Below are 288,358 nucleotides of genomic sequence, written 5' to 3' on the forward strand. Positions count from 1 at the left end.
CCCTTCTCATGCCTGTAGTAATACTGCCTCTGCATTTCCGTCCAATGTTAGCATGTCAGTTATTAGGCCCTCCATGAAAGAAACGTTAATTCTGCACTGAGGCCTATGTTGCCAATGCATTTACATGGTACACGTTTAAATATCGAGATGAAGTCGTTTTCATGGCTCAGCAGAGCCAGGACCCGAATTTAGGCTCCAAGCCTCTTGATACTCTGAAAGCTGCAGTTTAGTTATGTACCCCTGACCTCTCACATACTCCCTGCTCAGCCGAGAGGTGCCCAGCCAGCATGGCCTGCCAAGACAGTATTTTGCCTACAGTTATCTGTTCAGCTCCACAGAAACACATTCCTGTCTAACGTAAGGGGTAAACATATTCCGCCTGCAGAAGATAGAGCCCAGCCTTTCTGTCTCCATCCAAGTGATTTACTGAACCCGTTTCCATAGAGGGCCCATGGCCCCCACGCAAATGCACGAAGAAATATATGCACACACTAGCATTCAGTGATTAGCAGCCTTTGCTCGAGCGACCTTTACTTCAGACAAGACATCCTCCAAACACAAGATACCAGATAATGCCAGGGGTGCAGGTCGTTCTGACATCCCAGACTCTACTACTAGCACAAAAGTCAGCTCCCCCCAGCTCTCCTCAGTTACACGTCAATTCCACTTCATGACCAGTTTTGCGCGCACAAGTAGGGTAAAGGTTCCTGCTGACCATGCAGACCCCCTCTATGCATCCACCCACCTATGACACACCTATGACTCATCAAGTGAACACCCATGTGTACACCTCCTTTCACGCCTCTTTCACGCCCATGTGCTCTTATCTCTCTCTTTCACGTGCTCCATCTGGAGTGCTCCGCCTTCTTTATTGAATTCAATGTATGTTTTAACTATATATATTGTACTCTGTGAATAAAGATTTAGATGACGATCCTTCCTGATCCCTAGTGGAGATGGAACCCGATTCTCCTATAGCTCGAGCTATTGAATAAAGCCCTTCTGAATCGGACACCACAGACTCTGCCTCTCATTCTATGCATGATCCTTGTTAATGTATGGAAACTCCGATAGGGTAATTTATTATTTACCACAACCTGGAGCTCAGTTGTGCTGAATTTTAGCTTTCTTTTTCTGTCACCTCCATCCTTCTGGCCTTGCTGGGACTCCATGGTGATGCTCTGCTGGGCTCAGTGCAGCCTGCTCCTCTGTCTCCCCTCCAGCTCTCCAAACAGTTCTGTGGCTCTGCACCTGCATGGGTGTGGCCAACTCCAGGTACTGGGATGTGGTACTTGCATCTGATTGGTTGATTTCTCAGTTGCTTTGTTGTGGGGTGTGGTGGGTGTCCCTGATTAGTTGACTGGCTCACATGTCTTCTATTCGAATTTTCGAGATCGGATTTTACCGATTGGGTAAATACCGATTCGTAATCTCGGATTCTGTATCTCCCATTCATTCCTATGGGCCTGGAGGCCCATAGGGTTGAATGGGTGATAGCGATTCGGTGATTACCGAATCGGTATTTACCGAGTCAGGATTCCGACTGTTACCGATTCGGTATTTTTTAACGATTTTTTAGCTACATACAGTTTTCCGATTCATAAATACCGATTCGGTATGAATCGGTATTTAAGAACCTGTAAAATGAAATTACCTACATCGGGCCCTTGGTATATAGCACCTCTCATATCAGTGTATGGTGTCCCTGCATTTTATATAACATACACATACATCAATGAATCATAAGTGTGTAAATCAGTGATAGAAAATGTTGCATAAGAAAAATTTGATTACAAGGTGTGGGATATAAATGAAATCTATACTGGTAGGCATTTTTAAGAGTGCTGGGTCTGAAGAATCATAAACTCAAGATTTAGAACAAGACACAGTGGTTAGGGTTGGCTTTACTAATAATAATTAATTTCTACTTAAACAAACCTTTTTTAGCAACATTAGGATAATAAAAAAACTAGGAAAAACATAACTTTCCAACCTGTTTTATCTAGTTTGCATGCAAATCTTTGATGGCATTTCATAGCTCACTTTGTTTTATTACAATTGTAACTTGTCAACTGTAAGTAATAAATGGATTTCTATAACAAAAGCAGTTACCCACTGAGCTATCTACTGAAAATACAGTTCTGTGATCTCCGTGGTACATGTTCTTTTCAGGTGGCATGTTATCCCTCTGAGCGGCTTTAGATGAGTCAAAACTCTGGCTACATAAAACTATGATTCCTCTCTAGCAGAAGCATTAATCACCCGTGTTATCTTGACATTTTTATTGTTGCCTGAAAACTGCTGACTATAAAAGGAACACAGCAAAGAATGCTTTTAAAACAATAACAATTTGCAAAACGTAGTCCCCCCCAGCTCAGTGATAAAATGGCCTCTGGTAACAAAACCAGCCCCAGGAACAAACACCCACCCTTCTAGCCTCCTGGGAAACACCCTATGCCTGATCTGGCCAGTCTGGCCTTGACCCCAGGAGTGTAGGTCGAGAGATGTTATTAATGCCTTTGTGAAGTGGGGCACCCATTTGAGTAAGTTGTTTTTGAAACCAATCAGGACTCCTGACTCAGATTTTCCTGGATGGTTTAACACAGCTTACACCAAGCAATTCAAGAATTCAGCTGGCCTTGAATTATTGACTCAGAGACAAGGTTGAAATTGTTAACCCCAGAGTGGCTTACAAACTTGTTTTGTACAAGAGGTAAAAAAGCTTCTGAGAAGAAACTTGGGTGAACCTATAGTTGGTGCGTGTAAGAATAAGAGAAAGAGGAGAGGATGTAGCCTTAGGGCTAGAGCAGTCGCTCTCAAAGCTGGGGAACCGGGTTCGAGTCAACATCCTGTGATTCTGGGCAAATCATTTAATCTCTCTGTGCATAACAAAAGAAAATTATGAACGTAAAGCACTCCGATACCCGATTTCTTGGGTCTAGTTTGTGCTATATAAAACACAAAAAAAGAAAATAAGAATACTAGAGCATTCAGGAAAATTGCCAATTCAAATCTGTTTTCCTAAACTAAAATGGCAGCACTGTAGTCACACATTAGGGCTGACCAATGGGTGGCTCACTTTAAAAAGATCCAATCTCGGGGGAAGTAACCTCTAATTCAGAGATATGAACATATCCATTATCTATTCAACTTCATCTCGACAAAGTGAAAACAGCCATACTTAAAAGACATATGGTAAAGCTCCTATTCCAGATGGGTTGCCGATGGATTTATATAAAGCTAATATTGAACTCTGTGCCTCACTGATTATGAAAATTTTATATTCTGCTAGAAAAAGCGACTTTCCCCAGTACTGGCATCCTGCCATAATTATGTTGGTTGATAAAAAGGGCAGTTTCCAGGATCCAAGTTGCTACTGGCATGTATTTTTACTGGAATTTATAGTAAAGATTGTTGGTAGAATAGTTCTGGATCTAAATATTACATGGACAGCCAACACAAGGATATCATCTAAATTCCAATATGGGTTTAAGGATGGCTTGGGTACTAAAAAGAATTTCTACATTTACACCAGATTATAAGTGAGTTCTCCATTGCAAAAAGTAGCACAATAGAATTGGCATTTATGGATCTTAGTAGCACCTTTGCTTGTGTGGACAAGTCCAAATTGTCAATAACCATGTTTTGCATAGTGATTTAACTGCTTCAGCGAGGTTTGGGAAGCAACAGGGGTTCACTAACCCTTTTCAACTAGCTTGTGGTGTCCACTAGAGCTGTGCTTTAGCCCTCATTCTATTTTTGTTGTCTTTTAACAAACTTAAAGCTTTATTAAATTGAGAATGGACAGTAGAGAACAACAAAGCCATGGCCTGCCTTGTCGTATGCAGATGTTGTGGTACTATTCTCCCATACCCCGGATGTCTGAAACAATTAACTGATGCTTTTGTTCTCTTTATGAAGAACTTGACAAAAAAGCAGAAGTCATAATTTTTCTCAGTAAAGGATAAAACCATCTCCTCTAGCCTAGCTGCTGGGCTCACTGTCTTACATCCAGGAAGAAACTATTTTCCCAATCAGTCAATCAATTTATGAAGCAAGTCATATACTGCTGGTAATCACCAGTGAGGGTATCCAGGTGCTGAGGATCCTTCTGCAGAGGTGGGGATCAGTGGAACAGCCAGTTCTAGACTTCTTCCCTGAATTCCAATAGAGAGGCTGAAGTGTGGAGTAAATGAGAGGTTGTTCCAGAACCTGGCTGCAACGTAGGAGAAGGAACCACCTTCATAGTAGTTATACAGTATGCAAGGGATGTGATCGAGGTGAAGTCTTTTCATGTGTGGATCAGCATTTTGAAGTGACATTTCTTTTGAATAGGGAGCCAGTGGAGTTGCCTGAGGTGGGGTTGATTTGGGTCCACTCAGGGAGTTTAAGGATGTGTCTGGCCACAGAATTTGTATGATCTGCAGTCTCTTGAGGAGGTGCAAGGTTATTCCTGCCTAAAGTGCGTTGCCGTAGCCCAGCCAGCTGATGACAAGGTGATGGTTTGTCTGGTGTTGATGAGGAGCCATTGGAAGATGTATGCAAAGAATGAAGAAATAGGCGGAGGAAACTGCGTTGATTTGGTTTTTCATGGTGAGCTTGCTGTCCAGGATGAGGCAGAGGTTGCGGGCATGGTCAGTTAGCGTGGGTGAGGGTTCTTGTTCAGAAGGTCATTAGGAGTATTCCCACAAGGAGTTGTTGTTCCTGAAAATCAGTACTTCTGTTTGTCTGTGGGTGAGTTTAATGTTCATCTTGCCATCCACTATTGGAAATTAGCCCGTCACCTCAATTAGAAATCTTAGAAATTATAATGCCCTCTAATTGTAACATATGGTGGTGGTATTTGGGGGTATAGTAATGTAGGTAGCCTCCAAGCGGAGTAAAATCACTTTTGCAGATGCCTTCTTGCCCTTTTACTGAGCACCCACACTGTTTTGTATATTAAGAACTGGGGTTAGGTTTTGTGAGAACCAGATAAAATATGCTCCACTGTTACTAGGGTTTTCAGTTTGGAGTAATGATTATGTCTCACCAAATAGATCAAAAATAGAGGACGGTTTATGTTGTGATCAAGGTATCAATATTCTATGGATGTACTACATTAGCGGAGCTTGGTATTTTGTCCCAATTCACTTCACCCTCTAAAATAGCAGCTATGTCTTGCGTTAAGCTGTCAGTCTTTGAAGTCCAGCAGGCAAACAGGGAAGGAGTGGAAAGGCAAAGATTACAAGTAAGAGCCTATAGAGAAATTCTATAGTGGCCGGAGCATGCATAGAAATTGTAATAAACACTGTAATACACCCTTGTGAGAAATCGCGCCTCACTAGATACAGAATAGGTATTATACAATTTCAACTTTGTTTTCCTCTAGGCCGTTATGACTCTGCTTTGATTTGCTGCTGTCCTTGCAATCAATTTTCTCCTCAGACTTTGTTGCATCTTTTTCCTTTACTAATTTTTAGCAACTTTTTTTATACAGCTTTCATTTTCCTTTCTAAAGAGATACAGTTTTGATAGATGCCGACCAGTACATTGTTTTTAGCAAATGTTTTCCACTGCTGAAGTTCGAGTAACAGTTGGTTACTTTTTAAAATCTGCGATTCGTCATCACATTGCTCTGCATTTTTGACTGAATATTTTGCATTACCATGAATTGTAACAACGCTAAAGGCAGGTGCAAATGTGTGTCTTATGTACAGCAATGTCATAAGATTGATTTTCTTTTAAAGGTAGCTCTTAATCTAATTAAGTGACTTTGCTAATAAAATGTTATGTATATTTAACTGATTGCGTTTGTATGTGTACTTGTTAATAAGGTTGGTGTTACATATTTTTTCCTTATATTGCCCATGTACTTTTATGATTATTTATGAGTAATTGAATAAAGTTGAAGATCATGGATGATATTTTAAAATTGACTGGAATTCTTAGCCTCTGCCTATTTTTTCTGTAAGGAGATCTCCACACACTAAGGTTTAAAAATTTGTAGGAAATGTTGGAAGGACATGGGGGGGGGGGTGGTTGGAAAATAGTGAACACTTACTCTTAATTAGGTGGGTTGAGGGAAATTAAAGGAGGCGCTTAAGGTGGAAATTGCTAATTCAAAACATGCACTCACATAAGAGTAGGACCGTTGTAATTTGCAAAATACACACTAAACTCTATTCACATTATTTTAACTTTATTATTGCATATTTTTAAAATCTTTTATTGCTCCGCACAATATTTAATGAAACATATTATAAATAATAACTGAATGTTAATCATAACTAAAGTAATACATGACTTGCATCTAAGATTTTGACAATTCCATTATAAATTATATTATATGGATTGGCAAAATTAACATTTAATTTGAAGTAACATAATTTAATTTTAAAACAATTTAAATAAAAGTAATAACACTTTAGTCAGGGGTGCTCTCCCTTGTTAATGTTGTAGTCGTAGGTGAAACGGAGGTAAGGAAATGTGATTTAATGTGACAGAGATCTCCACTAACATCTGGAAAATTACTGATTTTGTTGTCATATTTCCGTCCACACATTTTATGGAATGGGGACTCGTACATCTATATCCTCGTTGTAATCTTAACAACGATACAGTAAATTTCAACCAGTAGGGGTTTACACCTAACTGTAGGAGTAGATCAACATGTATGGAGATCTACTCATGCTAACTTACCTTTGTTAACTTGACACAAAGTTTAACATTATTTTTCTATTTTTGTATTTAAACATAACATGAATACAAATTAATTTTAATGATCAATACGTGCAAACAATATATACAGTGTACCTCTTCTTAACTGCTATAATAGTTAAATATTTTTATAATTTAATGCGTAGTGTAAATAAACACTTATAAATAATTGCAAATGGTATAAAAGTAGTTTAGTGCTGCTCTTTATAAAAAATAAAGTAATGAAAGATTTATGATTTAATTCTGAAATGTAAGAAATGTTATATTTTTAACAGGCCCTCATGATTTTCAAATATATTATGTTTAATTTATGTTTGCAAAATTGCAATCAATTTAGAATTATAATAAAGGGAGCTTTAAATTATTTAAAAAAATGCAGTAATAGTATTAATATATTTTTATAAGCTAATCCAACTGTATGGCTCAAAACATAAAATATGAATAAATAAATAAATGCATATCTTGTAATATTGTAAGTTAAGTCCAACAAAGATTGTGAAAAGTGCATTTATTATACATTCACATTGAGGATCCTAGAGTGGGGCACATAGCAGAGGTCATGGTGTTCAGGTGGAAGATATACTGATGGCCTCATTTTTGCATTGTCAAACAGTGTTCTGGTGATGGTGAAGGCTGGACTATTACATCATCAATGTATAGCATCTTGATGCAATACTATTACACTACTGTAGAGTCACAATAAAGAATGACAGGCTCAATGTATTATTACACTTAGACTTTTTACATAGGTAAATAATTTGCATAGTTTACACAAGTATGCAAAGATACTCATTATAACACTTATAAGTAACTAACCATAATAAAAAATCAACTAAATTTAAAATGTAATCTTCTTGCCTATACTAATGAAAGTCTTTACATGCATAGCAAGAGCTGTATACAAGGGCCACAGACCTCTGTATTTGGAATGGGGACCTCCGTAACTGTGGTGCAGATCAATATTCTATGGGCACTATAAAAAAGGAGTTACACATAGAAACAAGGAGCTGGCCATTTTCTGAACTATTCTAGTTCACTTTTTCATCCGAACAACATGCTCGGCCATCCTGCTGTTAATGGGCAAGATATAAAGACCACTAGGTTTTCTGAGCAGATCCTGCAACATTATCCTCATCTCTGTGGATTCCAGACACCCAGGCGAGCAATGCATCATGAATCCAGAATTGTAGTGACCCTTTATTCTCTAGCCGAGAGGAAGGAGGTGAGAAGGGAAAGCGCAGTGCCTCCAATTCCTACAGCCTCCAGCCGTCGCGTAAGTACAGTATGATCAACAGTATCGAACTCGGCTGATATGTCAAGTAGGATCAGGATGGCCCTGCCACCCTTGTCAACTTACCATCTTATTTCCTCCATGACCAATGTTAGTGCTGATTCTGTTGAGTGGCCCGAACGGAAGCCATGTTGTGTAGAGTCTAATAGATTGTTGCAGTTTAGATAGTCTGTGAGCTTTACATTGATGGCCTTTTCCAGGACTTTCGCTGGTAGGCAGGACATTGGGCGGTAATTTATGACCTCAAGAGGGACAAGGGAGGGTTTCTTTAGGATGAGTCAGATACAAGCTTTCTTCCAGGAGGACGGGAAAACCAAGGTGCTTAACAACATTGTTTAAAAGAGGGTCAAGTATTGTGCTTCTTATTTTAGAGACACCATGGATGATGTCAGGCGAACATGGGTTGGTTGGAGATCCAGACTTGATAGCCAATAGTAAGTCATTTTATCCAATGGTTGTCAAATAATCCTTTATCACTAACTCATCTTAACAAAGGTGCAAGTGGTAAGTGATCAACAATGTATCCCAGACTCAGCTCTTCATGTATTACATTTGAGGGTACTGACTGAGGGACAGCGAACAGTTGTCTATAAAAAATATTTTCTACGATCTGTAATTGCCACATACCCATGTAGCCCCAAATATCACTATCATAGCTTGGCGTTTAAATGCCCTTCGCCTGATAGACCTTGATCAATGCCTGAACTAATTTCACCCCCAATCTTTTTGCAAAATCAAAGTTCGAGGCTGCAACTCTCTAAAATACTTTCTTCATTTGTGGGTCCAATGAGTTTCAATCATCAAAAAGGACCCACAAGTATGTGAATGTAGGTACCCTGGAGAATTCTGTGTTACCTTCAAAACGTTTTTTCTGAAATTTTCTTGAACCCACAACCATGGTATGGGATTTTGGGAAGTTGGTACTCAAGTCCATTGAACTCTTGAAGGCTGCAATGGAATTTACCAGCTGTTAAATCCCTACTGCAGTCCTAGATATTAGGACCGCGTCATCCGCATATGGGAACGTAGGTTGCTCTGTGGATGTCTTTACAAGTGGCGCACAATGTTGGGCCCAAATTATTTATATATAGGCTAAATAAAAATGGTACTAGGATGCAACCTTTTCTCACTCCCTTACACAGGGTTATGTCATCACACTCTTTCCCATCCTGTTTATACCTTACCGAAGCTACAAGGTCCAAATGAACTTCATGTAGGAAGTTTACTATGTTACGGTCCACCTCCAGGTCAATCAGCAAACTCCACAATTTAGATCTATTTACTCGATCAAATGAGGAGATTGGATCCAGTAATGGCATAAGCAACATGCCTTTCATGGCTATTGTGTAGTTTTCAATTACCAATTGTAGGTTCACACATTGGTCTAAAGTAGCTTTGCCCAGTCTAACCCCCATATTGTAACCTGGAAATTACATTGTTCTGCTCTGACCACTCCATTAGCCTTGAAAAGATCATGCTCCCTAATATCTTAATGGTCAAATCTATTCGGGAGATTGGTCAATAGTAAGTATGGGCGGAAAATCCGTTCCGCTCGCGGATTTTGCGGATTTTCGGTAAATTCGCAATCCGCGAGATTCGCGAATTTCCCGCAAAATCCGCAAATCCGCGAGCAGCGGATTTTATGGCTTGCTGGCACTGTTCGCGTGAGTTCGCGGCTTCCCAGTTCAACTTCGCGCCCCGCGAATAAGAGCTAAATTGCAGAAATACGATCTTAGCAAAACTGAAACTACTTACCAGGTTCAAAAGTTCAAGCTCATCATTAGTAGCCATTTCCTGTAGTGCTTCCTGAGGGGCCCCTCCAGAGTTCAGTTGCCTACTTGCAACTATTATGTGACCCTGCTCTGACCCTCAGAATAGTTACACATATGCCACAAAGGTCCTGAATTACAGCTAAGGGAGACAAGCAGGAGCCAGGCTGGAAGTTCAAATCCAGTGACACATTAATCAGCCCCTTATTCATTATTGTCAGTTGGGGCAGTGCAGGTGTTGTAACTAATTTTGCAACAATGAAAGCACTTAGCAAGTGCAAAAGATCACTTATCAGGAAGCACTAAGGAAGCAGGTGCCAGCTAAAAAAATATTCTGTGACACATTAATCAGCCCCAAATTAATTCAGGTCACTTGAGGCAGGGAAGGTGTGCTTTGCTTTGCCACAATAATGTACACTGGACAACCAGAGGGTGCTGTGATGAAACAGAGGGTGGCATGGGTGAGCCATAGGGTGGCATGGGTGAACCAGAGAGTGGCAGTGGTGACAGAGGGTGGCAGTGATGAAGAAGAGTGTCCCAAACAGGCTGGACACGTAGAAACAACAAGTTCGCAAAACTTGCGACCCGACAGGTAAGTTCGCGTTTGCGAAATTGTACAAAAACCCTCGCGAACTGGCAGAAACCCGCAAATTCGCGAGAATTTGCGGATTTTGCGGATTGCGAGTTCGCAAATCCGCAAAATTCGCGAACGCGAGATTCGCAAAATTCGCCCATGCTTAGTCAATAGCATGTTTGATCTGAGCTCAAGCCCTTCTTAAAGAGGGGGGCGATTATAGCCCTAGACCAGGTGATCAGAATACCTTTCCTACATTCAGTGTTACACACTTGTGTTCAGATTTGTGGCCAAAAACACAAATCTGCCTTATATGCTCCAGAGGCACCACATCAGGGCCAGGACCTTCACCCTTGCACATAAATGTAATAGCATCTAAAATGTCCTCCTCCATTCAATTCAAAGTACAATCATCACTCACTGCGACCTGATCTGAGTTCTGTCACTCAACTTTTACGTTATCATAGATACCTTGGAAGTGTGAAACCCAGATGTCTGAGGTGATGGTACAGTCAATCCGACTGTTACCAGTGTCCTCAAAAAACGACCAATTAATCACCTTCCAAAATTTTGCACTATTATTCAATACCGTTTCCTGCAGGAGCTCATTCCAAGCCCTCTCCTCAATTTCTTTCTTACGATCAGCCAGAGCCTGCTTATATGCTCTCCTACTTATAGCAATCGTGTTTCTGATTTAGCTCCTTCATCAGATTCTATGAGCCTTTCAGTAGTTATGAACAAACCATCTTACCCCATTTAATTTCCGTTTACTCAGGGGCCTTCTAAAATGTTTAGCAACCTGCCCACATATCCTACTAAAAACACTCAAACCCTTCTCATCACACAGCTCATATCCAAAGCAAATTCTTAAATTCTCATCACATTCACTCTAGAGATTACTGACAAAAGTCTCCAGTATAAACTTACTCGATTTAAATCAGCAATCCTAATCCTTCATGATAACTTTCATGTTCCCTAACCCCATATCTGGTCTACCAATATCCCCTATGATCAAATCTAATTTAAATAGTAAAGGATTGTGGTTGCTAAATTGACTTAATTTCATCTCAAAATATTTAACATTGAATCAGAACAGTTGATATTAGGACATGATCAATTATTGAATTACATTCTCTCCAGCTAACCCCCTGCAAATTACCATCGGCAAGGATATTCTCAAGCAACTACCTTTGTAGGATATGCTCACGATGAGTGACATCTAAACTCTCCAATAGAGGATCATCACATATTGAACAGCACAGTCGACTTAAGTACACATTCAAATCAAAAAATATATTGAATTCTGAATTTCAGCATAAAAAACAAGAAAATGGTGTAAACTTTGCAAAGGCTCATTAGCATTAGCCCACAAAAAAGAATTATAAAAGTTTAAAACAAATAAACTTGGGGCATTCTTAAAATCTGATTGAGTCACTAAAAAATCATCAGAGCTTCTCTCAATAACAAGTGAGGTGAACAGCATTTCCAGCAACACTGAAGAGAGCAAATCCCCTGTTAGCTCTGCCATGCCGCGAGTGTGTAGCAGCCTTAAAAAAGGATGAAAACATCCCAAGTTTCCTGTAGCCATATTATGTGGTTTCTTATCAATTTCAAATAGCTGTATATTTTGTTTATATTTTGACGTTATGATGTGCAATATAAGTTATGAATTAAGCAGATCTTAAAAGTTGTACTATTTATTTTATTGCCCTTTTGACATAGCCTGATATGCAAGATGGTAATTATAAATTATATATCTTTAAATGGCCACTCATATTATCATATACAGTATAAATTATGTACCTTTAAGCTACTAATTATGTTATCTTGTCACATACCATCAATAAACATAATTTCAACAACTCTTATGTACATCTTTTTGCCATCCTTAGATTATGTATGGCAGATGAATGAGGACTGATCAACATTTGAATAGCACTTAGACCTGTGGTACTTATAGTATGTCCCACGGGACGCCAGCGGCCCGGCAGGCCTTCATTGGCGGCCTGCGGTCCTTGTTGTGTCTATGTTTCCAGTGAGGCCAGCAGTAAACACAGAAGATAACCACAGGAGCATACATAGTGATTACATATTAAAAGGTTATTGACTACATATGCTCCTGCAGCCATCTTCTGTGTTTATTGCCGGCCTCTGGGACCTTACGGCACCGCTGGAAAGCTTCCCAAAAGGCCCTTCAAAAGTCAGCTGTAAACGCTTTCACAGCTGACTTTTAAACGGCCTTTTGGGGCTTCCTGTGTGGACAGAGACAGAGGCAGAGACAGACAGAGGCAGGGACAGATAGAGGCAGCGACAGATAGAGGCAGGGACAGACAGAGATGCAGCTAGGGACAGAGACAGAAATAGATAGAGATATTGACTAACAGAGAGAGAAAGGGATAGAGCCTGACAGAGAGAGACAGACAAACAGACAGACAGACAGAGGCAGACAAAGACAGATGGAGACAGAGACAAACAGAGACAGACAAAGACAGACAGAGACAGAAAGAGACAAATAGAGACAGAGAGAGATAGATATAGATAGAGACTGATAGAGACAGAGACAGATAGAGACATATACAGATAGAGATAGATAGAAACCGATAGAGAGAGAGACAGAGACAGATAGAGACAAATACAGATAGCGAGAGACAGATAGGGATAGAGACAGATAGAGACAGAGGCAGATAGAGACAGAAACAAACAGAGGGAGAGAAAGAGAGAGAGAGACAGAGATAGATAGAGCCAGGTAGAGACAGAGACAGACAGATAGAGAGACAGACAGAGACAGATAGAGACAGAGACAGATGGAGACAGAGACAGACAGAGAGAGAGAGAGACCGAGAGAGAGACAGAGACAGATAGAGCCAGAAATAGAGACAGGTAGAGACAGAGAGAGACAGATAGAGACAGAGACAGATTAAGGCAGAGACAGATAGAGACAGACAGAGAGAGAGAGAGTCAGAGACAGACAGAGACAGATAGAGACAGAGATAAAGACAGGTAGAGACAGAGAGAGACGTTTAGAGACAGAGAGAGATAGAGATGGAAACAGATTGAGAAAGATAAAGACAGAGACAGACAGAGAGAGAGAGAGAGAGAGAGAGAGAACGAAAGACAGATAGATAGATTGTTAGATAGATAGATAGATAGATAGATAGATAGATAGATAGATAGATAGATAGATAGATAGATAGATAGATAGATGGATGGATGGATGGATGGATGGATGGATGGATGGATGGATGGATGGATGGATAGATAGATAGATAGATAGATAGATAGATAGATAGATAGATAGATAGATAGATAGATAGATAGATAGATAGATAGATAGATAGATAGATAGATAGATAGATAGCGAGAGAAAGAGAGAGAGCTAGAGAAAGAGAGAGAGAGAGAGAGAGAGAGAGAGAGATAGAGACAGATAGAGATAGAGAGATAGATAAATGTGTGTATTCCGGGTCTGGTGGCTCAGTGGATGAATGTGTCTGCTGCAGGGGTCTGTGTTCAACCTCAGGGTCACTGTTTATCACATTTTATGCTCTTGCCCCGCCCTCCCCCACTGACCCCGCCCCAACCGGTGCGGCCCTCGGCCAAAAACCGCACTGTAAATGTGTCCCAGAGAGAAAGTTTGTGAGTACCCATGACTTAGAAACCAGTCACTGAAGGGGGCTGAGCCTTTGTCGCCTATTTCTCTCTCTTTCCATCTAATTTATTAGCTCTGTCAGACAACAAATCAATTTTTAGCTATACCTATAAAGAATAAAAAACGCCCTTCTCCCTGGTTTATACTGGTCTTCAGAATACCCGCTATATGTTTTTGGTTTGACATGTTGGAAGCTGAGAACTACTATGCCTCCATTGTTAATATCGTTTTTAAAATCATGTTGTTTTCTTTACAATATAACACTCTGTAAATCGGTCTTTAAAAACTAGGAAGACAACCATTGAAAGGGCAACAGGCTTTGGGAGCTCCACTTAGAGAGTGTCTGCAAAATACAGCTAAAGCATCTTGACAGAGCCACGATGCTGTTCAGTGAAAGTACAATTTTGCATTCCAGGCATTGAGTTATTGCTTACTAACTAGATTTCTCCATGTCCGCTGACAGCAAGAGAGCAAACAAATGGACTATTTTACTGTTGAATTATTTCACTCGATTTTCTTTCTAGCCGTTATAAATTTACAAACTCTGAGGAATACATCACATAATAATCTGCATCTAGCCAGAAAATATATTTCGGTGATCTGAATACAAAACATTTTGCAATAACAGTTTACTAGTGTGATTCGTTATGCAAAAAATGTTCATGCTATAACGAATGATAAGAAGCTTTGCTGTCGGGTAGGTAGGAGTCCTTTTTAGAGATTCAGATTGGGTCATGTTTGTTTCACGGTCTATTATCTTGTGTTTACCTAGTACATGTTAGTCTCCCCTAGCATACTGTACAGGACCTTAGATGTTAAGCTGCCATCAAGAGAAAACGTTTTCACAGAGGGATTGCAAGTAGGATCATAGGCTTACAAAGAGACTCATGTACAATTTTATGTTCGTTACATTGTAGTATTTACATAAATATTTAAAAGAAGAAACCAGTCAAAGGGACCTCATTTCACAACATCTCTTTTTGCAGGCGGTGACAGATCTTTAGTTCCCAACGGGCAGTTCTGTAACAAACAACAACACTATATTTACAGCATCCCTCCTAGGAAGGGCCAACACCATCTTCAGAAATTGAGGCCAGGGAGGCGGAGCCTATAAGCAGGCACACAGACCAGGCAAGGGGTTGGCTGCATTCTATGCTCCAACGATGTGCTTTCATTCATGAGTGTGAAACAGAAGCACAGCAAGCAGCAGATGCAAATTAAAATGTCAAAGCGGTGCCGGCGGACCAAACCCCTGCCTTTTGATGACCAAGATGTCAGGTAGAAGAAACAAGTGGCACAATGTAAAGCTGGACTCCCTTCAGCTCTGAGCCTGTGAAACATTTTTTTGCCCTTAGTGAGCATAAACGGAGCAGAGACAGGCAGATCACAAAGTGGTGTGAGGCAAACATGGCTGAAGGATTGGTCCCAATGTGGAAGATACCACTGAGACCTATAGGGCTGAGGAAAGACCGGTGCCACCGGGTGGTAGCGGTACAAACTGTGAAAGAAGTATAGTCGGAAAATCCCAGAAGAGAGGTGTAGGTGGAGAGAGATCCCAGGAAAAGAAACTATGCAGGACGTTTCAGTGATAGATTTGGCTAGGGATAGAAAGTAATGCTGGGTGGCATGGAAACCAGATTTTACAATTTAGACAATGTGGAAAAATGTGTTGCCGCAATAGAGAGTGACTTCAGAAAATAGAACTGAGTTTGGTGGGTGTAGAAGCAGCTGTCCATTTGGTGTAAAAGAAGGTGTGTTATTTTGACAAACCGACTGATGCACTTGAGTCTCTAACATGGGACCAATGTGATATTAAAGCAATGATGATGTATGTTTTCATCTTATTTGATATTAAAATTGAAAAGTTAGGGGGGCGTGGCTTGGACGGCAGTGGAAATGGCTGCCTGAATCCGTCACTCAGCACACATGAGAGTGAATTAACCTATTTCCAGGAGGTAAATCTACACCTTTCAACCCAGGAACAAGGGCTGCAAAACCGCATGTCCTCTAGCACACCCCGATGCCTGAATGAATTCTGTGCCTCAGTTGACTTAAACAGCTGATTTCAGCACGGAAAAGCGGATCGCTGCAGACCCTACTGAAGAGCCCCAAAATGGCGCCGACTCCCGGCACTGATTAGCCCTCGCTCTCCACACGTTGGACCCCGCTTTCAGGCCGGACGGTCCATCTGTCTCATGCAAGCAAGCAAACATCTCACTCTTAAGGTGAGCTCCTCTCGCATACAGAATTCGGAGTCAAAAGGTCACCTGGCTCGCCTTGCTCCCTCGCGCTCGGATTGCCTGACCCTGTAATGGCGGGGGAGCAGTTGTGGCGGCGCTGCGGGCTCCCTTGTGTACTATGCCTGCGGGAGTGAGCTCTCTTCAAGAATCCCTGGCAGCTACCTATGCGGAGTGTTTCTCCCCTCTCGCCTGCATCCCAGCGTTATGACATGCCCCAACAAACACCTACTCGGTAATGGCCAGCCTGATTCCACAATGGCGGCGGCGTCAGAAGTAAACCAGCGCGATGAGCAAGGCGGAAGACATGAGAGGCGGGAGGTATGAGAGGCTCTGAGTGCTCCGTTGCGGGTCGCAAGTGAGTACTAATAACACGATATACAGTGACCTACATCGATCTACATTGTGAGAACTACACCTGCCTTAGCCAGGAGATTATAACACTGATTGCCAACTGATTGGTGAGCGTTTGCCAAGTGGATACAACCAGAGCGCTGGGGTGAGTCGTGTTTCTCAAAACCCTCGTTCTACCTGGCGACAGAGTCTTTTTCCATTGCTACCATCCACTACCAGCCACTACCAGCCACAAGAACCCATTCATCATAAACTGGGTTGGTCAACCTCACAAGGGTTTCTATAGAGTTGGGATCTGATCCTGCTTCCTATATACCTTCTGCATAGGCTTAATGGGGGCACGCTGAAACCTCTTTCACCTCTCTCACCGCTATACCGCCTGCAAGTAGCAGCCAGCTTCACAAGTCATACAAGTGAAGAGCCAGTATCTCTAATCTTCCATCAGATCACAATCTACCCAGCAGCACCAACAGCACCCTTACAGCTCAATCCATACGAGCGACGCTCACTTATCTACCACTTACCTACCAGCTGCAGTGTGCTCACCTTTATCAACACCCTAACTCGCAGATCGAACTCTCGCCTCGCGTCCTGGTACACAAAACCTTCTACCAACCAGCTAAGAAGGTCCCAATCAATTAAATCACAAGCAGAATAGAGAGAAACAAGCATAAAAACGTGTACACAGGTACTCACTATCAAGTCCTTTCGGAGTAAATTCGCACTACCTAGTCTTTCTCTCATCTTCTCTGAGTCTGCCGGACCCGCTGAAGATGGCGGGTCACCTGGGAAGGTCATCGAATAATCTTTACTCAAGACTACTCCAAAGAGGCTGTCGAAGCGAGGAAAGGATTCCTGTCTCTAAGAGATAAACTGAAGGCGAAAGACATTCAATTCTCCTTTGCTGGCCCGTCAAAGTTTAAGATCATCGAGCATGGCAGATCACGTATCTTCTCAAGCCCTCAAGATCTCGCACACCACCTAGAGGATTAGCCTCCACAGACCATGGACTCATCTAGAGGCTCATCAAATAAACAGAAAACAGACACCCACAATGCTACTGCCCGCTGATCTGCTGAACTGATTCTTTGGGCTCCACTGGTATCTCTGTTTTCTTACTCTTTTTTCGTGTCAGAGGGCTCACCATGCTGCTCTTTAGTTACAAGTAGTTGCCAAATAATAACTTAGCTTCAGGCTGTAAAGTTGGTTTCATGACATGCCGTGATAGACCCCCTATTGGGACAGTTAACTGGAACAGTCAGAGCTATGTAGTCCTAATGAGTTAAAATAGACCATTATATTGATTCACTCAACAAAAGTTATTACATTCCTAGTTCTCGAATGTGATCACTTTGTTTCAAAGGTGTTAAAAGGTGTTCAAATGTGTTAAAATATGCTTGAGTTATGCTTGAGTTTCATCTCTGTACTAAGAATCACATGTGCTGCAGTATATATTACGGCACAGTTGAATTGGGGTTAATCATTACGTACGTTTCTCCTGTTGAGACACTACCCTACTATATATTTCTGTGTTGCCTTTAGACGGTACTGCCGTCGCAGCTCCTGAGTTCGAGTTACCTGAGGGGAGGGGGGAGGGATGGGAGGGGCGGGAGGGGTGGGGGGAGCAAGGGTACTGTGGGAAGGGAGGGAGGGGCAGTATGGATTCTTGGGGTAAATGTAATTTTGGTTGTTTCCTTATTATTTTAATTGCTTCTTTTGTTAGTCGCTGCCCAGAATTCAAAAGTAGTATCGGATGTGCCATATTCAATAAGCAGTCCCAATAATGGTCACCACAGGTTCTCTATCCTGAGACAGACCCTCCATTTAATCGGACTCCTGTCATGTAGCACATGCCTCTTCTGCGACTTACATTAGTCCCATCGCTTACACAGCCGCACCTATCACAGAGTTGGGTACTTCCCTAGCGACCCCTACCATTTAGATGACTCAGACTAAGAACCTGGCAGAAATCCCTAATATAGTTTCCCTAAACGTCAAGGGACTTAATCACCCAGTAAAACGTAAAAAAGTCTTTGATTACTTAGCAAAATCCAAAGGAGATATAATCCTACTCCAAGAGACAAAACTGTCAGAAGAAGGCACTGAATTCATTAAGCATCATTGGATCTCGTACACCCTATGCACCCCAGCCATCCATAAAAAGAGGGGGGTGATCACCCTAGTCTAAAAAAAAAACTACCATTTCCATCATCTCACACACTCAAGACAAATATGGGAGATTGTTAGTTGCACACCTATTGAGAGACGAGGATCCCATACACGTGGTAAACATCTACGGGCCGAATACTGACGATCCTGAGTTCTGGGAATCTGTTTCATCATCCATTGAGGGCATTCCCGAAGATGAGCTCTTGATAGTAGGCAGGAACTTCAACCTCCCTCTAGACCCTCTTCTGGATCGCCAATCCAAATGCACATATCATTCTTCACGATCCCATGATATACTCAATCGTCTCTGCTCCAAGTTTAACTTAAGCGACTCCTGGCATCTACAACACCCTGATGGGAAAGATTATACATTCTATTCGGCTCCCCACAATTCTTACTCAAGAATTGACTACATCTTAATCTCCAGCCCTTTCACACACCTTTTAGAAGGAACGGACATAGCACCCAAACTAGTTTCGGACCATTCCTGTATCAACACTAAATTTGCAGGTTCACGCTCTATCCTACCCCTGAAACGCTGGTGCTTTAATGATGACATCCTCTCAGACCCAGAGAAAAAACAATGAATAGAGAACGCCATCCGTGAATACATTACATTGAAAAATCTACCAGGCTGGGACATCTCTGTTGTTTGGGATGCACTTAAAGCCACAATTAGGGGCGTCATTATAGGCATCCGGGCACAGACCAATAGAAAATTGAACTCAGAACTAGAAACACTTGTGAGAGTCATCAAGATACTGGAAATCTCCCATTCGACCGACTTAGACAATAATTCCACTCTAGACCTACTTACTAAAAAGAAATACGAGTGTAACGCAATTATGAGCAAATGCGCTAAAGTATGGATAAATAAATTAAAGGCACTGAAATTTTGCAAGGGTAATAAAGCAGGAAAATTACTTGTGTCTTACCTCAAACATAAACAAAAACAATTCAGTATATTATCAATTAAGGACCCCGCCAGCAACATCCATACCAAACAAAATAAAATTCAAGACAACTTCCAGTCTTTCTACGAAGACCTTTACAAAAACAAGATGACGATTAACCCAAAGGCATGCACCAATTAGCTAAGCTCATTAAACCTCCCTAGACTCTCTCAGGATGGCAGCTCCAAGTTAGGTTCCCCCTTCACAGACAGGGAACTCTCTTCCTCCATTAAATCCCTTTCAAAGCAATAAAGCTCCGGGCCCTGATGGCTTTTCGGCAAGCTTCTATAAGGCGTTTGAAAAAACTTTCAGCCCGTCCCTACTAAAACTATTCCAGTCCTTTGCCGTAAAAGGTGCTGTCTCTAAATCGATGGGTGAGGCCACCATAATTGTCATCCCGAGAGATGGTAAAGACCCCCTTTTAACAAAAAATTACAGCCCAATCTCGCTCATAAATCTAGATTGTAAGATATATGCAAAAACCCTAGCGAACAGACTCAATGCATTCCTCCCTAAACTGGTTAGCAACTCTCAAGTGGGGTTTCTTAAATACCGCATTTCCAACGATAACACGAGATTACTCTGTCATGTTTTAGAAAAAGCCAAGATAACAGCCTCTCCCTCTGTTGCCGTCACCCTGGACGCAGAAAAAGCATCCGCCATGGTGATGTGGCCCTTTTTAAAACAATGCATGCAATCTTTCAACCTGGGGAAGTACTATATACACATGGTAATGGCCCTTTACTACTCCCGGACCGCCCAGATAGCCATAAATGGCTCCCTGTCAGATCCATTTCGCTTAGACCAAGGAACAGGCAGGGCTGCCCTCTCTCACCAGCTTTATTTCTCCTGAACCTCAAACCCCTCATCGCGGATATAAAACGGAATGATGATGTCATGGGAGTGGAATTCGGTGAGACACGAAAAAACTGGCCGCATATGCGGATGACATCCTTGTGGTTACAGAACATCCAGACTCCTCCATCGAGGCTCTCATGACCACCAAAGAAAATTATTCTCTCCACTCGGGCTACAAATTGAACCGAGACAAGTCAGAGGTTAAACCCTTGAACATATACGGCACCAGGGACATGCTGGGAAATTCCTGCCTGTCCTGGCAGACTGGCTTCATCAAATACCTCGAGATTGAATTTGGTAGTACCCTTCTTGAAACCCTCCAGCGCAACGAAAAAAACACCTTAGAAAAAATTAAATGGCAACTAGATGGATGGTCCCCTCGCTTCATAACTTGGTGGGGGAGAGTTGAGACCATTAAGATGATGATCTCTCCTCTAATGAACTACCTCATCACGATGCTGCCCCTTACTTTATCCCCGGATTTTCACAACAAATTAGATGCCCTACTCACCAAATTTCTCTGGAAAGGAAAGAGAGCAAGGATTGGCATAAAGAAACTCAGCTTAGACAAGTCTCTTGAAAGGGTCAACTTAGCGGACTTCAAACTGTACCAAACTGCTTTCCTCGCCAAACAAGGCTCTTACTGGCCTCCTGCGGATTACACCTCCGTTTGCCTGGAGATAGAAAAAGCCCTTTTTAGAAATATTGCCCCAGCAGCTGTTTTTTTTGTATTCAGATCATTTTTATTGAGAACGAAATTGCAAAGGAAAAGTGCATACATAAAATAAAGCAAGATAATAAAAGAAAAGAAATGAAAATAACAATAACAATAGGTCTGAATCAAACAATACACACATGTTAATCATTGCATACATGCTGAAGTGCTCAAGTGCCTATCAATTGCAGCCAATGTCTACATGAAGATCACAGGATATGAAAACAGCAGTGAACATATATATATACCATGGGGGTCCACATAAATAAGCAGTATGGTATCATACAAAAGATTAGATAATCTTTACAGCCTACACCTTTATAGCCATGGCAATATATTGTAGTTACAAATATTACCACAATAGGTTGAAATCAAGGAGGGTCAAATGAGAATGATGAGGCGTCTAGGGATTTCCAGAGTTTCCGGTGAGTCTTACGCCATGGAGAAGTGTGAAGTGCCGGAGTGTCCGCGCATCTTAGGAAGGACAGCCATTCCTGCCAAACTCTAAAGGATACATCTTTGGCATTTTTCCATTTGCATAATATAACTTTATAGGCTAAGGTGAGCAAGAGATCCATCAAGTGTTGATCGTTAAAATTGACCAATGCCGGATCCAGGAGGCCTAATAAAATATATAAAAATTCCCTGGAAGGATTGATGTTGAAAATGTGGCCTATACATTTGTAAACTTTATCCCAATATAGCTGTAAGATGGGGCAGGTGAAGAGCATGTGGGCGAGGTTTCCAACTGCAGAGTTCCAGTTCCAGCATGTTGGGCTTTCGTTTAGGTGGAGTTTAAAAAGTTTTTCCGAGGTCCAGTATGACCTATTGAGTAACATATACTTAGTCTGTGATAAAATAGGGGATATTTTATTCGAGAAGGCTGTGCTACATATTTTATCCCATTCAAATGAGATATTAGTGGAGTTGGGTTCAGATTCCCATTTGGCCCCGCTTTGTTTATGCATCTTCCGTGGGTTAGGTAATAGAAGTTTGCATATTCTGGAGACAGTGTATTCTGCTTTCAGTATTAGTGATATTTGAGGAACTAAGGATGGTTCATAGGGTTTAATAGAGCGTGTTGAGAGGATAGCTTTCAGTTTTAGGAAGCCATAAAAATCCATGGAGGGTAAATTGTGTTGGCTCTGAAGGGCCGAGAAACGTAACGGAAGGGGTCCTGCAAAGAGGTCTTTTACTAGGTGTATTACTTTTTTAGACCAGTGTTCCCTGTAGAGCATACTACCATCAATCCTTAGAGAAGGATTTCGCCATAAAGAGGTCATGTTAGACTTACCTACCTGAGGCGGAAGCCGGGAGAGAGCTTGACTGGATTTTTTAATAAAATTGACCGTGAGACTGTGTTTTTATTTACCTCTCCTCTCCCTGGGCACCTATTATTTACTTATCACACCCTTGGCCTCCCCGCGCAGCGGATTTTAGCGCTGCTGCAGGTCACATCAACAATCTTCTTTGCCGCCATCACAGAGAGCCCTACGGCCACGCCCACTACAGCTAGGCCACGCCCCCCCATTTCTATAAACCATGGGCCACATTTATGACCCCTTGCGTCACTTTTACGCCGCCGGTGCGTCACTTTTTGTGACGCACCAGTGGCGTAAAAAATGCGCCTTGTTGCGTCATATTTACAAAGTGACGCATCTAGGTAGATGCGTCACTTTGTAAACCCCTGCGCCACATTATACCTGTGCCAGGTATAATGTATGCAAGGGGGGCGTGTTGACGTAAGGAAGGGTCGTAGAAGTGACGCAGTGAAATCTATGAGATTTCACTGCGTCACTTTTAGGACACCGTTGCGTCAAAATCCTGCGCCAGCCTCACAGCAGATGTAAGACTGACGCAGGCCCTTTCACATTGGGCTTGCCCCATGTGAAAGGAAGCATTGCTGGAGTTGCGTCACTTTTGTGACATACTCCAGCAATGCGTCACTTTTGCGCTTACAGATACGTCAGAAATACTGACGTATCTGTAACTCCTTGCAACATGATGCGTCATAAATTAAATATGACGCATCAGGAATGTCGCAAGGAGTGCGCACTGAGAAGTGACGCATCGCTGCTTTCACGCAGCGATGCGTCATTTCTCATAAATGAGGCCCCATGTGCTTTCCCTGGACGAGCAGCGGACGAGCGCAGCGGGCGCGCCGTTTGTGCGCCGAAGGTGCACCAAGGGCAAGCCTGTCTGCCCCCGACATCGCCAAGACATCGCCTCTCGCTTGTCCCCCTGGTCAAGTTTTATGGGAAATTCACCATTACGATAGGGAGCTTCTACTTGCCCTGAACCCTGGCCAGACCTGTGATGAGCTATCAGGCCACCTTGGACAGACATACTTACAATGTAAGTCTTGTGAATTCACAACACCTAGTCCCTGCCTATCTGGGCACAGGTCAGACTCGTTCAAACAAACACCTATTACCGTCTTCCAACTGAATATTAGGTCTCTCGCAAAACACCACTTAGAGGTAAACACACTCCTCCTTGATGAGAACCCTGACATTCTTTTTCTATGTGAAGCATGGCTTCGTGATGACATGACCAGTCTACCGAACCTCACGTTGCCAGACGGCTATTTGATCAAGACCTTAAATAGAGACGCTAGGGGCGGCGGCATAGCAGTCATCTATAAAAATCAATATAGCTGCTCTTTTATCAAGGAAGATATCTATGGCTGTGAAAGCGCTCGATTTAAGATCATTATGGGCCCACATTTTTCTCAGTCAGGGCTTTATATCTATTAACCCCCTGGACCTGCTTCTAAATTCATTGAAGCTCTCCATGAGGTGGCCAACTCCTTGGTTGTGGGTTCGGCTGACTTCACAATATTAGGAGATCTAAACCTCCATTTTGATTTGACTCATGACCCTACCATCAAAAATCTCCTGGCGGACCTTGCGGCCTTACAACTAGACTCTTTAATTCAGACAGCTACACACTTTGGATGGGCATGTATTAGACTGTCTTTACTAATATCCCGGAGGTTAGGACAGATGTGCCCAAACCTATGGGATGGACAGATCACTATTTAATCAAATTTACTATGCTGGTCAGGGGCCCTGGCATAAACTCACAACCAATGACCTCCACTCTACTCTAGGAGCATTCCATTATGAGACTAATATGGATGTCAATATGGCGTACGCCGCCTTCCATGACTGGATTACCAGAGGATTAGATGCCCTCATTCCAGCTAAATGGACTAAGGGGCGCAGATCCCCCTCCAACCCATGGTATAACGATACTTTGAGATCCATGCGCAAAGATTGTAAAAAAGCCGAGCGAATCTGGAGAAGGGAATACAAAGATAGGGATAAAGCATTTTATCTGGCCAAACAAAAACTTTATCACAAAGCTATCTGCTCCGCGCGAGCTTCTTTCTACGCAGAAAAAATCAACTCTAGCCCGAATCCCACCAAATGTATCTTTAAATTGGTGCAAGAACTTCAGAGTCGCAGAACCCCTGTCTCCAGTATCACCTCTGCGCAGCAGTGCAAGGACCGTGCCATTTTCTTTGTAGAAAAAGTGCAAAAAATATATAGGTCATTCCCGCAGCATTCTTTGGACCCACTTAACTCCACTAATTCCAATATTAATGGCACCACATTGACGCTTATACCAGAAATCTTGCACGAAGATTTAACTAAACTCTGCAGGAAAGTCAAGTCTGGCTATCCTACAGATCCCATGAGGCCGCTCAATTCATTGAGTCTTTAGAACACTTTCTACCATCCTTGGCCTCTATACTTAATCTTTACTTCTCTTCGGCCAATGTCCTGACTGTCTGGAAACAAGCATGGGTTTCCCCCATTATCAAGAAGCCTACTCTGGACCCTTCCAAACTAGAAAACTTCAGGCCCATTTTGTTGCTCCCATGGGTGTCTAAACTTGCGGAGGCTCATGTTAGCAACGTATTGTCCCAATATATGCATCAAAATAACATCCTAGACCCATCACAAAACGGGTTCAGGCCGGCCCACAGTCCTGAGTCTGCCCTCCTGTCCACGACTGAACACCTCCGGACAATCCTTGATGCTGGTCAGAGTGCTGTGCTGATCCTGTTAGATCTCAGCGCAGCCTTTGAAATGGTTTCACATAACATTCTGTTACATCGTCTGGCGACAGTAGGGATTACCGGTCTTGCCCTGGAATGGTTCCGCTCATTCTTGAAGGACAGATCCTTCCGGGTGTCGGCTCCCCCGTTTCTCTCCCAGTCCCATTCCATCGGCCAGGGAGTCCCTCAGGGCTCTGGACTTAGCCCATCCCTTTTTAATCTCTACGTGCAGCCACTTGCGGTAGTGGCTAAGGAGTGGGACCTCACACTGGTGTCATATGCAGATGACACGCAGCTGGTCATCACCCTCACCGAAGGACCATCTACTTCGGCCTCGAGATTCAGGAGTGGGCTGGCTGCAGTAGCCTAGTGGATGACGGACGATTGCCTGCAGCTCAATGCAGGTAAGACGGAGGTGCTGCTTGTTGGGAGGAATACCAGCTATTGGAACGAGCACTGATGGCACTCTTCTTTGGGCACCATTCCACCCCCTAAATCCTTAGTCAAAAACCTGGGAGTCTGGATAGACTCCTCGCTTAGCTTCCAGACCCACTCAAAAAAGTGGCAGCTACTTGTGTGGGCCTGCTGAGGAGTCTTAACCCGATACTCAAATTCTTTGACTCTAAAGTCCGGCAACTCATTGTACAATCCACAATCCTCTCTCGTTTGGACTATGCCAGTGTTTTATTTTCGGGCGCAAACAAAGCAGAGATAGCGCGATTGCAATGAGTTCAGGACTCGGTGGCAAGATCCTTGGTGGGTCTTCCCCGCAGATGCTCTGTCAGAGCTACCATTCGAAAGCTGCATTGGCTTCCCATTGAATCTCGTATTCAATTTAAAACCCTCACCCTGGCATTCAAGATCCTCAAATCCAGATGCCCAGAACTCATGCGCCCGCTTCTAACACCTTATGTACCACAGCGCAGTCTGCGCTCACTAGGCCAATACCTAGTGATAGTACCCTGCACAAAGCGGTGCCGTATTGGCGGTCGCTCCTTTAGGGTTCTGGGAGCTAAACTCTGGAACACCTTGCCACTGAATATTCGCTCCTTGGAAAACCTGTCCGCCTTCTGGAAAGCCGTTAAGACCCATATGTTCCCCTCTCCTTAGGACTTCCTGTCTCAGCTCTCTCTCCGCTATTGGTATGGTACTTGTGGATCCTCAGCGCCGGGACGCCTCTTTGCTGGGGCAGCTGTTGCGCTTAATCAAAATGTTAACATAATATAACATCACATTTACTTTTAGTTTATAGAGGTGGTCTACTCGTAGGAGGGCTCTGTTGGTATTAAGGAGAACATATTGTGAGTGAGGAAGGTGGGAAAGGTCCATGGTGAGGAGGGCAGATAAAGGCATTTTATCGATGAGCGACTTTTATATATCAAGCCAGACTGGAGTATAGTCCGGATATACGGTCAACCAGTTGGCTCCTTGCTTGCAGAGAAATGCTGTTTGATAATTCCTAAAGTTAGGGAGACCCAGACCGCCTTTTTCTTTTGATAGCTGTAGCTTATTCAGTGAAATTCTGGGTTTCTTACCCTGCCAGAGAAACGTGTTAAAGGGCTAATAGACCTTGTTCAGAAAATCAGATGAGAAAGTCATTGGTAGCATGCTAGCTAAATAATTACCCAAAGGAGTCACCATCATTTTCAAAGTCTCGGCCCTACCCCACCATGATAGATATTTAGGGGACCACCCTTCCAGTAATGTGGATATATTTTTATAGAGTAAAGTTTCATTAGTGTGAAGGGTAGAGATCAGGTCCTTATCAAAGTCTAGACCCAGATATTTAAAATATTTAGGCTGCCATGAAAGGCCGGAGTTTCCCATAATCTCTTTGCCACCATGGTTATTTAGGAGTTTTACTTCAGTCTTATCTTTGTTTAGCTTATATCCGGACACCCTAGAAAAGCTTTCTATTGAGGACATGAGAGCAGGGATAGCCTTATCATTTTCTTCAGAGACCACCAAAACGTCATCAGCATAAGCAGAAATTTTGACTGTATAATCTTTAAAGTGGACCCCTGAGAAACAGTCATTGTTCCTAATGTGATATAAAAAGGGTTCAATGGCAAGTAAAAATAGAGAGGGAGATAGGGGGCAGCCCTGTCTAGTTCCCTGTTCTAACTGGAATGAGGGTGAGATCGAGCCTCCTGCTCGGACTCTAGCCGAGGGGCTGAAATATAGAGACATTACCATCCGCGTAAAATTTTCTCCTAGCCTAAATGTATTCAGTGCCACTTCTAGATATGTCCAATCAACTTTGTCTAATGCTTTTTCGGCATCGAGCGTGATGGCCATTGTAGGCGAGCTAGTGAGTTTAGTGTAATAGAAAGAAAGAACTACCCTGCCAGGGTTTAATTACGTGGTCCCATCAAGGAGATCCAAAGGATAAGGGGGGGGGTGACACAAGTCAACGCTTCAGGGCCAACAAAACATAAAACAAATTCAGAACATTTTGTTGAAAAAATAGAAAAGTTTTTTTATTTTTTAAAATAACAATTCATGAGTGGGGTCCATAAGAGAACTCTAAAGCATATATACAAACACAGGAAAAATTGTTTTTCTCTAGGGCTTAATAAGTGTCATCATTAAAAATTCATACAGAAAAAAGTCTTTATTAACGTCCCACGCACTCCCACAGTCATTCGCTAAACATACATACACATCTCAGTCTCACTCACTATAGAAATAATGCAGTCATACACAAACTGTCATAGAAAGACCTAGGGGCCTGCAACACCACATTCAATAGTTGCTAGGGCTAGAAAAACAACATGGAGGCAGACAAAGATGGGGTAAAAAAAGTTGTTACACTCTACACTAAAGGCCATCCATGTAGATCACGCCAACGCACGTTTCAATGCAAGGCCAGTTTGGGCTGCATCTTCATCAGGGCATTGAAGACCAGGGAGGGGGACATACACACACTTTTCTCACTGAGAAGCCTTGACATCATATATTCTTCATTTAATCAGGCAGGGTTCCTGCAGGTAGGAGGTTCTCACAGGTCTATATGCTTATGAGCCGATATAGCTTCAGGTTTGAACAGGTCCTTATGTAGTGGTAAACAGTGAGCACATCTCTTTCTAATTTCCTTAGCGAACGACGCATCCAAATGGAAGAGACTCTGAGGGGAGAAACATAGGCTGGTTTCAAAAGCGGTCGAAGGATCTTTCCTTTCGGGGCAATCTTGGACTGTCAGAAATTATTCCCCGTCTTAGTTGGGCCAGATGGAGGGTATAGGGCAGTCAGAGGACCCCTGCCGGGATAGAATATTGCAGTCAGTTTATGGCGGCGTCTGGAAAGGGGCGACCATTCGGTCCCCCCGAACGTATGGCGGAGTACCACGATCCCCCCGGGAAGCCATCTTGGGCGGGAGGCGAGTCTCGGCTGGTATGCCCGAAGCGGCGTAGCCGGGGCGCGCTTTTTCCCGCCCTGGAATGGGCTGGCCTAGACACTGACGCGGCCGGCCACGCCCTTTGGGGCAGGCAGGGGCGGGTTTACGCCCGCCCTGAAGACGGATAAAAGGAGCAACAAGCCAAGAAAGCATCCTCTTGTTCCTGTGCTCTGAAGCTGCACCTCCTCGCTGCACGTGAGCTCGAGACGGAACGAAGAGCCAATTTTGAGCGTGGTAATCTTTCTTTTTTGTCTTACAGATACTCTGTCTGAGAATGCCTAAGAAAGTCGGAAAGCGAGTTACTACCGATCAGATGCTCCGTGTGCTCATGAAAGAAGTAACCGATCTGAAGAAGCAGATGGCGGCTAAAGACGGGGAAGGGGGACCGAAACGACCTTTGGCGGGAGCAGCTCCTGGAGGAAAAGGCAAGAGGCCCAGAAGGGGCGCATCTGGGGGGGACATCCCGGTTCCCGATACCCCACTCGAGGAGCCAACTCCGGTGCCGAGGGAGGGGAATCCGATTCCCGTGGTGGTCACTCCCGTGTCCGGAGAGGACATGCCGCCTGAGTTGGCAGCACAATTGGCAGCGTGGTTGGGGAAAGATAGCGAGGGCGCCACGGCTGACGACGCACGGGTGTTGATGAAGCAACTGCGTGAAACTAGGGAGGCGGCGAAGGCACCATCGCCAGTTACCCCGCTGTCTCCGGCGGTGGATAAAGCAGCAGGAGCAGGTCCAGCGGCGGATGCAGCTTCTGGTTCAGGTAAGCGGCCATTGCCGATTGCGAGGGAGGAGTCTGCACCTTCACGAAGGGAAAAGTTGGGTCAGCATGTCCCTCTGGCAATTAAGGAAAAGATGTGGGCGGACGAGTATGTAAAAAATTTTTCGTTGCTTACCGACCATTATGAGATGGAGCATGTTAAGAGCCAAAAGGAGCTCATGCATCCGAGTGTTTGGCGCGCAAAGATGGCCGCCTTTAAGGTTGACGAAAACATTGGCACTTGGGGCAGGGCATGGGGAATCTTTACCTCCATCATGGGCGAACGTAGGCCCGAGTTGCTGACCGAATTGCCTATTTATCAGTCACGGATCATGGAATATTATGGATCATATGGGGGCAATCAGTGGTTCTGTTACGATAATATTTTTAGAAAAGCGAAAGAACACGACAAAAACTTGACTTGGGATTGTTACGACTCTGTTTCATGGTCAAAAATGGAGAGTACTGGTATGTTGAAGTTACCATTGGTAGGGAGTAGCGGGGGTGAATCCTCCCGCCAATATGCTGGGACACCCTTTCGATCAAGTACAGGTAATGACTACCACTCGAAGCCGAACGGCAACGCAGGTAAAAGCGGGATTTGTTGGAACTTTAACAGGGGTAAATGTACGAGGCCCCAGGGGTCATGCAAGTTTAGACATGAATGTGGAGGGTGTGGGCAGCCATCCCATCCTGAGTCCATGTGCAGAGCCAAAACGGGTGATAACGGCGGTAGGGGAGGCGCCAAACAGGTCTGAAATAGTCTGAGGGGCGCCTTTACCTACTCCGATTGATACCATGGCAATGATTCCTTGGCTCAGCGAATACCCGGATCATGTTTCCGCTGGGGTGTTGCGGAACGGGTTTTCATATGGTTTCCGCATCCCAGTGGGGGATTTTCAGGGTGTAGCAAAATGTAAAAACCAACTGTCGGTCTTGCAACATACGACCGTGGTACAGGAGAAGATTGGGAAGGAGGTTACTCGAGGTCGAGTCGCCGGTCCATTTGATGAGCCACCATGTGCTAACTTTGTTTGTTCCCCTTTGGGGGTGGTCCATAAGAAAGACCCGGGTGAGTTCCGACTGATACATAATTTATCAGCCCCACGTGGTCTTTCCGTGAATGATGCGATAGACCCGGAAGTGTGTTCGGTGCGGTACGCATCTTTCGATGAGGCCGTCGCCATGTTGAATCGCCTAGGGCCCGGTGCGCTGATGGCAAAATCAGATATTGAGTCAGCGTTCCGGTTGCTCCCGGTACACCCAGACGATCAGCGTCTCCTTGGTTTCATGTTTCAGGGTCACTATTACATGGATAGATGTATGCCGATGGGATGCTCTATATCTTGTGCCTATTTTGAAAAGTTCAGTTGTTTTCTGCAATGGGTCTTCACAAAGAGGACGGGTTTTCAACATGTCATGCATTATCTCGATGACTTTTTGTTTCTGGGGGCGGCCGGGGATCCGGAATGTGGACAGGCTTTGAATGAATTTTGTGTCTTAATGAAGCATTTTGGTGTGCCACTGGCACCAGGTAAGACTATGGGTCCCTCGACTTGCCTCGAGTTCCTGGGGATCGAGCTCGATTCAGAGGAAGGTTGTTTTTGATTACCAAGAGAAAAGGTGTTAAGATTCAGGGCTTCCCTGGAAACGTGTATCAGTGAGTCTAAAGCCAGACTGCATCAATTACAACAATTGGTGGGCCAGCTGAATTTTGCCCTGAGAGTAATGCCGATGGCCCGCCCCTTTTCCCGCTCGATCGCTCAAGCTATGGTCGGACTGAAGGAGGGTCATCATCGCACGAGGCTATCGGCAGAGGTTCGCCAGGACATGCGCATTTGGTTGGCATTTCTGGCGGAGTTCAATGGTCGAATTGTCTGGAATAAACCGGCGGTGTCCTCCGAAGAGCTGGGGCTGTGGACAGATTCGGCTGGGAGCATTGGTTTTGGTGCCATATTTGGCACACAATGGTCGGCTCAAAAATGGCCGTTATGGTGGCATGAGTGTGGGCTGACAAGTAACATTGCCTTTCTTGAACTTTTTCCCATTTTGGTGGCCCTGAAAACTTGGCCTGAGGGATTCAGAGATCACTCTGTGGTGTTTTGGTCTGATAACATGACCGTGGTTGAGTGTATCAATAGCCAGGCAGCACGATGCAAATGAATTCTGAGATTGCTCAAAGAAATTGTGTTATTGTGTATGCAATTGAACGTGCTATTTAGGGCAAGACATGTGCCGGGGGTAATGAATCAAGCGGCTGATGCGCTTTCTCGTTTTCGTATGCAGGCCTTCTGGGGTTTTCTGCCCACAGCGGACCCGGTGGCGGCACCCTTTCCCGAAGCTCTCTGGTCTCTCGGTGCCCCGAACTACAGAACCTCGTGGGAGAGAGTTTAGCACCCAGGACAAGGAAGGCATATGAAGGGGCGTTCCGATCCTATTGGGCCTTTTTGGGGACTGCTAGGGGAGAGCTTTGGGGCCAGGAAGAGCTAGTAGTAAAATTTCTGCTGTCTTTACATCAGGCAGGCAAATCAGTGGCCACGGCCCAGAGGCATCGGGCCGCCATTTCCTTTATGGCAAGGGCTCATGGGATCCAGGACCCGACTGCGTCTTTTGTTGTGCAAAAAGCGCTACGTGGGTGGCAACGCCTTGAGGGTCGCAGAGTGGATGAGAGGCGCCCGATAGGTTTAGATAGGTTGGCTCTTTTGTTATCTGTACTTCCTGCAACATGTTCATCCCAGTACGAAACGGGGTTATTCCGAGCCGCTTTTGTGCTAGCATTCCATGGGGCTATGCGGGTAAGCGAACTAGTGGCAAAGAACAAGCAGGATACCATGGGGGGACTGTGCCGAGAGCACGTTCAGGTCAGGGGGGAGACAATGACTGTCTCGTTTGTCAGGTCCAAGACCGATCAGGGTGCGATTGGGGACTGCATAATCATACAAAGGATTCCCGGGTCTCCCATGTGCCCTGTGGTATGCGTGGAGGAATATTTAGCGCAAAGGGTGGCATCATGGGGGGGGACCTTGTTGAGACACGCTGACGCCACCCCACTGACAAGGTTTCAGTTTCAGCGGGTGCTTGCGATGTCGATTTCGGCCGCGGGCTTGAACCCCGGCGAGTTTGGGACCCATTCCTTTCGGATAGGGGCTGCTACAGAGGCTACAGCCAGGGGTCTGAATGTCGAACAAGTAAAACGTGTGGGGCGTTGGTCCTCGAACTGTTATAAGAGGTATGTGCAATTGCACATGTTGTGAAGCTTTAATGATGTGCTCACGCTTCTTGTTTTTGTTTGGTTTTCAGTTGCGCAAGCCTACGAGGCGGGGCGGACTGTGCAGTCGACCCGACACCGGGGGGCCAGCGGTCAGACATCACCGGCTGTGAAAAAGGAGGTGTGGGTCGTGGGCCACTCATACGTGAGGCGTGACGCGGACGTATTCAAAGCAGGTGACATGATTCACGTGGCTGGGGAATACGGGTACAGTGTGTCCTTCTACGGAAAGGGCGGGCTCTGTATTGACCAGTTTCGATCATTTTTTGAGGGTTTGTTAGGGCGGACGAGGTCACCGCCGTCTGTAGTCATAGTACATCTTGGGGGCAATGATTTGGTGACCACTGGTAGACGACTTCTTCTTGAGGCAATGCTTTCTACAGTAAGTTGGTTGGCAAGAAGAGTTCCAGGGTGCACAATTGCATGGTCCCATATGATCCCACGGAAAGTGTGGCGGGGGGCTATTTCGGTTTCTGCTCTGAATCATTCAGTAAGGAAAATTAATAATAAAGTGAGTAGTTTGTTCCGTTCAAGTACACTGCATTCTATTTCGCATGGTTGTATTAAAGGGGACAGTATGTATTTGGGGGATGGTGTTCATTTGTCCCGGATGGGGAACGAATTACTCATAGGAGACCTGATAGCTTGGCTAAAGACTTTATGACATGACCTTTAGGCAGGAGTGTTGTGGGGGGTCCGGATAGCCGGTCAACTATCCGGCCTGTGGCGGTAAGGTCATGATCGGTGAGCAGTAATTGGAAGATCCCTATGGGTGGGCGTCACCCATTACGGATGGGAGCGCTCGAGGGAGGTGGCCATTGGCCCCTCAACGGGGAGGCGGTCCCTTCTAAGGATGGGCCGCCGAAAGGAAAGGAAAGGCGGTCAAGGCCCCTTCCTGGGTAGGAGGGGCTACAGCCCCCTCCTGGGGAATTTCCCCGGGGCCTGGACATCTGCGACGGCAGATGTGGTAAGTTGTGTGGGGTTTGGGAGGGGGTCTACGCTACCTTCTAGATACCTCACACGAGTCCTCGGACGACCTTTAAATGGCGTCGAGTTTATTGGGGCCCCCGTCAAGTCAAGGGAAATTGGTAAATGCACTTGAGGTACACCTCTGTGCGGTCGCCCCTCTCAAGTGAGGGGGATATGTCTGGTTTAGGGATCTTGACACCGGTTACGACCTTGCCGTTGGCCCTTAAACGTTAGGATGTACAATTTCAAGTTAAACGTTTTGTAGGATGTTAGTTCGGCTAGGAGAACCTTTGTATTAGAGAATATGTTAAGGTTAGCCAAACATCGCAATGTGGAAATGAAATTGTACATTAATATGAAACTGTTATTTTAATGTTTTATTTTTGTTTCATATTTTAATAAATACGGCCGGGAGGGTCACTCCCTCCCGTCTTCCAAAAGTTCAGAACCGTTTCCGGTTTCCCATTCTTGGGGATTGTGTTGAGAGGGGGTGGCGGGTATCTCAGCCATATGGAAAGGGGCGACCATTCGGTCCCCCCGAACGTATGGCGGAGTACCACGATCCCCCCGGGAAGCCATCTTGGGCGGGAGGCGAGTCTCGGCTGGTATGCCCGAAGCGGCGTAGCCGGGGCGCGCTTTTTCCCGCCCTGGAGTGGGCTGGCCTAGACACTGACGCGGCCGGCCACGCCCTTTGGGGCAGGCAGGGGCGGGTTTACGCCCGCCCTGAAGACGGATAAAAGGAGCAACAAGCCAAGAAAGCATCCTCTTGTTCCTGTGCTCTGAAGCTGCACCTCCTCGCTGCACGTGAGCTCGAGACGGAACGAAGAGCCAATTTTGACCCACCCACCAGCCCCTGAGGACAGCATGTGGTTTTGAATAAAGTTTGATGTGGTAACACTAATTTTTGCAGGTTGTGATGACTATCGTGATAACTTTGAATATGCAATAAAGAATGGTCAAATTGTAATATGTTATGCAAATAAAGTAATTATGCACTAGTGTTGATCAGTAATCATGCCTTTTAATAAGTTGTAATTGTTACTGTCTTTTAGTAATTTAGTCATTTAGTAATTTAGTTAGAATTGTCGTATTTATTTTGGTCGGGCGGTAAGGTCATGATCGGTGAGCAGTAATTGGAAGATCCCTATGGGTGGGCGTCACCCATTACGGATGGGAGCGCTCGAGGGAGGTGGCCATTGGCCCCTCAACGGGGAGGCGGTCCCTTCTAAGGATGGGCCGCCGAAAGGAAAGGAAAGGCGGTCAAGGCCCCTTCCTGGGTAGGAGGGGCTACAGCCCCCTCCTGGGGAATTTCCCGGGGCCTGGACATCTGCGACGGCAGATGTGGTAAGTTGTGTGGGGTTTGGGAGGGGGTCTACGCTACCTTCTAGATACCTCACACGAGTCCTCGGACGACCTTTAAATGGCGTCGAGTTTATTGGGGCCCCCGTCAAGTCAAGGGAAATTGGTAAATGCACTTGAGGTACACCTCTGCGCGGTCGCCCCTCTCAAGTGAGGGGGATATGTCTGGTTTAGGGATCTTGACACCGGTTACGACCTTGCCGTTGGCCCTTAAACGTTAGGATGTACAATTTCAAGTTAAACATTTTGTAGGATGTTAGTTCGGCTAGGAGAACCTTTGTATTAGAGAATATGTTAAGGTTAGCCAAACATCGCAATGTGGAAATGAAATTGTACATTAATATGAAACTGTTATTTTAATGTTTTATTTTTGTTTCATATTTTAATAAATACGGCCGGGAGGGTCACTCCCTCCCGTCTTCCAAAAGTTCAGAACCGTTTCCGGTTTCCCATTCTTGGGGATTGTGTTGAGGGGGGGTGGCGGGTATCTCAGCCATAATACTCCCGGGGCATAAGCAATAGAGGGGGAGTTTATAAATTCAAAGCGATCTTACCCTACAGCAGCCAGGGTCGGCGTACCGCACCGCAACCGGGCTAAGTAGCGAGGCCCTTCAGTCTCCACATAGGGATCTCGGGTGGCTGGACATGGGAATCTAAATGAGAAAAGCTGATGCGGACCGCAGAGTCGGCGTCCTCTCTCACCGGAGAGCTAGTGAGTTTAGCCTTTTCCAATACATGGGCTAAGATCCTGGTATTATCGCTGTATATTTAATTCTTTAAAAAGCCAACCTGTGAGGGGTGAATAAGTTTAGGCAAGAATTTTGTAGATGATTGGCCAGAATCATTGCAAAAAGCTTACAATCTAAGTTTATGAGGGATATCGGTATGTAGTTTTTGGGGAGTGTCGGATCTTTCCCGGGTTTTGGTAAAACTGCTATGATGGCTTCAGCAAGTGTTCCGGTAACTTTGCCTGCTTTGCTAAATTCGTGGAACAGGTGTAAGAGTGGGGGAACTAAAACTGAGGGGAAACACTTATAAAATTGGCCTTTACACATTTAAGCGATTTAATTGATTTCTCAATTTCTGGTGCGGTACTTGGGTTGCTGAGTTCTAACTGTTCTGGATCTGAAAGGGCTGGGAGGTCACATTCATTTAGGTATTCCTGAATTTTAGTGTTGTCTACATCTTTGTTCTTAGAGTATAAACTACTATAAAAATCTTTGAAAATTCCAGCAATTTTGTCTGGGTCAGAATGGACTGAGCCTTTATGATCTTTTATGCTATTAATTGTGTTCTTCTGTATTTTAAACTTTAAGTACGCAACTAAGCTTTTACCTGTCTTATTTGATTCACAGAGCCTGAATTTCTTTTGCCTGTTAATCCATATTCCAGCTCTGTTACTTATTATTTTATTATATTCATATTTTTTGTTCACTAATTCATTCATTGGTTGTCGCATCTCTAGATGCTATGTGCTTACTTTCTAGGGTAGAGATCTCCTTTTCTAAATTTTGAAGGGCCTTGTTGTGATCCCTATTCATTGCTGCTCTGATTTTAATAATCTCACCCCTAATGGTGCTTTTCAGAGCCTCCCAACGAGTTAGATCCGACGTGTCATTTCTTTTATTGTTCAGAAGGTAACTCCGGATCACATTTTCTATGATTTTCCTGTGTTGTTCTTTTTCTAACACTTCGTCATTCAGTCTTCAAAGGGACTGTCGAGTGGTCAGTTTTACGTTTGATATAGAGAGGGAGATACATGAGTGGTCTAATACCACCTTGGGTTCTATTGACATCTCTATGATTCTAGCAGTGGCATTAGTAATAAAAAGGAAATCGATACGTGTGTAGGAATTGTGAGGTGGTGAGTAAAATGAATATTCCCTGCTTGCGTTTTTTTGTAATCTCCAAGAATCCAGTAAATTGAAACGGGAACAGAAGTTAGTAAAGGCTTTATGGGAGTTGTTACTGCGATAAGCACACAGTGAGTCCCTGTCTAGAGCTGGGTCCAAAGGCAGATTAAATTCTCCCGCCTGTATATGCATAGCCGAATCTGGGATAGTTTTGATCTGTTTAGATAGGTCATTCCAGAAGTCTAAATCAATAGTATTAGGTGTGTAGACATTGGTAATAAAGAACTCTGTGTTGTCCTTTATCAATTTAGTCGTGACTCACCTCCCTTTAGTATCGGCAGTGTATGCTCCTATTTCAATGTTTGATTTTTTCGCTATTAGGGTCAGAACATCGTTTTTCTTACCCAACACCTCAGAACCAACAACTTCATTGTAAAATCTATTTTTAAGTGTCTTGAATTGTTTGGCATCAATCTTTGTTTCTTGTAATAAGACAACATCCCCTTTCTGTCTCTGGAGATAGTCCAGAATCTTCCTCCGCTTAACCAGATGGTTAAGACCTTTAATGTTAAGCAAAAGTATTTTCAGGTTATTCAACATGGATATTCCTGAGAGGATTTTGGGAGTGGTATGTGACATCATAAGTATGCCGTAAGTTTGATCCATCTAAACTCAATACTACTGCTGTTCTTATGGCCTCGAAACCTTTGTCCCTTGTGTTTTGACAGTGTGTATGGGTTGTATGGACAGAAGGGTACAAATAAGTTGGGTTGAGAAATTTTACGAATAAAGATCCTAAAGGAAACTCTACTAAGTTGTTTCAAGCAATTGTGATACTGCTGCAACTGACCCGAATTATGAACATATTACAGAGTAGTGGACCCACAACCATGTAGTAAAGTAAATTAGAGAGATACTCAGGTGCCTGCATTGGATGGTGCAGGTGTTGTCGTGTCCATTGAAAGTTCATCTGGACCATCGAGGAATCTTTTGAGTCTTTGGGGATCCGTGAAAACCTGGAGAACCCCTTGGATGACCACACGGAACCTTTCTGGGCCTGCAAAATCAAGTTGGTAGTTTAAGGAGCATAATCTTTGTCGAAGAGCAAGAAAACCTTTTCTAATGTCCACCGTCTCTTTACTGTAGTCTTGGGAGATAAAGATTTTGTTGAATTTCCATAGGATATGGTTGTTTTTACGCATGAAAGCCAAGACCTGTTCAACATGTTGGTAGGGCAGAGGCTTGCATACGTTTGGTCTTGGACCTTTTGGTTCGGAGTAATTCTGGAGATAACCCTATGAGCCCGGTCAAATTCAAGCGGATTGTGGAAGAAAAGGTTAGTTGCTTGTGAGAACCAGGATTCCAGGAAGGAGATGCAAGAACTAGAAGCATACTTTGATCCCTCCGGTATTCCGAAAATATGCAGGTTCCCTCTTCAAGCTAAGATAATCTCCTAGTCAGGGAGTCTGTCGTGGTTGATTGGTTTTTTGAGGGATTTGCAGACATTTGTCTCTATATCTTCCAGGTGGCTTATTCTGTTCTCTGTTTCGGACAGTCTGGCATTGGTATCTCTAATGTCTTGTCTGATTGCAGAGATTTCTTCTTTTGTTGATTTTGCCAGATCATGAACCTCTGCAAGTTTGTTTAGTATAGTGTCCATAGTTGCGTTAATGTCTCTTTTACCTTTAGTGGGTTCGGTGGATCGGCCGTAAGCCTTTTGAGGTTTTTACCTTCTTTTTCACCCATGCTGAACAGATTGTAGGCGACGATTTATGGTCGCAAGTAGTGTGTTTTCGGGAGATTTGTTTCCACTAGGAACCAAAGGTGAGATGCACAGGTAGAATGGTGTGCTGCAAGACATTGGTGCTAATTTGCTGGCAGAATGATTTAAGTGGTGAGTACGGTCGGTAGCTGTACTGGGGCCTGAAGGAACTGGCACACAGGGAGGAAATTTTGTTGTTAGACCCAGTGTTATGTTTGTTTAGCTTTCTGGCAAAGATGATGATATGTTAAATTGCTGGCATAGAGTTGATAGGTGGCGGATTCTGGTTGTTAAGAATTCTCTATCTAGGCATCCATCTGAGATTCAGGCAAAGCAAGGCCAGCCATAGGCATTCCTAGGTGGCAGCCATTTTAAAGTCAGGCAGCAAAAGTAAAGGTGGTAAAACACTGCACTGCCTTAGCATCGATGACTGCTCACATTAGTAGTTTGGCCTTAGTGCAGCCGATCCACATATGTCACCTGTGTTGTAATTGAAGACACCAAAGGTTTACTCAGGCTGGTTGTGCAGTCGTCACCCAGTGGGTCCCAGAGCCTCTAAATTGCTGCTATTTATGTTAAGATCAGTGTGTGCCATATGAAGGTTGAGCTGCTGCGCAGTACAGCAGAGCCCCAGATGCCCCTGGATGTGAGTGCTGAGCTGGTAAAGTCATCGATGCACAGAAATGGAATACAGAGAGGGACAGCTTGGCAGGAATCTCTATGTAGCACCGGGAGTGCCCGTCATTTTGTGCGCGATCGCGCGTTACATACCAGGAGCCAAAATGACAGTGTAGAGTGACTCCGTTCAGCAAACCCTCAAATCTGGCCATGATAGAACCAGTTCACATACTCCGCATTGGTCCACGACGGTCCGTTAGACCGGCGTACCTGTGATCACTAAGCCGCTGCGATCCTCGGTCTTCATCCGCCTCACCGCAACAGCGTGTGGCAGCGAAGGACTCACTGTTAAATCAACTCTCCGGTGGTCCGACGGTCTGAAGATCTTCTGGCCCCTTAATCATGAGCCCCGATCACTGTTCCTGTCCGCCTCGTCGCAGCAACGTGTGATTGTAGCGGACTCTCCAGGTAAAGTCGGCGAACACTAGAACAAAATTCTCTGCAGGCCCTCCCTCTCTCCCAACCTACTTCTCCAGACTAAACAGAGTAAGCCACCAGGTGTCCTGGATCTATAAGCTCCCTCGCCCGCAACACTCCAATCTTAATAAACAACTCTGGGAATCACAGTCCTCTCTCCCTATATCTGACGTAGATTGGGCCAAAACCTGGGAGTCAACCATGAGACGCAAAATCAGCCCTACACTCTCCCAGACAACATTTTGGCTGCTCCATAAAGCTTTCTGGACACCAGCACGTCATTTCACTCATAACAGCAGAGACAGACAATGCAACCTGTTGGAACTGTAAGGTTGTTGACAGTGATCTTGAACATCTCATACTTCAATGCGAGGGCGTGGTTCCCTTTTAGGATAAAGTCTTCAAATTTCTCAATAAGGTCTTCTCATTCTACCCCCCCCCCCCCCAGAGAAATGTCCTACCTAGTCTTTGGTTGCCCCGTAATGACAATGATAGGGTCTTATTAGACTTAATCCTCATGGCTGCAGTTAAAGTTGTTCTCAATAACTGGAAAGATACCCAAAAATCCTTCTTTGCCTGCTGGTTAAATTGGGTAATTAACATAAGAGGTGCTGACAATATATGACTACACCACTCAACATGGCGATCCCCTCAGAGATGACTTTGGGCCACTCTTGACAACTATTTCAGCGCCCACAAACCACCATGATCCACTTACATGCACCCTCGGACATATTAGAACATTTCTCAACTTTTTAATGCTACTATAACAAGGGAAAATAATAATAAAACAAAAGACTGCATGAACAGATATTATCAATACATCAAAATATAATTCAAAGAGAATATGATAAGAATCCTTTAATCTTTTCAAGATGAAACACACAAATAATATATATAAATAAATATTGGCATGTGCAACAGATCTAGCAAGGTTGCAGTGTTTATAGAAACATGACAATTCAACTCAGTCCATAAGACCCTTTGGATGGATGGTAATTAACATTTTCATCCAGCTTATTTCATTTTGTAGAAGAGTTTTGCAAATGCCTATCTCTGGAGAATGATAGATTATTTCAAGTATCTGGAATTTCAGCAGGTTTTGAAGGTTATACAAAGGAGCACATATATAGATGACAACAGATTATAATCACAATATAAATCATTTGCTGCTGTTACCATTCATTTTAGTTTTAAGAATTATGGTATATTCCAAGGGGTATTTTACCCTGCGTAACATGCTGTTGCTCTGCTTAGATTTGATGAACCATGTTTGAGAGAAAATAGTTTTCTTACATGATTTTCTCATTGGGGTTATGGAAAGTGATCCAAAAGCTAGAATGAGAGCATATTTACTGTAAATTCACTCTATCTCCCTCAGCCATATGAAAATACCTTCTGGCATACAGAGTCAAATATACTTTCGACAGAAGCCTGTGTGTTGATTCCTTGGTGCTCTATTGCGGCATCCCACAGTGTGCTAATCCAAATCTAGAGTAATAACATACATATTTATTACAACAGTGAGGCACACATGAAGCCATTTTGATTTAATCAATGCTATAAAACCTTTACTTTAGAAAATAAAATTGTCATGGAAATTATGGATAGTTCTGTAGAAAGCAAGATTAGGTCATATTTTCGATGCGTTCTCAAAATTGTCCATATCCATTTCAGTAAAGTATCCTGACATGCTGATTGAAACATACTTTCAACATCAACAGCAGCATGCAAGTTAATCTACTGATGATCAACTGCAATTTTACCACCATGTTATAAGGAGCAATTAGTGTGCTAAACTTCTGTGTTTATGAAATATGTGTGACACTCCTGAAAGCCATGTTGATGGAATTTAACTTTTAAAACTGAAAGTGTTCCCTACAGTGGATACAGCAATAAATTAAAAAATGAGGGAGCATGGTAACAAAATCATCTCCTATGATGACCACCCAAGATAAAAAAGAGTCCAAACATATCTCAAATATCACCTTAATGTAGTCCAAATATAAACCAATGATAGAAGTGTGCAACAAGATTAAATAACTCATGCAACAAATAATCAGGTGATCAATTGAGTAAAAAACATAAAAATAGCAACTGGTTCAGAAGCCCTTTGTAGCTTTTTGAGAACTCAGAAAATGTTGTAGAGTACTAACCATACCTCCCTTATTTTGTTAATTTCTAAAGGAAATGCTTTTAGGTTTTCCAGTTTTGATTCAATCAAGATGACCTCAGGTGTGCAAAAGGTTTCTTTTCCATGATCTTCAATGAAAGCACATCATTGGAGCATAGAATGGAGAGCAGAGGGAGGGGGAAGGTTTGTGCACACCGACAACAAAGGGCACAGGGAAGGGAGGCAAGGAAGGCAAGCTGACCACGCAGGTAGGCACGAAGGGCAGCACAATGGATCATTGTGGGCAGGAGGAAGGGGGCAGGAGAATGCTACCGTACAATAGAGGACAGGACGGAGGGTATAGGGGCACAGACTAGAATAACTGAAGGCAGAGGTGGGGGAATGGGCAGTGGCAGGGTATAAAGAAATGCGTCTTTTTGCATGATGACCCCCCCTAACTTTTGGACTGATGCTGATGGTTTTTCAAAGTTTTCCAATTTATACAATGCCAACAACAGTATATCCTGTAAATGAAGATTTAGCACCAGGGGCTGGGGAGGCCTGTCTGAGTGCTGCCTATGCAGTTTGAAGGACGTTTAGTTTTAATTTCATGCTGGAGGGACAGATACTTCTTTGGCAGAAGTTTGGGCTAGGGGGGTTGGGTGGTACAAGAGGTGCATGTGTTTGGCTCTGTTAGCCTTGGTTGTTCTTGATGTGTAAGTCTTATTTACAGTGCATGTTTTCATTGTCCTATACAGCAGCTTCACGCTAATGAGGGAGGTGAGGTCAAACTCGACTGCAGGCCATGCCTTTGGAATGGTAGTTCTTCAGTTATCATTTACTTTTAACATGCCACACCATGCATGACTTCAAGGTTATGACCTTGAACATCAATGGGCTGAACATTCACATTAAAAAGGGCCAGCCCTTGGGTTTGCATGCACTAGCATCCTGATGTTACAGAAAACCCACTTACTGGGTGTCCATTCCTGGCAAGATACAGCTACAACAGAGTCCACCACGTGGGTCACTCAAAAGGCACAAGAGGAGTGGGAATCATTCTTGACAGAACAATCCCTGTGTAGTAACAGCTTCTCAGGAGTGATATGTGGCACTGAAGGGAGTGCCGGAGGGACAAGCATATAAACTGGTTTGCGTATATGTCTCCACACAACTACCCAGAGCCATACTAGAGATTGTCCAATCCTGTATCCTCGAACTCCCACATAGGGCCACGATCATTGAATGGACCTGTCAGGAACAGGGACAGCAAATGGGGATAAGGAAACAGGATTATTATTATCTAAATAGACAACAAGCTTGGGCCTCTGTAATGCTGGGCATATCAGGAACCCACTGGTCTGGAATACACACACACACACACACACATACATCTCAGCAGCTCAATAATGCTGATTGAGAATTGACCTTTTCTTTCTACCTGCCCCATACTTGCTAACTACCCCCCGGAGAATTACAGCAAACTTTCAGGTGATGAAGCACATAGGGTCCAAAGGGGGGAGCTTCCCAATCCGCCAGCTTAATACTTGGTCAATAGGGAATTCACACCCTACCTGGCACCGGAGTTATAGGCATACCTGGACCTTAACTCAGGCTCAGTAGACTCACCAGGTACTTTGTTGGCTACTGGGAAGGCATGTAGGTTTCACCCTTAGGTCTCGGGTGTGAGAAACCTCAGACAATAAGCAAGCCTGATTCCCAAATCCTGGAACTTGAGCAGGAGGGAGCGGTAGGAGCAGATGGTCGGGAGGGTCGGTAACTAGGCATACACAGAGCATCTCTTACACAAATCTACCTCAATGAAGCAAGACAATTTTAATGGCCTTTACCAGAAGGGAACATGAATGGGCATATAAATCCAGCAATTGCTATATTGGCGGCTACTCACAGAGAAGTGTGGCTCACTGGTTAGAGGAGGCAGACCTGGAAGCAGAGGTCAGCCCGGGACCAGGGTTCAATTCCCGGCTCGGTGGGGTCTTGAGTCCTAAAATGTCCATGGACTGGACAATTCTCGCTCCAGTGCCTACTCGATTCACGGGTTCACACTCTACGACTCTGGGCAACAGCTTGCTTAATCTCCACAATGGCCCCTCGCGGCGGGATGCCTGGCTTTCACCTTGCGGATACCCTGCGGGGGTTATCTCACAGGGGAATACCAGGACGGGTTTCCTAAGCAAGCGCTTAGAAACCGGTTGGTGATTTGCGCTATATAAATTCCTGTACATTTACATTTACATTCACAGCAAACAGTGTCCGGGTGGTCACTGAATGATGTAATATGTGAGGTCATAAGCAGTGCATTGCGGCGGTGTAAGTTATAGTTAGCTGAGGTAACTCTAACAGCTGAATTTGTATGGTTTTGTATGAGTGAAATATGAGCCTAACTATAACGTTCATGTAGCCTTTCATTTTTTCCTCAGTGAATATATATGTATATACATATGCACCATTTTTCTTAATTGATTATAACTTTGGTAACTTTTGGTACAACCAACTATCTTTTAAACCCCAGGCTGTAGCAGTAGCAGGCATGTCCTTTCAGATTATAAAAGCACTAAGGAAGTTTTTCGATCTACTTCCACTATCGGCGAGGAAAACAGTCGCAGTGGCCTTAATAAGTTCTAGGCTGGACTATTGTAATGGATTATACGTTGGAGCTAATAAAACTGTTCTCCACAAATTACAAATGGTCCAAAATGCGGCAGCCCGCCTTGTACTGCGTCTGCCCCGTAAGTCATCAGCCTCAGCAGCACTAAACACTCTCCATTGGCTGCCAATAGGTAAAAGAATCTTGTTTAAACTTCTCTTAATCACTTTTAGGGCATTTCACCAACGAGGCCCAACCTATTTACGCAACGGGTTTAAAAGGTACCATCCAACGCGTTGTCTGAGATCTGCAAGCCAGAACCTACTTACCCTCCCTCATTTCAAGCTGGCCACAAAAGGTGGCAAATCCCTTTTTGTACTGGGCACTAAGGCCTGGAACAAACTTCCTCTTTTTTTTGCGGTCATTTTCTCAAGAAGCTCCCTTCAGGAAGGCATTAAAAACTTGGATTTTCTCTTTGCCTGACGCTACATGTAGGACTTTGGTGTAATGTTTGTGTAGAATATAGGACACCCCTTTTCCTTCCAACTCTTCCACCTGAGTTGTGTGAGCGCCAAGATACTCCTTGGAGTGAAAGCTGCGCGGTAGAAATGTCCCTTACATTACATTACATTACATTACTATTTGATGAATCTTCACGTATCTCATCAATTGGAAGTCCAGAAAAAGGGGGGGGCAATAAAGTGCATTTCCCATGCAATTTCAGATTGGGATTTTGAACACAACTACAGCTCAAACTGCTAGACAGAATTACACCAAATTGTCAGAGAGGTTGCCGTTAGTCCAGAAAGAGCCCTTGTTGTAATTTGGTGCAAATCTATTCAGTAGTTGTAGAATTAATAAAGAAAAAAGAAATATAGATATCTAGGGACGCAGACCCTTTGAGGAACACCCGCGGCGGATACCCTAAGTCACACGCCACCAACAACGCCTTGATTAGTTGACCACAACCTGACAGAGAGGTTGTAGCCATTATTTTAAGCATCAGGGAATAAATCTAGGGCCTCTCAATTTTTGTACAAAGTGCTTGAAGGGGTCAGGGTAGAGGTACTCTGACCCCATCGGTGTGTTAGAGGAATACCAGAGGGACCTATGTTGAGTACAAAATTGAGTTATATCGGGGTTTTCCCACTGATCTGCTGTGAGTCTCAGCGTGGCCCCCCATGGACTCCTGCGAAAGATCAGCAAATCATGGCACACTCTGAAAAAAAAACTTTTAGACCCACACAGGTACTCTCATTTACAGACCCACTCACAGACCCACTCAGACACCGACTCACAGACCCACTCAGACACCCACTACCATGCATATGTAGGCAGACACACACACACACTGACAGACCCACACAGGCACTGACATACCCACTTATAGCCCCACATAGGCATTCATAAACCCGCTCAGAGACCCACACAAACAGTCATGCATCCACTCACAGACCTTCACAATAACATTTTTAATGTGCTGGTTTGTATTGAATGTGTGCTTTTGGTTTGTGGAAATGCAACAGATCCACGGAGCTGAGTAAAAGTTTCAGAAGAAGGTTTTAAAAAGAAAATGAGCCAGTTTGTGGGAAAGAGTGGCTCTAAAAAGACCTTTGCGTTTATGGTGTGAAAATGATAACTACATATAAAACATGGTGCAGTCCTTCAAATTGTTAAGGAGCACCCTGTTGCCTTTCTCTGTGAAAAGAACTCCATCATTTCTATATATACTTTCCATATCAAGCGTAAATTGTTATGGTATATGGAGCCCATGTTGTGGTCTCTGAGGAATGCAGAAATAGTTTTATTGACATGTCTCCTTGATTTGTCTATCTGTGTGCAGAATTCATTTGACCACTTCCATGTCTGCCTTTGGCAATTGTTTGAGAACATCAAGGCAGTGTGTGGGAAAAGTGCCATTAATTTACCAGAAGTATCCTTCATTAGGATTTCCAGTCCAATACCAGTAAGTGTGCCTAGGTCATTGCCAGCGCAGTGCACAATCATGAGGTCTGGATGTTGGCAATCCACAATACTTTCAACCAAACGCAGCAATTAATGTCACTTTAATCCTCTCTGACCAAACCAAGTAATGTCTACTTTTAGGTAAACCCATGTTCCTGGCAATGACACTCTTTCTAGCACTATGGTCCACAATCCACACTCTAACCATTTTGCAAGCAAACTGAATTAGCACATAGGAGAAGGCTGTAGGAGAATAAGACAGTTTTCAAAATGAAAGGCAGTTAAAATGGCGAACAGCACATACATTAAAAAATAACATTTTGATTGGGTGCTCTTAATATACAGGCAGCTTAAAGTAGGTAGTGATTTTGAGGAAACAAATGTATTACTTCTGTGATTGGCTCTAAAAAAATAAGAGCAACTTTATGCTGTTTGCAATACTTTTAGAATTCTAAACTGTCAACCACCACTGCTACAGTTCAATTTGAAGGTAGTATGCTGCTCAAAGAAAGGGTTATGAATGTTTGACCTAGTACTAGCAGTCAGTGTTCTTAACATGGTTACCATGGAAAGGGAGCCAAAAGTGTTGTGGGAAGGGAAGAAAAAAGAGTAGATTGTACATCTGACAAACAGTGGTATGGGAATATTGCTCATTGAGGAGTGTTTGGGTTGTAATTTACTATTTTTTACATGGCAATGTATATATGTTGTGCTGTAACAGATGCTTGATAAGAGGGTTCATGGGCTCTCATGAGGAATCCTGGATTCCCCGCAGTCTTACTGTCATGTTATGAGCTCCACAACGGATTTGCAAATCCACTCAAAGCCACTATCAAATTGTTCTTCTCAATGGGATTCTTAAAACAGGTTAAAAAAGTGACCATTCAGAAGTGTTATAGCAAAAGTAAAATATGAAAGGAGGGTTGTGATTTGCTAACAACATCAGTATCAGTGAAAGCAGAGTTTGCTGGGGTGTCATTAATGGTAAGTATGTACTGAGAGGGGTATACTATTCCTGTACAATTGACTTAAGATTATCACTGAAAAGAGATTCTAAATGATACTGAGAAAAATATAGGAGAACAACAAAGACATTTCACAGGTATGTCAATTGGGGTGTGCTTTTAAAAATAATATGTATATAAAATGTTACAGGTGTAGATAAGGTGCAATACCATATATAGGCTATACACAACAGTAAAAGGGAGAATAAAAGAGAGGATAGATAATGATATTAAGGAAACTCATATTAGAGGAGTAAGAATGCCTGAATAGAAATTATAGTTATTTTATTAAGCTCTAATGAATGAATGTGTTTGAAAGTAGAAGTGGATGCTTGTTCCCGATCCAGGGAAGACATGGCTTGGCAGATCGGGCTGGACTGTTCCCAAGAGGCACAGGATCTGACTGATTTGCATATGGCCATGTCTGAATTGGGGTGGCGGAGTGAGCTACAGAATGATGATGGATTAAACACAGATCAGTTGACTGGGGGTGAGTGCTTGCAAAGCTCAACACTCCGACCATCATCCCCTTTGGTTTTGATTTTTATGCAGCCTGTTTATGTGCTTGTAAGAGTATATTATGCCACTTAGTTATAGAGTTGTACCTCTCCTACTATCTTGACCTTAAGAGGAGATGCTGCCATGGCCTGTATAGTCTACAACAACCTACATGTTACTTACATACTAACTTAAATAGTTGACTTCACTTCATATTTGTCTTACCTGAAAATAGATGAAGCAGTAACTGGGAAGGCATCACAACTTCATAAGCAAGGTCCAACTTCCACCCAGGTGAGCTCTAACTGTTGAAATAATCAGAAGGATTATGCAGTTCTGGCAACTAAATGGACATATAAACACTGAGTAAGTGGGTTATTACATCAAAGCTGTACAAAGAATTGAGACCAGAGTACTAAATGACGACTCAACACAGATTCTTGATAATGACAAAATAACAAAGGATAGAAAATAGTAGTAACTTAAGCAATGGGGAGCTACTAGTAACTTACGAAATTCTCAAGTCATACAAAATGGACTAAAATTCTGGAGAGGACAAGCTTAGGTTAGGCATTTATGGTTATGCAACACAAGGCATAAATGATGATGCTGACAACTGATGTTCCTTGTTCTACATCTAAAATATGGGTCACTTTTGTTCACTGGTGGGTAAATGGGGCTATTGCCTAGAAGATCCTGCAGTGAGTTTGTATTGCTTTCACCACATCTGCCCCACCAAGAGTGTGATCCAGTGATGATATAAATTAAGCAACATTAACAAGAAAGGGAGAGAGAGTTCACAGATGGATTCGTACCCCCTGGTCAGTATTTAATAAACAAAAGGAATCCGCTCAAGGAAGGGTTTCCCTACTTTGGTTGGGAACACCCTGTGTTGTAAAATACCCCTCACACACCAAAAGGACCCTTGGTGTCATGCTTCATCATCGGGGTCTTCGCACCCCTCTATGGGAGGCGGCGTGCTGCGACCAGCGACTACGCGGGAACACTAATAAGGACTATGCGTGGTGTATGTGAAAGTATATTATGTGAGTGGTGAGGTTTAGACGGTGAGTGAAGTTTAAAAAGGGCCTGGCTCATGGGGTAAAAAAATGTAATCGCCCCCCGGGCAGGCACTATTAAAAACATGCAGTAAACGGAGGTATGATGTGCAGGACTATGTGCACTACCTCCCTTGTGTATGTGTCGACATGTTTCGGAGACTGAGCTCCTTCTTCAGGACAGGGTACACAAATCCCCACCTTACTCACGTATTTTTACTTAAAACATGAAGTTATTTACAAAAGTGAAAAATAAGTGCAGGACATGATATGTACCTACAAGCTGATATGGAGTTTCTGATTTCGACTGTTATGAATCACTTCCAATGCCTCATGAGCCTCTGGAACGTAGGGGAATGTGTGCAGATTCGCTACGAAAGTCTAGGAGACACTGCTGCCTGACTGCCTGACTGCCCCATACGCGGCTCCGCGGAGCCCCGTATGGGGCAGTCAGGCAGCAGTGTCTACTAGACTTTCGTAGCGAATCTACACGCATTCCCCTACGTTCCAGAGGCTCATGAGGCATTGGAAGTGATTCATAACAGTCGAAATCAGCGACTCCATAAAAGCTTGTAGGTACATATCATGTCCTGCACTTATTTTTCACTTTTGTAAATAACTCATGTTTTAAGTAAAAATATGTGAGTATGGTGGGGATTTGTGTACCCTGTCCTGAAGAAGGAGCTCAGTCTCCGAAACATGTCGACACACACACAAGGGAGGTAGTGCACATAGTCCTGCACATCATACCTCCGCTTACTGCACGTTTTTAATAGTGCCAGCCCGGGGGCAGATTAAATTTTTTTTACCCCATGAGCCAGGCCCTTTTTAAACTTCACTCGCCGTCTAAACATCACCACTCACATAATATACCTTCACATACACCACGCACAGTCCTTATTAGTGCTCCTGCGTAGTCGCTGGGTGCAGCACGCCGCATCCTGTAGAGGGGTGCGAAGACCCCGATGATGAAGCATGACACCAAGGGTCCTTTTGGTGTGTGAGGGTTATTTTACAACAAAGGGTGTTCCCAACCAAAGTAGGGAAACCCTTCCTTGAGTGGATATAAATTAAGCCACACCTCAATAAATCACACAGCTCTGTTGAAGAGGTTTCGGGGTTTAATGAATGAATGGGAAGGAGGATTTGGGGAAAGGTTTGGCACAGACAACCATTAGTTGTATTATATTTTATTGTTCAATTAATTAAAATCATTACAATATACTATTGTTACAGTATGCTATAAAAGAGAAAAGTAGAGAGAAATGTAAAAAGACTCACTGAGATTGCTTAAAACTTAAAAATCTTAAATCTTAAAAACAATTGTCCAGGCTGGAACTAAAGTGCTGGTGCATAGGGGTTGCTTCTGCAATTGGGGGCCCAGTTTGCACATCTTTGTAAGTGGGCCCTGTGCCCCATAAAATAATGTTTAATTTGATGACTGGCCATTTAAATCAACTGAATTTTCCTGGTTTCGGTGCCGGGTACCTGGGTTAACTTACTTAGTCCACTGGTCTTGACATTTTTTGTTCCCTTGTGAACCTGAGCTTTGTAATGACTGTAAACTGAAGCAGGACTTTGGGTTTATTGTAGACACAGGACTGATGTTATGTTTTAAAAATGATTTAATTCTAGTCACTCTAGCTTGGTGCCGACCAGTTTCGTCTTGTATCTTGAAAGTGCGGCCCAAATTGCATCTGTGAATTTCCCTAATTGGACCACTGTTTTAGTTGTATTAGCAGAGAAGCACAAGTCTGAAACTTCTCCGCATCGTGCGGAGCCGTGAGACCTGCAAAACGGAAGTACCATGCAGTGCCGTTCTCTAACTAATTTTGGGCAGCAACACAACAGATGAAGCCAAGATTCACGGTGGTAACTGCAAAGTCGACAGGCAATTGAATTGTCTTGCTGGGCCCAGGATGGATTGAAGTCCGCAATGAGCAGACTAGAAGTCTCTTGTAGGTGATTCTTTTCCGGGCAGGACTGTCAGGGGTTGCTCAAAATAAAGCTTAGGCTTTCCCAGGATATAAGAGGCATCCAGTGTGGAGAGATTGGATTGATGGTGTAGGCTTTCCTGGTCCTTTTCAATGGATATTCTCTTAACCTGTGTGTTCACTGTCTTTTTCCAGACTGTTGCCAGGATATCTAGATTGTGAAGTCGCTGGTTTAGGCATCGCAAACTGTGAATAATGCCAGCACCCTTTCTTCTTAGATGGGTCAGATGGGCTGTTGGCTTTGCCCCTTCCGATAGCCTGACGCCCAGGTAGTTATAACTTGTGCATGTTTTGATTTGGAGATCACCTAGGCCCCATCATGCTGTTTGCTTTCAATGATACTGCCCAAAAATAAGTATCCTGGTCTTCTCCTGATTAGCCAAAAGGTTATCTTTTGATTGTACCTATGAAGGGCATTTAGGGCTTTCTGTAGGCCAGACCTTGTGTGATCCAATATTGCGATGTCATCAGCATACTGAAGGATTTGGAGTTGCACTTTCCCCAGCTCTGTTGTTAGTAAACTTGCTCCTTCCAGGGCTTTTTCCAAGTCTGCTGTATAAAGATTAAAGAGAAGAGGGGTGAAGGGCGAGGACACATCCTTGTTTCAGGCCGTTATTGGTCGGCACCTTGGCTGTTACCGTGGTTTGGCTGGTCTTGATACAGACCCAAGTCCCCTGATGTAGTGCAGTTATTGCCTTTACTAACTGTTGAGGGATTCCCCAGGAGTCAAATATTTCCCCCAGCTTCCTTCGATCAACCCGGTCAAATGCTGCACTGTAGTCCACAAAACAGCAAAAGAGGGGTAATTGTGCTGTTGGGTCGCTCGATGGGACAGATGACCCAGTACTAGGATGTTATCCAAGGTGGAACTTTCGGGCCTAAAACCAGATTGAAAATGGGGAAGGATGTTGTTGTGTTTTGATCAGGCTTCTAGTTCTTTCAATAGTATTCTTGAATACGCTTTCGCTTCAATATCGAATAGAGCAATAAGATGGTAATTTTCTGGTTTTGTAATGTCCCCTTTTTTATTAATGGGGGAAAGAATGGAGCTTTTCCATGATGATCGGACAGTTGAAGTAGCGTAAGCGTACTTGAAGAGAGGTGTGAGCTGTTTTGCCCAGAATAAATGTGATGCTTTAAACACTGATGCGGGGATCCCATTGGGTCCTGGGGAATTGTTTGTCCTCAGTTTTTGTGATTAAGATGATTACCCTGGCCTCTGTGATGTTAAGTGTTTTATCGACCTTGTATGTTACCAAGAAAAGTTGTTGTGGTTTGAGTATAGTTGTCTGCTTTGGTGTTTGACCCATTCCGAAGATGCCACTCAATTACCTTTTGTCTGACTGGTATTACTATGTTGATTAATGTGTTTCCAAAGTTAGATATACCCCCTTTCTTTGAGGAGGGTGAATATTTTCAATCATTCTGCCTCGTTTTTCTTAGCTCGTATCTCTTAGACTTTCTTTCTATGTTCAGATCGAAGAACTGTTATTGCCTGTGTTTGCAGATTTTTGGTTTCTTTTCTTCTTGCCTTTAAGGCCTTTAGGAGGCTCTGTTTAGTTGGGTGAAGTCCCCTTGGGTGAATTTGTGAGGGGAGTCAGTGAGTGTGGGTGGCCTGCATTTGGGTGTTTCCCGATCCCCCCCCCCCCTTAGGGCAAGTTTTAATTCCTCTAGGATTGCTTTCCAGTGCTCTGGGAGGGTAACAGTGTATATGACAGTGGAGTTCGACTCTCTGTGTGTAAGCCAGTCCAAAACTTTTGGGACAAGATTTGCAGTCCATTTTAGTCTACTAAGAACTTCATGGTGCTCTTCTCCAGTGGAGCCCCCTAGTGTTTGCAGTTGTACTGCGGTTTTCCCATTTAACTGAAGGGTTACCATCAGCAGCCTGTGGTCACACTTCAAAATTGTTAACATATGACGTCTGGTGATCTGAGATAAAGATATAGTCGATTGTAGATTTGTCCCTGAAGGTGGGGAAAGGGAACCAGAAAGGGTCCCCCGCAATTTTGATAGCGGGTACAGAGACCACGTTTTGATCGTGAAAAAGCCGCTGCAGAGGATCAGCGCCGGTATGAGGTGGGAGATAGATTTTCACGTTCCCTAACTCCTGGGTGTTCAGGTCCCTGACAATAACTGGGTAGTGTGAGGCATATTTGTTTAAGAAATGATTCATTTTTGTTGCCGGTGTTTTTAGTGCTTGTTTTTTTGCTGGGAGGCGGGGTTGACATAGCAGCTGATTAACAGAAGGCGAATTGGGTATTGCTACTTTTTAGCCCGCTGATGAGTGTCACTTGCAGATCTAAGGTGTTAGTTGCCATTGAGGTTGTATCTATTCTGCAAGCTTGATTGATAAAGATTGAGAGACCCCCAGATGCTCTCCCGAACATATTGTGTTTTGTGGCTGCAGAATGAACTTCATAGAAACCTGGGAGAATTAAGAGTTTGTTTGCCCAAGTCTCTTGTAGGCACAGGATGTCATTTTCTTGGAAGTATTTAATGACCGAATTGAACCCAGGAAGTCTTTTTAAAGCCAGCTACATTCCAGGATATAATGGATAGCTGAGTATTTTTTCCTGGTGTTCTGGTGCTACTCAGGTGGCAAGCAGTTTTTATGGTGTTAGCGATGCCGTCGTGGGGGCTGGCCTTCTAGACAAGTCCAAGTTACTTGACCAGGGGTTTGTGTTGGCCCACGGGTATAAACTGTCCTGTTATCAAAGGTGCTTGTTATCCTGTGAGCGTTATAAGATTTTGACATAACAGCTAGGATGTTCGCTTGATGGTTGATCGCTGTCCCCCTTACGACTGAGTAAACTTCATTCATTGGCGGGGTTCTGCTAGAATGTGTGGATATTTCTCTGGTACAGGAAATGCAATTTCAATGCCCCATTCTGCCAATAAATATGATTCTTCAGGTGTAAGACCCACTCAGGTGTTACGACTCAGCCCTATCGATGTTGATTCCCCATGGGAATCACTGGAAAGGCTCAAGAACTTGACCCAGGCTAGTTTGTCCGATTGTGTTTCAGCCAGAGTAGGGATGTGCTTAAATAGGCAAATTATATTGCCCCTGTTTAGGATGTCATGATGGCCCTTGTTGTGATATCTGGGCGCGAGGATTTTCACATGGGTAGTTTTGCTGACTTGGTTCTCTTTTGGCGAGGCTCTTGATCCTGCCTGAGCGGTGCTTAGGTTGGCACTTGGGCCGACGTCTCGTTGACAGGACTCAATTCTGAAAGTGGGGCTTTGAGATGGAATGATTGTTGCTTCCCAGGTCCAAGGAGGGACCAAGGAGGATGGACCCTGGGTGATGAGTGCCCTGATGCTCGGTCCTTGTTCCTTGAACGCGCATGGTTGGCTGTTGTGCACTGACTTCATGGTGTTTAATGAAGACACTAGATGTATTTCAGTTGCCAGGCCTGGTAGGCTGTAATGATCCCCTGTACGGGGAGTTGGATCTAGTACTCTGCAACAGTTGGAATTGATGCTGTTAGTGTTGAATTACTTTATACTGGCTTTTTGGCGAAGATTGGATAGATCCCAGTTTTGACTTTATTAGCTTGTAATATTTGATTGTGGGTATTTAGCGAAAGGGCAACTCTTTTGGAGGCTTTGGCCTTTTTCCCCTGTTTTTTTTAATGTTTTTTCTTAGCCCTCTTTGAGAGAGGTTCATCTTTTCTTTTCTGTGTGAGGGCTTTCCCCTCGGGTTCCTTGCCTGAGTGTGCTGATGGAATAGTTGATAGCTGTAATTGGGTGTTGGTTATCGAGATTCATTGGGGGATTGCCCGATTTAATTATGGTCGGTTAACTTGATGGTTAAGACACTATGTTATAGATGTAATACCACTGTTGTTCAGCGGGCAGGTGGTGCTTCCTTTTTGTACCTTTAGTGAGGCTACCAATTCTATTAACATTTTCTGAAGTGTTGCCCTTTTGTTGAAAAGTGCTGCACATCAGCAGCTGCAGGGCAGATTATCCTTATTATCACTGTGCTTGTTCTCTATGTAGTCCACCTTGTTGCTCAGTTCCACTAGGTGTTGTGCAATGGTTGATAGGAGATCGATTTGCAGCTCTATCTTGTTTGATTGCCCTTGTCGTGGATTGGTTTGTTTTGCTAAGTAGGGTTGGTCCTGAGTTGTTAATGAAACTGCTATTTTGTGAACTTTGAGTGGGTGGGAGGGGGAAGCTGGTTTTCCCTGGCTGTTCTAAAGAGCTTTGGGTGAGCTTACAATGTTCTTTCTATCATGGTTTCCAGATTTTGTAAGAATATCGGCTATAGGTACCCAAAGTTTTGTTGACACTCAGACACTTCTGTCTTTATTTGTCCAGATCCTAAAGACTCCGAGGGCTTGGCTGGATGGGGGTCTGCATGGTAGGATGTTGTTGTTGGTGTGTTTGGGCTGTAGTGACCTGCTCGCAATTTCCTGGTATCAGAGCAGTAATGTCAAAAAACGCAGTCCCTCGTGAGATTGTTTTTTTTTCCTGGGGAACTGCACTGCCTGGGACAGGATTGAGACCGGCGTCCCCAGCTGTGTGTACGTTGCTCTTGTGCTGTGAGTGTTTGACTGTTAGGGAGACTCCTTAGTAGGTGCTACTTTCCGTTGCTGGCCTCAGCTCTTGCTAGTGGGACAATCATGATAGGAGAATTCCCGTCCTTAGGAGGGCGGTCCTGTAGAAATTGAGTTATGAGGTCTGCTTTTGGGATATTTAAGAAGGACTTTGAGGTGGGGGCTGCGTTTTTTGTGCTCCTTGGTTTTCTGGAGGATACTTGAGTTGAAAGAGTTGTCTTTGCCAGAGCATTTTCTTGGTGCTGAGGAGGATTTTTTGGGTCATCCTGCAATTGGGAGGGCCCGATTTATGGTGGCTGTAAGAAACCACGGCAGACGAGTCCCTCCTCCTTAGGACCTGCACTGTCCAGTTCACAAAGCCCTGGATTCTAATGGGGTGGATGGCTGATCTTTAGGGCAGTTGGCTTCTCTTTGTTACTGCCTCAGCTGACCATCACCACCACTATTAACCCCGAAGCGGTCTGTTGATTCAAATTCAAAGCCAAGTGCCAAGGAATGGGGCTTGCACCCACAGCAGGTAGGCAGCCTCACCCCCTCAGCTTTCTGCAGCCTCGGACCACTACAACATGGCAGCTGTAACTGTGGCTGCTCACCCATAATGCCACAGCAGGTATCCTGATGTCCCGCTGGTCTGCGAGTCAGCAGTGGGGAATGAACTGAGCTGGGAGCTGTCACGCCACTGCCTGGGTGTTTAGATCCAGGAGAGACCAGGGTCAGTGTCAAAAGAGAAGGCTCTGACTCGGGCCCGCGAAGCAAAGTTGGTCTCTTCCTCAGCCACTCTTCCCCCCAGAGTCCGCCACTCGTTACCTCAGACTCGCCCCTCAGCTGCCTCCAGCTGTCTCTACTGGGCGCTGGAATCCAAAATCAGGGCATTGTCTTTCCCCGCATCTTCAGGTCCTCCGCTCCCAGCCACAGCCACCAGCAGCCCCTCCGCTGGTACAAGCACCAGGGCGAGCTCCCCTATGACAAAGGGTCATGACCGGGGGCCAGGGGCTTAGGCAAACAAGTTCGGGCACCGGAGGCTTAGGTGAGCGAGTTCAGTGCGGACCTCGGCCGAACGGTGGCGGCGGCATCAACTGCGGCAACAACGAAGACACGAAGTTCTAAACCAGTTCTAAAGCAGACAACCACTACACAAGTAAAACATTCATCTGGGCAATGAGCAGCACATCATTTGTCATCAATCTGTTGTGGAGGAAAATGAAGGAATGAGTATGACACAATACAGTTAAATGCATTGCAAACAGTCCTTTTGCCACAGAGACCCAAGTTATTAGATGTCTAAATGTTCTGTCGTTTAGGTTGGGAGTGAACCCCCTAACCCAGTTCTCCAAATATGATTGTTAAAAGAAAAATGATGCAGTATTGCAAAAGTAGGTAGTGCATATGCATTGTCCTCGGGAATGTCCATCACTTTTTTTTATGCCTGTCTATACTGGTCCGGTCGGTAAGCAGGAGTGTTAAGGTCAGCTTTTGCCTTTTATTCATGCAGGAGACTAGAAGGACTGCAGACTGTAAAACAAGAACTGTATTTTAGAGTCAAGGAGAAGGGCAGAAGTAAGGTAAGCTTCATGAGGAGAAGACTCCGAGGCAGAGCAAAAAATAAACAAGAGGGGGCCTCAGACTTTCATTTTTGCCACCAGTGCAACACACACATAGTAGCATTTCACAAATCTACATACCTATCTCCATTCCTCATAGCTTAGTCTAAGTACATGGTTTCCCCTTTGACGTCAAAAACGTATTCCTTCTAGCTGCCGATGAGGTAGTCCCATGGTTTCTACCATCCTCTTCCTGACTCCGAGTAACTTTGTCCCAGACAAGTCATGACCCAAGCAAGATAGACGTGTAGTACACTGCTTTTGAATAACAAGTAGAGAAACAGAATTGCAGTATTTTGCTTAGGTTTTAACTGTTCTGGTCTCTGAAGAACCAGAAAAAATGAGAGGGCCCTGCAAGTAAATCAAGCTAAGTGTGAAAGGGCCAATCACCCCCAGGGAAAACATGATCAACCATCATTAAGGCCACAGACATTACAAATCATTTCAAACAAGTTCCCAAATTACAGTTCAACACCCTCCCTCACTGTCTGCCACCACATACATTATCAATCACCTCTCACAATCTCTCAATAATCATATCACTGATTGATTCAAAGTACCTGTTCCAATCCAAGCACAGTGGTAGCTACACTATCTCCCCTTTGATACAGGCAACAAATTGGAATTTAGCAGTCTTATGAATCAAATTATTGTCTAGGGAAGCCCTCATAGGTGATGAAAAAACAGAAGGATCATAAGAGTGAACCCTACAGGTCAATTATTTTTCGCTAAGTAAGTTTGTAAAGGCCAATCACCTCTAGGAAAATAAAATGATCGCCCATCATTCATGCCCCAAACATTTCAAATAATCTCAAGCAAGTTCCCAAGTCAAAGTTCAACACCCTCCCTCACTGTCTCCCACCACATGAATCATCAATCATCACTCACACAATCACTTACAAAACATTATAATAGTTGTAGTTACCTCTTCTAATTCAAGCACAGGAAGGTTAGATACTAGGGACACAATTCATCGTTGTTGCAGAAAAAACATTGGACTCTTTTATTGGCACTCTTGTAAATCAACAATCTTCTGGGGCAGCCCTGCTAGTGTTGAGGTATGCAAAAAGGGATACGCATGAGAGGGTCTCCAATGTCATGAAGGAATTGTGTCAATATATGTGACTAAAAAATGATGAGGCATCATAAATCTGAAACAAAAATAGAAATGTTCCACTGGCTGATTTTTTTTTGTTGCAAAGATAGAATTTCAATGAGAAATTATTAAAAAGTTCTACGGGGGACTGCCATACTCAGTCTGGGATGTGGAGTTCCACCTCAAACTCAGATATGTTGTATTGCGCTTTAGGTGTCTGTATATAGGTTTCCTCTGAAACATGTCCTTACATAGGCACAATTCGTATTGCCCTAATATAGTTATAAGATCCCAGTCCTTATTTAGGCATAAGCCATGCTATCCAAATACAGGTTCACAGGTTCACATACATCCGTCCACCCCAATGTCACAACGAGTCTTAGAAACCATACCCTTAAGCTCTTGGGAGTTCCCCAGCACAAGATTATTGATTTCTCCAAAAACTCATTTATTATGCATGAACCGCTATTCCTTATGGGTTCATTCCTGACGTCTTCCTCTGCCCGACTTTATGTCAATGCTAACATTCTGAGGCACCTACCAGCTATAAATATACCTTCCCTTGCCCAAGCAAGTAGGAGGAGACCTCGACTTTAGAGGAGCCAGTGTCCCGGCCTGACGCACTGACAAGAGACACTGTCATCCCTGCTCGCAGAGAATCCAGCATCCAGTGTTCTGACTCCTTTCGCGGGGTGTTAGAGTTTGAGGCCTAGAAAGAGATTCCCATCTCTCTCAGTCTCAAGGTATGGAGCTGACTTGAACCTAGCAGGACTCTTGGCATACCAGACTTGGCATACCAGACTATAGCATACTGTACTATAGCTTTTCAGCACATCAGGATGCTTGTGGCCCCACCTTTACCCTGAGCAGGTTGGGGACAAAGTTTCAACCCAACTACAGGGCGTCAGCAGAGCGTTTATAGGTAAATGCGGGCACTGGGAATTTACACAAGAGACCTTCTGACAGTAAGTGCAGTTTCTAGTCCACAAGGACCTGAAGCCAAACTGTATAGTACAATGGAGTTGGTTAAGTTCATTGTGTTCTCCTACTTAAATATTCATCTCTTTGTACAGGATTTTGCTATGGTAAGACATTTTGGAGATTGGCTGCATGTATGTTAGGATTTGTGGGGTTGAATTTTTTTCTAGAAGGGAGTAAATATTTCATGTTTTGTTTGATTTGAAACAGTACTCTTGGTGGCTGATGTGTTTGCCATAGTTATAATGTCATAAGTTAGCATAGCAAAGGAAAAAATTGCTTTAAGGTGTAAGCAGGATATGGCTGTCCTTCCAAAATAGAAGTTGTGTTTTATACACAATAATTAAAAGATGGCCTAATCCCACTGGATTAAAGAGAGAAAGGGAAGCCTGATTTGGAATTGGGTGGGCCCGATTTATATGGTAACTCAAATGGGGTTGATACAAGTCCAGATATTGAAAAATTTGGACAGGAAGAACATTTGAATGTCATTGCAGTGATGTCTTGAAAAACAGTATGCAGTCACTTAGGTTTCTGAGCCTAATTTTTCCATAAAAAAATTAAATATATATTTGTTTTATTTAGTTTGGCACCATGTTGATGAATTTAAGTATCAAATTTCTTTTGCATATTTTATAGGCTCATGGTAGAATTGTGTATCTCGTTTTCAGTATATTTGATATCCTAGTTACTTACTTCATTAATGTGCCCAGTTTTGGTGTTCTCATTTCAATTTGGTCAGGGTCCTGGTGAACTACTTGGAGGATTTCAGCAAAGTATTACGTGTTCTTACCTTGAGGGAGGCCATCTTGTCAATGATGTTACCAAATGCATTGTAAAAAAACCTATGAGCAGAACCTCTGAGTTGGATGTGTTTTGTGGGTAACTTCTGACTACAGTTTATGTATAGAATTGGATTCTTTCTAATCATTTCCGTTTGGATCTGCACAAGTTGATCTTATGATTGGTTCTACTTTGTGGCATATATTGTTGAGCACGGGAAAAGAGACTGAGAGAGAGAGAGAGATTAAAAGGTTATACTTATATACCAAGTGCACAGTGTGTCCTTCAGAATCCCTAGGTTCACTTAATATTTGACTTAATCCAAAGTTTTCACATTTTTTGGGTGAGTTGTGATGCTGATCTGAAGACGTATTCTTTAATATGTTGCCAGAGACTCAAATGATGATGGTATTATACTATAGGTAAATTCTCTGGAAACATGAGTATTACTGCTCCTGGTTTTGAACCTCTTTTTTGTGTTGAAGTTCAAAACCAAGAGGCATCAGTTCCTACAAGCTCATCATTGTTCTATTTCTTATTGCCAATGATCCAGATCTTTACAGTGCTGTTAGTAGAGATGCTAATTGTTTACTTTTTGGACTTGATTAATTTACCAGATGAGTGACATGAATGTCCTTCTAGGCCCCTTTCAATTATGCTACTTTTAATGATTTTGGAGTGCAGGAAAAGGGCTCTTTTTGGAGGATCACTCAATGAACGGAAGGTGCTGATGTTTTGACTCTGTGCAGAGGAACTCTGCTAACCAAGCCCCTGTGCATGTGCTCTGGAACCTAAAACATGTCAAAATTGGCCATACTCCTAATTGGCATATTTAACTTACCTAGTATGTGATACCAAGTGTACCCAGGGCCTATAAGTTAAATGCCATACGTGGACTACAGCACATATTATGCCACCACTGGAGTGACAGAGCAAAACAGGACTCCAGGTCTACCACAGTCACCCGTCTGTGCAGTTTTAAAACTGCAATGTTGCCATTTCAAAATAACCCCTTTGACACATTTCAAACCTCCTTCTAAATATTAATAAGTCTTCCCAAAGTAAGCCTTAATGCCCAGTAAAGTTGGCTTCATGTTATTAAAGAGTAGGACATGTAAATGTTTAATGTAAATCATGTCCTTACACTTACAAGGTTCCAACAGCTATTTTGACTATAGTAGGTTCAGCTGTTCCATAGGAAAGCATTGGAATATAAAATAAAATCATATTGTCTTCACTTTGGAAACAGCTGCAGAGTTCATTTTTGTACTTTTAACATATTAATTACAAGCCCAATTCACTGGTAAAGTTGGATTTGCACTATATATTTTACAAACGTTCCTTTTGAAAACTCAACTTTTACCTTTCTAAAGTCTCTAGAGGCCCTTTTTGATAAGCTTTCAACTATCACTCAGGAGCTGAATAGCCTTTTAATGATGTGTGAGCTTGCTTCCTGAAATAAGACAAAGACCTTAAGTCTGGGGGAGGTGTTTTGGTCCCCTGACTGGATGGTCATCTGTGCAGTGCTCAGGAACCAAATTAACTTAAAAGGGGCCTCCGATATCACAGGCAAATGAAGCTAACACTAGGACCTGCCTCCTCCTTTGTCCATCTTTTCAGCCAGGCACTAATCCCAGTAGTAGAGAAGATGTTCTTAGAAATGTTTTTGAGTGACTATAGATGAGGGGTTGCTCATGTCTATGGCCACGCTTCTGCGGTTGTCACAGGAGCTTTGCCATTAGGAAGAACAGTTCTGCCATGCTGGATTTAGATTGAGGATAACTGGGGGATTGTTTCCAGTAAAGCACGCAGGAACTGCGATAAAGTGTGTAGGGTTACCCCTCAGAACTTTTGTACTATTGTTAGGGAGATTGTTAGGGAGAGGCCAGAAGCCATCCCCACCTATGGGCTTGTGTCAGGTATAAATGCGGCACTCCTGGGAATCATCTGCAGAACAAAAGAAAGGCTGCACCTGCTTTTGCAACCTGTGAAGAGACCTTAGAGGCTAGACCGATTCCTATTTATATGTCTTCCCATGGACCTTGTCTGATAGCTATCCAGCTTCTTGGAGCACTTCTTGGCCACAGCCTGTTGCATTGCCCAACTGAGGAATCTAGACTTCCATTTCAGAGATAAAGTCAGACGGTGAAATTGCAGATGGGCATGAACCAGGTTTCTGCATCCAACCAGCGCATCATCTCAATTGGCCTTAAATTGGGCCTAAGTACTGGTCAAGCACAACCAGATGACCACATATGTGACCCTTAATGCTTTTTGGCACTATTTTATTTGAAAACTTAAAAAAATCATATTCCTTTTTTGCCTATTGGATTTTTGTCCTATTTGTGTCCTTATGTTCATTAGCTTATTCTCATGTTGTTTTATAAGTTTAAATGTGATTTTTATTGTTTTGTGTTTTTGACTTTTTAACTGTTTTAGAACTTCTAAATGCTTTACAAATTTTATTAAGTTAAGCCTGTATGCTCTGTGCCATAGCTATCAGGGTTTGAGCTCAGGTTTAGACGAACTAAAACTGTACTGGACCTAACACAATACTGACATTAATACCTGTGGTATTTCTTACCATGCCTTCAAATGTTTCATATAGATCAATTGATCTGTTAGATTGTGCATGTTGTTGTGCATGTGCAAACATCTACAATAGGAACTGATGTCTTTCTATTTTTAGTAGACATATTGAATTCTTTATTTCTTGATATTGATTCAGAGTGCAAAGTAGAGGATCTAACTGGGCTAGCTTTTTTAACCATTCATGAGGTTCCACCTTTGCACATTTTATAGTAGTCTTTGTAGGAAACCATGCTGTGAATCCTGGAAAGGGTAAGGTTTCTGAATTCCTTTGGAGTCTGCTTATCCCTTGTAGGTTGAGTGTATTGCATGATGGTGGGAACCCATAAAATGCTGGCCAAATTCGATATGAATCTAATTAGAACCCTCGCTGAACAAAAATGAAAAGTAAAGCTTTTGTAACACCTAATGTAGGCTTAGTAATGGAAAAACATGCTTCTGGCAAGCATGATTGTTGTGGTCAATGCATACTATAATTGCTGAAAAACTAACATAATGTAGAAAGGGTAAAGTGATCTATCAGCAAAATTAAATCATGAGCTTACATATATTCACAAATCAATTATTTATTTTTCTTTCTTTCTTTCTTTCTTTCTTTCTTTCTTTCTTTCTTTCTTTCTTTCTTTCTTTCTTTCTTTCTTTCTTTCTTTCTTTCTTTCTTTCTTTCTTTCTTTCCTAAGTATCTATCACATTAACACTCCTTTGGACTACTTTAGACTGTAATGAGATTTGCTAGAGTTTAAGTGGAATTGTTTCTGGTGGGCATTAGACTATGACTTAATACAGGTGGAAACGTCATGATCATCTTGGTTCTTTCTCTCCGCCTTGGCAAATAGGATGTGCATCAATTCCATTGTTCTTAAATATCAGCTTTTCCACTTGGACACACCTAATTTTGTGAAGATCAAATCATCCAGTCTATAGGCCCAACATTTGGCTTTTGAAATATAATAGTGATTTTACTGTTCTCAGAATATTTCCTCCGCATACAGCGAACAATTTTAATTCAATTAAATTTATATTCAGAAGATATTGACCTCTGTTTGAAGAGTCCAACTGTAATAATATCTTGATATTAAAATAGATTCTTAAAAAAACTCAAATCTTAAATGTCCTCCTTCTCATTGAATTCCTGCAACTTCACACCACCAATGTCCCATTAAAAATCAACACATAGCAGAAAGAATTACCAACTCAGGGGTTTACTCTACCTCTATCCTTCAGGCAAAATTGATGGCATTCCCCATCAAATCTGCACTGTCACTACTAACACACATAGGCAGGGCCTACAAAACTGCGTCTCCTAATGATGTTAATGACATGACATGCCTTAAAAACGATCAAACCCATCATACCATGAAAGTATTTCAGTGGTGCAAGTACTGGTGGTAAGGACAAACCATTTGGCATCTTAAGGTGTTTTAGCCCGCATGATAAATATATAAACAATGAATAGTTTGAGTTAAGTTCTCTCTGGGTGCTATGGATATTTATATCAATGAGGTGCTTATACAACACATAATTCATTATAATTGAGTACTTCCTCTTGGGATGCCTTCATCAGAATCAAACAGATTTTCTAGCAAAACAATAGTTTCACTCCGGTGGAGGTTTAAATGAAGACACAGGTGACTAGGTAGTTTTCTGATAATTGAATATCTACGGAGCTTGTCTTTTATTTTGCTATAAGCCACATATTTACTTTAAAACTAATTACAATTTTCACCCATCTATTTACTTCTCCCTGCCTGAGGGACAAAACTTCCAAATCTGAAGTTTTTATTGTATTCCATATGGGCTACCTTTAAAAGTTAAACAGTTTATAAATAGTACATAGACTTGGATGCGATGCGCACTGTTCACAATCAAAATGAATCAAACTGTTGTGTTTATAATATAACACTCTGCTTTTTACTTCATTAGAATACTTATTTTTATTCAATCAGTATTCATTGGTATTTCTGATAACATGTAAATATGTACCACATGTTTACGTTACACACAATACCTTCATATGACGAGTTCCTTCAATACACAATTTAACATAAATTAAACATCATAACATAATGCACATTGTTATGATCATGTTCAATTCCATGCCTGATGTATTTTGGGACATCAGTGTCCCTTCCTCAGGGGAATATCTGAAAACCCAAAAGAAATTTGAAATATTAAACAGTTAAACAATTAAATAGTAATAAAACATGGAAATGCTCAATTACCCAAACTACCATGCTTGTATTAAAGGTCCACATGCCCCACATTATTTAATGTGTATGTGGCCCCCCTTGCTGAGATTGTGAGGAAGTATGGATTCACACCAGTGTCTTACGCCGACGACACGCAACTCCTCTACCCTCTCCATGCCCTTAACTCTAAAGTTAGGGAAAATTTTGCTGAAGGCATGAGGGCTGTTTCAAATTGGATGGCTTCCAACTGCCTCCAATGTAATGTTGGGAAGACAGAGGTGATGCTCTTTGGGAAAGCTACCATACTTTGGTCTCCCGACTGGTGGCCTCTGGACTTAGGACCAGTACCCTCCCCAAAACTGACTGTTAAAAATCTGGGTGTGAAACTGGACCAAAATCTAACCCTAAAGGAATACGCAAACGTGATTGCAGGAGCTTGTTTCCGCACCATTGGCCTGCTCAGACGAGTTTTCCCTCTCTTATCAGACACCTACAGAAAGACCCTTGTACAGGCCCTGGTAATAAGTCGATTAGATTATTGTAACGGGCTCCTGATACTAGCTAACGAGGATGCCATCAATCGACTACAGGTGGTTCAGAACACGGTGGCAAGACTGATTCTGAACGCTCCCACAAGAACACCCTCTAGACCCCTGCTGAGAGAGCTTCACTGGCTCCCAATACGCCAACGTGTCAAATTTAAAATCTGTTGTACTGTCCATAAATGCCTGTTTGGAAACAGCCCCAATTACTTCACCCAAAAACTACAGCTTTACAAACCGGACCGCGATCTACGGTCAAGCAATCAACTTCTGTTAAAACCCCCTCTTATCAAAAAAAACAGACAAGACGGCCGAGCCCTCTCCCTGGTGGGGCCGACCTTGTGGAACAATCTGCCCCTTAGCCTCAGACAGATTACAAATCATTTATCCTTTAGAAAAAGGCTAAAAACCAACTTGTTCGTAGAGGAATAACCAACTGTAGTTCCACCATTGTAACCTCGGCTCATCTGCAATGCCCTTGTTTCTTACCATCTTAGCGAGCAAAGCGCGGAGATACCCCGATCGGGGTCGATTCCTGCGCTATACAAGAAATTAAATTAAATAAATAAATAAACATGGACCCCTGTATTTTCAAGCCATTCCATTATTCCTGCTTCTGTAGCTCAATATAAACCTGTGAGAGAGTAATGTTGATGTTATTCAAGGTATGCATGCTGTGTGCTGAGCATGCATTGATGATTAGTATGCGGCTAGCACTATTTTAATCCAACCAGTGTTTACAAAGTGTAGTAAGTTGCTTGTCAAATGCCCCTGCTACCTCTGGAGATCCCACTCAACGTAGGAACCATATGAAGACAGTTCTGTAACCTGCCCAAAAATTTCAGCATATGTGTAAATGCTTCACCATCACACTGCCATGCTAGTGTAATCAAATGTGTGCACTCGTGCTTACCTCTGAAAGAAGACTCCAGTAGTAGAAGAATTTCAATGATTAATAATCTCGGTCCCTTTGAAAACAAAACCTATTGTCAAAAGTACGGTCACGTGTGAAAGGCACATGGCCATATTAACTGCCAAATAAAATCTCAAACCATTATGAATGAAAATGCCCATCGATGACCATGTCCACTATTTTTTTAACCTTACTGATACATCTCTATGCTAAGGAGCACTACAACATACTGAAATACCAAATGCACTCAGCTGTTAACCATAATCATAGATAAATAATCTCACCACAGCATAAATAAAATGGCAATAATAAAACATGACCACGAACAAAACAATCAAGTACCAAGGTATACTGCCGTATTCCGAAATGCACAAAACTCTCAACAGTAAATTATGAAACCCATGTCCACCTCGCTTACCGGCAAAACAGGGCTGGTCTCATCCCGGCACGAGCCTTGTGAGGGGAGTTCGGTTAAGAGTAAACAGCTGCGATGTAAACAAGGTAGCTGGACTCCCGTTATCTACACTACCTAAATTAAATACCGAAATGGCCGCCATGTTGGAACGTGGTTCCCGTGTTACATGCACATACTATTTCATGCTTGCTGTGTGAAAGTATTGCTGATGGTCCATCTTGGAACGAAAGAAATAATGATCATCACCTAAAGTCGGAATAAACAACTATCAAAGTTAGAATCAGCCAAAAAGAAACAGAAAAGGTGGTGGGGGAAAGGGGTAGAATACCTAATACGTATGGGCAATGTCCAAGATGTTCCAAGACTGAGGTACTAGTCCTCTGATGTAATACAGACATTCGGCTGGCCACCCAATGTGTGGGTGCTAGCCTGAACGTAGAATGAAAACTAGCTGCAAAAGAGGTGCCCGGTTGTGGATAGCTGTTAAGCGGTGCTATGAATAAGATTAACCAGACAGAAAACCAAAAATATCACCAAAAACTGTGCTCCAAATTCAAAACCTTTCCTGGTCTTAGCTGAGAGAACAAAATACTGTGAGTGAGATATAAAAAGCTGTCCTCTGTACGGAGAGATACCAAATGCGCATAATGACCAGTTCAACTGGTGACCAGACGACAACAACATTGTCTGGTGGAAAAACAACAACCCCAGTCCTAGGCAGTCTGCGCGTGAATAGAGTTGTGAGGGCAAAACTTTAATAGTATACTATTTGTGTCAGTGATTCCCTTCACCAGAGACTGTCATGCCGTCTTGTAGATGTAAGATGTATGGTAGTGTGATGGTGCGTGATCTCCTTTAGCTTGTAGGCAAATATTGGAAAATGTCTTATATAGTGTAGTGATCTTGGTCCTGTTACAGCAGTTAGATGGACCCAGTGGTTCTTTATATGAAGCAGCTCATGTCAATTCTATTGTTGAGACATCTTGGTAAGTGTATCTAGTCTTTTGATCTAATAGATCTTCTGTTGTAACAATTGTTTAAATTATTTGGTATCTGATTTGTGATATAGAATGGTTAGCTTTTTGCCAGTGGACAGATAAACTAGATATTTTATTTTTGGTCCTAATCGTGCTCTTATGTTCAGTCAGTCTTACTTTTATTTTCCGTGTGGTTTTCCCCACATACTCCTTGCCACACGGGCATTTGATGCAGTAAATAACGTTGCATGAGTTGGAATCAGCTGTATGTCTGAGTTGTATACTCCTTTCTGAGATGGGATGTGACAAAATGTTGCCTGTAATAACATTATTACAATATATGTAGTTAATAAAATTCCAGGGACATAACAGAGGGGCAAGCACAGTAGTAAAGAGTCCCCTATTCATTTTAAAATAGACTCTGTCTTTGAAAAATATACCCTTAATATAGAAAGATTAGACTTTTAAGAAATAGGGTTCTTAATATGGCGGCAATTACTTTAGACATCTAGAACTAGCCCACGAAGTATAAACATTGTGGGAATTCCAATATGGCCGCTAAAATTGACAGCAATTTCCCAGACGTATGATAGAATATTTTTTTACCGGTGGAATACCCGGATCCGGATATGATCATGAGACCAAGAGGAAACAGGCTAAAAGGAAGTTCCAGCAGGAACGAGCTATCGTCGGAGGACCCGAGAGGGGTAGATAAGACAAACACTGGGAAGGAGGGGGGTGCTGTGTTGCATCTCTTAGCAGTGGGGGTAATACGGGAGATATGATTGAACATGTAATCTCCCTTTGGTGCAAATAACAATACAATACCTTTGTGCAGTAAATAACAGGGGGTTCGGGACCTCCCAAATTCAAAATTTACAGTGAAGTAAGCGAGCACAAAAATAAAGATTAAGGGGATTAGAAAATAAATGTCATGTGCTATTTAAAGTAGAGACAAATAGACCTACTCTAGTGAGAGACACAGATCTGAATCCAGAAGGGTTCCTTAATCATATTTGTATCTAAAATATGAGTTTGACTTGTGCTTCTTTATATAGAACGTGACAATAAGACGGTGTTCCCACGATGGTCCCAGGTTCAGAGAATTACTCATAAACTCGGATAAGATTATTTTTTTCCTTTTTCCATTTAAAATAATGGGATCAAGAGGATAAAAAATCCTTTTTAACAGGGATTTGTATTACAGTGTCCACAAAACTTCACAGGTGTCCTAGTACATGTATTAGCATGACTACTCTTCTGTTTTTATGAGTGAGATACGGGGCACAACACAGATGTGCATTTGAGATGAGGAAATTGAAACTATATGATGATGTTTTTTGGAAGAGAGCAAACAGGACTCTTTACAGAAAATGAAAATAATATGGATACATTATAAGGCCCATCTCATTATTATATATATTTTTTTTGCTTTTTCACATAGACCAAAGTTTGGGTCAGGACCATACTATCGAAGGGATCTACATCCTGAAGAAGGCCTTTTTGACCCATGGGGACTAGAGTGGAAGGCCAAACATGGTACTTGCAGTTGGGATTTAGGGGCAGTTACCCCTCCTTTAGATCCTCAGATCGCATTATTTATAACCCTGTCAAGCGGAACCAAGAATAAAGGTATTGCAAAGGTATCTCCTTAGACAGTTTTATACCCTTGCTTTCCTGCACTAGAGATCCCTTATTTAGAGAACATTCTTCCCGTTCACAAACTTTCTTTTCTTTTCTTTTTCTACCTCACCCTAAAAAAACAGCGTTCCATCCAGTGCGTTGGTCTGCGCTTGGACGTCTGCAGTGGCCCTATGATGAAGCATGCCACAGCATAATGGGTGAGGGCAGTATTATAAAATCTTTTGATTTTCCCTATTTTTCTGTTTCTCTAATTAACTATTCGCACGTAGTGGAGGGGACAGGAACAAAATAACTTTTTAATCTAAATTGGGTTAACATCCCTAGCCCTGTTTTTATTATTCCTTCTCTTTTTTGTGAGTTTAGATATTTGAAGGAGAGTCAGAGAAAGCTCATTCCCTACTCTCTTTCTTGTGATTTTTTATTAAAACAGCATAGGCAATAATAAATTAACAGAAATCTCTTTTGGTCAGTTTACAGTCTCTTAAAGCTACACAGTGTGTTGTATATCATCAGTTATAGTAATAATCATCGTGTTCATATTGAGACCAAGCCACAGTAACTTAAAATGTCTTTCTGTGATTACTCTTTGATTGGTCCACCTCCATAGAACCTAAATAAAAGAACTTGAGATTTATTCTTGATAACATTTACTAGTAATATGTGGTATCAAAGTCTCCAGAAGCAAGAAGTTGATAAAACTCCTCCCCCTTTTTGGAGAAATGTCTGATTAGGGCTCTGGTAAAAGCACCATTGGTCTATTGCAAGCCCTTCTAAGTTCACATACAGGATTTGGATTCACCACTTTGCAGGACATGACCACAAGGATCTGATTACCAGCTGAGTTCTGTAGCTGTGGGCATGTTTTCGCAGCCCCAAAGATGCAAGTGATTTAAGACCACTTTTGTATGTTTTTGTCAAGGGCAAGGGCAATCATGAGCTATACCATCCTTACATGCAGTACTATATATCAAGTCATCAAGTGGGTAGTATTTGAAGGTTTCTCATACCGTTTCCTTTTAACTCAAAAGACGTGAAAATTATCTTCCATCAGGGCAGGCACATCACTTGGAGGAGAAAGAGAACTTCCTCCCTCTTAACATTAGTAAGGAGGAGAACTTAATTGCTTTCAAGACTGGCCTAAAAGCATTTCTTTTAAACCCTTCCCACATACAGGAACTCAAATAACTAGTGCCTAGAATATGTGCATTTCTTTTAAACCCTTCCCACATACAGGAACTCACATAACTAGTGCCTCGAATATTTGCATGTCCTGTAAATGGTGTAGCCCTTCACCCCTCTAAAATATTCATACCAGCACCAGAAATGTCATCAAACAATATTTAAAGTTAGATTTTCGATCATTTTGCAAGCTGTTGTCAGCTTGAGGGAAAGGAGGGAGGTGAGCAGTACCTGACAGCACACACAGCTGTAGTCCCGGGTGCTTCACGCACCCGACATTGACTGGTTAGCAGCGGTACTCGACCCGCCTGCTTCCCTAAAATCTGACTCCCTCGTAAACAGCGATCAACAACACTGTCAGATCCTTCTCCTCTCCCCTCTCTATCTCCAAGCCTAAAGATATACTTATTTCAAGCCTCCAGATCCTGGGACCTCGTTACCTCCTCCAAACACGGATTCCCTGTTGGAGCGAATTTTTTTCATCCAGAAGCAGCGGTCCTTCTGTGAACCCTTCTTTTGCCTATGCCATTCGGCCACCGGCTTTTTTTCATCTGGATTGATTTCCCCCTACCACTTCAGCACTTTTTCAAAATCAGTGACCATTATCCTGATGATGACCTGGAATTGGACAGGTTGACACACCGTCAACTATTCAGCGCAAACTGAGGGGCTAATGTGGGCTAATGTGGTCAACCAACTTAGTCCAAAATGCAATACCTAACTTGTACATATTTACCTTGTATCATTGACCATTTCATTATTTGTACCAGTTTTTTTTCGCCGTTCACGCTGTTTTTCACCCTTGTGTCACTGCGACATTCACCGTCACTCATACGTTCAGTGCACAATTGTGTGTTATAGTTACCTTAAAATTGTATTGTAGTGCTGTTACAACTACTTACAAATAATACTCTACACTTCATGACGTTTTCTCATGGTCTCCCTTTTTTCCTCTCCTCTCTGTGATTTATACAAACCCTATAATTGCCCTCGCTAATGATTAACAGTTGAGACATTGTTGTTTTGTGGCATACTCTGCCGGGTCTCAACTGGGTTAACGGGTTTACTCCTGTGTTAAGTATTCTTGAAATGTGTTGATCACATCTTAAATAAACTCAAACGACTATTTCTATTTCACTGCCATGCTACTGGTTAACATTGATTTTAACCTCACAGTGAGTCCTATACCAATGCAGGAGCTATCAGGAACAAACTGCTGAATAAAATAACATCTTGAAAAGAAAGATTTTCTCATTAAAAGAAACATACTTTGAGCGTAAACAAATGATTAACTAACAAGTAGTCTAGATTTGTTTGTAAATGCACTATAATATTTGTCAGGTGCTATTTAAAAACGTGTTTTGGGATGAAAAAAATATATGATATTATTCAAAAATAAGACATGAGAATTATTAGTATGTGTTTATATATATAAGATGATACTTCAAGTGAGATGCTTTTTAATAGAGCTTGTGTTGTTTGTAATGAGGACAGATACCTATAAAATATCCTTTATTCCTTCATGTGTTTAAGATCTTCCATCATGAACAATAAACATGGAAGAACCTTTGGACAGCTCTCTTCAGCCATTACATTGTGTGAGTCAGTCTTTTCCAGTAATCACACTGGAAGCACAAACTAAATACCACGAGCAAGTTGAGCATTGTGATGGTGTAGAATACAAAACTGTCTCCCTATTCACCACACAAGCCTCCATCTATAATTATCAGCCTAATCCTCATGGAAGAGACTGTTGCCTTTCGATGAACAACTAATTTGTCACCCTCATTAGACGTACGTCAAGATCACCGTGTGTAGGGCGTCTTCTCAATTGCATATATCATGGTAGCAATATTCAGGACACCTTCTGTGAGTTCGCTTTTTTACCCAAGAGTTCTAATTAAACAAATGTAGGCCCTAACTAGACACGGCTACACAACTCACGTTCACAATATGTTGGGCTGCTGAAAACAGATATTGTCTGTGATGCTCAAGCATCACACTCCCCCTATCTTTTGAATATTTTACCAAGCCAATAGAGTAGACTTTAATAAGCTAACTCATGCTAACAACATGTGTGCATCTCTGTTGTCATGTGTGTGTTGAGACATTAGTTATGTCAATGTTAAGTGAATTGTGAACATGCCCAGAGTGACACCTATGATATTTTAAGGAAATATGCAACATGTTCTAGCTACCCATCCTCAAGGGAAGTGCTACCACTTCCCCCTTAAAGCTCTCCCAAAGCCTGAGGCCTCCATCACTAACCACAATCCCTCCCTCACCAAGATTATAATATCATTGTGTACATTGGCAGACTGACAACATGAAAGTGGTGGTAGGTGTGCTGTAAGTCATTTTCTTCCAGCATGTGTGGGGGCATGATCTACGAAAAAGGAGATCTAGTTTCCTCTCTTCTGCAAGAGACACCAGAGGAAAAGTAAGTATTACTTCTTTCTCCTGGAGTGCTCCAATGTGAATTACTGCTGAAGGTTCATGCGCTGGACAGTGCTCTCATTAGGAATCCCCTCTAGACCACCATGGTTTGTTTAGAGCATACAGGAAGACTCTCCCTGAAACATGGTCTCTCAACTGGAGCATAATGAAATTTCCTTGGCTTTCACCCCAGTGGAAGACCAGCCATCTTTCCTGGGTGAGCTGCCCCTAGGAGGGTGAAAAGCCCACTAGACCAACAGGATCATTTGTGGTGCAGTACGCCAGCAGCCCCCTGGTAGATGGCCACCTGCCTGAACCTTTAGGGTTAATAAGTGTTTGGGCCATGGTTTACAACCCCAGCAGCAGAGGCATATCTGACATTTTTGTGGCAGATCTGTCTCAAGTCTAGCAGATTTCCGTTTGATGCACAGATGGAGCAGCCCCCAGGCAAATGGTCACTCACCCTGCACCATTGGTATTTAAAATATACTAGGCCATGGTTTCACCCTCCCTGGGGTCATACTGGACAGAAAACACTTCTGATCCTTTCCCAGAAGATGTAATACAATTAGATCAGTAGATACATGTTAGTACAATTGGGGAGTACTCCCTGGTAGATGGCCACCCACCCCTGCACTTTTCTGTCCCAGGGGCAGATCAGATGTTTTTGTGGCCTATCTGTCTTCAAAGGAGGGGGGGGAACCACTATACCACGGTGCTCTTTGTTGTAATCTTGGCAGATGGTCACTCCTCTGCACCTTTTTTTATTGGAAATATACTTGTGTATATCTTTTGCCCCACCCTGAGGCTGATTATCCTAAAACAAATGGTCATTCTGCCTCCAAAGGCAGGAAACACCAGAAACACGGCTAGCTCACCAAGGTAAGTTTTAAAGTAGTGGGGGAGCATGACCCATGCTAGATATTCAAACCTCTATTCACTTTTGAAATTAATATTGTCTGGGCAATGGTTTCTGTTTCCAGGGGCATATCAGCTGATCAGCAATTTTGTGGCTTGCCCCAAAATTCAGAACTTTCCCTCACAAAAATATGAAACCATAATTTTGACATTTTGGCTAAGAAAATACAATGGGATCCACACAAGTCACACCATCCTGGACTCCCCTTGGTGTTTACTTTTCAGGAATGACGCAGTTGTTATAATTTCCTGGGTGCCAGCCGAGCCTTGGCTCAAACACCACAGCTACTTACATTGTGCCAATGAGTGAAATTGAAAGGCAAAATCTTGATGTTTCAATGCTATGTTTTGGTGCCTTTTCTGTAGCGGATGATAGTTCCACCCAATTGTGTGGGTTACCTTTTTTTATCAGAAAATGGTGGGTCCACAGAAAAGTCCAACATGTATTAATATCATATGAATTTCCTTCAATTTTCAGGTTCCAAATGTAATCCAATATGAAAAAAACACATTTTGCAAAATGCCTTCTGAGTTCCATGATACTATGGATAACCCCAAATTCAGAGTTGACCAATCAGACTACTGATCCTAAACTCAGTATGTTGGGCATATTTAAAAAAATACATACGTTTTTTCATACCCATTTTTTTCATTAGATTTTACCGTATAAATTGATACATAATTGATACACAGTGAAAAATCATTGTATCTGGGTATTACTTGTTTTTGGAAACCAAACAACTGTTATATATTCCTTTGACCAGACTAGTCTGATGAGAATAACAGTATATTATTTTTGTGACTCAGCCATTGAGGCAAGAATTTTTGATGTCATCTATTTCTGTTTATTTCCTGCTTATTTTCACTAGCTTTTAGATAGAAACCACAATAATAGGAAACATTTACTGTTGCTTAGAAAATTGTGCAAACTGTGGTAAATAGAATCATTTTCACAGCCCTTTGTATTCCTAATAATCGGGACAAGGGTGCTCTTAGCACAGCAAATCTTTCAATGATATTTTTTTTTGTTTAACTCATACTCATCCACAGCAATTTTTTGCAATATGTAAAATGTTACTACATTTTGGCTATTTCTTGGTTTTTCCAAAAGAATTTCTAAACCCTCGGTCCCCCACATGTTGGAGAATAGGACACAAATGTTGCCTTTCCTTTTGTGGTAAAATTCTTAAGAAGGCTTAAGAGTGAATTCCTTCATACATCATAAAAGGCTCTACACTAAGGCTAAAGGCTTAACAGCCAAGTTGTTAAACCGTTGACCGCGGCGTAAATTCCACCGCGGTGCGGGTGATTTATGAGTGGGTGTGGTTAGGACGGCCCCTGGCCGTCCTCCACACACGCCCACCGTGACTTTGGAAGGCTGGGGGCGGTCCGACGCATGCAAAGGGTTAAAGCCACACTTTTAGTTTTGCTCAGGCGCGTTCCCGGGACACTGCCATCAATCCACCTCCTGTCTTTAATGTTCACCATGCTGTAGCACAGTAAAGAGTTAATGTTTACACCAATCCCTAACCTGATTTTCCACATCCCTCACTTCTAGTCTCAAAAATTTGAAAACCTAGCCACATAACTCTTTTTCTGCATTACTAAGAGGGCCACTCTACTCTATTAATTTTGCAGTCAAGTGAACCATTGGGCATACCTAGAAGGTTCCCAAGCCGCCTTGACCAGTAGATAAAAAGCAGGGCCCTTACAATGCATAGATGTGACATCACCAAAAAATTTGTAAATCCAGAAAGTCCCTTTGCAATTCAGCTGCATAAGCTACAGTTTTTGACAAAGAAAATTTGGCAGTTTTTATGGCTGATTGTCGTGCAGACTTTCATGTGGTTCCTAACTTCCTTGTCAGGCTATCATTTATCTATGTGTCCCTTCCTTCAAGTCATATTTTTTTTTCAAACACATTTTAGAATAAAGTCATATTACATTATACTTCATGGAGATGCCTTGCCATTTATTGTCTGCATTCTGGAACACTTTCTCATCACATTAAGACTGAAGCGTTTGCAATAAGCTCAAAGGATTTAAAAATGTGTAATTAAACAAATGAACATGATTTGTGGTATCTGCTCCAGGAGTGTTCATATTGTTTGCCTAGTTCGCCACTGAGATTGTAAGATCCGTGAACATTTGAAGCCACGGTGTATTCAACGTCATGGTTGTGTTAGCATTACTCACCGAGTGAAATTAAAAACTGCACTTCTGTTGCCATGGCAACCAGCTGTCTCCTACATACCGCATCAGTTTGAATCTGAGCAGACAATTTCTAACAATGATTTAAGACATCAAATTCATTCCTATCCCGGGGTTATGCGTTGCTCATAGGAAAATAAATACAATTATGAAATGAAAAAAATGTACGCTCCTTCGCAATGTATTTTCATAAGGCTCCATAAATAGTTCGTTTGCCATATCCTAGCAGCACTGTATGCAATATTTGAGAGTTTAACCAAGATTTCTACATTCAAATCACTACGGAGCAGCTCTCCAGACTTAAAATAGCAACGCTAAATGTAGGATCCTCATTTGCGTCTGTTCACCCATTATGCTTGACTTTGCTCTCTTGCTTGACCTCCTGAGAGAACTGAGGGCTGCATTTTTGCCTTTTGCCTGTGTACTTCTCTGCCACGGATTTGTCTTCACCGTGAGTGACGCGACACCGGTCAAAAGAGCGAGGCCTTTCGTATTTAGAATTTTCTGGAGTATCCGGGCGTTACATGTGCATTAACAGTCCACGCTTGAGATGACTGCTTAAAGATTCTTGTCCGTGAACCCTGCCTTCAGTGTGTATATTTTGCTGGAGCACAAATGCACAAATCTTTGAACTTCTTCCGTGATGGGGCGCTAAGTAAAATGAGATATGTGGGCATTGCGTATTTAACCTGTTTAAATGGATTAAGCATTGTTTGCACAATAATTAGGGAAAGCTCTGATTTGCCTATTTTTTCGCGTTTACAAAAAATAGATCTATCCATTAATGATTTGTCATTCTTGATAGCTTGTTCCTAAATTACTTTTTAAAATTCGTTTTTATTGAGTAACTCGAAAATAAGTCATAGCATTGCATTATGTCAAATGATATCAAGCACTGATACATTGCACCTGTAGTTAAAACAGCACATCAGAAGGAATTTGACAACCTGGTTCTACAGTCCCAGGGTGACTTCTCAGGTGAACATTCAGACCAGCGAAAGGAAACAGTTCCAGATGAGCCCCAGAGTTCTCTAGGGCGAGTCATGGGATGCATTTCTGCTGCATACTGTTCTACCATGTAACAGCAAAAGATCATATCTATAAGCCACTTCCCTGTTGGGTGATCTCCTCTGCATCCAGACCATTGCCACTCATCGCTTGGCAAGGACCAGACTTCAAATAGTATTAGGAAGAGCTGAGGTAACTCCAAGAAATGCATTCTGAAGAGAGGGGGCAAGATGTACTTCCAGCATATCACTCAAAAGTTCAAACAGGCTGTACCAGAACATTATCACATTTCAACATTTCCAAGCCGTGTAGGAATTCTGCATCGGGCGAACCCAATCATTAACACACAGCTGACCGCCAGCACCACATTTAGCTGTTCATTCAGAAGTATAGTGATATTGGTATACATTTTTATTATGTATCAATTTATGCTTATAGTTGAACTGCATTTCCTTAGCTTGAGGGCTACAATGTGCTCATGCTTTATCAAAGAGTTTGTGCTCAAAGAAGTCCTCACATCCATGTTAATCTCCTGGTAGAGAGTCAACAGTACATGGCATGAAAGCAGACTACAGAAAGGGAATAGAGTGGTCCATGTTGGCCTTAAGAACGTTAGCAGTAGCGAGGGACATTTTGGGTTGCAAGTTGAGAAATGTAGCAAACCCTGCCCTACACAGTCAACATATTTCATGATAGTGCAATGTTGCCAGTGGCGTGTTGCCAACCTGATTATGGAACTAATGTAATGACAGGAAGGAACCCTCTGTGGTATTCGTGTACGTATTGTGTGTGTGTGGCACGTGTGTGTGTGGCGCGTGTATGGTATGCTAGTGTAGAGCGTGCATGGAGTGTGAGTGTGGAGTGCGTGGTAGAGCATTTGTAGAATGCAGGTGGGAGGCAGTTGCTGGAGGGAGAGGCGGAGGAGGTCCGGTGTTCATGTTGCTGTATTACCTGATACTATCTAATAAAGAAGAAGACTGAACAAGCAACCCTGTCTGCGTGTACCTGCTTACAATATATGGCGACGAGCGGGATTCAGCGACAGCAACATCGAGCACGAATTTTTTTTTTACAATTTTAACTTTATTGTTAGTCATTTAACTGTTGCTCAACTACTTTCAAAACGATACGATTCAACTAAGCCAAGCAGCGATCTCCTCGACGAATTGGTATGTTTTTCTTTTAAAAAAGAAATTATTTTTACCTTCAAATACACTATTTCCTATAGTGCATCTTTCAAGTTGCTTTCTGAACCGGCAGCAGCTCGCGCGGGTTGTTTCCAGGCAAGCAACGCCACAACGTCATTACTACGTTGAGTGTCACCACGTGATTCCGTAGTATCGTCAACACGCTCACGCTGATTTCTACGCACAGCGGCCATTTCTGTTGTCTTCGTTGCATAGCAACGCGTTTACGGAGCAACACACCAAGTACTAGACGCGCTAAGGAAATAACGCGCTTTGGAAAGAAGTAAATTAACATTAATTGTGAGTGTTAATTTCAACGCCGGTTGTTTTTTTTTCTGCAAATTACCAGTTTTAACATCGTGTAACCGGCGAACTGTTGAGCAACACAACCATAGAGGTTAAGTACCATTCTAAATTTTGAACTTTGGTGAACTATTTGCGCAAGCATTAGCAGTTGAGTGAGCAACATAATTAGAAGAAGTCAAGTATTAACATACCATTTTGAACTTTGGTGAACTTTTTGCGCAAGTACTTACAAAGGAATTTTTTTTTTTTTTTCTCTCTTTGTATGGTTATAACGTGTACTTCATTTAAATGTCTTCAATCCATCCACCACCATTTTTTTCTAGCAGAATCTGGTGAACCTCCTATTGCATGGGACTTATGGTTAGACATGTTTGAAGCCTATGTAGAAGTTTTAGCTGAAGAGGAGTCTTCACAAGAAAGGAAAGTGTCATTACTTAAACATAGATTAGGTGCTGTAGGATTAAGAGAATTTAAAAATCTTCCTAAAATTGAGAATGCTGGTGATATGGGGGTTTACCAATGTGCTGTCAAACAAATGCAAGAGAGATTTGGGAGGAAAATTAACGTAGTGATGGAAAGGTTCAAGTTTTATTCAAGGGCTCAGAAAAGTGACGAATCTATTGACCAATATGTATCAGCTCTAAGAGGGTTGGCTGTCACATGTGAATTTGAGAGCATGACATATGACCAAGTGTTGCGTGATCAGATTCTCATGAAGACAAAATCAAAGAAAATTCAAGAGAAACTATGGTCATCTGGAAGCACTTCTTTAAAGAATGCTATTGAAGTAGCTAGGGGTGTAGAAATTTCTGATCAATGCATTCGTGAGGTCAGGAATGAAAAGAATGAGTCTGATTCTAATTCCATTAACGCTGTAAATAAGGGTGACATGTCTAAATTCAAGAGTGATAATAAGGTAACAAATTTCTCTTCTTATCCCAGTAAGAAAGGAAATGAAAAAAGTTTTGAAAGAAATAATGACCCGAAAAAATTTGCATGCTTTAGATGTGGGTCTTCTACTCATTTGGCCAATTACAAATGGTGTCCTGCCCTTGACAAAATCTGTACCAACTGTAAAAAGAAAGGACATTTTACCAGAGTATGTCGGAATTTCAAGGCTAAAGTTAATTACTTACAAGATATCGAACAGGATGACATTAATTGTGTCCAAGATGGGAATCAAGATGATGTTTTCCATGTTGTGGGTGACATATGCAGCATTCACGATGAAATTGCTAAAGGGGCATGCAGAGTTAAAAAGTTACCATCTTGTTCTGTTAATATTGATGGGCTAGAAGTAAAGGTCATGGTGGATTCTTGTGCCTGGTATACTATTATGGGTATGGATTCATTTAAATCCTTATGGCCCGGCAGGCCATTATTAGGTCCTGATATACATCCTGGAAGTTACACTGGACACAGAATACCGTTAAAAGGGTTTATAATAGCCAAAATAAGTTTTGGATGTAATTCTTGTCAGGGAAAAATTTACGTGGCCAATAAGGGTGCAACAATTTTGGGATGGCCACACATTTACGATTTAGGCATGAAAATTGACCCTAGACGAGAATTCCCAGTTTATTCTATTCAAGATGAGTGTATTGAAAAAGATGCTTACTCGAGCCTTCCAGAAAAATTTTCTGATGTATTCTCAAGTGGAATTGGTAAAATGGTGGGATTTAAGCACAGAATAATTCTAAGGGATGGCGTATGTCCTGTTCGGCAAAAACTTAGAAATGTTCCGATCAGTTACAGAGAAAAATTGGGCGAGATACTTAAAAAACTGTGTAGTGATGGTATTATTGAACCGGTTGAAAGTTCTGATTGGGTTTCACCAGTAGTTATTTCGCTTAAATCCAATGGCGATTTGCGCCTGTGTGTAGACCTAAGATGTTTAAACGAGGCTATTTGGGTTGACACATTTCCTCTTCCAAACTTGCAAGAATTGACATCATCTGTGGGTGGTTCTTCTTGGTTTTCCAAGATAGACCTAACTAGTGCATACCATCAAATCGTGTTAGAGGATGATTCTAAACATTGCACCGCCTTTATTACCACAGAAGGGATGTTTAGGTATAAGCGCATGCCTTTTGGGCTCGCTAGTGCATCTGCAGTGTTCCAAAGGGAAATGTGTAGAGTTTTACAGGGGATCGAAAATGCAAAAGTGTTTCAGGATGATATCTTAATATTTGGGAAAAACAAAGAATGTCATGATAAAGGCTTGTTTGCAGTTTTGGAAGCATTAAGAAGGAGTGGACTGACTATCAAGAATGAGAAATGTGTGTTTGGGAAATCTGAAGTGGAATACTTAGGTCATGTCATATCTAAGGATGGCATTCGACCCAAAATTAGCCATGTTGATGCCATTTTAGCCGTCCCAGAACCTACAAGCAAAGAACAATTAATGTCATTCCTGGGACTGACAGAATTTTATTCACGATTTATTGAGAACTATGCTTCAAAAGTTGAATCGCTAAGATCCTTACTAAAGAGAGGTGTTACATTTTCATGGGGTGATCAACAGAGAATGTGTTTTGAGAAAGTGAAGAAGGAAATAGTTTCCACGCCTTGTTTGAAACCCTTTTTACCAATGGCAGAATGTGTTCTATCTGTGGATGCGTCTGGATATGGCATTGGTGCTGTGTTTTCCCAACGGTCTAAGTCTGAAAAATGGGTAGTAGCGTATGCTTCACGTACCCTAACCCAAGCAGAACGGAACTACTCCGTTATAGAAAAGGAATTGTTAGCTGCTTCATGGGCAGCTGAAAGGTTTCGAATGTATATATGGGGAAGGAAGTTCAAAATCTGTACTGACCACAAACCATTAGTGAACATTTTGAGGCCTGAGGGCGGGAAGAACTTAACACCAAGATTGGCTCGGTTGGCTTCAAAGCTGCAAATGTTTAGTTTTGACATTGAATATATTCCTGGCAAGGACAATGTTGTTGCTGATGGTTTGTCTAGATTACCCAATGCAGGTATGTCGGATTTCAAGACCAACACTGATTGTGAAGTGGCGTTTACCGCTAAGGATGTTTTCCTTATTGACGCTGAGAATACTGTTAGCGGTATTTCTGAAGCATCTTGGGTGAGTGAGATGGAGAAGGATGTGGTCCTGAAAGAAGTTAAACAGTTCATAGTTAAAGGATGGCCTAGAGAGTCACAATTACGCGGTGAATCTATTGCCTTTTCCAAGATTAAGGATGAGTTGTGCATTGTTAATGATCTCATCTTAAGGGGTGACAGAATTGTGCCTCCAGTTGGATTAAGGAAGGACATTGCTGAGAGAAGCCATTCGGGACATGGGGGCATGTCTAGTTCAAAGAGAAGAGTTAAGTAGTGGTTTTGGTGGCCAGGTGTGGACTCTATGGTGGACAAACTAGTTAGGGATTGCAAAATTTGTAATAACAGTGATAAAGTAGCTAAACCTTTGAGTGTACCATTGACCATGGTGGAGCTTCCCGAGTATCCATGGCAGAAGGTAGCTATCGACTTTATGGGACCATTTTCAGCCTTGTCCTCTGCAGACTGTTATGCCATCGTGTTGGTGGATTATTATTCGAAATGGCCCGAGGTAAGAATGGTGAACGGGATGACAACGGATGTTGTCATTGAGTTTTTAGAGGATGTATTCTCGAGAGAGGGTGTACCTGAAATGTTGGTCTCGGATAATGGGCCCCAATTTGTTTCACAAAAAATGGATGAGTTTTTATTGGCTATGGGCATTAAGCATATTAAGTCATCCCTGTACCACCCAGAGGGTAATGGCCAAGTTGAGCGCTTCAACAGGGTGGTCAAGGAAGTGATTGAATTGGCATTAAGTGCAGGGTTACCCTGGAGGAAAGCCTTGCAAGAGAGGTTGACTGCCTATCGTGTAACTCCCCACTCAGCTACTGGGAAGACACCTTTTGAAATTTTAAGAGGCAGGAAGCCATTTGCGGGATTAGTCCCCTGGTGGTTGAGAAAGAGGAATAATAAGATGCAATGTGACTCTAAGAATGTTGATGAAGAAGTCAGATCTGAAGTTGAAAAGTATCAAAACCGTAATCAGCTGTATCATGGGAACAGATGTAACTGGCCTCTAGTTAAGGTAGGTCAGATGGTTAGGGTAAAGAACCCTAGGAAGGTATTGAAGGGTGAAAGTGTGTGGTCCAAACCTTTAAAGGTGGTTAAGGTTTTTAGTGGTGCTGTTGAGTTGGAGGATGGCAAAAGGTGGAATTTTCGTCAATTGAGTTTTTGTAATGAGAGGAGGGGTGTGGTTGGTGTACATTCCGATGATGGGTCTTGTAGTGGTTATTTGTTAGGTGATGATTTCGGTTTGGCTAAGGATTTGAGGCTGACCGGTAATGCAGGTTCGTGTGAACTTGGGGGTGTTGTTGACGCTCGTGATGTTGGTTCTTCTAGTGCTAGGAATGTTATAGATGCTGAGGGTGTTGTACCATTTCGCTCTGATGTCGACATTACTGGTGAATGTCTCCGCCGGGGCGATAGGGTAAGGAAGATGCCAGCTAGGTTTTTGGATTTCAAGCTAGGGTGAACTTAAAGGTGGTTCCTTAGTTTTTCAAGGAGGAGGGTGTGTGGTATTCGTGTACGTATTGTGTGTGTGTGGCACGTGTGTGTGTGGCGCGTGTATGGTATGCTAGTGTAGAGCGTGCATGGAGTGTGAGTGTGGAGTGCGTGGTAGAGCATTTGTAGAATGCAGGTGGGAGGCAGTTGCTGGAGGGAGAGGCGGAGGAGGTCCGGTGTTCATGTTGCTGTATTACCTGATACTATCTAATAAAGAAGAAGACTGAACAAGCAACCCTGTCTGCGTGTACCTGCTTACAATACCCTCCAAGAAGAGATCTTCCACCATTGCCATCCCTAGTGTAGGTAAGAGCTTCTGCACTGCCTTTTCTTTGGTGGGCAGGAGTAAAGGATTACCTATGTGGGGAAATACAAGAGAGTATGGCACATCAAGTGGCAGTAGCTTTGCTAAGTCCCATCAAGTGTGACCACGTCAACATAGTTCCTCTTGGGGTACGGTTGGGCTGTTTAAGGATCATGTCTTCCTGGGTAGAGACCCCTTTTTAATTTTAGTTTGAAGACGTGTTATTAAACATGTAACAAGTGATATTTCACGTTTCTAGCTTGTGCATTTATTTTGTATATTTATAATAATTATGTCTGATAAGCAAGGTCAATCAAAACACTTTCTGATAATTTAGTGACTTTTTAGTTTAGAAAGTATTCCATAAATATTGTGTCTGTTTCCCTCCATAATTCTATTATTTTAAGCACTTGTTTTTTTTAGGCTTCTTTCATTTAGTTTTAGGTTCTGAACACATTCAGGATAGGTTCCATATAAGCTGAAGTCTCCATTTTAAGTAGCCTGTCCAGCTTCTTTACCTTTGTCCCTAGATTCACCCTAAGTGATGGAGGTTGCCATCTTAGACCATAGAGGCTGCCATCTTTGACAATGGAGGCTGCCATTTTTTGTTAAATTATCACCTTGACTACCTTTAATGCAGATGTCGTCTTTTCATATCTTGCCAAGAACGGTGAAAGTGTCAAGTCATTCAGATATAGCCATCAACAAAACCCTCAGTGGGACATCAGTCTCGGATAGGTGCCTTTTTCAAGATCAAATAATAACCATAACCTAAATAATGTAGACTATATTGACGTATTTTTACCATATTAGTATATCTACTGATGTATATGATTATGTCAGCACATTCCCAAGGTGACATTACACATTCCATCTTAGAAAAGATAACATATATAAGGTACCACTTAGTTAGGAGAGAAACTTCATCCAGGTCGCAGATTCGCAGATTCAAACTCAAGCGAAGAAGCCTACAGCAAGACTCCCACGAGGCTCTGTGAAGCACTCCATCCTGCCTTCGCGAACGGATGCCAGGGTTGAGTTCTCTTGTAGATGCAATCTCCCAGCTCTTGGCCTTGTGCTCGAAATAGCTGACAATCTATTCCAAACTGATAACAAACCCTATTGTCCAGGTACGTGCACCACCTCCAAAACTCAGGCTTATTATTTATTCATCTGCTAGGAGTAGTATAGCACTTAAAGATAGCACTGTGAGGGGTTAGAGGCCATACAGTGTGATGTTACGATTTTTCTCTGTTTTAACAGTAATTGAAAAACTTAGCAGCTTTTTATCTTCTATGATGTTACCAATTTTATGTGCAGTAGATAACTACTTTAACATAAATATGTCTACATACATATTATGTTTCTAGTGATTATGAGTGCATAACTCATTAATGAACAATTGTTTGGATTACCACTGCTCCATTATTGTAATCCAAAAGCATTGACACCATCTCATTTATACAGTGGGTGTGGTTCTGTGAGACTACAATAACCTGTCTGTCATATTCTGCACTGGTGCATTGGACAAAGTACATTCATGTCACCTGTGGGTGTGAAAATAAACCTTGTAGAGCTGAGCCAAAGACTCAGTTAACGCAACAGGACACTTATTGTTCCCAGTATCAACATAGAGGGAACAGCTCTTTCAGCTTTGATGTGTACTGCTGTCACGTAAGATGTGGTCCAAAAGTTCAGATGCTGTGCTTGTGCCACTAGCTAATATATATTGAAATCTACAACAGTAAGGTATCCCTCCTTCAAGGGTAGTGTGAGCGCCTCCCAACACACTCTTGGTTGTCCCACATCCCATATGAGTTCTAGAAGTACCCATTGCAGCTGCTTAAAAGGCTTAAGGTAGGTGAACCAGGATGTTAGAGAATAAATAAAGAAACTTCGGCAACACTATCATCTTAATGAGGGAGATCCATCACATCATAGAAAGTGGCAGTCAAATCCATCACGCAAGGCACTTTTTCAACTGCTTAAGGTTTGTTGCAAAATTGTCCCTGATGACTTGCTCATTCCCAAAAGCGCAAATATTTTAAACCATGCAGACTGTTCCAAAATTAATTTTGAAAGGATAACGATAGGCGTGCATTGCAACTGCAACATCCCCCCAACAAACATCCTGAGCCTACCAAGCTGCTTATCTTATGCTCTCAATCCATTAACGTTCTATTCCAATGTGCAGGAAGTCCTAAGATTGGGTTTCAGTGGTCAAGAATGGGCTGTACAAGACAGCTTAACAGCAGCTACTGTGTTTCAACCTGCCACACAGTGCCCATAGCAGTACTGACTGAGTAAAAGATAAACACATGCTGCTCAGTAGTGCATTTCCTACAGCTTACAGCCTCTTTAATCTTGAATAGACATCCTGGCTGCAAGCAATAAAGACCAGGTGAAGCTAAACTTTGCCTTGGAAGAGTATGTAAACTTTACATATTTTGATACAGGAAGTTGTTCTCTGACTTCGCCTGACTTTTCAGGCAAAGTTTATATTTCACATTGGTAAAAAAAAATAATTATTAATTATCAGTCACTACCAATGTGCTTCCCATTCTGAGGACATGGGTTTATAAAGATGTTTTAGAGATCCCAGGAACAGGGCCTGTATTGGTGCTAATAGTAGCAAACAGTGTGAGCTGTTGTCAGTTGAGGTCAAGAAGCATACCTCTACCAGCAGCCAGTGTGAGGTCCTGTCCCTCTTCTCTTGCTCCCAGGTGAACCTGACCATTGATCTACATGACCAGAACAGAGGGGTTAGTCACAGGATGTTAAGACAGGTTCCATTGTAGACATCAACAAATCTGCTTTGTAAAGAAGTGTATTTCTATACCAGTTTTGCTAACAATTTGGTAATACTATAATGATTCATATGGAATTTCAGACTTGCCCTGGGTAAAAATCTGAATTATGGTAGCATATTTGACCAACGTTTTGGTATTTCAAGCTATGATTGTTGAATGAAATTCCCAAAGTATGCTATTATGCTACATCGCATAAATATTAGGGGTGGGCGGAGCTCGTAGAGTTGCATTATGCAGAATTCCATGGAGTTGCATAAAAACTCTGCGGAATTCTGTGGAGTTCCGCGAGTGGGCAGAGTTACTCCACTTTACCACCCCTGAACTCATGGAGCCCTGATTCACTGCCAGCAGAGTGGAGTTTAATAATTATGTACGATTTGTAGTCGATTTTTGGCCAATAAGCAGCTGTTACTCAGGCACTTATGTTTTTTGCACCATTTTTGACGCTAAATGACAAATTGGAATATATTGTAATTTTCCCCAAATTTTGTGCAAATAAAGCAAATTAGGTGAATTTCGCACACCAATAGTGCAATCATCTTAGAGGAAGCATAGGATTGATGACTGACAGGTGAAGCAATTTAAAAAATGAGCTTAGGAAAATCTCCTAAAAATTGCCTAATATTTGAAGAAAAATGCTGTAGTAGTGGTGTTAGAGAATGATTTAGGATCAATTCTGTTTTATTGATTTGTGGCAAAGAAAAGAGAGAACTATAGCTGAACAGGCACACAGCTCCATCACCTACAACCCAGAGGCCAGCAGCATGTGGGATGCAAAGATAAACTTATCCCGGGAACGACCTCAGTGCTCTCCCTCTCAACGCTCCTTCACTTGTACTCAATGGTAGAAGTAATGGACAATAGCACAGTGTATCCAGCTGACAAAGTTCTCTCTACACTCTCCGATTCCCCATCAAGTTTTGCTAATTGGAGTTGATAAGCACTATGCACGTTGGGGGGCTCATGTGTAGTAGCTTAAGATATTTAGAACAAGTGTACTATGAAGGGGCCGGGGACTCTTAATTTGTGTTTAATTTGTGCTCTATAGATAAAGTCTCTCTGCAAGTGCCAAATTCGGCGTAGCTGTGTAGTGTGGTCACAGACTCTATCCGAGCCCCAAAGGGATAGGACTGCTAGCTGTGACGTCTCTAGGGCCTTGATCATTTGCCGACCTTTAGGGAACTTCAGAGGATAGGTTCGCAAATCTAGTAGGCCCAGCAGGGTATAAACTGCGAGCTGCAGCACATATGTGTCAAAGAATGTATCTATGTCACCAGGACGATGGCCCAGTATTGGGTCAGATTTGAGCAATTCTATAGTAGATGCAGGAAAGTTCATGTGCCTCCGCAGCCCCTCGAACATTCTTTGCTAAGTTCAAGGCACCAGTCTTTACTCTGATGTGAGTCCAGTGCCAGTATGTGGCCACCTGAACTATGTCTCTGTGCTTGATGCATTGTGTGCTGTGTGCCATGTTCTGTAAAACATGTCTTCCCATCCTTTGTGTGTAAATTCCCTACTCAGCACCGCTCCCAATGTTTTTGCCCTAGTTGTTTCTCCATCAGGATGGCTACATTAGCACAGAGTGGAGTTCTGTGATCTATTGGCTGTCTTTGTCCTTTATGAGAATCCAGTATTTAAATGGTCTAAGTGGTCTGTGAGCGTGTGGTTCAACTGAGGGGTGTTTACCTAGTGCCAAAGGGCGTATTTGCAAAGTTGTCACCTTGCTGCACAGCACTGCATGACAGGGAAATGGCAGAAATGCTCTGTATTTAAGAAAATATGGCACATTCCTTCCATTTCCCTGCGCTGGCACCCCTTTGGCAGCCTAGTACCAATGCAGGCACCCTTGTACCATGGGGTAGGGGGGCCTGCTTTGCATGCAGGGTTGTTTTGGTGCAGAAGGAACACTGAGTAAGGAGGAATAAATATATTTCGACTTTTTAAGCCTTCCTGGGAAGGTGTATCTGTGAGAAGTTGGCCTGGTATATAATGCTCACTAATTCTAGTGATCACTTTGTACCATGCCAAGCAACCCTTATGATGATTGGTTGTAATTCAACCTTGAAGACCAGTTATCCTAGTGGTAACGTGGACAAAGCAGTCTTAGGCTAAACTCTGAAAGGCATGTGAAGCCAGCTGTAATGCCATACACAACCCCCTTGAATACCAAATGAAAGGGACACCACACAGATATATATTAAAAATATATATTGATTTATTAACTATAAAATCCCCTGGACTCTTTATGAGCACAGAAGCACAAGCGTTAAATCACAAGACAGTTTAAAATACACAAAAGTTGCACAATATGGATGAGCCCTGGGGCCACCTAAACCATATACTAAGAAAGTGGTATAAGAAACACCAATAGGAAAGGGAACAGGCCTAGGGCCTTGGGAATTGCTGGAGCTATTCGAGACTAGCAGTGACTAAGTCGGGAAAGGCCCGCGGGACTCGGGTGCAGTGTTCAAAGTGCACGCACTTTCCAATGTAAAGTCTATGGTGCGTAAAAAGTACAAAGTTAAAGAGTTAGGAACCTTCTGAGTGACCTATAAAGCAGAAACTTAAGACACAGGCCCTTGAGATGTGTACCAGTGTAAGAACACTGGCGGAGCTGAGTTACCTCACCCACAGGAAGCGGGTGCACAGGGTCGGTGTAGTGTCGGGTTTCGTCACGCTGGTCGATGGTGCTTGGAGCTGAAGATGCTGCAGGCGGCTCGATGTGAAGAGTTACGGTGGATCCAAGGGTGGATCTGAAGTTGTGAAGACCTGAAAGCAGAGGGGACAATGTTCAAAGTCACTAGCCAGTGACTACCGTGGAACCAGATTGGAACCAGGCGATGTCGGGTGCAAACAGGCGTTGTCGGGTAGCTTCTTTCTGCAGCCACGTAGATACCAGGGTCGAGGACGTCCAGGAGTCGGTCACGAGCTGTCCCACGCAGGCTTCTCACTGTTGGCGGTGTCGGCAACCTGATTGGAGCAAACAGGCCTTGGCTAATGCAAGCCACGCAGGAATCAAAAGATGCTTAACACTCGAACCAGCAAGGTCAGAGCGGGTGCTCCTTTTCACAGGAGCTTGGGTAGGTCTGGAGCAACCAGACCTGCTGTGTAAATCGTCGGTTTTGTTGCCAAGATGGCTGCTGACCACGTGGCTAGTGGCCGGGATGGTGCGTCAAGTGGCACAATGCAAAAGGGCCCCACGCAGATCGTGGAGATGCTGGAGGGCTGATCTTCGGTGCAAGGGCTGTTCGATGGTGGGGGTTCTCAGTCCCCAAAGCACAACGTCGAGGATACCTCAGAATCTGCGCAGTCAGCTTTTCGAGTGTCTTCCAAGAGGTCCGGTCCCACGTCACTCGGTGCCTCCACGGGTCCCTTCTTTGCAGGGACTGTGGATCGGGCTCTGAGAGGTCTGGGAGTCTGGTTCTTGTTGGGCTCTGGGCTCGGGCTCAGGCGGGAGGCGGCGGCAAAGCAGACGTCGAGTTGCTGGTTGGTGCCTGTGTTCACAGGGTGGCCACTCCTAGGCCACAAGGGAGATTCTCTTCAGTCTTCTGAGCAGCAGAATGTCGAAGTCCAGTCTTCTTCTGTATTTCAAGTTGATTCAGGATGATCTGCTGTGCTAGGGCACTGCTCCCACTCTTATTCCCAATCTGAGGGGTGGATCACCTACTAAGTCCCTCCTCTGGGAGGAACCAGGAAGGGGGGCGGTTACACCCCCTTTCCTTTGTCCAGCTCCTCGCCAGCCCTGGGTCTGAAAAGTCCCAGGACCGGTTTGGACTGGCCTATGCACGGGGACACCTTGTGTGCCCCGGGCATGTCTGATTCTATTCAGCCCTGTCCTACCCAATACACAAAACCCTGTCTGGGGTGGTGCTCGCACCTCCCAAGGCAGAAAACCCTTTGTCCAGGCCACCATCTGCCGAGTTTCGGTCAGCAGCAGGAGGCCAGACTTGTGTCTGTGGTGGCAGCATCCATTTTGTGATGCTGAGGCTCTGGTTAACTTTAACCGGGGTTAAGGCTACACACATGTCGTGTCCCTCTAGAAGGGTGGAATGCTATCCCTGTCAACAGAACTGTCGAGGGGATAGTAATCCAATTCGTATGACACCTTACTCGACATGTTTTGATAAAGCCAAACCAAAGATAGCATTTAACCGCGAGGATTATAATGCACTTAAGAGTATATGGTATGGCAATATCCCGGAACAGCTTAGGGAGTGGTTCCCGACAGCTGCAGACAGGCTCAGCTCATGCCAGAGCACCATCTCACATATTTCCAAGCACTCTGCCTCCAGGATTGATGAGGCCTTCCATAGGAGTGGCTGATAGGAACATATGTTTCCAGTTTAGGGTTAGGCACAGGCATACTGTACCTAAGCAAGAGGTGATTACACCAACTTACCCCAGCTGAGTGATCAGCCAGTTGTGTCAAATATGGAGGCCAGGCCAGGGGTGGCACAATACATGCTGCAGCCCCTGGTAGGCCTTGGAAACACCTATGCCCTGGGTACCTAGGGTACACTACTACAGGGGCTAATAAGGTGAACCAGTCCCAATTCGTAATGCACCTAAAGTGCATTGGCAGTAATTTAGAGAGAGAACAGCAGGCTGTGGGTCTGATTATCAGGCCCACAGCCACATTAAGTCATAAACCAGTGAAGCAAAAAGCAAAAATTTGGGGTGACCATAGGATAGCAGACCCTACTCTCCTACAGTATCCTTTTGGTGCATTCTCGGATCTACCAGTTCTGATACATCTGGGAATGCATCAAAAACCATGGGAATTGCATGAGAACACTCATAAAATGCTCAGGGAATGCCTACTTTGTGCAGAGTAAGGCAACCCAGCACTTTGCAATGCATTGCTTTAGTCCAGATTTATTAAGCCACTTAGGGCCACATAAAGTGGCTTTGCATGGCTTTATAAATATCATTTAGAACTTGCACTACTCTTGCACTACTTTTCGTGGTGCAATAGTGACGCACCGCACTTATAAATAGGCCCTCAAATCTCTAGGTATTGGATAGGTTCTGATTCTGCTAGCCCATAGTCTCTTTGTGAAGTGTCATAATGAATGAAACCAATTGCCTCAAATAAATGACCTACCTGTTTGTACCCTGAGGCGTGCTACTGCTGGAACTTCTCAACCTTTTGGCCAGGAGTGAAGTCAGGACAATGGAAATGAGGGTAATCAGGATGGAAAGTTTGTGAGTCTTGTTTGCTACACCATCGTGTCCCAGGCCGCCACAGTTGCATTCGTTATTGGGAGAAATATAGGCCCGAAAGTCTCTGCTTAGTAGGAAACCTGGGCACTTTTCAGATATGAGTACAGGCTGCCACCTGGTCCATAAAACACCAATGTTTCTTGGAAGCTACCCGACTCCAGGCCAGCAGTGATGCCTAGTAGTGCTGAGAAATGTCGGGCCCCCCTTAATCCCCTCCTTCGTAGTTCTGTAATTCAAGAGTCGATTTATGCGAATACTTCCTCTTTTCCACAAATACCGATTAATTTCTGATTGCGGTGTTTTTATAGTATTGTGCGGTGGTCAGTGGAAATGACTGGAAGATGAGTAACACCCTTGGCAGTTTTGTCATCTTTAAGGATGCTATTTTTCCCAGCTATGAGAGCTGGCATCTATACCACATAGGTAGATCTGCTTTGGTTTATTACAGGAGTCCGTGGTAGTTGATCTCAACTATGCTGATCTCCATGTGATTGACCTGAACCCCTAAATAAAGAAGAGATTTCTCTGCCCATGACACTAGATATTTAAGCCTGCCCGGTGAACTCCACTCCGTTCATGGAGTTTGCAGAGTTTTTCACACTTTTTGCTCTGCGGTGCTCATGGAGTTCCGAAAAAGTCTTGGAGTGGAGATTTTTCCTCACTCGCCAATGGAAAGTTGGGGAGCGAGGAATATCCACACTAGACCACTTCTCACGAGATTTCTCTATGCTGGCAGTCGCGGATGGTCTCTACTCATGTTGAGGAATCTTCCTTTTGAGTTGAGGAAGCTGCCGCTTGAGTAGAACTTCTGCTCGAGCAGAAGAAAGACTTGAAAAACAACACACCTGCCTATGCTGAGCAGTTTTTTGGAAACAATTCTTTGATAATTGTACATGAACAATAAACATGAACAATGGCTTTTGAAATTGCAACGTTTCTTTTAATTTTTTGCAGACTATTTTACTTTTTAGTCTTTTGCTTGTTTTTTGGCATGAGAATACAAAAAAATGTGTAAGAAAATACTATACATTTACATATACACAAGAAAAAACAGCCTTTGGTATGTACAAAATTCACTCAAACTGGCATTCAACACATTCTTGGCCATCCAGACATACAAAAAACATTCATACAGGTCCCATCATCATAATACAGTTTGTAATAATGCAAGAATAGTAACAGTTGTAAATTTCAAACAAAAGTGAAACTTTTTTCAGTTTTTTAGAAGGAACAATAATCCATCACTTGAATGACACAACCATAACAACAATGATGATATGGGACTGGGTCAGGTCGACGCGTTTCGAACCTTATCCTTAACAGGTTCTCATCAGGACCACAGTGTTACTAAACGGGGAAGAGCAAAGCAACAGTCACTATACTGAACCTTGGAGGTCACCATCTCAACCAATGTACCCCTGCACTCAGCCTACCTTAATACGTGGGTCAAAGCTCCTCAAATAATGTAGAAAGCCGATGTATTCCCATCAAAGGGGAGCGAAGAGGTGCTGTGAGAAAAGGATAAATGCATTCAGTCATGCCGGCTCACAACGTACTGCCTGTGTCTACACTAGAGCGGGGCTTAGAGGGACAGAGGGAGGTAGCGTATGCTCACCTTGCAGCGCGTGTGCGCTCACCAATGCTTGTTGGATGGCGCTCGGTCCGCAATTTCTGGATCCGGCGCCTCTGGGGATAAAAATGTGACGATAAACGTTTGGAATCGGGCAGGCGGGAGAGAGCGACGAGAGCCAATTGACGATCGCGCTGAAGCGTGCCAGTGTCCGCTTACCTGAAAACCAATTTGAACTCTCAAAAACAGTGTTTCGAACGTCCTCGCTCCTCATACAGTCACTGCTTGCAGGTTACTGAAGCCGTGTAGTCAATTGACTAAAGGTGGAGGATGCCTCCCAAAGCATGAAGGGAGTTGTAGTTTGGATGAAGGGAGTTGTAGTTCGGTATCAATAAGGAGAATTCTGGGAGATGAAGTCCTGTGGGCTAAATCATGGAACAGTTTTGTAGATTTCCGAAATTTCGTTTAGTCCACTGACTGCTGTATCATACTTCATGATCAAAAGTGCCTCTCTTTGGTTTAATCTTAATTCTAAGTTCCCCCCCTCTGGGATCTTTTTCGATTTTGGACAGGACGGTCCATTTGAGGTCCTCTTTATCATGCTTGTTCATCAACCAGTGGTGTACCAATGGCGCATTCTCCACTTCTCTACGAATTCTCGATTTATGCTGCGTCATACGTTGTCTGACCTCCTGGGATGTTTTCCCGATGTATAGTTTGGGGCAGGGGCAGACAATCGCGTAAACTACATTCCTGGTTTTGCAGTTGGTAAATGATTCATGCTTCCAGTGGATGTTGTTAAAGGAGAATACTGTTTCTTCCATGGTGTCATGACAACAAGTGCAAGTGCCACATTTGTGGTGTCCTTTTGTCTGGGGGAAGCCAAAAAGGCTTGTTAGAGTTGGTGTTTGTTTACTAGGTAAGGCTGCCCTTACAATGTGGTTCGCCACGCTCTTCTCCTTCTTGAATGCAAATAATGGTGAATTTCTCATGTCCTCATGTCTGCCCCTGCCCCAAACTATACATCGGGAAAACATCCCAGGAGGTCAGACAACGTATGACGCAGCATAAATCGAGAATTCGTAGAGAAGTGGAGAATGCGCCATTGGTACACCACTGGTTGATGAACAAGCATGATAAAGAGGACCTCAAATGGACCGTCCTGTCCAAAATCGAAAAAGATCCCAGAGGGGGGAACTTAGAATTAAGATTAAACCAAAGAGAGGCACTTTTGATCATGAAGTATGATACAGCAGTCAGTGGACTAAACGAAATTTCGGAAATCTACAAAACTGTTCCATGATTTAGCCCACAGGACTTTATCTCCCAGAATTCTCCTTATTGATACCGAACTACAACTCCCTTCATCCAAACTACAACTCCCTTCATGCTTTGGGAGGCATCCTCCACCTTTAGTCAATTGACTACACGGCTTCAGTAACCTGCAAGCAGTGACTGTATGAGGAGCGAGGACGTTCGAAACACTGTTTTTGAGAGTTCAAATTGGTTTTCAGGTAAGCGGACACTGGCACGCTTCAGCGCGATCGTCAATCGGCTCTCGTCGCTCTCTCCCGCCTGCCCGATTCCAAACGTTTATCGTCACATTTTTATCCCCAGAGGCGCCGGATCCAGAAATTGCGGACCGAGCGCCATCCAACAAGCATTGGTGAGCGCACACGCGCTGCAAGGTGAGCATACGCTACCTCCCTCTGTCCCTCTAAGCCCCGCTCTAGTGTAGACACAGGCAGTACGTTGTGAGCCGGCATGACTGAATGCATTTATCCTTTTCTCACAGCACCTCTTCGCTCCCCTTTGATGGGAATACATCGGCTTTCTACATTATTTGAGGAGCTTTGACCCACGTATTAAGGTAGGCTGAGTGCAGGGGTACATTGGTTGAGATGGTGACCTCCAAGGTTCAGTATAGTGACTGTTGCTTTGCTCTTCCCCGTTTAGTAACACTGTGGTCCTGATGAGAACCTGTTAAGGATAAGGTTCGAAACGCGTCGACCTGACCCAGTCCCATATCATCATTGTTGTTATGGTTGTGTCATTCAAGTGATGGATTATTGTTCCTTCTAAAAAACTGAAAAAAGTTTCACTTTTGTTTGAAATTTACAACTGTTACTATTCTTGCATTATTACAAACTGTATTATGATGATGGGACCTGTATGAATGTTTTTTGTATGTCTGGATGGCCAAGAATGTGTTGAATGCCAGTTTGAGTGAATTTTGTACATACCAAAGGCTGTTTTTTCTTGTGTATATGTAAATGTATAGTATTTTCTTACACATTTTTTTGTATTCTCATGCCAAAAAACAAGCAAAAGACTAAAAAGTAAAATAGTCTGCAAAAAATTAAAAGAAACGTTGCAATTTCAAAAGCCATTGTTCATGTTTATTGTTCATGTACAATTATCAAAGAATTGTTTCCAAAAAACTGCTCAGCATAGGCAGGTGTGTTGTTTTTCAAGTTATTATTGGCTCAGCCTTGCTGAGTTTTTGAGTCAAACCCTTACTGTTTTTCGAGCAGAAGAAAGAAGCATCACCCTCTTGCACCGTGCGAGATGCTAAACATGGGCGAAATCTGCGAATTCATGTTCCACGAATTTGCGGATTTTCCAGCGAAATGGCAAAAAAAATCAGCGAATTCGCAAATTTTTCCGCGAAATTGTTTGCGATTTGCCCTGGAGTACTTTCTACTGGCTAATCCACTAAGTGCTCCCTCATTGGGTAAATGTATAGTGCTTTTACCACACTGCAGCTGCGTAAAGGGCCAGAAGACGTCTCTCCAGTGACCATGTGTGCCTCTAACACAGGCACAGGCACACATGGTCACTGGAGACACATCTTCTGGCCCTTTACGCAGCGACAGTGTAGTAAAAGCTCTATGGGGCAGATTTACAAGCCGCTTGCACCTCTTTTGCGCCTCAGTTGCGTCACTTTTGTGACGCAGAGGCAGCACAAATGATGCGCCATGGTGCTGGGTATTAACAACGTGACAAATCTGAGAGATGCATCACGTTTTAAAGCCCTGCGCCATCAGGAGGCGCTCCGGCGCAGGGGAGGGCGTTCCTGCACAGGAACACCTCCTAAAAGTGGCTGAGTGAAATCTACAAGATTTCACTCATTCACTTCTAGGCCAATGCTGCGTCAAAACCCTGCACCTGCTTGAAGCAGGCGCAAGGCCTGACGCAGCATTGGGGAGATAGGGCCCCCCAGAGCATTGCTGGAGCTGCGACCAGCAATGCTGAGAGATGCATCACGTTGTAAAGCCCTGCGCCATCAGGAGGCGTTCCGGCTCAGGGGAGGGCGTTCCTGCGCAGGAGCGCCTCCTAAAAGTGGCTGAGTGAAATGTACACGATTTCACTCAGTCACTTTTAGGGCAATGCTGCGTCAAAACCCTGGGCCTGCTTGAAGCTAGAAAGGATTGACGCAGCATTGGGGAGATAGGGCCCCCCAGAGCAGTGTTGGAGCTGCGTCGCGCTTGTGACGCAGCTCCAGCAATGTGCTGCTTTACGGCACAGATGCGTGACGCATCTGTGCCGTTTTTGCCACATGGTGCGCCGCATTGTAAATGCGGGGGACCATGAGCTACGGCGCACAATAACTGGCGCATCCCTGGGGATGCGCCAGTTATTGTAAATCTGCCCCTATACATTTAGCCAACGAGGGACCACTTACTGATTAGACAGTAGAAAGTACTCCAGTTGAGTCAAGGTATTGCACAAAACAGTGGCATCTTCGTGGACAAACACGCAGGGCGGGATTCATTCTGCCCGCTGTTAGACTCGTTTTTTGTGCCCTTCTGCCCTCTGTTAGACTTGTTTTCCCTTGTTTTTCTGCCCTTCTGCCCTCTGTTATACTCGTTTTTCCCTTGTTTTTCTGCCCTTCTGCCCCCTGTTAGACTCATTTTTTTTGCCCTTCTGCCCTCTGTTAGACACATTTTTCCCATGTTTTTCTGCCCTTCTGCCCTCTGTTAGACTTGTTTTTTGTGCCCTTCTGCCCTCTGTTATTCCCTTGTTTTTCTTCCCTTCTGCCCTCTGTTAGACTCGTTTTGTGTGCCCTTCTGTCCTCTGTTAGACTCATTTTTGTGCCTTTCTGCCCCCTGTTAGATTCATTTCTTGTGCCCTTCTTCCCTCTGTTAGACTCGTTTTTCTCTTCTTTTTCTGCCCTTCTGTCCTCTGTTAGACTGGTTTTTTGTGCCCTTCTGCCCTCTGTTAGACTCGTTTTTACCTTGTTTTTCTGCCCTTCTGCCCTTTGTTAGACTGCTTTTTGTGCCTGTCTGCCCTCTGCATCACCACATCATCACTCAGCGCTACCCCAGCATCACTCAGCACCACCACATTATCCCTCAGCGCCACCACATTATCTCTCTGCACCACCACAGCACCACTCAGCATCACCACAGCATCACTCAGCACCACCACAACATCACTCAGCACCACCACAGCACCACTCAGCACCACCACAGCACCACTCAGCGCCACCACAGCATCACTCAGCACCACCACAGCACCACTCAGCACCCTCACAGCATCACTCAGCACCACCACAGCATCACTCAGCACCACCACAGCACCACTCAGGATCACCACAGCACCACTCAGCACCACTACAGCACCACTCAGCGCCACCCCAGCATCAATCTGCGCAACCATTCAACAACAACTGGTTCAAATATGCTCTCTCAACGTTTCAAGCTTTATTACAAATGTCACAAAAAGATGTTAATATTTCACTTCTGTTCTTGGATTTTCGTCACAATAAAATACACTGAACCGCTCACTGCGTGTGGGATTTTGCTTACTGGACTCCTGCTGATCGAGACCAAGGGACGACGTGGGATTTCCTCGAGGCTGTTGGTGCAGACTGCCTCGTGTGTTCATTGAGAGGGGGAGAACTCCTTGAGTACTTTTGACGCCGAGGGACTGCGAGGTCCAGCAGCTCTCTGTCACCCAGCTGCTGCCTCTTCCCTCGGTGTTCCCGCCTCCTCGCCTGTAGTAATTTAATCTCGCTCCTAATCCCGCGAAGCGGGACGCGCGCGGGACCTAGCCCGGGGCCAAGCCCGGGCAAAGGGCGGGCCCTCCGAGGCCAGAACAGGCCGGGCCAGGCCTCCTCTTTTTGCTGTTTGCTCCTGCAGGCTTTCTCAGCAAGACACGCTTCACTCTGGTGACACTTTGTTCTCCGTATATTCACTTATCATTTTACCTTTACCCTCACATTGTTGTATATAGGGTTAATAGCAGCCCTCATTGTCAGCATTTCCTTGCTTTATTTTTGTGTTGTACAGAAGGATGTCTTCACCCATTCCTACTTTACCTGTCGAGGGGGGTGGTAAACGGGGGAAGTTGGATAATTTCGGCATTAGGACGGCCTCTACGGCCGATAGGGACCTAGCCCTAGCTGAGCGACGCGCTAGTAGGCGCCGCTCGATTGAGCATATTAAGAGCAAAAGGTCCTCTTTGGGCCCCACTTTTCCAGGCTTGCCACTGCTAACTGACAGTGTAGAGGGTTCTAAGAGTCCAGAGCTCCCATTAGATTCTAGTATTCCTCTACTACTCCAGGACAGGGCTACCCCCCCAGATCCTTTGGCTGCTTCCAATTCTGTCATCAACCTTTCCGCCTCGCTGGTTAGCATCTTAGACGAGGTGGAACTTATGTCAGATACTCTGCTAGTAGCGACTGAGTCATCTTCCAAGCCTAACAAACAGGCAGTGGAAGCGGATGTAGACGCGGGTGTACACCGCTGTCACGGTCCCCCGCCAAAGAAAAGGAGAAGGAAGGGGCATGGCACAGCCAGAAACAAAGCCATGTCCTCCCCCTGTCCCAAGAACATTGATCACCTACCTTTAGGTTTAACCCCTTCGCCTGTTATTGTCACCCATTCTTCAGACCAGCAGGGATCAGACTTACTGGGGAGTATTGAAAAAATGATTAGATCATTTACTTTGCCTTTGGTGGAGAGGCTTAAAAGGATAACTGTTCAGCTGGGAGTTTTAGAGAAGGCCTTTAAGGCGTCCCACCTGTGCAATAAGGGCCCAGATGGGGCACACTCTGTTCCTACTTCTAGCATTGTCCCCCTGGTCCCCGCACCCCGGATCCAGGCCAAATCCACCAAACAACCCAAAAGTACCACGTCACAGGCCACTGCAGTTCTTAGGCGTGCTACAAATAGGCAGGATAAGGACGCCACGGGGTGTGTGACACCTATTTGTCCAATACCCAAACCTACAGTTGCAGATGTCACTGTTAAACCCCACATTCCCAAAAGCCATATAGTTAATTTGCCCCCTGAAGTGGCCCCTTTTGTGATAATTCTAACTGGTGTCCCAGTTTTAGAAGTGGGGAAGAGGGAAGATCAAGCTCAACTTAAAAATAAGGCCATTTACTGGCTAGGGCAGAACCGGCCTCTACCCCCTTACTTAAATGGTGAAATACTTATGGTACGCTGACTTGCATGGCTGGGCCCCACCCCAAAAAGCATCATGGGGGACATTGTTATAATTATCTTTAAAGACAAAAGGGCGGTCAGCCACATTTCCCCCAAAAGCAGTAGCTTGATTATACCACGAGAACTGCCTTATTTCTATCCTCGAAACTTGTTAAGTCCAGTGGTTAACCCAGGAGCGAGGGCATCCAATGTGGAAAGTTTAATCAGGCCACTGAGGCATCAGCAGGTCAACTGTATGAGGAGACAACGCTATCACCCTGAGGGTAATTATCATGTTTTTAGACCTCCATTTGCCTCGCAGTTAGCAAATCCTGCACAACCTGTCCATCTGGTCCATTTTGATTCCTGGAACCAGTATTTAAACGACCCTTGTGCTCCACCTGATCCTTGGTCATTTAACCAGTTCCGAATTCCCCCCCACAATCGCTACGAAAGTTTACGAGACTTGGAGGGCGTGGACTGACTGAGTTGCAAATTTTTTGCACCAGTTCGTTCGATACTCTCTACACCCCCAGTATTCAATAATAGTAACCCAGCTATCGATTTCAGGCTGTGCCATCTCACTGGCCCAGTTATTGCTCCTGGGCTATGTGATGTTATTGGCCCAGTTACTATTTGTAATCCAGGCCCTGTTAATCTTGAAGCCCCTGAAGCCAGCACTGCAGTTACTATCTGCAACCTAGGCCCTGCCATTCCTGAAGTCCCTGAAGCTAGTACTGCTAGGCATACTTGTGAACATCCTGATGTTTGTAGTAATAAGGTACTAGCTGCTAAACATTGCCCACAAGGGAATATTGAGTTTTTATTTTGGAACATCGCAGGGATTAGGGATAGGGTTCTGGACTCTTCTTGGGTTGAGTTTGTTAGTCCCTTTGGATTCCTGTGTTTCCAAGAAACCTGGACTACTGAGCCTGTTCACCTAAATGGGTACAGAACCTTTCATGCTGCAGCCTTACCTTCAAAGCGTGGGAGGAATATGGGGGGTCTCTGTATTTATATTTCGAATCTGCTGGGCGTTGAGAGCATCAAGGTAGTCAAACTAGGAACCTGTCACCAGATCCTATCAATTCGGATGGTCTCCAAGGTCGATATTAACTTGATTAATATTTATAATAATTTACATAAACGCCTAGTCGCAGATCTGGTCTGTTCCTTGACTGAAGACCTATATGGGATTATCACCCGGAATGGGAGGGATTGCATTATTGTTTGTGGGGGGGATTTTAATCATAATCTGTGTGACCAAGAGCGGGGGGGTTGTGGATTTACAGGGACAGGTGAGGAAGCTATATCCCCACACTTTTCCCACATGGACGGGGGTGAATCACTGAATGATATGTTTGCAACTTTTAACTTAGATTTTGTTAAAAGGCTGTGCTCCCCTTGTGTCGATTTCAGCGCAACGTTTGTGGGGAGAGGGCTTGGCACCACTATAGATTTTATTGTTGCTTCTGAAAGTTACGCCACTTGGTTTGCAGACTACTCCACGCATTTTGTAGGGTTTAATGATCATCTTCCCCTTTATTTTGCCATTAAAATACCACAGGTTAAGCATAACTCATTGATAGATAGATTGTCCTGGTTAAAAATTTTTGAAATGCCTAGACAAAATGGTTATGTTATTAAATGGAGCCAGATTGATCCGGAGGCCATGCAGGCCAAGATAGTCAGGGGATCCCTTGCCTCTATTGAAAGGTGTTTAGACGTCGAGGCCTCTCATGAGGAGACCCTGGCAGCCTTTGAGGCCATCACACGGACCATCCGAGATAGCTTGTCCCGACAGGGGAGAGGTCCTACTTCTAGGCCGACGACCAATTCTTGGTTAGCGCTACCTGTTCTAGGGCGCATTCCCACCTTATGGCAGCATTACACAAAAAGAATAGGGACCCGGCTGAGGTGGCCTCCTGCAGAAAAGTTTATCGCTTATCCCGGAAGAACTGTAAGAATAATATCAAACAGGAGGCTTGGAACAACCTGGTTATTGCTGCACAATCCAAGGACAGCGCCCAATTCTGGCGTGCAGTCAATGCACCATTTTTAACGCATCAAACAACGCTAGGGTAGAGGTTGCTATTTATGAAAATTCCTGGATCAACTTCTTTTCGGAAGTTTATAACCCGGAGGGGACTCCAAAGCTAGTTGACATGGAGGGCATCGATAAGGAGGCATCCCTGACCTTTCAACAAGTTAACTTGGGCATCTCAATTGGTGGAATGTCCGTTGCCATTGAGTAGAGTAGAGGAGGCAAAGCCCCAGGAATAGATGGGGTTCCTATCAATTTATTTAAATACTCAGTCGATCTATGGTCCCCCATATTGAAGAGAGTCCTGGACGCAAGTTGTGAGCTGGGTTTTCCCAGGACCTGGTCTGATTCTATCATCATTCCCATTTTTAAAAAGGGAGATAGAGAGAGTCCCTCTTGTTATCGCCCCATCTTCCTTCTTGACTCCTTCATGGAGATCACGGGAAGGGCTGTTCTGAATCGGTTATTATCCAGGCTGGAAGAAGCTGGAGTTCTATCCCCGGTTCAGTACGGTTTTCGAGAAGGGATGGGCACTGTGGAACAGGTCTTGAATTTTACACTCCTTCAAGGGAAATATGTTCAAGCCAAGGCGGGCAAGCTCTATGCAGCATTCGTTGATTTGAGCGCCGCATTTGACTGCGTTAAGCATGATCGACTGTGGAAGGTACTGGAAGATCTCAAAGTAGAAGAGCCCATTATATATTTTTTAAAGCAACTTTATGCTGGGGCAAGGGCAAGGGTGAGATTCGGAACCAGTGGAGAATGCACCAAGCCCTTTCATGTGAAGCGCGGAGTGAGGGAAGGGTGCGTCCTCGCGCCTCTTCTTTTTAACCTATATACTAATGACCTAGAGAATGTCTTGGTGTCCAAAGTTATTGTTTTGCCCAGAATCAATTGCAAACAAGTGGTGTCCCTATTATATGCGGACAATGCCGTCATTATCGCCTGGACAGAGAGAGGTCTGCCGTCAGCCTTAGATGCATATATTAATTTTATGGACTCTAGGGGCCTGACTTTAAATGTGATAAAAACCTTCGCAATGACGTGCGCCAGGGGCAAGTTCAAAACCTGCAAACTGTTCACACGCAAGGAAAAAGTGCAGACTACCAAATCCTTCTCATATCTAGGAGTAGTCCTAAAGGGTGGGGGACATTGGGGTCCAGCCATTAGGAGTAGGACCCTGTTGTTTAAAAAAACGACTGCAGCACTCATGGCCTTCTCGCAAAAGATGGGCAAAAGACCCCCTGACATCCTACTCAAAATTTATACGGCCAAATGTGTCAGCACAGCCATTTATGGGGCTGGCGGCTGGGGCATCCAAGACACTAGGGAACTACAAATAGTAGAAAATGCTTTTTTAAGGTTTATTTTAGCTGTACCTTTTAGTTTATCTGTGTTTAACTGTCACGCTGAGTTGGGGGTCCGTCATATTAGTGATCTGATTGCGATGCAACCACTATTACTCTGGCACAGGATTTGGACCGCAGCTGATCTGGAACTTAACAGAGAGACCATTCGTGACGTTATGGTTCTTGACAAATCTTACAATATAGCGTGGTTATCTTATATCCAAAAGTTTTGCCAAGACATGGGGAAACCCGAGTTCTTTACTGCCCCGGAGGGGCTCTGCAGGATCTCAAGGAAAGACCTAAAGAAAGACTGTTGGTACCATCTGGAATCCCTGCGGCTGGGGGTAGAGTTGAACAAAGGATCGGTTGTGCGGCACCAAATGTTGCTTATATCGGGCAACATGCAACCCTATTTGAACTGGTGCATTAAGGGTTTCAACAGGTTTTTACTCACTTGGTTCAGATTTGACATCTTTTTTCGCCTAGTCTCATTTCCACATATTAACGACTGGTCAGAAATGCTCATTAAATGTCCATGTGATGGGAAGGCTGATCAATCAACCCTCCATGTGATTTGTTTCTGTGGTTTTTACCATAAAGAGAGAGCCCAATGGATTAAACCACTTCTTAAAAAGCATGGTCCCTGGCACCAGTGCCACCCAGCTTTATTGTATCTCCAGCTGTTACATGATGAACTATGTGTGGCAACCATGGTCGGTTTCTTAAAGAGTGTTTTTAGAAAAAGGAAAAGTTTAATGTGTCCATAAATCCATTGTATTCACAGTCATTTTTCTTTTTTCTCAAATGTAATGTTATATTTTGTGTACATTATGTATCGATTTCTGATGATGTTGCTTTTATGATTTTTTAATTTTACAAAAATCGAATAAAGCTTTCTACTACTACTACTACACTGAACATAATCTTCACAAAAGTTATTTACAAAAGTTTAAGCTATTGCCATTATTAAAAGTCACTTTTATTTAAGTATTAATTATTTAAAAAAATTAAAAGCCATTGTAAATTGTAATATCAATACATCTAAGTCACGTAAATACAAAACATGTTGCATTACAAATGCTATAGGTGTCACATTTGCGAAAGTTATAACTATTGGCATTGTAAATGACAAAGCTGTTAATTTAGCTATTTTCAAGACTAACACATAATTTAAAAAAATTGTCATTTACAAGACCTATAGCTGAAACTTTCCTAATGTGTGACCTATTGCAGTGCAAATGCTTGTTTTTATATCTGTCAGTGCTTCCTGTTGAGGTTTAATTTTCGTGACAGGCGCCTCATTGCCTACTTGTAACTATTCTCTGACCCTGCTTCAAGGGTCAGAGCAGGGTCAGAGAATAGTTGCAAGTAGGCAACGAGGCGCCAGGAAGCACTTACAGGCTTACAGGCTTACTGCAGCAGGTGCCCAAGTTGAAGTTAATTTCTTTGTGACCCTTTTGTAAAAGGTTACAAAAAATTAGCTTCAACTTTTGCACCTGCTGCTGTAACCCTGTAAGTCCTTGGCTGAAAATTTGTCCCCGCAGGTCAGGAAACACTATCCCTCACACCCCAGTCACCGGCAAGTTGGACTAAGGGAACATTCTCTACACTGTGAACATCAATAAACTCACTTTAAGAATACAGACCATCCTGAACTTTGTAGTCAGACTCATCCTCAAACTCCCACAAAGAAGTCACAATACACCACATCTCAGAGAAATACATACACATTCAAGGTGCTCCACAACTCAGGCTCCACCTATCTGAAGAGTAGTATATCCTTTCACCAACCATCCAGACACTTCAACTTCAATTAGCCAGCATCCCACAGGTACACAGAATCAGATCAGAAGGATGAGTATTCTCTTATATCACTTCTAAAGTGTGGAACAACCTCCCACCCCACAAGAGAGCCTCCTCTCCTCTTCTTGAATTCCACAAGAATTTGAAGACCTGGCTTTTCAATTAACCAACCCACAACAGGTAGGGCTAGACACTCACACTTTCTGAGTGCCAGGATACCTATACAGTTGATAATGTGCTTTGCAAATATACATAATATAAGCTAAGATAACTTAACATAACATAACATTGTTTCCTTTTCTCTGGTTTGGGGAAGGCCATGATGGAGGCCTCTAGAATGAAGTTGGTCAGAGACCTAGTATACATAAACAAATTAAAGACTCTTACAGGTTGTCGGGAAATCGTCAGGTAGGATGTTTTGTAGAAAAGTGACGTGAAGCTATCAGGTCCCTGGGATTTAATGGGCTTCAGGCTGGCAATGGCTGGGATCACCTATCCATTTTGATGGTTTGAAGGTTTTTCATTCGGAGTGGCATAAGCTTAGTCACCTCCGCACCTGTCAAATAAGATGTGCTAATGTGATCATATAGGTCTTGAGATGTGTAGAGGGTGAGGTAGAAATTCCCCAAAACAGATTCTATCTGTGTGTCTTTCATTACCTACTCCCCTGCTCAGTTAAGCTGGAATTAACCTTATCATTATTAAGCTTAGAGTGCGGCATTTAAGCCAATAATTTGCTGCACTTGGTTTTCCATGTGTAATATTTATGTTTAAGCCTAAGTAGGGTGTACTCTGCCCTATTGAGATGCCCTATTGAGATCAAATCTTTTGAGTTGGGTCATGAAGAGTACAGTCTACGCCTCACTCTAGATGCTCCAGTGTGCTTGTGTGTGGCTTTTGGTTTCCTCAATTCCTCCTCCAATTTCTGTTGTTTCTCCTGCCTAATGCTGTTATCCTCCGCTGATAGGGCTATGAGCTCTCCCCAGATTAATGCTTTTAGTGCCTCCCATAGTGTGTTCACTGGCATTTCTCCTGTGTCCATGGTCTGTAAGTAGTTAGCAAGAGCTGTGCTAATTGGCTTAATTCCCTCCCTATATTGTATGATACTTTCCCAGAGTCCAATGTTTCTGGGTGTCCTCCACCCCATTGGTACTCTGAGCACCATGGAGATCAGGGCATGATCACACAGGAACATGGGCTTTACATGCTCACTCTGTAAGAGTGTCTGTACCAATGGCATTCCTAGGAAATGATCAGCTGTCACTTAAGAGTTGTGGGAAGCACAGAAAATGATGTAATACCTGAGTTGGAGGTGTTGAAGGCACCATAGTTTGCTGAGGCAACATTCTTGCAGGGAGCCAAGGCCATTCGGGTAGGCAGCTCCTGTTTTGTCAAAGTGAGGCCCTGGACCTGTTCAAGTCATTATCAATTTCCACATTAAATTCTTTGACCTCTAAAACTACTGCGTAAGGGAACTGGAGGCCCCACTGCAATGTTCCCATAGAAAGTGTTCCTGATGGGCATTGGGAGCAAACACCATAGCTATCATAAAGTATGTGCGCCAAGTTTCACGCTGTAGGCCAACAGCCTTCCCTTGATTTCGTTTTTTTGCCTAGAACTTCCCTGCAGAGGTTTTGGGAGAACAGTATGGCCTCCCCTCTCTTTTTGCTGCTGCACCAAACTAAAAGTATTTTTGGGAAACTATTGTGATTTCAATCTGTGTTTATTTTTAAGCAACAGGTGTGTTTCCTGAAGAAGACATACATCTATCCCCTCTTCTGCTCCAGAAGGGAAAATACTGCAGATCTTTCCGTGGGGTGAATTAAGTCCCACTTTGAGGCTAATTACTTTGCCGTAAATATTTCTGGGTTAGGCAATACTGCTGCCCCTATCTGGGATCTGTGAGTAATTTGGAGAATATGTGTTTTGCCCTGTGCATAAACATAGTGATGTATTATGAGAAGTGGTAAATATGTGCATGAAAGTGCAGTCTGATTAGTGTATCGCTTGTCAGCTACTAGAAAAAACAAAATTAGCCAAGAAACCTGTAGCAAGTCTATCAATGATGAATAAGGGTGCTACTTGTATGGTACAGAATACCTAAAAAAGGATGTAGTCCATGTCTATGGAAGAGATCCACATGGAATTAAGCATGAGCGAATTTTGCGGATCTCGCGTTCGCGAATTTTGCGGATTTGCAGATTCGCAATCCGCAAAATCCGCGAATTCTCGCGAATTTGCGGATTTTTTTTTTTTGTGTTTGCGCGGGTTTCTGCCAGTTCGCCAGGGTTTTGTACAATGTCGCAAATTGCGAACTTACCTGTCGGGTCGCAAGTTTCGCGAACTTGTTGTTTCTACGTGTCCAGCCTGTTTGGGACACTCTTCTTCATCACTGCCACTCTCTGTCACCACTGCCACTCTCTGACTACTCATGCCACCCTCTGGCCCACCCATGCCACCCTCTGTTTCATCACCACACCCTCTGGTTGTCCAGTGTACATTATTTTCGGCAAAGCAAAGCACACCTTCCCTGCCTCAAGTGACCTGAATTAATTTGGGGCTGATTAATGTGTCACAGAATATTTTTTTAGCTGGCACCTGCTTCCTTAGTGCGCCCTGATTAGTGATCTTTTGCACTTGCTAAGTGCTTTCATTGTTGCAAAATTAGTTACAACACCTGCCCTGCCCCAACTGACAATAATGAATTAGGGGCTGATTAATGGATTTTAACTTCCAGCCTGGCTCCTGCTTGTCTCCCTTAGCTGTAATTCAGGACCTTTGTGGCATATGTGTAACTATTCTGAGGTTCAGAGCAGGGTCACATAATAGTTGCAACTGGCAACTGAACTCTGGAGGGGCCCCTCAGGAAGCACTACAGGAAATGGCTACTAATGATGAGCCTGAACTTTTGAACCTGGTAAGTAGTTACTTTCAGTTTTGCTAAGATCGTATTTCTGCAATTTTGCACTTATTCGCGGGGCGCGAACTCACGCGAAATCACGCGAACAGTGCGAGCAGTGCGAGCAAAATCCGCTGCTCGCGGATTTGCGGATTTTGCGGGAGATTCGCGAATCTCGCGGATTGCGGATTTCCCGAAAATCCGCAAAATCCGCGAGCGGAACGGATTTTCCGCCCATGCCTACATGGAATACATGAAGCCATTAGCCCCTTCCGACCCGACCTCAACTTACTGGGAACAGGAGAGTTATCTGATCTTCTGTTAGTGGGATGTGATGCAGTCACCCATTAGGATCAGCCTCATAAAGGCCAGTCTTGGCTGGCATCTCATTCCGGACTGCTCATCTCTGCTTCTTGATCCCAATGAGGTCCAGTCACAGCCCCCTTTTTTTTTGTTGTCATCCGCTGACACTGATGAGTGCTTCTATTTTAAGTAGGGTTTCTGTAGATGTCCATGTAGGCCCTCCTCCTGGAGGCAAAGGACTCGAGCAGTCTTGGAAAGTAATTTAATTTGATTAGACTGGCCCTCCCAGGTGCAATATGATCTGAAATGGGTGGCTGCATCTGTAGGGTATCACATTGCTCCATAAAAAAGCAGATATTGCTCTGAGGTTCCTGCTATGCAGTAGGGTGATAAGAGGGAGACCCTGTGAAAGAGTTGCCTTGTGACCTCAGAAGGTCATTAGATGAGTACTTATGGCTTTTTTTCATTATCTCTTCCATCAGCTAGAAGTAATGAACACAGTCCAAAACATATAGTTCCTCCTGGGGTGGCCCACCCCAAGGGTCCCTGTCCAGCTGAATGTTTTTTACCGGGCTTACACATACCCCGCAACATTGGACCCTTCCTTGCACATTGGAATCCCAGTAATTGTGATATTTTTTCAACATGAGCGGGTCTCCACGTCTTCTCCTAGGCATACACTAGTAGGTCTGTTTGTCACTCAGTAGGAATGAGAAATTCATGTTGGACTTGTTCCAGTTCCTTGCTCTATGCTGTTTTGTTATCTTTCAGGGGTGGACAGTTGTGGCCTAAAACACCCATGTCCCGTTGAACCATGCTGAATTCCTGTGTGAGGTCTTTCTTTACATATTGTAAATCCACAAAGAGGGAATCAAAGAGGAATTCCATGAACACTTTTGTGAGCAGTGTCACACCTTTCATCTAGCAATAACAAAAAAGGTCAACCCAATCTACCCTTGTGAGCTTGGATACTCAAATCTTAACAGGAAACTGTGCCCACAGGGTATTTTGTTATGAAATACGTTGGTTGTGATTTTCTCACATTTAATGATGGCTTTCAAGTGCATCTGAATCTAATTTTATGTTAATTAAATAAACTAAACCTATTGTAAATCAAAAACACCAATTGTTAACACAGGTGTATCCAATGAGAAAATTGTATTAAGCATAGAATACCAAAATAACATTTGATTCAACATACATGAACAATTCTAAAACAGTTTCAAATACACCAATACTGTAAAGTCTGTTACATAAATTAGGTTGATGTTCTTGAACAGATGTCTATATACTGAACACCCACTTTCTCTATATATCTTGAGGCTGCACGACCGAAGGACATTACAAACCAATTCTAATAAATGTGATCCAAAGAAAGATGGGAAATGCATTGACATTTCGGTCACAAAATATTTTCATCCCTGAGACCATCCTCAGGACTCTGTTGTTTATATGAAAACAAAAAGCCTCTCAAAGGATTTACAAGTACATTGTCTGGCATGTAACAGTCTTCCAGTTAAGCATTGCTTTACATCAGTGTGTAGTGGGCTTGGACATGAATCCAGACTCCTTGCCAAGATGAAACCTGCTGGATCACGGCAAGTCAGCAAAAACGTCAAGTGTTCAATCACTAGCACTGTACTGGATGTGCTGCTTGTGCCTGGAGGACAAACATACCCACTCAAATAGACCCAGCATCTCTGCATGGGTCCTCATCTCCACTTTAGACCAAGCATAGGTTTTAAAATATTTCCCAGTGGACAATCCAATGTGATGGCAGAGGATGCAGCTTTCTGCTACAGGCCACTAATCCCTGCCCATTCAAAGTGACCATAGCCAGGCAATGACATTTCACCTCATTGTCAACATTGGCTACCTTGTGCAAGACATCTGAGATGATCTGATTTGGGAAAATCAGCTTGTTCACCAGAGCCTCTACTCTAGCACTATTGATGTTTGGCCATTGCCTGTTCTTCACCATGCTGGGAGCTAAGGCAGCCAGACTCCCAACAACCACCCACACACAGACACTAAGGTGTCTTCATTATATCCCTTGGCTTCTCCCTTGCAGACTCTCACCCTAATCCCTACACTACCAAACCCTAGGAACTGTCCACTCGTGGGGAGCTTCTTGTTACAAACAAAGTCCGACTTCTTGTTCCCTGCCTGCTAGCGGTCATATTACACCCACCCTTAAGGGAGTCAAAACACTTTCCGTGGTACCCTCATCCTATGGACTTTGATAGTTCACCAGGCTCTCCCTCATGGGTGGGTTTTGGGGAATTTTAGAGAATTTCATCTTTTTGCTGTTGTTGCTGCCCTCTTTCCTCTAAGGAGACCAACACTGTTTTCTTAGAGCACCCCGAGGAACCTCTTGGACATAGGGTGAGTGTCCATTCATCAGATATCTTACCCTGGGGCAAGACAGCTTACAATATCCTATTTGCTGGCGTAGCTTCTCTGAAGAACAATTATTCAAAGTCTGCTTATTGACAATTACATTAAACAACACATCCAAAATGTTAAATCCATTTTCCTGAAGACATCTACACAAACCATCCAAGATTGCTGTGCATTGTTGTGGGTGTCCCAGAATGTCTTTCCATGGTCTTCTGCAGCAAGACCAAAGTCTTCTACTCGGGCATCCTATGTGTGCTGGTAGAACTCCACTACCCCCTCCTCTAGAGACATGGGCTGCTCAAGTCTTTTACATCCCTGGGAATAATGTTTAATACAAGCCCTGGTGTCCTACACCAGGGGTTAGTGTGCAGTAGATTGCAAGGTCACATACTGTCTAATGTGCACGAAATTCACATTTTACAACTAAGCACACCTTGGAAACATTAGTCATTATATAAGAATATGGATGTTGCAGTTACGGAAATTCAAATTTTTAAATATGTTGTTCATTGTTCAGTGGATTGCTGATGCTCTGCTGATTGAAAGTACTATTAAATAGGGGTGGGTGTAACTCATGTCATTTACTTATGTGTTAATATGCAAAATTACACAAAAATCATGCAAGATTGCACAGGATTACCCAGCTGCAGCCAGCACAGGTAAATGCGGTGGGACGAGGTGGGGTAGGATCAGAGGGAAGTAGACAGATGACAGAATAGGTATAATTAAATAAATAAATAACACCTATTCCATCGATTGTCAGCTTTCCCCCGCCCCTGCCACGCCCTGCCCCAATGCATCACCTGTACCAGCCACCACTGGGATTACCCAAGAAGCATAACCCAGTATTTAGCGTTATTTTCTTAACACGAAATGGATCCTCTCATCCAAAATGGCCCCAAAGATGCATTTTTGCTCTAAGAAAATAATTCCAAATGCATCAGAACAAAAACAGCAGTAGCCACTGACTCTCGCCAAGTTTGTTGTTCCTGTGATCCTGCGGTAGGATTTTCATGCCAAATTACTCTTTCCAAATTACTCAGTGTTACGTGAACGGGCATAATTGTGTAATTTTTGTTAATTTTGTGTCAAAAGAGTAGTGCAAAATTATTACAATTACGCCAGCATAATCAGCCCCGGTCAACTATTAGCATATCCTATGATGTTTATGTGCTTCAGAAAACCTTAGTGTAATGGAATCTATTCGTCTAGCTATCTCTTTTTGTTCGTACACTAGCATACTTTGAATGCTTGAATCGTTTGAACATTATTTCTAAAATAATGAATACATTTTCGATGATTCTTGACTATGTACTTACAAAGTATAGAATTATATCCAATTGATGTAATCTCGTATTCAATGTTCATATACGCTTTCTCTGTGTTGCTAATATTAAAACATCTTAAACGATACTATGACAAAAATTGTCTCTTTCCTTAGTGTCCTAAAGCGTGAAATAGTTTTTTCAAAATAGATGAGGGATTTTGTCCTTTTTTCGTTCCAAGTCACATTTTTCAATCTTCAGTCAGACGGCGGTTGTCAGCTTCATTTAGTATTTATGTGTTGGCAAGAGGAACTGCCAGCTCCCTGTTGTGAGTATACGGTGTATTCCTGTAGGATTGCATTGTGATGGACTGCTTGTTCCTACAGGTGACCAGCCATCCAACATTATTATCTTAATTTCAGTGGGGTGGTTTATTGGAATGCTCTTCTAAGAAGGTAAAGCTAGCTACTGATGGAGCAGAGTGAAGAGCAAAATTTTGTTCTAACCTGTGAAGTTAATCTCCCATAATATATAACTTGAATAATAAGCATGGGGTGAAAAGTATTAATCAACTTAGTTTAAAATTGCAAACATTACACGCGGGATTAACTAATGTGCTTTATGTTGCATACGCGAGGAAGAAAATAATAAACTAACTTTGTCTATTGTCTTTGTCAGTATTACAGGCGGCTGTTTAACTAATGGCATGTGCTTATTATATGTGCTTATGTTATGTCTTTTGTGATAAAAGCCTTTGGAGTTCGTGCAGATCCTGAAGAAAAGTAGATATATTGCTGCATACATGTGCTTGGGTAGGTAACATAATTAGCCTGGTTAATTATTAGAAGGGGGGCAGGTAACAGAATGGGTCTCAATTCTTTCATTAATTGATGTCTTGTGATTGTTTAATAATAGTTTCCAAAGTGAGGCCTAAAAATTGGCTCGGAAAAATATGGCTGACAGAGATGCAGACGTGAAAGAAACCTTGTCCAGAGTGGAGCCTTGCATTTACGTAATGGAGATTTTTGCTGCATAGAACATTATTAATAAAAGGAAAAAGACTTTTGCTTGAATAAAATATTCTCTCGGAAAAAAGGCCAAAGGACAGGATCTGTGATTGTCTACCAAGGTTAGGAAGTAAAAAGTACAGTGCTCGAAGAGAAAAGATACACTTTTGAGGAAGCCAAATGTCGTGGAAGAAAAAGACAATGGGCTTATGTTAAGCCCGGACTTGGTAAAATTCAATGATGACCTAATGGTGGATTGACATGGCTTAACCAGTGAAAGAACAGGATTTTGTTGAAAGAATGTAGAATGTAGAGAGTTTTAGATCGGGAAAAGGTATAAAACCTGACATCATGAGCAGGGCAAAGGCACTTGCTTCCCGATTCCTGAATGACGTGCTGATGGACTTTTGGCGCACGTAAGGACAGCAGACTATAATTAATATTTTTCTTTTCAAGTGAAGCGAGAAATAGACAGGGAAATATAATTAGGGTATGGAAACTGTTATTTGCTAATACTTCATGTTTCTGATTTTGCTTTAATAAATGTCAGTTTAATAATTAATTACCTAATAAAATGCTTCTTTCTTATTTGCTTTAAAAATAAAGTTATTAAAATGATAATGCTCTTTCTTTATGAAGAATAAAGATAATAAAAATTAGATTTAAGAAAGACAAGCTGGTCTTGTTTATTCATGGTCTAGTTACTATCAGTTGATCCAATCGCCATAAATGGTTTGGTTTAATAAATGACAAGTGCTTTAATCCATGGTAAAAGATGAAAAACTGCAGTTGTGAATAATAATGTAGATATATTGTGAATAGTTTATAAATCAAACCACTAGATTCAGTTGCTCAAAAATTATCTCATTGGTGTTATGGGCCTGTTTGAGTGTTTCATAATTAATGGTGAGTATTGAGGTAATAAATAGCGTTTTGTGAGACAGTTTTTCTATATGAGCGCTGGATCACTACCTAGGGGAAAATTTTGGACGGCCTCACTAAAACATTGTTTATTTATATGGTTATTTTACTAGTGTTTTTTTTGGGGGGGGGATGTCACAATGCCGTTCAAACAGTTTATAGCAGCATCTTTGAAACGTAGAAAGGCACTACATCACCACGTAACAGAAATGCAAACAAAGTAGCATTGCTTAAATAATATATAAAAAAGAAAATTAAAAAACACACTTTCAAGAAGCTTTGTTAATGAATAAAAAGAAACCAGTTTAGATGACCGTTAACAATGTGCAGAATATGTACACAGTCACTCAAAGTGAAGAGAGGCAGTGGTTAAAGTGGACTGACCGATTGCCCAAGTTGTATGCTGTGGTGTACGGAAGCAAACGGTTAAGGACAATTTAAAAGACGAATTAATGAAGCCTGTTTAGCAAAAAAACGCGATGGTATATATTTTATGAATGATTTATCTGGAAACTATTAGTCTGGTGAGACAACTAATGCCGAACCTAAAACCGTTTGCCTTCTGTATAAAATGCATTTAGGATATCAAGAATTTAATGTTAGTTGATTCAGTGTACTTTAGAGATATGAAAGATTACCTCATGTTTTCTAATGCAAACCAGTCAAAATGAGGTGGAATGATAGACTAAAAAGCCAATAGTATGAAGTTGAGTAAGGTGGAACCACAGTCTACTCTGTGTACATGAAAAAGGCTCAGTAACAATAGGTATTACACACAGCTGCTCTGTCAAGCCAGACCAAATGAATGTTGAATTCTGTTTGACATATACACAAATATACCTAAAATGTTTCAAATATTGATTTTCATGCACTATGATTACTTTGTGACTTTGCAAGTGCAATTCAATAATTTCCATTTCTAATCCTTAAATATGTTTATGTTTAAGGCACTACAACTACTAAAATTAAGTTATTTTAAACAAGGTTCAAAATACACAGTGTAGATCAGTGAAATACACACTTATAAGCTATTGCATATCAATGTCATATATATATATATATATATATATATATATTCACTAAAAAAACCATAGGTTTCACAATCGTTATAGTTAGGAATTAGCATTTAAAAAACCTTTGAAATTCACCGAAAAAACCATAGGTTTCACACCAGTTATAGTTAGCTGAACATTTCACTCATACAAAACCGTTGAAATTCCCACGTTATAGTTAGTTGGACTCACTATAACTCGCGCGCCCGCAATCCACTGCTGATGATGTCACATATATTACATCATTCATGACATGGTCAGTGACATCACTGATGACATCACTGATGACAACACAAATGAAAATACGATGCACCTCCTCACACTCTAATCTAACCTTTGGTACACCCAGTGTTAAATACAGACTGCCATTCTTGAAACCATTGACACACCAATATCAGTTACTACATACGAACTCACTGATTCCTAAGACAACACACACATCCACTCATTCACCCATAGAATCACTCATACATACAGTCACTCATCAATATAACACTATCATATGCACTCATACACCTATACAGACACTCACACACTGCCACTCATCCACAGAGTTACTCACACACCTAGTCAGTTATGCAAAGAATCAAACAAACTCTGAATTCCTCATCTACACAGTTATACACACTAAACTTTACTTATTCAAACATAAACAAACACATACTTACTCTCTTTTACAATCACTGATAGAAGTACACATTGATCCATACAGCCACTTACGCAATCACAGCCTCCCATGTGTAGTCATTTACATATGCCAACTCGCCCAAGCACTATGTTTAACATATGTACTTACTTGGACATAACGCACTGAGATATCCATTCATCATCAACACATCCATGCACACAGTCAACCGCCCATACAGCTGTTTCCACATGCACTCTTGTATTCATACACCTAGTGAATCAACTGCTCACACATCTATGCACAGAGTCACACACCTCCCAGGCACCCACACACACTCAGTCTCCCATACAAATACTCAGGCAACCAATCAATAACACATATAGCCACTCATATAGCTACTGATCAACACATGCAGTAGCTTACACAACAACAAACATACTGATGCACACATTCAGACAGTTTAGTCACTAACCCATGCATTCAGTAAGACACATTTAATCACTCACTCATACATTCAGTCATGTACCTACTAAATCTTTCATCAAGACACTTATACATCCACTCATTCTTCAATATGTAAAACATATTTAAACTTTACAGAAACACACAGTCACTGGATGATGCCATCAGTGATGTCATTTGAGATGTCATCAGTGATGTCATCAGTGATGTCACTGACCATGTCATGAATGATGTAATATGTGATATCATCAGCAGTGGATTGCGGGCGCGCGAGTTATAGTGAGTCCAACTAACTATAACGTGGGAATTTCAATGGTTTTGTACGAGTGAAATGTTCAGCTAACTATAACTGGTGTGAAACCTATGGTTTTTTCTGTGAATTTCAAAGGTTTTTTAAATGCTAATTCCTAACTATAACGATTGTGAAACCTCTGGTTTTTCCAGTGAATTTCAAAGGTTTTTTAAAAGCTAATTCCTTTGTATATCGAGTTTGTAACTTACAATTTTTTTTCATTAGCTGTTTTGTATAACTATTATTTATTATTAATTTATTGTTAAGAAATATTTTTGCAATGTTTATTTTTTATCATTTTTTCCTGGGGCGCTCAGGGTGCGCGCACCTTTGAGCTTACCCGTATCATTTTGCCTTGGAGCGCTCCGGGTGCGCGCACCGGTTAGCCCACCAGAGAGCGCAGCGAGAGCGCCATTTCTGCATTCGTAAAAAAAAATATGTATGAAAACTAAATAATAATGCAAGACATTCAGTACTAGACTTATAAAAGTAGTATTTTTGATTTTCAGAATAGATATGATTTTGCATTTCCGTAAAGCTAGCAAAACGTCACTTAGACGCGCCGCGTAAGCACCCACGGAAGCGCCCACGTTTGTGCCACATAAGCGCCCCCAGAAGCGCCTACATTCGTGCCGCGTAAGTACCCCCTGTAGCGCTTCGGTGCGCGCAGCATAAGCGCGTCAAGTCATGTGACCTTAAATTAGCACTTTTCATTGGTTGCTAACAGTTTTTTTTACAAAGAATGAAAACCTCACCCATTTCCTTCACTTCTGCTTTCACTTTTGTGAATGCAAGACATGTTTGTTTCTGCTCAACCTTTTTGGGATTATAATGGCTGTCAGATCCACCAGTAGCAGTGAGGACTCAAATGGGTTTATAGATGAAGAGGTTCCTCAGCCCAGGGTAAAGGAGCACTTCATTTGGAAGTTTTTCAAAATACCAGCAGATAAAAAAAAGTGAATGCTCCGAAGGTAGAGTGCAAAATTTGCAATACTGTCCTTTCACGGGGTGACCCTTCAAGGAAATACAGTTTCGGAAATTCGACCATGATTCGGCACGTTCAGAGGAGGCACCCCCAGAATTATGCTCGGGAGAATGTCAGAGCTCTAGCCCAAGATGCTCCAAGGGATGGTGCTTCAACTTCGACTGGAGGACCAACTACATCATCGGCGAGGGGGCGACCTGAACAGCTGATTCCTAATATTCAGCCTGTTTTTAATGGAATCACCATCAAATGTAAAGACTGTGATGAACTACTTTGTTACGGTGAACAAAGTATTATGAACATTGTCCGAACAAGAGAAAACCACCGGTGCCGTCCCCAGCCCTAATTTTGACTTTTTTTTTTTTTGCTCCTGTTGAGCAGTTTGACATTCCCTGTTTTTGTTTTTGTTGTTAAAAACCGAAAAAAGAAGAAAAAAAAGTTATTTTTAGAACTACCTCCAATTCTCAAAAAAGAGCTGTATTCTTAAAAAAAGTAACTGAAGTGGAGTGCAGTGAGAGAGGAAAGGAAAATGAGTGAGAAAGAAAAGAAAGGGACGAGAGGGGAAGGGAAGTGAAGTAGGGGGACTGAAAGAAGGTGAGTGTGGGAGGTGAGTGAGGAGAAGGAGAGTGAACATGAGGAATTAGTGAAGTGGAGTAAGGAGAGGAAGGGAAGGGAAAACAGTGAAGGAGCGAAGGAAGGGAAGAGAGACGAAAGGAAGTAAAGGAGAAGGTTTGAAAGAAGGTGACTGTGGGAGTATGGCTGAGTTCTAGGGAGTGAGCGTGACAGTAGAGGAGTGAGAGACTAAAGGGACGGAGAGAATGAGGCAAACAGAGAGAGAATGAGGGAAGGGGAGTGTAGAAGTAAGAGGACAGAGGGAGTAACAGAAGGAATTAGTGAAGTGGAGTAAGGAGAGTAAGGGAAAGGAAAACAGTGAAGGAGCGAAGGAAGGGAAGAGAGAAGAAGGGAAGTAAAGGAAAAGGTTTGAAAGAAGGTGACTGTGGGAGTATGGCTGAGTTATAGGGAGTGAGCGTGACAGAAGAGGAGTGAGAGACTATAGGGACGGAGAGAATGAGGCAAACAGAGAGAGAAAGAGGGAAGGGGAGTGTAAAAGTAAGAGGACAGAGGGAGTAAGAGAAGAATTAGTGAAGTGGAGTAAGGAGAGTAAGGGTAGGGAAAACAGTGAAGGAGCGAAGGAAGGGAAGATAGAGGAAAGAAACTAAAGGAGATGGACTGAAAGAAGGTGAGCGTGGGAGTATGGTTCAGTTATAGGGAGTGAGCATGACAGAAGAGGAGTGAGAGACTAAGGGGACAGAGAAAATGAGTGTAATAGAAAGAGAGTGAGAGAAGGTGAGTGTAGAAGTTACAGGACAGAGTGATTGAGAGAAGGAGTTACTGAAGTGGAGTAAGGGGAGTACGGGCAGGAAAAATAATGAAGGAGCAAAAGATGGGAAGAGAGACGAAGGAAAGTAAAGGAGAAAGTCTGAAAGAAGGTGAGTGTGGAAGTATGGCTCAGTTATAGGGAGTGAGTGTGATAGAAGAGGAGTGAGAGACTAAAAGGACGGAGAGAATGGGGGTAACAGAGAGATAGTGAGAGAAGGGGCGTGAGTAAGTTAGAGGACAGAGGGATTAAGAGAAGGAGTTACTGAAGTGGAGTAAGGGGAGTAAGGGAAGGGAAAACAGTGAAGGAGCGAAGGAAGGGAAGAGAGAGGAAAGAAACTAAAGGAGAAGGACTGAAAGATGGTGAGTGTGGGAGTATGGCTCAGTTATAGGGAGTGAGCTTGACAGAAGAGGAGTGAGAGACTAAGGGGACAGAGAAAATGAGGGTAACAGAGAGAGACTCAGAGAAGGTGAGTGTAGAAGTTACAGGACAGAGTGATTGAGAGAAGGAGTTACTGAAGTGGAGTAAGGGGAGTACGGGCAGGAAAAATAATGAAGGAGCAAAAGATGGGAAGAGAGACGAAGGAAAGTAAAGGAAAAAGGTCTGAAAGAAGGTGAGTGTGGAAGTATGGCTCAGTTATAGGGAGTGAGTGTGATAGAAGAGGAGTGAGAGACTAAAAGGACAGCGAGAATGGGGGTAACAGAGAGAGAGTGAGAGACGGGGAGTGAGTACGTTAGAGGGCAGAGGGATTGAGAGAAGGAGTAACTGAAGTGGAGTAAGGGAAGGAAAAAGAGTAAAGGAGCAAAGGAAGAAAAGAGAGAGGAAGGAAAGTAAAGAATAAAGTCAGAAAGAAGGTGAGTGTGGGAGTATATCTGAGTTATAGGCAGTGAGTGTGACAGAAGAGGAGTGAGAGACTAAGGGGACAGAGAGAATGAGGCTAACAGAAAAAGATTGAGGGAAGGGGAGTGTAGAACTAAGAGAACAAAGGAAGAAAGAGAAGGAGTTAGTGAAGTGCAGTAATGAGAAGGGAAAAGAGTAAAACAATGAAATAAGAGAAAAGAGAGGTAAAAAAGTAAAGGAGAAGGTCTGAAAGAACGTGATTGTAAGAGAAGAGTGTGAAAAAGGGGAGTAAACGTGGGGATTCAGAATAAGTGAGGCAAGCGCAATGAGGGAACAGAGGTGTGGGAGCATCAAAGAAGAGTTGTGAGGTTAAGGAAAAGAGTATAGGGAAAGTAAATTTTCTACATCAAACTTACCTTATAAGTAATGTAAATTTAATTTCATATTTCCATTAAAATGTATATCTGTCAAAGACAAAAAAAGTTCGAATATTTATAATATATATTTTACAATACAAGAGACAAAGTAGGACATTAAAAGTCATAAAAGGTTAGTAACAGATGAAGTAGAAGTGAAGGACTCAGAAAGAAAAACAAAGGAATGGTGAAGGTCAGAGAGAGTTGAAAAGAAATAGAAACAGAGCAAATTGCTAAAAGGATATGACATAGATACATTTACTGACAGTGAACAAGAGCAACAGAAAGAAATATACTGAAGGTGAGTAAGATCCTAAAGGAATATGCATTACGAAAACTAAAGGCAGAAAGGGGAGTAAACAAAGGGGAGTGAGTGACAGAGAAGCAGGAGTGAATAACAGTGGATTAATGACAATGAAGCATGGAATTTGAGTGAGGGTGAATGTTGGCTTGTAAGACAGTGAGGAGACAATGGGAGTGAAGGTAACAGAGAGGGAGTGAGGGAAGACAAGTGAGAATATGAGAGAATAGAGGGAGTAAGAGAAACAGTGAGTAAAGGGCAGTAAGGTGATTAAGGGAAGGAGAATGTTTGAGAGAGCAAAGGAAGGGAAGAAAGGGAAGAAAAGTGAAGGAAAGGTACTGGGAAAAGGTGAGTATGTGAGGAAAGAAAGAAGAAGGGTAGTTAAAGATGATGATTGAGGATAACTGAAGGAACTGAAGTAAGGGAACAAGGGTGAGGGAGGGTGAGTGAAGGAGAGTGAGGTTGATGAAAAAGGGAAAATAAAAAGAGAATGAAAGCAAATGAGTTTGAAACAAAGGAAGTGTAAGAGTGGGAACATGGAGGTAGTGAAGGAAAGACTGGCAGAAAGAAACTGAGTAAGAGAGCAAAGAAAGATAAGTAAGGGAGTGTGGGTGAGTTTTAGGGAGTAACCATGACGGAAGAGGAGTGAGAGAGTGAGAGGATCGAGAGACTGAAGGTAAGAGACAGGGAGTGAGGGAAAGGGAGTGAGGATGTAAGAGGACAGAAGAAGTGAGAGAAGGAGTGAGTGAAGTGTGATAAGGTGAGTGAGAGAAGGAAAACAAGGGGAAGGGGAGTGAAGTAGAATGACTGACAACTGGAGAGTAGTGGATGGGAGAGAGGGAAAGGGCAATGAAGGAGTGGTTAATGACAATAAGTGATGAAAGTGGATTAAGGGAAGGGAGGTGAGGGAGAGTGAAAAAAGGTCAGTGAGGGTGAGTTAAGAGGAGTGATAGAGGGGGGAAATAGTTAACTGAGCATAAGAGAATGGGTAAATAATATATATTTAATAATAGAAAATACAAAATAATTTCAGCAACATGTTATATGGTTTATTTTTGCTGTTCTCAGAATATATTGAATTTCACTTAAAACAGTGACTTCAATAGTACTCATCATATAAAAGTGGGCAAAATAAACCACAATCAAAATGATTGTGTTTAAAAAACCCATAAAATCTTTTCTTAAATAATGTAACATTTTGAAAAAACATATCTAAACTCAATTTTGATCCATCCACTTTTCCACAAGGCCAAATAGTATATGGAAAGTCCTTTTCCTTGGAAATTAGTCCACAGTATTCTTAATTTCTCATTTACCCGACTTTCTGAAAGAAAAGCTGCAACATCTTTTACATTATGAAACAAGAGTTTTATTTCCACCTCTAGCTTACTTTTTATTAATATTTTGTATAATACTCACAGCAGACACCATATGATATATATATATACTATCTCTATGACAACTACATGTTTTTTATTATCTTCATCACTCTCATTTAGAAAAAAATTTTGAGCAGCAAACTAAGTTATATTATCTGCTGCAATCTTCATAGGCCAATTACCTTCTCTAAAATTTCGGTTGTAAGAACACTAGGTAAGAATTTAGTAAGTCAGAAGGCAAACGTTGTTTGAAAGTCACTTGAGTATCATTGCAGTGTTTCCAGCCTTTTTGACATTTTAAATAAGCTGTGTAATGTCCTGATTTTGTTGAAGGACCATCATGGTAAATAATTGCTGCAGTTGTAAAGGTTCTTCCTGAAATTGATAATTTAGAAGCCACATAATTTTTAATTAAGGTTGTCAATTTAGTTCCATCAGGTCTACATCGTTGGAACATTAAAATAACATACTGTCCATATCTTCATAAAAATAAAGTTGATAGCATTGCAGATTTCCAATTAGTACAGACCATGTTTTGATCTGCTCCTCTAACTAGATTATTAAAAGACACTGATTTGCAGTCTGGTAAAGTCAAATGTATAAATCTTTCAGTGTCTATTGTAGTACTACTTGAAAAGGAGCAATTCTCGCAGTCATGTTGCCATTTATAAGAAAGGCCAAAAAGATTTTCTACATCTACACCTTCATCTTGCAATACAACAAGCATATACATTAGAAATTCCTGACAATCTTGCTGAATATTCTGTGAAAATTGATTTAGACCAGAACATATGTTTAAAACCTTTCGAATTTCAGAAACACTTTGTATTTTTGTTCTATCACTGCTACATTTCTCTAATACAGAATTTAATATACAGCAAAATGTTTGATCACGATTTTCAGCAATCTGTTCTTGTACAGTTTGGAGAAAGAAAACAACATTAACCACTACATTAGCATAGCAGTTGACACCAGAGCTATTTTCAAACTGAAATCCAACAACATCTTTAACTGAATCCATTTCGTTTTTGCTTACAATTACTGGTTCATCTGCCTTTTTTCTTTTTGCTTCACCTTCACTAAATTTTTTGACATTTCTTCTTTTTTGGCCTACCACACGCTTTTCAAATAGAGGATATTGAGGTACATTTGAAGCATACTCTCTTCTTAACCTATTATATTCTTTTACACAATTTAGATCTGCATTATTCTTTGTCTCATCAAATTCAATCAAGTACAATCCAGATAAGGTTCTGACTCGAGATAAAGCAACAAATGCCATACCCTCCTTGAACACAGAACTTCCAATATTCACCAAAGCAGTATCCACACTTAAACCTTGACATTTATGAATAGTCACCGCATATGCTAAAGAAACAGGAAACTGTTTTCGGAGGACATATAAATCTTTCACAAGCAAAAATTGAGCAGAACAACGACTGATTTGTTGTACTTCTTCAATACTATCAAATTTAATTTTTATAAATTCTATTCCATCTCTATTTCGTTAATTCACAAAATCAACAACATGATCCATTGCTCCATTTACTAAACCTCTTTCCACATGTAAATTACGTCATATAATTATACGACAATTTAATGATGCATACAGAGTCTTTTCTAACCCAGCAGTTTTAGATATTGTGTTCTCTAAAGAATCCAATTTTGATTTCAACTTTTCTGACAAAATAATAGTTGTTCCTTCATGTTCTATTTTATAAATAGCTTCCAGTTTCACAATCTCTTGATTTTCCAACTTTAACATTTTGTTGTTGAAGAAAGAACATTCTTTCAGAGTTGGCATCAAGCATATGACAGATTTGTTTTCAGGAATTTTCTTAAAAATATTCTCTGGGAGAATATTTTCATTTGGAAACAAATTTGAAATTAATCGTCCATGTAAAGCTTCTTTGCCATGCTCAGTTAGTTTTCCAATTCTTACATCTTGTAGAATATTTTTATAATCTTCATCCTTTGCCTGTCACATATTTTGAAGCAGTTCTGCATATTTGAAATTTAACCATATATTAACATTTCCAATGCTTCCTAAGCACTTCCTGGTATCTTCATGCGTAAGCATTTTAAACACTGGCTGTCCTTTCACTGGAGTTAGTTGCAGTAAATCTCCAAAAACGATGATGTGTTTGCCTCCAAATAACACATCATACTCTGTTTTAAGAATTTCTTGCAATCTTAAATGCACAAAGGCAAGCATTACATTTAATACCATGCTTACTTCATCAATGATAAGACGTTTCATTTTCTTTAGGACTCTTGAAACTTCACAACAAGCTTCTCCAGATAGCTTGTGGTATTGTAATTTGTTATCATGCTCCACTGGCATCAATAAGCGATATAAAGTAATCCCTTTAATGTTGTGTGCTGCCAACCCAGTTGGAGCAGTAACAACACAAGAGAGCGATGACTCCGTTGTTTTCTGCAAATATGTTGCAATCGCTTTAATCAGGAAACTTTTCGCTGTTCCTGCTTCTCCACTCACATATAGTCGGACAGGTACAAATGATGTACATGAGCACTCTTTTTTGTCATGAGATAAACCATGCTCAATGTGTTCTGTGACTTCGTCATATATTTGTCTCTGCTCAACGTTTAGTTCTTTTTCCAAATCTTCTAAGTCAACTCCATCCTCCTGAGCTTGTTCCATGGCTCTTTCAACTTCATCCATGGCAGTAGCAGCTTCATTTTGTATAATTGGTCCTCCTAGTGGATCCGGACTCAATGAAGCAGAACTCTGACTATCTTGAGAACTGTCTCTAGCAATCTCTGCTGCAATTGGAGCTTCTTGCTGTATTTCCTCGTTCAACATTTGCAGATAATTTGAAAAAACAGGACATTCTATCGTATCCTTGGTTGCATTAAACGAATCTTCATAAGTAAGAAAATCTCCAAGTAGTTCCTCTTCTGTACGCCGGGGCTTAGAGAGTTGCAAAAGAGCTAAGTAATAAAATTCCCCTTTGTCTGGAGAATCACAACTCAATTTTCGATGATTAATCAAATGGCCTTTTCTTTGTTTCACTAGACAGCCTTCACAACAAATTACAGCATATACACCTTTATTGATGTCTTCTGTGGCGTTCTTTTTAAAAATATAGGTTTGCAGAACTTCATTGAGACAAAGATTCTCAAGGTGAGAACTTTTATTTGGATAGTATGTATCCAACATGTTTGTCTTCAAAATATCTGTACTGTCTGGTTCTTTCTCCGCCAAATACTCAATTTCTTGTACAGATTTCAAAACTCGGTTTCTTGTTGCAGAAAGACCTAGACTCACCCAAATGATGGTTCTAAATTTGGCATATAGACTTGCTGATGACAACCGATCAGAACATTCATATGCTCCAATTCCACGATGCGACAACATCTTCAGACTGTAACTGTATAATTTCTTGCTTAGACTCTTTTCATGTGAAATTTCCTCCCACATTTCCTTCAATTCCGTTTTTTCTGATTTTGTGATGTAAGAAGTCACATATCGAGCCACAGCAATAGAGTTGTCAGCCACATATTGAATATCCATGTTAGCATTCCACATGGACAAAATGACTGGGTTGTAGTCATTTATGAATTGGGATTCCTCATTTCTTCTTAGGTTTTATGTATTTTTGGGTGATTTAATTGTCACAGTATGTTGCAGAGAAGACATAAAATTGTTGACTCTTCCTTTCGATGTTACTGGACGTGGAAATGCAAAACGACATTTAGTGTAGAACTTGTCCTTGGATTTGTATTTTCGACGACAGTATTTCCCACAACAATGGCTTTGAAAGCATAAAACTTGATGTCTTAAATTGCTTTCTTCTGTACTTTTCGCAACAGCACATGTAGAATACTGCTCAATGAAACTCATCACTTTCTCATCTGAATCTGTTCCAAATGTTGGTGCATCTTTAATCCATAGCAGCATATGTATGTGAGGAGCACCTCTTGCTTGATATTCCTTTCTCCAAAAGAAATCCAACACCTCTCCAAGCCGAGGATTTTTTTTGTTTGTAATAAAAGACATCATAGCTTCAAACCTATGATTGAAATATCTGCATACATTAACTGGATCTAAAGAGCACAGTTCTCCAGGTGTCTTGTATTCAATATTTTCAATGTTTTTATTTGCCTCTCGTAGACATTCAAGTAAGTCTTCCAAAGCATACTCAGCACAGCTAAGAGTGAGGAACCATGTAGGAGTTCCTTCGTTTCTTAGCATACATTTCAATTCCCCATGACGACGGTACCAATACTCGTTAGTACCACGCTGACATGCCATGAGATTAATTAGCTGACATTCCAAAACACTGTCTTGCAGTTTCACTTTTTCCATAAAATCCCTTGCCGAAACATTTTGTAGATGTGTTCCACTTTTCAGTATATGATTTACTGCATAGGAAAGTCCAGACAAGTCACTCTCAAACAGAAGATGGAACAAATATGGAATGCATTGACGAAACCTTGGATCTTCGGCATATAATCGTGAAGTCCGGTATTCAGATGCAGGAATTTGAACAGGTCGTTATCATATCGTCCACCTTCACCTGTTGGAAATAACTGTGGAAAACAACGAGCTTCCAAACTTTCTTCCCATACACTAATGGGACTTCCTTTGGCTTTTTTCATCTGAAACAAGTCAATAGCATTCCCCATTACTTCTTTGGAATGCAAACACTATAATGTTCATAATATTTCTTCACTTCTAGAGACATCAACTTTTTCTATTTGCCCAGCAGAGACATCAGTGTCGTCTTGTACAGTTGTTTCCTCTTCTTCCACATACACATTTTTATAATACTGATTATTTTTTACCAGATACAGCGTTGCCTTCTTGACTTTCCTAACATCCACTAATTCTTGCCAGATTTTCTTACTTTTTGTCGGAACACCATTAACTAGAATTACCAGAGGTTCCTCGTCTACTTTTTCGACACCAATTGTATCAATATTTTTCTTAAAATCTAGAGGCAAATAAACAACTCTTCCCTTTAATCCTCTCTTTAAATCTGAAGCAGGCAATTTCCCTGTCTTAGGCTCCATGCGAACAATAGCCTGAAAAGGATGCACACATTGAATCAGAATAGACTCATAGGTATTTAAATCCATCAATTCAGAAGGAATGTCTACCAACTCCAGATTATTATGAACAGCTCTAGCAGGCATTTTGTTTTGATTTAATTTATTATAGCAATATTTACAAATACATTGATCAGAGCCCAAATCAAAACAATTTTCAATCAACAAATAAGTTGCAAAATCCTTCCACTCCTTATTATTTATCTTTTCGCTTTTTACATATAAATCAACGAATCTAGTCTGATGCTTATAATCAGTTCGATCGACAACACACACAAGAAAAATTAGGCCTTTCACTTGAATTGACCTTAAATTTTGTAATTTCATTTTCAAATGTTTCTGTACTTAAAATCTCTACATTCTCTTCTACATTACCTTCTATTACTGTATCAATTTGTGCACTGACCTCTTTTTCACCAAAGTAACAAAACTCAATTTCATCACAAATGTTTTTGACATCTAATTCAGTTCCATGCAAAAGAGCACTGTTTAACTGTTTTAGTTTAAGTGCTGGACTTTTTGCATAATACAACCTTCTCACTAATTTTCTCACTTTATTATGATGCACTGCTAACATCCTAAAATGGTTATAAACACTCTGACATACTTTTCTTGAAAGACAAGCCAGTGAATGCCCTTGCAAACCTGTTTTTTCTCTCACTCTACAAGGATCTAACTCTTGTAAAATTTTAATTTTTTGTTTCACACTTTTCTTAGTATATGTCCGTAAGAAAGTGTGAAACAAATCAATTGAATCCTGTCGCACACTGCAAATACTACTACAATTCCATGTATACACTGGAGCCTTAGGACATCTCCCTAAAACTTCATCAGCTAACACCTCTTCTGTATTTCTAGGCACAATCTCTTCTTTTTCAACCGGACAACCGTCCTTCACCTCATATGCTCGACCACTGGTGTCAACTGCATGCACCAAGTCATTATCCTGAAAGTAACTTTCTTCATTAAAAAATGGCTCACAACTTGAACTATGCTTCCATTTTCCAGAAAAAACATCACAGAAATGAGTCCGATTAATTACTCTCCTCCACTTACATTTTGATTTGAACACATTGATTACCTTATCAAGTGTACGAATTCTATTCATTACTAAAGTAAACAATTTATTTTTAACTTTAAATGCTTCATCCACAATCTGAACTATGTTTTTTTTTCTTGTAAAAAGCGGTCTTTCTTTGATACTTCTTTACATTTTTTAATACATTAGATATAATTCTGTTATAAAACATTCGTCTACGAATTTCGAAAAATTGGTTGCTCCTTCTTTTGTTATGGAAAATATCATCTCCTTGTACAGGTCTAACATTTTTAGAAGGACATCCTGTATTCTTTCTAATTACAGGTGTTTCATTCTTGTTTGCAAAAAACGTTTTTTTTCTTGACATTTCAATAAGTTCCTGAGAAAAGTTTTAGTTTGCTTACCAGGAGCATTTTGTTTCTCAGAAGATTTTAATTTGATTGGTTCTAGATTTTCTTTTTCCTTAGGCCTTAATTTTCTTTTATAAACTTTTTCACGTCTTTCTTTCGAAGGAATTTTTTTCTTTGTTTGTATAGATGATTATAATCTGTGGTAAACATAAAATAACATATTATAGACCACTACAAACATATTACATAGCAATTACAATAAGTAAACAATATAAACACTACTATACAACAAAAGGCTGATTTACATTACATGTGCTTTGCTTTGTGTCAAAAACGATTTACTAATTAATGTTATGTCTTGCTTATATATAGGTGGCCTGTTTTTGGCCTGTAGATACAGTGAAATAAGCAGAGACACACATACTGCTTGCAGAGACAGAGATGGTATATTACTAGTAATATTGTGTACATATGCCTAAAATCACACTGATGGATGAATTAAGCTTCACTCACAGTGTGATCTTAGGCAGGTTTGCAGGATGTTACATGTAATCAGATATTAATGTTATGTGTTGCTTATATATAGGTGGCCTTTTATTTGGTCTGTAGAGACAGTGAAATAATATGAGCAGAGACACACATACTGTTGGCAGAGACAGACATGGTATATTATATCTAACATTCTGATCATGTGCCTAAGATCACACTGTGACTGAAGCTTGATTCACCCATCACTGTAATCTTAGGCAGAGTCACACATACTGTTGGTAGAGACAGACACAGTACATTATATCTAACATTCTGATCATGTGCCTAAGATCACAATGTTACTGAAGCTTGATTCACCCATCAGTGTAATCTTAGGCAAAATCACACATACTGTTAGCAGAGACAGGCACGGTACATTATATCTAACATTCTGATCATGTGCCTAAGATCACACTGTGTCTGAAGCTTGATTCACCCATCACTGTGACCTTAGGCAGAGTCAAACATACTGTTGGCAGAGACAGACATGGAACATTATATCTAACATTCTGATCATGTGCCTAAGATCAGACTGTGACTGAAGCTTGATTCACCCATCAGTGTGATCTTAGGCAGAGTCACACATACTGTTGGCAGAGACAGACATTGTACATTATATGTAACATTCTGATCATGTGCCTATAATCACACTGTGACTGAAGCTTGATTCACCCATCACAGTGTTCTTAGACTGAGACACACATATTGTTGGCAGGGACAGACATGGTACATTATATCTAACATTCTGGTCATGTGCCTACGATCACACTGTGACTGAAGCTTGATTCACCCTTCAGTGTGATCTTAGGCAGAGCCACACATACTGTTGGCAGGGACAGACATGGTACATTATAGGTTATATTTTGATCATGTGCCTAAGATCACACTGTGACTGAAGCTTGATTCACCCATCACTGTGATCTTAGGCAGAGTCACACATACTGTTGGCAGAAACAGACATGGTACATTATATGTAACATTCGGATCATATGCCTAAAATAAGACTGTGACTAAAGCTTTATTCACCCATCACAGTATTCTTAGAATGAGACACACATACTGTTGGCAGGGACAGACATGGTACATTATATCTAACATTCTGATCATGTACCTAAGATCACACTGTGACTGAAGCTTGATTCACCCATCAGTGTGATCTTAGGCAGAGTCACACATACTGTTGGCAGGGACAGACATGGTACATTATATGTTACATTCTGATCATGTGCCTAAGATCAAACTGTGACTGAAGCTTGATTCGCCCATCACTGTGATCTTAGGCAGAGTCTCACATACTCTTGGCAGAGACAGACATGGTACATTATATCTAACATTCTGATCATGTGCCTACGATCACACTGTGACTGAAGCTTGATTCACCCATCAGTGTGATCTTAGGCAGAGTCACACATACTGTTGGCAGGGACAGACATGGTACATTATATGTTACATTCTGATCATGTGCCTAAGATCAAACTGTGACTGAATCTTGATTCACCCATCACTGTGATCTTAGGCAGAGTCACACATACTGTTGGCAGAGACAAACACGGAACATTATATGTAACATGCTGGTCATGTGCCTAAAATCATACTGTGACTGAAGCTTGATTCACCCATCACAGTAATCTTAGACTGAGACACACATACTGTTGGCAGGGACAGACACGGTAGATTATATCTAACATGCTGATCATGTGCCTAAGATCACACTGTGACTGAAGCTTGATTCACCCATCACTGTGATCTCAGGCAGAGTCACACATACTGTTGGCAGAGACAGACATGGTACATTATATGTACCATTCTGATCATGTGCCTAAAATCACACTGTGACTGAAGCTTGAATCAACCATCACAGTGTTCTTAGACTGAGACCCACATACTGTTGGCAGAGACAGACATGGTACATTATATGTAACATTCTGATCATGTGCCTAAGATCACACTGTGAGTGAAGCTTGACATCAACTAAGCATACCTTTTACCAGAAAACATTTTCTATAGTAAATTGTTTTCCACACAAAGCACTGCCCTTTTAAATGACCACTACAAAGCAAAGCAGAAACCTAACTCATTTGCAAAATACATTTCCAATATGCAATATACAATTTTTAAACAGCATTACAAAAAAACATAACACACAATGCAAGAATACAGAAGCACAATATGCTTCTTAATCTACCCTATACTGCATACAGCATTGTATCTTCATAAAATGAATCATATATCAGATAACACACAGGCACAAAGTAAAGTTAGACACAAGCAAAGAATACTCTTTAACCAGATTGACGCAAACTGTTACAAGGCATAGCTGACATAATGGAAAAATGTGAAAATATTTTTGCTTATTTCATTCAGAAATGCAGTGTGATACTTCACCAAATTTTAAAAAGCAGACTTTTTTCCAGAAAATATGTTCCATACTAAATCGTTTTTGACACAAAACACAGCTCATTTAAATGATCACTACAAAAACAAAGCAGAAAGTTAACTCCTTTACAAAATACATTTCCAATATGCACCATTCTATTTTTAAACCACATTACAAAAAAACATGACACAAAATGCAAGAATAAAGAAGTACAATATGCTTCTTAATCTTCCCCATAGTGCATACAGCTCTCTATCATTTTTAAAAGAATCATTACTCACATTTAAAAATGCTTTGAAAGATATAGAACAGTGTCAGTCACACTCACCAGAAATTCTTAACCAGAATCTCTGAATAATGTTTCTTTCACTTGAGCCTCAGAATAATGGCACAGATTCTTTCTCTTTTCAGACCCATATTCTTTTTACCTAACCAATTAAAATTGTTCCCACACAAATTCAAAACCAAACTGCACATTTTAATTGGTTGTACATTTCAAGACTTTAAAACTCACATAATATTCACCCATCCCTCCAGTGCTCATTCACCCTGTAACCACGGTAACTCCCTCCTAACCCAGCACACAGTTAACAAGTTCATCATACTATGTTGCAAAATAATCCATCAAGGGTGTTTGACCTCTAAATGTACTAGCTAATCAAGTGCAATGTTTGTTTAAATTACATTTTCTCAACCATTGAAATGACTTTTTACACATAAAAAAACATGCACCCTAACTTTCAGTGGAGATTTTTAAGAAAGCACCAATCATTTCTGGTTTTTCAAGTGCACTTATTCTCAACCACTTTTTTCATAATCAAACTGCCATTTCATTTCCACAACTCATCTGACTAGAAGCAAGTCTACCTTCAAAATGCAAAAAGTCTGGTTTGTGGGTCATAGCTATTTCCACTGGAGTCAGAAATACACAGCTAACAGAGGTATTTACAACCTTGATTTACCAAATGTGGACATTGTATGGATTGGACAGAGAGGATTGAGAAGTCACAAATTGATACCATTGGTAAAATCCTTTATGCATTTACCACACCCTGACCTTATAAATGTGCACTGTGGTTGAAATGACCTGGGCACTTTGACTGGGGTAAGTCTGGAAATGATTTTAAAGCACATCTTTGGGCAATTGATGTCACTTTTTCCAAAACCTGCCTTGGTATTTTCTAATATATGCCAAAGGCAAAAATGGAACTGGTCCAACCAATTTTGTCCACAAATTGAGAAAGCAAGGAAACGTGAAAAATCTGTTTCTGCTTTCCTCAGAGACTATGGTATGGGTTCCATTTACCACGACAACTTGCGTTACAACATGCAAGGCATCTATAGGAGAGATGGTGTGCATTTTACAGATGAGGGGAATAGAGTTTTCCTCTTGAATATAAGACTCTGCATTGGTACCTACTTGTAGGTACCAAAAACACCCACTTAACACAACAGCTCTTTTCAGAGCTAACTTACCTGTAAGCACTCTAAATTATTTTTTTACTCTTTTTTTTTCACTGTTTTCCCCCGTGGTGAGCTCAAAGTGCGCGTACCGGAGAGCGCACCTGGGAACGCACCCAGCGCTTACCCTGCGAAAATTGCAAGAAAAAAAAAATGTTTTACCCTTCAGGGTCCTTGTAGCCCAACAACAAAAACCTAGGGGGTCGGAGGGTGTGTACCCTGCCCCCTTTTACGCATTTCCCCCTTTTTTGTATCACCTCAGGTGTCTTGATTTTCCCGAGACACAAGATGGCGGACTCTCCGGACTGTTAAAAATGTTGACAGACACACGACAGCCAATCAGCTTACAGCTCGCGCACTCCCGTAGCGCACCGGGTGTGCTCTCCGGTATGCGTACCGGTGAACGCTCAGAGCACACCCATAGATATATATGTGTTTTAGAAGTTGCTTTTCATAAAAACCACTTGAGCAATTTTTTAAAAATAAGGAAAAGGCCCTACTACATACCAGTGCCTATCATTTTGGCAACTTTGGTGTAATTCCTTTCAACCGTTCAGGCTGTAGTGGTATCTAAAAGTCCTATGGAAAACTGCACGGGGAAAACACATTTGAAACTATTGAAAATTAGAACCAATCAAAATGTAACTTACGTTTTGAATTTGTATGTGATGAAGTATGATTGGGTATGTATATATCTTAAATGAGAGGAAAACACGGCCATTTTGTGATACTCCTGTCAGAGGTACTTTTGAGAGGAATTTTGGGTGCACAGTTTCTGGATTTTTCAAAAACACAGTACTTACTCTTCTACTTTCAAAAAGGTGAGTTGTAAATTTGTAAGGGGAACTATATTGTACACTTTAAGATAATTTGGAAAATGCATTCTGTTAGTTATTTACAGTCCTTATATTATAATTATGCATTAAGATAGGCTACATCTCATACAGAGCTTTATATTTCTAGTTCATGCCTGATACTATACACTGCCCAATTAATTTGAAATAAATAAATACTTGATTAAGCAACTTTTATGTTATGTATTACCGAAAACGATAAATGAAAGTGATTACTGGGGTGCCGCTCGTAGTCGTGAACTCTGCCAGAAGCCTGAAGCGTGGAGTCGTGCCCTTCCCACTGCTGACCATATCCCCACTGGGATTCTTGTTCTCTGAGCCCGTGTGCTCCAACGCTTGTGCACTGACTGTGCCTGGGGTCTCTCTGAGCCCGTGTGCTCCAACGCTTGTGCACTGATTGTGCTTGGGGACTCTCGAAGACTGTCTGAGCCTGCGTGCTCCATCCGAAGTCGGAGAAGAATTTGGCGCGTTACTTCAGAGACGCCGACTGGGGGCATCGAATGGGACCCTTATAGGTAATTACCTCAATGTGACTGCTTCACCAGAGCTGACTAGGGGTCTACGAACCTAAATTAGCGACAGCGAGTAAAACGCATACTATTTATACTCCAAGGTCAACAGCTCATCACCACTGTGGATGAATAAACAGTAGGAAGGCCTTTACACAGGAGCGTTTCTCTTTGAAGACATAAGGTGACTACCTCTGTCATATTTTGTTAACCTGCGACATAACTCAGTCACTGGTATCCGGATATAGGACCTAGATATTCACATCAGCTCGTGATCCCGGCTCAGAAAATATCTCTTCATTCGTCAACTACCATCACGCCCTGAAGAAGTTCCGCCTGACGGAACGAAACGCGTTGGCTGGCTTTCAAATTGGAATATTAAAGGAATCCTGAACACTTGTTTGCATTTACGGACTCAGCGTTCTCTTATTTGGAACATTTCTTTTGAATTTAGACTCCTTCACCGACATATGGTGCAAATTTGTTTGTTGAAGCGGTGCATTTCAAAACGTGGTGCAACGTGCTTGCGCAAGGTAATCGCGCGCACCTGGTGCCTCTTCCCGCCCCCCTCCTCCTCCTACTTAGCCCAGCTTCCGGACGCGTACGCGGGACGCGCGCGAAGACCGTGCAAAAAGCGGGCCGTTGTGTGGCCGTTAGGTGGCTGGAGAGGCTGGGCTAGGCCCCGTCTCTTTCATCTTCAGGTGTGTTACCTAGACCTGAGCTCTCTACGTATAAAACTGTTTGTACATTCTTTCTATGTGTTGTACCGCGTTCCTGACCTTACTATCCTGAGATAGTCTAGTTCCACTATTATTGCTTGGCTAGGAAATTTTCAGAACGGATACTCCTGTATAAGTACCACTGTTGCATATTCCCTTGCCATCATGGACACGGCCTCACCTGGGACAGTGGGGGTAAATTCTAATAAGGGCACATTAGACAATTACTTTAAGAAATCTATTTCAGAAATTGAAAGGGAAGAAGCCCTAGCGGAGAGAAGGGTGGAGCGTCGTCGCTCCATCAAGGGTTATAAGGCCAGACCCTCTATGGCAACATCCCCGCATAGTATACTACCTAGCTCAGGGGTGACCCCTATCACTGAGGATCCCTTTACATCCCAGGGAATTCCAGAACTTCTAAGGGATATTACTCCTACACCACCTTCTTTTGGGGACCTACTTAGCCCACCTACTGTCGCTCCCCCGCCACCATGTAATTCTGATGTAGGCCAGGAAGTTACGCCAGCTCCCCTCCATATTGGTAAAACCACCGCCAAAAATCAACCGAGGAAGATAGAGGCCCAGATAATTCATGGTCCTCCACCCAAAAAGAGAATGAGGAAAGGGGGTTCTATTCAAAAGGGCAAAATAAGCCACTCTGAATTTGGTAAGGGGAAAGGGGGGGAGTAGTATCTGTTTCTAAACCAATCGTGGACACATGACCCGTCATCACTATAGTGGCTACACAAGAAACACCACCACCTACACTTGTCACTACCCCCCCTAGTGCAATTTCCGAGGAGACTCTCCCGCTCGCCCCCACTGAGGTTCCGTGACAATTGTAAGTGGTGTTTTCGACTCGTACGAATATGGTCGAGTCTGGTATCTATGAACCGCAAATGACGAGTTTAGTAAGCGTGCGCAGTTTCGCTGTGCTAACTTAAACCGTTCGTTTGTTATGTGGGTTTTTCATCTGTACCCACGGGTTCCATCTTAGATACGGCATCCATTTTATCTCTTGCCCTCAAGTAGCCAGCGAACGGACGTTGTCCGCTTCGCGACCCTGGGACTCCCAAGATATTTGCGGAAGACACATGTTCTTTGTAAGTGTCTTTATGACGAGGGGGATGCTACTGTAAAGCAGATGGCGCCGCTCGAGGCTCATTTTGCCGCACGGACTTATTGTCTCAGCCGTGCATCTCATTAGGCACGTCCCTTTGATGCCTGTATCTCGTGTTTCCCGATACCTCCCCTTTTACACCCTTTCCGATCTCCCCACTGTCTCCGTCTTCCTCTACACCTGTCCTTGTTCCTATTTTCGATCTGTTTTACTGCTGATTGGAATTCGCTAATGGTGGGAAGATGGGTTTTTACAGTTGGGAACCGCCAAATGTTTCCGCACTTATGTTCCGGACCTCATGTGTATCAAAGTGACCAAAGCGACCCCTCTGGGGGATAATGGTGGGAACCGGGTTGTAAACTTTTGTGTACCATGTTGTCCTATGGGTAAAAACTGTATAAAAGGAGCGATCCACAGAACCAATTGGAAGCAGTCTCCCCAAGTTGCACGTGGTGTACTTGTCGTGACTTCTGTGTTCCCTGCAGCAAATAAACCTTGAATCTTTGACGCCGAAGGAAGTGTCCCGTGTCTCTGTGATTCGTACGCCGGAGCAGGTTACCCACGAAGGTTTCAGGTGTTGTGCCCTGGCACCGCTGGGTCTTAAAGAACCCAGTCCTTCAGTTGGCGCCCAATGTGGGGCTGCATCAGTGGTACCGGTCCAAGCCCGACGATCGTGAGGAACTTCGTGTGAAATCTCCGAGGGAAGGTGCACTCCGCTTCATCGATCCTGTTGTCGAAACAAGTGGCCCGAAGACTTTTCCCGCGAAGATTCCCGCCTCCTGACGGCTGCGACGGACTGCTGCCCTGACTGTAGACCTGTTTTGGCGCCTGGAGTAGACCTTGGTAGAGCGAGACGACTGACGGGCCTTCCTGGTGACGCCATCGATTTTTGAGTTAAGTATTTGTGGGTCGCTCCCAGAGTTCTTGGTTGTTGACACTTTAGCGAGTGTTTTTGTTGTTAACGCTGTGTGAGTGTTTTTGTCGGTGACACTTTGCTAGCGTACTTTGTTGTGTTGTTTGACGACTGCAGCCGCCAAAAACCGAGGGTTTTGTTCTTTGCTGGGACTTGGTAAATCCCGTAACCTTTGAAGTTTGTGAAACTCGGCTAGTGTGCAAGATGCCTGGTCGCAGTACTTTGTTTGGTTGTTTCAGACCTTGTGGTACGGATTCCCGACTGGAGGACTCGTGTCCGATACCTCCGGTTGGAACTCCCACTTATGAGCTATATAGTAAGCATGGGCTAGGCCCAATTACTTTTAACGATTACTGGATTAAATACACGAAGAAGGACGGCGACCTTCGCTGGCCACCTCATGGTAGCTTCGAGGCCCCGATCCTAGATAATCTAGAGATTAAATTGTTCGAAAGAAAGTCAAGGCCGGCCATGTTTGATGCCTTTCGGTTGTGGCGCAAAGAAGCCCGACAGAAAGAAATCAGACAGACTAAACGTACTCAGCGAGATAATGTCGCTACCATAGTGAAGAAAGCAGAGCAATTTCAGCGAGATAAGGAGGTTAAGGATAAGGAAGTGTTTGATAGACTACAGCGTATGACTGTAGATAAATGTTATCCTGCTTTGCCTACGGAGTCGGAAAAGAAGGAAGAGCCAGTTGAGGATCCTTTAATGTCTTATCTCATGAAGTCGCCACCTCCGTACGTACAGGGTACCGCAGTTCCTGTGGTCCCTGCCGTACCTATTCTTCCGCCTATTCTTCCTCCGCCTGTTCCTCAACCTGCACCTGCCCTTCCGACTGTTCCTGCTCTTTTGCCTGTTGCTATCCCTACTGCTCCTCCGCTTCCACATACTCCTGCTCCCGCTACTGCTCCTGCTACTGCTCCCGTTTTGTTAACTCCTGCTGTTGCTACTGTTTCTACTCCTTCTCTTGTTAGTCCTGTATCGTATGCTTCTCCCTCTACTCGTTCTCGTACTACTCCTCTTGCGGCTAGCTTCTTTCATTCGCTCGGACCTGTTCATGGGTCCGCTGGTTCCGATGGTCCTCAGAGACGTAGTCAGCTTCCTGGAAACAGAGAACGCGTTGCACTATATAATATGGCAATGGGTTGGATGGTAAATCCTCTTAGATGTCCACCCCGTGTTGTCCTCGAAACATTTTGTCAATTCAATATACCAACCCAGAGATATGTGTTCAACGAAATGTGTAAGTTCCTTCATGATCAGATAGCGGCCGATGCGCATGACGAGGTGCTCGCCGCTCTGTCTGATCTTCAGCTTCAGTTCGCAAATGGGCTGATAGTGGATACCAACGTTCGACGTGCTGTTGAGCGATTGCTATCTTTTCGTCCCGCTCCAATTCCTCATGCATTTTTCGTTGAGGATATTGAAAAACAGCCAGATGAGTCTGGCCAATATCCCATGCGTGAAGTTCCACCCGTGTTGATGCCAGGTGATGCTGCTCACGTTCCACCTATCCTGCCGTATTTTCAGAGAGTATGGATACATCTCCCATGGAAACGTTCGGAAGTGCTACAGGTGAAGCAATCTTTTCCTGACCCTCGCAAAAATCCTACAGGGTATTACAAAGAATTATCGCAGCTCGTAGATGCTACGGTAATGAATCTTGCCGATATCGATATGTTGTTTGGCAATGTCGTACCGCAACCGGTATGGGCTAAGATTCGTCAGGAAAATCACGCAAACGAACTAGGTGGTGATTGGGCGGCCATTGTAGCGGCGGATGGGTTGCAAGTTGGTGGTGCTAAGCCTGAACAGTTGATTGCTGCTCTCCCTCAAAGAATAATAACATTAATGAAAACTCTTATGCCAGCTATGAGGGTAAACTGGGACAAATTGTCAGCTTGCAAACAGAAGAAAGATGAGAGTGTTTCCGACTTCTTTACGAGGTTCGAGGAGGCATTCATCGACCATAGTGGACAGGATATGGGTACTGAGGGTGGTCAAAGATTGTTTGTGGATAAATTTGTTTCGAATTTATTGCCCGATTTGAGCAATAAGTTAAAGAACTCGGAAAGTGCATGGGCCGTTTCTACTTCGGCTCAGATATTGGCTACGGCGCAATATTATGAGAATAGGGAGAAAGAGGAGAACGACCGTGCTGACAAAAAGACGAAGGAACTGAAAACTAAAGTGTTGCTTCAGCAAGCGTATCCTCCACGTTCGAATCAGAATAATTCACAACAGAATAGATCACAGCCGCAATCGAACAGATCCCAAACTCGTAATGACTCCTCCTCCCAAAGATCCTCGTTAGGGTACAATCAATGTGCTTATTGTAGACAGGAGGGACACATTAAATTCAATTGCCCTGTTTTGAATGAACGTAACAATGGTAACTCATCTAGAGGAGGTCGTGGTGGTTCGCAGCAGGCGTCACGTGGTAGAGGTCGTGGTGCTCAGAATGACCGCTCAGATAACTCATCTAATTCTAATAATTGTTTTGATCAACGTGGATCGTCGCAAGGACGATCTGCGCAGTACAATGTAGATGATTATTACGTCGATCAGGGAACTGACGACAGTAATTACTAGGACAGCCATAGACAAGGAGAGGGAGTGGTATCAGTTCCGGTTCATCAGAGAGGGCCTTACGTCGCAGTTGCTACATCGGGCGTCGTTGAGCCTTTTCTGTTGGACACTGGTGCAGCGAAAAGTTCTATCATGCATTCGAAACTCCCTGGCGCACCTTTGTCTGGCTTAACAAATGTTTCCGTTGGATTCTCTGGCGCCCCTGTTAGCAATCCAGTTTCGCGCCCTTTGCCCCTTAAAATTGGGCCACGTGAGCTAGAAGCTCCGTTGATTTTGACTACGGGTTGTGGTGAAAATCTTTTGGGCCTGGATTTGCTTAAACGTTTGTACGCGACTTTGTATTGTTCTCCTGCGGGTGTAAAGCTTACGTTAGGAGAGAGGGTTGTCTCTCCTATGTATTTGTCCCTCGATAAGCTCCCACCGGAATTGAGTTCTCTTCCTGCGTCTTTGTGGGCAACGGGTCCAAATGACGTGGGCCTACTTGATATCTCTCCTTATGTTGTACAGTTGAAATCTAATGTGCGACTGCCACGTATTCCCCAATATCGTATCTCCCTTGATGGTGAACGAGCACTGTTAGCGATCATCTATGATTTGATCGAGAAAGATGTTATTGAAGAGACTCGGGGAAACGTGTGCAACAGCCCTGTGCTGCCCATTCTTAAACGTACTGATCCTTCAAAACCGCCTGTTTATCGCTTTGTTATCGATTTACGGGAGGTGAATAAAATTGTGGTTCCTCAATTTCCCGTTGTGCCTGACATCACGGCGCTACTGACTCTGATTCCAGCTTCTGCATCATGGTTTTCGGTGATTGACTTGAAAAATGCGTTTTTCAGCATCCCGATTGCCGAGGAGAGCAGGGACCTTTTCGGTTTCTCTCTTGGTGGACGCAGCTTCCGGTTCAAACGCGCTCCTCAGGGCTACTGTGAAAGTCCATCTATTTACAGCCAAGCCTTGAAGGGTCAACTGGATGCGTTTAGGTTGCCGGTCGGTGCGGCCTTGATCCAATACGTCGACGACTTATTGGTGGCTGCTGATACTCAGGACATTTGCAAAATTACTACAGTGTCGTTGCTGCAACATCTCTGTGAGTTGAATCATAAGGTGTCCCCTTCTAAACTCCAATATTGTTGTCAAGAAGTAACCTATCTAGGTCACTTATTGTCAAAGGAGGGAAGGAGGTTGACCCCAGAGAGAATTGCAGCAATTGCGCGAATGGCTGTGCCAAAAACCCAAAGAGATGTGCGTGCCTTTCTAGGTATCACGTCGTACTGCAGGCAATGGATTCCTAATTTTTCATTGCTAGCTAAACCATTGGTGGCTCTTACGTGCAAGGATGTTTCAACTCCTTTACCATGGACGGAAGAATGTCAGAAAAGTTTTTCTGAACTGCGTGATTCATTGTGTTCGGCTCCTGTGTTAGGTACCCCTGACTACAGTAAGCCGTTTACGTTATATGTTCACGAGAGGGAAGGTTGTGCTTTGAGTGTCTTAACGCAACCTTTTGGTGGTAAGCAACGTCCATGTGCATATTTTTCCTCGACCTTGGACCCAGTAGCTAGAGCATTGCCGAGTTGTTTACGAGCAACAGCGGCAGCTGCGGTCTCCATCCGACAATCAGCAGGATTGGTCATGGATAATATGCTTACGGTGATGGTTCCGCATGCAGTCGATACTCTTTTGAATCGAACGAAAACTCAGCACTTGACGAGTGCGAGGTTGTCTGGGTACGAGTTGACGCTGTTGGCAAGCCACATTCAAATAAAACGTTGTAATGTTCTGAACCCGGCAACTTTGTTACCAATTAGCACAGAGTCAGATGAAGTAGCAGAACATGATTGCAACTTGAGGACAGAGGAGGAAACAAAAGGTCGAGTGGACCTTAAAAACACCCCATTGGAAGATCCGGATGGTACATTGTATGTGGATGGGTCTTGTTTTAAGTTGCCGAATGGTGATGTGACTACTGCTTATGCTGTCGTAACGTTGAATACTGTTGTTGAGACTGCGAGGTTGAATCAGAATTCTGCCCAAGCTGCAGAGCTGATCGCTCTTACTAGAGCGTGTGTGTTAGCGAAAGGGAAACGTGTGAATGTGTTTACCGACAGCCAATACGCATTTGGCGTCGCTCACAGTTTTGGACGATTGTGGAGAGAGAGAGGTTTCTTGACGTCGCACCGTACGAAGATTCAGCATGGCCAGCTTGTGAATGATCTCTTGGATGCATTGACGTTGCCTAAACAAGTAGCGATTGTTAAATGTAGTGCGCATCGTAAGGTGACGGATGATGTTGGTCGTGGTAATGCGTTTGCGGATGAGATTGCTAAGGAGACTGCCCGGAACCTTAGCACTCGAATGTATGTGACGAGTTCGGTTAGGTGGCCTACAGAATCGAGTATGTGTGAGGACACTATCGAAAGTGTGAAAGAAATTCAGAATGAGGCCACCGAGACTGAAAAGGCGAAGTGGAAAGAAAGTACGGGAAAGTTGGATGCGAATGGCTGTTGGATTGATTTGTCGGATCAGAAAAGATGGATGTTACCGGACGCGTATGTGCTGGCCGTTGTGACAATGGCGCATGGGTTAGCACATATTAGCGTGAAAGGTATTTGTAAATTGTTGTCTCCGGTGTGGAAGAATGATGGCATTACGAAATGTGCTGAACGTCTGGTGAAGAATTGTATGGTGTGCATGATGTACAATCCTGGCAAAGGAACCCCAACTCCTCCTGGCAGTTTTGCTCCCCCTTCATGTCCCTTTGAGGTGATTCAATTGGACTTCATCCATATGGAGCGATGCAATAACCTGAAATACGTTTTAGTTGTGGTTTGCGCATTCTCCCGATGGATCGAGGCCTATCCTCTCAAAGACAATACTGCTTTGTCTACTGCGAAAATCCTACTGAAGGAATATTTCCCTCGGTATGGAATGCCTAGAGTCGTGTGGTCAGATAACGGAAGTGAGTTTGTGGGTAGTGTGATGAAGAGTGTGTGTAAGGGCCTTGGAATTAATCAGAAATTCCACAGCGCCAATCATCCCCAGTCAGCTGTATTGGTTGAAGGGTACAACGGCACCCTCAAACTAAAGTTAGCGAAGATTCAGGCTACGACTGGTCTTTCGTGGCCTGACGCTTTACCTTTGGCATTACTGTCAACTAGGGTGACTGTACACTCCCGAGTAGGGCTTAGTCCCTATGAAATAGTGTTCGGCCGTCCTGCGAATGTGTGGGGGGTTCCTAGGCCAGGAATGTTCTGTGATCTTGAGTACCCAATGTTGATCGATTATCTACATGACTTGACTGCTAAACTGAGGTTAATTCACCAACAGGTTTACGACGCATTGCCGACGCAGACGGAGGGTCCAGGCCACCAGCTCCAGCCCGGAGACTGGGTGGTGACGAGAAATTTTTCACGCAAGAATAACCTGGACCCGAGGTTTACCGGACCCTATCAAGTGCTCCTGGCCACGAGGACTGCCATTCGTCTCGAGGGACGTAAGAATTGGGTGCATGCCACCCACACCAAAAGAGTCCCCATTCCTTTGCCGGCAGACCCGTGGGTAAGGAGAGGCATTGCATCAACTGAAACAGAAACATTGCCGGCGTTTGTACCTTTCAGCGACGCACAGCCTGTTGGAGAATCCTCAGTGCAGCAGAGAGACACTGTTGAACAATTAGCATCGAAAGACTCAAGACCAGAACACTCAACTGATCAGCAGGACGCTGTCTCTTCAACGGATCCTTTGTTTGACGAGCAGACACGTCCTGGGAAAACCCGATACTTTCTACGATCTCGCACTAAAGACAAATAAAAAGATCCTGTTTTTCTGTATTGACAACTGCATTATCCCGTTTTCCGTGATCAGTTTTGAATATTCATATTACTGTAATTATTTTGTACATATATTGAGCTTCATTCCTTATACTTTTGCTTTTACAGCTGAGAGACTTTGTTTTTGCATACATACATATTGTGCATTAAAGGCCGTAGGGCCGCGCGCGTACTTCCTTCTGGATAGTAGGTCTTGACGCTAGGTTAAAGGCCGTCGGTTCCTGGGAACTCCTAGGGATTGACTATTGCTACACAGAACGAAGTGCGTCAAGAAACGTTGCGGACGGTCATAGGGAATGGCATTCTCGAAGCTGAATGATTTGGAGGGAGCTCAGGTTCATAGATTCAAGCTGCAGCAACTCAGTCGTACCAAATGTTTTATATTCCAACTGTTTGTATTGTTCTTGACTGCTTCTGCATTATTGGCGGGTGGGGTGTATTATACGATGTCTTACTTCTTGCCTTCTGCTACACCTACTCCTACTCCTGACCCTAAACTTACCTCTACTGTTTCTCCCCATTCTTTTCATATGTTACCGGAACACGAGCAGGCTAGACGTGTAGAATTCCGCAACAATTCCTTTATTCAGCTCCTTCATCAGCATCAGTTAGTGGTTAACACTACTAATTGTTGGGTGTGTGGGTTGATGCCACATACTACGGATAAGGGAATTCCATATCTGGTGTTACCGTATAGTTCCCAAGGGTCAGCTCGAGCATTTCAAACAATGTTTCGAAGCGCACTGGGTTTCCACCCCATTCGAGAACCACGTTCCCCCTACTCTGGTCCTACCTCATATCAAAAACCTTTGTCGATAGCAATAGAGGATTTAGATAGTGATATCTATGATCCCTCGCTTATTCCCGAAGAAGAGGTACAGGCCTATAGGGTCCTAAGTAGAGGTGAATATAGTGCGTTTACTAGCGAAAAGCAGCTTAAAAGCTCGCCTCCGATATGGGTCGTACCCCACACTGGTAATTTTTGTCTCATGGGTCGTGGCCGAAGATCACAAGCCCGACTTGGAGCAAGTGCTTGCACTGAAAATTACATTCTGCCGATGTTCTCGTCCCCTGTGTTTCTGGCTGCCAAGGGTACATACTTTATCTGCTATGATCGTGCATATGCATGGTTGCCCGCTGACTTCATGGGCTCATGCTTCATTGCAAATTTGTTGCCTCCGACGTTCACTGTAGATGCCGATTATCATAAGACTAGAGTTGTGCGAGGCGTAATTAGCAAAGAGGATACTGCCGGTCAAGAGGCAGGAGACTTTTTCAAGGGTTTCCTCCCGTTTTGGGGACCTATGGTCAATAGCAGGAACCTGAGACAGTTGACTCGAGTGGTAGAATCGACAGCTAATATTACTGCCAGTGCCCTTGGTAATATCACCACAGAACTTCAGGCGGATAGACTTATGATGTTACAAAACCGTATGGTTTTAGATGTCATCTTAGCAGATCGAGGTGGGGTATGTAAGGTGATCCATTCGAGCTGCTGCATTTTCATTCCAGATAACGCTCCTACTGTCTATCAAGCCATCTCGAGGTTGCATAAGATCTCCGAATCCATACACGTGGATGTAGGGGATTGGACGCTACTTGGGTGGTTTTGGGGCCTGATGTCGACTTGGGGTTGGAAGATTCTGATGATCATCTGAGTCGTTGTAGTGTTCCGGTTCACGTGCTGCCTTTGTGTGCAGTGTGGTCCTGCCTTATGTGGCCTCTGTGCTACAACGTGTATAAGACAACCACCTGTTACCAAGGGGACTCGGTTGGACAGAGCTATGCTACAGCAACATCTCGATGGTTTGATGAATATCGAATATGATTCCGACTAGTGCTTGCCTACATGAGGGCAAAAGGAGCGTCTGAGGTTCCGTGACAATTGTAAGTGGTGTTTTCGACTCGTACGAATATGGTCGAGTCTGGTATCTATGAACCGCAAATGACGAGTTTAGTAAGCGTGCGCAGTTTCGCTGTGCTAACTTAAACCGTTCGTTTGTTATGTGGGTTTTTCATCTGTACCCACGGGTTCCATCTTAGATACGGCATCCATTTTATCTCTTGCCCTCAAGTAGCCAGCGAACGGACGTTGTCCGCTTCGCGACCCTGGGACTCCCAAGATATTTGCGGAAGACACATGTTCTTTGTAAGTGTCTTTATGACGAGGGGGATGCTACTGTAAAGCAGATGGCGCCGCTCGAGGCTCATTTTGCCGCAGGGACTTATTGTCTCAGCCGTGCATCTCATTAGGCACGTCCCTTTGATGCCTGTATCTCGTGTTTCCCGATACCTCCCCTTTTACACCCTTTCTGATCTCCCCACTGTCTCCGTCTTCCTCTACACCTGTCCTTGTTCCTATTTTCGATCTGTTTTACTGCTGATTGGAATTCGCTAATGGTGGGAAGATGGGTTTTTACAGTTGGGAACCGCCAAATGTTTCCGCACTTATGTTCCGGACCTCATGTGTATCAAAGTGACCAAAGCGACCCCTCTGGGGGATAATGGTGGGAACCGGGTTGTAAACTTTTGTGTACCATGTTGTCCTATGGGTAAAAACTGTATAAAAGGAGCGATCCACAGAACCAATTGGAAGCAGTCTCCCCAAGTTGCACGTGGTGTACTTGTCGTGACTTCTGTGTTCCCTGCAGCAAATAAACCTTGAATCTTTGACGCCGAAGGAAGTGTCCCGTGTCTCTGTGATTCGTACGCCGGAGCAGGTTACCCACGAAGGTTTCAGGTGTTGTGCCCTGGCACCGCTGGGTCTTAAAGAACCCAGTCCTTCAGTTGGCGCCCAACGTGGGGCTGCATCAGTGGTACCGGTCCAAGCCCGACGATCGTGAGGAACTTCGTGTGAAATCTCCGAGGGAAGGTGCACTCCGCTTCATCGATCCTGTTGTCGAAACAAGTGGCCCGAAGACTTTTCCCGCGAAGATTCCCGCCTCCTGACGGCTGCGACGGACTGCTGCCCTGACTGTAGACCTGTTTTGGCGCCTGGCGTAGACCTTGGTAGAGCGAGACGACTGACGGGCCTTCCTGGTGACGCCATCGATTTTTGAGTTAAGTATTTGTGGGTCGCTCCCAGAGTTCTTGGTTGTTGACACTTTAGCGAGTGTTTTTGTTGTTAACGCTGTGTGAGTGTTTTTGTCGGTGACACTTTGCTAGCGTACTTTGTTGTGTTGTTTGACGACTGCAGCCGCCAAAAACCGAGGGTTTTGTTCTTTGCTGGGACTTGGTAAATCCCGTAACCTTTGAAGTTTGTGAAACTCGGCTAGTGTGCAAGATGCCTGGTCGCAGTACTTTGTTTGGTTGTTTCAGACCTTGTGGTACGGATTCCCGACTGGAGGACTCGTGTCCGATACCTCCGGTTGGAACTCCCACTTATGAGCTATATAGTAAGCATGGGCTAGGCCCAATTACTTTTAACGATTACTGGATTAAATACACGAAGAAGGACGGCGACCTTCGCTGGCCACCTCATGGTAGCTTCGAGGCCCCGATCCTAGATAATCTAGAGATTAAATTGTTCGAAAGAAAGTCAAGGCCGGCCATGTTTGATGCCTTTCGGTTGTGGCGCAAAGAAGCCCGACAGAAAGAAATCAGACAGACTAAACGTACTCAGCGAGATAATGTCGCTACCATAGTGAAGAAAGCAGAGCAATTTCAGCGAGATAAGGAGGTTAAGGATAAGGAAGTGTTTGATAGACTACAGCGTATGACTGTAGATAAATGTTATCCTGCTTTGCCTACGGAGTCGGAAAAGAAGGAAGAGCCAGTTGAGGATCCTTTAATGTCTTATCTCATGAAGTCGCCACCTCCGTACGTACAGGGTACCGCAGTTCCTGTGGTCCCTGCCGTACCTATTCTTCCGCCTATTCTTCCTCCGCCTGTTCCTCAACCTGCACCTGCCCTTCCGACTGTTCCTGCTCTTTTGCCTGTTGCTATCCCTACTGCTCCTCCGCTTCCACATACTCCTGCTCCCGCTACTGCTCCTGCTACTGCTCCCGTTTTGTTAACTCCTGCTGTTGCTACTGTTTCTACTCCTTCTCTTGTTAGTCCTGTATCGTATGCTTCTCCCTCTACTCGTTCTCGTACTACTCCTCTTGCGGCTAGCTTCTTTCATTCGCTCGGACCTGTTCATGGGTCCGCTGGTTCCGATGGTCCTCAGAGACGTAGTCAGCTTCCTGGAAACAGAGAACGCGTTGCACTATATAATATGGCGATGGGTTGGATGGTAAATCCTCTTAGATGTCCACCCCGTGTTGTCCTCGAAACATTTTGTCAATTCAATATACCAACCCAGAGATATGTGTTCAACGAAATGTGTAAGTTCCTTCATGATCAGATAGCGGCCGATGCGCATGACGAGGTGCTCGCCGCTCTGTCTGATCTTCAGCTTCAGTTCGCAAATGGGCTGATAGTGGATACCAACGTTCGACGTGCTGTTGAGCGATTGCTATCTTTTCGTCCCGCTCCAATTCCTCATGCATTTTTCGTTGAGGATATTGAAAAACAGCCAGATGAGTCTGGCCAATATCCCATGCGTGAAGTTCCACCCGTGTTGATGCCAGGTGATGCTGCTCACGTTCCACCTATCCTGCCGTATTTTCAGAGAGTATGGATACATCTCCCATGGAAACGTTCGGAAGTGCTACAGGTGAAGCAATCTTTTCCTGACCCTCGCAAAAATCCTACAGGGTATTACAAAGAATTATCGCAGCTCGTAGATGCTACGGTAATGAATCTTGCCGATATCGATATGTTGTTTGGCAATGTCGTACCGCAACCGGTATGGGCTAAGATTCGTCAGGAAAATCACGCAAACGAACTAGGTGGTGATTGGGCGGCCATTGTAGCGGCGGATGGGTTGCAAGTTGGTGGTGCTAAGCCTGAACAGTTGATTGCTGCTCTCCCTCAAAGAATAATAACATTAATGAAAACTCTTATGCCAGCTATGAGGGTAAACTGGGACAAATTGTCAGCTTGCAAACAGAAGAAAGATGAGAGTGTTTCCGACTTCTTTACGAGGTTCGAGGAGGCATTCATCGACCATAGTGGACAGGATATGGGTACTGAGGGTGGTCAAAGATTGTTTGTGGATAAATTTGTTTCGAATTTATTGCCCGATTTGAGCAATAAGTTAAAGAACTTGGAAAGTGCATGGGCCGTTTCTACTTCGGCTCAGATATTGGCTACGGCGCAATATTATGAGAATAGGGAGAAAGAGGAGAACGACCGTGCTGACAAAAAGACGAAGGAACTGAAAACTAAAGTGTTGCTTCAGCAAGCGTATCCTCCACGTTCGAATCAGAATAATTCACAACAGAATAGATCACAGCCGCAATCGAACAGATCCCAAACTCGTAATGACTCCTCCTCCCAAAGATCCTCGTTAGGGTACAATCAATGTGCTTATTGTAGACAGGAGGGACACATTAAATTCAATTGCCCTGTTTTGAATGAACGTAACAATGGTAACTCATCTAGAGGAGGTCGTGGTGGTTCGCAGCAGGCGTCACGTGGTAGAGGTCGTGGTGCTCAGAATGACCGCTCAGATAACTCATCTAATTCTAATAATTGTTTTGATCAACGTGGATCGTCGCAAGGACGATCTGCGCAGTACAATGTAGATGATTATTACGTCGATCAGGGAACTGACGACAGTAATTACTAGGACAGCCATAGACAAGGAGAGGGAGTGGTATCAGTTCCGGTTCATCAGAGAGGGCCTTACGTCGCAGTTGCTACATCGGGCGTCGTTGAGCCTTTTCTGTTGGACACTGGTGCAGCGAAAAGTTCTATCATGCATTCGAAACTCCCTGGCGCACCTTTGTCTGGCTTAACAAATGTTTCCATTGGATTCTCTGGCGCCCCTGTTAGCAATCCAGTTTCGCGCCCTTTGCCCCTTAAAATTGGGCCACGTGAGCTAGAAGCTCCGTTGATTTTGACTACGGGTTGTGGTGAAAATCTTTTGGGCCTGGATTTGCTTAAACGTTTGTACGCGACTTTGTATTGTTCTCCTGCGGGTGTAAAGCTTACGTTAGGAGAGAGGGTTGTCTCTCCTATGTATTTGTCCCTCGATAAGCTCCCACCGGAATTGAGTTCTCTTCCTGCGTCTTTGTGGGCAACGGGTCCAAATGACGTGGGCCTACTTGATATCTCTCCTTATGTTGTACAGTTGAAATCTAATGTGCGACTGCCACGTATTCCCCAATATCGTATCTCCCTTGATGGTGAACGAGCACTGTTAGCGATCATCTATGATTTGATCGAGAAAGATGTTATTGAAGAGACTCGGGGAAACGTGTGCAACAGCCCTGTGCTGCCCATTCTTAAACGTACTGATCCTTCAAAACCGCCTGTTTATCGCTTTGTTATCGATTTACGGGAGGTGAATAAAATTGTGGTTCCTCAATTTCCCGTTGTGCCTGACATCACGGCGCTACTGACTCTGATTCCAGCTTCTGCATCATGGTTTTCGGTGATTGACTTGAAAAATGCGTTTTTCAGCATCCCGATTGCCGAGGAGAGCAGGGACCTTTTCGGTTTCTCTCTTGGTGGACGCAGCTTCCGGTTCAAACGCGCTCCTCAGGGCTACTGTGAAAGTCCATCTATTTACAGCCAAGCCTTGAAGGGTCAACTGGATGCGTTTAGGTTGCCGGTCGGTGCAGCCTTGATCCAATACGTCGACGACTTATTGGTGGCTGCTGATACTCAGGACATTTGCAAAATTACTACAGTGTCGTTGCTGCAACATCTCTGTGAGTTGAATCATAAGGTGTCCCCTTCTAAACTCCAATATTGTTGTCAAGAAGTAACCTATCTAGGTCACTTATTGTCAAAGGAGGGAAGGAGGTTGACCCCAGAGAGAATTGCAGCAATTGCGCGAATGGCTGTGCCAAAAACCCAAAGAGATGTGCGTGCCTTTCTAGGTATCACGTCGTACTGCAGGCAATGGATTCCTAATTTTTCATTGCTAGCTAAACCATTGGTGGCTCTTACGTGCAAGGATGTTTCAACTCCTTTACCATGGACGGAAGAATGTCAGAAAAGTTTTTCTGAACTGCGTGATTCATTGTGTTCGGCTCCTGTGTTAGGTACCCCTGACTACAGTAAGCCGTTTACGTTATATGTTCACGAGAGGGAAGGTTGTGCTTTGAGTGTCTTAACGCAACCTTTTGGTGGTAAGCAACGTCCATGTGCATATTTTTCCTCGACCTTGGACCCAGTAGCTAGAGCATTGCCGAGTTGTTTACGAGCAACAGCGGCAGCTGCGGTCTCCATCCGACAATCAGCAGGATTGGTCATGGATAATATGCTTACGGTGATGGTTCCGCATGCAGTCGATACTCTTTTGAATCGAACGAAAACTCAGCACTTGACGAGTGCGAGGTTGTCTGGGTACGAGTTGACGCTGTTGGCAAGCCACATTCAAATAAAACGTTGTAATGTTCTGAACCCGGCAACTTTGTTACCAATTAGCACAGAGTCAGATGAAGTAGCAGAACATGATTGCAACTTGAGGACAGAGGAGGAAACAAAAGGTCGAGTGGACCTTAAAAACACCCCATTGGAAGATCCGGATGGTACATTGTATGTGGATGGGTCTTGTTTTAAGTTGCCGAATGGTGATGTGACTACTGCTTATGCTGTCGTAACGTTGAATACTGTTGTTGAGACTGCGAGGTTGAATCAGAATTCTGCCCAAGCTGCAGAGCTGATCGCTCTTACTAGAGCGTGTGTGTTAGCGAAAGGGAAACGTGTGAATGTGTTTACCGACAGCCAATACGCATTTGGCGTCGCTCACAGTTTTGGACGATTGTGGAGAGAGAGAGGTTTCTTGACGTCGCACCGTACGAAGATTCAGCATGGCCAGCTTGTGAATGATCTCTTGGATGCATTGACGTTGCCTAAACAAGTAGCGATTGTTAAATGTAGTGCGCATCGTAAGGTGACGGATGATGTTGGTCGTGGTAATGCGTTTGCGGATGAGATTGCTAAGGAGACTGCCCGGAACCTTAGCACTCGAATGTATGTGACGAGTTCGGTTAGGTGGCCTACAGAATCGAGTATGTGTGAGGACACTATCGAAAGTGTGAAAGAAATTCAGAATGAGGCCACCGAGACTGAAAAGGCGAAGTGGAAAGAAAGTACGGGAAAGTTGGATGCGAATGGCTGTTGGATTGATTTGTCGGATCAGAAAAGATGGATGTTACCGGACGCGTATGTGCTGGCCGTTGTGACAATGGCGCATGGGTTAGCACATATTAGCGTGAAAGGTATTTGTAAATTGTTGTCTCCGGTGTGGAAGAATGATGGCATTACGAAATGTGCTGAACGTCTGGTGAAGAATTGTATGGTGTGCATGATGTACAATCCTGGCAAAGGAACCCCAACTCCTCCTGGCAGTTTTGCTCCCCCTTCATGTCCCTTTGAGGTGATTCAATTGGACTTCATCCATATGGAGCGATGCAATAACCTGAAATACGTTTTAGTTGTGGTTTGCGCATTCTCCCGATGGATCGAGGCCTATCCTCTCAAAGACAATACTGCTTTGTCTACTGCGAAAATCCTACTGAAGGAATATTTCCCTCGGTATGGAATGCCTAGAGTCGTGTGGTCAGATAACGGAAGTGAGTTTGTGGGTAGTGTGATGAAGAGTGTGTGTAAGGGCCTTGGAATTAATCAGAAATTCCACAGCGCCAATCATCCCCAGTCAGCTGTATTGGTTGAAGGGTACAACGGCACCCTCAAACTAAAGTTAGCGAAGATTCAGGCTACGACTGGTCTTTCGTGGCCTGACGCTTTACCTTTGGCATTACTGTCAACTAGGGTGACTGTACACTCCCGAGTAGGGCTTAGTCCCTATGAAATAGTGTTCGGCCGTCCTGCGAATGTGTGGGGGGTTCCTAGGCCAGGAATGTTCTGTGATCTTGAGTACCCAATGTTGATCGATTATCTACATGACTTGACTGCTAAACTGAGTTAATTCACCAACAGGTTTACGACGCATTGCCGACGCAGACGGAGGGTCCAGGCCACCAGCTCCAGCCCGGAGACTGGGTGGTGACGAGAAATTTTTCACGCAAGAATAACCTGGACCCGAGGTTTACCGGACCCTATCAAGTGCTCCTGGCCACGAGGACTGCCATTCGTCTCGAGGGACGTAAGAATTGGGTGCATGCCACCCACACCAAAAGAGTCCCCATTCCTTTGCCGGCAGACCCGTGGGTAAGGAGAGGCATTGCATCAACTGAAACAGAAACATTGCCGGCGTTTGTACCTTTCAGCGACGCACAGCCTGTTGGAGAATCCTCAGTGCAGCAGAGAGACACTGTTGAACAATTAGCATCGAAAGACTCAAGACCAGAACACTCAACTGATCAGCAGGACGCTGTCTCTTCAACGGATCCTTTGTTTGACGAGCAGACACGTCCTGGGAAAACCCGATACTTTCTACGATCTCGCACTAAAGACTAATAAAAAGATCCTGTTTTTCTGTATTGACAACTGCATTATCCCGTTTTCCGTGATCAGTTTTGAATATTCATATTACTGTAATTATTTTGTACATATATTGAGCTTCATTCCTTATACTTTTGCTTTTACAGCTGAGAGACTTTGTTTTTGCATACATACATATTGTGCATTAAAGGCCGTAGGGCCGCGCGCGTACTTCCTTCTGGATAGTAGGTCTTGACGCTAGGTTAAAGGCCGTCGGTTCCTGGGAACTCCTAGGGATTGACTATTGCTACACAGAACGAAGTGCGTCAAGAAACGTTGCGGACGGTCATAGGGAATGGCATTCTCGAAGCTGAATGATTTGGAGGGAGCTCAGGTTCATAGATTCAAGCTGCAGCAACTCAGTCGTACCAAATGTTTTATATTCCAACTGTTTGTATTGTTCTTGACTGCTTCTGCATTATTGGCGGGTGGGGTGTATTATACGATGTCTTACTTCTTGCCTTCTGCTACACCTACTCCTACTCCTGACCCTAAACTTACCTCTACTGTTTCTCCCCATTCTTTTCATATGTTACCGGAACACGAGCAGGCTAGACGTGTAGAATTCCGCAACAATTCCTTTATTCAGCTCCTTCATCAGCATCAGTTAGTGGTTAACACTACTAATTGTTGGGTGTGTGGGTTGATGCCACATACTACGGATAAGGGAATTCCATATCTGGTGTTACCGTATAGTTCCCAAGGGTCAGCTCGAGCATTTCAAACAATGTTTCGAAGCGCACTGGGTTTCCACCCCATTCGAGAACCACGTTCCCCCTACTCTGGTCCTACCTCGTATCAAAAACCTTTGTCGATAGCAATAGAGGATTTAGATAGTGATATCTATGATCCCTCGCTTATTCCCGAAGAAGAGGTACAGGCCTATAGGGTCCTAAGTAGAGGTGAATATAGTGCGTTTACTAGCGAAAAGCAGCTTAAAAGCTCGCCTCCGATATGGGTCGTACCCCACACTGGTAATTTTTGTCTCATGGGTCGTGGCCGAAGATCACAAGCCCGACTTGGAGCAAGTGCTTGCACTGAAAATTACATTCTGCCGATGTTCTCGTCCCCTGTGTTTCTGGCTGCCAAGGGTACATACTTTATCTGCTATGATCGTGCATATGCATGGTTGCCCGCTGACTTCATGGGCTCATGCTTCATTGCAAATTTGTTGCCTCCGACGTTCACTGTAGATGCCGATTATCATAAGACTAGAGTTGTGCGAGGCGTAATTAGCGAAGAGGATACTGCCGGTCAAGAGGCAGGAGACTTTTTCAAGGGTTTCCTCCCGTTTTGGGGACCTATGGTCAATAGCAGGAACCTGAGACAGTTGACTCGAGTGGTAGAATTGACAGCTAATATTACTGCCAGTGCCCTTGGTAATATCACCACAGAACTTCAGGCGGATAGACTTATGATGTTACAAAACCGTATGGTTTTAGATGTCATCTTAGCAGATCGAGGTGGGGTATGTAAGGTTATCCATTCGAGCTGCTGCATTTTCATTCCAGATAACGCTCCTACTGTCTATCAAGCCATCTCGAGGTTGCATAAGATCTCCGAATCCATACACGTGGATGTAGGGGATTGGACGCTACTTGGGTGGTTTTGGGGCCTGATGTCGACTTGGGGTTGGAAGATTCTGATGATCATCTGAGTCGTTGTAGTGTTCCGGTTCACGTGCTGCCTTTGTGTGCAGTGTGGTCCTGCCTTATGTGGCCTCTGTGCTACAACGTGTATAAGACAACCACCTGTTACCAAGGGGACTCGGTTGGACAGAGCTATGCTACAGCAACATCTCGATGGTTTGATGAATATCGAATATGATTCCGACTAGTGCTTGCCTACATGAGGGCAAAAGGAGCGTCTGAGGTTCCGTGACAATTGTAAGTGGTGTTTTCGACTCGTACGAATATGGTCGAGTCTGGTATCTATGAACCGCAAATGACGAGTTTAGTAAGCGTGCGCAGTTTCGCTGTGCTAACTTAAACCGTTCGTTTGTTATGTGGGTTTTTCATCTGTACCCACAGGTTCCATCTTAGATACGGCATCCATTTTATCTCTTGCCCTCAAGTAGCCAGCGAACCGACGTTGTCCGCTTCGCGACCCTGGGACTCCCAAGATATTTGCGTAAGACACATGTTCTTTGTAAGTGTCTTTATGACGAGGGGGATGCTACTGTAAAGCAGATGGCGCCGCTCGAGGCTCATTTTGCCGCAGGGACTTATTGTCTCAGCCGTGCATCTCATTAGGCACGTCCCTTTGATGCCTGTATCTCGTGTTTCCCGATACCTCCCCTTTTACACCCTTTCTGATCTCCCCACTGTCTCCGTCTTCCTCTACACCTGTCCTTGTTCCTATTTTCGATCTGTTTTACTGCTGATTGGAATTCGCTAATGGTGGGAAGATGGGTTTTTACAGTTGGGAACCGCCAAATGTTTCCGCACTTATGTTCCGGACCTCATGTGTATCAAAGTGACCAAAGCGACCCCTCTGGGGGATAATGGTGGGAACCGGGTTGTAAACTTTTGTGTACCATGTTGTCCTATGGGTAAAAACTGTATAAAAGGAGCGATCCACAGAACCAATTGGAAGCAGTCTCCCCAAGTTGCACGTGGTGTACTTGTCGTGACTTCTGTGTTCCCTGCAGCAAATAAACCTTGAATCTTTGACGCCGAAGGAAGTGTCCCGTGTCTCTGTGATTCGTACGCCGGAGCAGGTTACCCACGAAGGTTTCAGGTGTTGTGCCCTGGCACCGCTGGGTCTTAAAGAACCCAGTCCTTCACCACCCTGGAGTTTCTTGGGCAAATGCTCGGGACGCTCATTTCCCCTATTGTAGACAGACTTTTGGCCATTGAACAACGGCTAGGGAACTTGGAACAGGCTATTCTTAATAAATCGGATATCCAGAAGATCCCCTCTATTTCCAGTACAGCACTGGCTGCAGTCAGTTCACTTAATATCTCAAAACCTTCTTCATCTAAGATGGTTCATTCAACATCTACTAATCTAACCAAGGCGGCCCATACAACTTCCATCACCACCACAACGGCCTCTTTTTCTATGCCCAATGTCCCTACTAAAACAGTGTCCCATAATCCCTTAGGAACCACAACCTCTGCCATTCCTTCCGGACCGGCCATGGACATGGATGGTGCCATCCTGAAGGGTGGAAACAGTATGGCTACAAGACCAATGCAGCCGGCTGGAGAGAGGGAACCCCCTAGCAAAGTAGCAAAACGTAGGATCCCCCAGGTTGAACTTCCTCCGGAATAACTACCCTATGTAGTGGTGCTTACGGGAGTCCCCACCCTTGATCCTGACAAGCGAGAAGGTCCACAGCAACTCAAAAATAAAACCATGTACTGGCTGTCTAAAAATAGGCCACTCCCGGAGAATGTTAATGGGGATATAGTGCACGTGCGTCGTCTCTCCTGGTTGGGGGGCGGGAGAAAGACATAGAGGGTGACTTGATTGTGATAAACTTTAGGGACCCAGAAGCTGTTAGGCACATTCTGAGCTGGATGCCAGGGAACTTAGGCAAATCAATTATGCTGTGTGATCTTACTTACTTCTACCCTAGAGCCCTAGTAGCTCCCCTGTCATGTCCATGGCCTCCCATGGCCCTGACAGGTATTAATGGTCCTAAACAAAACAACCATTACCTCCCCTTGCAGCCTGGCCCCATGATTCCAAAGAATGCTTATGGGTGGGAACTTGTCCCGCAAAGGGGCTATGGTACTAATTATAGGAGATCAGACTATTCTTCTCAAACAGGGGGGATGGACCATTTGCTTCCTTTCACACCCTTGGAAGTTGGCAATAGATTTGAAGCTTTTTCCGGTTTGGATTCCTGTGATTGACGCCTGGGATCCTCCCCCGGTCATCCTGCTGTAGAAAGGGGCTTAAGTGTACAGGGTGTCAATTTTTATGTTTCTGGTGCTAACTCCCCTCCTCAGTTGCCAGGTGATTCATATGGCACGATCCAAACCTTTCTAGTCACATCCAACCACAGTCCACCTCCCCCTCCAGGGACTCCTATTTCACATGTATGCAGTGGTAGTGATACCTCAGGGGGGCAGGGACCTACATTGCACACTCCTTCCAGAGCCCTGAGGGTATTGTCATGGAATGTCGCAGGCATTTTTAATAACATACACACTGAAGAATGGGACTCCCTAATAAAAAATAATGACATCTGCCTCTTCCAAGAGACATGGGCTAGGGAACCCGTTCTTAAAACGGGTTACGCAATATTTGAAATCCAGGCTTCCTGGAATTGCAAGGGGAGGCCCTCGGGTGGTTTGGCGGTTTGGATAGCGTCTCATATTGGTTGCACAGCGGAAACTATAGCCACGTCCTCTCAAGACATCCAGTGTGTTCTATTGAACTGGTTGGGCGCCCCCAAGTTGCCAATAATAAATGTTTATTCCCGCCCAGTAGCCCCAACGGCGGAGTCCACCACACTTGAAGACCTTGCGTCTTTCTTGGGTCAGTTGCCGACCGACTACAAGGTGGTAATGGGCGGTGATTTCAACTGTCATTTCGAGCCCTTAGAGGGCTTGAGGGAAGGGGCCCTTACGGCAGAAGATGACTTCTGGGGTATTCCAGTGTGTCAATCGCTCCATCCCAGATCCTGGTCTCCACTTGCGGTCCAAATCATTTCATTAACTCTTAATTTTGCACTAAGGGCCTGCAACGGACGTACACCCTCAGACACCCCTTCAAAATGTACATTTAACAGAAATAATCATGAGTCACGACTGGACTACATTTTTGTTGATACCAGTCTTTGGCCAAAGGTAGAGGATTTTAACATAATCCCCCGCACTGATAGTGATCACAATGCTCTCCTACTCTCCCTGGCCTATCTTCCAGAATATACCGGATCATCACCACTTGAGGAAAGAGATGAACGGGGAAACCTGGTACTAACCTCAAACAGGCGTAGGGTGAGATGGCAGAAATTTTCCAAATCAGAAGAAAATATTGGGAAAATATACAATCTGGTGCTGCCTAAATTTGAGGGTTTGGAGGAACTAATTAGTCAATCTAGTACCCAGGATTTACATAATACCCTACCCTCTATACACGAAGACTTAGCATTGGGAGAGCTTCTCTACCCAGAGGTGCCAAAGCCCAAGCCCAAGACTAGAACCTCCACCTGGTACAATTCTGATTGCAGAAAGGCCAAATCTGACCTTATCACCGCAGTCAAAGAGGGCGTTCCCCGTACCAGGGTGACCGTTCTGCGACGTCAGTATAAGGACACAATGGCCCGTGCGAGGTCAGACTGGGACTAGGATAGATGGCAGGATCTTTCAGCAGCCCTAATAACTAAGGACTTAAGAAGATTTTGGTCCTTAGTCACTACTGGCTCAGGGGAACCCAAAGCTGCAATTGAACCCAATATAGCAGCACATATATGGGAAGAACATTTCAGTAAACTCTATGTAGATACCCTAGAGAATACTGATGCCGTTGTTGCAACACTCCTTTCCCTTCCTGGAGACACCTTGGAGTTTACGCTAGGGGAAGTGGTCACCGCAATAGATGGTCTAGCGTTGGGTAAGGCCCCCGGCCTTGATAAATTACCTGGTGACCTTTTTAGGTCCCATCCAGAGATCTGGGCGCCTTATCTTCACATTCTTTTCAATTCACTTGCAAGTGGAATGGCGATCCCCTGTACTTGGCTGGGAGCAGAGATAGTCCCAATCTTCAAGAAGGGCTGTCCTCTGCTCCCATCCAACTACAGGCCGATCAGCCTGATAGATGTCCCCCAAAAGATTTATTCCTGACTCTTATTGGACCAAACTCTTGGACTGGATGGAGGAAAATGAAATCTTAAGTCCCCTCCAGGCTGGCTTCAGGAAAAATACGTCCACCATGGATCAAATCTTCCGCCTCGGCCTCCTTTTCTGGAAATCGGTGACCATTAAGGGCGGGAGATTGTACATGGTGTTCGTAGACCTGAAGTCAGCTTTTGATTTGGTACCACGGAAAAAACTCTGGGAGGTCCTGAAGGAGATGGGAGTGCCCACCAATCTACTCCAGGCCATAATAAGACTCCATCAGGGCAACTTTGCCCAGGTACGATGTGGGTGGGGTGGAGTTTTGTCCAACAGGTTTCCTGTTTCCCGGGCGGTTAGGCAGGGATGCGTCCTTGCCCCTACTCTTTTCTGTCTTTACGTGAACAGTGTCATTGCGCACTTAGCTAACGTTAGGGACAATGACGCCCCGGTCTTGGCAGGCAGGAGGGTGCCGGCAATTATGTTTGCTGATGACACCCTCCTGCTTTCCAAATCACCCATGGGAATTCAGAGAATCCTTGATGGTTTCGGTCTTTTCTGCAGGCAGTACAGCCTTGAGATCAACGCAGGGAAAACTAAGTATATGATCTTTAACCCCTCCTCCACAACTAGACCTAACCCATCCTTAAATTCCACGGTTCTAGAGAGGGTCAAGACATTTCAGTACCTAGGTGTAACCCTCCAAGAGAACCTTTCCTGGGGACCACAGATTTCAAGTTCACGAATAAGGCTTTCTCAACTTTCTGGGGCTATTTTAAAGGTTACAAACACCTCATCATACAAACCTATAGCTCCTGCAGTTGAGATGTATAAAACACAAGCGAAATCTGCTGCACTTTACGGCAGTGAACTATGGGGAACCTAGCTGCAAATGAGTTGGTACGTGTTGAAAATAACCTCATGAGGCGTCTACTAGCCCTCCCAACTGCAACTCCTCTGTTTCCCTTATGTCTAGATTTGGGTTTACCGTCCATTAGGGAGGACCTTAAATCCAAACCTATAAGATTCTGGCATAGACTCTGGTCAACTAAGGAGCTTAGTCACTTCAGGCAAGATCTGGTGCATGTCATGAACTTAAACCACAATGATAAGATCCCTTGGCTTGCCTTTGTCAAAAAAGAATTGTTCCGGCTTGGTTTTAACGAGCTATGGGTGGCCCCAGAAATAGGCTGTAACAAGGTCCCTCGGAAAAGACTTGTGGAAGCATACAAGGAACAAAATCTTGCCTCCCACACGACTGCACCCAGCATCGGCACTTTAACTCACTGTTTTATTGAATCCAAAAATTCTTACAAGTTTGAAACTTTTATGGATTTTATCTACCCGATTATGGCAAGGAAGCTTTTCATACAGTGGCGGTTTGGCACCCTACCTATCAAATCCTTCACCAGCAAATGGACAAATGGAGGGGACAAACTATGCCCTGGCTGTAATTCGTGCGATGAGGAGGAAATCCATGTTCTGTTTTTTTGCCCCACCTACAAGTCACCAAGGAAATATTGGTTGGTGCCCCTATGTAGGAACATGGCAATCAGGAACTGTTTAACATCTTACAGAATACTGACATCTGATCCCTCCCCCCACATCGTTTTCGCAGTCTCAAAATATCTCTTCGCCATGTGGCGCATTAGGTCCAAGTTGATTAAGGCCAAACCATTATAGGATAAATGCCTTTGCCACTGTCTCATTGCAACCTTCGGCTTCCGTTGATAATGCCTTCCATCATACTGTCTATTTTATTCGCAATGACATGTATTCTTGTTGCTCCTCCTTCTATGCACTTTACATACCTGATTTTAAATGTCAAGAAATGTTGTTACTTGTTCTTGTATGCATACCAATGCTGATTTTAATATTGTTGTATGTTGTTTTTTATGCATCTTTTATGGCCTAAATGGCCGAAATAAAGATTTTTTGGATTGGATTGGATTGGATTACTTTTTTCTGCAATTTACAGCAAGAAATTTGAAATTAAAATGGAGGAGAGCAAAGAAATTTGATTTGAAATTACTTCAACATATATTGATAATGAAAATGTAATGGAGACTGAAATTAACGTTTCATCACATGGAGAAGAAGACTTAAAAGGCTTTTTGGATCAATCTCTAGATGAAGAATTAATAGAATGTTTGGATGAAATAGAATGCCAACAAACAGCAATGAACAATTTTCATGAAGAGATTAAATATATGAATGAAGATGATATACCAGATGAGGACATGCTACAAGTTCTAATAAATTATGAGAAATCTGAACAATAAATTATTAATTACAAATTAAAAATGAGTTGACATATTATTCATTTGTATTTCTAATTTATGAGGTAAAAGCGAATTGAATGTAGTATAATGTAATACTTAAAATTTAGAGTGCAACATTTTATGTTACATATTTACTGCCCTTCTCCCACTGTATTTTTACCAATATATATTTGACATCTCTTCTTCATCTTCTGCCTCCTTTCTCTCACTGTCTGTCTCTGATGCACCCTATCACCGCCATTTTGTGTAGTTTCAGAAGAGAGTGAAATGTAATACTTCAAAACTTGAAAAGAGAGCAAGGTAGAGTGCCCCTCACCCCCTAGACCTTCTCAGGAGGTCCCAAAAGGATCTGTTTCTGCTTTCCTGAGAAACTATGGTATGAGTTGAATATACCACAATAACTTGCATTACAACATGCAAAGATATATACAGAGGAGACGATGTACATTTCTCAGATGAGGAGAACAGAGTTTTGCTCTTGAATTTAAGACTCTGCATCAGTACCTACTTGTAGGTACTTAAATAACCCACATAACACAACAGCTCTTTTTAGAGCTACCCTACCTCTAAGAAATCCAAATTCTTATTTAAAACTATTTTCTTTCACTGTTTTACCCTGTAGTGCGCTCAGGGTGCGCTTACCGGAGGGCGTACATGGGAACGCACCCAGCGCCTACTCCACGAAAATTTTAAAAAATAAATAAATACATTTTTGGCCCTTCAGGGTTCTTCTAGGCCCCCCTCAGAAAACCTAGGGGTCAGGGGGTGTCTACCCAGCCCCATTTTAATCATTTCCCCCTTTTTATTTTCTCCTCAGGTGTCTCGATTTTACCGAGACACAAGATGGCGGACTCTCCGGACTGTTTAGAATGTTGACAGACATCCGACAGCCAATCACCTTTCCGCTCACGCACTACCGTAGCGCGCCGGGTGCGCTCCCCGGTACGCGTACTGGAGAGCGCTCGGAGCGCACCTATAGATATATATGTGTTTTTGAAGTTAATTGTTATAAAAACAACTGAAGCAATTTTCACCAAACATAGCAAAGGCACATCTGCGTACCAGTCCCTACAATTTTGCAAAGTTTGGTGTAATTCCGTTCAGCGGTTCGGGCTGTAGACTTGTCCGACCGTCCTATGGAAATTAACATGCGGAAAACACGTTTTGGGACCCCCCTTTTTTCTCAGCCCCCACTTCACGAATCCACCTGAAACTTTCAGGGAAAAAGCGGAGCGGAGCTGGCCAAAATGTTGGAAAATTACACGCAATTTCCTCAACCTGCGCCAAAGATATTCCCAATGGAATGTTGCGGATTTCCTATGGTAGCTAGGTCCTAACTATAACTACCTACTGGCGACTGCCAGTAGGTAATATATATATATAAATATATTTATATATATATATATATATATATATATATATATGCTGCAAAAGCTCGTCCTCCACAACTTTTCTTCCACGAAACTTGCAAAAAAGACGAGGTAGACCCAATTAAGTGCATCTTTTTATTTTCTTTCAAAGTGCGACCACATCATCACGACGCGTTTCGGCAGCTCCCTGCCTTGATCACATGACAACAGTGTTGTGTGATGCACCTCCTTTTAAAGTGCTAGTTCGTGAATAGACATAGAAAACATATTTAACAGTCATACATGCTTGTTTTTGATGTGTGATAGGTAAAATACAGGTTGGGGTTGATTCTATATGTAAAATACATAGTTAAAAATTGTACGTTGTTGGGAAACCAGAGTAATTTTATGTATAATACATTGCTTCTTATATGCTTAAAATGCAGCAAAGAACCATGGGGTTTGTTCTATTTGTAAAATACATAGAGTAAAAACTCGTATGTAAACTATCAATTGTTGCTATCCCAACATTATTTACATTTTTCCAAACCCTGAATTTATATCACCTCTGACTGATGTTTTCTTAAACTTCCATTCACTAAATACTATAGTGCATCTCCGTGAACCTTCATAAAACTAAAAAATGATATTGTGCCAAATCATAACACCCTGAGTGATTAAACAACTTTTCTTCAATTTGTACATGATGCGTATTCCCCAGCCAGTAGACAATTTAAACTTTATGAAGGGTTAGATATAAAGACGGAATTTTCATGGGTTTAACTGATCACCCAACGCGTTTCGAAGCTAACAGCTTCTTGATCAAGAAGCTGTTAGCTTCGAAACACGTTGGGTGATTTTCCATGTAATAAATCTCACTTCTGAAGCGAAAATGGGCCAAAGCGTGTTGTCTTTTTGATGTTTAAGACAACGGTAACGTGATATTAATTGGGGCTGGCGACCCCGCTGCGGCCCGCCAGGATGAGCGGCATTGGTGTTTTTGCTGTATCTTGGAAGGATATATATATATATATATGTCCCAAATTCCGCAACTGAGCAGTAGCAAATCCTCCTCACCACAACCAAAGCAAGTATGGACACGGACCAGCAGGTAGGTGCAGACTTTTTTTATTTACTGTATGTCAACATAACGTTTCGGCTCGTCCGACATGGCTGCGCTGTAGTGCAGCTCTGCCGGCACGCCCAATATAATCCTGCACTATACTGCTTTACCACTGCCATCCTCTACACAGATTGGGTGGTACTCCGTGCTCTAGCTGTGGGGCACATGGTTTTGGAGGTGAGAAGCGCCCCTGGGCACCTCTTACGCTGCTGATGACGTGGCGAGCCGAATGAATATGGTGGCCTTGAAAGGGTCTCATCGCTGCTGAAACAGGACGATTCACCACGGGGGTGCCTCTGCCCTGCTAGCTACAGTTGCTGGTGCAGCCAGAGACTGCAGGGGCCACAGCCCTGTGTTGGGGACCTTGCACCACATTCAGAGCAGATTTTACAAATGCCCGACATCCGAAACCTGAACCTGAGACGGCCCGGAGGCTGCGGAACCCGCGTCTCTGACCTGCGGGGGTACTGTGGCTGAGAGTGTTCCCCCGTGCCCCTCCCACAGGGACCAATTGGCGCTTCTGGAGCCCATGCTGAGTGGGCAGCACGAAGAATGGTGACAGCCCACTTATGATCGGCAAGACATGGGACACCAGAGGCAGGCTGTACCTGGAGTGACTGCCGGCTGGTGGTTGCGAGACCCTCCTGCGACCCCCACTATCTCCCGGACCTGCTACTGCCTGCTCCAGCACTGGGCTGAGGTAGACATCGGGTGATTGGGGTAAGATCGGCACCCGGCAGCTGCACAAGGCCTGACCATGCTGCTGAGGTTTCCGTGAACTGTGTAGTGGGCCTGCAGATGAATCTGATTCCTCCAGCGGGGTTGTGAAGAGCACTGCATCGCTGCTTAGGGGGTACCTGTGCCGGGGTTTGCGGGTGTGTAGAGCAGCATGGAGGGGGCAACAGTTGCAGCCTACGGGGCCCACGCAGGCCTACGCATGTACTAACATTTCCATTTTGCGTCCACGTAGCTGGGCCTGGGCACTGCTGACTTCTCCTTTGTGTTCGACTTCCTCCCCCTTCCCTCCTCATTTCTTTTTGGGGGTCTTATGAGGCTACCTTGAGAATCTTCACCTTGAATACTGTTCCCCCTCAGCCTGGTCACACTATTACTGCACGCTGGGCCCGTGCTTTGCACTGTCGAAATCTATCCAAGAAAATTGTTAACACAATACTACTGTGAGCCTTGCATATTTTGATCTTCTGCCTACTGGCCCACCATCAACTTCGGCAATGGGGAAAACTGACAGAACCCAACCATGCCTTACGTTTGAACAACAGAATCCCGGTAATCCAACGTGCGGTGCCACACCAGACTCAGAGCTGGATGTTCCAGCTGAGCCCCCCACTGCACTAGAAAAAACACTGGTGGTGAACCAGGCCAGTCTCCAATCTATAGATGGCAAAATAGAAGCCCTGAGTGTTTGCATGGACCACATGTCCGCCAAGCTGGACAAGCAGGCCCAAAGAATAGGAGACGCTGAGCAACGCATTTCGGACACAGAGGATGGCCTTCAGCAGGTAACCTTAAAAAAAGTACTGGTCATCCAGGCAAAAAATTTAAATTTCAAATCGAGATCGCGCCGCAATAATCTGCACATCACAGGCCTTCCAGAGTTGATCAACGTGGGTAGGCTGGAGACATATATTGAAAATATGCTTCGGGACATCTATGGGCCAGAGAATCTGTCCCAGCTTCTTATAGTGGAACAGGCTCATTGATCCCTGGCAGCTCATCCGCGCCGGGAACTCCACCTAGGCCAATAATTGCGAAGCTGCTACATTTCAGGGATCACAACTCTGTTCTACATGTAACTCGTCAGTAGGGCATAAATACCTATCAAGGAAACACGCTGTCCTTCTATCCGGACTTCACAGCTGCTGTCCAAGCAGCTAGAAAAGAATATCAGGCAGTTAAAAATATTTTAATTGCTGGACAAGTGCCTTATGCCATGTTGTACCCAGTGTGGCTGCGCATTGGATCAGATGACAAAGCAAACATTTTTACTAATCCAAAGCAGGCACTTGACTTTGCATAAGCCCTAAGCCGAAAGAAAAAGACTGCACCTGCTGAGTCGGAGGAAGACAGCTAAGGTGTAAGGTTGGTGACTATATTTATCTCTATAATGTTGATATGGTGGTAATTACAGGTCTCTGAGATACTGCTTATCAAGCTATATGTGACGAATATGGGTTGCTCTTATGTGCGCCATGATTGTCTGTTTCTCTTCTTTACGTACAGCGCCTCTGTGACTATATTGTGATAGTACAAGTGCACTCTGCACTTTTGTTATTGTATCCTGATGGATGGTAGTGAGAGTGAATACCACGGTTGTCAGCTACCTCCCATATCAGCTAGGCAGTAGTTGTGCCACAGCATTCCCCAATGGGTATTCCCCACATTGCACTCTGTATATGTTTAATTTTATGGGGGTATGTTTGAGTTTAGGGGATGTCTTTGGCAAGTTGGGTATTCATTGCTAAAGTGGTTGGGGGTGGGAGATTTACTGATATGTGTAGGGGTTTGTTTAAAGTGATTCACCTGATAATCGGATGTTGGTATGCATATGGGAATCTGTCGATATGCAAATCTCTGGCAAAGACCCTCCCAGGGCATACATTTACATGCTTAACATGGAATGTCCATGGGCTTCACTCCCCAAGAAAATGTGTCTAGTTTTGGTGTATTTAGACAGACATGGGGTCCAGATCGCTCTCCTTAAGGAGACGCACCTAACTGAAATGACTGCGGCCAAGAATCCTGTAAGGTGAGAGGTATATAAACTCTCCTTGTCTTACTCCTCCTATGCCAGAGGTGTCCTTATTTTGCTAAAACGGGGCCTGCTCTTTATGCTAATAAAAACACACACAGATACTGAGGGGCGATGCACTATGATGCACGGTAAATTGGGGGCCTCACTGTTGACAATGTCAATGTATATGTCCCCATCACGGCTGAACCTGAGGTATTTGGGAGTATTGTTAAGGTATTGCGAGAATGACCAGTTGCTGATATAGTGTGGGGTGGAGACTTTAATACACACCTAGACCCGCAGTGTGACAAGTCCAGTAAACAATGCGGCCGCACCCACAGAGCTGCAAGGTGTATCAGAGACGCCATATTGAAGCTCAGTTTGCTGGCTGCAGGGCGCCTTAGACACTGTGACAAGAGGGAGGGCACACATGCCACACCGGGCTCATGGCAGTTGGTCCAGCTTAGAATATTGGTTGCTCAGTGAGGGGGTGAATGATTGGTTAACAGCAATAGTCTCCATCCCCAGCACCTTGTCCGATCACAATCCTGTGGAATCAACATAACCCTACCCACTAACACTCACCGTCCGTACATGGAGATTTTGCTCGAAAGCACTAATGGACCCTATCTATACCGACACCATCAGGAAAGAGATTACACAATTTTTTTACCTAAACAACATGGACAAAGTAGATAGCGCTTCTACTCTGTGGGAAGCTTTTAAACTTAGTATCAGAGGAGCGTGCATTAGAACTACAGCGGGCATTCTTAAGGATATCAGAGGGCAACTCACGAAGATAGAGCAGACGCTGTCGCAACTCGAAAGGGACTACACTGCTGACCCATGTGCAACCACATTGTCTCTTATCCACGAGACGCTTTGGTCGTACGATGGGATGGCAGAGACAGAAGCAGGGTGCCTCTCTAAAAGACATTTTGCTAAGGCCTATGGGGATGGCGGCCAACCTGGTTGTAACTTAGCAATAAGGCTTACATTTAGAACCGACCACTATCACATCACCAAAATCGTAGATGATCATGGCATGGAGCACTGCACACCACAAGATATAGTTGAGCAATTTTGTGATTGCTACGCCATTATTTACAAATCATATGGAGGGAGAACTCCCTTAATCTCGCAGAATATCTAGCGGATATTGCATGCGCATGGTTAGCGGTTGGTCACCATGAATACCTGAGTCAGCCTATTGAGGTCGCTGATATTCATGCAGCAATAAGATCTTTGTCGAATAAAAAAGCTCTGGGACCAGATGGCCTCACTGCAGAGTTCTATAAAACATATGCCGAACTCTTGGTGCCCCATCTACTTGAAATTTAGGGCGAGGCACACAAGACTGGACATCTCCCTCCCTCGCTACGACAGGCCTTGATCATCACACTACTTAAAACACAAGTCACATCCTCACGATTAAATTTGGCATCCGCCTTAAGAGTTCAGTGTATCCTGTTTTTGATGGGTTTGGAGCAGAGTGTGTGGGATGAGCCAGAACCGTCTCTGTAGGAAGGGACCGTTGACTGGAAAAGGTTGTGGATTATTCAAATGCAGGTTCAGAGTAATTGGACTGCTGCCAGCAGACTCATCCTGATTCCACACAGAGGCTTGGCGAGGGGATTGCAATGCACACGTGAAAGCGATTAATATTGGCAAATTTCTGAATAACAGCTTACAAGCCATAAAAGTAAGAACTTATCGCTAATTTTGTCATGCAGATATGGCTGAAAACTACCATTATGGCAGCCAGAAGAAGTACGCATCAGTCCTTCTTCATTTTTCACCATATGCAAAGTGCCAATAATGATTGACTATTCAAGTTTAAAATGGCGCGCTGTGCATTTTGAAAACTGACACACTTGTAAGCACTGAAGACAGCTACTGCTGAAACTCATCTGCTATTAATAAAAGTGTACCTTCAGCAACCCGTGAGTGCCTGTGTGTGAAAAGTTCCTTGCAAGCTTTGGAGCTGATATTTACATGCGAGTACCATCCTCACGATTAAAATTGACACCAGCCTTAAGAGTTGGGCGTATCCGGTTTTTGATGGGTTTGGAGCAGAATATATATATATGTATACATATATATATCAAAAATCCACTCTCCACGCCATATCGCCGGCGCTCACCGCAAATGTGAGAAACGGACACCTTATATCAATCAGCAGCCGCTGGTAAATTTCTTTATTTTATTTTTAAGTGCATTGCTGTGCTGAATACCATACGCGTTTCGGCGATCCCGGTCGCCTTGCTCGCTGGTAGTTTGTGCAAACAACCCTCCACATATTTAAATTGTAAACACCCCCGTGATTGGTCGCAATCTGAACGTAAACATAGACAAAGTACTTCATGACTTGCATCGACTATAAGGATGTATCTTTGTAAACAACAGACTTTACAAATAAACAGTATTCATTCATTATTTCGATTTTCGCTGTCATTTGTACTCAACTCACACAATAAATACATTTATAAAAATAAACTTATATAAATAAAGCACTCATGATAAAAATAATCATTTCATTTTCTGTCCAAATACGCATATGTGTGGCTTACTGCTTATTAGGACAAAGATACAATATTCTCCTTTCAGTATTCAGTTCTTATGTTTAACCTCACTCAGATCGCGATCACCCTATCATGTGCAAAGTGCAATGTTTAAAGTGCTGTCAGTAAATACTATTTCTTAAAGTGCAAACAGTTGATCTCCCAGCCGGGAGTTTAACAACCACCATACACTAGGTCAAAATTGATGTATTTACAAGAAAGGGAGGGAATCAGGGAAATTGGTCAAATAAATAAATTCATTGGCTTGGTTAATATCTGTGCAAATACTGCTTTCAACTTATGGCATTCGAATTTCTAGTTCATAATCCTATATTTCTTTACTAAACCTCGACTTGTGATTGCTCTTGTATCTCAATAGAGTTCAAATTACCCATTTATTACATACCATGGGATAAACATATTAGCCAAAACCTAACTTGCAAAAGGGCCTGTATTAATCTGTACATATTATGCAATATGTTCAACTATTGTGTTAAACCCATCCATTATCTACACATTTTCCAGCAACCTGGTACTTTGCATAAAAAAATAAATAGATACAAAAACATTCAGTACAGATAAAATCCAGATTAAAAGCCTAACTACAAATCTCTCCTGCTTAAAATTAATATAACAGGCTGGGATTTCATTACTTCATTTTCCTATTAGGATGTGAATTTCGTTGTGTAAAGACTAGTTAAAACGAGATATACAGTTTGTTCACTCTTTACAAGAAATGGTACAGGCCTTCACAGATATTAAGGCCCCGCGGGCTCTTAGTATCCAAATTTACTATGTAGCTGGTTTCTAGGCGACAAAGTGGTTTTTCTCTGTCGCCTCCCCTTTTGGTATTCGGGACACTATCTATGACAAAATATCTGAGCACGTTTAGGTTGTTGCCATGTTCTGTTTTGACATACCTAGCTACGGGGTACGTGGGGTCAGGGTTTACTGTAGACCTTAGATGTTGTAATATTCTTGCTTGTACTGGTAGCTTCGTGCTCCCAACATAATTTAATCCGCATGTACAGGTTAACACGTACACCGCATATTCAGTTTTACATGTGAATTGTCCTTTGATCTTAATCGGACGTTCTGAAAATGCATCTGTGTACTCTGCGGTATTAATCTCAAATTTGCATGCCCGGCATGAGCTGCATTTAAAAAAACCATTAGGAGAGGGAAACCAGTTTGCTTTATTGTATTCTTCAGGGCAAGTTTTGACTAAATCCGACCTCATAGAATGAGCTTTTCTAAAGGTAAAGTTAGGTTTATGTACATAGATTTCATTGAGAACACTGTCAGTCATCACTATGGGCCATTCTCTATTCATTATCTTTCTAATGCTTTGTGATTGTCTACTGTAGGTCGATACAAATCTACAGGATTTAACTGGACTTTCCTTATCCACACTTTCATTGAGTGGAATGATATCTGTTTGGGTGGTAGTGCCTTGTTTCCTCTCCAATAGTGTACTTCTTTCTACCATATTGGCCTTGAGTAGGGCTTTTTTCAGGTTTTTCTCACTGTAGCCTCTCTCTACTAGCATTTGTTTAGCTATTGAAATTGCCTCCTCGTAAGCAACATCTGTACTACAGGCTCTCTTAATTCTTAGAAATTCACCATAAGGTAAACTTACTATGGTGTGGTGTGGGTGAAAGCTACTTGCGTGGAGTAGGGTATTCCCTGCTGTAGGTTTTTGAAACAGGCTGGTTTCAATATTATTCGCCTTAATAGAAACCAAAATGTCAAGGAAGCTAATGGAAGTGGAATCTATATGGTGGGTAAATTCCAAATTAAGTGTGTTGATATTGATAGTGTCAACAAACGTCTCTGCTTCCAATACCGTACCCTTCCAGACGATAAAGATGTCGTCTATATATCTCCACATTTGTATGATACGTCTATCAAACATAGCTTTATGTTCCCCGTTTAGGACATGCTCCTCCCACCAGCCAACATGTAAACATGCATAGCTGGGGGAGAAGCATGCCCCCATAGCCACACCTTGTTTTTGTCTAAACACCTTTCCGTCAAAGAGAAACCTGTTATTGTGGAGGCACCAGTGAATCATTTTCAATAACATTTTGTTATGGCTATAACAATCAACATTACGCAATTTTAGATAATGTTCTACTCCCGCCAGGCCATCAACGTGCCTGATACATGTATACAGAGATTTGATATCCAATGTCAACAGCAGATAGTCATTTTCCCAGTGCACTTCCTTCAGTTTAACTAGAAAGTCACGGGAATCCTGTATATATGAGGGCAGCCTTGTAACAAAGTCCTGTAGAAAAAAGTCTACATATTTCGAAGTCTTTTCAAAGGTACTATTTATGGCTGAGATTATTGGACGTCCTTGTAGAGGGTCAATCCCTTTGTGTACCTTTGGGATGAGGTAGAACGTGGGTAAGGTGGGGTGAACATTCAGTAGGAACTTATTTTCATCCTTTGTGATTAACCCCTCTCTTACCCACTTACTCAGTTCTTTTTTATATTCCTCATTCACTTTGTGGACAGCTGCTCCGTTTGACATTTCATAGCATTCCTCATCATTTAGATGCCTAAATGCTTCATCTCTATATACCTTTTTGTCCCAAAGGACAATATTGCCTCCTTTGTCCGCTTTGTCGATGACAACAGTGTCATTGTTCTTCAGTTTGTCCATAAGTTGAAAGTATCTTTTATCTTTATCCTTGCTTTTTGGTTTGGTGGTGCACGTTTTTTTGTGGAGTATTTTCAGTTCATCAATAACCCTTTCGTGGTAAACGTCTATTGCGTCCCTTGGCATTACAGGGACGAAGGTGGAAGGTACTTTAAATGGACTGTGACCTCCCCTCCTCATCTGGATATTTTCCTCCTCCAATAACTCTTGAGTACTGGGGATACTATCTTCCAATTCTTCCATTCTTAGATTATGCAATGTCCGCAATAGGGGGATTTCTTTAACACCAATATTTGTTGATGTGCCAGATTTTTGCGCTACCACCCGTGATTCCACCCCACCGGGGTTTTTGATGGCAAAGTATTTACTCAATTTCAGTTTTCTTATGAATTTGTAGACATCTACACTTGTTTTAATAAAATTAAAGTTGCTTTCAGGGCAATAACTTAAACCCAATGCTAATAGTTGTTTTTCAGCTTCATTGAGTTCTATATTGGTGAGGTTGACAATTCTCTGGTCTACATTGGTGTTCTTTTTTACTTTTTCCAATTGTGTCTTCTCTGCTGCCAGTTCCCGCGTCCTCTTGTTGCATTGCCTGCGTTGGCGGCGGCTCCTGTTCCTTTCAGTGTTTGTGGGTTTGGTTTTTGTTGATAACGCGGTCTTAGGGACTGGATCCTTTGTTCCCTGATGTATTCAAGTTCCTCCGCGTAAGATAAAGGGCCGAACAATTCACTTGCTTGTCCTGTGCTTCCTCTATCGGAATCTTCATCACTGGAGATTAGACTTCCTTCTGAGCTGGCACTCTCTGGTAAGGCTGTTCATGTGGATGCCTGATTAGTCTTATCACCGCCACCTTGAGCAGCAGGAGCCATTTTATTCAATTTTTGTGATTTCACCTGATTGTACTTCCTCGCAAATGTGAACACCTGACCCCTGTCATAATCGTTCTTGTCCCTGGAAAATTTCCACACTTCTCTTTTTTTGATAGTGTCTTCCAATTTCAATTTTCTTCCATGCATGTCTTTTAAAAGTTTATTTACAGTTTCTTTATTATTAGTATCAGTGAGGGCATTCACTTCTCCTTGCAATCTTTTAATTTCCTTAAGGTCAGCTTCTCTGTCTATACGTGCATATTTAATCAATAGACATACCAGGCGCATTGACGCATCTAGATTAGATTCTGCCAACTCTTTCAGTAACATAGGGTTAGGCTTTACGAAGCTGGGTGCTAGCATTATGCGGAGTCCACAGGGTATACGGCCTGCTTCATGATATTTTTCTAATGATTTAGCCTCCCACCATTTGGTGACCTCACTCTTATGGTGTTTTTTTAAGGTTCAGATTTTGGTCCTCTTTATTTGAAATTGCCCCTTCATTTGATTCCACTGTAGGTAGATTTCCAAACAAATCGTCTGCCGCTTTTTCCCTGTCTTTGTCGGAAAATTCCATACTTGCACAGCAATGTGTATTTACACTTTAATTCATTCAAAGACTCCCCCACTGTACCCGCGCGGGACACCGCTAACTGCTCGATACCTTCCCTCCTGCTTTAAATAGTGTCTTTATTACGTTTTGCGGAAAGAAAACTCACTGTTCGGTGTAGCCAGCACCTCCTCGTCTCGTCCTCCAACTCGCCGGGCTGTGTTGGTCGACCAAATCCTCGAGCCGCTTTCCACAATTTCCTTCACACCACGCAGGGGGCTGGAAGCGAAAAAAGCTCTCCCGAGGTACGTCTCCATCTTGACTTGTTAACAGCTTCCATGCCACTTTCTGGGAAGGGGTCCGTTGATAGGGGGCCAAGTCGTGCCTCACCGATGTGAATCAAAAATCCACTCTCCACGCCATATCTCCGGCGCTCACCGCAAATGAGATAAACGGACACCTTATATCAATCAGCAGCCGCTGGTAAATTTCTTTATTTTATTTTTAAGTGCATTGCTGTGCTGAATACCATACGCGTTACGGCGATCCCGGTCGCCTTGCTCGCTGGTAGTTTGTGCAAACAACCCTCCACATATTTAAATTTTAAACACCCCCGTGATTGGTCACAATCTGAACGTAAGCATAGACAAAGTACTTCATGACTTGCATCGACTATAAGGATGTATCTTTGTAAACAACAGACTTTACAAATAAACAGTATTCATTTATTATTTCGATTTTCGCTGTCATTTGTACTCAACTCACACAATAAATACATTTATAAAAATAAACTTATATAAATAAAGCACTCATGATAAAAATAATAATTTCATTTTCTGTGCAAATACGCATATGTGTGGCTTACTGCCTATTAAGACAAAGATACAATATTCTCCTTTCAGTATTCAGTTCTTATGTTTAACCTCACTCAGATCGCGATCACCCTATCATGTGCAAAGTGCAATGTTTAAAGTGCTGTCAGTAAATACTATTTCTTAAAGTGCAAACAGTTGATCTCCCAGCCGGGAGTTTAACAACCACCATACACTAGGTCAAAATTGATGTATTTACAAGAAAGGGTGGGAATCAGGGAAATTGGGCAAATAAATAAATTCATTGGCTTGGTTAATATCTGTGCAAATACTGCTTTCAACTTATGGCATTCGAATTTCTAGTTCATAATCCTATATTTCTTTACTAAACCTCGACTTGTGATTGCTCTTGTATCTCAATAGAGTTCAAATTACCCATTTATTACATACCATGGGATAAACATATTAGCAAAAACCTAACTTGCAAAAGGGCCTGTAATAATCTGTACATATTATGCAATATGTTCAACTATTGTGTTAAACCCATCCATTCTCTACACATTTTCCAGCAACCTGCTACTTTGCATAAAAAAATAAATAGATACAAAAACATTCAGTACAGATAAAATCCAGATTAAAAGCCTTACTACAAATCTATCCTGCTTAAAATTAATATAACAGGCTGGGATTTCATTACTTCATTTTCCTATTAGGATGTGAATTTCATTGTGTAAAGACTAGTTAAAACGAGATATACAGTTTGTTCACTCTTTACAAGAAATGGTACAGGTCTTCACAGATATTAAGACCCCGCGGGCTCTTAGTATCCAAATTTACTATGTAGCTGGTTTCTAGGCGACGAAGTTGTTTTTCTCTGTCGCCTCCCCTTTTGCTATTCGGGACACTATCTGTGACAAAATATCTGAGCACGTTTAGGTTGTTGCCATGTTCTGTTTTGACATGCCTAGCTACCGGGTACGTGGGGTCGGAGTTTACTGTAGCCCTTAGATGTTGTAATATTCTTGCTTGTACTGGTAGCTTTGTGCTCCCGACATATTTCAATCCGCATGTACAGGTTAACACGTACACCGCATATTCAGTTTTACATGTGAATTGTCCTTTGATCTTAATCGGACGTTCTGAAAATGCATCTGTGTACTCTGCGGAATTAATCCCAAATTTGCATGCTCGGCATGAGCTGCATTTAAAAAAACCATTACGAGAGGGAAACCAGTTTGCTTTATTGTATTCTTCAGGGCAAGTTTTGACTAAATCCGACCTCATAGAATGAGCTTTTCTAAAGGTAAAGTTAGGTTTATGTACATAGATTTCATTGAGAACACTGTCAGTCATCACTATGGGCCACTCTATTCATATCTTTCTAATGCTTTGTGATTGTCTACTGTAGATCGACACAAATCAACAGGATTTAACTGGACTTTCCTTATCTACACTTTCATTGAGTGGAATGGTATCTGTTTGGGTGGTAGTGCCTTGTTTCCTCTCCAATAGTGTACTTCTTTCTACCATATTGGCCTTGAGTAGGGCTTTTTATATATATATATATTCACAGAAAAAAAACATAGGTTTCACCCCAGTTATAGTTAGATGGAAATTTTACTGACATAAAACCATTGAAATTCCACGTTATAGTTAGTTGGACTCACTATAACTTGCGCGTGTAATGCACTGCTGATGACGTCACATATTACATCACTCATGACATGTTCAGTGACATCACTCATGACATCACTGATGACACCATCCAGTGAATGTGTGTCTTTCTGAAAAATAAATATGTTTTATATATGTATATTTAAAGGTCGATGGAAGAATAAATGTTTAAATAAGTGTCTTCATGGATGTTGTTTTTAAAAAAAAATTTGATTGGTTAACTGGCTTATTACGGTAAGTGTATTTTAGTGAATACATATATTAGCGAATATTGTTTAAATATTTAAATGTTTGTATCAGTGTTTCACTTTTGTATAAGTGGCTGCATGGGTTGGTGAGTAGCTACATGTGTGTGTATATGGGTTATTAGATGTTTTTTTTAGTATCAGTATGAGTGTCTGTATGGTTTGGTGGGGGTATTACTTAGCACATAGATACATCTATGACTGACTCACTGTTTGTATGTGTTTGGAAGACGGCATATGTGCAGGACTGTATGGATGTATGAGTGTGTCTATGTGTGAGTTAGTGAGTGAATGACTGTCTCACTAATGTTTTTATCAGTAACTACATATGTTTTAATCTAGTATATGTGAGTATTGATGTATATAAGTGAGTATATGTGCGAGTGAGAGTATGTAAGAGTTCCTGTTTAAATAAGTATGTGTTTCTATAAGTGATTGTTTAAGAGAGTAAGTATGTGTAAGTTTCCTTAGAAGTAAGGTGGTAGTGTGTGTATAGCTGTATATGCAAATAAATGGATGTTCAATAGTTTATTTGCATGTGTGAGTATGTGTGTGAGCAACTTGAAAGACTGTCGATGTGTTACAGGATGTATAGGTGTATCACTACATATGAAGAGTGAGTATATGTATGAGTGACTATATAGAACTGTTGGTGAATTAGTGGATGTGTATATAAATGGTGGAATTACTGAATTGGTTGTTGTAACTGGTATGGGTATCTCCTTTTTTATGAAAATTTTAGTTTCTATTTTTGAATATGTGTTTCAAGGGTTACAGTGAAAGGAGGTCTGTCACAAGGATGGTGTCATCAGTGATGTCATGAGTGATGTCACTGACCATGTCATGAGTGATGTAATATGTGACGTCATCAGCAGTGCAGTACACGCGCAAGTTATAGTGAGTCCAACTAACTATAACGTGGAATTTCAATGGTTTTATGTCAGTAAAATTTCCATCTAACTATAACTGCTGTGAAACCTATGGTTTTTTCAGTGAATTTAATAAGTTTTTTAAATGCTAATTCCTAACTATAACGGATGTGAAACCTATGTTTTTTTCAGTGAATTTCATAGGTTTTTTAAATGCTAATTCCTAACTATAACTGGTGTGAAACCTATGTTTTTTTGAGTGAATTTCATAGGTTTTTTAAATGCTAATTCCTAACTATATGTAAGGCCCCAAACCTATATTTTTTTCTTTGAATTTCAAAATTTTGTTAATAGCAATGTCTCTAGCTATAAAATGTAAAATTTTTTAAAAAGAATGAATCCTATATTTTATTTGTATTTAAAACAATTTTTTTAATGTATATATTTATTTTTTTTACCCTGGAGCGCTCCCGGGGCGCGCCCCGGTGAGCGCCCCGGAAAGCGTAGTCTTTTGAAGCGCCCCAGGGCGCACTCCGAAGAGCGTCCCGTTAGCGCTATTGCCGCGAACGAAAACATCATCGTGACGTATCGCGTAGCCGCGTCCACGTGATACGCACGGCGTAAGCACACCCGGAAGCACTCGAGCGAATACGATCGCGCAACGTAAACATGTGACGCGCTTACGCGACGCGCCCGGGGGCACGCCGCGTAAGCGCATCGGTCATGTGACCTGAAAATAACACTTTTTATTGGTGCAGAACAGTTTTGGTTTCATAATGATGAAATCCCTGGTCTTGTGACTTGAAAATAACACTTCTCATTGGTTCAGGCCTTTTTTTTTCCAAATGATGAAAGACCCCACCTTTTTTCTTTATTCTGACTTTGTCCTTTGACTTACGAAGACCTGTTTTGCAATCTTTGAGGTATATTTTGTACCTTGAAATGGCTTCAATAGCAGCAGCAGCTGGAGCATCTGCACCACCACCACCACCACAACCACCAAGAGGACCACCACAAGATTACATTGGTGGTCAACAAGAGGAGGAGGAGGAGGAGGAGGAGGAGGGGAGGAGAAGATGGCTGCAAGAACACAATACCCCATACCAGCCAAAACCACACATTGTATGGGAGTTTTTTTTCGATCCCAGAGAGCAAGAAAAAAGTAAATGCGGCCAAGGTGACTTGCCTAATCTGTGGCATGGAACTTTCCAGGGGAAACCCTAATAATAAATACTCTTTTGGAAACAACACCATGATTCGCCACATGCAGCGCAGGCATCCAATCAACTATTCTGCTGCAGAGATGAGGGAACTGGGCAGTAAACTTCCCCAATCTTCAAGCTCCACCTCCCAAAGAAATCAACCCACTCCAACGGGACCAGAGGCAAAGGAGACGATCCCTTGCATTCAGCCACGGTTTGGGGATTTCCGTATACCATGTATACATTGTGGTAAGACCATCTCCTATGGATAACTGAGCATAGAGCTCATCGTCCTTGCTGTGGACAACCACAAATGCCCCAAAAAACCCTAATTTTTTCTTATTTTTTTTCTGCTCCAGTTGAGCCATTTTCAATTCCCTGTTTTTTCGTTTATCCCCATAAAAATACAAAAAAATATAAAATAGTTCATAAAAGCCAAAAAAAGTACAAAATGTTCCAAAAACGCAAAAAAATATAAAACGACAAAAAGAAGAAAAAAAACAGTTCTTTTTAGAACTACCTCCAATTTATAAAAAAGGCTACATTTTTTAAAAACTATGTCATTCTTTTTTCCCCATGGGCCGCTCCCCGGTCCGCTCCCCGGTGCGCGTACCAGGCGCTTTTATAGCCCCCACATCAAACCTAGGGGGTCAGTAGGGGTCTACCCTGCCCCCTTATGGTCATTTCCCCCTTTTTTTCCCCACCTCTTGTGTCTCTATCCTACCGAGACACAAGATGGCAGCCGGTCCGGACTGTTTCGAATGTTTACAGACACCCGGGAGCCAATCAGCTTTCCGTGCGCACCTCGCGTGTCGCGCCCGCTGCGCTCCCCGGTGCGCGTACCGGGGCGTGGCCATAGATATATATATTTTTTTGAACCTAAATTACTCAAAATCCACTGGAGCACATATCTTGAGACATAGCAAAGGCACATCCAGCTACCAGTCCCTACAATTTTGCCAAGTTTGGTGGAAATCCATTCAGCCGTTCGGGCTAAAAGTGAGTTTGACCACCCTATGGAAATTAACATGGGGAAAACACGTTTTGGGACCCCCCTTTTATCTCGGCCCCCGCTTGACGAATCCCCCCAAACTTTCAAGGAAGGACCGAAGCTCCGCAAGGCAAATATGAGGAAATTTTCAGGCAGATTCGTCAACCGGCGCCAAAGTGATTCCAAATAGAATTTTGAGATTTTGCATTGAAAAAAATCCTAACTATAACTACCTACTGGCGACCGCCAGTAGGTAATATATATATATATATATATATATATATATATATATATATATATATATATATATATATATATATTCACGTACAACAAAGCTCCTACTGCAACCCTTCGCCTTCGTGGGTGTGGCTCGAGCCGGCGGAGCAGCCGGATTCAATATTCAAAAGTAACGGCGTTCCTCACGAGCACTCGGATAAAGGACCACACAGCAAACCACGGGATTACCAAGATGATAGATTTATTCCTTCATAAATCTCGTGACGCGTTTCGCACTCCAGAGAGTGCTTGATCACAGGAACTCTGGAGTGCGAAACGCGTCCCGAGATTTATGAAGGAATAAATCTATCGTCTTGGTAATCCTGTGGTTTGCTGTGTGGTCCTTTATCCAAGTGCTCGTGAGGAACGCCGTTTCTTTTGAATATATATATATATATATATATATATATATATATATTTTTTTTTTCGAGGAACACCTCCGCTTTGCTGGGGGCCGCCGGTCCTGCAGGGTGGGCTCTGAGCCAGGAACGGAGATCCTGGTAAACTGCGGATTAGACCACGAACAACAAAAGAGCCCCACAGTGACTGATGATGCAGCTGACTTTATTCGTCATTTCATGTGCAACTTACGGTCCTTCTCCTTACGCGTTTCGACGTCCCTGACGTCTTGTTCACAGATGAGCGTGAAATAAAACCCAGTGGCATATGCCTGCGCAAATTACCTCAGGTCCCAGAATGCACCAACAATGTCTTTAGGAACATGCGTGTTGATTCAGTTACTGCTTAATAGCGGGATTTACAAACATTTTGCAATATTGTCCCAAGTTGGTGCCTTCATTATACTGCTGCTTAGTGCCAGTTGTTGCCCCATGATTTTTAAGTAATTGCCGCATCCGCACTGTTGCAAAGAGAGGAATCGCCCTCTCTCTTCACCCTTCCTCCTTCGTCCTAATATATATATATATATATATATATATATATATATATATATATATATATATATATATATATATATATATATATATATATATATATATATATATATATATATATATATATATATATATATATATATATATATTACCTAGGCAGTTATTACAACATAGTTTCCATAGGGAAACTGTTTTTAGATTTGCCAATGTATTTGGAGCCATTTGACGAATTTTCGCGAAACTTTCTAAACTAATGGTTCACTCAGGTCAGCTCCTGTCTTTAAAGTTTCGGGGGGATTCCTTTAGCAGGGGCTGAGAAAAAAGAGGACCCAAAACACATTTTCTCCATGTTAATTTCCATAGGAAACTTTAGGCAAAGCTACAGCCCGAACTGCTGAACCCAATTACACCAAATCTGGCAAAAAGGTAGGTCTTGGTTCAGTATGTGTTCTTTTTCTTAAATGGTGTAGATCCGTTCAGTTGTTCCTGAGAAATTAAAAAATAAAAAATATCGATATCTGGTATCCCAGGAGGGTTTGCGAACCCTCCCGATCACAAGCTTCATTTTGATTGGCTGCCAACACTCCAAGTGTCTGTAGCAATCTTGCTTCTTTCTGCAGTACTCTTGCCTCCTTCTGTACCGCACTTGGCTCTTTCTGCACTTCTCTTGCTTCTTTCTGCACCCTTCTCTATTTTCTCTGCACATCTCTTGCCTGTTTCTATCCCTCTCTTGCCTATTTCTGTACATCTCTTTGTTCTTTCTGCACTGTGCCTGCCTCTTTCTGCATCCCTCTTGCCTCTTTCTGTACCTCATTTGCTTCTTTCTGCACTTCTCTCTCCTCTTTCTGCACTCCTCTTGCCTCCTGTTGTTCTTTCTTCACTTCTTTTGCCTCTTTCTGCACCTCTCTTGCTTCTTTCTGCACCCCTGTTGTTACTCGTCTTCCCTCTTTCTGCACCTCTCTTGCTTTTTTCTGCACTTCAATTGCTTCTTTATGCACCTTGCTTGCTTCTTTGTGCACCCTCTTGTCTTTTTTGTATCCCTCTTGCCTCTTTCTGCAGTTCTCTTTCAATTTTCTGCATATCTCTTAACTCTTTCTGCACTTCTCTTGCTTCTTTCTTCATCTATGTTACTTCTTTCAGCAATTCTCTTGCATCCTTCTGCACTTCTCTTGCTTGTTGCTGTACCTCTCTTGCATCTTTCTGCCCCTCTGTTGTATCTTTCTGCACCTCACTTGCTTATTTCTGTACCCCTCTTGCCTCTTTCTTAACCCTACTTGCCTCTTTCTGCACATCTGTTGCTTCTTTCCGCACTTCTCTTGCTTCTACCTTGTTGTACACAAATTTACAGAGTATACTGCTTGAAACTCCAAGTATTTGTATGTTTATTTTTATGTAACGTGTCAGTAGGTAAAATCAGAGATACACACGTATGCATACCACACAAACTTGGTCAGACATACCACTGGAATATGCTTAGAATTGCTGTTTTATATTTAGTAGGCCTAACATTCTGAGCAGTTGATGAATGTTGAATCTTCAAGAGAAACGTGAGGTTTAAGACATCTTGGATACAGATTAGTGATTAGGCTATGTTGTATGAGTTTGATGTAAGGTATAGTCAAAGTAGGTATCTTTCTGCACCTCTGTTGGTTCTTTCTACACATCTCTTGCTTCTTTCTGCACCTTTCTTCCACTTTATGGACTTCTGTTGCCTCTTTCTGCATTTTTCTTGCTTTTTTTCTGTACCTCTCTTGCCTCTTTCTGCAGTCCCTTGCTTCTTTCTGCACTTTTCTTCTTCTTTCTGCACATGTCCTACCTATGTAAGCATAGTTAGAAATTAGCATTAACAAAACAGAGATTTCAAGGATGTTATAGTTAAGGATTATCATTTATAAATCCTTGAAAATTCACTGAAAAAAACACAGGTTTTAGGACGTTATTGTTAGAAATTTTCATTTAAAAAACCTTTGAAATTCACTGAAAAAACATAGGTTTCTGGGACGTTATAGTTAGAAATTTGCATTTACAAAACCTTTGAAATTCACTGAAAAAAACACAGATTTCAGGGACGTTATAGTCAGTTGGACATTTCACTCGTACAAAACCAGAGAAATTCAGACATTATAATTAGTTGAGCTAACTATAACTCCTGTCCCCGCAATGCACTGCTGTTGAGGCCACATATTACATTACTCATGACATGGTCAGTGACATCACTGATGACATAACTGATGAAACCACCACCCTGGGGTACTAAATATTATATTTTGGGGGTCTGTTACGGAACCTCAGCCCTGAGGACCACCAGCTCCCTGATGCTTTAGAAATGAATGGAGGGGGGCCGCACGGTCCCCTCCTGCAGCCCTTCATGGCCCAGGGGACCACCACCCCCCAGCCCCGGCTCCTGCAATGTCCCGGGGTGCCCACCCCCAGGACATTGCTATTTTCTATGGCAGGGCGGGAGCACAGATCCCGCCCTGCCCACCTCCACGGTCCTCAACGGAGAGGCGAGGCCCCCTTCCACCGCAATATAATAAATGTAAAAAAAAAACAGAAAGACCGGTCTTAATTGGCCTGTGGAGGGGGCCATGCAGACCCCCTCCGAAGAATAAAATAAATGGAAAAAAAGACTGTCCATGCCCCGGGGACAAAATTGGCCTCGGGAGGGGGCCCACCTAGCCCCCTTCTCATTTAAAAAAAAAAAGGGTCAGGCCATGGGAGATGGGGTCGCCAGGGCCCAAAAATAAAATATAAAAGAAAGGGGGCCACACATCCCCATCTATAAAACAAATATAAAAAAGAAAAGCTGGCATCTCACCAGAAGCCCCTGCCACCTCCCTGCACCACTCTGCTGGTGGAGCAATGAGGTCTTCTTGTGTCCTGAGGACCTCAAGACACAAGTGGACTTCATCCTCTGAGCAGCAGTGCACCAGGAGCCGCATCTGCAGAGTGGTGCTAAAAGGGTCTCTGCAATCTCTCGGCAATGCAGCTCTGTGGCACTTACAGGAGATACCTGGTGGTCTAATTGGCCCCCAGGGATCCTCAGGATTTAAGGGGAGTTAATCCCCCAACCCAGAATGCGCCAGGAGGTGCGTCTGCAGAGTGGTGGAGAAAGGGGGCTTGTCCTGTGTCCACCTCTCAGCAATCCCATTGTGTGGGGCTTACTGGAGGTAAGAGGTAGGCTAGTTGGCCCCTAAAGGACCCCCAGCAGCGAAAGGGACTTCAATACCCATTCAGTAGCACGCCAGGGAGTGTGTTTGCACAGTGGTGGGCAAAGAGGGCTTGGCCTGCTATAAGAACTTAGCAATCCTGCTGTGTAGAACTTACTGGAGGAAATAGAGGGGGTAGTTGGCCTCCAGGGATGTCCCTGGGGTCCAACTATACCTCTTGTTACCCCCAGTAAGTCCCATACAGTGGGATTGCTAAGATGTCTTCGGAGGCCATGCCAATTTTTCTCCTCCACACTGCAAACACACCTCCTGGCAGACTATGGGATGGGGGGCCCTCTTGGTACTGCCTATAAGTCCTACACAGCAGAATTCATGAGTGCTGGTTGGAGGCCTGGCACCCTGTCTCCACCACTCTGCAAATGCGACTACTAGTTAAAGAAGCATCTTTCTGTACCTCTCACTTAGGGGTACTTTTAATCCCCCTGCTCTATTATATACTAGGGTCTTACAGGGGAGTTCATGTCAATTACAGGGGTACCCCAACCCATAGTGTACCCTAGTGTATGTAGGTGTTTTCACTGTATTCTAAGTGTCATTTAACATATCACTGGCTCAGGGCCTGGTCAGTCAGAGTCAGTTACCACCAGTACCGGTCAGCAAAACGTTAGGGGCAAAGGATGACTTTGCAACAAAACCTCTTTCTGCACCTCTGTTGGTTCTTTCTGCATATTTCTTGCTTCTTTGTGCACCTTTCTTTGTCTTTCTGGACTTCTGTTGCCTCTTTCTGCTTTTCTCTTACTTCTTTCTGCGCCTTTCTTCCTCTTTCTGTACATGTCCTACCACTGTAGGCATAGTTAGAAATTAGCATTTGAAAAACCTTTGAAATTCACTGAAAAAACCATAGGTTTCAGGGATGGTATAGTTAGAAATTATCATTTAAAAAACCTTTGAAATTCACAAAAAAAATCTAAATGTTTCAGGAATGTTATAGTTAGAAATTAGCATTTAAAAACCCTTTGAAATTCACTGAAAACACCACAGGTTTCAGGGACGTTATAGTTAGCTCGACATTTACCTGTACAAAACTAGAGAAATTCAGCCGTTATACACTTCCATCTGTGAACACTCGGGCCGTCTGGGGTCTTTCATCTGCTAGTAATTTCTTGCTTCGCAAGTATGAAGGCAATATCTTGGAACCTGTCCGTGTTCTTAGTTTTGGCGGTGTGTGGGACCAGGCTGAGAATGACCTGTGCCGGCGTGCATGGGATTACCCTCTCTATTATCCTAGCTGTCTCCCGAGTCACTTCCTGCCAGTAGTGCATCAAGGATGGGCACCTCCATATCATGTGAATGAACATCGCCCCGTGCACATTGCATCTTGGACACTTGGCGTTGTCTCTGGCAAAGCATCAATTAATATGTTCTGGGGTATATATGCTCAGTGAAGTATATAAAAGCTAATCAACTGAAACGTGCGTTTTGGGATATTTTCGTTGTGCGTAGCAATATGTTCTCCCAGTACTTGTCCTCCAGTGGTTTGTCAATGTCTTCTCCCCATTGATTTCTCAACCGGTCCACCGGCTGTATGGAGCCTCGACCTATGGCCCTGTAGAGACATGCAATGGCTTTTATAGTCCCCCCGGCTAGGCTTATGTATTCACAGGTGGCATGTCTTGGCGGTTCAGTCGTGTCCGCACCCCAGTGTCGCCTCATGCTCCCCGTAACTGCTCTGTGGAGTAGGAAGTGTCCTTTTGGGATGTCCCACGCATTGCTTAATTCCTCAAAGGAGAGTAATTCTCCGTCCCTGTACAGGTCTCCCACCTTCCTGGCTCCTGCCTGTGCCCCTCCATTGTCCCCCAAGAGGAACGGCCCCAGCAACGTCCTTGATAATTCCGGTGAGTATGGACGTCTTGTCCTAGTCTTCTGCGGGCACCTAGTCCAGCACCTCCATATCACTCTGTGTTTGTTGCCTTGGATCTGGTGTGGTTTTGCTGTCCCCAGCAGGGTGCGGAATACATCCAATTTCTCCGGGGTGAATGGTGGCACCCCCCTGTATGGCTCTATGCTCCCTGCCACCCACTGCGTGAAGCGTTGCAACAGTCCTGCCAGATAATATGCCTCCATCTCAGGCACAGCGAGGCTACTCTCCTCTGGCCTGACCCCCATATGAATGCTGACAGACAGGAGTCCAGCTCTCGGAAGTAAGCCCCCGATATCCATACTGGAAGCATGGTAAAAAAGTACAGCAGTCTGGGGACAACCACCATTTTGAGCAGAGAGATGCTGCCCAATACTGATAGGGGAAGCCTACCCCAGAATGTCATGTTGTCCTTGAGAAATGCAGTGCCCTGCCTATGTTCCCTTCTTTCCCATCTTCTATATTGTGAAAGATGTGCACTCCCAGGTATCTGAAGCATCGGGATTACCAGTGTAATTCACCCAGGGTCTCAGGTGGCAGCATGTCTTTTACTAGTAGGAACACTCTGGACTTCTGCCAGTTTACCCACAGTCTCGACAATGTCCCAAATACCTCCATCATATTCTTTGCCACTGGCAGGTCCTCCTCCGCGTGCTCTAGGAAAGGTAAAAGGTCATCAGCGTATAACGCCATGTGGTGTTGCTGCTCCCCCAGCTGGAACCCCGGGTAGGCCCTGTCAGAGCGTGCCACACAGGCCAGTGGCTCCACGGCTAGTGCGAACAGCAGTGGGGAGAGGGAACACCCCTGGCGCATGCCCCTATCCACCCGGTCCTGTTCAGATATCGTGCACCCTGTGCGTACCCTCGCCACTGGGCCAGAATACAACAGCTGCAACTAGAGCAGGAACCCCTGGCCCATGCCCATTTTGGATAAGACGGCATACAGGAACCCCCACTCGAGGCTATCAAATGCTTTTTCTTTGTCGATTGCAAACACCGCCCAAGCCCTTTCGTCCGTCACCCCAGCTCAATAATGGATAACAGGCGGCGTATATTTAAAGTCGTATTCCTGCGTGGAATGAAGCCCGTCTGAGCCAGTCTATGGGAGCAGCCTCGTTGCCAGTAGTTTACTTAAAATTTGAAAGTCGGGGTTTAGCATAGACAATGGTCTATACGTCGTGTACTTCAGGTGGGACCTTTCGGGCTTCAGCAGCGGAATGACCACCGCCTCTCTAGTGGTGCCTGGTAGGGGGCTCCTCTCCCCTGCCTCCGCATACATCTCTGCCAATCTAGGGGCTAGTTCCTCTTTATATGCTGCGTAGAATTCTGTGGGGGGCCTGTCTGTGCCCGAGGTCTTCCCTCTCGCCAGCTCCTTAACTTAATGGCCACCCTAATTTCACGTTCAAATATTGCCTCCCCTAGTTGGTCCGTATCCTCCTCTGTCAGGGTATGAAGAGGAAGGTCCGACAAGTACTCCTCTATATCCCCCTCCCCCTGTGGCCATGAGCTCCTGTAGAGCAGCTCATAATTGTAGTTGAATCTATTATTTATAGCAACCTGTCTATATAGAGATTCCCCCTCCAGGTCAGCCAGCTCTATTATTGTGTTCCCCCTGTGGGTGGGGTTAGCAAACCACGCCAACAATCTGCCTGCTCTGTCCTACTCAGCATGGGTCCTGTCCGCATAGGCATGAAAGTCAAAGCACCGTAGTCTTTCTCCCTGCACGGCCACCTCTTCCTTTGACTCTAGCAACTCCTGGCAGAGTTCGTGATGGTTCGGCGTCTGATTTTGACCTCCTCACCAATCGGTCAGCCAGTTCCACTTCTGGAAGTAGCATTCGCCGCACACCAATGGATAGCGCCATGCATTGTCCCTTAATGATGGCCTTAAAAGCCTCCCATTCCGTCACCCTGGAGTCTGTAGACTGTGCGTTTTTGGCAAAATATGTAACAATATGACCCCTGATCTTGTGTAAAAACACTTGAACCTCCAGGGCCTCAGGCTTAAGGCGCCACATGGGAATGGGTTGCTGTTGGGCCCACCTGTGCAGTCGAGTCAGTAGCGGGTATAGTCCGACATGGTTCGAGTGAGGTAATCCATGCCATGGGGCCATGTATGCATATCTGGTGAACATAAGAAGGAGTCTAGCCGGACATGTAAGTCATGTGCATGGAGAGGTGAGAATATTCCCTGTCTAGTGGGTGCATGCGTTTCCATGTGTCCTCCAACCCCCAGTGAGATTGCCAGTTCCTGAACATTCTAGCTGTCCTGTGGACCCGGACATCCCTGGGTGGTGGGTGGGACCAGTCAAGATCAATACATGATCAACCACGTCATGTGAAGTGCCAGAGTCCCAGACAGTTTTTCCAGGAAAGCTCCTTGATCCTCATCCAGGCTGTAAATATTCTGCACTTTAAAACCCCCCTTGGGGACCACCACCACTGCCTTTGGCGGGTCCGGGATCACGGGGTACCGGGGACGAATTTTAGCGCCATCTTGGACCGGGCTCGGGCACTCTCGCGCATTCTCGTGAGATTTCGGCCTGCTGAGACTACTTGAGCCTTCTATCGGCCGCGCAGCGGTGACGCGCAGCGGAGCGCCTTCATCGCGCCTGAGTAGAGCCAGAGTCCAGCCCGTCTGCGCTCGTCCGCTCTAGGCAGGGCCTGGCAGGGCTCTTTGCCATTTCAGGATGTTATCTTCTGTAGATCTACGCGCGTTGCGCCGCGGGGTAAGTGGATGCCTCCATGGTACCTTGGATCCTCTTTGTGGTCCTTATCAGTGCCCTATTTGTTCCTTCACTCTCCCGGCACCACAACCCATCTTGTTCCTTCAACCTAAATCCCCTAGAGCTCACATTACTGGTCCCGTACGGGGCTCTGATATCTGTTCACCTCTTAAAATATTTCTTTTGAATGTAAGGTCATTGGCCTGTCACTCGCAAGAAATCTTTTCACTGATTAATGATGAAAATCCAGATATTTTCTTTTTCACCGAAACGTGGCTTCACGATAATTCTATGGCTGTGATTAACTTAGCCCTCCCAGTAGGCTATACCATGCACTCATCCCATCGTAATGGCAGAGGTGGCGGCATCGCAGTCGCGGTAAAAACTTGCTATTCGTGTGCCTGGTCACCCACCACTATAGCTTGATGTGAGAGTGCGCACTTCAACATCACTGTAAGTCCCCACTTCACCTTCGCGGGACTTTTAATCTATAGGCCTCCCGGTCCTGATGGAGCTTTTCGTGTCAGCCTTCCGGATGTGGTCTCTTTCTTAGCTTTGAAAACCAATAATTTTACGGTCATTGGTGATCTGAACCCCCATATGGAAGCACCACTTTCCAACCCAGTCCAAAGCTTGCTGTCTGACCTTGAGGCATTTCAATTAGTCCAACTGGTTAAATTCCCGACTCATATCGGCGGACACCTGCTGGATCCTTTTCTGACAAACATCTCCTCTAATATTGAAGTGCTCCAGCCCAAGCCTATGGCCTGGACTGATCACTATCTGATCGAAACGCATATTGCTATTAACATCCCTCTAGCCAATAACAACTTGCCTAAGACTCTTAAGCGTCCTTGGAGAAACTTAAACCTAGAGCACTTTCACCATCTGTTGCTGCAGCACCATCCTCAACCTCCTCAGAAGGTTCCCGTGGCTATGACGATTTTTGTAAGTGGCTTGAGCAGTCTCTGGATACCCTTATACCAGCTAGGTGGAGCAAGGCTAAATCTGGCTCCCCCAGTCCCTGGTATGACAAATCCCTTAGGGTACTGAAAGCATCTTGTAAAAAAGCAGAACGCGCTTGGCGCAAAAACTATGATACTGATCTTAAAGCAGCCTATAGATCTTGAATCAGGATGTATCATAGGGCCATATGTTCAGCCAGGGCTGCTTTTTACTCACAAGAAATAAAAAACAGTACTAACCCTACCAAGACCATTTTTAGGGTGTTCAAGGACCTCACCAACAAAAGAACTGCCTCCACATTCATTGCCTCTATGACACACTGCGAAGATCTGGCCTCGTTTTTCGGTGAAAAAGTGGAGGCTATATACAGGTCGTTTGCTATGCCTTTTGTCAGTGAAATTAACAGTGCCCCTCTGACCTCTAAATCCTTATTAGCCATTCCAGGTCCTACCCAAGAGGAGTTCCTAAATTTGACGATCAAAGTTAAATCAGGTTCTCCGGATGACCCTATGAGACCCATGCAATTTCGTGACTTCGCCGACTGCTGTTACCCGGCGATGCAGAGCTTAATTGATCTCTCTTTTAGAACTGGTAGTGTTCCCACTGCTTGGAAGCAGGCCACTATCATACCAATTCTAAAAAAACCTTCTCTTGACCCTTCCAAATCAGAGCATTACCGACCTATTTCCCTCCTTCCTTGGATGGCTAAATTAGCCGAAGCTCACGCCAACAGGATTTTATCCCTCCAACTGCAAGAAGCAAACATACTAGATAACTCCCAGAATGGGTTTCGAGCCGGTCATAGTACCGAGACCGCTCTCTTGGCGGTGGTGGAACATATCAGGAAAATACTAGACCAAGGTCAGACGGCGGCACTGATCCTATTGGATCTAAGTGCCGCTTTCGACACGGTCTCCCACCACATCCTTTTACACCACCTTGTGGAGGCAGGAGTTGGAGAACAAGCGCTTGACTGGTTTCGATCATTTCTTACGGGTCGAACCTTTAAAGTTTCTACTCCTCCCTACATCTCTGCCCCACGCCCCATTCTGCAGGGAGTTCCACAGGGTTCGGCCCTCAGCCCCACCCTTTTTAATTTGTATGTTGCTCCGCTGGCGCTGGTAGCTGCCAGCTTTGGTCTTACAATAGTGTCATACGCCGATGATACACAGTTGGCAGTGTCACTTAATGGCGATTCCAACATGAACGCCCCCACCTTTCAGGCAGCCCTCAAAGCTGTCTCGGTTGGATGGCGAACAATCGCTTACAACTCAACACCACCAAGACGGAGGTAATTCTTTTTGGTAGAGACAGCGAGCTCTGGGGAGACCAATGGTGGCCTCCTGAATTGGGTCCTATCCCTACTCCTGTAGCCGAATTCAGAAACTTGGGCGTATGGCTTGACGATCAATTGTCTTTTATTCCCCACATCAAGCGTGTCGCGGGAACTTGTTTTGGTGCTCTACAATGCCTACGGCCTATTTTTAAATTCTTTGACGCTGACACCAGACAGATCATAGTCCAAGCTCTGGTGCTGACCAGATTGGACTACGCCAGTTCCCTGTTTCTGGGTGTTAATCAAGCTGAGCTTGCCCGCCTTCAGCGGGTACAAAATGCGGCGGCCAGGATGCTGGTCGGCCTCCCTAAATTTGTTTCTGCTCGTAGCACTATCCATGATCTCCATTGGCTCCCAGTAGGCCAAAGAATCAAGTTCAAGGCTCTGTGCCTTACTTTTAAAATTCTCAATTTGGCCTCCCCTCCTATTCTCACCCAGACCATTCTCCATTATGTCCCCTCAAGAGCTCTTCAGTCTGCAGGGTCCAATCTGGCCATTGTTCCTCGTTTTAAAAAGTCCAGAATGGGTGGACGCTCCTTTTCGGTGATGGCGGCTACATTATGGAACTCTTTGCCTGCCTCACTTCGTTCCATCCACGATTTGTTTCAGTTCAGGAAACAATTAAAAACCCATTTATTCTCTTCTGTATAGTTCAGTGTTCTAGTCCTCATTGTTGTGTTGTGTGTTCCATCTCCTAAAGCGCCGGGACGCCTCTTGGCTGCGGCATCTGTGCGCTATATAAAAAAATAATAACATAACATAACATAACATAACAAGGGTTACATCCGCCCATCCAGTCTCCTCGTGACCACCATATATTGGCCCTCTGGATTGACTTTTTGCAAGGTGTGCTGAAAGGGGATGCCTGCCCTGATCCATACCAGGACCCCCCTGGCAAATGCCGAAAAGGAAGTATAGTATGCCTGACCTCTCCATCTATGGTGTACTGCCACCCCCTCAGAAGCCAAAGTGTGCATTTCCTGCAGCATTGCTATATGGATTCCTTGCCTATTTAGGTTGGAGAAGATTCTGTAGCGCTTGTGCATCGAGTGCATCTCCCTGACATTCCAAGATAGGTGGTTATATACCTTTTGATCTGGCATTACAAAGCATCATCTCCATCTCCGTCTGTCCCCCCACCCTTTTTTGCTTCCAGCAACATATTTTGAGTGGAGTAAACCTTCCCACTACAGCTCATGTTCTCATTAATGTATAGACAGCAGTGCCCCCAACTGAAAACAATATAACTTCCCCGAAGCCCCCTCCCCAGGACAAGTGAAAAACTCTCCCCATCCAAACGGGGCTCTGGCTTAGAAACAAAAAAGTGTCCGAAATGCAGGTGGTGGCTAGGCCGATGCTCGCCAGGAGAAAAGCCTTGACCCCAGCCCCCCAGATCTCCCCCATCCAGTGGTTGGCCCTTGTATCGCTCGTCCTGGGCCCCTCTCTCTCTCATATTAGCCCCTAATCAGGGCACCTCACCCCCTAGTTTAAGTGTGCAGCAGGTACTTGCGTGCTAAGTGTCCATTTTATCAAGTCGCCAGCTGTTCTGGGAGTAACTCCTGGAAGGGTCTGGCTGGCGTCTCCCACCATGCCCGATCTGGTGTCAGAGTCGGAGTCTCTCTGTTCCACCCCGTATAGTGTGGAGGTGTCCCATGGGCCTTCAGTGCTCAGGGATGCTATTGCCACAACTGCCCTTTCCCCATCCCATTGAGATTCCTCCAGTGTTGGGAGGCACTTGGGGTTCCCTCCTTTCCCAGGGGACCTCGTGGAATCCTTCTCTGGCTGGTCTCGACCTTCGTTCCTCCCGTCCTGCGGTCCTTGCTCCTCAATCCAGTCCCACACTTTTTGTGGTATAGTAAAGTACTTGGTCCCCTCGGCGAGTGCTATCCGGAGCTTAGCTGGGAACACCATGGAGTAGGATACCCCCATTTGTCGCAGTTTCCGTTTGGCAGAAACAAAAGAAGCTCTCTGCCACTGCACTTCTCTGGAAAGTCTGGGAAGAACCTGCTGGTACTGTTCTCGATTTTAAGCTGCCCTTTGAGTCGTGCCTGGCTCAGCACATGGTCTCTGTCCTTGTAAAAGAGGAGGAGTGGCACCACTGGTCTCGGTGGCCTCCCCGGCGGGGGTGCCCTGGCAGGACCCCGTGTGCCTGCCTCAGGGCAAAATAAGATGATAGGCCCTTCTCTGCCACCTCAGTGTGAATCCAGTTCTCGAGTTAGGTGACCATGTTGTTTCCTTCTGCTTTTTCTGGCAGCCCAGTGGCTCTGATGTTGTTGTGCATTGCCCTATTTTCGGCACCCTTGGCCTGCAATTCCAGCACATGCACCCTTTTTTCGATGTCCATGAGTGTGCGGGTAGACGCGGATACTTGCGGCTTCAGGTCTCTGACATCTCCTTCCACTGACATGACTCGGTCCGCCAACTTCCTGTGATCTGCCCACAGCAGGCCCAGATCCTCACGAAGTGTGGTGATTTTAGATTCGATGCCTGTCCTGGACATTTCCATGGCTTGCAGGATGTCATGCAATGATAAGGCCGTCATGAGCTTCACTCCTTTCACTACGAGCCCCTGTGCGTGGTCTGGATTCACCAGCATCCTCTCCCGCTGGCTCCTGCTGCTCCATGTCTTGCTTTTTGTTGACTCTCCCCAAATTGGTTGTGACCCAGTGGGGAGGGCTTCCGGTCCTCCTGTCTCTTCCAGTCAGGGCCCGCCCATGGGGTGGGTGCTCCGCCTGTGTCCTCCAGCCGGTCACTGCTGTGGCCTATGCTCCCACTGTATGCCACCCCCTATCGGCATCCATGCTCTGCAATGCAGCATAGTCCCGTCTCCCCATGTGTTCTTGCAGCAATGTTACCAAACCACCTGTCAGCTGTAGAAGAGCGTGAACTCGGTGTCACTGCTCTGGGGTAATGGCAATGGAAGCAGTCGTGTGGGTGCAGAGTTGCGATGGGTAGAGATTAGCAAGTCTCTTTAGGTCAGGGTGTTTAAGCAGGAGTTACAGGAGTCAAGAGCACGCCCCCCTCGCTATCAGGAGTATTCCAGGCCGGCACAATACTGCGTGGGTAGACAGTGTTGTCCCTGTTGGTAGGGTGTGCAGCGCTGGTCTGTATGTCCCTTGGGGATTTCCCCAGTGCCCGGATTGAGTCATTTTGTGTGGGAGGGTGGCACTTTCCCTCTGAGTGTAAAGTCTTCCCAGTACTCTGTCTCTTCTCTGCTTGCCAAGGGGCGCTGGTCCTCCAGTCCCTGATGCCATGTGGAGGAGTATGTCTCACCTGATCACCAGAGGGGCTGCCAATGCTCTCAGCACACTGCTGATACTTCCCTTGGCTCCTTGTTCTATCGCTAGGTGTGCCTGGGGGTTCCCCCACCACTCTTTTTAGCTTGACCTGCTCACACTGCACCCCGCCCTTTGTGTTTGAGGCCAAACATAGTCCCGTTCATCCGGGTCTGCATACACGTGTGCCCCCTACCTCTAGGCCCCCATGACTGCCACAATCCACCCCCAATCAGGCCGCTGCAGCCATCTTGCCTGATCTCGAGGTTGCTATTTTGCATTAACAGTCCAGTCCGGGATGCCTCCAATGGCGAGCCCCTCTGTCCCCCACGGTGGGATGCAGGCAGACTTCTTCCACCCTGCTGTAAGGATATCCCGGGGGCGCCTTCCAGGCGTCTCCCACCTCCGCTGTGCACCCGCTGCAATTCCTGCTTTGTCACCGCCCGAGGCCCCTCTCGCTCCTCCTCCCTACCGCTCTTTAGTGTTGCAGCCGTGGAGGCCTGATTCTCCAACTTCTTGTTCGCGCTGGCTGTTCTACTGCATGTTGCTGGCAGGTTATGGGTTCCCCATCAGGACTCGGAGCTCAAGTAGGTAGGGGTAGGTAAATTATGTTGAGGGCTCCCCTATAGGGGGCAGGATGGGATTAGATGGGGAATCACTATCGGGAGCTCCAATTCAAGCTCCCTTCTCCATCGGGTCACGCCCCACTAATTACTTCACTGATGACATCATCGACGTGATAATCTGATGCAAGTCCTCACACCCTAATATAACCATTGATACACTCACTGTAAAATACAGACAACCATTTTCGAAACCATAGGCACACCAATACCAGTTACTACATACCCACTCACTGATAGGTCTACACACACACATCCACTTATGCACTCATGCAGTCACTCATACATGCAGTCACTCATCAATACAGCACCATCATATGCACTCATTTACCTATACAGACACTTACACACTCACCCATAGAGTTACTCATACACGTAGTCAGTCATGCCAAGAATCAATCTCACTCCAATTTACTCACCTACACAGTTATTCACACACCACCTCATTTATTAATGCACATACTAACACATATTTACTCTCTTATACAATCACTGATACAAGCACCCACTCATCCATACAGCCACTATCACAATCACTCACTCTCACATATAGTCATTTATATACTGCAAAACTCACATATACAGCATTTCGATAATGTAGACACTCACACATGTACCACTGAGACATTTATTCACTCAATAAGTGAGTGATTAATTGTGTCTTACAGAATGCATGGGTTAGTGACTATACTGTGTGAATGTCTGTATCAGTCTCTCTGTTGTGTAAGCTGCTGCATGGGTTGATGAGTAGGTACATGACTGTCTATATGGGTTAATTATTGGTTGCATGAGTATCTGTATGGTGCGAGTGGCTGTATAAATGAGTGTGTGCTTGTGTGATTGTATAAGACAGTAAGTAAATGTTAGTTTCTGTAGGAATAGGTTAGATAATGAATGTTTAACTGTATAGGTGAGTAAATGGCAGCGTTATTGATTTTTACATGACTAGCTATGTGTGTCAATACCTCTGTGGATGAGTGACGGTGTATGAGTGTTTGTACAGGTGTATGAGTACATATAATAGTGCTGTATTTTTTGAGTGACTGCATGTATCAGTAACTGTATTGGTGAATGGATGAATGTGTGTGTATAGCTAGGAATTAGTCAGTGGGTATATAGTAACTGCTAGTGGTTTCAAAAATGGTAGTCTGTATTTTAGAGTGGGTGTTTCAAAGGTTATATAAGGGTGTGAGGAGCTGCATCAGATTATCATGTGGATGATGTCATCAGTTATGTCATTTGAGATGTCATCAGTGATGTCATCAGTGATGTCACTGACCATGTCATGAGTGATGTAATATGTGACATCATCAGCAGTGCATTGCAGGGGCGCAAGTTATAGTTAGCTCTACTAACTATAACGTTCGAATATCTCTGGTTTTGTACGAGTCAAATGTCCAACTAACTATAACTTCCCTGAAACCTATATTTTTTTCAGTGAATTTCTAAGGTTTTTTAAATGCTAATTTCTGACTATAACGTCCCTGACACCTATGTTTTTTCAGTGAATTTCAATGTTTTTTTCAAAGGATGATTTCTATTTATAATGTTAATAAAACCTATAGTTTTTTCAGTGATTTAAATCTACCATTCCATTCTCAGCCTGGTGCAAACAGCCAATAGCGTCAGTTTTCCAGCAATAGCTTCCGTAAAGAAAATCGCCACAAATGAGAGCAACAACTAAAGATAATAATATGCAAAGTAGGCGTTCTCGTGCAAAAAAAACACAAAAACACCACTTCCCAATATTTTCAATGAACAACCAAATCTGCGGTGCGAACCAAAAACAGGCGATAAGCAGCATTAGCAGTAGTAATCTAACATCTGCCTTTTACTGCTTTAAAGCAGGACGACTACCTACAGTGTGGAAGGAAGCCCAGCTCAGAATCACATCTGAAGACCAATACATGTCATAGAGCTACTGATCATGCACCTCCGACACCCAAGAAGACCATAACACCCACCGCCACCACCCTCAGGACATCCCCCCACACCCCCACCACTACCACCGAGGCAGCACACAACAGGACAGCGGAACTACCAAAAACAGCATGGCCCCTCAACCACACAATAGCTGAATGTTGGGAGATTTGGCAACCAAACATGTGTGAAGGACACAAGTCACCCACCAATAATAATGCACACAATACCAAGTGTAGTAGTGATGTGCTGTCCGACCTTGAGCACAAGCCTCTCCATGTAGACATACACTGCTCGAGCTTGTAGTGTTGTGGGCAGTAGACACAACCATGTTACCTCAGGCAGTGGGGAAGATCTAGGTCATGTACCTGTGTCGGCATCCCCTCTAAGCGGCAGTGCAGTGGGCTGGTCCAACCTACATCACTCCAGCATAGAAGTGTGAATAAATAGGCCGGGTCTCTGGCTGTTGTTCACTTCTGTAAAGGCCAATGCATCTGACAGATCATCTGCCCTCAGCCTGCCATGTGACCGCCACCATGAACGTGGGCCTCCTCAACACAGGCAGCCTGCAAACCCAGAGGCACCGCAGAGTTATGTCTGTACAGACTACTGCCTTCGATGTACAGTGCGGACAGCAGGGCTCACCATTCAGATCAAATCGCGATTGCAGATGACGCAGTCCAGTAGGCAACAGTCATTGCTACCAGTGCGGCCAGCCCGGACCATGCCTCATTGCAGGCTGCATACACGCTAAGCGCCAGAGGTATCACTAACTCAGTGCACCACAAGTCAATGCCACATGTCCTTATTGATGCAGAATTCATTAGACAAAAGAGACTGTTCCCAGTGCGGCCCGATCGGACCACTCATCATCGCAGGTGCCGCACACGCTGGCTGCTTCAGGTGCTAACTGTGCAGCTCAACTCAATGTCACGTGGCTGTGGGCCCTTGCTGACCGCTGCCTCTGGCCTATACTGTGGTCAGCAGGACTCACAATTAAAATTGAGTCTTGATTAACCTGATTAACCCTGGTAATAACCCTGGTAATTAAAAGGAGTCGAGCACACATGCTCGTACCCAGTTCAACTATCTATCTAACTGTGTCTGTGTGTTCATTATGTATGCATGATGCTGCCCCTGGGCCCCACCACATTACATAGTGCTGTGGACAGCGTACGCAACCATGTTACCTCTGGCAGTGCGGAAAAGTTTGGTTATTTAACTTTGTCTTGGACATTGTATAAGTATGTAAGTAGAGACTTGATCATTAAAGTACTACAACAAGAGTGACACATTGGCGCTTGTGACCCGGGTATTGGCAGCACTACTACAGGGACACCCTCATCAGTTGATTCAGTTGATTCCTTGTACAACCCAGGACGGAACCACGCCCTTAGCTCCGGAGTCATTCTTCACAGCCTCACGCAGCACTGGCAAATGTGGGACGACAAAGCTACATGTCCCACATTTGCATTGCAGTGATCTGCTGGTCACAGGCCTAGCTGTCAGTATGCCAGAGCCACTCCCTCACGGCTGGTATATACCCACAACACACCCATCCAGCACATGCATCACAAGAAACGTGACCCTGGCATACGTGCTCTACACCATTTCAGACTTGCTGGACCGGGTGCACTGCGTTTGGCAGAGGCACACTGCCACAGGACGGTGACATTTGGGGCACTGAGGTAGCAGCACAGTAAGTGCTGAGCAGCTTGCGATGATCCCCTGTCCTGGCAGTCCGGACAGGTCAGCTTTTGTGTGCCCTCCTGAACAGCAGTGAAGGCCTAAGCCATAAAACAGTGGGGGCCTACAACCATGTGGCGTGGCCTCCCTGGTCACAGAGTGTCACCCCAAGAGCTGAGCGGGTGTGCAGGCTGGGATGATGGTTGACCACGATACACCATCCTAGCAATCAAGACCCCATTTGAATTGTGAGCTCGGCTAGACCATGTGTACGCCACGGCTGAGGAGTTTGATTCGGCACTTGGTGGACCTGCTTCGACACACGGAGGTGGCAAAAGGTGAGCAGTGAGGCCTGGGTGCGCAGGGGTGGGCAGTCACCTCTGGGCAGTGGGAGTGGATGGTGTGCAGCAGCCTGGGTGCCCAGGGGCGGGACAGCGATAAAAGCGTGTGCAGTCATATGTATTCTGCCATTACTAATTCTATACTATGTTTCAGATGAGTGAACTGGAGGGCGGCAGTAGGTCCCGGCACGTGGTTGGAGACACATCAGTGGCAGAAAGGTGAGCTCTGAGGGTTTTGTCCGCAGTGACAGAACTTACTCTCCCTCTCTATCTCTTTCTTTCTCTCTCTTTCACTCTTTCTCTCTTTCTCTCTATGTTCCTCTCTCACACTCTTTCTCTCTTTCTCTCTCTCTTCCTCTCTCTCACTTTTTCTCTTTCACACTCTCTTCCTCTCTCTCACATTTTTTCTCTCTCTCTCTTTTGATGGGCGCATAACACACAATCTTATCTTACTTTTTGTCTTCCAGGTTGTGATTTACAGATTGGCAAGGGATGATGACACACCATGGTTGGACCTACTTTTATTTTGTTGTTTTGGGTAGATAAAATGTAAATCCATAGATGACTATGATTCTCATTGGTCCAACCTCACATGCCTCTTGAATTCTGTAATTGTAGCATTGATCGCTAGGTCGTGCATCAGAATTCATATGTCATTGCTGCTCAGAGCACAAGGTTCTCATCTGAGGCCTCTCCGAGAGCCAGTGGACCATTGGTATGTCAAGGGCCCAGATTTAGGGGGCCCTGTGTTTTGTTCTGAGTGAAATCAAGAGAGTCAGAGGGTAAGCCCAAGAGATCTAGCCCCTCCTTTAGGTCGGAGATGTGGAGTTGTTTATTGTTGAATTCAGAGGAGAGACCAAACAGGTTAGATATCTCAAGGTTACAAAACCAAGTTCTCCTTGTATCTATGTCCTCGCCAAAGCCCATAGGGGAGGGGATTTTCCCCCGGATCGTCCCATCATTGCCAGCATAGATTCCCCCACAGAACGGTTATCCGAATATGTGGACACATTTTTGCAGCCACTGGTTAAAAACCTACCCGCTTTTATACAAGACAGTAAAGACGTCCTCAATAAATTTGAGGATGTCAATTGGACTGAAAGACTACATTTTGTATCGTTTGACGTAACAAGTCTTTACACTTGTATTAAAAAGGAATGGGGCCCATAGTGAGTGCCACATTAAAAGGACTTTAATTAAGGAAGGCAAAATAATCCTCCAGATGGGCCACTGGTCGAGTTTCACAATATCAGTATATCGTCGCTATACCTTCCCCAGAAAATAATGTTCTCAATACAGGGGGAGGCATACCGACCCCATGCGTGCTCTTTCTCCCAGTAGCCCATAAACAGCCAGGCGTACAAAGGAGCACATTTTTCTCCCATCACAGTACCTTGCAGCTGGTGATACCACTGATTTTGATGTAAAAGGAATTTTTTTGAGAGTATTAGGTCAGTCATCTTCAGAATCATTTCATTGTGCGCATATCATTCTGCTGGTCATGTCTTGAGAAAATACCTCATTGCGCGTAGGCCCCATTCCTTTTTAATACAAGTGTAAGGACTCGTTACGTCAAACGATAAAAAATGTAGTCCTTAAGTGCAAATGACATCCTCAAATTTATTGAGGACGTCTTTACTGTCTCCTATAAAAGCGGGTAGGTTTTTAACCAGTGGCTGCAAAAATGTGTCTACATATTCGGATAACCATTCTGTGGGGCAATTTATGCCGGCAATGATGGGACGGGCCGGGGGAAAATCCCCTCCCTTATGGACTTTGGGGAGGACATAAATACAAGGATAACTTGGTTTTGTAAACTTAAGATATTTAACCTCCTCATCCGTCAATAGTCCTCTCTCCTTCCAGTCTCCCAATTTAGTATTGACATAAAATGTTAGATCCGGTATGGGGTTATGGGAAACATGTTCATAGCAAGAACGATCTCCAAGCTGTCTTGCAATTTCCCCCATGTAATCCTCCTTCCTCCTAATAACCACGTTACCGCCCTTATTGGCTTCACTTATTACCAGACTCTCATTTCCACATGATCTTTGCAAGGTTAGTTGTTACCCCTTAGTTAGGTTGTACGGACCCATATCTCTATGTACATTTTTATTCAACAATTTATGTAGATCATCTGTTACACTTGTCCTAAACAGATCAATATTAGGATTTGAAAATTGTGGCACAAACTTTGATCGTAATCTCAGTCCACTGTCTTTGTTTTTCTTCAGGGAGATTCCCAAATCCTGATTCAAATCTTCTAGTGCGATGTTATTATCCTCATTCAGAGACATGATCAGATGTATATTATCCACATCTCCCACATTAATACACAGATGGTGCCCCCCCGTAAAGTAGTGGACTGGCTACCCTTTGGACTGCAATGAAAAAAATATTGCAATTTTAGTACACGAACAAATTTGTACAAATCAACAATGACATCAATGATTTTACAAGCCTGAGTAGGACAAAAACATAGTCCTCTTTGTAGGACCCCACTTTCCTCAAGTGTTAAACAATGATCTGAAAGATTAATAATAGACAAATAACTTGCGTTCGGCATCACTGTGTTAGACATGGCTGTCCTTAAACCTAACTCTAAGTCATTATCCACAGATAACAGTAAGAAATGACTCTAAAGAGAATAAATGGGCTGCGTCAGATTAGTGAAGTCAACAGTAGGCCCCATGTGGGTGCACACAAAACCTATTATAATCTAATTAGCGCTATGTCTTAATTGCGCAAAAACTATTTTATGTGGGTTCCAAAGCTATCCCAAAGTATGGATCATTTCTTACTGGAATTAGGGTGCTTAACTTGTGGAGCAACACATATTGTTAAAGCTAAGTGGTTGGTCTAATATTGACTCTTGTCCATTTTTGTTTTGGCTGGTAAATCTATGTATAAAATGCATTGAGGGAATAGAAGAATGTGTTACCTAGGGAGTCTGCTGTAGAATTTGAGATCGAAAGGAATACCTGTTTGGGGTTTTTGAATATGGAGAGTCTGATAGAATACATCTATGTGGGATTAAAAATATGAAAAAACTGTATGTTTGGGTGGGCTAAAATTTACCATCTTCCAATCAGGGGTAGGTGCGGATGCCTCAATCTTAGATTGGGGTATCTGTACCTACCAAGTGGTGTGTCGAAATAGACTGTAAAATGGTGTTCAAAGATTCTTCCTGTCTTGGTGTAGTAGATGCTTATTTTGTTCGTCAAATGATTTTTATATATTATTATATATATGTTTTAAAATGTTTTTACAGCCCTGACGAAGTTCTTTGGAAGAACGAAAAGCGTTGGTTGCCCGATTAAATTCATATGAATAAAGAAGATTAAAAGAAAACGTTAAAATCACATCAACATTGGATGAACATTTCTTAATCCATTTGAACTTTTGCTACTTTGGTGAGGTGGTGCAATCCACAGTCGGTAGAAGACCAAACGGGTATGTCTACCTGTATCAGATGTTGTTGTCTCGAAGCTTTTAGGTGATGGGACAGAAGAGCTGTCTCCTGGCCAATGTAGCCGGGGCCAGATCCTGAAAGATGGAGCATGAATGGCCCTGAAAGGAGACTGCACCCTTTTTCCTGGCAGCTAACAAAACACCTATTTTAGCCTTGTAGGAGTGGAATTTGGCAAGGATGTTGCGTGGTCTCCGCTTTTCACTGGTCTCCAGGCCCCCCACTCGGTGTACTCTGTCTAACTTTATTTTGATGGTCTGCAGGTGGACAATTTTGGTGAAAAAGCCCTCCAGGAAGGACTCGAGGTCCGGTCCCTCCGCTCCCTCCGCTAAGTCTCAGATACGTAGATTCTCGCTCTGTGCTCTCTTTTGAAGATCCTCAGCCTTGAGTTGTGTCTACTGTAGTTGATCTTGGAGGGTGCGGATGTCCTCTTGCGTATTGGCGGAGTGCTTACCTAGGTCCTGGGCGTGCGCTTCCAGATCCACCACCCTCGTGCCCACAGAGTCTACATTTTGTTGTAGGGAGGCGAGCCAGCCAGTGAGGTCGGACTTCAGTTGCTCAATCGAGGCCTTGAGATCTTGACCCAGTTCATTCTTCAGTTCAGTCTTGAAGTCCTGCAGCATGGCGAGTAGATCATGTTTGGTGGAAGCCAAAGCGCCTGTTGCTGCGTCTTGTGCAGGCTTGGTAGTTCGGACTGGACTGTTCCCATGGGGCACAGGGTCAGAGCTGATTTGCATATAGCCAGTGTCTAACCCAGGGTGGTGTGGAGTGCAAAAAAACGATGGATTTAGGCCCAGATCCTTGTACTGGGGTGAATGTATGACATTGTTCTACATTCTGTCCATCAACTGTGTTTTTTGCAATTTTCACCCTGAGTGTGCTGGGTATACTCAGACGTGAGTCCCAGGCTCTCCACACCACTGGAGTCAAGCTATCCAGGCTGAATGAAGGCTGATAGCCAGAAACCGGTCCTTGGATGCTTGATTCTGGTCTGGGAAAGACATGGCTTGGTAGTTCGGACTGGACTGTTCCCATGGGGCACAGGGTCAGAGCTGATTTGCATATAGCCAGTGTCTAACCCAGGGGGGTGTGGAGTGCAAAAAAACGATGGATTTAGGCCCAGATCCTTGTACTGGGGTGAATGTATGACATTGTTCTACATTCTGTCTATCAACTGTGTTTTTTGCAATTTTCACCCTGAGTGTGCTGGGTATACTCAGACGTGAGTCCCAGGCTCTCCACACCACTGGAGTCAAGCTATCCAGGCTGAATGAAGGCTGATAGCCAGAAACCGGTCCTTGGATGCTTGATTCCGGTCTGGGAAAGACATGGCTTGGTAGTTCGGACTGGACTGTTCCCATGGGGCACAGGGTCAGAGCTGATTTGCATATAGCCAGTGTCTAACCCAGGGTGGTGTGGAGTGCAAAAAAATGATGGATTTAGGCCCAGATCCTTGTACTGGGGTGAATGTATGACACTGTTCTACATTCTGTCCATCAACTGTGTTTTTTGCGTCTTGTGCAGGTGGCGCAAAGAAATCGGACACTTTATTCGTCACTTTACTGGTCTTCTTCTTTGGCGGCATAAGGGCAGAACCGGACAAGCAGCATATAGTGGCCAAGTGTGGGATCTGTTGGTGTGGGAGCCCTATTCATAGATGAGTCATTTTCCTAGGTGTGGGTGTCACACGCACTGAGAACTGGAGCCAGATCCACCCCCCACACCGACCGGGTGCTCCGAGGGTCGTACACCTCTGTGTTTGGCGTGGGCCCGTGTGCAGCACTCCTGGGCCTCTCCCCACATTCTGCGGCTGTGGCAGGACCTTACGCTGTGTGGCTGTGGTGGTGTCTGCAATGAGGAAGTACTCCCTTCATTGAATCCGCAGTTGGTGCTCAGGAGAGAAGCCACCCCGGGGATCACACTGATGGTGGCAGATAACCACGATGTGCGCAGGACAAACTCCCCAGCACAGCAGCGTTCTGCCAGCCGTGCCTTGATGATCGCTAGGTTGGCAAGCGCCGGGGGCAGGTGTGCATTGAAGGTGCTTGCTGGTGTTACATGTAGCGTGCGAGGCCATGAGCACGTGAAGAAGACATCGGGCCTGGCCTCAGAGGGAGCTTCTCCGTGATAGCTCTGCACAGGGCCCGGCTGCCATGTTAGAGTCAGGCATGGCGCGTGGCATGGGGTACTTGTTGGGTATGCAGGCCTCTCATGTCAGGAGTCACTCACACAGGACGTCATCCCTTCCAGCAGGACAATGGGCCTCTGACCACTACCCCGGCTCTCACGCACCTGGCGGATCTCGTGGGGTCGGTCACTCCACACGTGGCCTGGACTGGTAAGAATATCAGTGCTGTGCTTTTTTCCCTTCGCAAGTTTGGCCGCTGTGGGCTGTGGGCGGCATACTTGCTCCATGAATTACAGGGCCTGCAATATTCCCTCGATTTCTCTCCTGCCATCCACACACCTGGCAGGTTCCGCAGTGTTGCTTGCTTGGCCCAGGAGCCGCTTCCGTTGTTGGTGCCGGTGAAGCCGGCATCCTTCATGCAGCGCCATGGTGGTCGCAAGGGTGGGAGGCCGCCACTCTGGTCCCGATTTGCGCTGCCTTGGAGCTGCGACAGAGCGTTAAGCCCCTCAGCGAAAGTCTGGTGTGTCCTTCCCCAAGGTGGTGGCATCTGCCATCCCGGCGAGTGCCGGTCTCTGGAGCTGGTCAGCCCTCGAGGTTAGGGACCACTGAAGAGAGAATCTGGGGTGCTCAGTTTGTGCTCGGTAGAGTCAGCATGCCGTCGGTAGGTTTCCCGGCCCAAAAATCAACAGGGGTCCCCAGTTCGCCATTCAGGACCTGACCGTGGATCGGGAGACGAGACCAACTACGGGGCAGATTTACAAACCCCATACGCCAAATGTGCCCCGCCGATGCATCACTTTTGTGATGCAGCAGTGGCGAAAAGCCAGCGCCATGCTGCCGGGTATTTACAACATGACACATCTAGGGAGATGCATCACGTTTTAAAGCCCGGCGCCACATGTGGGTGTTCCGGCATGGTTGGGGGGGGGGGCGTTCCGGCACAGGAATGCCTCCGAAAAGTGTCTGAGTGAAATCTACAAGATTTCACTCAGTCACTTTTAGGGTCATGCTGCGTCAAAACCCTGTGGCTGCTTGAAGCAGGCGTAAGGATTGGCGCAGCATGTTAGGAATAGGGGCACCCCGAGCCTTGCTGGAGCTGGGTCGCGCTTGCGACGCAACTCCAGCAATGCGCTGCCTTTCCAACGGGGGATGCAACATGCATCTGCCCATCCGTGTGCCACGGCGCGCCGCATTGTAAATGTGGCGTATCATTGGTGGCACACGGGTGGGCAGATGAGTCGCAACTCTTCTGGCGCATCCCTGCTGATTAGCAGAGATGCGCCAGAAGTTGTAAATCTGCCCCTACGTCTGTTCGGCCATCTTGCTCGTCAGTGTTATTTTAAACTACTGTTTTTAACATTTTTTATGAAATATTGTGTGCTACTTGATATTATGTTGTATATGATCATGCTATTGATCGAATAAAATGTTACTACATATATTGAATTAATTCCCAACTATTGCTGTGCTCATCACTAAATAAGACAAACAATGCCGACAAGTGCAGACATGGCAGACTGTCATACGAGTCAGTAATTAAGTCGCAACGGAAAAAACACGGGCACAAAAGAAGCACTGCGATCGAATCAAACTGTAGTCTACTTGTAAATGCCATTCAGTTCGAACCCTGAGGCAAATCTCCTGTGTCTTCATCACGATGTTAAACAGTTCAAATAAGTGGGCAATAAATTAAATGATCGAAGGGCCAAACACGATGCAACATACAGTAGAAGCGATTCTGCAAAATCCTTTCTGCTGCCCAGTTTTGCCCAGATATGCTCACAGTGTGTCACAGAATTGTGAATACTGACAGATTCGAACAAATTCTAGCAACCAAAAAAAAACGCATGTCGTGTATGAAGTGAAGGCAGTCACCTGGGTCAGCCACTTAAAATAGATAACAAAAACATACAGCATAAGAAAGCACAATTTCCCGGCGTGTTTAGTCGATCATGGCAGCAAGAGGCAGAGTCAACCGTCTTTGCCCTCCGGGGCTTGCAAATGAAGTACCTAAGAAAACACGACTTTCATTGTTTCTCTAACACCTAAAGTGTGAGCAAAAGGATTCCGTTTGTTCATGTAACATAGTTTGCAGAGGTGAAAATAGAGACGAACTCTCTAGGGAAACACATCGCTGCTGCTATTCAGATTTCATTTGAACTGTTTAATTTAAGTGTGAAATGCAGTTGTCTTGATCTTCCTGCACTCAGCCGGGTGCATTGTGCTCGCACAGGGCATATGATTGCATGGCGGTGCTTTATATGATAGCTAGCTTCCAGCACATCACAGTAAGTATGCGATCCTGGACATTGGACCCGACACGTAATTGGCACATCACTTTTATTGTTTGCAGCCCTCTCTGCCAATCCGGAAACCCGTGTAGCTCTATTATCTGTGGAGGCATTCTCTGTCCTTGACCTTTATGATGTCGCAAGCACATATGTTGGTGGTTATGATGCTGCTGACCAGGACTTTATGGCAGAAAGCCTGTGATCTGGAAAGGCATGCCTTACAGGAAACCCAGGCTTATCCCGGACATTTGCAGTGATAGGACACATTGATGATTGTCTTATTATAAGCAGTAATTCTGATATTATTACACATGTATCACTATAGGCACCATTAAATATTACTGCACAATGTATCACTAAAGGGGCCATTAAATCAATAAGTAATGCTTCGATATGTTATGTTATGTTATATGGTTTATAGAGCGCACAGCTGCCCCAGCGAAGAGGCGTGACGTAGGGGGTGCAGCCACTCACGGGGATACAATGGTTCTCAGAACACCGGCGCTAATCCCAAGTGAAAAACAGAACTGAGTGCAGAAAAAAACGGTAGGGGAATTATTTTCCAGGAAATAAAAGTGTTTTGACAACATATGTTTCTGCACATTTAAATATGAATGTCAGAACGTTTTTGATCGTCCCAACAGGCACATATTTGACATGCATTTAGGAGGTATGACTCCATCAGTTGAAGAATTAATACAATTTTAATCTAATTTCCAAAAGCGAAATTAATGCATAGATATTGCACATGTATCTTGATTTGATAAGCTACCCAAGCACTAAATGAAGGCTTCTTTTGATGGAGAACAGTGGAGTTGTGACGTGTGAGAGGTGATCATTCCAAAGTCTAGCTTCCCCTTGCATTAGTTTTTCAGAACAGCAGTACAGCAGAGTGGAATTCCTCCCAGAAGTACTGCAGTCCTTCCTGGCAGAGTAGACACAGATACAGAAGTGTACTGAAGAGTTTGTGTCTAACGTCCTATTTTTACCTCCTTGTGCCCTCCTTCCTAAAAGGTGGGAGAAGCTTCTAGTCAGTGGCTTTTAAGTGCATGGCACATTCTGACTCCCCTGCCCTGGCTCTGAGCTGGCTGCAGTGACAATGTAGAGGGATTAGGTCCTTTGGGTGATGGCAAAGTACTCCCTATTCATTTGCTAGTGGGGATGGGCTCAGCTCTGTCCCCATCCTATCAGCAGATGGCCCATCAAGGCAGATATATTCCCTTTATTGTGTGAATGTCTGGGAGCAATTCACAAAGTCTAATGGTCAGTTACACCCAGTCATGTGACTCAAAACAGTCTAGAGACAGAAAAGGGATAAGGGCAGCAAAATGTCAACTGTCTAAAAGTGGCATTTGTAAAATTGTAATAAAAAAGTCTGACTTTACCATTAAATAGGGGTTCTCATTACAATTCCAAAGACACCAAACATAACATAGCTGTCTGCTCCCGCTTGAAAATTGCAGCCTATTAAATGTAATAGTAGTCCTCACAGTAGTGAAAATGAATTCAGAGGATTTTCACTACCAGTACATGTAAAAATTAAAAGTATATGCCCAACCTTTTATTCACACAACACTTTGCCCTATGGGCTACCTAGAGCCCACCTTAGGGGTGACGTGTATGTAATAAAAGGGAAGTTTCAGGCTGGACAAGGAGGTTTTAATGCCAAGTCGACATGGCAATTTGAAACTACATTCAAGTTGCAGCAGCATGCATGGGACATGTATTAAAGTGCTACTTAAGTGGACAGCACAATAAGTGCTGCAGGCCCGCTAGTAGTATTTAATTTACAGGTCCAGTGTAAATGGTATAGCAGTTTACAAGGGATGTATGAGTAAATTTCATATGCTAATTGGGTATTTGACAATTTAACTATGTTTAGGGGAGAGAGAGTACAAGCCCTTTAGCACTGGTTAGCAGTAATAAATTGCACACTGTCCTGAGGCTAACAAAAAAACTGGGGCCATATTATCAAGACCGGCGATAACATTATCGCTGCTTTAACGGCCGAAGACTGCTGCTAAAGCGGCGATAAGGGGCTTGATACTATACCTTGTGAATTCCCATACCACACCAGAACCTGGGCTTCTATGGGAATTCACAAGGGCATATTATCAAGCCCCTTATCGCAGCTTTAGCAGTAGTTTCCTCTTGGTAAGCTGCCTCATGTCTCTGACTCTCAGAGACTGCAGCAAGCATTTCCATTTTCATGATGCTGTACAATGGGGCCACTGTCTATGCTACTTCCATATTGTGACTAAAGCATAGGCTCTCCATCTGTGCCACTAATAATAGCCCACTGATCAGCCTACTGGCCGAAGTGGTGTCCTATGTGCTGGAGACACAGAAAGAACTCTTTGTGCCCATTTATCGATGAAGAACCAAGGGGCTACTACTGTGTTGAAACAGACCTTCAAGAACAATTGCACATGTTGTCTCTACTTTCTCAGATAGGACCACACATTTATGCTTGTTCTTCTTGAACAGCCCTCCACATCCTCAGCTCAGTAATTCGGCTAAACACTTTCAAGTGCTCCAAGGTCTCCACACCTCGGCCCACTGGAATTTAATGGCTTGACTTGCTAACCTGGGGGTGTTATAACCAATTATTGAGTAAGACTTTTTCATGTAGCAGGGCTGCTGGTACCGGTAGCCAGGCTTAGTCACATACTACTCCATCAGTTGCCAACCACATCCCCAAGGTGGAATCTCAGTTGGTTCCACTGGTCGAACCCCCTAAGCAGTTACTGTGACAGTCAACTTGTCCTATTTAGGATGGGCAGTGACATGTCCCTAGCAAATGTAAACACATTTATGGACACATTTCAAAAGGAAAAACATAACACAGGATGAGGTTTAGGGATAATAAATAAAATAAAATTATGGCTATGTTTCATATGCAATGTCTTTGGAATAGGTAGTTAGAAGTGGAAACAATTCCATTCTTGCAAGCACTGCTTACAAGGATGCCACCCTTCTATAAAAATGAGAATGGAAATTGAAAAAGGTAAAGTGCTAGTTCTTCTCACACCTGCCATGAAAGAAAACAACTGTTTAACAACAGATGTATATGTTAAACTAACTGGCTGCAACAATTTGTTTCATGCTGAAGGTTTTCATTCAGATGCAATCAAAGATATCCTTACATACAGCCAATTACTAAGAGTGAGGTATATCATTTCGGACAATGGGCAATATGAGATGAGTGAACAAGAAATATTACAGAAATTCAGTCTTCGCAGATATACTGACAAAACAATTCTAAAAGCCAAAATGAGGTTATAAAATATTAAAATAGAAAATTCATTCCACATAAGTGTCTATTCAATCAGAATAGAATACAATTGGTTATTGCTTCCCGACAATCATCTAACACAGCTAGAATTGTTAAAATGTGTTGTAATATTCTAGGAAATTATGCTAACTCAAAATAATATTAAACAATTATATAATAATAATTATAATATAATAATGTTAATCATTAAGAGTTCATACAGGAAAATAGAAATTGAAAGACTGAATTGTCAGAACATACATTGCAATTTGAAATAATCAAAACAGGTTGGTTCCTAAAAAGATTACCACTTATACATAATCAAACGTGATCAATTTCAGAATGTCACCAAAGCATCTCTCATGCCTCATCAGCATACATGTAAAAATAGTTTATTAAGAGATGATCCAGTAGGTGACAGAAAAAATATAATTAACTTCATGATCTGTCCTTGTGGTAAACTTTATAGAAGATAAACATTAAGGAATATCAAAACATACTAAAGCACAATCATTATGAAGGCACTCTCGCCACTAGGGCCTCCTGACAAGCAAGTACCTGGAATTCAAGATTACCCCTTGTTTTGAGCCATTCCTGGACACAATCTCCTCACCTTTAACCGAGAACCTGTATATGCGCTTCCAGTTGGGCATTTTCCCACTCAGGTCTTATTTCTAGTAAATGGAGTGAAGATCTGGCCTTTAGCCTGCGGCCAGCCTGCAGTCTGGATCCTGAAACCGAGGCGCATGTGTTTTTTTGCTCTGGTTATTTAGGCTCCCACAGAAAATGGATACAGCCAAGTTGTCTGAAACTGGGGATAACCAGATATCTTGTTGCCCAGAGAATAAGGAAAAGGGACATCTCTTAGCTAATTGTGTTTGCAGTCAGCCATTTTTTAGCTAATGTTTGGTACAAGTGGAGTAAGATTCTCTTGCAAATGTTTACTTGCATCTTAGCATGCATGAATTCTACTTGGATACATATGTAATGTGTGTTATCCATTTAAAATCCCATAGAGCTCTGAATGTGATATGCACCTTGGACTTTAGAATATTGTTCCACATCGTATGCAGAATTGCACCCCTTGACTAGAGTATGTTATCTACTGCATTTTTAATTAATACTAATATACTATAAAGTTTTTATTCCTGGGGAGCTTGTTGCATTTAATATGAGTGGTATAATTTTGCAGCCACAATACAAAGAGTTTTTTTATGTATTGGAAGTGCTTTTATATGTGACCTATGTACTTTTATAGCTTTTTTTATATACGTTGATGGTTTCTGGAAAATAAAGTATTAATTACTAATGCACATCAGTCACCTACAAGGTTGAAGGACCTTTGATCTAGCAATGCCCAAATAATTTTGGAATGTAGTCGTTCTGTACTTAGATTTGAATTATGTAAAGTTTTAGAAACAAAACCACAAAGAGTAGATGATACACAAAAACAAATCCAACAGGAGTGTTAGTGAATAGACTATTTAAATACTTTGTACCCAGAAAGTATCAAGGAGTCTCAATCTTCAAGTGTTTTGGTGATACATTGATTGATGATGCAACTAGGCATTGTTATTTATTCATTTTTATTATAGAAAAGTAGGGGCGCTTAAGATGAAAGCAAAACTATGGCCATTAATATGAGTGAAACAAAGAATGATAAGTTTCTCAACTTTTAAAATCAGATACAACAGAGATTTATATTTAACAGGTGTGATAATTTACCTCTATTACACTTTATTTAGTTTAATATAGCGTGCATATTTTTGTTCTTTGCACATGGAAAATATGCATGTTTCAGTATTTGTCTGAAGACGTGCGTAAAATGTGGTACTTATTTCACTTACAGCCTGATTCATGATCGGGCCGTTTTGCGAGGCTCAAATAGCGAATCATAAGGAATCGCTATTTGAGACTCGCAAAACGGTAATCATGTAGGAATCGCAATATGAATTGCGATTCCCACTGATTCCTTATTTGCGATTAGCTAATTGCTAATCGCAAATAAGGAATAACTCCCCATGCATTCCTATGGGCCAAAAGGCCCATAGGAATGCATGGGGAGTATTCCTTATTTGCGATTAGCAATTTGCTACTCGCAAATAAGATAGCGATTTAAAGGGTGCCAGGGGTGTCCAAAGGACACCCTGTAGCACCCCTTAAATGCAAATTGAAACAGGTGTTGCGCACACACATGTCCAAAGGACATGTGTGTGTGCAACATGCAACTTAGAAAAATGCTTTTAAAAGCATTTTTCTAAGTTTTTGCTATTTACCGAGAGGTCTGACCTCTCGGTAAATAGCGGCCCAAAATTGCATTTTCGCAATTTTCAAATGCTTCATGAATTGCATTTAAGGAATCTCAAATAGAGATTCCTTAAATGTAATTCCTCGCAATTTAGCGATTTAGCAATTACCGATTTTTGCATTTGGGATGCTGAATCCCAAATGCAAAAATCGCACTCGCAAAGGGCCGGATTCTCAGAATCCGGCCCTTTGCGAGCCGATTTAGCCTTCATGAATAAGGCTGTTAATTTTTGACTGCTTGGAATAGTTAATCTGCACACTCCATGGTGATGCTAACAACATACTGCGGCCCTTCCTAAATACTGACAAAAAACTAAATCACTCCCCAAAACTCATGATGATTCACAGCTTGCAAGTGCTGCTGTGGTCAGCTGGTGTTCATCTGCAAGTTCAAAATAGGAAAAATAAATGAAAACTCTCCCAAAAAGTGCTCATCTATGAGAAGTTATTCTGTTCTTCTGCTAGTCTGTTTTTAATTGATAAGAGCAATAGACTGGAGGTGGAATTTCTACCTACATTAGTTCTTTGATGGTTGTAGGGAGACGAATTTCGGCAAAAAGAGCGAAAATTATGTCTGTTTCTAAAGATGTGCTCTTGGCAACAGCAACTGACACATCTTCAATGGTAACATAGCCAGATAGTGTCAGGAGATCCAGTTATAGTAAACACTTTACCATTGATACAGGGATATACATGTGGAAGACTTTCCATAGGTTGTGAAAACTGCAATAAAAGGCAATTGGTTGAGGTTTAATTGAGCATCTTAGAGAATGATTATATGTATTATCTACATCTGAGTGCCCATGACACACTATTACAGGTTATCTTATAACATAATTGCCTTCACCTTAAGCATCCACACTGGTGTGAGTAATAGTGTATTTTTGTCATAGATCCTTCATCTTGTTCTATTTCTGGCTCAGCTTTGAGAAATTATGTGAGTTATATATTGAAAATTGCCTTCTGTTTAAAGATTTAGTGTTGTTTCTCGAAATTATTTAATACCTAGTACAGTGAGCAGTTATTAGACAAGTCCCATTGTGTCACCAATTAATAAAAATGTATGCGTGACAAGACTAATCGACTTTGCTTTAAGATAAAGGATTATTTAACTACAAATTATAAGAATTCTCTTTTGACATGGACTTCTACCTTTTTTTTGCAGAGACACATAATGTTATTCCGTTTCGGATTAATATTTAAGTTACAGGAACTTAGAAAGCCGTTCATCATGAATACATTTAACTGCAGAAATGGAGTATCGTGTGATGTAATACATATTTTATTGTTAAGTCCGGTAGACTTGTTTGAAAGAAAGAAATATTTTAAAAGCATGTTTAAAACAGTAGCCATTAGAATGGTGGGGAATGCATTTTACTATAATGTTGGTTGACGCAGTTGGACTGTTTGAAATTGCGGTTGTTAAGAAGGAAGGTTTTAACAAATTTTACTAGAGTCTATAGCATGCATTTGTTTTTATTGTTATATATTATTTATTGATCAGTGTGTTTTATGTGATTGTTTTAACACCGTCGCTGCTAGGCCTTTCCCCCCCTGTGCTAAGAATTTTTTTTTGGCTATTTTGGGTAGTTTACGCTCATGTCCCTGTAACTTTTTGACCACATATTGTATCCAAGCCAAATTTCTGTCCTTTTCTTCCAGCATCATGGGGGTTTTAAAGGTACCCAGGGTTTGTGGATTACCCAGGAGGGGACCCAAAAAGTATCCAAAATACAGCAAAATGTTTTTTTGGGATAAAATGGGAATAAAGGGCTAAAGATGAAAGCGTCTGTTTTGTTCCCTGCAAATGGTATCAACAAAGAGTTTGTGGTGCTGAGATCACCATATTCCCAGCTTTCAGGTCCGAGCAGCCTTTTGTCAGAAAATCCAAAGTTTTTACACAGTTTTTGCATTTTACTGGGACATAGACTATTTTTGCTTTTGTTTGTGCTTCAACCTCCTTCCAATTAATGGTAAAAATGGGTATGAAAAATATTATAAATCCTGGAAAGCTATACATTTCTGAAACGTAGACACAAATCTGAAGTCAGCAAGGGGTCATTTGTGTAGATCCTTCAAGTTTTTCTTATAGAAACAGATGAAAATAGGAACAATTTAAAATGAGTGATAAAAACAGCCATGCGTGCCAACGTTTTTACGTGTAGCTTCTTCTAAGTACAACACATTCTTGAAAGCAATATACTGTTACTTCTGCTGTACCCATCTGGGTGTGGGGATATATAGGACTTGTAGGATCACTAAGAACCCGAGGAACCCAGAGCCAATACCCAATTAATTTGGGAAAATATAAACAGAGAAAAATTGGTATGAATGACACCTATGTATTTCTGAAATGGGAACAAAATATAAAGTTTAGAAACAGTAGCTTTTTGCACATCTCCCGCAATTGCGGGTACCCATACCAGCATGTGAATTATTGGACATTTTTCAAAGTGACTTCTTTTTTACACATTGTCTTACATTTGGAAAGCAGAAATGCATTGAAAGTCAATAGTAATAATGGTTGCTCTGAAATTCTGTGTTCCCCTAAGTCTCCCGATAAAAATGGTACCTCACTTGGGTGGGTAGGTGTAGTGCCCGTGACAGGAAACGGTCCAAAACGCGATGTGGATACACCACATTTTCACAGAGAAAACTGATCCTTTTTTTGCAAAGTGCCTAGCTGTAGATTTGGAATCCTAGCTCTGACAGCACCTAGAGAAACCTAGCAAACCTATAAAATTCTTTAAACTAGACACCCAGGGAAATCTAGGATGGGGTGACTTGTCTGGCTCTCACCAGGTTCTGTTACCCAGAACTCCTTGCAAACCTCAAACCTTGTAAACCAAAACCCATTTTCCTCATATTTCTGTGGTGGAATGTTCTGGAATCTGCGTGGATCCACAAAATTCCACCCACCCCACATTCCTTAAAGTCTTACGAGAAAAGTGAAACCTCACTTGTGTTGGTAGGACTAGTGTCCGCAACAGGAAACAGCCCAAGACTCAACGTGGACACAATATCACAGTGAAAACGGACCCTTTTTTTGCAAGGTGCCTAGCTGTAGATTTTGAACCCTAGCTCTGCCGGCACCTAGGGAAACTTGCAAACCTATACATTTTTGGAGACTAGACACACAGGGGAATACAGGATGGGGTGATTTGTCTGGCTAGCACCAAGTTATTTTACCCAGAATCCCTTGCAAACCTCCAACTTTGTAAATAAAAACACATTTTCCTCACATTTCTGTGCTGGAATGTTCTGGAATCTGCGTGGATCCACAAAAGTCCACCAACCCCCCATTCCCCAAAGTCTTCTGATAAAAATGGTACCTCCCCTCAAAAAGACTGTGGCAATTTTTTTTCGGGTGGGGGTATTGGCAGCCAACTCCCCTAAGTATATTTTGTATAAAAAATCCCTGGTGCCTTGTGGGCTTTCTGCCCCCTAGCGGGCAGATCAGGGGCTACTGTCCCATCTGCCTCACAGGTGGGCAGAAAGACTGTAGGAATTGGCATGGCCATTCTTGGCATCCTCTACCCCTTAGTATAAACAAAATAAAAACCCCTGTGCCTAGGGGGCTTTCTGCCCCCAGGGGAGCAGATCAGTGGCCATTGCCCCGATATGGCTCCTGGGGGAGAAAGTATTTTGCCTTCTTTAGGGGGTAGGGCAGGCAGACCCCACCCCTGGCCTATAGAACAATCATCCCTGGTGTCTAGGGTGCTTTCTGCAGCCCCGAGGGGAAGATTGGGGGCTACTGCCCCATGTGCTCCCTGGGGGGGGAGGAAAGACTGTCTCTGCCAAAAATGTATGGGGAATCAAAGGCCCTTGCCCAAGGGGTTGCTCCCTCCTTCTTGGTGCAAGTGGTTGGATCCTGCTTGGGGGTCACCCTCTTGGGATGATCCCCAAGCAGAGATCCACTAGAGAAGGTACCATTGGCAAGGGGAGATCCTCCCCTTTCCAACGATACCTCTCCCATGTGTTTTGGTGCTCGTAGGGCTGATATAGCCCCACAAGCACCTAAACTGTGATACTGAAACTAAGTTTCAATTTCGTTTCTGTTGCAATAACAATAGCATGCCATGCGCACGATTGTCATTTGAAGGAAAAACAAAAACAGGCCTCGTTAGGTTGGAGAATTTCTTCCCCACCTCCCAAGGCAAAAAAGAAAAAAAAGTGGGAAATCCCTCAGCTGTGTGCAGCAGAGGGATTTTCTGGGCCTGTACTCATGATGGATTGGCTCCATCATGAGCACAGGAGCACTGGTGCTCATGACGGAACTATTCCGTCATGAGCACCCAAAGGCTTAAGAACTATCATGTCAAAATAAAATATATTGATAATTGATGTAACCCCAATTAAAGAAATGGTTGAAGTTCCTATTGTTGTCCGAACCTACTGTACATTTCAGTTCAATAATCCTTATTCAGTCAATATGACCATAGAAGCACATAGGGCCTTATAATGAGTGTGGTGGTCCATGGAATGATGTACCGGTGGTGTTGGTCTGACTGCAGCGAGCACGATCATCTGACCACCGTATTACGAGTCGGGTTGGAGTGGCTTTTGGAAGATTGCTGCTTAAACGTGGACACCACAAGCCAACTCTGACCACGGCATTAGCTGACCAGGCGTATAAGGCTGTGGGAGGCTCAGACCACCAATGAAACTGCCTGTCCAATTACAAGTTGTGTTATAGCTGGCATGACTGTAGCAGTCCAACAACCACATCTGAGAAAGCGGAAAGGGAGGTATATAAGGCCGAAACTCACCTCTACTCACTTCTACTCGTCTTCTACCATCATTTGAGCCCATATGGCACATCCTTCTGCTGCTCTACCCGCTCAACCATGTTTAAAACCCAGTCTGTCACTGACAAAATAGGTGGTAAGTCACACAACTACCTGTTGCCATAGACTCCTCTGCAAAATTATGCCCCGCCATGGCTCAGGCAAGGGAGTTGCGGTCCCTAAATAATTTGCACTAATACAGGGATCCTGTCTGTATTGTTTCATTACAATCAACAAAAATACGTCTGTAGGAAGCTCTCCTAGGCCAAAACATTGGTACTGCACAGGCAACCAGTACATATATTAAATACAGTGAAAGTGATGTGTGCATTATTTTGTGTTTCACAACAGCATCTCCTCAACAATATTACACCTATAAATGTCTGTCACACATCTTTAGCCTTTTCTCACTTGTCTCCCATGTTACTACTGATCTTCACTAGTCATGCAGCTTGCCATTTCTCAAGTGTTGGAAAAGTATAATCTAACCAAGCTGCTGGACTCCTTTTGCTCCTTCTCAGTTGCTTGCCATGTCACTTCTAAAGTACACTCATCATGCAGGTTACCATTTGTCAAGTGTTGCTAAAATGAGATTGAAGTGACTACAACTAGCATGCAACCTTGCCACTCCAACTCTAATCAAGCAGCTAGACTCCTTTTGCCCCTTCTCACTTGTCTACCATGTCACCCCTGACATTCACTCACCTTGCAGGTTACCATTGTTTAAGTGTTGCTAAAGTGAGATTCAATTGACTACAACTAACATGATACCTTGTCACTCCAACTCTCACCAAGATGCTATAGTGAATGAGACAAACTCAAATTGCACACATCCCAGATCCTGTTTTGATGTCAAAGTAACATCTATATGGATGTATCAGTAAGGTCAAACACACATTCTCTGCTACAACTTTGTATTGGACTTTCACACATCACCCATAAGAAAAGGCAATGTTAGTTAATGGGATTACATAGAATAAGTGTGAGAACTATTGTAAGGGCACAATGGAAACACTCTGCAGGATAGCTATGCCTCTATCAGGGGGAACTCTTAAAGGCTGGTACACTGGGGCGCAGTACATTTTGCACATATCTGACAAACTCCATGCGCACTGGACCGGGGAACTGAAGTTTATCAAAGACAACCAATAACAGAACCAAGTGCCATACATGTGTAAGCAATGGAAAAGTGCAACTTATGAAAGCAAACACAGCACAAACAACATGTGGCACATATCTAGATGTAGTATCTGGAAGATACACAGCAAAATGGACAAATGTCATTGCAGAACCCCACAAAGTTAAGACAAGTTGACAACCTCCTTGTGTGGATACACACATATATAACTTCAACTCATCAAACACATATCCAACCTTCAGAATAGGGAGAAGTGCAACCTAAATGACTTTGGCAGTGGCCAGGCCAAGCTGAACAACATAAAATGTCACCCATTGCAATGCCCTCCCCATTTGGATGTCATCCCACATAGACATCAATCCAACATTTCCTCTTGTTCTTCAGCACAGGCTGCAAGGGCACATCATATTAACCACTTTAACTGAATTTGCAATCAGGAATAAAACAAACACACCTGTACTCACACATCATTAAATATACAATAACATCAAATAGTTAGAAAAGTATTGGCATGACCGAAGTCCTCAAAACTAGGAAAAGTTTTATTCCATGGATGAAAAACAAAGGCCAATGGCCAGTCCAATTTGTGATTCATGCCACAGTCAGCACAAGCCTTTGACACCAAATTTGCCCTTACTGACACTACCAGGGAACCTCCTCACAAAGGTGCATCAATTGGGCTTAGCAGGCAACTCAAAGGATGGTACTTGGGAAGTGGGGGGCAGAGTTTTAGGGATGGGAGGGTTTGTCCTTCGGATAGGTTTCTTGGATTTGAGGGGTTTGTGTGTAGATTTAGGTTTAGGAGGTTTTTTCTTTTTTGGATTCTTTTCAGGGATGCACGGAGGCTGTTTTTCAGGGGTGGAGTGGGAAGTGGAAATGGTAAGTTTGGGTGTTGGAAGGGTTTTTGAGACTTTGGGTGGCACGTTTCAGAGGAGTAAGGGAAAGAGCAGATGAGAGATTCAAGGGGAAACTGGGAGCATGTTCAGAATAGAGTTCGGATTGGGAGATAGAGGGAGTGAAGTGTGAGCTAAGTCTGCTGTGTTGTGTTGGTGTTTGTTGTGTTGGTGACTGTGAGAATTTGCGTTTTTTTGGAGGGAATCATGTGGATGTGCTGGGTGTTGTGGAGGGGTCTGTGGCTGTTGCTGTGATGTCTGCAGGCATGGTTGTGTTTGTGGAGGGGTTAGTGTTTGTTGGTGTGGTGTCTGTAGGTATGGATGTATCTGTGGAGTGGTCAGTGTGTGTTAGCATGGTGTCGGCAGATATGGCTGGATCTGTGGAGGGGTCAGTGTATGTTGGAGTGGTATCTATGGGTATGGGTGTGTCTATGGAGGGCTCTGTATGTGTTACTGTGGTGCCTGGGGGTTTTGGAGGCGGTGAGCGAGGTGAGTGTCTGCTGTGTACATGTATGTTTGAGTTGTTTAAGTCTTGCCTTTATGTGGCATGCTTGTATCTGATATAGTGTGTGTATGCTTAGGTGCTTGTGTGCTTGGGATAAGAATGGGAAGAGAGAATGTGGATGGGGAAGGGGCAATAAGGGGGGTGGAAGGCTGGGTTGGGTGGAGGTTTGCTACGAGGGACGAGGCAAGAGCCTGAAATTATCTCTGTAGGCCAGACATGGCAGTGTGAATGCCTTCCATTTAGGCAACCATCTGGATCAGCTGAGTGCTTAGGCCCTTTATCGTAGTCAGCACTGCAGTCTGACACACAGAGATGCTTCTCAGGTGGTTAATAGCCTTCTCAGTTAGGGCAGAAGAGCTAACAGGGGCAGGGGCTGATGTAGCTGGAGCGAAGGAGACTGCTCCCGTTTTCAGGGGAGTGGGAACGGCTAACTTGTGGAGGGGAAACAAGGAAAGTTGAGATGGAACTGTGAGTGGCGGACAAGGATACAAGTGGAACTGATCCAGTTAGGTCTGCCATCACTCAGAAGTGTCCACCGAAGGATGAATTAGATGATGATGAGCTTTGGCTGATGTCCTCCGGGACACTCCCAAAACCCTCCTTGTCACTGGGTCCCTCTGTGTCTGAAGACTCACATCCGGAACTGCCGTGAACAGCTGTGTCCCCACCAATGTCGGCTCCATCTCCTTCACTTGTCTTGGATTTCTCTGAAATGACATGTAAAATGGGTTTATTGCAACTGAATTTTCACATCAGACCATCACACATCCACCAAAAAACACTGAAGAAGTCCACATATCACACCAGCTTCATTGTTCACTCCATAGGCTTCCAAGTTAGCATGAGCACATGTAGCATGCTACATAACCTGTAAACAGTTGGGTCACTCTTGCCAGAACCCCAGACAGGCCCACATGCATGGATGGAATTCTCTACACTCCATCCTCATGTCCATATTGGGATAGTTAATCACCTTGCATACTTTGATACTTGCTTTATGCCGCCGTAAAGAGATGTAACGAAATAGTGGGATCCAAGTGTGAGATTTACACAGTGATCACCCAAAGCCCAAAATCAGACAAATCTAGCTATTGCTCATAACACATCATGATTTCATGATGGCCAAGTTGAACACCAATGTAGCATCAATTACTGTGGTGGCAGACATGATGTCACATGCAAATGCTCATTACACACCGATTACACTTTGCATCCTAAATTAAAACATATGTTCACTACCTGAAAATTCAAAATAAAGCTGGACATGTGTAATTTAGCTATGAATCACATGTAACACATATATTTCCTGAAAACATCAAGGTCCAAACATTTGGTTGATAGAATCTTTTAATTCACACAGCACTTCATATAGCCATATGAACATCCTCAATCCTGCTTGGTACAGTGATGGTGCCAGACATAGTTTGTATATCCTCAAGCCAATACACCTTTGAAGGTTTTGGATGTTCCTAAACATCTATGACATAAAGATCTGGATCACTAGAGTTCCAATGGGAAGGCACATCACACCACTCTTTGGTATTGCAAACTCAGATTGCCTTGCAAGGATCAGTTTGGACACTCACATAGGATCCCCACAGTTCTACATCTCACTCCCTCAAGCAAGTAAGTGTATTGAGTCACTATTGCAGATGAAGACTTGGCAGGCAAATGCACACTCGCAAACATCTAACAATGCTGATGGCACCAGTGATGTTTGCACTCTCTTTTCACTGTATGCCCAGTACTTGCCAATGGGAACTGATGTACAGTCACTGCATGTGCTGTGAAATTTATGACATCTTACATGCAATTTGACCACCATCACATGAGACAGTAGTGAGGGTACATCTCTCCCCACACAAGCAAGACCAGTTGTCTGTGTGGCACAATTATCAACCAGATGTTCTAAGAACATTAGCTGGTTACTTACTTCACTCAGCCAGGTGTCTGCTCAAAAGGAAAGAATTGGATGTAGACAGGGCTCTGTTGTCTTCCAGGTCAAAATGACAATAGGCACAGCACAACAGCATTCACCTACTACCACAATTACAATAACAATAACTCATTGTGTGAGTGACACATGGGCCACCGCCATCATGGTTGATAAAATGCCTGTCTGTAACACTCAAAGTTGGCAATATTATATGTATGACTCTAGCCAGGATCCAAACCATTGTTGTTGCTGTTGGGCCCTCAACTGCCCATCAGGGTCTGGGTGGGCCACAACATAATGTAAATGCCAGTATTTGTAAAGTGCTCAGCTACCTCCGACGGAGGAGTCCCGGCGCTGGGGTCCGTCGGGAAGATTAAGCAAGCTATTGCCCAGAGTCACATGGTGCTGGGCTAACCTGCCGCCGGAGCCGAGGATCGAACAATGAACCCTGTGGTCCGGAGTAAGGCACCCTGGTGGCTGCATCACACCTCTTCCATGCAGGTCATTGGAGAGGTCATGGTCCTGTGTGCACCCCTTCCAGGTTGGGAGGATGTCCACAGCTGGAACTCCATGATCTTCTGGGTCCAGTGCCGTAGGTCCTCCCACCTCTTCCTGCAGTGGACACTATGAAAAGTTGTAGACCCCTAGTGTCCACCCCTTCTGCGTGATGGATCTCTAAATGGCCTTCTTTTGATTGGCGGTGACCTGTATTGATGCAATAGATGTTGAAACAGATTGCAACTGAAAGTTTGAGGATAACTGTCAGCCTGATACACATTGCTTTGACATCTAGCACAAGCCTTCATCAAGAGTCAACATATTACATGTGTCCATGTCACATGCAATGCACATCTAAAGCATGAATACACACTTTTGTGGTCATCTGATAAATAACCGCAAACCTCGTCATGACCTACACTGGCTGCGCCAGCCCACTAACATCATGTAGGCTATGCCCATCCTACAAGGAATGTGATGTGTGGTACCATGACATACAACATATCATTTTGACCTTCTGAAGGGTAAACTACCTATGCATGACTGCCCAGACATCTTTCCTGCCAGGCCCATTGCATTGATGCATATGGTCCATAGAGGCAAGTACCATAGTATACATAAATTCCTAAGATGAAGGTCACAAGGTAAGGGATGGTATGTGTGACACTGAGAGCTACCTCTCTTGAGACTGTGTAGGTATGTGGACTCACTATTTAAGTATCCTAGTAAGTGAAGATATGTTTGTGATGTTTGTACAGCCATCACAGGACACCCCTTTTTCCATATGATCCACTGTAACAGGGTTGACAATCAACATACCATTTATGTGTTGTGTGATATAGAACATTGTAGCCAAGCAGATTATTCACATTTCTAAATCTCTTCAAAAGTAATCCACTAGCTACACTGTTCATTTTGCAGATGTACAATAGGCCTGTACAGTGTAAGCAACACTATTAGAAAAGTGGCAATAGACCTGTGTGAGTAAGGGTACAGGCATTAGTGACAGACACACATTGACACTGTGGGTGTCACCTCGGTCACCATGCTTGATGTCATCCACATACCAGCTTTCAGGACTTCATGTGGCACAGATAACTCTTCCTGGGAACATCCATGGATCAGCTGGTCAAGAGGGACATTACTCTGTGCATCAGTTTGCCTGCCACTGTAACTCTGACCCAGACTGGGCCATGGCCTACACTGCCCACATTTCACTTTCGGAGCTTGCTCTCTGCAGGCTGAGGCTACTTATCCCATCTAAACATCACATTTCCACCAATTCAATACTGAAAAGCGAACCGTCTGGTCATTTCATGTGTGAACATATGGTTGTCTGACACTCCGAAGGTGTCTGTGAGGTATAGCTACCTCCCAGATAACGGTTTTACAAAGTATGATGTGGACTGAGTGATCAGTGGGACAGTGCACTTGGCTAACATCATCCTCATATGCTTCTAACAGTACACAGACATGGCTCATGGTGTGAAGCCTATACATAACCATGCACATATACCATGATGCGATTTGATAAACCATTATACATACTATTAACTTGAACCCTTCGTAAAGACATGCATGTAACACAAGTAAAAATCACCCTCATCACATATTCCAATGGTGGCCTTGTCTCCACAAAATCCAGGGTCCTATAATCCATTACAAGTGTGCCCTATGCAGAGGCCACACAATGTATTCAAGCAAGATAATGCTTTCACTCTGACATTCAGAGGCACATTGTAGCCTATGGGAATAGAAAGGAAGCAATGAAATGGAGGTAAAGATGCATTTTAGAAACGTACTTGTTCATCTGTTGATCCATAGATCTGAGAATACAGAGGAAGGACCTCATCCACCAGGGTAACCAGCTCCTCTGGAGTGATGGAATGGGCCCATTTCCCTGTAGTCTGTGCCATGATTCCTCTCAAAGGTAGTAAACAGCAGTTAAAATGGAGTAAGTGTTGATAGCAGCAGTGTCAGGAGGCAAGTGAGATTTGTTTCCAGCCGCTGTTTAAATGTACGCCACATACACGGTCATCACAGTCAGCGCACACAGCCATTGGGTCTCGACTGTCACTATCCTATGCGTTAGCCTATGGCATACGTTTGACATATCCTATTAGCGAGGTGAGGCATTCACCACGTTTGCAGTTGGGAAAACTGTACGAAGGCAAAATGTGTGCAGTGCACGGTACACCGGTGGTGGCAGCAATACATGTTATGCTACACTCACTGCAATGGCAATTTAAATTCTATGAATTGATGATGTGCCCAGTTCTGTTAAAGACCTGTGAAGGATACCTCGGGGATGACAGGTGGATGTTCAAGATTTGATAATGATGATGAAAAATGTGTACTGTTTCATGAAGCACTGGTGTTCAGACACATGACTTTGCCTTGCTCTTCATATATGTTACTCTGCACACTGTGACCAAAATATATTTTTGTGTTACTTCTCACATAGGTACCCTGTGAGAGGGAGTAGATGCCAGCCTCCAGTGTACTATCAATTTCCAGACCTTCACACCATCCAGAAGTTCAGATTGAATTGGCAAACAAAACTGGATCTATGTCATCAGCTGGAGCCTGACCTTCTAACTCACATCAATATTCCTGCATCACTACCACCACTTATTAAACTCATGTCAGTTTTTCATTTGTTAGCCACAGGGCAAGCTCATTTCAATTTACTATTGCTATTTCTGGTGGAATGTCACAAATTCACAACCTATGTTCAGTCAGGTACTCAAAGAAGTGCTAGCAGCATTTTTTAGACACATGGGCAGCTATTTCCATGTCCCCAGACATGAGGATTATCCAATGTGAAGGTGGATTTCTATGGATTTAGTCACATCCCACATTGGATCTATTGATGGTACCCATATTGCCTTCGTGCCACCACATGACAAGGAGCAAGTCTAACAGAACTGGTAGCACTTCCATTCTATCATCGTGCAACTTGTCTGCTTACCATATGTACATCTCCAACTTCTGTGCCTGGTTCCCAGGATCTGCACATGATTCCTTCATACTGCAGAACAATACGACACCCTAGCTGATATCACAACTGCTACCAAGGAGGGGCTGGCTTGTGGGCAAGTGTGATCTGTCCTAACCTTAGATGGGAAATGTCCGGTAGTATGGTCTGAAAGTACGTAACTAAATATTGTCCTTCTGTCTATCTTCCATCTAGGAGACTCAGCATATCCAAACCAGCCATGGTTGTTGGCACTCTTGAGGATTCCTACAATGCCAGGGGAATCCCGCTTCAATGAGGGCCATGGTGGAAGAACACAGCTGCCAGTGGAGTGCGTCTTTTGGGCTCTTGAAAGCCAGATTTAGATGTTTGGACAAAACTGGGGATCCCTCCTCTACTCACCTGGCAAGGTGTGTAAGATCGGAGTAGCTTGCTACATACTCCACAACATTGCCCTGCAACAGAAACCTCACATCGTAGAGGATGCAGGCCATGAAGACCCACAGGGTGAGGACCCTGAAATGCCAAATGAAGTTGATGATAGTGGTGAAGAGGAAGGAGCCTGCTTGCAACAGGATATCATTCAGAACTACTTCTCCTGAGTGTAAGTTTGATGTGACATGTGATTACTTCGATAATTCATGCAAGTCTTGTAGTGATGTTGTAAGGATGATTTGAATGCTACATACTAGGAATATATAGGTCTGGAAATATTTGGGGAAAGGTGTTTGGACTGTAAGTGTAGCTTTGGTCAGTTATAAATGCTGTTTTGGACTGTGTTCTCTAGAAGTTGATAATGTGATATGTGTCATATGTATGTTTTCTTAGCTAATCATTTTGTTTTGGTCTGTTTTAGCTACCGTCATCACATCATCGTCATCTGGACATTCCAGAGTTGTGACATTTGGATGTATGTGATGCTGTTCAGACATACGAAGTGGACATGGATTGGTCCTGGGAATGTCTGTTGGGTGTGCAAGGCCAGTACCAACACAGCTGGCACATTGAAAGCATAGAAGTTACCTGGCTTCCAATAGACTTGCTCCTTGTAATGTGTTGGTCCTAATACAATATGTTTGCCATCATGTGATCCAACGAAATGTTGCAATGTGCCTGTTAGACCTGACATCATTGGCTTGAGTCTCTCCTCCATTTTTTCTGTCTGCCTCCACTGTTTTACGATGTTTTGCTGGATAATGCTTTGGGCACTGTGCCACTGCTGATCAGTGTCACGGTGCAAGTGCTCCCTATGTTAGCATTCTCCACACCAGATGGGCTATACCAGTTCCGGGTGATGCCCTTTGGGATGAAGAATGCCCCTGCCACCTTCCAGAGGTTGGTCAACCAGGTCTTGGCCGGACTGGAGGATTTCAGTGCCGCCTACCTGGACGACATCGCAGTGTTCAGCGCCAGCTGGGAGGAACACTTGCGCCACCTCCAGGAAGTGTTGTTGGCCCTGCGCAGAGCAGGCCTCACAATCAAAGCCAGTAAGTGCCAGATTGGGCAGGGTTCTGTAGTGTACTTGGGGCACCTAGTAGGGAGCAGCAAGGTTGCCCCCTGTAACCCAGGATTGATACCATCCTGGCTTGGGCGCCGCCCAAAACCCAAACTCAGGTGAGAGCCTTCTTAGGACTCACGGGTTATTACAGGAGGTTTGTCAAGGATTACGGTAACATTGTGCACCCCTTGACTTCGCTGACTTCCAGGAAGCAGCCACGAAATGTGATCTGGACTGATGCCTGTCAAACGGCCTTCGATACCCTGAAAACTGCAATGTGCACAGCACCTATACTCCAGGCACCCGACTTTTCAAAAGAATTTATTGTCCAGACGGACGCTTCCGAGCATGGCGTGGGGGCTGTTCTAGCTCAGGCGAATGAAGAGGGCCGAGACTTGCCTGTAGCCTTCATCAGTCGGAGGTTACTTCCCAGGGAAATGAGGTGGAGTGCGATAGAGAGAGAAGCATTTGCTGTGGTCTGGGCGCTGAAGAAGCTAAGACCCTACCTGTTTGGGACTCACTTCCGGGTTCAGACAGACCACAGGCCTCTCAGATGGTTGATGCAAATGAGGGGTGAGAATCCAAAACTGTTGAGGTGGTCCATTTCCCTACAGGGGATGGACTTTACGGTGGAACACCGCCCTGGTACGGATCACGCCAATGCTGATGGTCTGTCCAGATTTTTCCGCCTTAGTGATGAGGACTCCCTCGGTCAAGGAAAGTTCTCCCCACATTTCAGCTGGAGGGGACACGTGTTAGACCTGACATCATTGGCTTGAGTCTCTCCTCCATTTTTTCTGTCTGCCTCCACTGTTTTACGATGTTTTGCTGGATAATGCTTTGGGCACTGTGCCACTGCTGATCAGTGCCACGGTGCAAGTGCTCCCTATGTTAAATTGATGTATCGATTGTATTCCATGTTTGGCTTATTTGGTTTACTGTCAGTCCCTAGTCTAGTGCACCAGGAGTGCCGGGGCTTGTAAATACAAATGCCGCTCGTGGGCTTGCAGCACGTGTTGTGCCACCCACAAGAGCGGCCTCGTAAAAGAATGTCTACGGGTCGGTCATTGCGAGACCCACGTGCAGTCTGGTACTGTCACGCGGGCTGCGCAAGTATACCTACTTGCCAGTCCCTCAAACCTTCCCTTAACTTCATGTCAGCCACCCCTATGGTAGGCCCATGGGCAGGGTGCATTGTAAGTATAAGGTAGGACACGCCTGACCAAGTTGGCATGTCCTGATAGTGAACAACCGCCATCTTCGTTCTTTAGTATTGCGAGGTAGCCTGCTCTCCATTAGTTAGAATGGGCCGCCGGGATTATTAATGCTATGATCCTAGCTGGCTCGGGGAGCATGGTGCAATGTCGAGTTTGGTATCCCTGAACTCTGAGTTTAATTACGCATCCGTTGGTGTGGATGGTTTTTGGACTCTGGGTTTGAAAATAGCACTTTTAGAAAGTGTCTATTTTCTTGTCTAACCGTTTCTGGTTTCTGCTGGTCTTGCATGTGTGTGACAGGAGCTGGGTGGCTCCAGAGAGCTGAATGAGTCAGTGTGGGATGAGTGGGACATTTGCGTTGAGAGTAGGGGGAGAGTAGTTGCTGATAGCCTGCCCTGCCTGATACAATGCTGGCTCCACCTCCTGCCAAGCGGCTGATGGCTCCGTGCCTGCCATGGACGATCCTAGCCCCACCTCCTGCCAGGAGGCTGATAGCTCTGCTCCTGCCAGTGACAATGCTGGCTCCACCTCCTGCTGGGCGTCTGAGGACCCAGCCCTGCTCAGTGAATAAGCCAGGTGCTTCGGCCTGGATCCACCCACAACAGACCCAGGATGTTGGGAAATTCCCCTGCATGGACAAAGGGATCAAAGCCGAAAAGGGGTATAAGAGAAGGACCCCTGAACTAAGAAATGAGATCACTTCTGACAAGGAACCCTGTAACCAAGGACAAGAGGCCTGCTGATCTAAGGACTTGCCTACCCCTTCTGCCAGTGTGCTGTTTGCTGGGGGGAATCCTGCAGTGCTTCTTTATTTTTGCCAAGGAACCAGGAGAGAGGAACTGTGTGTGTACTCTCACGCTTGCTAAGAAAATCTCCAAGGACTGGAAGAGTGCCAGTCTCCTGCTGAAGTCACAGGGCTAAAGGACTTCATCTGCTAAGTGCTATTTGCTGGAACCTGTGAATCCGGCACCTCTGAAAGAACCAGCAATCTCGACGCCGACGGACATCGCCGAATCCAGCTCGACACCGTGAGTGACGGCTCAAGTGTCCCGCTTCCTCGACGCCGGCCGCCGGGCCCGATCGACGCCAGCAGCAACGCCAGTGAGTTCGGCTCCAGCTCCAAGGGACCTCGTGTCTGCACCGCTGCTGATCGCATCGCCCTCGTGCCCTCTCGACGCCGTGAGCGCTGCTCACACTTGCAACAGAATCATCAACATCGACGACTGCTGAGGCCTGATCGACACCGTAGACGCGACGCCGGATTGCTCGACGCCGCTGATCATCGTGTGCTTCATTTTCCAAGGTACTGTGTTGTTGGGGGTCCGTGTGACTCCGGGGTCGACGTAGCGCTCCTCGCGGTCGACGCCGAACCTTTGGATTAACTTTGCCTCGACGTCGTGTAGCTCCCGTGTGGGTTACATTGTTGCTAAGAACTGTGTTTCCAGGGGAAGAGTTGCTTTGATACGAAAAGACTTTGTGCTAAAGAAGAAACTACCTTTGAACTAGTATTTTCCCTTCCAAAAGTATTTATTAAGATTGTGTATATTTTTGTCGTTATTTGGTCTTGTGCTAAGCCTTATATAAAAATCCTTATTTTTATAATACTACTGTGTCGTGTCCATTTGTAGTGTATTCACTTGATTACTGTATGTGGTCAAAAATGCTTAACACACAGCCTCTGAGATAAGCCTGTTCTGCTCTGCCAAGCTACCAAGGGGGTGAGCAGGGGTTATCAAAGGGTGATCCCCTTGCCCTGACTAGAAAAGGTGTGTCCCTATTTGTCAGAAGTGCAAACCTCAATCAATCAATCAATCAATGACACTTATAGAGCGCGCTACATACCCGTAGGGTCTCAAGGCGCTTGGGGGAGGAGGGGTGCCGCTACTGCTCGAACAGCCAGGTCTTCAGCTTCTTCCTGAAGGAGAGGTGGTCTTGGGTCAGGCGCAGGTCGGTCGGGAGGGAGTTCCAGGTCTTGGCGGCCAGGTAGGAGAAGGACCTTCCTCCGGTGGTCGCTCTTCGGATGCGGGGGACGGCGGCGAGGGCGTGGTTGGCTGATCGGAGGTGGCGCTTGGGAGCGTAGAAGTTGATCCGGCTGTTGAGGTAGCTCGGGCCTTGGTCGTGTAGGGCTTTGTGTGCGTGGGTGAGGAGGCGGAAGGTGATTCTTTTGTTGACGGGGAGCCAGTGAAGGTCTCTCAGATGTCCGGAGATGTGGCTGGTTCGTGGGATGTCGAGGATGAGTCTGGCTGAGGCGTTCTGGATCCGCTGGAGTCTCTTCTGGAGCTTGGCGGTGGTACCGGCGTAGAGGGCGTTGCCGTAGTCCAGTCGGCTAGTGACGAGGGCCTGGGTGACGGTCTTCCTGGTCTCGGTGGGGATCCACCAGAAGATCTTCCGTAGCATGCGTAGGATGTTGAAGCACGACGAGGAGACGGCGTTGACTTGCCTGGTCATGGAGAGGGAGGAGTCCAGGATGAAGCCCAGGTTGCGTGCATGGTCTGTCGGTTTGGGTGCGGTGCCCAGGGCGGGAGGCCACCAGGAGTCGTCCCAGGCGGAGGGTGAAGAGCCCAGGATGAGGACCTCCGTCTTGTCCGAGTTCAGTTTCAGGCGGCTGGCAGTCATCCACTCGGCTACCTCTTTCATCCCTTCGTGCAGGTTGGCTCTGGCGGTGGCGGGGTCGTTGGTCAGGGAGAGGATCAGCTGGGTGTCGTCGGCGTAGGAGATTATGCTGAGGTTGTGTTGACGTGCGATGGCCGCGAGGGGGCTCATGTAGACGTTGAAGAGGGTGGGGCTCAGAGAGGATCCTTGAGGGACGCCACAGCTGACTTCGGAGGCCTCTGACTTGTACGGTGGTAGTCAGACTCTCTGTGTTCTTCCGTCGAGGAAGGAGATGATCCATTCCAGCGCCTTGTCCTGGATTCCGACGTTGCTGAGGCGCTGTACTAGGGTGCGGTGGCAGACAGTGTCGAATGCCGCGGAGAGGTCTAGGAGGATGAGGGCCGCTGTTTCTCCGTTGTCCATCAGGGCTCGGATGTCATCGGTGGCGGCGATGAGGGCGGTCTTGGTGCTGTGGTTGGCTCGGAAGCCGGACTGTGAGGGGTCGAGGGATCCATTCGTCTCGAGGAAGGCGGCCATCTGCTTGTTGACGGTCTTCTCGATGACTTTGGCTGGAAACGGGAGGAGGGAGATGGGGCGGTAGTTCTTGAGTTCGGTGGGGTCCGCTGTTGGTTTCTTGAGTAGAGCGCTGAGTTCGGCGTGCTTCCAGCTCTCAGGGAAGGTGGCGGTGTCGAAGGATGTGTTGATGATGTCTCGCAGGTGGGGTGCGATGACAGCGTCGGCCTTGTTGAAGATGTGGTGAGGGCAGGGGTCGGTCGGTGATCCGGAGTGGATGGAGTTCATTGTGCGGATGGTGTCTTCGGTGCTGATCGGGGTCCAGGCGAGGAGGGTGGTGGTGGGGGGTGGTTGTTCGGTCATGGTGTGCGTCTGCAAACTAGAGACAGCTGGTTCTAACAGTGCCCAATTCATGCTATTTATCATTGTGTATTAACTGTATGTAGCTGTTGATGTGTCTCCTCATTGTAGGCCAAAGTGCTTGTAAGACATCACTGAATTTGTTTGTGACATTCCACCAGATGCAAGCAACACTGGATTGAAATGACCTTGTGGTCAGAAACTGTTGCACTGACATGTGTCTTTTTATATCTTTATCTGATGTAGGATTTCTTTTCTGAGGTTTGGAATATGGCTCCAGCTTATGATATAGACCTAATTTATTGTTGCCTATTGTGTGGGATATTGTCAGATGTATGCCCGCTGTCCATGTCGCGAAAGTCTGAAAGTGATTGAGTGATCACTGAACCAGAATAACTGAGTCATGTCTTATTTGTCACGTCAGCCTATGATTTGAACAATGGAATAAAGATGTGGTAAGCCCAGACACTTGTATGTATGTGTTCTTGTGACATGGTAGTGATCCTGAGTTGAACATTGTTTACATACAACATATCCATACTTCCAGAAGTCCCTGTTTTTGACATTGCAAAGGTCACATGATAGTACATTCACATTGTTATATGTAAAAATGATAACAGGAGACAATGCTTTGGTCGCGTGTTCTTTTAAGTAAGTGCACAAGGATAAGATAAATAAATTAACTTAAAATTCAGCAGTGCAAACAAAAAGTAAAGTTTTCAGTCATGGTGGATGAAACTATTGTAGTAGAGTTCAAATGGTCAGGGGCCCAAAGTCTAACATACTCCTCCCATCAGACATGGAAAAGTTGTCAGGAATAGACCAACAAAGTTAATGTGTAGCACACACAAGAGGACATTAGGTTCGAGGGCTCTTACTGGCAGTGGTGGGTGTCTTACCATCCTGAGCGCCTGGGTTTTTGCGTGGATGTCCCCTCCTTCTGACAGTGGAGGGATCTGGAGCTGCTGAGAAAGGAGTGCATGCAGGCGTGTCGTCCTCTGACAAGAACTACCTTCCTGTGGCTGCGGCAGGTGTTTATGGTGTGGTAGAACATAATGGGACCACAGGGAGGGGCAGCTCCAGGTGGAAAAGACCTACAGAGGTTGGTCTTTATGTCTCGTATCACTCCAACCAGAGAGGCCACCTCGATGTGGCAACAGCCACCTTGGTGTGGATGCCGGTCACCTCAGTGTGGATGGCTGCATCCTACCAGAATGTGTCCCTCTGCATCTCTTTTATTTCCAGGATTTTGCCCAATACCTTGCCCATGACACTTTGGGAGTGCTGGTAGACTCCCAGGACTTGGGCTATGGCAGCCTGGGTATCCGTGACCTCAGTGGGCTCACTCTGGGGGCCCACAGTTACCCTCCCATGAGCCCTACCCCCACAGCCGTGTGCCCTTGGCACAGACTACACCCTCCCATGGGGGCCTAGTTTATCTGTGACTGGGGTGCTGTTAGCTGTCTCAGAATCCAGGACTTGGGGCACAGGTTGGGACTGACAGTTTGGGGGGCAGGGGTTGGCTGTGAAATTGCAGCATTATTGGGAGGTGTTGTAGTGGGCACAGTGAGCCCCACTGTTGGCATTTACCCAGGCTGACCAGATGGGCCAGGACCATCATTCATGTCCACCTCTCCAGGAGCATTGCTATCACTGAAGGCTTCATCCTGGGATGGAGAGGAACTCTCTTTGGTTTCCAACCTCTGTGCAGGTGCAGTGGCGGATCAACTTGTTGAGAGATAGTTAACATTGTTAATGGTGGATGTGAGGTATCTACATCTACATTGTTTGTGTCAAGGTACATGGGGCCTAGAAAGGGACCAAAGAGCTAGAGATTACTATTGTCATCTATTTGCGTGGAGTTGAAGATGGTTACTAGACATTTGTTGACATTCAATAGATGTAGTAAATTTTATCAGCTCATTAGATATGTGGATATGTGAAATTTTTGGCTGGCTTTAGGGATAAATATTACATCTCCAAAACTGTTACAAATACAATTTAGTCATGTAAACGTCCATTACAAGGCCTATTTGTGTCTAAGACAGGCAAACATCCAGCTTGGCTGTATATTTAGCACTGTTCATCATGTGAGAAGTGCAGAGTCAATGGGTCACCTGACACTGCTAATCTTCTGAGTTTCCTTCTTGGCTGACATATATAGGGGTATACCATTTTTATGGTGTCAATCATGCCTTAAATAGTTTGAGTTGATAGGTCCAGCGCATTAAGCAAAGTATTCAGATATATATTTGAGTGAAACAATGTCTGTACATGTCTCAGTACATGATGAGTGTAGATCAGCTGTAACATGGCATGTAAGTGAGAAGGGGCAATATGAATGTAGCTTATTGGTCAGAGTTCCAGTCACAAGGCCTCATCGTAGTTTTAGTCACTTCAACTTCACTTTAGTAACTCTTGACAAATGGTTAGCTGCATGACTAGCGAAGATCGTGGCATGGCAGACAAGTAAGAAGGGGCAAAAACAGTCTATCAGCTTGATTAAAGTTTGAGTGATAGGACCTCATGGTAGCATTGATAGCTTTTCTATCTCTACTTACCAACACTTGACAAATGGTAAGCTGCATTATACTGCAAGATCAGTTGTAACATGGCAGACAAGTGAGAAGGTGCAAACGACATCTAGCATCTTACTTAGAGTTTGAGTGACAGGGCCTCATGGTAATAGTGGTAGCTTTTCTATATCTACTTACCAACCCTTGACAAATGGTAAGCTGCATGACAAGTGAAGATCAGTAGTGACTTAGCAGACATGTGAGAAGGGGGAAACATAGTCTAGCATCTTTGTTAGAGTTCCAGTCCCAAGGCCTCATGGCAGTTGTAGTCACTTCAATCTCACTTTAGCAAGACTTGACAAATGGTAACCTGCATCACTAATGTAGATCAGTTGTAACATGGCAGACATGTGAGAAGGGGCAAAAGCAGTCTAGCAGCTTGGTTAGCGTTGGCTTGGCAGGGCCTCATGGTAGTAGTGGTAGCTTTTATATCTCTACTTATCAACACTCGACAAATGGCAACCTGCATAACTAATATAGATCAGTTGTAACATGACAGACAAGTGAGAAGGGACAAAAGAAGTATAGAATCTTGGTTTGACTTGTAGTCAAAAGGCCTCATGGTAACTGAAGTCACTCCAATCTCACTTTACAAACACTTGACAAATGGTTAGTGTGCCATAGCTGTTGGCAACACACATTTGGGATGGACCATACATTTAACACCACCTTACACAGGCTGCAGTAGCAGACCTGTGGTGTCATTTTGGAAGCCTGCCCAGAGGTGGCATAATACATGCTTCAGCCCCTGGTAGGCCTCAGGGGTTCCTATGCCCTTGGTACCTAGAGTACCATATACTAGGGACTCAAAAAAGGTGCCCCAGCAACCAAACTGGAGGATAACTAAAGTACATGGAATCATACTAGAGAGAAAGTAGCTAAGATGGGGTCCTGGATAGCAGGGCCCAGCCAGACTAAAGTTGAAAATCAGTGAAACACCAGCAAAAAGTGGTGATAACTATAAGAAGCAGATCCTACTCTCCTACAATGTGATTGAGGGCAGCAGCGAGTGCAGGCACACTTTGTGCATCACTGTTCAGTTTGTTACTAAAGCCATTAATTTGGTCTATGCGCGAGCAAGGAAATCGGAGCGCAATGCTCCATCCTCTACTTCCGCAGTTTCATTGTAATTGGACATTCGGTCATTCCATGGCAGTAGTGGCCTTTTTAGTCTCTTGAACTCTTGAACTGCTTTCCCCCTCTGCCGAGGTCGGATTTGCAACTTTTCTGAGCATGGCGGATGGTCATTTGTGAGTTCCGTCCGGTGTGGTAGGATTTTCCGTGCATTGCATCATAATTTGGCCAACGTAGATGCCAAGGGTCATGGGGGTGGATTTCTACATGCTATGGCCTCATTACACTAAGTACCTGCTGTTTCTTAGTTATCAAAAATGTGGTGTAAAACATGAAAACTTTGTTTTTCTTCTCAAAAACATTTTTAAAAGAACTTTTAAAAAGTGTTATAGAAGGAAATACAACCATCATGTCGCAGGCATACTACTGAAACTTAGATGGGAATGGAACTGTTTGCTTATCATTTAAACAATACAACATTGATCAACTTCAATGTTACTTACCTCCTCCCCTTCTATCCATACAATAAATGTAGTCACCTATATATCTCTAAAAAGTAAATTTGGGTTATCTTGCGTGACTGCAGGTCTTCCTTGCTTCCAATCTCTGCTGTGATGCTCCACTGACTATCGAAGCAAGCGCACAATTGCGTAAGTCATAGCTGGATAAAAAACGAATAAAAGGAGTATTCCACCCATTGTAATCAATGGAACATCGTAGGAATGTAAGTTTAAAAATCATGTTTTAAGTGTTTCCTAATGTTTAAACTATCTGTTGATATTTGTTAAAAAGAATACATTTTCAATTAAGATTTTACATATTGTTGCTTTTAAAAGAAAAATAAATTATTTTAAATGGAAAACAGTGTGTTTATTTTTTTAACTAATACTTATTAAATGTTTGCAAATACATTAAATGTATATCATTTCTGTGTGCTTATATTTATTGAAATGTTTTTATAAAAAAAACATTTACAATTTAATTTTTTTTAATTTTGAAGTGGTTTATAATTTTAAAAATGAATGCTCAGGTATTAAAACAAATGCCTGAGCTCTAATACACTTCCCCAGCGTATACCCCTATATCCCTTATAGCCTGTACCTGAAAATAATGAACTTTTAGTTTTTTTGCTCATAAAAATGATGTTTTTAATTTTTTTGTGGGTTTAATTAATACTAAGTTATTTTAAACATTAGTACTTGAGTATTAGGACATTTCCCCACCCTATACCCTTACATCCCATTCCTACAATTATTTATCTTTAACTTTTTACTCATTTACTTAATGAAATATTTTATTTTTTCAAATGTTTAATTAATACATGAGTATTAATACACTACCCCACCAAATAACCCAATGCCCTTTACATCTTGTCCCTACAACCAATTTTCTTTATTATCGAAATTATTGACTATAATTCTTTAAATATGTATTATTAAGATTAAATTAATACACAAGTATTTTTTTATTTAGTAATTGAGTATTAAATCACTACCCCATCCTAAACCCTAATATTCTTTACATCCCATATTTTTGTAAAATGAATCTCCCACAAAATAAATTAAATTTTTATTTTTACAAATGTAGAGTAAATTGGAACACAGATATTTGCAATAAATACCTGATTATTAGTAGACTACCACACCCTATAACCCACCATCCCCAACATTATTTTCTCTAAAAACTATTGTCTTAAACTTACAATTCATGAGTAATTTTTAAAATTAAGACACTTTTTCTATAAAAGAAATACTGAGTATCAATACACTTCCCCACCCTAAACCCGTAGTACCATTACATCTCACCCCTAAAAATATTTAAAGCATATATTTCCAAAAATATTAATATGGAAGTATACAATAATACTCAAGAATTAAACATAATACAAAAATATTAATAAACTTCAAAAATCACATATTAAATTGTATTGAAACCCCAACTATTTTTAAAAACCATATAATTGTACAGATATCCCGGCACTCAAAAGTAACATTTCTTATTCATAGTTAGTCAAAACAAAATAGTTTATATTCTCTCCGAATATCACTGGCAATAGACAGATTTAGGTTCTCGTAAATAGTAATTGTTTAATTCAAAACTACATTTAGAGCATCACCATTTCAGAAAAAGGACCAAGAAAGGACCAATGCCCCTCAACAGGATATAACATCCAGGAGGCTAAATTCTTTGGTTATATCCTCATAATCTTGGTCGAAATGACAGCCGACACGTGTTTCGTCACACCAAGGGACTTCCTCAAGGCTGTGGAAATAATAGTATAGTCTCATTTGTCTGATATATACACATGAGTGCAAACAGTTTGATGAGTCCTACAATGTTTAAAATCTCTTTTGCCATATCTAGGCAAAGAGAGAAAAGAAATAGAAGAAAGGGAACGTGAAGAACCAGAAAAAGAAGGTGATTTGAGTAGGAAGTATTAGAACAAAGCCTGAACAGTTTTCAAAATAAATTCTAACGTCTTTACAGAGAGCGAGATAGACCCATTACCACACTGTGCCAATCCATAGGCGTCAGAAAACACACACAAATAGTAATCAAGGTCCTTACTTTCAGGTCACAGTTACGAAAACACTGACCTTATTCCCAATTCTGAGGGCGTCAAACGCTGTACATTTATATGATTCCCCAAATCTTCAATTGTATGCAGCGGTGACCAGGAATCTGTATTAAGGAGTTTATGATAATAGGTTGTCACACTACCTCGATTATTTACTATTAGTGACCTGGGCATTAAGATCATAATCTAGTTAAGGACTCACTTACTGCTCAAACGTACAAGGTCCACCTAATTCTTCATTCCATTATGGCAAAAAAGTGACTGCGATGTTGAATCGGATAGACCTTTTACCAGAATGATTCTAGTAGGTCAAGATGCAAATGAGAAGATAATAAGTAAAGACATCCCCTCCTAATTAGTTTGTAATGCCAAGAATTGTATTACATTGGCTATACCTGTATATTAGCACGTAATAGTGTATTTATATGATAAGCGATCAGTCCAATAATTAGTGACTCGTCCAATGTATCACCGTTGTTATCACAGTACAAACACTTGTCGTATACTTAGAGAAGATTACTGAAATAAAAATATATAGGTCATTACTTCGAGCTAAATATCGGGCGAAGAGATATACAATCACAGGGCTGGGTCTCTGTCCTGACGGAGTAATACTTACTGCCACTGTTCTTCTTGTGCAGCAAGAACATACGTTAAAAATCAGGCTGGCTATGATAGGCCCCTGAAAGAAAAGAAACAAACTTTTCAAATTACTGCTAACTCGGTATCTCCACACATGCCAGAAATAACGGCATTTATATTAAATCAAAGTGTGACAAGACTCTCTCATAAGTTTTGCATGACCATTGATGTCCCGCTCTTACATATTAATCCCCAAAACTACTCCGAGATAGTGCATTTGGTGCCATTGTGGCAATCTACTTAATAGTGCTCCCATTTAGACGTAAAAAAACCAATATGTGAAACATGTGGGAAAGATGTTCAAGGAACCCTTAAGAGGTCCATTGTTAGTTTGTATCATGCGCAGTACTTGTTTAACAAGTAACCTAATGATTGGATAGAGTGCAGCATATCCGATATAATACTCACCGTGTCTTCTCTATTCGCGTACCAACGGTGTGGACTCTCCAGGACACGTCCAACGTAACACCAGCGGTCTCTATTGCCACCGAATAAAAAGCCAGCAAAACCGAAAATGATCCCTTGTATGCCTGGAGGTAGTCACCTCCTTGGTTTCCGTTTAGCCCATGGTCATGTTAATAGTACAGCCAGCCCTCCATAGGCGGCGGCTATATTTGAGAAGAGTTTCAAGCGTCTTTCGATATACACGCTGTTTCAAATGTACATCCAAAACCTTTTATTTACATTTTAAATGGAAACTTTCTGCATGTATCGGTAAAATCTGCCATTCAGTAATCTATTCTTAAGTCGTTCAGAATTATTTCGGTGTGGCCATAAATGATCATGTGGCCTACCCTACTTTATCGAAGAAAAGGCAGGTTTTAAGTTATAGACCTACTTACGTTATCCATCTAAGGGAATCCCATTCTAATAAACGAAAGGTTAGAGTCAGAGAGATGTTAAGTGTGCTAAAAGAGAAAGAGGGTTCTAATACTAATATCTACCTTTTCCTTGTTTACAAATAGCCTATAGAAAAAACATTCCTTGGCAGTGTTTATAGCCAAAGTCATTTATAAAAAGCAAGCTTTAGAACAATGTTTTACATTTATACCCACATTGCAGATGCAAAGTCATGTGTGGTGAATAGTCTTATATAACCTTGTTTCACTTTTGTCCCGACATAACAAGTACATAGTCAATAATTATCAAGTCTCAATAGTATTGCATCGCACCCATCATTTGTGTTAACAGCCGTAGAATGGGGGCTGCATAATCACTGATCATGAATACAAGTTAACATTGTTGGCAACCACATTCTACTATAGGTGTATCAGAGAACATCATACAGTACGAATCCGTGGGTTCCTCATACCAAATACAAAGAATCTATATTTGTCCAGTACTAACACAGTTCCTATACATTCTCAATCTGCTAAGAACACATGCAGTTCCTTGTCAAAATTGATCCCCATTTCGACTGCTCGCAGTTTGATGATCCATTGTGTCTCTTCTTAGTGTGAGCGTTTTGTCACCCCCCGTTGGTCCAGAAATGGTGTGAAAAATACCATGGAATCAAATTCCTCATAATTGTTCTAGTGTGTGGTTCTGATTGAAATGTACAGCAAGGGGATAGCTGCAGTTATTATTTCGAATTGCTCTCACATGTTATTGAATTCTTTCCCTTAGGGGTCGTATGGTGCTGCCTATATAGATTAGTCCGCAGCAACAGATGATACAGTAAACTACATAGTTTGTATTACAATTAATAAATTGTTTTATGCGGTGTTTAACTGTTGTGTTGTATTGGAATTCCAAGGTTTTGTTCGCTGCAAATTGACAGACGCTGCAATTGGTGCATTTAAAGAAACCCACTGGTTTAGATGGTAGCCCAGTGGCTGCTTTTTTTTAAGGGGGTAAATAACTTGGACAGAGGAGTTCTCTTAAGGTTGTACCCCTTCTGTGTGATATCGTAGGATGGTCATCTACGTATTTATCTGGTATTTTGTCTAGTCTCAAAATATGCCAGTGTTTGCAAAAAATCTTGTAAATATGGTGATTATCAGCCAGATTCATGAAGCTTAATTGCGCTTGCAAAGGGCCAGATTCTGAGAATCTGGCCCTTTGCAAGCGCAATTTTTGCATTTGGGATTCATCATCCCAAATGCAAAAATCGGTAAATGCGATTTCGCTAAATTGCGAGGAATTACATTTAAGGAATCTCTATTTGAGATTCCTTAAATGCAATTCATTAACCATTTATAAATTGCGAATTCGCAATTTCGGGCCGCTATTTACAGCGAGGTCAAACCTCGTGTTAAATAGCGAAAACTTAAAAAAATGCTTTTAAATGCATTTCGCTAAGTTGCATGTTGCACACACACATGTCCTTTGGACATGTGTGTGCGCAACACCAATGTAGATTACATTTCAGGGGTACTACAGGGTGTCCTTTGGACACCTCTAGCACCCTTGAAATCGCATCCTTATTTGCGATTAGCAAATTGCTAATCGCAAATAAAGAATAACTCCCCATTCATTCCTATGGGCCTTTAGGCCCATAGGAATGAATGGGGAGTTATTCCTTATTTGCGATTAGCAATTTGCTAATCGCAAATAAGGATTGTGTAGGAATCGCATTTGATTTTGCGATTCCTACATGAATCCCGTTTTGCGAGTCTGTAATAGTGATTCCTTATGAATAGCTATTAAAGACTCGCAAAACGGGTCTTTGATGAATCTGGCAGTATGTGTGTTGAAACTTGTCACCAATGCGATTTTTTGTTCCCTATTCTTTTTTCTGACATTACTTCCAGAGTTTAATAAGCATGCTGAGTGGCACCGCTTTCAAATTGATGTTTTTAGATTTGCCAATTCTGAATATTATTTTTTGACCCGATCTGACTTTATATCTGTTTGAGGTGCGCTTCTCTTACGTTATTACCACCTGGGCGGAGTTGGCGGAGTGGGGCTTCGCGGAGCTACGCGAAGTGGGCGAGAAACTACGCCCACCTCCGCACTCCGCGTAGCCCCACTCCGCAAAACCACTGGCCGCCAGCCCCGCCACCCGCCTCCCTCCCGCCCTCCCTAAATACTTTAAAATAAAGGAATGCAATAATTTAAAAAGCACTTACCTTGCCCGCGTCCCCGGGGCTCGCTATCTTCCGTCTTCTTTAGTAATGCGCATGCGCGGGCGGTCGCGCATGCGCATTTTCTCGTGAAAATGCGCATGCGCGGCCGCCCGCGCATGCGCATTACTGAAGAAGACGGAAGACGGAAGATAACGAGCCCCGGGGACGCGGCGGGCAGCGGCGGCAAGGTAAGTGCTTTTTAAATTATTGCATTCCTTTATTTGAAAGTATTTAGGGAGGGCGGGAGGGAGGCGGGTGGCGGCCAGCTACGCTCCGTCTGCGGAGCGTGCGTAGTGCCGCCTGGCTCCGCCAGCTCCGCAAAATGCGGAGTAGGCGGCACTACGCACACTCCGTGCACGGAGCGTAGCTGGCCGCCCACCCCTTATTACCATAAAAGTGTTGTTATTTTTAAAAACCAGTAAACAACCCCAATATACTTGCCACTATACTTACAAATATACATACACATATATGCATGGTAAAGGCATGTGTTGTAAAGACATTCTTTCTAAAGACATATTCATTGTAAAGGCATATGTGGCAATCTTGCATGCATGATAAAGACTTTGCTGTAACTTCAGGCCATGATAATGACTGTGGGGTAAAGGCTGCTTCCCTGCACAGAGTATTTTACGAGACAATTTGCTTCTGATATTTATGTTCCAGAGTTGTCTGACGTTCTTCACTGGAACCTTAAAAAATACACTTGGGTATGAGAAGGAGCTTTGAGTGGGGCATACTTTTAGGAAATCGTAAACTGCCATGAAAGATTTCTTCACTACTTGGTCCCAACTCTGTCTGCATTATGATAAATGAGGACCAGTTCATGGAGTTGTAAACAATGCCAGGTCACTGCTTTATTCATTGTTTGCAAATTGGCACCATGCATGCTCTGCACCTGAGGAAAATCATGGATTGTAGGTAGGTATGAATAAACAATGGAAAAACTTCTCAGCATCTTCACAAGACCACAGCCCTTCTGGTTGTAAGATTTGATGGATTATCCCAGGCCTTCTGCCTCCTCCTGTGGAATTTATTAGAGCTTTCACTTCTTGTTTGAATGATAGCTTTCTTCTTGTTGTAGTGAATTCCAAACCCTACACAATGTGGTAACTGGGTGTGAGTGATTTATAAGTTGCCCTATTGTAAGCATGCATACTAAGGTATATGAAGGATCCGGTCACAATACATTTGAAACAATGCGAAGTACTACGCTCTATGTGCTTCTGCAGCATACACCAATCAGAGATGATCAAATAACGAAAAAAACCTTTAGAAACGAAGCTATAGCAGTAGAATGATTTCTGTCAGGACGCAAACATAAAAGTGCATAGTTGAAATATACTCCAACGAGGGCTTGTGTGAGTGAGTGAGGGCATATGGGAGCCTAAACAATACATGCAGTCACCAATATATCTCTAAAAAGTAAATTTGCGTTATCTTCCCTGGCTGCAGGTCTCCCTTGCTTCCGATCTCTGCTGTGATGCTCCACTGACTATCGAAGCAGACGCACAAATGCATATGTCATAGATGGATAAAAAACTAATAAAAGGAGTAAGCCAAGCATTGAAATCAAAGGAACATCATAGGAATGTATCATAATAGTATATACACACAGTCAGAGTTACTATGATGACAGCTTTGACACACAAGAGGGTCAATATACAATTACATTGAATAATAGAGTAACAAAAAAAAATTATGACATAGACTATTGATAACAACGAAAAGTTATCAAACTGACCAAATGAATACATATAACGTTAATAGATCACCAAAACACAAAGTCACCAGAAATTACACACCCAAAAAACAGAAATGCTGCTGAAAAATAATATAACATATAATTATATGTACTGGCAGGCAGCAGCCACATGCATTACCAGCTACACATTGGGCAAAAGCAGAGGACCTTAGTAGCAAAGCAGTCAGACACCATCACTGGAACATACGAGGAGTCCTCGGGGAAGTGACATTTGTTAAACGTCTATGGGGGCATACACATAGGTAGTGGTGGTGAACACGGACACCACCACATGCCACAAGCACAGTATGAAGAGGAGTTACTCGGTCCAAATACAGCTAAAGGTGTTGGGCATGAGGCCACGAGAATGACTCACTATGACTCAACCTCTCCCATCACTTCTCCTCCCACAAGCAGTAGAGATATAACTGGAGAACAGCAGTATGTGTTTGTTTTCTAAATCCTTTTTATATGCTTACCATTCTCTTTCCAACAGTATGTCAATTTTTTAGATAACAGGCATTGTTGAAAAAAACGTTTTTCTTCTGCGTATGTACTTTTTGTGAATGCCCCTTGATGTGGGTGTTGGCATGAGGGTTGTAAATATTGCATTGTATTTCCATAAATGTTGTTAGAAATTAGTTTTCTGGTTGGCTAGGGTATGCACCCAAGCCATATAGAACCCACCACTCTATTCAGGATGAGGGGATTACACATCTAAAATAACCCACGCTGACCCCCTTGGTAGCTTGGATCGAGCAGTCCAGCTTATCGCAGAGATAATGTGTAAAGCATTCACACATAACAAACAGTAATACAGAGAAAACACGACAAAAAGACACCATGACAGTATTAGAAAAATATCCAACATGTTTCTGTGTAAAACAAAACCAAAATGGTAACAATCCGACATATAGTTATCAAAATACAAAAAATGCAAAAATAGTCTTTGTATACAGTTCCTTGAAGTTAATATCTCCGTCTAGGGCTATCACGGTTCCTGAACAAATAAATCCAACAGTTCCGGCAGCCTTGGCGTATTGTAATTTATACTATTTCAAAGTCCAGCACCCCCTAAAGCAAGTTGTTATAATGACTTACATGGTAAAGTAACATGTGGTAAATTTGCAGTCAGGGTAGGGACTGCGTTGTAAAGGAGTGCCAGGTAAATGCATACGGGGTTCCGCAATACAGCCGTACTTGACATTATGTACCAACATTGCTTGAGCTATGACCTGTCAACGTTTTGTGATTTCAAAGAACGTGTCTGGGTAAATTTGTAAATCAAAATTAATGTCTATTTTGAAAGGTTTTAATTGTGCAGTTTTAGTCCAAGCTGTCTCTTTAACCTGATAATCACCAAAGTTCACTAAAATTGTTTTTGAATGAAGGCCAGGATTAGATGGAGGAAAATGGGACAGACCAACTCCCTGAAAGACTAATTAGTTTGCAACTGAACACTATTTGCATTCCTATATTTTCAATTGGAGCATGTATTTCGTTCATCCCTGCACCCTGTGGCAGGCACCTCAAGGTGGGAGAGGAGTTGGCCTAACGGCTAGGGTGGTCAACCTCAAATCTGGGGAACCGGGTTCGAGTCTCGGCAAGGATGCACAACATCCTGTGATTCTGGGCAAAATCACTTAATCTCCCTGTGCCTAACAAAAATAAATGTGTCCTCATGTAAAGGAAGGGTGCTCATGTGAAGCGTGCTGATACCCTATACCTTCGGGTCAAGTTCGTGCTATATAAAACTCTGTGAAAAAAAAAAAGGTGCAAGGATCAACAGCCTCCAATCAGAGGCTGTGCACCCATGGGGACCCTGCTGGAGACCCCCTAAGTTGAATTCTGACAGCCTTTCTGTGTCTGAAAGGCTGGCACCGAAAGGCTGCCGAAATCCAACATCGTAATCCCTCGGGTGGAAAGAGCCACCCTTGGGATTACTGACAGCATTCTGACTGGCTGACAGGCTCTCCAAGCCAGTCGGAATGACCAGTCGGATTCATTTGCTTTATTGTAATGAGGCCGGCTGAAAGGAATCTGACCAGCACATTACGATGCAGTCGGAAAGGCGACAGCATCACAATCGGCCCATGTGTGTAAGATCTTCCACAGTTCCAGGAAACTACTAATTTTCGCAATCAGTTGTAGCACTGAAGAATAAACTTCCTTAAGTTTGGGAATCCCCAAAAATTTGCTATTAGACCTGCCTATATGGTTTTCATATTTTTCTTGTTTAGATTTGAGAATGTCAAGTTCTTTTGAGGCCACTGTCACTTGCCTTTGTACTGTGTTTTGGGAATCTTCAATATTTGATGCTCTTTATTCTAGTTCTTCTATTTGGGCAAGAAATCAGTCAATTTTGAAGTCTTAATGTGTATTTTTTTTTTAAGTTTTCAAAAACCTTTATTGTATTTGAAAGCATGGTACATCAATGCAATAAAATCGAGCGCGTATATAGCATGTGATGTGACATAGCAGTGGCATCTTCCCATGCAACACATTGTACAGCTTCCTATATTCATCATGAAATTCACATTATAAACGATCCCCACTCCCTCCCACCCAAGAACTCCCCATTAAGGTGCTGAAATAAAGACATCTGAAGTAATTAAACATGCAATAGTCTGAAATACTTCGTCCTACGAGGACAGCCCTAACAACGTTTTATATCACAAGGTAGTTGCACAGTCCAGTCGGCAGAGACATTCAAAAACATTGTCTGAGGCGGTTCCCCGGTAGGCAGAGGTTAAGGAAGTCAGTAATGTCACAGGCCCCAGGAACACTAATAATCGAGCAAACAGCACAGTGCACAGTTATATAGTATTGTACCATACATAGCAGAAAGTCACAGGGCACAATTACTGGGCCGTCTCCACTCCCTCCATCTCTTCTGCCTCCTCCTCCCCCTGGCAGGGTAGATATGTTGTGAATGGCGCCCAGATGTCCTTAGGTCGCGATCGCAGCGGCAAGAGTTCTGTATAGTCATGTAGTCCTTCCTGCCACATTGTCATAGAATTGAGCCAGCACTTAAACTTGGGAGCTCTCCCTCATCCCCATCTACATGCAACTAATCGTTTGGCAAGTAACAGACTGAGGGCTAGGAACTTCCTGTGAACAGTATCTACAGATTGTGTAATGCCCAGTAGTGCCTGGAGTGGGTAAGGTGGCATGGGTGTCCCAGCATATCAGCAAGGCCAGCGAAGACCTGTTCCCAATAGATGGCAACCTGAGGGCAGGTCCAGGCCAGGTGGAAGAAATCAGCGTTGGTTGCTCCGCAGCGTTCGCAGGAAGCCGTCTCGTGTAGACGAAATCTATGCAGCCTGGCAGGGGTATTGTAGAGGCGGTGTAAGAATTTGTAATGAATGAGCCGTAATCTGTTGTTGCCAGTAACCGCACTTGTGTGAATACAGCTGTTATCCCACTGTTCATCAGTCAGTGGTTCAGCCAGATCTTTATCCCATTCCCCTCTGGCCCGGAGAGGTGTGGAACTGAGCGTGGCCTGTACATGTTTGTATAGCATGGAGACAACATGGCGTGGGGCCTCTGACTGCACTATGGTGTGGAGTGGTGCGAAGACATCAGGTTCAGTAGGGAACGTCGGGGTAAGGGCACGAACATTTTGTCGCAGTCTGGTGGTATAGGAAGGTGTCCATAACCGAAGGAGACTTCTCCCCAAAAAAGTGTTCCGAAGTACGGAAGATACCTTGCGTATATAAATCTCCCCAGGTCCGAATTCCCAGCTCATTAAGCAGCCTGTAGCAGAGGACCTCGCAGGCAACTTGCAACCATGGGTCGTTAGCCAAAGGGAGGAGGGGTGAATAGTAAAATGAGCATTCAAGCGTGCGTGCAATGCAGGTCCAGGCCTGCACAGTACAATCTACAGTTGAGGGGTCACCTTCTCTCAGTTTTACCGAGGTGTGAATGTAACCTGCAGGAACAACGGGAGCCATGTACCCATCTTCAACAGACAAGTGTGCCATGTAAGGAGGAGGATGAAACCAGTAGGCGGCGAAATGTGCCTGTGCGCAGGTATAGTATTTTTCAAAGTTGGGTACCTCAAATCCTCCTTGGTGAAAAGGAAGCATGAGAGTAGTGAGTCTGAGTCATGCTTGCTTCCCTCCCCAGATCAACCTAATGATCTGAGAATTAAGGGAGCGTAAGAAAAACCTGCCCGGGTTATACGGAATATTAACAAATAAATAGAGAAGTTTTGGTAAGATCACCATATTGATTAACGCGATGCGACCTGCCATGGAGAGGGGGAGATGCAGCCATTTGGGTATGTTATCAGTAATTTTGTCTAGCGTAGTACCATAATTGGCCCTCCTCATCGCTTCTTTGTCCCTGGTGATCCGTATGCCTAAATATTTTAATTCATCCTGTTCTCACATCAGAGGGTAGTCGAGTTGGAACTGGGATATATTATTCGTAAGTGGGTGATGGCGGATTTGGACCAGTTTATTTGTACCCCTGCAAAACCTCCAAATTTAGTAATTTCGCGCAGCACTGGATTCAAATCATCTTGATTTTTTCTATATAGAGCGTCATATCATCCGCATAAAGGGAAATGAGTCATTGACGGGACGGATAAATGAGAGAGCGGGGATTGTGTTTTTGGCAGAGCATTGCAGTCAGTGGTTCGATCGCAATAGCGAATAGGAAGGGAGATAGAGGTCAACCTTGGCGGGTGCCTCTCTGAATAAGAAACAGAGTGAATCTGGCGCCATTAAGTAACACCATAGCCGTGGGTTGGTGATAAAGCAGTTTTATCCAATCTATGAAGCTAAAAGGCATTCCCATATATTGCAGTGTTCCGAATAGGTAATCCCAAGAATTGGAAGCTTTTGTAGAATCTAAGAACACCGCCACAGCGTCACATTTGGGGTTGATATCTTGCAGCACAGCATGAAGAGTGCGAAGATTGTGGGAGGTAGCCCGATTGGGCACAAAGCCTGCCTGGTCTGGCAGCACAAGTTTCTCCATAAGGAGATTAAGGTCAGTGGCCAGCACTTTAGCTAGAATCTTGGTATCGCAGTTGAGTAGGGAAAGCGGGCGGTAGGAGTCACATTGGGTAGGGTCTTTGCCTGGTTTAAGTAGGGAGGAAATAAGTGCCTCAGGCATAGTGCTGGGGAGGCAGCCCTCTTCGAATGCAGCGTAGTAAACTTGTTTCAATATGGGAGCCAGAATATGGACAAATAGTTTATAAAAATCAATAGGAAGGCCATCGGATCCAGGATCCTTACCCAACCTCATACTCATAATGGCATCCGTTCTCTCATCTAGTTCCAATTCAAGATGCAGAAACTTCTGTTGGATTTTTCCCATCCATGCCAGTGCAACATCTTCAAAGTATGGAGGCAGGTCAAGAGGTTCATTTCTGTGAGAGGAGTATAACGTTTGGTCGTGGTTCCGGAAGGTGTTAAGTTGGTCAGATAGATTTTTGTGTACATTCCCCGCAGCATCATGTATCTCAGTGACATAATTGGCAAATCTAGGGGGTTTAATAGAGTTCGCCAGTGCCTTCCCCGGCCTATCCCCTTCACCATAGACCCTGGCCATATGGGGCCGGCCTAATAATTTACACTCCCTGTCGGCTAGTTGTGTGTAGTCTGACAATTTGTCACGTATTAAGGCATTGATGGAGAGGTCCGTAGGGTTACTCTTCATTAAACTTTCTAAATCTCGAAGTTCAGTTTCCAATTGGTGCAGGTCTGAGCGAATGGATTTCAACCCCCCCCCCCCCCCCCCCGTTGGCTATGCACCACCCTCTAACCGTAACCTTAAAAGCCTCCCAGACTGTGAGGATGCTTTCTACAGAGGAGATAATGCGCTCGAAAAACTCTTTCACGTCTTGTTCCATTTCAGCTTTAAAGGCAGAGTCCCGAAGATGCGCTGGGTTAAGCCGCCAGGACAGGAATGGAGAGCAGTCCAGCGGGAGCCGTAATTCCAGAACAACGGGGGAGTGGTCGGAAAATGTACGAGTCAAGTGAGTGGCTAGGGAGCCAGGGGGTGACCCCTGCCGAGGCAAAGATATTGTCCAGGCATGCCCAGGTGGAGTGTGGGGTTGAGAAGTGGGTGCCTTCCCTAACGGTAGAGTGAAAGTGCCTCCACGTGTCGATTAGTTTGCCGTCATCAATGATGCCGTCTAGTGTGCACTGAGAATTGGTGTAATGCGAGGGTAGTGGTCTTGACCTGTCTGAGCTAGGGCTAAGCGCAGTGTTGAAATCGCCCCCCCAGATCACATATGAAATTCCGAGCGTCTGGATTTTGCCCCATAAAGTAAGTAGGGCATTTGGATCGTCCACATTGGGGCGGTAGAAACTAGCAAAAAGGACATCCTGAGCGTGTATTCGCCCCCAAATCAGGCAGTACCTGCCTTCTCTATCGGTGTTCATCCCCCCTAAAGTGAACGCAACCCCACGTTTAATGAGCACAGTCACCCCCCTTGAGTAGCTAGAATAAGATGAAAAGACGCGGCTGCCGGCCCATCTAGTCGCCAAACTTATGTTGGTGCGGGGGAGCAAGGTGTGTCTCCTGCAAAAGTGCAATATTCACTCCGTGCCTGTCCAGGTAGCCAAGAATCTGTCTACACTTTCTGGGTTCGTTAAGGCCTCTAACATTCCAGGAAATTATTTTAAGATGCAGCCGTGCACTAGTATCCCCATGCTGGATAGCAAATGTTATGATGTGTGACTGTGTGTGATCCCTTGTGAAATCTGTGGCTATCGCTTGCTGGTGGGGCCTAATTTAAGACATAGAACATAACAAAGCCATAATCCTAACTTCGGTACATTGCAAATAAACAGCACACACCCTCCCCTCCCCCACCCACACCAGCGACCCCAACTTGCCGGGAAAGTAGATCCCCCCCCAAGAAAACACAACCCATTACAGCACTAGAAAGGGGAGGGGAAAGTGGAATCAAAAGTCTTTTCAAAAGTCCAAGTGGGGAGGAACCAGGGGAACGTCCTGCTATGGAGGGGGGAGTAAATTCACCAGGGGCGCTCGACCTGCCCTCACATCTCCTATATTTCACCCACTAAAGCCAAGGTCCGAGTGGAGCACGTGGCAGTGGGACGGAGATGAAACCTGAGCCAATATGAAGAGTTTGAGGCAAGAAATATACATGACAAAGGGGGAATAAAAGCAGTCTTATACATCACCAGGGTGGATCATCTCAACGGATGCCACCCAACAGCAAAGCGTCTTTGTAAATCAGTCCCTGGCCCACGAGGTCAGTCTTGCTGGGAGAGAGGAGATGGCGTTCTGGAATGGCCACCTGATTCTGCAGGGCCGGAGGGGGCTTTGTTGTAGTTTTTGAGGTAGTCTTCCGCCTGTTGCTGCGAAGTGAAGAAGACTTGTTTCCCTCGGTGCGTAATTTTCAATTTCACATGGATAGAGCATAGCATGTGGAATTTCCAGGGATTGTAGTTTTTTCTTCACTCCTGCGAATTTACGACGTGCTTCTTGAACAGTGGGGGTAAAGTCTGGATAGAAAGATAGGGTGGCGTTGCCATATTGCACCTGTTGTTTTTCCCGGGCCAAGTGTAGAAGGGTGTCACGGTCTCGGAAGTTTAGGAGCCTGGCAATGATAGGCCTGGGGGGAGCCCCGGGAGGGAGGCGGGCAGCAAGGGAGCGGTGTGCCCTCCCGACTATTAGGTGTGCGGAGAACGCCTCTTTTCCAAACAGGTCCCCAATCAATTGTTCAATAAAGTCTTACATTTTGCCCATATTTGTCGATTCCGCCAGGCCCAGGATACGAATGTTGTTGCGCCGAGACCTGGCTTCTAAGTTCTCATTCTTCTCCACGATAATTTTTAGGAGCCTGTCCATTTTGGTGAGTTGGCGTCCAGCGGAGGTAGAAGCGTCTTCCAGATCCGAAACCCTGGCCTCAGCCTCCTTCAGGCGGGTGTCGTGTTGATCCACTTTGTTCACACATGGCGTCCATTCTGGTGGTCAGCGCATCCATTTTAGCGTCAATGTTGGAGAGGCTTTGTCTCATACCCAGGAGTATGGCTTTCCATTCTTCCTTAGGGGTTGCGACAGCGACAGACATCGACTCCGTCGGCATTTGGGAATCAGCAGCTTTGCGGGTTTCGTAAGGCAGCTTGGCCTGCCTAGGGTCATTTTTCCCCATCTCGGGAGTAGTGGGAGCAAGGAGGCAAGATGGAAGGTAGCAGACGTTTGAGAGCACCAGGCAGGGGAACAGCAGGGCACGATGCGGGCCGGGGCCACCACAGTATATGGTTTATAGTCCTAACTGGCGCCAATAGGGTTGTGTCTGCCCTGGCCAACTGGGCCGGCCGTCCCTCGTGTAGGCGCCTCGAAGTTTGGGGGGCAAGCGGTCCTGGTCACCACCTAGTAGCGCTGAGATGGAGGGGGCGAACGTGGAAGCCCCCAGTAACTTGCAAGAGCCGGAAAGAAATGGCGCCAAATGAAGGGACTGGGGCCTATTCCGGCATCAGGGCTATGGTCTGGCTGTAGCTATTGGAGCTGTGGCAGTCCTGGCCCCCAGGCGATGCGCGTTGTCCGGCACTCTGCAATGCACCTTCCCGCCGATGGAACCGGGCCCGGGCGCCACAGCACGTCCATGCGTTTCAAGCGTGCAGCCTAAGGGTGACACCGAGGTTCGCGTAGGGCCCGCAGCGGGTCAGAGTGGCCTTCTCTCTGGGGCGTGAGTCACGCAGCGCTGGTAACAATTCCGGCAGGGAGGCGAGGAGTGTGTCTCCCCTGCGATTATGATGCCTCTTCCTCCGAGGGGAGCCCGTATTAGTGGCGACGTACCCTAGCGCGGGCAGTACGGACGAGATCCAGGCTCAGGAGGCTCTATGATGACAGGCCCGTGTAGGCCTCAAAGCCTCGGTGTCAATTTAGCAACTGTGCGGTCCGAGGTTAGGGCTCGTCGCTCCGGACAAAGTAGGAGCAGTATTTCTCGGCATCCAGGGCACCGATCACGAAGTGTGAGGTATCGATATGTTCAGTGTCCCCTCACGAGTCGAGCTGTGCCATGGGAAGGGCGAATAGTTGCCTCAGGATGGTCTGTAGGATGGTGGAAAGCTCAGGCTGGCTGGAGCCTCACATCAGTGCGGCCTATACAGTCAAGCGCCACCTAGCACCCCCCTTTTAATGTGTATTTTTGCCCTAAGGTTTTGGCAATCTTGTTATGTTTTGACTTCCGTGTCTGGCTCCTTGGACGTCAATAAGAGATTCATAGTGGCAATTGTCTGATTGAGTATCCAGGCGACTTTTTTGATAAGGCATCATGTAAAGGTGAAATAATAAAGAGCTCATTAGTTGAACATCATCATTTTTTTTCGAAAAAAAACAATGTGTCAATGGTGGTGAAACTGAAGGGAATAGAATATTCTTGGTCTGATCATTGAGACTTTGTTACTTGAGATAATCCGCTAGGAAACTGCCATATGAATTTTATATGGCAGGTGTCAACAGTAACTTTTAAATTCTCCAGGGGCTTTTTGAGATTTGAGGTAACACAGAGAATATTTTTTGCTGGGAGTCACTTTGTTTCTGTGTTTGATTGTACTCATACCGTAACATAGATTCTATCATTTTAGTTTCAATTATTTATCGAACTGATATCCGTTAGCATTTTAATTTACAGATTTATCAGGTAAAGAAGATGGATTTTGGAGTGGTTGAACAAGGGGCTACAGGCTCAACTTCATTGTTTTATACATGAAAATCATGAAATCAATTGGGGTTTTCTGCGGTGACTGTCAATGTTACTGGGTAGCCTGTTAACTGAGAGTTGATTACAATATTGCTGTCTGGTTTTGGTCTTCGGTCCCCTACCATAATAATAAAGCACCCATAAAGAGATTGTTTGCTCAAGGAGTTATTATACCAGGAAGATAGGAACCACAGTAACTAATAATTTGCTGTTGCAGATAGTTGTTTAACAATCTCACTGTCTCTGACATGATTCTCAGTTTTGTCTTTTTTCAAAATATTTTGTTGGGCAAAACTGCTGACAACCAGGATAAGAAAAGCATGCACAGTACAATGTCCCCAAAATTATGCATTAATGTAATCTGTACATCACACATCCCAGAAGTGGGGAAGGGTCACAGGAGGAGAAGAGGGAAACAGTCACTCAGCTAAGAGGACCGTCCACAGTGGTGGTGTCTGCCATTATTGCAACTTAATTCCATGCGGCAATTGCAGTGTATGTCTCACCACACTGTGCAACCTAAGAAACAGGGCCAATACTCAGGGGGAACGCCTCTTGATCATTCTCCACTGGATTTTGTACCGCAGCAGCCTAGTCCTCCTGACCCAGTGCACTCAGGTATGTCTCAAGACAGGACCATATATCCTTTGGTCGTGATCTAGCTGGCATCAATTCCCATAGACATTCAGCCGTTCTTGGCAGTAGGCCAGGTCCCATTCGTCCCTCCATGGCATCGGGCGTCCGTCCCAATGCATCGCCATCCAGGGTTTTGCAAGCAAGATCCGGATAGCTGCCAGTTTGCATGCCTCTACAGGGACTTCCTTGATGTAGCCTATAAGTGTGAATCTCGGTCAGCGCTCGAGGGCATGTCCTATGATTTTGTCAATATCATCAAAGACTGTTTCCCAGAAATGCAATGCGCATGCTAGCAAAAGGAACAAATCATGGATGGAATGCTGAACAATGCAAACATTCACCCACAGTCACAAAGATTTAGGTTTAATCCATTGTTCTTTTGCTCACCACGCCACCCCAGTTTGGACCCAGCATATGAAAATCATTCTTGACCCTGTTCCTCATGAGAACAGTCCAGCCCGAACGGACAAGCCAGGTCCTCCCCGGACAGGAAACAAGCATCCTGGGACCGGTTTCCCTGCATCACCCCTCATCAACCAGGCCAGCTTGAATCCAGTGGCGCAGTGAGCATGGGGCACACGTCTGGGTATACCTTTCCTACTTAGGGTGACAAATGTAAAAGGAACAAGTATTGGACGGAATTCCAAACAATGCAAACTTTTATCCCCAGTCACAAAAGTTCTGGGTTTATTCCATTGTTCTTTTGCTCACCACGCCACCACAGTTTGGACCCAGTCATATGCAAATCAGTCCTGACCATGTTCCTCATAGGAACAGTCCAGCCTGAATGGCAAAGCCAGGTCCTCTCTGGACTGGAAACAAGCATCCTGGGAATGATTTCTGGGCATCACCCCTCATCAGCAAGGCTACTTTGAAATCAGTGGCGCAGTGAGCATAGGACCCACGTCTAGGTGTACCCTTCCCACTTAGGACCAAAAATGCAAAAGGTTACAAATGATGGACAGAATGCTAAACAATGCAAACATTCACCCCAATCACAAATATCTGAGTTTAATCTGTTGTTCATTTGCTCACCGCGCCACCCCATTTTGAAACCAGCCATATGCAAATCAGTCTTGACCCTGTTCCTCATGGGTACAGTGTAGTGTAGTTCCTATTTTCCCAATAGGCTCTGCGCATTGGAATAACATAAACAGCAGTGTAGACGTAGGACTGAGGTCATCTAGGTCTCTACTAACTATGTTAAACTTAATTTAGGTTTGCGCCAGCTAGCTCAGAAGTCACTGGAAACTTTCTTGAAGGAAGAGGGATGGATAACCTTCCCTGGCTCAGACAAGAAGGGATTCAGTTTCCGACGCCCGCATAAACATGACAACTTTGCTCCCTCAGAATAAGAGTATATCTTTAGAGTCGTGTGAAAACAATAGACAGATATTTCACTCAGTCAGCAGATCATACTTAGTTTCACCAGAATTCAAAGAAATAGAGAGACGGGCGTTTTCAATAAAAGGTGTTATTTATTGAGCAGTCTTCCTTCTCATGCAAGAGAAATGAATTGCCACAATTGCAATACTTAAAGTAAAGTAAAGTGCGCACAGTAAAAGTAGTATTATGAAATAATACTGTAAAAGCATTGATACGGTTTCGTAGCCATATGATAGTTTAAAATGGATAAAATATATACATACAGAAATATATTGACTAAAAGGCTCAACTGGTGCATCTAACTGCGCCTACCCCGGTGTACCTGACCTAAGCCTAATACGTGGGAAGGGACAAGTAAGTAGCGATGTTAAGTTAAGTTGGTTAAGATAATTTTGCCAAGAATCTGCATCAAGAATTCTCCAGCTCTGTACCTTGGTAATAGAATGTGGGAGGTCTGGTATCTCTTTCCTCAGGACTCGATATCCCAGCAACCTGCAAGGGTAGGCTGGAAACACCGGAGCTGGTTTTTCTCGGCTGGAGAAAAAGACAGCGTCTCTCTCAGTGCGTCAAACAGGAGGGGCGGCTTCCGCGGGCACTCGCATCAACTGGGCTCTCGGGCAAGTAGATGACCGCTCTGCTCCAAACCACCGTGTGTTTGCTTAAGGCAACTGTTGGTATTTTATACCTGAAAGGTGCCGGGTTTGACGTAAGGTTGGACATAAGACGTCACCAAGAACTAACAGTTCTTGCAGGACTTCAGGAGTTCTTGTTCAAATCAAAACAAAAGCAGGGGGGGTTTTCCCGGGCTGCTGGAGTCTTGGTTTGTTTAAAGAACGCGTTGTGCTTTCTAGGAGTCGATGGGAGTAGCCATGCTGTGCTTTGGATTTTATGGGCTATTACTGAATATCAATATGATTCTTATGCTTTTGTCAGGACATTACTGATTATAACCTCACAAGGGCATAAATCGGGAATATCGAATTAGGGTCCTAGATAACAACACGACACCCACTCCATAAATTGATGTCCATCATTACTAAAACTAAGCAATAGTAAACATTCAAAGGTGCATGTGTTTTTTTCCGACCCACCCCAAAATACATATTTCCAATTTGAAATGGTATACGGTAAATACACGGAAATGAGTATTTGTACTGTACGCTTTTCAAGCAGTGTTATCGTTCAGAGAAATGCATATATATATCAGCTGAACAAATTGCAAAAATTACACATGAAATGGCTCTTAATACAGAAAAGAAGGTTGAGACCATTTCATCACATATTTATACAAATTGCTGTATATCTGCTAGAGGCTGAGGTAAAATATTGTCTCTAGTATCCTAAAATAGAAGCTCTGTTCTCTAAGAATAGTTCTACTTTAAGCAGAGTACCATGTGCCAAAAAAAGTAAATATTTTGAAAGTATGGTCAAAATAATTTCGCTTTCAGGGGAAAAAGTTCCAAATATTTTCTGTAGATTTGTTTTAAAAAAAAAATGAAGGCCGAATTCAGAGTTCTGGGAACGCTGTGTGCTCATTGTTTGTATTTAAGAGTTATTCTCGTTGATTGGAGAGAATATTATTTTAGACAGACCTGCAAAAAATTGGTCTACCACATCAGGTGAAAGTTCGATCAAGTTTGAAAATACTGCCACTGTGCAGTTCTCAGCGTGATTGCTATCATCGATGGTTGGATCAGCAATGCTCACAGAAGGCTGTACCTGTTTGGTGCTGCTTTCCTCTCTTACTTCTCCGCCACCTATTCGTAGTGGGGACGTCTCAACGAATGCCGTCATCAGAATCGGTAGCCGCTGGGGACAACATGATGCATGAGTCGTTACAGGACCTAGCAAAGTATCGATATCCATTGGTACTGCTGATTGTAGTGTAAGACAGATGTCCAACATGCATTCTTCTCCGCATAGCAGACATCGAAGCACAGGTATGATACAATTTTGCCAGATCGGTCTGAATGAAAGAAACCAGGTTGTACTCAGATCTCTTAGTCGGGCCAATCCGAGGACCTTAGTGATACGGTCTCGGTATCGTATTGCTAGGATCGTTTCTTCCATCGTTGCTAGAGTCTTACCTGTGGATTGGCTTGCCATATCGGTGCAGAAGAAGCAAAAATAAAATTCCTGCCACGAGTCCCAAGATTAAGGGTAGGCCGCCAAAATTTGACAATTGGACAAAATTCGGGTAGATGCCCAGAACTGCTTCAAATGGTGTTAACAGTCCTGAAAAAATTGTCCTAAATACATGTGCGATGCCACTAGTATCAGACATGTTTAAGATTTGGCTTAACACTTCTACGAAATGTACGGGGTAATTTGTTGATAAAAGGGTATGTATCTCTGCTGTTGTCCTTGCAACTTGCAGTTCATATGTTTCTTTTGGTGACGTTAGAGGCACAGTTGTTTGTAAAAGAATAGACTTCATTCTGCTTAAAGTATCAATTCGAATAGAAGAGATATTCAACCGAGGCCATAACACAGCCCCCATATCTGGATTGCTGTGTGGATACAATACTTGCATACAGCAAATGGCCCTGGAAGTTACAGTTGTCAGAAAGGCTTTTCCTGGCAGCATGCCACAACAGCTGTGGTCATTTATTAAAATGTAACTACAATTAGAAAGTGGTCTAAAAAATGGCTCTATCCATTTTGCAGGCTTGCCATGCAGGTGACATGAAAGGTTGTTTGAAGACCCTTCGCAGGCTCCATGCAAATTAACACCCTGACACAGAAGTGTACCGCTTACTGATTTTTAAAAATTTTTACCACTAAGAAATACCTCCTTGTTTCCTTCACTATACCATCTGTGTGTATAAGGTAAATCCCAGGTTGATTTGATGTATTCTTTACCCAACCTTTCATACTGGCCTGCTGGTATATACTCTTGACAGTAATTAAGCTGGAAAGTTGTTATCGGAATTGTAATTGTTCCATGTATTATCCATTCAATTATTTTTTTTTTATATATTTTTATTGCAGCAAAACAGGTAGTACAGACAGATCATATATGCCATTCCAGTCGCTGCCCAGTATATATATGGTTCCCCATTGCATGTGTCACACAGCCATTTAGCTCACACCCCGGAGGTCGAGCAGCGCAATAGCGGAGAAAGTTCTGTGCTGGGGAATACAGCGTGAATCAGCGACAACCAGTTGTCTGGAAGATGGCGGGGCTGCTTTTCGGTCCTCGCATTCCCCCCCATATTTGCAATGCTTTAACAACCCCGACAATCCTCCTTCTCCATACCCGAACAAACCCCCCCTCCTGCCCAACCCTCCCAACCCCCTAGCCCTGCTCTCCCCACCCCCCCTCTCCCCTCTCCCTGCCCCCCACCCCCCCAGGCGTGTCAGAGTACCACTAATGTGAGTTTGCATCCCACCCGACTAATCCAGACCCGAAGCAGACCATCAGGAGTAATCAACTAAAACTGTCAGTCATCACGTAGGAAGTAGGGAAACAAGGGAGGGAGGCTAGGCCACCACCACCTAAGGCGGCGATTCCACCGGAGCAGGGCCATGCGCGGGGTGTCATCATCATCCAGATCCAAAAGTGTGAGGTCCAAGACCAATGTCTCCCATGCCCTGGCCCTCTCCAGAGCCGCGTCATTGCCTGCCCTGAGCGCAGACTGCATGCGGAGCTCCCCCTAACACCGGGCCCATTTGTGTAGCTCAACCTTTCATCTATCTACAGTGGGGCCCCTACTCGCCTTCCACTGGGATGTTATGGCACGCTTCGCTAAAAGTAGACCTAGGTCCAGAAACTTGCTAGTGATTTTGTTCTTTGACGTGTGTGGGAACCAGTGTAGGATGCAGTGTGCCATGGTGAATTGCAAGTCCCTCTCCGTAACCTCCCCCAGGGTATCCACTACTTCCTGCCAAAAGGAACGCAACTCTGGGCAGGACCAGAACATGTGCTGGAAATCAGCCACGTCCGCCGGGCACCGCGGACAGGCCGCCGGATGGGTCGGGAAATATTTATGCAATTTGTCAGGGGTCAGGTAGGCCCTGTGCAGGACATAGAAGTGCACCTGCTGGAACCTTGCGTTGCGCGTCCCGTTCCGGGCCCGTTACACTATGCTAGACCATGCCTCCTCAGGGATCTCCGTCGTCAGGTCAGCCTCCCATCTCGCTTTCAGAGACAGCAGTGGGGTGATAGTCTCTGAGACCATGCGCCTATATAGGCACGTGACAGCTTTGACCGTCCCCGCCATCATCACTACGTATTGGCAGCCCAGTGACAGTGGTGGTTCCGACATGCCCGTCTTCCAATGCTTGCGGATCGCCGACGTCAGCGTCGCATGAAGGAGGAAGTCCCCCCCGCCAGTTCAAAGCGGTCTCGCAAGAGGTCAAAAGGCAGCAGCACTCCGTTCTCATAGAGGTCTCCCATGGTCGCCAGCCCCTGCAGCTCCCAACTTTCAAGTCGGTGCCATGAGCCTCCATGCGGGAGCGCCCCGCACAGCTTCAGCGGGATCTCAGGTGCATATGGGACTGCAATACGGCCCCTCCGGCGATATCTATTCCAGCATTTCCGTGCCGTCTCAAATTCCTGGGTGAGGTGGAAATCTCCCATCGGAAGTCCCAGGACAATCCGGGATAACACCTGAACCGGACCGGCCGGCTCCCCTGATCCGTCCTCCTCTTTCCTGGCTCTCGCAACCCATTGCGTCAGCCATTGCAGCTGAGCTGCCAGGTAGTATAGTTCATAGTCTGGCACCGCAAGCCCTCCTTCCGCTCTAGGACGGAGAAGTTTATTGTGCGCCACCCTGCGTCTACCCACCCCCCATAGAAAGCCGATCACCATCGACCTCAGCTTCCGGAAGTAGCTCACCGGGATCCCGATCGGGAGGGTCCTGAAGAAATAAAGCAGTCGCGGCAGGGTCACCATCTTAAGGAGCACCACTCTCCCCATTAGTGACAATGGGAGCATACTCCAGAAGTCGAAGTTCACCTTAGTGAGCCTTATTGCCGACCCAATGTTGCCCTCGAGGATGTCTGCCTTATAATGGAAGATCGAGGTGCCCAGGTATCGAAGACTCCTCTCTTCCCATGTCACCCCATCCATGGACTGAGAACATAGTCTGCGTGGGCGGGTCGGGAACAGGTAGGACTTCGTCCAGTTCACCCGGAGGCCCGACACTCTGCTCAAAGATTGTAGGAGGGACTTGGCCCCACGCAAGGAGGCAGCCGAGTCTGCTATAAACATCAGCAGATCGTCGGCATACAATGCGATGTGGTGTACTTGTCCATAGACATCCAGTCCCTGATATGCCTGTCCCAGTCCGCTATGGCAAATATTAGGGGGGAGAGAGGACATCCCTGGCGGGTGCCCCTACCCACTACACACATCCCAGAGATCACTCTTCCAGTTCTGACCCTTGCCGTTGCGTTCCGGTAGAGCAGTGTCGTCCAATCCACGAATCTCTCACCCAGTCCCAGCGTGAGCATGACATGGAAAAGGTACAGTCATTCCAGGCTGTCAAAGGCCTTCTCCATGTCGACTGTGAACACTGCCGCCTCATCACCATCGTAGGTGTCAGCTTCCAAGACATGTAAGAGCCGTCGTATATTAAGCGCCGTGTTGCGGGTCGGGATAAAGCCGGATTGGTCTGCGTGGATCAGCGTGGACATATGGGGGAGCAATCGCGTCGCCAGGATTTTACTCAAGATCTTATAGTCCAGATTGAGCATGGACTGTGGGCGATACACCGCCCTGTCCCACGGCTGCTTTCCCGGTTTCAATAACGGGACGATAAGTGCTTTACCAGTAGTCACCGGTAGGCTGCCCAGCCGCTTCGCCTCATTATAAAGCCACGTTAGTCGGGGCGCAAGGAGGTCGATGTAGGTGAGATAGAATTCCGTTGGGAGCCCGTCGGAGCCCGGCGTCTTATTTCTCGCCATATTCTTGATGGCGACTCTCACCTCCCTCTCCTCAATTTTGTCCCCTAGCAGCTTTGCGTCTTCCTCCACCAGCTCCGGCAAGTCTAGACCCTCCAGGAAACCCCGGAATTCGTCCACCGACGGCAGGACCCTGCTACGGTAAAGCTCCGTGTAGTAATCATAGAATAGCTCATTAATCCCCTGCTGGTCAAACCGCGCCGCTCCTGAGTGATCTCTGAGCTCAAGGATGACCGAGCTCCGGCGACCCGGATTGGCCAGCCAGGCCAAGAGAGCTCCCGTCTTGTCACTCTCCGAGTGCGCCCGTGTGAGATAGGCCTTGTAGTCGAAGCACCGGAGGCGCTCCACCGTCGCCGCCACTAGCTCCCGCGCCTCCAGTAGGGCCTCATGAGTGTCTGGCCGCTCAGGCCTTGCTCTCTCCAGTGCCCGTAGTTTCTCGTCCTCCCGCGTAATGTCTTCTAGCAGGGTCTTTCTAACACCCGACGCCGTCGCAGTGCATTGCCCCCACACTACTGACTTAAAGGCGTCCAATTCAATCGTGGCGGAGCCCGCATTGACCTGAAAGTACTCCTAAATGTTCGAGGCTATTGTGGTTCGGAAGAGCTGATCATCCAGCGCCTCTGGGTGCAGCTTCCAGGCAGGGACTCGTGGGCGGCACTGCGACCAGCACAGCTGCACAAGTAGTGGGTTATGATCGGAGATTGTGCGTGTGAGATACTCGCTGTGGCACACCTCCGCATGCACGTCCTGGGAGCACAGGAAGCCATCGATGCGGACGTGTAAGTCATGAAGGGCGGAGAAGAACGAGCAGTCTCTATCTGACGGATGGTTAGCCCTCCACGAGTCGACCAGATCCCATTGGGATTGCCAGGCAGAACGCGCAAGCGCCAGTTTGCCAACCGGTGCATTCGGTAGGGGGGGGTGTGATCTGTCCAGCGCAGTGTCAGTCACGCTATTAAAGTCCCCTCCGAAGAGCAAGGGTTCCACTAAGAAACGGGCCAGCTTGTTGGACAGCAAGGAGAGAAATGTTGTTTGTTCACATTCGGGGCGTATATACAACCCAATGTCAGGTCCCTCCCATCCAGTTTGCCTCGCACCATAACATACCACCCCTCTGGGTCAATTAATTGCTGTGTGCATTGGAATGGTACCCCAGCCCGTATCCATATGGCCACCCCCTTAGTATATGCAGAGTAGCCAGTATGATAGACCTGCCCTATCCATCTCCTTTGCAGCGCCTTCCCCTCCTTAGCTAACAGGTGTGTTTCCTGGAGGAAGGCGAAGTGAATGCCTCGCCTAACTAGATAGGAGTGGATCTTGTGACGTCTGTGCATAGTGTACATCCCCCTTACATTCCACGTGAGACATTTGTAGCCTAGGTCGGGTCCCATTGCAGAGCCCATCGTGCTTCATCCACTCTCTCAGCGACCCCCCAACACGCCCAGGTCCCACCCCCAAACCTCCCCAACCAGACCAAGTAAACCCCCCCAACTCCAACTCCCCAGGACAGACAACCAACGTGGAATCCCCATCCAAACTCTAGTAAAGTGAGTGTATCTCAACAAAAGAGGGCTAGGGTGGCCAGGACGCCGACCCAAACAGGTCCGAAGCCCCCCACTCCCACCCCTCCCCTCTGGAACATTCAGGAGGCCCCCATGGCTCATCCCCCCCACAGTGCAGTGATAAGTCTCAGGAGGCATCCGCATCTCACCGCTCAGCTTCCGGAGGTTGCCTCAACTCACAGCCCAGTACCTTATGGACGTGCCCAGTGTACCCCAGGCCACATCAACCAAGGATTCTGTCCGCTGTTTGGGGAGTCACCACCGGCAGGTCCGCCTCTGAGAGATCTTGCACACTGCTGGAGCCAGGACTGAGAGCACTATTCTTCGACTGCTCTGATGCACTACTGGAAGGGCTGGCGTCTCCCTGGCTGATGGCCACTACTGCCAGCACCGCCTTAGCCCTTTCCTGCTGCCATCCCGACGGGGAGCCAGATCTCCGCATCGGCGTTGTTTCTGCAGAGCGCCTCCCAGGCGAGGTCGTCGGAGGGGCATCCATGCCTGACTCCCCCCTCGTATCCAGCCAGCTCCAAGCCTCCTGCGGCATGAGAAAAAAGTGAGTGTGCCCCCCAGCGATGACCCTCAGCCGGGCCGGGAACAACATGGCATATGATAGCTGCAACGACCTCAAATTCCGCCTGACCGCCGTGAAAGAGGCCCATTGCCTTTGTACATCCCTGGTGAAGTCTGGGAAAGCCATGACCTTGCTGTTGTCAATTCGCAGGTCCGGCAGGTTCCTGGCCCTCTGGAGAATATAGTCTCGGTCTCGGAAGTGTAGGAGGCGCATCACTATCGGTCGCGGCGGACCTCCTGGTTTGGGCGGGCGCGCCGGGACTCTGTGGGCGCGCTCTAGGGCAAAAAACGGGGAAAGTCCTTCTGGAGCCACCTCAGTCCGCAACCATCCCTCCAAGTCGGAGACCGCATCCTGGCCCTCCACTTTTTCTAGAACTCCCACGAGGAAGAGGTTGTTACGTCTTGAGCGCCCTTTGCTGTCCTCGGCCCTAAGCTCCAGCACCCAGACTTTCTGCGCCACCTCTGCCAACGATGCTCTCAGAGTAGCCACGTCTCCAGGCAGGTCTCTCAGGGTTACCTCCGAGGCCGTCACTCGCTCCTTCAGCTTCCTGTGGTCGTCCTTCAGGAGGGAAAGGTCCGAACCGATGGTGTCCATTCGCTTTTCAAGAGCTTCCCGCGACGCCACTATCGCCTGCATATTGTCACCCATGGACGGATCTCACAGGCGGGTCGAGCTCCCCGGGCCAGGCGCCGGCGCATCCTCCTCCACGAGATGGCCCGGGTCATCCAGCTTCAGTGCGTCGAAGCCCCTCTTTCTGCCTCCCCACACCATTCTGCCGGGTGACAAGACTGGTGTGCGTCTGTTGTGGCCTCCAGTGACTCAAGACACCGCTGATTGCCGCTCCGGCCCCGCCGCAGGCGCTCGGCCCCTCCGCGCCTCCACGCATCTCACCAGGTAGAGCACCAGCCCGCCGGCCAACCCAGGGAGCAGGCCCCGCTCCACCAGGGGAAAGTCCCCCCTCTCTGGGGCGTCTTTTCCCCGCCTCCGGGTGTGAGGCCTATGTCAACCTCTGGCACGTGGGCGCCTAGCAGTTTGTCACCCCTGGCCAGGAAGCCGGCCCTCATTGCTGACAGCCCGGGCACCTCTCCAAAGTGAGCAGCAGGTCCTGCCGCCTCCGTGTGCCCCCCGCTCAAGCCCGCTCACCGCCGACCTGTAGTGAAAGCAGGCGTCGCTCCTCTCAGGGCGAGGGACACCAGGGTCTTCACCTCAGTAGCGGGGTAGACTCACCACGCAACGAGGCCTCGGGATCACCGCCACCAATAGAGCCAGGGCAGCCCGCGACACACGTGTGGCGCCAACTTGGGGCCAGGCAGCATGCTACGTCTTCGCCCTCCGATCTCAGTAACGCCCCGACGTCAGGTGATGTCTCCTGCTTCCCCTGGCATCGGGGGGCCCCCGCCGCGATGTGGGCGATTCTTCCCTCTCTCCTGGGCTCCCCACCGCCACTAGCACCCCATCATCAGGCTGAGTAGGCATGGACAGCAGCCGCCATTTTGGGCGCTCGCCGGCCTGGATGTCCCATCTCGGGGTTCGCTCACCTCCGACCTGTAGATGAGGCAGGTGCCGGTCCTCCCAGGGCGAGGGGCATCAGGGTCTCTGCCTCAGCAGTAGGGCGGACCCACCACTCAGCGAGGCCTCGGGACCTCCCCCGCTGATGGAGCTCGGGCCGGCCCCGTCTCGATGGTGATGCCATCTTGGGGTCAGGCAGCTTGCTGCTTCTTCGTCCGCCGACCTCACCAGCACCGCGTTGTCAGGCGAAGCCCCCTACCTCCCTCGGCACCGGGGGGCCTCCACTGCAATGTGGGCGACTTTCTCCGCTCTCCAGGGCTCTCGCCGCTGTCAGGATCCCGCCGTCAGGCGGAGGAGGCAGAGACAGCAGCCGCCATTTTGGGAGCTCGCTACTCCGGGGCGCTCCTCCTTCCTTAAATCACTTGTTGCAGGCAGCTACAGGGGGTCCAGGGCCGCCAAGTTCATCCCCTGTGCCCTCTAGACCCACCCATATGTGCCTGGGGGTCCGAGGTTCGAGCCGGGGGTCAGGATATGCTTCGGAGAGAGGCGGGCGCGGAGGAGCTCCGGAGTCCCGCTGCCACCTACATCGGCGCCTAAGCCACGCCCCCCTGTATTATCCATTCAATGACAGGTCTTTCTGACATTGTCCATGATAATCTCTTGAGTTTTTCAATGCTCAGGATTGTATAATCTGCTCCTTTTTGAGCCAAACTGATTTGTTTATCAGTAAGGTTAAAGAGACAGAATAATGATGTTGTGTTGATTAAACGCCATGGTACGTAGCCTGAACGCAGATTTTGCAACGTCCATCCAAGCTGTACAATAGAACGTAATTTAGACTCACCATGTTGTTGCATTAGTAAGTCTTGCTCTATTATATCAAAGGCAAACGATACCATACTGTCCAGTGAATATATTCTGGAAGACAGAGTCGTTAACCCATTGTCCACAACAGAAAGTGATTTTTCCAAATTAATACGATCAATTTCTAGTATTTTTTCTGCTGTCTCAATTTGCATTATTTTTTTTGCTTCGTTGTATGCAGCGTATATACCGGCCGCTATGAAACGTTTTTGACGCTGTTTGCGTGGTCCCATTAAGAAATCACGCAAGTCAGCACCATCTTTAAGTAGAGTAAAGTGTTGCTTCATTTCAGCCAGTGTGGATTTCTGTAGCCACTCAAGGCATAGTTTCCCTACACTGTATGTTGTTACTATCCCTGGATGTGGTCTCTGGGAATATCTAGGGCCTGGTCTGGTCATTTTGAACCCCTGTGTTTTGTTCAGGAATCTATCTTGACAGTTATTCGTGTCTGTTGGCCAGATCAACCACTTTTTCCAATCAGTATGTGTTCTGTTTTTTTTTGTCCTCATACGCCTCTCCTCACCCCATACTGTCGCGAATCCACCCTGGGGTTAATCTATCTCATATAGCGGGCGTAGTGTTGTTTAGGACTAAAATATACCTCGTTTGCCCTTCCTCCTTACAACAGACTTCCACCGAGATTCTAGAGAGGCTTAATCATAGGACTTTATCTCATCTAGGTCCCCCTCACCATCACCCATAGTGCTGTAAGAACGGAGTCCAAAATTTGCATCTCTTCTTGTTCCGACCAGCCATATCTAGCTTTGCCATACCTCTCATAGCTCTTAACCAAGTCATTTCAGACGGAGGGTCCGCAGATATCCACATTCTGCAAATTTCCCTTCGAGCAACCAAGATTCCATAAAACACCAATTTCACTTTATCATTGTAACCCTTACCTTGTAAATCTGCTTTTCCGGTCATAACAAGTTCAGGGCTTACCTCCAATTGTTGACCCAGTGCAGTAGACACGCATTTACTCACTGCTTTCCAGAAGTCTTCTATCTCAGGGCATGTAACAAACATATGTATATTGTCTTCATTCGGGCTATTGCATTTGGAACACCTCACTGTACCGCCCTCTCTGAATTTTGCCAGTTTTTTGGGAGTCCAATACGCCCTGTGGAGAGTGAACAAGTGGTTTCTCCTTAAGTTTGCAGGTTTAACCACCTTGTATAGACTCAACATAGATACTTGCCATATATCCTCTGTCGCAATCCTCGGCAAGCACTCTCCCCACAGGGTCTCCGGCAATACAAAGGGTCCATCTTCTAGATCCACTATCGACCAATACCACATCGCCACCTCTTTTTTAATTGGAGTCTCCAAAGTTAGTTTCTCTTCAAAAACATTATAATGCCCGAATAAATTTTCCTTCCCGACAGCCCAGCTTTGTATCTGGAGGTACTTGAATTTAGAGAAGTTATTGCCCCACTCCTGTTCGCAGTACCTCCATGGTGCTAAGCTCCCTTCTAAAAATTGGTCCCCCCATCTCTGAGGTCCTACTGTTTTTAATGGTGTTGCCAAAACATCATCAGTCCAACTCGGAGCTCTTGGTGTATCCCAAATTGGTGCCATTGCACTAAAGTACGGTATCTTTGTTGCCCTCCTGACTCTGTACCATAACAAAGCTAAATCTTTCAGAACCTTTAACCTTATTTTCTTAAAGTATTTTGGGTCGGCAAATTTATACATAAACGCACTTTGATTAATCTTCTCCGTTCTTAACAGTGCTGAAAGTAGTATGCCAATGTCTGAACTCCCTGGGGTTCCCAAAAGCATTCTGCAGTTCCTTAACAAAAAAGCCCAAGAATAAATCTGTAGATCCGGGGCTGCCAAACCTCCTTTCAATAGTTTTCTCCGGATTTTTTTCCAAGATAAACGCGATCCCTTAGATGCCCAAATAAAAGAACCATTCTCGCTTTGCAACTTCCTAATCTCCTCCTTCTCGAACATAAGTGGAATAGAATCATAAGGAAAGGTTACCTTGGGTAGAACCATCATTTTCACCAAATTAACTCGGCCGTATAGCGTTAACGGCAAATGCGCCCAGCCTCTCATGACCTGGGAGATTTCTTTCCTTGCTTTAACCAAATTTATTTTAGAAAGTTCCTTAATGTTCTGTGTTATTTGTACCCCTAGATATCTTATCTCTGTTTTACATGCTGTAACTCCTGCATCTAAGTTCCAGGACATAATCTCAGTTTTATCCCTATTTAAAAGATATCCAGAAACTTCACCAAATTTCTTCGTTATAGTTTCTATACAATTCAATGATTGATGTAATTTAGGGGTAAAAATGACTATATCGTCCGCATATAGCCCAATTTTTCTGGCCCAACCTTGAAACTCAAAAGGAGGAATCAGCTCTGCCTCTCTTATTCGATACGCTAGAGGTTCTATATAAAGATCGAACAAGAGAGGAGATAAAGGGCATCCCTGCCTTGTACCCCTCATTACTTTTATTGGTGGTGTTAAATTCCCGTTTACTAAAACCCTTGAAGTGGGTGACTGATATAGCTGTGTCAATACCGAGCCAAAATTGACCCCCATCCGTATATGAGCTATCAGCTCTTTCAAATACACCCAGTTAACCCGATCAAATGCCTTGGCGGCGTCCAGGGCAACCACCGCCAAGGGAAGGTTATATGTAGCTGCTGCATCTATACTGCATATAAGGGAAAACGTTAACTCCTTTAGATTCCTTCCTTTAATAAACCCCTTCTGATCCTTATGTATTAGATGTGGGGCAACTCTAGCCAACCTATCTGCCAAGATCTTGGCAAACAAATTATAATTGCTGTTTAACAACGAGATCAGCCTATAGGAGTCCATATATTTCGGTGATTTCCCGGGTTTAGGAATAACAATAATGTTTGCCTCATTACATGACACTGGGAGGACCGCAACACCTAAGAATATATCATTAAAAAGTTTCGTTAATAGGGGTACCACGCTCCCTGCCACTGCCTTATAGACCTCGGCAGGAAGCCCGTCTGGTCCTAGAGCCTTCCCTTTCTTGACACTTCTTATAGCCATCTCTACTTCTCCCAACGTTATCTCTTGATCTAATGATTCCTGAAGCTCTTCCGTCAATGGTTTTAAACACTTTACCCAACTATCTATTGCCTGTTTAGCCGGAGCGAGATCCTCCCTATACACCTCTTCAAAATATCTATAAAATGCCTCTGCAATATCCTTTGTGTCAGTAACAAATTGTCCTAGTTCACCATCTTTTACTTCTTTAATTGTGCTACGTACCCGCTCACTCCTGGTTTTCCAAGCTAATAGTTTACTTGTAGCTTCACCATATTCAAAATGCGCTAATTGGCTAGCCTCATATTTTTCCCTAACCCTATTAGAGACCACTATAGCAATTTCTCTTTTTCATTCTTCCAAATCTTGAACAATCTTTTCTTTAATCTCACTGCTCTCTGCCTCCACTAGCGCTCCCTCCCTTTGACGAACTTCTTTTTCCAAAGATTCTACCCTACTAAAGTATACTCTTCTTTTACTAGCCGCCAGAGCTCCCAATCTCCCTCGGAGAAAAGCTTTACAGGCCTCCCATACAACATCAATTCCCGTTGACCCCACGTTATGCTCTACAAATCCATCTATTTCCTGCCTGAGATTCTCTATCAACTCAGAGTCATACAATACGGTTCGATCCAGCCTCCAGACCGAACCCAAACCGCTCACCTCTGTCTTAACCACTAAAGTATGTGTTCTGTTTTGGTATATATTAGAAACGTCTATCTCCACATCAGTAGTGCTGTCACTATCAGGCATGGGTTTTGGAATAGACGGTGTGTTCATGTCTTTTATCTTAGCAAGGCCAAGACAAGTAGTTTGTTGAATTGTGTCATTCAAAAAAATAATTTGTTCTGGGATCATGCAGGCCTTAAACAGTGCTGCTAGGCCTTGTATTGGAACCCCAGATTGTTTTTGTTTCAATGGTGTTTTTCCAAATTTCGAAACCTAATGTAGACATTCTATGATACAATTTTTCTGAATAAATCAATTTGGTATTCTCTGTTTGATAAGCCGGTTGCCTGCACAGATCCACGGATCCCCTCCAAACTGTTTGTTTGCCGCCAAGCTGCTCACTGGATGAAAGCGACTTCCCCAGAGGAAATCCTACTCTAAACTCTGCAGAACTTTGCTGACCTCGCCAGACCCGCTTCGCGGGTCCCGCAGCGCCTTGTGACCCAGAGGCTGCTGTTACTGTGGGAGCTAGTACCGGAGGCGCGGGCAGGTAGGAGAGCCGGCGGGGCTGCGAGCACAGGCAGGGACTCCAGTCTCCAGGAGCCCCTGCGCGCCCATTCTACACACCTGGGCTGCTCTCCCCGCTGGCCACGCCCCCCGCTTCTGTTTGATAAGCCGGTTGCCTGCACAGATCCACGGATCCCCTCCAAACTGTTTGTTTGCCGCCAAGCTGCTCACTGGATGAAAGCGACCTCCCCAGAGGTAATCCTACTCTAAACTCTGTAGAACTTTGCTGACCTCGCCGGACCCGCTTCGCGGGTCCCGCAGCGCCTTGTGACCCAGAGGCTGCTGTTACTGTGGGAGCTAGTACCGGAGGCGCGGGCAGGTAGGAGAGCCGGCGGGGCTGTGAGCACAGGCAGGGACTCCAGTCTCCAGGAGCCCTTGCGCTCCCATTCTACACACCTGGGCTGCTCTCCCCGCTGGCCACGCCCCCGCTTCTCTGTTTGATAAGCCGGTTGCCTGCACAGATCCACGGATCCCCTCCAAACTGTTTGTTTGCCGCCAAGCTGCTCACTGGATGAAAGCGACCTCCCCAGAGGAAATCCTACTCTAAACTCTGCAGAACTTTGCTGACCTCGCCGGACCCGCTTCGCGGGTCCCGCAGCGCCTTGTGACCCAGAGGCTGCTGTTACTGTGGGAGCTAGTACCGGAGGCGCGGGCAGGTAGGAGAGCCGGCGGGGCTGCGAGCACAGGCAGGGACTCCAGTCTCCAGGAGCCCCTGCGCGCCCATTCTACACACCTGGGCTGCTCTCCCCGCTGGCCACACCCCCCTGTCCACCAACCAATGACAGGTACCAATAGCGTTTAAAAATGACCATAGTTCCCGCTTCGCGGGAGCGCGCGGGAGGGCGCCGGGAGAAGCCCGGGACAAGGGCGGGACCGTCTGTGGCCGTCCGGGGCCGAAGGAGGCCGGGCTGGGCCAGTCCCCTGATATTTGCTTAACGGATCACCATACAGTAAGTGATATCTAAGTGCTGTATTTTGTTGCCGTGTAGTAGAGCAATGTCTGCCTCCACAAGTAGTGTCATTCTGACAACTCCACCGGTCGAGACCGGACCACTGGCAATTTGTCCACTGGATAAATTATTTTTTAACCGCTCATCCTTATCCATTGACAAAGAGATATCACTGGCAGAGAGGCGCGCTGAGCGCAGATTATCCATTGAACTACTCAAAAACTCTACGGACAAGCACCCTACCCAAATATATCCTGCCTTGGTAACACCATTATCCTCAGTAAATCTCCCAGCCGTAAATGAGCGATTTGATGTACCCACAAATGTAACAAATAAGGACAATGTTACTGAACTGATCTCACCCTGTGGGAGTCATATTGATCCTACGTTGCTTCCTGACTCAGGTGCCCAGGCTGCCTTGGCTCAATCCAAGCACGGATCTAAAAGGAAAAGGACTACCATACCGAGAAAATGTAAATTTGTTAAACCCCCACAAAAGCATGGGAAGTTGCATAAAACTATGTGTACTAGAGAGGTTGCCACTGAAGCAAGTTGTAGCACAGAAAGTGTCCAGAATGGGAATGTTGTTTTATTGGATAGCCCAGTCCCTGGAAAGAATATTTCTCCTGAGATAGGTCCCCCAATTGATGACAAGCTATCACCGCTCGCAAACCTGATCCCTGAGCTAGAAAAGCTGCTTAGATTAATTCTTTCCCCGATAGAGGATCGAATTGCTAAACTCTCTGATCGACTAGACCACTTCGAGCAGGCAACGTTAGACAACTTCTATTCTACAAAAACATTGATTAAAACTCACGCTAGGGCGGATGTAAGTAGCAAGCATCAGGGCAATACCAACTATGCTACCCAGGATAAGGGAAGAAGGTCACAAACTAACCCCCCATTACCGCCCAAGTCAGGTAGTGCGATTGTAAATAGAACTCCCAAACCTACTGAATTAGTACATCCAGGCCCTGCTCCAAATCCTCCTAATACTGCAAATCCAGTCCAGTCTGTGGTGCATCAATCGACAACAATACCAATTCCTCCCTCTGTTCTTGGGCCAGGGGGCAACGTATGTCCTCCAGCGGGCAAAGGTACAGTACCTACCCAACCAACTAATAACCAGTTAGCACCAAACAAACCTGCACTCCGCCCTGCTCCTACAGTTACCAAATCGATCCCACCACCCTTGATAAAGCCACCACATAGGAAACCCCCAGTGAACCTCACCCCAGATTCTTTCCCCTACGTAGCAGTCCTCATAAATGTCCCACCATTACCTGTAGGACAGAGAGAAACCTTCCAGATGCTTAAAAACAAGATCATGCACTGGTTAAGGGAGAATCGACCTCTTCCTGGAGACGTCGATGGGTTAATCTTAGGGGTAAGGAGAATAGATTGGATAGGGTACACAACTAAAAGCCTGGGTGGGGATTGTATTGTGGTTAACTTCCAAGACCCAAGGGTGGCTGGATGGATAACTAGACAGGGATGGGGTACAAACAAGGGAGGTATTGGAATTGTCGATCTCACCTTCTTTTACCCCCGCCCAACCAGTGTATTGACTAGCCTGCTCAACGAACCCATAAATCCCCCCACCCTACCATGGCCAATTATTCCCACACCAGCTCCACCTCCACTGCCCCAAAACTATACTACATGTATGAATTATAACCCTCCTGTCGGATGGCAAGATCAAGGGTGGGGATGTTGACAAACCCTCAACACTTGTGCAGTAGTATAGGAGGAAGTACCAATGACTTTAAAGGGAGCTGTGAAGATCATGATGTTATTGCTGGTACAACCACAATTGTTGGGAACACTGGAAAGGGGAGTCTGACTGTGGTGGGAGGAGGTGGGATAGCAAATACTAACGCTGGTGTTGAGGAATCATCCACACCAACAATAAACATTGTTGACGATATCAATGGTGGTTTTGTGAAGGTCGCCAACAACATTGAAAACCCAATGACTTCTCAACCATGTTCCAACAATAACAATTCCGGTGGGATCGAGCTTAGCTTTCGTATGTTTCTATTCTGGAATATTGCTGGGTTGGGTAGCAAGCTAGACTCTCAACCTTGGGTGGAATTCATTAATGGGTTTGATGTCTGTTGTTTCCAAGAAACTTGGGCTTGTGACCCCGTTTTTCTTTGTGGCTATCTAAATTTCTCTATACCAGCCTCCAAAGGCGGAAGGGGTCGGCCAATGGGAGGTCTCACTGTATGGATAAAGCAGGACCTGGACATCTCTATCAAAATGTTGGATTTGGGAACTAGCGATTTACAACTGTTAAGAATTTCATCAGAAAAGGGGGTTTTAATGGACTTGTAGAACGTCTACGCAAGAGGCAGTAACTCAGCTAACTCTTCCACTCTAGAGGTGCTGTCTGCCTCCTTAGAAACTAAGTCCCAAGATAGTAGGGTAATAGTAGCTGGGGATCTTAATAGGACCTTTGAACCTCTCGACTGTACAAATGATCCCTTAGGGAAGGATGAGGACACTCTTTGGGGAGTACCACCTTTATGTTTAAATCCCGTCACGCGGTGGACAAAGGACATCCTGTTATTAAACGCTATTTGTATGGAGCACGGTCAAAGAGCCCTGAATGGGAGAACCCTAGGGGATAAGGAGGGCAGTTGTACTTTTGATAACGGCAACAGCAGGAGTAGAATTGATTACGTAATATGTAGTCTCCAGCTGTGGCAGGGGGTTATTGATATGGCCATCAAGCCTAGAATAGAAAGTGATCACAACCCCCTTTGTGTGATCCATAGATGGTGGAATGTTGGATCCGAAAACTTGCATTTAAGGAATGACCAGATGCCAGTTATGGCCAATGATGGACGTAGGCTAAAATGGCCAAGGGTACTGGCAAATGATGAAACAATGACCTACATTAACCTTGAGGTGGATAACGCAATTTCCGCCATGGAGGCGGTAGATTCCACAACCCCCGGGGCTAGGGATATCACAGATATCCATAATAAGCTATTTTCCCTCCTTAAATCATGTTTTCTGACTAAGACCAACAAAGGGAGAAAAACCCCGGATGTTGGTAGGTGGTTCAATTGCCAGTGTAGATCCGCACGATTGGAATTGGGCCAAGCCATTAGAAATAGGGACAGTGCTGCAATTAGAGCGGCAAGGAAATTGTATAAACTAGCCATTTCCCAGGCCAAGAGGAAATGGGATGAAGACCACTGGGCCGAGTTAAAGGGGGCTTCTAGCAGCAAGGATTCCAGGCTCTTCTGGAAAATCATCAAGTGGGGTAGAGGAGGTAGCCCCGCAAGACCTGACAACAACGTAGCCGAAGAAGCCTGGGTTGAGTACTTCAGACCACAATATGCCGAAGTTATGCACCCCGGGATGGGGGAGGGCATACTGCCAGTCTTTGCTATTGACAACTTGTTCTCCCTTAAAGAAGTAGAGAATGCAATTAGCTCTGTACAATGCGGGAGAGCACCAGGGTTAGACGGGATACCCCCGGATATCTTCAAGCATGACATGAAGAGATGGGTGAGGTATATTTTTCTGTTGGGAAACGCTCTAGCCAAGGGGGGGGGGGGGGGGGGGGGTTCCCGAGCTATGGAAAGGAGCAATCATTATTCCCATTTATAAAAAGGGAGATCGTTCTCTCCCCGCCAACTACAGGCCCATAAGTCTGATAGCAACCGTGCAAAAAGTAATGGGGAAAATGGTTACAAATCAGCTTATGGATTGGGTGGATGACAACAACGCTCTTTCCCCATACCAGGCAGGATTCAGGCGAGCAACCAGCACAATTGACCAGGTCTTCCGCTTTACCATACTGCGGTGGAAGACGGTTCTACTTGGCAGGGACTGCCTGTATGTCGCATTTGTCGACCTGCGGGCAGCATTTGATTTGGTCCCCAGGTTTAAGTTATGGCTGGTCCTGCAAAAACTGGGGATTCCCGCTGAACTGCTCACCCTAATCATGCGTCTGCACGAATCTAATTTTGCAAGAGTCCAGTGGTGTGGGAATGGTGAGTCAACATCGGACTTCCCGGTGGAAAGGGGGGTCCGACAAGGCTGTGCCATGGCACCCTTACTCTTTTCATTATTCATTAATGGGATTGTCGAGCAAATTTTGGAAGCAAGTATAGATGCTCCATCGTTAGTGGACGTCAGGGTCCCGATCCTGATGTTCGCTGACGATACCCTGATTATGTCAAAAACCCCTGCAGGGCTACAACGTGCATTAAATATATTTGATGTTTTTTGCAAAGAACACGGCTTAGAAGTAAATGTGGGGAAGACAAAACTAATGGCCTTCTCCCCACGCCGTAAAATGTATCCTAAGGTAACCCTGAACAATAGCAAGCTAGAGACTGTCAAGGAGTTTACATATTTAGGGGTCCAAATAGCAGAGGGCCCAGGTTGGTCACATCACGTGGAAAAAACGGCCCTAAAACATCAACAACTATCAGGTGCATTGCGGGGGGAACACCGAAAATCCAAGACCAAACCGATCAAACCTGCCCTTATAGTTTATGATGCAAAGGTCTTAGGCGCCACCTTATACGGCGCAGAGTTATGGGCTTGGGACAACCTCTCGACCTTACAGACATCTGAAAACAGGTTTTTCAGAGGGATCACAGGCCTCCCACAGAGCACCCCCCTAATACCATTGTTCCAAGAGTTGGGTAGACGGCCAATTAGCGATAGAGCGCGACTGCGCCCTGTTCTCTATTGGAGACGTCTTTGGACAACTCCTGAGATTAGGCAATATGCTGATGGTTTCCTCTCGATAATCAAGGAAGATAACTTCCACAAAATAAAGTGGCTAAAAAATTTAAGGGCCATGTTAATTAACCTTGGGTTTTCCAATCTTTGGACCAATCCACTGGGGGAAGTCTTCCCAAGCAAGGAAGCCCTCAAATCACAATATTGGGATTGGGTTGGCAACAATCTGCTGAGAGGTGCCAGGTCTGACTCTATGGCGGGTTGCTTCTTGGAGACAAAAATCTATCCTATCTTAGAAAATTACTGGGACACTATTACGGTCCCAATGGATAGGAAGCTAGTGTTCCAGTTAAGATCTGGTTCCATTCCCCTAAAAAAACTAACTGCAGGTTGGCAGAGGTCGACCAATATGTCATGCCCAGTATGTGAAACAGCTGTGGAAAGCCTAGGCCACTTTCTATTTGTCTGTAAAGCCTATTCATCACCTAGGAGGGTATGGCTTACACCTGTATGTAAAAACCTTGGGACACGAGATAGCGCAGTGGCATTGAGAATTTTGTGCACATCAACCCAGGAGTCGTTAGTTCTTGCGGTAGCCAAAATTTTGGGGTGGGCCTGGGCAATTAGGCGGCGATCTATGGGGGGGGCCAGTTAATCAGGTTTTTAATTGTTTTAAAAAATCCAAACCTAATTTGTTATATATGTAAACCTTTTTATGTCGGTATTGTATGAGCTTGCACAAAATGCTTATATGAATTTGTATTTGTTAAATGATATGTTTTTTATTCTGTCATGTCCAATATTATGCTGTGCTTTTATGAGAAATTATCTCGAATAAAGCTTGTACAACCAACCAACCGTATTTGTTAACATTGTTTTCATTCCTGTTCTATTTGACATTTTAAAATAAAACGTTCTTGGGTCACTGTTATTAAGTCCTGAGAAGTATTGGAATTTATCAGAAAACTTTTTTGAACTGCCTTTTGGTGGAGTAGGACAGTGTTCCCACTGGTTAAAAGATAAAACATTTCTAGGCTGAGCACTTTTATGCAAATAGTGATCACCATAATGGTTGTAGCAGTAAAGCTCTTCATAATTGGATAAACCCTGCAAGTAATCTTGTTCTGTAAATTTTGCTGACATTACTAAATCTGACATCATATTATTAATGTTTTCAAAGTCCCAGTCATCAGAGAAGGTACTAGGTGTCACAAAATTACTTAATGAAATCTTTAGCTGGTGGAGATACTTTAAAAGCTCGACCGGGCCCAAAATGTCATAATCAGTTCTGTCCCATGCTACCCTACCGGGTATTGGAATGGCTGTGATGTTCATTGATGACAGTTCTCTTTTCTCGATTTGAGAAGATGTGTGTGGCTTTAGGACCAAGTTGATGTTCTGACTTGCTGTGTCCATTGTACTATATTTTCCCCCAATGAATTTTCCCAAACATAGAACCATGATGAGCCAAAGCAGGAGGAAAAGCACACCTAACACAATCCAAAATTCAATCCATGGTGAAATTAGATATGTCTCTTTCAGTTGGTGAAAAAGTTCAATTACTTTGTTTTTAAAAGTTATTGTCGGAGGCGTTTTTTCATGTTCGATTGGGTCTTCAGAGAAATTGTCGAAATTGATGAAGTAGCCTGATGCAGTTCTGTCAATTGTTGGAATTGCTTCCAGATTTTCATTTACTTTTGCATTTTTGTTTGTTTCATTAGAATAGTCTGAGGCTACATCATTGTAGATTGGTGTTTCTTGACGAACTGGTATTATTTGGGTTTCAAGAGGCACCAGTTCCATGGCATTATTGCACAGTCCTTTTTTAGACTGGGTGTATTGGGCGCGGCGCACAACTCAGGATACTAAGATAAGGTTGAGAGTGGGTTTGAAGGGGTAATCAATTTAAGGTGCTCCTATAGGTGACGTAACTGTTCAGGTGCGTCCTAGAGGATTGAGGGGTTGAGTGCGCTACTGGGAAGTAGGCGCATCCCTGTGGTGGGCACACTTATGTGGTACTGCGTGTGGAAGACAACGCAGTAAATTCCAACTGTGGTTCAAATAAAGTTCAGATAGTTTGAAGTTTCAAGATTTATTTAAAGTTTTCCATTGGAATGTCTTTCATATTTTCTTCATATGAGTCATCAGACAATCGATTTCAATATCATCAAAAACTGAAACGGCTCCAATGCATTTCGGACTGAAAGTCCTTTTTCAAGGAGCACTGCAACAAAGAATATACAAGAGGTACGAATCAATGGTAATACATGAAAATGAATGTAACAATACAGTAACGAGAGTTACGTTTGGTGTCTAGGTGCCTTAACCTCATGCACCCTTAAGAAAAGGTTGAGAACAGTGCGTAGCGGTACAGTTCCACCAAGGTTAGAAGAGTGAATCGAGATGTGGTTAAAGAGAAACGTGATGTGGTTTAAAAAGAACCGTGAACATGATTGAAATGGGGATCGGTGAAAATGGGAAAATCCCAGGAAAGTTGAAACTGGAGACAAAAGTTGGCAGTCGTGTATCCGAAAGGCGGAAGAGGAGTGAAAAAGTAGTTTGCCCGAAGGACGGGAGAGAGTAAGCGGGGTGAAATTCTCTGACAAAGTGACTGAAAGGTAATAAAAACTGCTCGAAGAAGTTCGAGGCTTACGTAAACATCTTCTATGTTCCAGGAAGTCCTGAAAGGAAGGAAAAGGTGATCTAGTTTAAGCTGGAAGAGCGGAGAATGAAAATAAAAGCTGTCCGTGCGGTGGGGTTGAGTAGAGACTTACTTGTTCAGGCGGTTAAGCGGAAATGTAAGGGTCAGGTTCCAAGTGCGAGAGACTCCGCGGAGTGAATGCGGAGTTTTGGAAGGGAGGGTGGTGGGAATAGAAGAGGGACAATAAGGAGAAGTGGAAGCAAAAATGGCGCGGCCATCTTGGAGAAGGGAAAGAGTAGAACAAAAACAAAATGGGATAGGCAAGAAAGTGAAAGAACAGATCGTGAAAGAACAGATGTGAACATGCGGCCAGTACAACAGAGTTATAATGCATCGATAAACGCGCGATAGCGGCATCATAAAAAACAGCTCAGTTCAGTCCGGTCCTTGAGACCAAAGGGTTTCTGCGATTGAAGTCTGTACATCCATGCAGTTTCTCTTTGCAAGAGAGTCTTATTGTTATCTCTCCCTTCAGTTTTAGGAACAATTTCAAGGACCATGTACTTGAGTTGGGCCATGTTGTGATTGGCCTCATTGAAGTGAATGGCAACATTGGATTTGGTGTTTTTAGTCCGTATGTTGGACTTGTGTTCGTTCAGACGAGTCCTAATTTTTCTGCTGGTTTTGCCCACATAGGTTTTTCCACATGGGCACTTGAGAAGATAGATCAAGTTAGAGGAGTCGCATGTGGCGTCCACATTTAGTTTGATGTTGAACCCCCTCATGGGGTGATTGAGGATGTTTCCTTTGATTATGTTATGGCAGTTACTGCAGTGGTGGCAAGGGCGTGTACCGGTGTGGTGAGCTGGGGTGGGTTCGATTATGCTCTTAGACAAGATTTCTTTGAAATTCATTGGACGAGTGTAAGCAAAAATAGGGGGATCCTTGAAGAGATCCCCGAAATCAGGTTCCGATGCTAAGATACGCCAGTGTTTCAATATGATTTTCTTGTAGCTCTTGCTTGAAGTGGAGTATCTAGAGACAAGTACCATTCTCTGATTGTCGGTTTTGGGCGTACTCCGTAGAGCTTCTGTCCGAGATGTTGCTGAGGTTCGGTCAATGGCCTCCTTGAGGATTGTATCTGGGTAACCTCTATTGCGTAATCTTGATGCCATAGATAGGATTTGATTAGTTCTGGTGTCTGGGTCGGAGACTATCCGGGTGACTCTTAACATCTGGCTGTAAGGCAAATGTCTTTTTTAAAGAATTTTGGTGAAAGCTACTGAAAAGGAGAGCGTTATTGCGGTCGGTAACTTTGCGAAATAAGTCTGTTTGAATTCCATGAGGGGTTATTTTAATGAGGACATCAAGGAATGCTATCTCCTGATCGTTGATATTCCAGGTAAAGTCTATACGATCGTCTTTGGTGTTGAGGTCTGTTAGAGCAAGTTCTAAGTTCTCTTGAGAGTCCTTCCAGATAAAGAACAGATCGTCAATGTAACGAACATAGAGTTTGAGGTTGTCCATCCAGTGTCTGCTCTTGTAGATGTGATTGAGTTCGAAATTGCCCATGTACAGATTAGCGTAGGTGGGAGCCGCACAATTGCCCATAGCCATTCCGGACATTTGTAGATACCATTTCTCATCGTGTTTGAAATAACTGTGATACAGGGTGTAAATCATCAGTTCGAGGATGAAGGGTTTCAAAGAGTCGCTAGTTTCAGATTGGAGTAAGGCATGTTCCACAGCATTTATGCCACCTTCATGGGGGATGGAGGTGTATAAACTCCTTACGTCGGCTGTGCATAGGATTAATTTCTCACTTTCAAGGAATTGTATGGTGGAGAGTTTATTCAGAAACTCTGTGGTATCTTTGATGTAGCTTGGTAGACTTGAGACCATGGGTTGCAGGTACCGGTCAATAAATTTACCAGTGGGTTCATGGATTGAACCTCTGGTAGAAACAATTGGACGAAATGGGGGATCCATCAGATTCTTATGTATTTTGGGCAGCATGGTGATGGATGGGCTCCTTGGGTGTTCTGTAGTCAGGTATTTCTTTGTTCTTTCATCAATGATTCCATCTGCTGCGGCTTTGTCAATTATCGTGAGTAGTTCCATTCTGTACTCGTTGGTGGGATTGCCATCCAAAGGTAAGTAGACGTTTGGATCCGTGACATGTTCTGTCGGTCTCTGGTTGTACAGTTCCGTGTTGAGGATGACGAGGGCGCCCCCCTTGTCCGCTTTCAGGCATTTGATAGAAGGATTCCTAGCAATGTTTTTAAGGGTATCCATATCTTTGTTGGTTATATTCTTACGAGTCTTCTTGCGGAAATTGATTTTGGAGATGTCCTGTTTCACAAGGGTCTCGAAAGTGTCAATGATTTTGTGGCTTACAGGAGGTACAAAAGTGCTGGAGGGTCGTAAACCCATTAGCTGGTCAGGTTTGGGGTCTGTTGGAGGATCTATAATGTTTTCAAAAAAGTGTTTTAATCTTAATTTTCTTGTGAGCTTGAACGTGCTCACATCTAATTCAAGTAGGTTAGTGTTGCTGGTAGGAACAAATGACATGCCTTTTTGAAGAGTTCTCGTTTCGTGGTCCGTAAGGTGGACGTTTGAGATATTAATTACTAGCGATTTTTCCTGGTCTTCTGTTTGGCCTTTGAAGGTTGTTGGGTATCTGCGTTGTCTTTTTCCTGCCCTTTTGCCCCGTCTGGGTCTGCGGTTTTGTCTGGGCCTCCCTCTAAAAAAGGCTCAGTGGAGACCAAATCAATGTTATGTGTCAAGGGTGTTTCATTAAGTGGAGGGGTAGATGTCGATGCTCCTGTTGGAGTTCTCTTGGGTGGACGGTTGGTGCTGTCACTCTCTGAGGATGAGGTGTCGGTGTTAGGGTTGAAAGGTTTATTTCTGCGACGTTGGGCGTAGACGTCTGCCCACGTGTACACCTCTCCTAATTTATAGTCCAAGGTGTCCCGACGGAACTTGCGTATCTTGCGTTCATTGATTTCTTTTGTGTGCTTGTCCAATTGTACATTATTGTCTTGGAGTGTTGCGGTTAGTTCTTCAGGGGTGATTAGTTCCTTTAGCTCATTCTCAATGGTGGTGATTTCATGTGTGAGTTCAGTCAAGATACCTGATAGTTCCTCCACTATTAATAATATTAAGTCAAGACTACACTTGTTGAGGATGGCGTTCCATCTATCGATGAATGTTTTTGAATTCTTACAAAGGGACGGTTTCAGGGAAATCCGATGGCCACGGGGAATGCGGAGTACCTTGTGGTACTTAATTAGAGTGTTAGCATGTAGTTTTTGATTGATGCGGCGTCTTGATAAGTACAAAAGTTGCTTTATGCATTGTTCCTTCGTTCTACTGGTTGCTGTCTGAGTTAAGTCTTCATTGATAAGTGCGTATATTCTTTCTGTTGCATCGGTGTCAAATGCTAAGGTTTCAGCTCGGGCTTCCGTCGATTTAGAGATTTCTTCGTACTGCATGTTAGGGGGTTGCGTGCTGCCAGCCACGAGAACAGTGTGGATGAAAATAGACTGGGTGTATTGGGCGCTGCGCACAACTCGGGATACTAAGATAAGGTTGAGAGTGGGTTTGAAGGGGTAATCAATTTAAGGTGCTCCTACAGGTGACGTAACTGTTCAGGTGCGTCCTAGATGATTGAGGGGTTCAGTGCGCTACTGGGATGTAGGCGCATCCCTGTGGTGGGCACACTTATGTGGTACTGCGTGTGGAAGACAACGCAGTAAATTCCAACTGTGGTTCAAATAAAGTTCAGATAGTTTGAAGTTTCAAGATTTATTTAAAGTTTTCCATTGGAATGTCTTTCATATTTTCTTCATATGAGTCATCAGACAATAGATTTCAACATCATCAAAAACTGAAACGGCTCCAATGCATTTCGGACTGAAAGTCCTTTTTCAAGGAGCACTGCAACAAAGAATATACAAGAGGTACGAATCAATGGTAATACATGAAAATGAATGTAACAATACAGTAACGAGAGTTACGTTTGGTGTCTAGGTGCCTTAACCTCATGCACCCTTAAGAAAAGGTTGAGAACAGTGCGTAGCGGTACAGTTCCACCAAGGTTAGAAGAGTGAATCGAGATGTGGTTAAAGAGAAACGTGATGTGGTTTAAAAAGAACCGTGAACATGATTGAAATGGGGATCAGTGAAAATGGGAAAATCCCAGGAAAGTTGAAACTGGAGACAAAAGTTAGCAGTTGTGTATCCGAAAGGCGGAAGAGGAGTGAAACAGTAGTTTGCCCGAAGGACGGGAGAGAGTAAGCGGGGTGAAATTCTCTGACAAAGTGACTGAAAGGTAATAAAAACTGCTTGAAGACATTAATGTACAATTGGACAAGCACACAAAAGAAATCAATGAACGCAAGATACGCAAGTTCCGTCGGGACACCTTGGACTATAAATTAGGAGAGGTGTACAGGTGGGCAGACGTCTACGCCCAACGTCGCAGAAATAAACCTTTCAACCCTAACACCGACACCTCATCCTCAGAGAGTGACAGCACCAACCGTCCACCCAAGAGAACTCCAACAGGAGCATCGACATCTACCCCTCCACTTAATGAAACACCCTTGACACATAACATTGATTTGGTCTCCACTGAGCCTTTTTTAGAGGGAGGCCCAGACAAAACCGCAGACCCAGACGGGGCAAAAGGGCAGGAAAAAGACAATGCAGATACCCAACAACCTTCGAAGGCCAAACAGAAGACCAGGATACATCGCTAGTAATTAATATCTCAAACGTCCACCTTACGGACCACGAAACGAGAACTCTTCAAAAAGGCATGTCATTTGTTCCTACCAGCAACACTAACCTACTTGAATTAGATGTGAGCACGTTCAAGCTCACAAGAAAATTAAGATTAAAACACTTTTTTGAAAACATTATAGATCCTCCAACAGACCCCAAACCTGACCAGCTAATGGGTTTACGACCCTCCAGCACTTTTGTACCTCCTGTAAGCCACAAAAGAATTGACACTTTCGAGACCCTTGTTAAACAGGACATCTCCAAAATCAATTCCGCAAGAAAACTCGTAAGAATATAACCAACAAAGATATGGATACCCTTAAAAACATTGCTAGGAATCCTTCTATCAAATGCCTGAAAGCGGACAAAGGGGGCGCCCTCGTCATCCTCAACACGGAACTGTACAACCAGAGAACGACAGAACATGTCACGGATCCAAACGTCTACTTACCTTTGGATGGAAATCCCACCAACGAGTACAGAATGGAACTACTCACGATAATTGACAAAGCCGCAGCAGATGGAATCATTGATGAAAGAACAAAGAAATACCTGACTACAGAACACCCAAGGAGCCCATCCATCACCATGCTGCCCAAAATACATAAGAATCTGATGGATCCCCCATTTCGTCCAATTGTTTCTACCAGAGGTTCAATCCATGAACCCACTGGTAAATTTATTGACCGTTACCTGCAACCCATGGTCTCAAGTCTACCAAGCTACATCAAGGATACCACAGAGTTTCTGAATAAACTCTCCACCATACAATTCCTTGAAAGTGAGAAATTAATCCTATGCACAGCCGACGTAAGGAGTTTATACACCTCCATCCCCCATGAAGGTGGCATAAATGCTGTGGAACATGCCTTACTCCAATCTGAAACTAGCGACTCTTTGAAACCCTTCATCCTCGAACTGATGATTTACACCCTGTATCACAGTTATTTAAAACACGATGAGAAATGGTATCTACAAATGTCCGGAATGGCTATGGGCAATTGTGCGGCTCCCACCTACGCTAATCTGTACATGGGCAATTTCGAACTCAATCACATCTACAAGAACAGACACTGGATGGACAACCTCAAACTCTATGTTCGTTTCATTGACGATCTGTTCTTTATCTGGAAGGACTCTCAAGAGAACTTAGAACTTGCTCTAACAGACCTCAACACCAAAGACGATCATATAGACTTTACCTGGAATATCAACGATCAGGAGATAGCATTCCTTGATGTCCTCATTAAAATAACCCCTCATGGAATTCAAACAGACTTATTTCGCAAAGTTACCGACCGCAATAACGCTCTCCTTTTCAGTAGCTTTCACCAAAATTCTTTAAAAAGACATTTGCCTTACAGCCAGATGTTAAGAGTCACCCGGATTGTCTCCGACCCAGACACCAGAACTAATCAAATCCTATCTATGGCATCAAGATTACGCAATAGAGGTTACCCAGATACAATCCTCAAGGAGGCCATTGACCGAACCTCAGCAACATCTCGGACAGAAGCTCTACGGAGTACGCCCAAAACCGACAATCAGAGAATGGTACTTGTCTCTAGATACTCCACTTCAAGCAAGAGCTACAAGAAAATCATATTGAAACACTGGCGTATCTTAGCATCGGAACCTGATTTCGGGGATCTCTTCAAGGATCCCCCTATTTTTGCTTACACTCGTCCAATGAATTTCAAAGAAATCTTGTCTAAGAGCATAATCGAACCCACCCCAGCTCACCACACCGGTACACGCCCTTGCGACCACTGCAGTAACTGCCATAACATAATCAAAGAAAACATCCTCAATCACCCCATGAGGGGGTTCAACATCAAACTAAATGTGGACGCCACATGCGACTCCTCTAACTTGATCTATCTTCTCAAGTGCCCATGTGGAAAAACCTACGTGGGCAAAACCAGCAGAAAAATTAAGACTCGTCTGAACGAACACAAGTCCAACATACGGACTAAAAACACCAAATCCAATGTTGCCATTCACTTCAATGAGGCCAATCACAACGTGGCCCAACTCAAGTACATGGTCCTTGAAATTGTTCCTAAAACTGAAGGGAGAGATAACAATAAGACTCTCTTGCAAAGAGAAACCGCATGGATGTACAGACTGCAATCGCAGAAACCCTTTGGTCTCAATGACCGGACTGAACTGAGCTGTTTTTTATGATGCCGCTATCGCGCGTTTATTGATGCATTATAACTCTGTTGTACTGGCCGCATGCTCACATCTGTTCTTTCACGATCTAATCTTTCACTTTCTTGCCTATCCCATTTCGTTTTTGTTCTACTCTTTCCCTTCTCCAAGATGGCCGCGCCATTTTTGCTTCCACTTCTCCTTATTGTCCCTCTTCTATTCCCACCACCCTCCCTTCCAAAACTCCGCATTCACTCCGCGGAGTCTCTCGCACTTGGAACCTGACCCTTACATTTCCGCTTAACCGCCTGACCAAGTAAGTCTCTACTCAACCCCACCGCACGGACAGCTTTTATTTTCATTCTCAGCTCTTCCAGCTTAAACTAGATCACCTTTTCCTTCCTTTCATGACTTCCTGGAACATAGAAGATGTTTACGTAAGCCTCGAACTTCTTCGAGCAGTTTTTATTACCTTTCAGTCACTTTGTCAGAGAATTTCACCCCGCTTACTCTCTCCCGTCCTTCGGGAAAACTACTTTTTCACTCCTCTTCCGCCTTTCGGACACACGACTGCTAACTTTTGTCTCCAGTTTCAACTTTCCTGGGATTTTCCCATTTTCACCGATCCCCATTTCAATCATGTTCACGGTTCTTTTTAAACCACATCACGTTTCTCTTTAACCACATCTCGATTCACTCTTCTAACCTTGGTGGAACTGTACCGCTACGCACTGTTCTCAACCTTTTCTTAAGGGTGCATGAGTTTAAGGCACCTAGACACCAAACGTAACTCTCGTTACTGTATTGTTACATTCATTTTCATGTATTACCATTGATTCGTACCTCTTGTATATTCTTTGTTGCAGTGCTCCTTGAAAAAGGACTTTCAGTCCGAAATGCATTGGAGCTGTTTCAGTTTTTGATGATATTGAAATCGATTGTCTGATGACTCATATGAAGAAAATATGAAAGACATTCCAATGGAAAACTTTAAATAAATCTTGAAACTTCAAACTATCTGAACTTTATTTGAACCAAGTTGGAATTTACTGCGTTGTCTTCCACACGCAGTACCACATAAGTGTGCCCACCACAGGGATGCGCCTACATCCCAGTAGCGCACTCAACCCCACTGTCCTTTTTTATTCATTGCTGATTTCTCCAATTTGATTAGTCTCTCAACATGAGCCTCTTGGATTGTAGCAAACTTTGGTATTCTGCTATTTCTTGGGAGTCCACTGGGCCTACTACTTATTATTGGCCACATGATTGTGGTTTTACCAAGTCAATGGATACAACTCGATTCTCCTTTTTACCAGCAAGGGGCGGTAGTACTACTGATCTTGTTCCGTTGATAGCTAAGACAGGTAATGCTTTTTTGTATGAAGGCCCAAATTCCTTCTTTAGCGCGATCTTTTCAATGACCAGATCCCCAATCTTTGGAATCCAGACAGGTCTTGCTGGGACAGGTGGTTTTTCTTCAGTGGATGTCGACTGTTGTTTCAACTTTATGATACTCAGGTTTTTTCTTTTTTTATTTAGATCCTGTAAAACAGCCAAACGATCTTTGCTATCAAAGCTTTTTTCTTCTACAACTGAAGTGTGACTATCTAGGTCGTGAATAAGCATTCTAGTTCTGAACAATAGTTCGTATGGAGTGAGACCTTTTAGAGAGTTTCTTGGCAGATTATTAAGACTATGTTGGACACTTGTTAAATGTTTGACCCACCCATCACCTGAACCTAATACCCTCGCCGTTATAGATTGCTTTATGTCCCAGTTTTTTCTTTCCGCAACCGCATTTCCCTCAGGATGGAAGGGAGAAGAATACCGCAATGCGATGCCCATACTGTTCATGGCCAAAGGTTGAATGAAAAAAATGCTGGGAACACACCAAATATAGTTTGAAAAGAAGTCACAAGGCCACTACTACAACTTTAAAAAAGTGAGCCAGCCCCGTTGTGGAGGAAGCATTAAAGATAGTGTGAATTAATTCTCCAAAATGCAAGGGCAAATCCATATTTAATAAAGCATGCACCTCTGTGCGGGTGTTTGCCACATGAAGGACAAATGTTTCACGAGCAGATGTGAGGGCGACTTCTTTTTGAGACAAAAGAGCTCTTATGCGACTAATCTTGTTGAACTCTGCTTTCAAGGTCGGATTCGACAGCCAGAGGGAAATATCCAGCTTCCCATGTGGAGGAGGAAACATAAAGTTTTTGCAACAAACCACACGTTCAGAGACCGTAACGACGTAAGGAATTCCAGCTAGCATTCCATAACAATCTGCATTATTTAAAAAAAATAACTACTGTTTGCTAGTAATGTGAATGTGGGTATGATAGCAGGCGTAGGTGTACCTTTCAAAACACAGGCTAGATTAGATGCCTCCTGGTTGCAAGAGCCATGTAATTGATATTCATACACACTAATGAGTGATCCGGTGTTGTTGTGCAATCCTCACTATTCAAATAAACCTCTTTTCCCAAAATTGTTTTTTGCGACCCAAATATTGAGAAAGCGGTCAAATACCTGCTTTCTGGTGCAATGTTTTGACAGAAGAATCCATTAGCTATGTCTAATGTCGTTTTACATTTTTTGCGCACAATGTTATTCATTAGTGCTGCACTATGTGAGTTTTGTACTGCAAATGTTTTACAACAGGAGTTTAGGTGTCTGTAGTCCAAACTAGACAATACGAATCGTCTGGCTTGGAGACAGGAAACAAAAGATTGTTCATTTGAGAGGTGCATGTTTCGATCACCCCTTGGTACTCAAGTTGATCTAAGATTTCCCTGACTTGATTTTTAGCTTCTTGTTTAACTGGGTACTGCCTTTGTGCAGTGGGCTGATTTTTTAATTGGATCTTGTGGTGAGGTGAGTCCTCATCCCATCCTACATGATTTTTGTACAAAGCAGGAGCTTCGGCTACTGCCCATTTTCTTGAATAAGTATATTTTTTATGAATCGGGATATGATTCGAGAATGCAGGCCTAATCATTTCTTCGCCATGAGGGCACTCCCTGACAAACTCTGGTGGCCAGTCTTTCTCAGCTAACAGAATGTCATAGCCTTTTGAAAGTTTTTCCCAAAAGAGACTTTTTATTTTCCTGGTTTTATCTCCCTCCATACGTAAGGTTATTTCATATAGTTTATGGGGCACACTAACTCGTGTGTCTGCAGTTTTCACTTGAATGTATTCATTTGTGTCCACTGTCTCCAGAAGATTCATCAGGGTCTTGTGAGCTATGGTCACTTCTGCTCCGCTCTCTAGCATTGTCTGTGCCCACTCTCCGTTTTTCAGCTGTGTCCTCAGTATACTCGGCAAGTTTAATCTTAATACTTGCTACCTTCTTTCTGGGAAATTGTAATTTTTTACTTTGATGAGCAGGTTACTTGTCTTTGGACTTGGCGTGCTCTTCTCTGTGTTCTGACCGTCCTCTTCTTTACGATTTCTGTGAGGAAGATCGAGAAGGATTAGGTGAGAATGATCTAGAGGGACCTGTATCAACATCTTGATATCTCTCTGGTTTTCTTATTTTAACCCTATCTCTAAGGTTGTATCTTTTTTCAGAGGGTTCCCTTTGGGGAGACTTGTCTTCTCGGCCTGGAGATCTCTCTCTACGCTGAGGAGACCTTCCTCTGGACTGGAAACGTTTTTCCCTGGAAATGGTTTGTTTATTACGTTCCCAACTATTTTTTGTAGTTTTTAAATTATTTTTAATAAATGTTTTTTCAGGATTTTGCAGTTAATTGGGGTTTTATCGGTTTGCCACCCAAACTATCTCTTCCTAGCTCTTCATAAGATTTTTCTATCATTCTGGCAAGTTCCAATGGATGGGCTGCTATATCTGTTTCCTTCAGTTTCTGGTGGATCGCCACAGATGCTGCTTCACCTTTTATGTTGGCTAATATATAGCCAAGACCAGCTTGAAGTCTTTTAGTAATTTCATACCGAGAGTTAAAGCTGGTTCTGAACCGTATTCATTCTGAATCTGTCTTAATACATCTGGTATGACTGCCATAGACAGGACACCGTGTGTTTTTGTGTAGATGGAAGCAAAGACTGTGCCCTAAGTGTCACAGTCCTCCACATGTGGTCCGATCCCCATCAGGAGGCAGATAGTCAGAATTCTGTGTTTCTCAGTAGGAGTAGTATCCGAGAATACTGTCTCTATTTGAGTAATTTTCTGTGCTAACCAGAATGGGATTTGTTCCCGTTTTATGGGTACTTTACCAAGACATGATTGTATGTTCTGTGGTGTGATTTTGTTTATGTTCCCCTGGTGGGGGGGCTGCTGATGAGTGTTAATTGTCGGTTGGACTATTGAAATCCGCATGACATATTGGACTAATTGTCTATGTATCTTAATTAAGAGTTTTAGCTGAGCCAAAAGTTCAGGAACTGACATTTTATCAATGTCTGGATGTGGTGTGTAGCTGGCTAGAACCGGCCATGTTGCTCCTGGTCTACCTAGTGGACCGAGCCTGGTGATGAGATTATTATGTTTTAGGGTGCCTTTAAACCAGAGCAGGTGCTCTTGGTATTTTAGTGGAATTTCAATCTCCTCGAAAGGAGTGTATTCATCCCGAGGTTCCTTCTTTTTTGTAATAGTGGAAGTCTTTTGTCGTAGCGTGTGCTGCTGGAAGTGTATCCATGAATAGAATACCTCTGTCTGCAGATACTCGTGTGCCTCTATCACGAATATGACTGTACCACCTTGCGGTGTCAGGCCATTTTTTATAAGTTTTAGAGTTATAGTTTTTCTTAGATTGACCGGAATGAGTATAGCATTTGGTTCGGTTTCATGAAGACTTGTGTCTTCCTCTAAGAGTTGAGTTGCTATTCTTAATCACTCCCTTTCTTCGTCACTTTCTGACATTTTAACTGACTGAAAGTTTTCTGTTGCAGATCGAGTTTCAAGGAAACAAAGATTAGGTGCACAATATTTTGGAACACTCTATCCTTCAACGTTGATCAAAACCAGAAACTAAGACATAGGATTCTCATCCTACTAAGTTCCGGCGGATATTAACCTTTCACCCACTCCAGACGTCTATTGGAGTTTTTACGGGAAAAGGGTTCTTTGTGAAAAAGCACGACCGAGTTACTCTATTGTCTTGCGTTAGATTATCGCCTTACCAAACGTTGGGCGCCATGTAGTGTAGTTCCTATTTTCCCAATAGGCTCTGTGCATTGGAATAACATAAACAGCAGTGTAGACGTAGGACTGAGGTCATCTAGGTCTCTACTGACTATGTTAAAACTAATTTAGGTTTGCAACAGCTAGCTCAGAGGTCACTGGAAACTTTCTTGAATGAAGAGGGATGGATAACCTTCCCTAGCTCAGACAAGAAGGGATTCAGTTTCCGACAACCGCATAAACATGACAACTTTGCTCCCTCAGAATAAGAGTATATCTCTAGAGTCGTGTGAAAACAATAGACAGATATTTCACTCAGTCAGCAGCGCATACTTAGTTTCACCAGAATGCAGAGAAATAGAAAGACAGGCGACATTTAACATTGTGTCCTGGAATGTTGCCGGAGCGAAGGCTCGTATGGACTCTGAGGATTGGCTGGAGTTTATCGACAAATTTGACGTAGTGTTACTACAAGAAACTTGGGCAACTGCACCTATACACAAAGCTGGCTTCATAAACTTTTTCAAACCTGCAACAAAGAGCAATAAAGGGCGCGCTGCGGG

Source organism: Lissotriton vulgaris, chromosome 5 (genome assembly GCF_964263255.1).
Source record: "Lissotriton vulgaris chromosome 5, aLisVul1.2, whole genome shotgun sequence".
Taxonomy (NCBI): Eukaryota; Metazoa; Chordata; class Amphibia; order Caudata; family Salamandridae; genus Lissotriton; species Lissotriton vulgaris.